Raw genomic sequence first — 243,793 nt, forward strand, 5'->3', positions numbered from 1 at the left:
CAGAGTAAATATTGAATAGTAGTGGAGACACAATACAGCCCTGTCGTACTCCTCGTTCTATTGCAATTTTATCAGTTAACTGCTCTTCTATTTTCATTTTGGCCGTTTGATTGTAATAAATGTTTCTGATAATTCTTAGATCTTTGTTGTCAATTCCAATTTCTTGCATTAGAGTTATTAATTTGTCATGTTTTACTCTGTCAAATGCTTGCTGGTAATCTATAAAGCATACGTATATATCACAATTTACATCCCCGCATCTCTGAAATAGCACTTGCACAGCAAAAGGGCCCTTGTTCCCAGAGCATCACGAAATCCGAATTGTGTTATTGTTAGTTGTTCCTCGCTCTTTGTATATATTCGTTTGTGAATGACCTTTAGAATTGTTTTAAGTAAATGGCTCATAAGGCTTATAATTCTATAGTCTTCGCACTTTCTCGCATTGGGGTTTTTGGAAGATTTATAAAAGTTGATTCTAGCCATTTTTGGGGGAATGATGCCTGTGTCATATACATATATTGTTAAATATATTTGTCAACCATTTTATGCCGTCGTAGTCCATCAGTTTTAAGAATTCTGAATGAAAATGATCAGGGCCTACTGCTTTACCATCTTTGGTACTTTTGATGGCACACGTTACTTCCTCAACGGTAAGTGGAGGTCCAGATTCGCAATTGGTGTTTGTTGTGATGCCAATGTTACTTCAATCGTATATCTTGAAAAGATTTTTCCACGTATTTATTTATTATTGTATTTTATTTTTTGTATTCTCTTTTATTCTGATGAAGACCGATGAATATAAATAAAGGAGTGAAACAAAAAGATGTCTTATGTACAACACGGTTTAATCCAGCTTTAGAATATGTATTACGAAATACAAAAAAAAAGGAACGTAAGACCAAAAACTGGACAAGTAATTGGCTAAGCAGACGATATTGTTATTATTGTAAAGAATGGAAATATAATGAAAGAAGTGCTAGAAGAAATAGTCGCGTAGGTAAAAAACCAATAAAAAAAGAATGTGTGTGTGTGTGTACTTTGTACGCACGTAAGAAGTTATACTTCTATTATAATATAATCTAACTTCATATTATGATTTCAACGAAATCAAAATACCTATTTACTTTAAACAGTTTTTTTGTATTGTATTTAAATATTAAACTAATTTTAGAAAGAACAAAAAGAATACAGATACAATAATTGAAAATAAACATTTTCAATAATACTAATTAGGAGGAAGACAAATCCACAGACATAAAACTTATAATAAATAAATATATTTACTAAAAACACTAATAATATATTCTTTTCACGCACACCTTATTTGCGCTACGTAACTTAAAAGATGTAGCGACTAATACCATTCTGACGGTGTGCGCATGCGCCAGGGTCGTGCCTAAAGAAGTATAATTTCAAAAATCAATATAGGGAGTTCAGAATTTGTAGAAGTAGTTCACTTCAAAAATACCTAGGAGTAACAATAAGCAAAACCGAAGAATGAAAAGAAAATATTAACTAAAAAAACTAAGGTGAACAATATAACAGAATAATGCCAACTAAGGTACCAACAAGACTACTGGGACCAATGCCAACAGATCAAAATGAATATAGAAACAGAACAAATATAACAATATAGACGTCTAGGCCACAATGACAGGATAGAATCCATGAGGAAAAAAGAAAAGGGGAAGACCAATATCAAGGTGGCTGAAACGAGTTGAAGACGACTTACAAAACGCAGTAGTAACTGAGAATGGCAGAGAAAGACTAGAGACAGGTAAAAATAAAGAGGTCGTTAATAAGATAGCGTAAGCAAAAGGGACTGATCCCCCAAGAAATAGAATCTACACAGTTTTGCGACTTAACCCCACATCGGGATGTAAAGTGTAGCAAAAAGCTTATAAATACAAATGCGTATGTAGTAAAGCCCTTTAAATATAGAAATTTTAAATTTAATTTTTATTAAAATGGAAGTTGTTTTCACTATCCAAATCAATACCCTAACAGATTAAGAAAAAAATTTTCAGTGGTAATTACACGAGAGCTCTAAAGATATCGATTTGTTGTATCACCAGTGACACTTTGACAGTTTTAATTTCACGACCCGAAGAGGAGTGACATTATGCCAAAGTGTCACGGGGGCAAAACAAATCGGCAATTTTTAAGAGCTCGAGCGTAATTCGATAAGATTATTTCATGAATAAAACTGTGTTTTTAAGTAATTTTAACTAATATTTTATTGATATATTCGCCTGAATATTTGCAAAGCCTGTTCATGGTGTTCTCTTTGACAAGTTGTAAAACATTAATTATCATTAATGTCACTGAATGTCATTTTTACGTAACAACGAAGGGCATCTGACGTAATACTTGACGACGGGAAATTATCGAAAAAAATTCTCGGCATTAATATCACAAGATAGTGAGAATAAATTGACAATAATGCGACAATTTTTCGAAAACTTGTTGTGTCGCAATAGTCACGAGAGCCCGTAGGGCTCGAGTGACTATTACCCAATGACAACAAGTTTTAGAAAAAGTGGAGCATTATTTTCTTATTTATTCTTACTGTCGTGTGATATTCGTAAGGTTATTTTTTAATGCTTACATATAAAATTCCAATCTTTGTATAAAAACATTCAGTGACATTCATCCCAATTAATGTGACACACATTTTTCAACTTTTCAAAGTGAACAGCACAGTTTAGCAAATATTTAGACGAAGATGTTAATAAAATGTTAGTTAAAATTATTTATAAATATACTTTTATTCATGAAATAATCTTACCGAAGTAGACTCGAGCGCTTAAATTTGCCGATTTGTGTTCTCCTCGTGACAATTTGACATTAGATACAGAGCTAAAAGTATATTATGGATATTTCTTAAATGTGACAGTTGTCAAAACTAGGAAACTGGTTGCAAAATCATTAAAAAATAACCGCTGTAATTTCTATTCTCGTAGGTTTCTATTGGTCAGAATCTTTTTGAATGAAATAATCATTATAATTTATACAAATTTTAATAAACTGAAATAAAAAATGCAGAAAATATTAAAAATTTATTTATATACTTACTATTTTCTACTATCTGCTTTTCTATATTACACTGACTTTGTCATCAAAATAGTAAGCCATGTATTTCACTAATAAATGCTAAACATCTTTAAATTATATATTATATTTTCCAGAAAACTTGATGTTGATCTTATTAGAAGAAGATAAAGATTGCTTTCCGCTCTTTGTAAAAGCTAAATAAATTTTATTCTTTAAAAGATATTTATAATCTAACAATGTGTAACCAGTAATATGATATTAAATTAATTAAATTACAGAATATGATTTAAAATGAAGAAAAGGGTTGAAACAGAAAAAAACGTTTTTATTTATGCAGCTACTACTTTATGTTGTGTGCTCTTCTGTGTCATATTGACTTTGTCTCCTAAACTTAAGGCCATGCCCTGAAAATAAAAAAGTATGATAAATGAAATGCTTTAAGAGACTGGTATATTTTGTTTACTACAAAAATACGCTTACGTCATTCAATATTTCTGACGCCAGAGCATTGCCAAAACTTTAATATAACTTTTCATCATGACCATGTTTCTTGTACACTGAGAAGCTAGGATCATTACTTGTCGGATATCTTTTTCTTTGTTCTTGTTTACTACACAAATAATATCTATAATTCTTTATTCTAATTAATGATATCAATCAGCTTTCATTACTTACCGAAATAAACTCCTAGACAAAATTAACGAACCACTTTAATTAATCTAAATATTTACAATATGAACACAAAATAAAAATAAGTTACATTGAAATAATAATAAGCACCTACAAATAAGTCCAACATGACTTTATCATGACCTTAATTTGCCTTATTGTTTCTTTAAAAAATTGTTTTTGCCGGAAATGCGTAAATAAGCTAGCTTAACTCCAAATTGCAAAAAGAAAAAAATCAGTAAAGTATCACAATAAAATGCATCTGGGTCAACATTAATACCGTGTAGGCCCTCATCTACTTCTTATGACTGCATTTATGCGTCGAGGCATGCTTGATATCAAATGTTCAACAAAAGCTTGCGGAATATTCTCCCGTCCTTCAATAACGGCCTCAATGAGTGGGTTGTAATTGGCAATAGGGGTCTACGACTTCGAATCTTTTTTTTGAGATAGTCCCATAGATGCTCTATAGTCTATAGGATTCATGTCCGGACTGTTAGGTGGCCACTCTAATAATGGAATATCAACATCATTTAGGTAGCCGATAACCTGTCGAGCCACATGAGGACGAGCGTTGTCATGCATGAATAAAAAATAAGGTCCAAGAAACGGAGCAAAAGGCATTACATGTTCCACAATAATGTTGTCTAAGTAATAATGGGCATTCATAGACCTCGTACGTATGGGGACCAACTCCGTACGAGCTTCAAAACAAATCCCCCCCGCCTTCGCCAGACACGCTCACGGCCATCTAGGGCTTTTAGGCTTACTCTAGTTGTAGTATTTTGCTCAAACTCTATTTTTTATTTTCTGCTACGCCACTGTTCTCCCTTTTTTAACTGAAATCCATGTCCTTCTTTGGTCATGGATGACCTGGTCGTTATGAGAAAGTTTTCAAAGTGAGTTAAAAAATAATCAGTTTTAAGTGTAAGTGGAGGGCGCAATATTAGCGTAAGTTCATTACATGTCACACAAGGTATGTAGGTACATTTAGTTCTAATAAAAGTTTAACAAAAGAGACCTGTTCTTAATCAATGGTCAGCTATGGTGCAGGTCCACGTCGAAAAAGAACAAACAAATAGATAATACTCTGAAAAGGAGCTGAATGTCTCAACGGCATACCTCTTTATTCACTAGTCTCATCGGAGAAAAGAACTTGTTTCCATTTCCAATCATCGATGGTCAATTTCTGAACCCTGTGTTCTCTAGTAAGCAAGGGTTTTTTGGCCGGTTTCCTGTTGCTCAATTCTGCTTCATGTAAACGTCTTCTAACTGTTCGAGACGATATCGCGACATTTCGAACATTTGCTAGTTCATTTTTTAGCAAATTGCTGGTGACTCTCCTATCTCTGAGAGCACGTTGTCTCAAAAAACGATCATCAATTTGATTAGTGTAACGTTTTCGCCTTTGCCCTGGTCTTCGATGGTACGACCCTGTTCCATTATATCGCCTCACATTGCGATCATCAATTTGATTAGTGTAACGTTTTCGCCTTTGCCCTGGTCTTCGATGGTACGACCCTGTTCCATTATATCGCCTCACATTGCGACTGATGCTGGAATGATGTCTTCCTAACAAACCTGCAACGTATCGCATTGAATATAATAATTCATCTAGGAGAGTCGATGCTCGCACTGCCTCCTCCATTCAAAAATTTCTTTGGCGGTTCATTTTTTTATTTGATTTTTATGCAAATGAACTTCCAAACATGCATGTGATAAAAAATATCACAATAAAAAGCTTGTTTCTCACAAGCACTTTGCTTTAATCGGAACTTTTTTATGAAAAGTTTAACTCACTTTTAGCCTAAAACGAAGTTTAATACAAATTATTGTTAAAACAAGATTATTAGCTTACATAACAACTGTCACTGTCAAACAAGGTCCATAGGCAACTTGTCGTACAGTAAATTATCAATAAATAAAGATTATTGAGAAAAATATGAGTGGTGCGTTAATTTTGTCCAGTTTTTTTTATTTACCTAATGCCTCGACAACTAACGGCCATTGGCATGGTAGGTACGGTGAATGTTTGCAGTTGGGTACCTAGTGTCATGTGTAGTGTGTGTGTTGAGTAAATGTCTTGTTACTTTGCAAAGTCGACGTCATTGTCTTTGCAAAGAGACGCTAATTGTATCCGAACGTCTGCGGCCCCTCCGATGAGTACCGATCCCACAAAGACAGAAACTATTTTCATTTATTAATTTATAATAAACGAAAAAGTCCTACCCCTGGTGAGATTCGAACTCACGACCATTCGGACCTTTCGATCCAAAGGTAAGCGCTCGTACCACTGAGCCACAGAGTGGTGTCCAGATGTTTATATTAATTTCCGACAATATTATCATAGTGATATATCGAGGGGATCGAGCGAAAACCCGATAAATATCAAAATTATGAAATCCGGTATTTTTATTTCTGCTGTAAAAAAAACACGTCTCCTATCACTGGTAAATATTATTATTTGATATTTACATTTTTTATCACAAGAACTAATAAAAACCGTTAACTCCTGTTTTTAAATATCACAAAACCGATATATAACTTTACTGATACAAATACTTTGTTTTAAACGTATTTATAATATGAGAATCCGGTAGAATCATTTATTTTCTTTTTCCTGTGTAATAGTCTAAGAGCTGGGAGCGGATTTTGTGCGTGATAAGTAATATGGAAAAACTATACGGGGATATGTTGAATTAGTTGTGTACATGACTTTCACCAACGGCCGGAAACCAGAGTTGGGGCCGAGGGTAGTTATATGATCGAGATAGTGCACCAAAATTTGGGAATAAGTAGGTCATGACGTACCTAAGTAAAATCTCTAGGGGCTCAATGCTGCGTGGCCGACAAAGGGGTGGGGGTAGGGGTGAATATAAAAAATATAAGGGGTTTTTTGCGACGTTCGTGATTGAGATAGTGCACCAAAATTTGGGTATAAGTAGACCATGACATAAATAATTAAAATCCCCCAGAGCCGGAAACCAGAGTGGGGAAGGAAGGTAGTTAGTTATAAGGGGTCAAATTTCCGTTTTTTATTATTTTTTTTGTGACGCTCACGATCGAGATAGCGCGCCAAAATTTGGGAATAAGTAAGTCATGACGTAACTAAGTAAAATCTCCAGGAGTGGAACGCTGCGTGGCCGACAAAGGGGTGGGGCAGGAGTGAAAATAAAAAAATGTAAGGGGTTTTTTGCGACGTTCGTGATTGAGATAGTGCACCAAAATTTGGGAATAAGTAGACCATGACATAAGTAAGTAATATCCGCAGAGGCGGAAACCAGAGTCGCGGACGAGGGTAGTTATAAGGGGTAAAAGTCGCGGTTTTTATAATTTTTTTTGTGGCGCTCATGATGGAGATAGTGCACCAAAATTTGGGAGTAAGTAGGTTATGACGTAACTAAGTAAAATCTTCAGGGGCGGAACGCTGCTTGGGGTACAAAGGGGTGGTAGGGAGGGGTGAGTATAAAAATATATGGGGTTTTTTTTGCCGTTCGTGATCGAGATAGTGCACCAAAATTTGGGAATAAGTAGATCATAACATTACTAAGTAAAATCTCCAGGGGCGGAATGCTGCGTGGGGGACAAATGTTGTGCCGGGTCACAAAAAAAATAATACACACTGCGACTTTGACCCCTTAAAACTACCCTCATCCCCAACTCTGGTTTCCGGCTTTGGGGATTTTACTTATCTAAGTCATGGTCTACTTATTCCCAAATTTTGGTGCACTATCTCAATCTAGCACGTCGCAAAAAACCCCTTATATTTTTTATATTCACACCTACCCCCACCCCTTTATCGGCTACGCAGCGTTCCACCCCTGGAGATTGTACTTAGTTACCTCATGACCTATTTATTCCCAAATTTTGGTGCACTATCTCGATCATGAGCGTCACAAAAAAAATAATAAAACGGCGATTTTGACCCCTTATAACTACCCTCATGCCCAACTCTGGTTTCTGGCTCTGAGGATTTTACTTAGTTATGTCATGATCTACTTATTCCCAAATTTTGGTACACTCTCTCAATCACGAATGTCGTAAAAAAACCCCTTATATTTTTTGTATTCACCCCTGCCCCACACCTTTGTCGGCTACGCAGCGTGCCACCCGTGGAGATTTTACATAGCTACGTCTTGACCTACTTATTCCCAAATTTTGGTGCACTCTCTCGATCATGAGCGTCACAAAAAAAATAATAAAAACGGCGACTTTGATCCCTTATAACTACCCTCGGCCCCAACTCTGGTTTCCGGTCGTTGGTGAAAGTCATGTACACAACTAATTTAACATATCCCCGTATAGTTTTTCCATATTACTTATCACGCACAAAATCCGCTTCTGTTTCGCCGACTATAAAGTTACTAATTTTATTAGAAATATTTCTAAGTTAAAAACTGATAATTAATTTTATCGGAGATGTAGATTGCCAAATTGTTCATTTTGACAAAATATATTCATGAGAAAATCCAATAAAGAATTTTAGACTATAATAGTTTATTAAATTTCGGCACACTTTTTTCCTACGAAAACCCAATAAAAGAGGGCGTAAATTGGAAATTGAATATTACGAAAAGAAAAAAAGGCGGTTAGAATAAGGCCCATATTTATAATGAAAAATACACTCAGAGCTCCTAAGGTACCACAGCAAATCAACTGTAGTAAATTTAAATTTAAGTGTACTGAAAATTTGTCTGAAGACTATTGAAACAAACTCTGTAGAAATTACTGGACTCTAGTGGTAGTAGTATAGTCTAGAAAAATTTTTATTTTGTACAATATAACTGTCAAACTAATTAGGACTAAACTTGTCCCCAAAAATTTCCCAAAGAAAGGAAGGACCATTTCGTAAGAAATGTTTCTTTCCACTAGCTTACCATGAATAAATTCCAGTGTGTCAAAAATTTTTTACGAAAACGCTGTGTATATTCTCAGATGACATAATGAATGATGTAGCTAAGAGATTCTACTGGATGATATTCGAAAGAAGACAATCGCGGAAAACGGTATGCAGTTAATAAAAATATCAGAAGATATTGGTTTGAATTAAAAAAAAAACTCCTACTCTACGCCCTAAAAGGCAAAAACAAATTTCATCCCAAAAAGCAACCATAGACTTACCAATTCCGGGCAATTTACCAGAGTTATATAAAAGTACCCTTCCAATAAGTGAAGCACAGGAAACGGATTTGATAAAGATTTGCCAAGAAAATATTTTTCCAGAAGAGGTCCATGCTTGAATAACAAATTTAAAAACCGGTAATTATGTCGTAGATCGAATTCTAGACACAATGGTGGGAGAAGAATTGGAAGAAGACATTTTACCTTTCAATTTTCTAAAAAGAATGTAGATTATTTTTTTTGTTGGAATAATATACAGTTAACTTTTATTTTATAATTCAAAAAAATTAAAAATAAAAACCAATAAAATCAAATGTTATACTCATTCAACGAGGTAAAACCCGATAAATATCACGTTTTATTTTGTTTGTAAATAAGTTTTTATAAATTAAACTTAAAATAAATTATTCTAAATATTAAACTCTCTACGATTTGGCTATAACAAATATTTGATAAAACTTCCTATGACGATTTTAAATCTTCTTCAAATCCTAAAATCTTTAATCGCGATTATCTCTAAACAATGGTTTTGTTAGTTATCGGGTTTTCGCTCGACCCCCCTATATAATCTATAAAATTGAGCATTTAATACTTTAAGGCTAAAAATGACAGCTCCATGTACTGAATATTATGTAATATGAGTAAAATATTGTATTCATCGCAAGAGATTGCTTATAAAGAAATAAAAGTTTTAATTTGTTTTTATTTAAATTATGTGTTTACGGGTACTTTATTATTATTTATATTACTAATCTAACCGAACACTAAAAAATGAATGTGTGTGTACTTTGTACGCACGTAAGAAGTTATACTTTTATTATATGCTTTCTTAAAAATATACAGGGTGAGTTTTTAGTGCGGGATCGGTCGATAATTCCATTACGGTATAGAATATCGAAAAAAGTTATTTAGAAAAAATGTAGACAATGATATTCTCCACGCTTGGAAAATATGTCCATTTCTACAGGGTGATCAATAACAGCGTGGTATATCAAACATATAATTTTTTAAATGGGACACCCTATATATTTTTTCATATTTATATTCCCCTCATAATTCTTGTTCATATAATATAGGGTTTTGCATTACTATACAGAGTATTTAACAAGTTATGACCATTTTTATTTCGAAATCCCTATGAGATTAACACCCTGTATATAAAGAAGTAATTCATACACAATAATTTGTTTTATGTAGTAAGATAAACAATATACTGTAGTTTTTAAATTAAGTCCAATTGAAATCATTAACGAATGTTTGTATCAAGGGTGAACTACAAAACCAAATTACGATTTTCTCTATTTTTTTAAATGGATCACCCTATATTTTGTTTTTCAAAAATATTGTATTTATTATACTCTTTCATTTTTATATAGCATTCCCTATATCTAAACTTATTACTTTCGGAGATATTATTAGTTTTCTTCAACTTTCGGGAATACATTCAATTTTTCTAGTAGAAATAAGTTGGTATTGAATGATAATTAAACAAAATTATTTTTATTCAATAAATAACTAACACAAAATATAAACCATTGCAATATGCAATGAATGTATCAATAAATGTGATATTAAGGAATTATCATATTTCCCTAATATACAAGAATCATACAATTCCTACAAAAAAAATATAGGTATCTTGTGTATAATAAAATTACAAGATTATTTTTATTTAATAAACAAGTCACACAAAACATAAATCAAAACAATATAGGTACAACTAATTTAATAATTTTTAGATTATTACATCAACAGCATTCTAAGCCAAGAAGTTTTTAGTAACACATTCCTAATTGCAGATTGTGACCCGCAGTTATTAATAATATAATTTTCATATTATATTTCATTAATATGCATCAAGAAATTCCTACTTTGTTAAAACTCAAACTAGGTGATCTATAAATGTTTAAGGTGATATTGTTAGAGATTATGTGATTTTTTGACGGTTGAGGTTGTTATACGACGGTGCTCCAGTTCTTTCAAAATTGATTTTTTTCAAGTGGGGCTATATAAATAACCTTGTATACCAGAAGCATCCAACAACGCTTGATGATATGAAAAATAGAGTAAAAGAAGCTTTTAATAATATTGACTTACAAAAATGTTAGAAATGTGGCTCGGTCATTTGAATATCGGTTACAAAATTGCATAGACGTTGAAAGTGGTCATTTTCAACATTTACTTTAGACTTATATCCTTAACATCACATTAATTGGTACATTCATTAAATTTTGTTATGGTTTATTATTTTTTTGTTAGTTATTTATTGAATGAAAATATTTGTTATATTATTACATAATACTTATTTGTTAAGTTATTTATATTTATATGAATTGAATGTATTCCCGGCAAATGAAGAAAACTAAAAATATCTCAGAAACTAATGAGTTTAGGTATAGGAGATGCTATATAAAAATTAAAGAGTATCATAAATACAATATTAAAAAAAATAAAATATAGGGTGATCTATTAAAAAAAATTGAGAAAATCGTAATTTTGTTTTGTAGTTTAAAAGTGCAAAAATGAATGTCCTACTAAAAAATTATTGGCTTAGAATGCTGTTGATATACCAATCTAAAAACTATTACATCAGTTGTATATTGTTTTGATTTATGTTTCATGTAAGTTATTAATTGAATAAAAATAATCTTGTTATATTATTATATACAATACAAAGTTTTTTTTGTAGGAATTTTACGATTCTTGTATATTAGGGAAATATGATAATTTCTTAATATCACATTTATTGGTATATTCACTGCATATTGCTATGGTTTATATTTTATGTTAGTTATTTATCTAATAAAAATAATTTTGTTTAATTATCACTCAATACTAACTTATTTCTACTAGAAAAATTGAATGTATTCCCGAAATTTGAAGAAAACTAAAAATATCTCGGAAATTAATCAGACTTAGATATAGGGAATGCTATATAAAAATGAAAGAGTATATTAAATACAATAATGTTGAAAAATAAAATATAGGGTGATCCATTTAAAAAAATAGAGAAAATCGTAATTTGGTTTTGTAGTTCACCCTGTATACAAATATTCGTCAATGATGTGAATTGGACTTAATTTAAAAACTACAGTATATTGTTTATCTTATTACATAAAACAAATTATTGTCTACGAATTACTTCTTTATATACAGGGTGTTAATCTCATAGTGATTTCGAAATAAAAATGGTCATAACTTGTTAAAAACTCTGTATAGTAATGCAAAACCATATATTAAATGAACAAGAATTATGAGAATATAAATATGAAAAAATATACAGGGTGTCCCATTTAAAAAATTATATGTTTGATATACCACGCAGTTACTGATCACCCTGTAGAAATGGACATATTTTCCAAGCGTGGAGAATATAATTGTCTACATTTTTTTTAAATAACTTTTCTCGATATTTTATACCATAATGGAGTTATCGACCGATCCCGCACTAAAAACTCACCCTGTATATACTTTAAACAGTTTGTTTTCATTTTTTTTAAAGACCAAACTAATTTTGTGCTTACCGCTTTCAAAAAAATAAAAAAAAGTATAGGATTGCACTGGATTCGAACTCAAGACCTCTCGATCTCTGGCCGAATGCTATACCAAATCAGCTACGAGGACTGTGTCTGTATCGGTTCGGACGTACCTAATGACAATTCACGTAATAAACAGACAAGGTGAGGTATAATAAATATACAATACAATGTTTTAATAATACTCATCTTACTCCTAAGGAAGACAAATCCAAAGACACAAAAATTATAATAAATATATTTACTAAAAACACTAATATATTCTTTTCACACCTTTTCACATACATAACTTGAAAGATTTAGCAACTAAACGCCATACTGTCTGTGTGCGCATGCGCGCAGTATTATGAAATTTTACTCCCAATCGCGCCTAAAGAAGTATAACTTCGAAAATGAAAAAATACTAAAGTATAGTTATTTGATACCTGTACTAAAATATAACAAAGAAGCCGTGTCATTATGGAGTATGTAAGATTGATACACGCTATAAGTCATTTAAAGACAATACATCATATTATGTTACATCTTTTCCAAATCCTTTATTTATTTATAAACGATCTCGTGCTATACCTATAATACAAATATTTTATTCGTATTAAATACAAGGTCATTCAGTGAAACGGTACGACTTGGCAACGCTGCTGACGATAATAGAGGTTCAAAAAATGATATCAAACACATTGTTTATTTCAAGAAATAGACTTAAAAAATACATAAAATATATAAACAAAAAAAATTACCTGACTTTTGGCCCTTATTCTAATATGACCGCTTACTGGCGCATCGGGTTTATTAAAAGGTTTCTCTATACTTAAGTTGGCCAAAGCGTCTTCTCCAAAAATGGATTTTGCATATAAATTGGCTGCCATAAAACCACACTGCCCGCTCAGAGCTTTTTCTGATGTTAAACATTTCAAATTTGTGCTTTTGAGTAGATGTTCGAGGTATTCTGAAAGTTCCGTGAGGGGTGTGTTAACGGTTACCTAAAAAATATAAAAAAAAAATGCAAACAACATTATATATAAAATAAAAAAATATAAAAAAATATTTTTAAGAAACGCTTTTCTTTAGTTATGGGTGACTAAAATTAAAAATATTATAAAAAAAATCAACTAGAAAGCAAAAAATAAAAAATAAAATAAACTCGAAGGATTATTCGAAAAAAAAACTGTTAGACAGATTAAATATACAAAACCTTCACACATTCGTTAAAAAATTGAAAAGATCTAACACATTCATTAAAGAAAAGCGTGGGGCGCGTCTTCATTGAAAAAACGGTTTTCGCCCCACGCTTTTCTTTAATGAATGTGTTAGATTTTTGAACTTATACCGAATCGTTTTATATCAAATCGGCAAAAAATTTGAAACTTTAATGTATATTTATGAAACATAACGTAAACAACGTAAAAAGTGAAATTATGTATAGTTCATATAATTAGCTACAATCTGTAAAAGTTTTAAGTTTCTTCATTGTAAAAAACAAGAACACTTTCCATTAAAATCGATTTTTTTTATTTAAACAATTAATAAACATAAAAAAAATATTGACTACTCGTGTATTGTTCTCTCGACTGCACATGTCTGCAAAATTTCAATCATTTGCATTGACGAAAAGGCAGTCAAACATTGAACTAAAGAAAAGCGTTTAATAAGGAGGAATGTATTAACACTATATGAACTAAGCAAGAAATGCTTTTAACAAACTGGAAAAGTATTCCGTAGCAGAGACATTACAATTTCTTTAAAGATAAGACTTCTGATATTGAAAAAATAAGTTTCATTCAGAATGGAAACCTTTGAATTATGGACCTTCAGAAGAATATTAATATTCATCATCATCAATGGCGTTACAACTATTCGTGAGTCTTTGCCGCGTTTTCTATTGCCTTTCATGTTTGTCAGTCCTGTGCCACATATTAATATTGTTTTGAAGCTATTTTCTTGCGGCATCTTAAGTCTGTTTTAGACTATACTATAAAATGATATAAGAAAATGGTACGAGTATAATAATTTTTGTCACAATGTAAAACAAAAAACAAAATCTGTTAACAGAAATAGTTTGGTATAACTAGACCCAAACCCAGACATCCAAAGTGAAAGTTATCCTCCAACACCAAATTGTTCTATATGGTCCACATAATGTTCAGAAAAAAGTCACAACATTTTGAGCTTCGAGTTTGGGGGGAGAGGGGAAAAACCCGGTAAATTCGTAGTTTTTTACGTTTTTCGTCAATATTTCTAAAACTATGCTGTTTAGCATGAACAACCTCCAATACAAAAATGTTCTACATTAAATTTGAAATAAAAAAGGCCCTATGCATCATCCTTCCAAAAAGAGCGGTTCCAAAGTTACGGAGGTAGTATAGTATAATTGGTCCAAAAAAAGGCCTAACCCAAACATCCAAAGTAAAAGTTTTCCTTCAACACCAAATTGTTCTATATGGTTCACATGTTGTTCAGTAAAAAGTTACACCATTTTCAGCGTCCGGTTTAGGGGGGGAGATGGGGAAAAAGTCGGAAAATTAGTAGTTTTTTTTTACGTTTTTCGTCAATATTTCTAAAACTATACTTTAACGTAAACAATGTTCTACATAAAATTTAAAACAAAAAAGGTCCTATACATAATGGTTATAACATCAACGGTTCCAGAGTTACGGAGGGTGAAATATGGAAGTTTTCGACACTTATATTTTTTGGGCAATTTATAATATCATTACTGATGAGAGAAATAACAGGATTGTGTTTTGTAAATAAAATTTGCTGTTTCAGTGGCGATGGTATGTTAGTGATAAGCCCTTGAAGAAACGTCAACCTCACCACCCAAAATCATCATCAATTGCCCAAAAAATATAAAAAGTATCGAAAACCTCCACTTTTCACCCTCCGTAACTCTATAACCGTTGATTTAGTAACAATTATGTATAGGATCTTTTTTATTTTAAATTTTATGTAGAACATTTTTGTGTAGAACATTGTTTACACTAAAGTATAGTTTTAGAAATATTGACGAAAAACGTAAAAAAACTACTAATTTTCCGACTTCTCCCCCATCTTCCCCTAAACCGGACGCTCAAAATGGTGTAACTTTTTACTGAACAACATGTGGACCATATAGAACAATTTGCTGTTGGAGGAAAACTTTTACTTTGGATTTTTGGGTTAGGCCTTTTTCTGGACCAATTATACTGTACTACCTCCGTAACTTTGGAACCGTTCATTTTAGAAGGATTATGCATAGGGCTTTTTTTATTTCAAATTTAATGTAGAACATTTTTGTATATAAGGTTGTTCATGCTAAACCGCATACTTTTAGAAATATTGACGAAAAACGTAAAAACTACGAATTTACCGATTTCGCCCCCTCTCCACCCCAAGCCCGACGCTCAAAATGGTGTGACTGTTTTCTAAAGATTATGTGGACCATATAGAACAATTTGGTGTTGGAGGATAACTTTCACTTTGGATGTCTGGGTTATGCCATCTTTTGGATCAATTTTATCATACTAAAAATGTTATACAAATTAGAACATATCCTATTTGATACCAATTATTATTAGTACACAGGCATGCGTAGTTAGGTTATTTTCGTTATACCGTCACATTGTATAATGTTTAATTAATAATTAATTTTTATAAGTTAAAATCCATAAAGAATTAACCGAGATAATTGCAAAAAACACGTTTTTGCACTATTTTGTATAGTAAATAGGCCGTAAGGAACGTATTATACCTTGATCATAAGGTAATTAAGTGCCTTTATTAGTGTACGAAATTTCAGGAAGATCTGGTTGTTAGTTTACGAGTTATGTTAAATGTTTACCCCAGACATCGAATGTTTAAACAATCATTGTTGCCCAAGGAGTATTTTCAGAGCTTTTTGGCAAAGTGCAATGAGTTTTTAGTTTCCTGAGTTTACCATAGAAAAGTAATATAATAACACACTACCTTTCCTTGATGTTTTAATGGCAAATAAGGATACTGGATATGAGACTTTTAAGCCAGTTTAGTGTTGTCAAAGTTATAGCCAACTAGGTAGAATATTGTGCGTTTTGTTAATATTTTTCTCACAAACAGGCTTAACTACGTAGGCATTTTGATATATCATTCAATATTATTAAATTAAGAATCAGTCTAGGTCTAGATTATGTTTTTTCGAAAAATTATTTTTGATTGAATATTTTCACGGCCAACCTAACAAAATTTTACCTAATTGTTGTTACATTTAATGATTGGCTCAAAGAATCGCGAACAACTCAAAAATTAAAGCAATTAGGTGTAAGGAATGCTTAGGAAATAAGAAAGTACCATAAAATAACATTTTATGTCAATACTAAAATACAAGTGATCCATTCATGAAATCTCAGAAAATACTAATTTCAAACTTCGACCAATCATGTATACTAAAATTAAATATTTTGTTATGTTAATAATTTTGGACAATAGTACACTATTTTTCGTATCTATTACGACAAATAAATAATTGGACTTCCTCGCAGTAGTGCCAAGCACCATATTAACAAAAACAGTGAGAAATATAATAACATGTAAAAAATCTTACCTTATTTTCCCATTCAAATTCCGCCCACATTCTCATAAACTCGCTATCTGTACAACTAGCAGGCACTATATAGTCCATTATATCTATGTGTATATCATTCAAAACTACAACATTCCTATCTGACCCCGCTCCTATGACATCATACACAATGTTGCCAAATATAATTCCGTTTTCAGTTGAGGCCACTTTCACGTTAGCTTTAATGTTGCAAAAGTCTTTGGGCGCCAATACGACAGGTTGTGGCTTCTCTACCAACTTCAAATCGCCTAAAGTAGCCAGCTCTAGCGTGCAGTTTTGTAAAGTATCGTTAGTTTGGTTTACGATTAAGACATCAAGCACGATATCGTACTGATTCACGTGAACGTATGCTTCGGAATAAACTGGATCGGAAAAACCAGTCAGTTGTGTGATTTTATCTAATTTATTGGAACTTAATACTGATTCGCCACCTCCCGTTCGACCTCCTACTAAAGCTTGTGACAGCGACATCTCGAATACGTTTTCTCCTAGCTCTCCACTTTTATCTGTCTCTAATTGCAGGAAGCTTATAGCGTCGTCAGTTTGAATCGTACGCTTGTTTTTTTCTTTGCTCTTTTGCGAGATCGCTTCTACCGATTCCTTAGCTAGAAGCATCTCATTTAGTGCCGAGCGGCACAATTTTTTGAAAATTTCAACAATGATTGGAGAACGATCAGATAGGACTCGTAAACAGAACAGAATGTGGTCTTTATCGTCGTTGGTTATTGATTTTGTGGGAAGTCCTGGAAAATTAAAATCGAATGTTAACAAATATCAAGAATAATTCAAAATAAGCATAAATCCCGCGTACCAAAAAAAAGTTTATTAATAGCAAGCTGAAAAATTGTTAATAGCTTAATAGTTTCTAGTCGGACAAACTTTGATGTATGGGAACACTGGAACAGGGGAAGTTTTAATTGTGGAACATAACTTTAATTGTGGAAATTGTCATCCTGACAAGTTTATGATTGTGGAAACTGGCAGGTTGTTTTTAAGTTTATTCAATAGCAAACTTCATAGTCCTGTCGCCAGTGGGGGTACAACGGCCTCCTTAATTCAGATGGACTTACCCAAGTTTTTTTTACGTAGTTTGACCCGTAGAACACAATTTTTTTGGGTAACAGTCGATCCGGATGTCGATAAGATTGTTATAAACAAAGAACTTGAGGAATCACATAATAGCGATTTTTCGCAAAACAAAACATTTTTTTGTATTTTTTGGGTCATTCTAAGCAAAAAATGTTTTTACAAGTTTTTTCGTAGGATGCATGGTTTTCGACATAAACGCGGTTGAACTTTTAAAAAAATCGAAAAATTGCAATTTTTGAACCCGAATATTTTTTGATAAAAAAATAAAATAGCAATTCTGCTTACCGCATTTAAAAGTTCAAGTCAAATTCTATCGGCTTTGATTACTTTCACTGCTAAAAATTATTTTTTTTTTATTATTAAACAAAGCTATAAACACAGTGATCGAATCATGTTTTCAATGCATTTCTCATTTGAAATCGAACGAGTAGGCGCGCATACATACAATTTCTACGTAGTATTACGTACATTAAAACGCATGCATTGGGCACGGGAAACACTATGTGTTTATGGCTTTGTTTAACAAATAAAAACTTAATTTTTAGCAATGCAAATAATTAAAACCGATAGAATTTGACTTTAATTTTCAAATGCACTAAGCAGAATAACTATTTTATTTTTTAATCAAAAGTTAATCGGGTCCAAAAATTGCACTTTTTCGATTTTTTGAAAGTTCAACCGCGTTTATCTCGAAAACTATGCATCCTACGAAAAAACTTGTAAGCATTTTTTGCTGAGAATCACCCAAATACAAAAAAATGTTTTGTTTTGCGAAAAATCGCTGTTATGTGATTCCTCAAGTTCTTTGTTTATCTTATCGACATCCGGATCAATTGTTACCCAAAAAATTCGTGTTCTACGGATCAAAATACATAAAAAAAAACTTAAGTAAGTCCATCTGAATTAAGGAGGCCATTGTACTCCCCCCCCCCCCCTGGCGACAGGACTATAAATATATGAAAAAATGTTGGTCCGACAAATTAATAAGTCCAACACGTAGAACATGTCAAATGACAGGAATTATGTTGGTGGTAAATAGCAGTCTCTGGACTTTAAACTCTTCGGAGTTCGTGCATGGAGAAGAGCAGCCACAGGCAAACAAAGGTGGAGGCAAAAAAATAAAGGAGGTCAAGGCTCAATTTGGGCTGTAGTGCCGTAGAAGAAGAAGAAATAGCAGTCTGATTTTTTGCATTTTTGCAATGAAAGAGTAACAAATCAATTGGAAGTTCTGTCCGACAAAATACATGGGACGATTTCGTAGTCTGACGTTCGAAACTTGTAACCTATTACACAATTAAAACTTGTGTTCCAGTGTTCGCGTACATAAAAGTTTGTCCGACTAGACACCGTTAAGCGATTAATAAATTTTCAGCTTGCTATTAATAAACTTTTATTTGATACGCGGGATCCAGGTCTAAAATATCTATGTATTAGTTATGGTTTCTGCAGTGAGAATGTACTATGGCGACACAAACATATTTCCCTTGGAGAAAGGTATTAGACAAGGAGGCAACATATCTCCTAAACAATTCGACGCTGTATTACAGAGTGCTATGAGAAACAATAATTGGGAAAATATTGGAGTCAGCATAAATGGGGAGCTTCTGAAGAACTTGAGGTTTGCAGTCAACATAATCCTTATTTAAGACCTTGTAGATTATGCCTGCCAACTACTTGTGCCGTTCATCATCTAAGGCACACCAAAGAAACATGAAACGTAAAACACGTTTCATGAAAATAAAACACAGGTAAACAAATCTTGAAGTCCGCCTACCAATGAAACGAGTGTGATTCATGCTCATAAAACATTTTTATTTTCGGAGAGTTTCATAAATGACCGGACGTCTATTTGTTTAGCAGTGTTTTATTTCAACGAAACGTGATTTACGTTTCATGTTTCTTTGATGTGCCAAAGTTTCTCTCACGTCGCACGTGCCAAAATCCAAATGTATAAAACCATAATAAGACCACCAGTGATATACGAAAGTGAAACGTGGACATTGAGAAAGAAAGAAATCAATAAACTATTAGTATGACAACGTAAAATCCTGTGAGTTATAATATATGGTCCTTGCAGAGACAGTGTGACAAATTAATGGATGAGCAGATCCAACAATGAATTAAAGACTCTCTTCGGGCAAGGAAACACCGTGAGATATACAGGGTGTCTGCGTAACTTGGAACCATATGGGAAACTTTTTTAATATCAATTTTACGAAAAAAAGTCATTCTTTATAAAGTGCTCTGCATAGTCTAAAACCTAATATGCAATCATCAGATATTAAACGTTGTCAGTATACGAGGTATGTCAAAAAATATGAATTCGCTCAAGAGCAAACTATCTTTATATTTCAAAATATCAAAAAATTTTATTATGAAAAGTTATTTGTAATTAGAAACCATATTCAAAAATGCAATAACAGCCTTCTAATTGAGAAAACAATTTCTGAAATTTTCCTTAATTACCGATTCCGAACATCATTTTTATTTATTAGACATGTAATAACTCTTTTATTAATAATTTTAGGAAAAAAAAGTTATTCTTTATAAAAATCTGTGCATGGTCTCAACCTCAAGATGCAACCATCAGTTATCCAGGTTTGTTAATTTTATACGAGGTGTGTCAAATAATATGAATTTAGAAAGAATTCTCTCTAAATTCATATTATTGACCAAAGCTCGTATAAAATTAACAAACTTGGATAACTGATGGTTGCATCATGAGGTTTAGACCATGCACAGATTTTTATGAAGAATAACTTTTTTCCTAAAATTATTAATAAGAGTTATTACATGTCTAATAAATCAAAATGATGTTCGGAATCGGTAATTTAGGAAAATTTCAGAAGTTTTTTATTTCAAGTAGAAGGCTGTTATTGCATATTTAAATATGGTTTTTAATTACAAATAACTTTTCATAATAAAATTTTTTGATATTTTGAAATATAAAGGTAGTTTGCTCTTGAGCGAAATTCATATTTTTTGACATACCTCGTATACTGTTGACAAAATTTAATATCTGATGATTGCATCTTAGGTTTTAGACTATGCAGAGCACTTTATAAAGAATAACTTTTTTTCGTAAAATTGATATTAAAAAAGTTTTCCATATGGTTCCAAGTTACGCAGACACCCTGTATAAAAGCCAATAGACTAAGATGGGCAAGTCACGTAGTACGAAGTGATGACGACAGACTGATTAGCAATATGTTTTGGGAAAGACCAGACCATAGAAGACCGGCAGGACGGTCTAGAAAAGGTGGAAAGATACATTCACAGAAGAGCTGGAGAGGATGGAAGTGAGACCATGAGAAATAGTAGCACAGGATCGGAACCAATGGACGACAATAGTAAACGCGGCAAAGACTCACGAAGAGTTATAAAAACCAAAAATGATGAACTACTTCAACAGCTTCACAGCTCTTGTACACGAGTTGGCCTTAAAATTAACTTTGCCAAAACCCAATACATGTCCAAAATTTATATTTACACAATGAAATTATCGATCGAGTTAGCAAATACAAATATTTAGGCACTTTTATAAATGATGACAACGATAGCTCAGCAGAAATCAAAATAAGAATAGAAAAAGCCAGATCCATATTCACTAAAATGAAGAGAGTGTTCTGTGGAAGAGATTTGAGCCCTGAAATGAAACTTCGCCTGATGAGATGTTACGTACTTTCTGTGCTGTTCTACGGAATGGAGTCGTGGACGCTGAAAAAGATTGATACTAAAAAATTATAGGCATTTGAACTGTGGATGTATCACAGAATCTTGAGAATATCATGGACGGAGAGAGTCACAAACGTCGAGGTCTTGAGAAGAATGAATAAAGAAAAGGAAGTCATATTTACGATCAAAAAACGAAAACTGCAACACTTAGGACACATTACAAGAGGCGAAAGATATGAACTGCTTCGAATAATTATGCAAGGGAAGATAGCAGGAAAAAGGTCCATAGGAAGAAGACGAAACTCCTGGCTAAAGAATCTACGGGAATGGTATAGCTGTAGCAACAACGAATTGTTTCGGTCAGCAGTTTCGAAAATACGTATAGCCCTGATGATCGCCAACCTTCGGAACGAAGATGGCACTTGAAGAAGAATACATGACCAACCTTGTACTGGCCAAAAACATCTCAACTAATGGCAGTCAAACTGAACTATTTTTTGTTTAATAGTGTATACCTATAAGTATCTGGGTCACAAAATTAAATTAGGAAGAGACAACCAAACAACAGAGTTAAAGTGGAGAATAGAACTAACATGTACAGCTTAAAAAAAACTGAGGAAAAGCTTTTTTCTTCTTCTTCTTCCTACTTTATAAATAGGCTCAATGCCTGTTTTTCTTTGGTTTTGAGCCTCAATTGACATTGTCTGACCATCTTTTCCTCGGTCGTCCCAATGATCTTCTTCCATTTGGCGATTTGTCTCTTGCTATTCGTACTATTCTCTTTTCTATCATTCTTTCTATGTGTTGATTCCATTCTATTTTTCTTCTTTTGGTCTACATGTTTATTTCTTCTATACCACATCTCGCTCGTATTTCCTCACTTCTTGTTCTGTCTCTTAGAGTTTGTTTCTTGAAATTTTTCGTAAGACTTTCATTTCTGCTGTTTCCAGCTGTAGTTGTGTTTTCTTTGAGGAAAATCTTGAGATCAGATATTCCCATGTTATTGAAAAGAAAGGTCGGTGATCAATGTGCACTCCCAGTTTTAACGTATGGAGCAGATTGACCCTTAGCGGAAAAGTAATCAACAAGATACACGTGGCACAGAGAGCAATGGAGGGGTCAATGTTGAATATATCCCTTAGAGACTGAGTTTCAAATCAAATAGATAGGAAAAAACTGGTGTTACGGGCGCAGTTAAAAAAATTACAACGCTGAAATGGAACTGGGCGGTATATGTTGCTAGAGACAGAGATGGAAGATGGACCAAGAAAATTTTAGAAGGGAGACTTAGACACGATGTTTATCGTAATCTAGGACGTCCTCCAACAACATATCAAGCTCATTCCACACAGCTGGATTCAGGGTGCTCAAGAATATTTACGGGAGAAATATTTACGGACATTTGCAATAGAAATATTTACGGGAGGCCTATGTTAGTAGTGGACTCAAATAAGGCATATTTGACCACAACACCAGAATAGTGGACAATATGATTGAAAAGAACAGAAGGGTGAAAGTTTTTAAAAAAAGAACGAGAGCGGAAAAAGAAATTATAAGACTATAAGATGACTATGTCTTATAATGACTAAGTTGTCTTTGACCTACAAAGACAACGTTATCGATTATACCAAGCATGTCGACAACTCAGCATGAACATATCCACGCAGAAAACAAAATGCATTACCATTGCTCTTCTTCTTCTTCTTTTTGTATAGACATGACTTTGTCTGTTTTTTCAATGTGCCTCTAGTAAGTTGTCGTTCCATCGTTTTCGTGGTCTTCCCACTGATCGTCTTCCTATTGGGGAACCGTCTCTCGCTGTCCTGACTACCCTATTTCTTGTCATTCGGCTTATGTGGTCATTCCATTCTATTCTTCTGTTTCTTACTCAGTTGTTAATGTTATCCACCTTGCATCTTCGTCGTATATCTGTACTTTTATCTCTGTCCCATAGAGTCTTACCATCGATTTTTCGAAGGGTTTTTGCTGTTTCGAGCAATCTTTTTGTCCTCTCTGTGTCGGGTCGTGTTTCTGCCGCGTATGTCATTATTGGTCTGATGACTGTTTTGTAAATTCTGCCTTTCATTTCTTTTCCGATATTTTTGTTTCTCCATATTGTGTCATTCGGGCAACCTGCGGCTCTGTTTGCTCTATTCACTTGATCTTCCACTTCTGTTTCGAGTCTTCCGTAGCTAGATAGTGTGATGCCTAGGTATTTAAACTCCATCACTTGTTCTATTTATTATCTAACCTTCCAGCTCCAATTTACATCTTATTGGATCTGCTGTTATAACCATGCATTTTGTTTTTTTTTTAGGAAATTAACATGTTAAATTTTCTGGCGATTATGTTGAATTGGTGCAGCATACGTTGTAAATCATCTTCACTTTGAGAGATTAGTATTGCATCGTTCGCATAGCACATTATTTTAAGTTGCGAAATTTACCATTGCGGAAGATCCAATTAGATGCAAGCTCGTGGTAGAGGGGAAACCCATGGAACAGCTAAACCAGTTCAAATATCTAGGTGTAGACTTATCAATTTATCATGACCCAGCCAGAGACCTAAGAGGACAAATTACTAAGGCCGCTGTCTTGTCCGGATGTTTGAGAGATGTGGTCTGGAATAACCCATATATGCGAATGGACAGCAAAGTTAGAATCTATAAAACTTGCATCAGACCTGTTATGACCTATGGCATTGAATCAAGAGAAGACACCAATAAAACCAAAAGCATGCTACGAACAGCTAAAATGAAGGCACCAAGAGCAATAGCAGGGAAGACTAAAAGAGACAGAATACGAAACAACATCAGCAGGGAACAATGTGGCGTGCAAGATGTAGTCAGATGGGGTAGGCAAAGACGAAGAGGATGGTTCAGTCTGTAAACAGAACAGACTACCAAGAATTACGCTAGAAGGAATAGAAAATAGAGAAGAAATTATAAAACTCCTGACACCTATCGTCCTATTAGAGGTAAAACTCACTAAGTGCACTTTTTTGAGAGTTAAACATTCTCATCAATTTGTACTTAATCCGCTACTGTCCAGCCGTGATCTTTTCAGTTATTTCTCATTACCATAACTTATTAATTTTGGTTTTTAAACAATAATTACCTGATTTTCCCAAGTGAAGAATTCCAGCCATAATAAGCATAATTTTGGCATTGAATCCATTGCTAGCAGCAGGAGAGGTGAGGTCCTCATACCGCAAAGACAGTTTGGTTAATGTAGATGCCAAAGAGGCTCCGATGAAAAAATCACCATCCATGAGGTATTGTCTTAGAGGAGGTCGTGCTTCTTTAGTGGTTTGGCTAAAAAATATCAATGTTAACAGTTGATTTACTATTTTAAAATGGTCATTTCGTCAAAACTGAAGCATTTGTATGTTAATGAATACGGAAATAACGAAATAAACAACGTAAACTAAAAGTCAAACAATTAGGAATGCACGTCATAGATTTTTTGAAAAGAAAAAATAAATAAGTGATAAATGTGTCACTTTTCTTGAGCATATACCTACGCAGATTGTTTTGAAAGTAATCACATATACTGTCTTAACTCGACAAACTACGCTTTAGATGGATAAATGCCTTGCACAAGTCGATATGTGACACTGTTTATGTTCGGTGCACCGTTGATTTTGGTTAATCATAATAAATAATAATAATAATAAAATTTATTACACTTAAATACATAAAGTTTTAACAAAAAAGAAATGTATAAAGCCAGTCAAAGATACAAGTTTAAAGTTACAAAATTTACATAAAAGTAAAAAAAAACAATAATTAGCAAGTGCACTACTTACATAAGTTTATATTCGCGGTGTGCAAGTACTTGGAAAGGGAAACGAGAAACGACCCTGCGCGAGTCGCGGAGAAATATTGCAACTATCTTAAATAATTCATATTGTCAATTGAAATTGTCAAATTGACGTATATTTCATACCTTCTGTCAATGAAGCAGAAAAATTATATATTGCTCCACAATATTGATATGATATGCAATTATTATATAAAGGTAAATTTAATTAATTGTATTTTGCTTGCAGTACTGCATTTTAATAACTAATTTTATTTACTACATACAATTGTTGATGTTTTCATAACATAACCTGAATCTTATTTTTTCTTCTTATTATTTTTTTGGACTATGGCCTTGACAATTATCCAGTAACCAGGACTAATATAATTGGCCAATATAATTAAAAATGCGAATAATAGTACAGAGCGTAGAATAGGGGTCGCTTTGCCGAACTTGCACGGTCCCAATAGGTACATTTAGATATGTTAGTTCCATGTACCATTCATAAAATCGTTTGTTGTATACGGTTCTAATTTACACAAAAAGCTTACAATCTCCCTTTTTATCATGGAGATATCATCAGATATCTTCAAGTGTAGAGGCAGGTGGTTGTAGAATTGTATACCTGCATATAAAGCTCCTTTTTCCAGTAATGTGAGCCTAGGATAAGGGATATTGTAGTTGAACTTGTTTCTGGTGTCAAAGTTGTGGGATATGTTAAATTAAATGGTTGAAAGTACTGCTTGTTGGTAAATACGAGTTTCAGACACTCATATATGTATAGGGCTGGTATAGTGAGTAACTTTAGCGACTTAAAATGACTCCTGCATGATTCAGAGTATTTTAATTGCTTCATGATACGTACTACTTTTTTAAACGCTTTTATTTAGTTCAATAGTTTGCGTCAAATTTTTAGACGTTAATTTGACTGCCTTTTCTCCAATGCAAATGAGTGAAAATTTGCAGAAATATGCATTCGCCGGAACAATACAGAAATAATCAATAAAAAAAAAATTTTATGTTTATTGTTTAAATAAAAAAAAACGATTTTAATGGAAAATGCTTAAATTCTCTTGTTTTTTACTATGTAAAAACTTGAAACTTTTACGGATTGCAGCTAATGATATGCACTATACATAATTTCACTTTTTACGTTAATTGTTTACGTTATGCTTCATAAACAAATAATAAAGTTTCAAATTTTTTGCCGATTCCGACTACTTTTTATGTTTGTACATCATATGTTTTATATACATATTTTAATAAAAATGACGATATATTTTAATGTTTGAAAACTGTAAGACTAAAAAGTAAGAAATAAAAAAATATGAAAAAATTTTTTTAAGAAACGCTTTTCTTTAGTTACGAGTGACTAAAATTAAACATGTTATAAAAAAGTCAACCAAAAAGCAAAAAATAAGAAAAATTGAAAAAATCTAACACATTCGTTAAAGAAAAGCGTGGTGCGAAAACCGTTTATTCGATGAAGACGCGCCACGCTTTTCTTTGACGAATGTGTTAGATTTTTTCAATTTTTCTTATTTTTTGCTTTTTGGTTGACTTTTTTATAACATGTTTAATTTTAGTCACTGGTAACTAAAGAAAAGCGTTTCTTAAAAAAAAATTTTTCATATTCTTTCATATTTTTTTATTTGTATTTTAAAAACTTCGTTAAAAGAAGCATATAATGACTCTAGTGTCATCTAATGACAAATACTTGAACTATAAACGTAATATTTTTTGAGGTAAGAGTTTGTAGTTTTATTAAACTGTTGGTGCAATAAAACCGTTTTTATTATTTTTTTTTTGAAGTTATACTTCTTTACCGGCGATAGAGGGTGATTTTTTTATATGTTAAAACCTATCAGCCCGGCGCATGCGCATTATAACTTTGTTCTGATTGGATGTTCAAATGACATGTCAAAAATTATCCGATAAGGCAGCTGTGGTTTGGAGGTAAAGGTAAAGGTAAACAAATGTATAATATATTAGTTTTATTGTTGTGAGGACAGAAACAAAAAAGTTTATAATATTGTTTTGACTTTTAAATAGTTTTTAAAAGCAACAGGTACGTAATAATTGTTAATGTATCATGGGTATAAACCTACCTATTTGATCTGCCAAAATACATAGTATGTAATACTTTTATTTATATAATTTGATTATCATCAAAATTTCTATCAATATTCACCTAATATATTGTTTTTTTTTAACTCTGTTTTGTTGTATTTTTTCAATTCTAAATCATTTCAATTCAAAATTAAAATAATTTGATCAATTTTCAAAATACATATCAAAATATCACAAGTTTAATCCGTTTAGTTAGTCGATCTTCGTAAATAATGACACATAGTGTCCGTGACTAAGCGGAGAAGGCGAAGGAATTCCAATACCCCGCTCTTATCAGCGCTGGTTCGAGTCCCAATAGAAACTTTCTTTTTTGTTTTTTTTAATACATTTTATGATTGTAAGTATATTTATTATATAATTGTATTTTCAGAAAATACGTATTTAGTTAAAAAAAATTTCGACAATTAATGTTCAGACATCATTTGTGGCTTGTTTAATGTGTTTGTGTGTGTTTTATTCTTTTATTATTTTAATTTTTGGCACTGTTCTAATAAAAATGTTTGAGAAGTAGTAAGTATAAATTAGTTTAATATTTAAACAAAATATAAATAAAAAGTATATTAATTTCGTTTAAATCATATAATAGAAGTATAACTTCTTACGTGCGTACAAAGTACACACACATTCTTTTTTTTTTTTTTTTTTTTTTAGTTGTGACACTATTTGAGCGGAGGTGCGATAACTGGAATTATGTATACATTTTTTTAGTTGTGTCGCTTTTCTTCCGGATGAGCGAAATGTGTTAATATTAATTACTGGTATTAATATTTACCTGACAGTGTTGAAAGCTGATTGGGTAGCATATGTTCCATCGGAAGTAACTAAAGTGGTGGCGCCTGCAGCAGGTGCAGGAGCATTCTCTTCCGTATCTCCTGCTATTAACTTCTGCTCAGCTTCAACGAGGGATCCTTCACCCAACAATCTGTTAATTTCTCCAACGATAACTTCTATATCGGAAGCAGTACTCGCGTATTCTCCCAAAATCCAAATTGCTGCTCTATGGACTTTGACCAATTTAATGTCTTTGAAAGTTTCGATGAGTTTCTGTAAATCAAAAGATATATTTTTTACTGAAGACTTTGTTGTAAGTTAGTAATATCTAAAATTCGATTGTAGGCTATTTTTATTGCAAAAACACGCTTACTTCATTCAAGATCTCTGAGGTCAGAGAATTGTCAAAATATTAGAATAGGTATCACTTTTCATCATGGCCGTGTTTTTTGTAAAGTGAGAAGCTAGGCATCATTACTTGTCAGAGATATTTTTCTTTGTCCTTGTTTACTGTACAAACAATAACTATATTTTTTATTCTAATTAATTATGTCAATCGCTTTTCATTTCTTGTCGAAATACACTCTGGGCCAAAATTAACGATTAGTCGATTTTTTTAATATGTTATTACCTTATTCTTTGACAATATCGTTATAATAATATTGTTGTTAAACAGGTAAATTTTTATTGTATACCGGGTGCACGAATCAAGCTGTTTTTTTTTTTTCTTAAAGTTTGCATCACCCTGTGGAATATTCTAGCATTTGTAGAATACTGAAATTAAAACCTAACTATAGCCTCATATGCTTTCTCAACATTATGTTTTTTTTATTGATTCGCTTATGTTGAATAATAAAAAGTTAGGTGCTTTAACAACTAGACATGTTTTTTATCAATACAGGGTGTTTTTAACTTATGTCCGCAAATGCTTCGTTTTCGAGATAGGGGGGTGTTGAAATTTTTCTGACAAACTGACGATTTATTTATTGCTTTAAAACCGGTTAAGATATGCAAATGCAATTTGGTGGGTTTGATGACGTAATTATTGCATATTTTTTGACATACAATTAAGAATTTAATATTCACCATTGATGCGCATACGGGTAATATGAGCCATCATATTGCCCTATACACTGTAATATTGTTGTTAATTAATATATTTCGGCATATTATTAATATATTTCGGCAAGTACTGAAAAATGATTGACATCATTACTTAATTATTATAATAAAAAATTATAGTTATTCATTAAAAATGTATAAATATTTTCAATTACATTTATTATTTGTACAGTAAGTCAATAAAAACAAAGAAAAATACCTATCTCGACAAGTAATGACGCCTAGCTTCTCACTGTACAAGAAACATGGCCATGACATCTCTGACGTCAGAAATCTTGAATGACGTAAACGAGTTTTTGTAGTAAAGATAGTATATTTAAGTACTTTTATGTTAGAATATACTTTTGTTGAGATTGAACGACCTACAAACATAATACTTGCATGCAACTATCAATCATTGTTTATCATGACGTAGAGGTAATCGTTACATCTAACTAACGTATTATAGTATTTTTACTACAAAAACGTTATTACGTAGGTCAAAATTTTTGACGTAAGAGAACTGTCAAAACATTAGAATGTGACTTTTCATTATTGGCATGTTTATAATAAACATGGCGATAATGAAGTCACATTCTAATGTTTTCACAGTTCTCTTACGTCAAAAATTTTGACCTACGTAATAACGTTTTTGTAGTAAAAATACTATAGTTTAATTTACATAGCTACTGTGTTGAAAATAGTGATGGCCGAATCGAATACTTTTAAGAATCGAGAACTTAGTACTCGAGGATTTCTAAGAATCGAGAAATTTTTTGAGTACCGAGAATCGTATTCATTTTGAAGTTGATTTAAAATACACACTGTTTTAAATTCATTTACTCCTTATTTGTAATGTTTATTTATATTCGCTAATGATTCTCACACTCACTGAAATATGTTTACAGAAATGTGATAGGCTGAATTGGTCGTTTTGATGGTCTTGAGAATAAGCACCTTTTCTTTGTTGAATGGGGAAATCCTATTAAAAATAAATATTAGTATTAGACTACAGGCCCATGTCCAAAATGGATGGGTCATATGAACCACAAGGTGACGTATATAGGACGATATAAGAGCATAAAATAATAAGATTCAGCGCTATGCCGTCACTTGTAAGTAGTCCAACTGAGTGCTGGTGATGATAATTCAAAAGTGCAGGTAGAGTGGGTACATTTTGGTCATATATTTTTGTACGGAATTTTTACCATAGATAGACCCATGAAAAATAATAAGAAAGCGCGCAGTGCCGTACAAAAATGGCGAGCCACAAAGTTGGTAAATTTTTTTGATTTTCTGACAATTTCCAGGGCAAATTTGGTCATTTCATTCTGTACGGCATCAGTTTCATACTGTTTCAATACAACTTCTAATCCATTATTCCGCAACGCCGTACAAAAATCACGCGACAAGGGGAAAAAATCGAGGGTTGCAATCCCCTCTCTTTCCGTGGTCCGGGGGGTGATTTGAAACAACATAAAATTAATTTATTTTGAAAGTATTTTATGCATAGATAACATTATTTTACATGCCGTACATTATCGTTGGTCCAAAGGTTTGTAGGAAAAAAAAGCTCAAGGAAAAATCCACAGAATGAAATGTACGAAAAATCCATATAACGAAATGTAAGGTGAAATTTATGACGATATTTTTTTATGCGGCATTTAAATAGTTCATTTGTACTTAATCCAATAATTTATAAAAAGTTAACGCCGTACAAATCTGAAAGTTCATATTGATAAAAAAGTAATAAAAATATTAAATAAAAATAATTTACATATATTTATATCGCTTAAGGAGCAACGTTATGTTACGACGTTTAGCATTTGTAGGCATATTATCTACACCTGCCTATAATACTGTACTGTGTGCTAAGTAGTCGTTTTCTAGTAATAATTTTTCTAAAAAATAGTAGTTGTTTTATTTATTCACATCATTACAATGAAACCAATCAATTATATACATGTAACAATAATGCTTGAAGTATATATGAAACCAAAAAGTATACAAAACTGTTGATACTGAGATTTACAGTTTCAATTCTTGGATATTATATACCTACACACCCTTTCACTTCAGTTAGACGTCATAATGATTTTATCATATATTATCAATAATAATTGTTCTCTTCAAAAATATGTTAATACCGTACAGTATCAATTGACCATAAAATACTATGTACCTTTAAAATGGTAGCGTCATTATCATCAACCTAAAAGATATGGTATGCATTAAAATGTACGGCATCATTTTTTCCTAATTTATTTATCTTAATACTATTTAAAACAAAGGATAAATGTATAAAATTGCTATATTTTATTAATCTATGAATATTTAAACTGTGGCAATATTTTAAAAAATTTCTGTTTTTGTATTTCTCTATAATTTTTTTAGAACAGTTTCTTTTGAACGGCAATACTATATAACAATTATATTTTACAATATAATGTTAAAGAAAAAGTTGCCGTACAGAGTCAAATGATTTTTTTAGCTTTATAAATCAAATATACCATGAAATTCACATAAGTATTAATATACATTCAGATGAACAATAATTTTTTGACGGCATTATTTTTAATAGTACTTTTGAGTGCTAAATAATGTTTTGGAACCGAAGCCGTACTTTTTCAAATCACCCCCCGGGCCACGGAAAGAGAGGGGATTGCAACCCTCGATTTTTTCTCCTTGTCGCATGATTTTTGTACGGCGTCGCGGAATAATAGATTAGAAGTTGTATTAAAACAGTATGAAACTGATGCCGTACAGAATCAAATGACCAAATTTACCCTGGAAATTGTCAGAAAATCAAAAAAATATACCAACTTTGTGGATCGCCATTTTTGTACGGCACTGCGCGCTTTCTTATTATTTTTTATGGATCTATCTATGGTAAAAATGCCGTACAAAAATATATGACCAAAATGTACCCACTCTACCTGCACTTTTGAATTCTCACCAGCACTCAGTTGGACTGCTTACAAGTGACGGCATAGTGCTGAATCTTATTATTTTATGCTCTTATATCGTCCTATATACGTCACCTGGTGGTTCATATGACCCATCCATTTTGGACATGGGCCTGTAGTCTATATCAGTTGTGCATTCATATTATTGTCGTTTTGTTTGTATCCAAAATTATTATTACGCTAGTCCGGCTAGTCTATTATATTATTGGACCTATAAAAATATTTGTAATTAAAACTAACTTCTCCACTTGACGCAGCAAGCGTGTTTAAAAGTAGCTACTGACTCCGAGTACCGAGACTGTATTCGAATACTTCGGTTTAAGTTCTCGAAACATCTTGAGAACTTTCAGGAATCTAATACTAAAAGTCAATTTTTGGTATTTGAGAACCCCATCACTAGCTGAAAAATAAATTCGCTCTCTATAAGTAAGTAATGCATATGTTATAATCAAAGCCCGAATTTCAGGCACTCCTAGGTTTGACTAGGCAATCCTCAGGTCTGACTGACGGTCTTAGTCAAAGCCCGAAATAAATTACAGTTTCGGTCTTTGACTAGTCAAACCTAGGACAGACTAAGTTGGTCAGGCAAAGGTCGAAATTTAATTTTATGAAATCGGGGTTTGACTAGTCAAACCCCGATCAGCTATTAAACTGTCGTAATTTGTTAGATTAGATTTAATACGTCATTTTTTAATTGTAATGTTTATTATTTTTATATTGTCGTAATTAAAATAAAAAAAATAGTGTTTATTCTCACATGTTGAGGCATTATGGCATTTAGAATTGCACAATACGTTAGATCTTTTACTCTTACGTAATTTGAAAGACCATTTCTTATTGCAGTAGCATTTTATAAATCCTTGTCCTTCAAATTTAGAATCTTTTGTACTAATTTCTCTTAGAGACAGAGACAGCTTAATGTCTGGAGCATCTTCGAAATTAAGAAATTTCTCTATGATGCTGCCATAAGAATGCCACTTGTCTATTTTCAATGAAAAATCTCTAAGAGTTTTCGATATGTGAAAAAAAATTGATTTTCATTTTGTAACTTCAAAGGGCTGTAACTTTTTTGTGTGCACTATTGTATATAGGTAAGTGAGGTTCAATCAACCTATTTTTGATCCCAGAATCTGTGGTATAATTTATGGCCAATCTTTTCGGGACACCCTGTATAAACCGTCAATTGTTTTATCTTGTATGCTACTCAAAATATTTCGATCATCCTCTTTGGATCTATCAAAGCCGGGGATAGGTATTGTTACAGTTTTTCCGATCGAAATTGGAGGATTTTTTTTCACTTCATTGTTTCATAGCATTAGCCTGGGCATGAAGATCTTCAATCGCATTTCCTTTATTTATTTTAATCTTTTCTGTCTGTGCACAATGCATGCTCGAACGCGTGCCAAGGAGATGCTCGAAATATTTTGGGTATCATACAAGATAAAACAATAATTGACGGTTTATATAAAGTTGGTACGAAATGCGGAACAATAAACATACTTTTTTCATGAAATCAAATAAAAGAATGCAAAGAGAATTTCCCTAATTTCGAAGATCTTCCAGACGTTAAGCTGTCTCCAAGAGAAATTAGTACAAAAGATTCTAAATTTGGAGGACCAGGATTTATAAAATACCACTGCAATAAGAAGTGCTCTTCGAAACCATGTAAGTGTAAAAGGTCTGACGTATTGTGCAACTCTTAATGCCATAATGCCTCAACTCAACATGCCAGAATAAACACTAATTATTTTTTACAGGTATTATTAACAGGTATTTTAATTACGACAATATAAAAATAATAAACATTACAAGTAAAAAATGACGTATTAAATATAATCTAACAAATTACGACATTTTAATAGTGATCGGGGTTTGACTATTCAAACCCCGATTTCATAAAATTAAATTTCGACCTTTGCCTGACCAACCTATCTCTCCTAGGTTTGACTAGTCAAAGGCCGAAACTATAATTTATTTCGGGCTTTGACCGTCAGTCAGACCTGAGGATTGCCTAGTCAAACCTAGGAGTGCCTGAAATTCGGGCTTGAGACTATAACACATACATATTTCTTTTAATTAATGTAATAGTTATTTATGTACCAAGTCAGTAAAGTGACTCTTTATCGAACGAGTCTGATATTACGAGAAGAGCGAGCGTAGCCAGCGAGGCGAGTAACAGACGAGTTCGATAAGGAGTCTTTACTGACGTGGTGCATAAAAAATTTTATCGCCAACATATTTTTTTTTTAACTTATGTCCGAACCACTTGAGTTATAAACGACAACAATGGAAAATACGTATTAAAAATAAAAAGAGATTATAATATTAAGTAAATACATAATGTACTAACAAGAAGTATACCTGAAAAATTTGTGATACAATTAAATGTCTTTTATTCCTATTTCCGTTAAAAACTGTATTGATATTGTTATTTGTATTGTCTCTAAGAAGCTCAGATATGTCCCAGGGAAGGTTGAGTTTACTTCTCGTTTGCTGGTATATTTGACAATAGGTTAAGATGTGTTTTATTGATATAAAATAAAATTTGCCAATTTAAAAACTTTTGAAAATTTAGTTGTCATAATAAATAATTTCATGACAGTGAGTGATGACAGATACCTCGCAAGATGGCCGCTTTCGATTTTTAATCGATAGTTATCAATATTGAATAATTACTAAATCGGTAAAGTATTAATTTATTTTATATGAATATATTAACAAAATACTACAGAATTTCACTTTTTGACATAAATTTAATTGATAATATAGCAAATTGCGTACAATATTTTTAATAATTAAAGTAAATAAATTTCAAGTCCACTCAAATACTCGCCATTCGATTACTGCCATCGACCACTTACATTCAATCTCGGTTAATTTGATTAATCGCGGCAGGTAAAGTAAAATTCTTCTTTCAGTACAATAAAGTGCTACTTTACTGCCGCAAATGAGGACAAATGAGTACAATAATGAATCACTTTAGTGACGGTTGGCGATAAAATATATTATCAGTTAAAACCGTATTTTTGCTTGTATTCGACAGTGCTTCAAATATTGGGAGAATTTGCTATTAACTTTCTCATCAGAGCGGACCATTTAAGTAAAACATTTCATCCCTAATCCAAAATAGTGACAAATTCAAAATATAATATAGAGTTTACGCAATAAAGGTTCAACAATCAAAAATGTTGATTTTTACAGTTTTAGCTGTTGTTTCAGTTTCTTTAAAATTTCTAAAAGTGGAGTATGCATCTTTAAACCCGTCATTTAGCCAATTTATACTTTACTTACCTCAATAATTAACGGTTGCAATTCTTTAAACTTCTGTATGGCTTCCCTTAAGAACAGCAATACATCTGTGGCAGCCAGTTCATTATTATCGGATAAAAATTCAATCAAGACTGGTATAACACTACGTGCGATATCTGGGAACTTAATGGAACACGAATGTAGAGTCCTTACTAACAATTGCCTGTACTTTCCTGTATCCTCATGTTCACTGTCTACCGTTTTACTCACTTCCTTTGTTAATACTAATACCATTTCTTCTATGTTCCGTGAAGAGACTAATTCAAGGGCTAGACTTAAAGTCTTCTTGCGGACTTCTAAGTCAGGAGCTACAACATACATCTAATTAAAATTTTTAATCCAATGGAAAGCATTATTGAATTACCAGAGAGTACTCTCAGTATGTCCATAACTAAATCCTGCAGAATTCTTTCGTGATTAGGAAGCTCCTTAAGTGCTATCAGCCTGTCCAAAACGATGAGTTTTACATTGTTGTCACTTTCTTTGATAATTAACTCAATGTAACAGCTAGCAGCAGCTTTAACGGCAGTCGGGGCACTGGAGAGGGTGACTAAAGTTCCTGCAGCTTCGTACCTTCAAAAAAAGGGTTCAATAAATCAAAATCAAATTACACATCATATTTCCCACGTACTAGGGTGAATCAAATATGAACTGACTTTTTCATCCCCGCTTAGCATAAACTAGTAATATCTCTAAATTAGTTCTGTGGTGGGACGTTATAGTCTAATGTGTGACTTCACACTACCGCCTGTAGGGTTGCCAGATTGGGGTATTTTCCCACAATTTTGGGGTAATTTTAAAGCATCTGGGGTAATTTTTATAAACACAGAAATGGTTGGGAGATTTTGTTTGGGGAATTATGGAAGAGTTTAAGGGATCATGGTAAATTAAATTTGCGAATGTACATAGAACTGTATTTTCTACTCTCATATAATCGAAGACGATAAGACCTATGAATTATTTCCAGAGCTCTCTGTTGATAAGTAGTATAATTTTGTTTTACTATTCTCTACATTTGACTACTGATTTATTAAAATGCAGCAAATATTTAAATTTGGGGGATTTGAGCTTCAATTTGAGGGAATTTCAGTTTCTAAGGGGAGGATTTATAAAATCACATCTAGCAACTCTGACCACCTGTTCTCTAATGACGTGCAGTGAGTTACTGTTGCGATGAGCGAGAGAGTAGTGCCATGTTCGGTTGCACAACGCATTGCCATCAAATTCCTTACAAAAGAAAATGCTGGTCTCGCTGAAATTTGGAGAAGATTAAAAAATCAATATGGAATCAACACTGTCCAGTACACAAGTGAAATTTTGACATAGACAGGTTCGTGAAGGACGAGGTGCCGTGCAAAACAAGCACGTCTCAGAAAAATATTATGCCATTGGTGACCTTATTGCGACAGATCGTCGACTGATCATAGCACGAGTTCAACAAACAGAAGGAAGAAGCTATGGTAGTGTCCAAACAATCATCAGAACAAAACTTCGGGTTTCAAAAAATTTCGGCAAGGTGGGTTCCAAGACTTTTGAATGAAGTTCAACGAACTTCTGGTGTCGAAATTTCTCAAAGACTGCTGACGCGTTACGAAACAGAAGGAAATGCATTTTTACAGCGTATAGTGACAAGCTATAAGACTTGGATACATCAGTATATACCTGGTCTAAAAGGGCAAATAAGGCGTGGAAAAAAAAGGAAAAGATTGTCAGATAAAGGCAAAAAACTCGTTTGTCTGCAGGCAAAGTTTTGGGATTATCATGGTGTTTTGCTGCTGGATTTTGTTCATGAGAGACGAACCATCAATGCCGCTTATTACTGTAGCCTTTTGGACCGTGTTCGAGCTGCCTATAGGTCCAAAAGACTGGGTGTCCTATATGAGATGTGTTGCTCTTTAATGACAACGCCCGACAGCATACAGCTGCCCTATCACAAGAAAAAGTATCGTAAATGCATTGAACTGTCGTTGAACATCCTGCATTCACTCCTGATCTTTCACCATGGGATTATCACATGTTCGGGCTATTAAAAGATGCAGTAGGCGGAGCGCGTTTTGATGATGATAATCATGGAGCAATTCGTGAGCAATTGGTCAGATATCCGCCCATTTTTTTGAAAATGGAATACAGAACATTCTAGCCGCTGGGAAAAATGTATAAAGAAGGAAGGAATGTACATAGAAAAATTAAGGATTGTTTAATTGTTGTAAATATAATTCAATAAAATGTTATTAGCAAAGGTCGTTTTTTTTGTTTTTTTCATTCTATGTGATGACTGTGGGAGCACAACCCATTTGCCAGACTAATCATATTTGATTCACCTCTCCGTATCATTCACAGTAGAATAAGTGTGAACAAGATCAGAATGAAACGCAGTTTGGATTTAGAGATGGATTGCAAACAAGAGAAGCACTTTTTGCGCTGAATGTTTTGCTACAGAAATGTTGAGATCAACGTGAAGATCTCTTTGCAGGTTTTATTGATTATAAAAAGACATTTGACACAGTACATCATGGCAAGTTAATTAAAATAGTAAGAGATAAAGGAGTTGATAGCCTCGGCGTCAGGATCATTGAAAAATTATAATTGGCGTCAAACAGCGACCGTTCGTAGTATTAATAAGAGGTCAGCAAAGGAGTGTACAGAGGGTTGTGTGCTATACCCACTCTTGTTTAGTTTATACTGAAAACTGATAAATACTATCAGATATGCAGATGACATAGTTATATTGAGTAATGAAGTAAATAGATTATGTCTTTTTTAAGTCCATTAACATCGTGGGACGAGAGATGAGAGTAAATACTTATCAAAATACACAATTAAAAATTGGACAACTAATACTCAGGGTATTTAATTTTAAATATCTAGGTTGTTATATTACCGAAAAATTAGAGTAAGGAAACAAGTGTATGCTGAAAAGATCCAATTCAAAAACACCAAATAATACCATCAGGCAAAGAACCAAAATCAAAGAAATGGTAGAACATGTAACTGAAAAGAAATGGAGATGGGCAGATCATGTGGCAAGAACACCAAACTACAGATGGACTAGAAGATTATTGTAATGGCTACAAAAGAGCAGAGGTCGACTACCAACATGCTGAAGTGACGATGTAAAGAGAACTGCCGGGAACTGGATGATGATAGATCAAGACAGGGAGTGGAGAAACAAGGAGGCTTATGTTCAGCAGTATACAATAACGGCTAGATGATGAGTACTTACAGAGATGGAATTTTTCACAAAAATAAAAGAAAAATTAATGGCACACCTTTAAAATTAACACACCTAACTAACTAAATTACTACCTTTAAAACCTACGACATACAAATAGAAAATATTTTTTGTAAGCAAAATATTGCAAGATACAAGTACATACCTGACAGCAGGACTGCTTGAGTTCAACAAGTTATATATACATCTAATAAATCTAGATCTTTCCGCAGGATTGGAATGACACACCTTATATATCAACTCAACGATGACCAGTTGTAGAATATCTCCAAATGAATTTACTTGATCTAAAAATATTTTCTCTAAAGTATTATCCATAAAATAATGTAAAGGGTTAAGATCCCCCAGCGCCTTAACCCCTTAAGATAGACAAAATGCCGTCACTCCCAGAATTGATTTTTTTTTTTCATTGTTGTATGGGCTATCTATGTGATTCAAAAATAAGATTCAGCGCAATTTTAACTCCCCCTCCCCACCAAAAACGTAATTTTTCATTTTTACTCTTGTTTTTGGGTGGGATGCAATTAATTTAAGTAGTTGAGGCATAGTTGATGCTTTTATAAAACATGTCTATTTTTTGTAAAATAAGGTTGGATGTAGATAACATCAAAATGCATATAACTGGTTTTTAAGGGTTTTTTAGATTTCTCCTCTTTTATAGACTTCAAAATAGATCAAATCAATTTTTTTAGAGTTTATATATAATTAGAAGTAACTAAGTCCTTTAGGACATTCAAAAGTTGAGCTAAACACGTTCAAACCCTCAAAAAGACCCCCAAAAAAACCCTCCACATTTTTGGGGGTTTGAAAGTGTTTCTCCCATTTTTGAATGTTTTAAAGAACTTCAAACTTAAGATAAATAATAATAAATTATATATAACCATAAAAAAACCTTGATTTTATCTATTTTGAAGTCTACAAAACGGGGAAAATACCCGAAAAAACCCTAAAAACAGTTTTTTTGGGTTTTTGAAGGTGGCACAACTTACGGAAAATTTTCAAAACAAATTAGAAATATAATTTTTGATAAAATACACAAATACATAGACCTGCAGCCATCTCAAAAAAAAATTATAAGCTTTTAACTCGGGATCGGTTGCAGCGTTACAAAAAATTTAACATTTTATGCTTTTCCGTGATAACTTGATGAAAAATTGTGCAACATAACTTTCCACCCGTAAGTGCCTCGAGGGAGGGTGTAATAATGCATAGAGTTTTTTTAATTTATGCCTTTACAACTGATTAGCTTTAATAATTGTCAGAACAACATAACAAGTAAATAAAAATAATATAAAATAAGTTTCTTTAAAATTCGTATTGTTAAATTTAATCCAACGCGTAACCGATTACGTGAGAGAAAAGAGCTCGACTGTTCCAGAGACATGTTAACAATAGACCAGGCTAGGGATATGCCACTCAATGCATCGGGGTGTAACGCCAATATCAAGTACAGTGGTCTAGCTAGAGGTGGGAGTAATGGAACGACACAGACGCGGCGGCCATCATATGCTAGTAGACAAGGCGGAAACGGCGGGTTCGTTGGGAAAAATATTCCCATGAGATATTTTTGCATAATCACATTCGTGAGACATCCCAGAATAAGGTTCAAGAAGTCGCCCACGAGAAAAGTGGGCCAATTTTTTTTTAACAATTTTTTTTTAATCAAATTGCAAAAATCAATATTTTTGGCCCGGACTAATTTTTTTTAGGTTTTTTGGACCATTCTGGACAAAAAAGGTCTCTTATAATTTTTCTCTTAAGTTGATATTTTTCGAGTTATAAGCAAGTTAAAATTTGAAAAACGCGAAAATGGCCATTTTTAAGACTTAATAACTCGGTCAAAAATTATTATTTTCAAAGTCAGAAAGTGTCTAAATCAAAGTTTAAAGTCGCCCTTACATGATCCTGAAGAAATATGTGTCATTAATTTATTACTAAGCTGCTATTTTTAATTAATAACAATGAGTGGTTAGATCGTTTTGACGCTGCTGTAAATGTGAGTGCGAGTAAGATGCACAATTGGACTACTGGAATGGCTTCTCTCTCGCACTCAGTATTTACAGCCCCGCACACGTGCATGGCGCTTATTATTATTACTTAAAAATAACAGCTTAGTAATAAAATAATGACAAAAATTTCTTCAGGATCTTGTAGGGGGGGCTTTAAACTTTGATTTAGTCATATATTGACTTTCATAATAATAACTTTTAACCGAGTTATTAAGCCTTGAAAATCGCCATTTTTCGTTTTTTTTTCAATTTTAAATTGCTTATAAGTCGAAAACGATCAACTTCAGACAAAAATTATAAGAGACCTTTTTTGTCCAGAATGGTCCAAAAAATTAAAGAAAAAATTGTTCAGGCCAAAAATATTGATTCTTGCAATTTGATTAAAAAAAAATTGTTAAAAAAAATTGGCCCACTTTTCACATGGGCGACTTCTTCAACCTTATTCTGGGATGTCTCACGAATGTGATTATGTAAAAAAATCTCATGGGAATATTTTTCCCTTCGAACCCGCCGTTTTCGCCTTGTCTATAGAGAGAGAAAGCTAAGCGCCGGTAGAGAGAGATAGATAGACCATTGACCCGACAGTGGCGGCTTTTGGGGGTAGGCAGGATAGGCCGGGCCTACCTAATAATTTTAAGAGCTTTAAAATTGAAAAAGATATATTCAAAAATTATGTTAAAGCATGTAAATAACTTTTAAATGTACTAAGTCACTCAATACATCAGCGTCCCTTAAGAAAACTTTGTTATGATATTATCACAGAAAGCATCGAATCGTATTCAGGCATTTTAAATATCATTAATAGGCCCGCTCCCACCAGGCCGACCTAGCTCACATAAGATCTCCGTACAAAAATCGTTTGAAGTTAAGCAGCTTGCCGGACAATGATTTTATTTGTCGTGTTATGCTTGGTGTATAGGCCCGAATCGAACTGGCCTTCGCCCAGCCTCGTTGCCACTTTAAACATAATTATCGAATTCTAATATAAATTTTCTTTTAAATTTTGATAAAAAAAATATGTAACATAATCTTTAATTGTAACATACTTTTAGACAAACAACACAATTGTAAACAAGTGCACGTTTGCGCAAATGAGTTCAAAAAAATTCCTAAAATGCGAAAAAAAATTTGTTCGATTTTCACTGTTATTACTAATGGTTTGGCCGATCTCGGTTAATTGTTTAAAATTTTTCTTGGAATAGTGCGATAGTTTTATAATTGATACATAAAAATGAGTTTTTCTGAGGCTTTACTAAATCTGTTAAAGTTACCTTCTAAGTATTTTTATACATAAAAATAAATTTATATTTGCATATTATATATTACACATACTTGCTGGCTTGGCCTACCCAAAATTTTACCCCACCAGCCGCCACTGTGACCCGAACTGCTCCGCGTTACGCTATTTTTCGGAGCTGGCCTAATTTATGTGATATTATATATATGGACTGTTCCCGGGTTAAGAAATGCATTTTGAGGTTATGTACACTCAACCTACGAGTCTATAAAAATAGACATGTTTTATGAAAGCTTCAACGATGCGTGTGAATATTTTTGAATTTTTTAAATTGATTGCATCCCTCCTAAAAAAATAAAAACGAAAAATGTTTTTGTTTGTGGGGGAGGGGGTGAGGAAATGGAGTGGGGAAGTTAAAATTGCCCTAAGTCTTATTTTTAATCACATAGAACATACATTGATTTCTGGGAGTGAGATTTAGCCTATCTTAACTGGGAGTACACTTCGCGTCATATAAAACTGGTACACTTTTTTTTCCCAATGTAAACCTGTGTTCAGTTCAGACTGACAATCATTGTTCGTGAATCACTTCGTTGTTGCCATCACAGATAACGGAATTGCACTAAATCTAAATACAAAAAAATAACGTGTAAAATGTATATTTCGAATTGTAATACATATATTTAAATTACACACTTGTTCACTGTAAAAGTTATTCATTTTGTATTAATTTCAAATTTAATTTTTAATTTTTCCAGTGTGTTTTATTTATTGTACACAACTTAATGCAGTTTTGTCCTATAATTTACGAGAAACCATTCACACCTCTCGATTTGACATTAAACATAATAATTTAAAGTCATGTCAAGATTTATTATCTATCATTATTTTTGAATTGAAATATTTTCATAAATTATAATAAAACGCGAAGCAATGTATGGATACTTAATTGAGATGACGGAAAATTACAATTGTTTTAGTTTTTAGTATATTAAAAAATGCGGTCTGTCGCACAGCCCCGTTTCTACCTAGTTTGATATAATATTTTCGTTGAACTGGCAACGTTGTCCTAGAAATTGGAATGATACTTGTGACAAGATCAACTTACACAACTTGAAAAATACGATTTTCGGTTATAAGAGTTGTACCAGTTTTTTTTTGACGCGAAGTGTACCATGTATCCACTAATACCAGAAACTTACCTAAACATGATGCCAAATACGACAACGCCCTTTCTTGGTCAGCATGAAGAAGCATTAAAAACGCATTTCTTTTACAAGACATGTCTTGCTCACCATCCAAATAATTGGAGATCAGTTCAGGAGCATCTGGAATGAGGGCTTCAAAATTTTTGTAAATGGTAAAAATTGCCAGTACAGCATTCCTCCTCACATAGCTGTGCCTATGATCCAAACAAGCTCTAATACTGGGCATTAATGGTTCCAACAATTCTGGTTCCTTCAGTTTGCACAAGAAGCGAAGTGTAGAACCTCTCAAAAATTCATTTGGGTGTTGCAGATCTTTTCTATAGGCATCACATACCAAAATCATCTCTTGTAGTAGTTTACCTTCTGGATTTGTTTTTGGAACTATTTCCCAGAAAATCAATAATAGTTTTTTTGCCAAATGATCTTGTAGAGGTAAAACGTTTCTTATAATGGTCATTAGGAATCCATTCGGCAACCTTTCTCCTGCCAGAATCATGTGAATTATTTTTTCTAATGCTCTTATTTTTACTTTAACCTCACCCTTTTCTGAAACAAAATATACAGTTAGTTAATGGAATAGAATACAGAATAGGGAACTTGCATAAAATTTTAAATTCGAAAAAAATGTTATAAATCACAACATAACATAGTTTAGAACCTGTATCAAAGATAAAAAAGTTTTGTTTGTCTTTCGTTTGGCCCCTAAAGACGACTAAAAATTCAACTTATACCAGCCACCCCAAAACGCGTCGTGACGTCACGCCGTTGTATGTTTACATTCTATACCAATTGTATATATAATTTTAAATTAGACATTATAAACGTCAGTAAAAAATACAGTTATGTGACGTTAAAAGTGTTTTTGATCGTTTGAACTATTCATAGAAAATTTGAACTTTTACAAAATGGTTTTATTTTCAATAGTAAACCTTCTTTCCTTTCCTTCAAAAACTGTATCAAACTCCAATCTCAAACTGGTATACAGGGTGTTTCATTAATAATTGTCCATATAGTAACTGGAGAAACCTTAGCACAAAATACGAAGATTTAACCTAAAACACTTAAATAAAATGTGGTTCCTTACTGAGTTACAGGGTGTTTTATCTAAAAATTTAAAAACTATTTTTGCTCAGCATTTTGAAATTATTCGACGTATCCTTTTCATACTTGGCAAGAAATATAGGTACTATACAAACTACTAAATTATGTTAAACAAACGTTTCTGGCTATTACCAGAGGCGTACGACGAAGGAAAGTGAATGGTTGACCCCTTCCAAATTCTACGCCACTGGCGGAATTGTTATTTTAGTTCAATTTTTGGATTATCCAATACTTTCTATGAAAATAATATACTCTTTATAAATTCGTAACGATAAAGTCATTAGTTTTCGAGATCTTTGAAGTCAAAAATGAAACGACACGGTTATTTTGATTAATGTATTGTGTCGCTTCGTATTTAATTTCAAATATCTCGAAAACTAATCATTTTATCGTTACGAATGAAGAGTATATTATTTACATAAAAAGTATTGGAAAATCAAAAAAATACACTAAAACAGCAATTTCGTCAGTGGCGTAGAATTTGGGAAGGGTCAACCAGCCACTATCCCCAGTCGTACGCCTCTGGCAGTAGCTAGAAACGTTTATTTACCTTAATTTAGTAGGGTGTACAGTACCTACACTTTCTGCCAATTATAATAAGGATACGCCAAATAGTTTTAAAGTACTGGGTACAAATAATTTTTAAATTTTAATCATATGAATCATATCATAAATTAAGCAAAATAACTGTGCCTTTTAATATTTAACTTCAAATATCTCGAAAACTAATGACTTTATCGTTACCAATGAAGAGTATATTATTTACGTAGAATGTATTGAAAATATAAAAATGGCACTAAAATAGTAATTTCTCCAGTGGCGTACAATTTGAGAAGGGTCAACCATTCACTATCCCCTGTCGTAAGCCTCTGGTAGTAGCTAGAAACGTATATTTATCATAATTTAGTAGGGTGTATAGTAGTCGCACTTTCAGCCAAGTATGAAAAGGATACGTCGAATAGTATTAAAATGCTGAGCAAAAATAGTTTTTAAATTTTTAGATAAAACACCCTGTAACTCAGTAAGGAACCACATTTTATTTAAGTGTTTTAGAAGGTTAAATCTTCGTATTTTGTGCTAAGGTTTCTCCAGGTACTATATGGACAATTATTAATGAAACACCCTGTATATTATTACACAAACTGGTATACAGGGTGTCCCGAAAAGATTGGTCATAAATTATACCAGATATTCTGCAGTCAAAAATAGTTCGATTGAACCTAACTTACCTTAGTACAAATGTGCTCATAAAAAAAGTTACAGCCGTTTGAAGTTACAAAATAAAAATCGATTTTTTCCAATATATCGAAAACTATCAGCGATTTTTTATTGAAAATGGACATATATCATTCTCATGGAAGAAGCATCTTAAAGCAAAATTATAGTGAGATTTGTCCACCCATAAACATTTTATGGGGGTTTTGTTCCCTTAAACCCCCCCAAACTTTTGTGTACGTTCCAATTAATTCATTATTGTGGTACCATTAGTTAAACACAACGTTTTTAAAACTTTTTTGCCTCTTAGTATTTTTTCTATAAGCGAGTTTTTATCGAGATGCGGCTTCTTTTTTAATATATTTACATACAAATTTTATGGGGGTTTTGTCCCTTTAAACCCCCCAAATGTTTGTGTACGTTCCAATTAAACTATTATTGTGGTACCATTAGTTAAACACAGTGTTCTTAAAACTTTTTTGCCTTTTAGTCTTTTTTTGATAAGTCACCTTTTATCGAGATGTGGCTTCTTTTTCAAAATATACCCAAAAATGTACATTATAAATAAATTTTCAGATTATAACAGGTCTCTATAATAAATCGTACTTAACCATATACAAATATGTGGTGGATTCGACAAATATTCAAAATATCTCGATAAACACTGCCTGATCGAAAAAGTAATAAGAGGCAAAAAAGTTTTAAAAACACTGTGTTTAACTAATGGTGCCTCAATAATAATTTAATTGGAACATACACAAAAGTTTGGGCGGGTTTAAGGGAACAAAACCCCCATAAAATTTTTATGGAGTGCACAAATTTCACTTTAATTTTTTTTTAAGATGTTGCTGCCATAAGAATGCCACATGTCCATTTTCAATACAAAATCTCTAAAAGTTTTCGATATATGAAAAAAAAATCGATTTTCATTTTGTAACTTCAAAGGGCTGTAACTTTTTTTGTGTGTACTATTGTATATAGGTAAGTGAGGTTCAATCAACCTATTTTTGACCCCAGAATCTGTGGTATAATTTATGACCAATCTTTTCGGGACACCCTGTATATTATTACAACGACATACAGTAAATGTCATTAGAATATAACTATTTTTCCTTTATTCCCCGACGACGAGCTGGCCAAATACCCAAGTAGGTGGAAGCCAATAAACTAAAGAAGGAGAAGAAGAATATACCTAAATATAACGCTGTGTCTAGGTACACGCTAACGTGTACGCAAATAAAAAAGTTAGTGTCAGAGTGTTGGAATTTGTTTAATCGCGTTGTGTTACACTTTAATTTTAATATTGATTAGTAAAGAGATTTCTTATTTTTTATTTGTTTAGTGTTTTATTTTTAAATTAACTATGCAGTGTGGACAATTATTTAGTTGTTTTAATGAGTTAAACAACATTTTAAAACATTATGAAAAAGTTAAGAGACTATAAATTAATATATATTTTTTAGTTATAAGTGAAATAGTAGTACCGTCCAAAATTAAAATAAAAGGAAGACCTAAAGCTTTCACAATAATATTTAACTTGTTTTGAAGCTATTTCCTTGTGGCATTTTTGTAATCAACTATTCTAAATGGGAACTAAGCCACAATTTAACTAAAAAAATAAATCGGACGTCATTGTCAAAATACAAAATATTATTAAATTAAACAAAAATGTTGTTGCTTATTAAAAAAATTTTTCTAATAATTTATTTAATCTGACTAATTTTTGTATTTTGACAATGACATCCGATTTGGACGTCAAAACGTTAATAAAATCATTTTTTTAGTTAAATTTGTGGCTTATTTCCCATTTAGAATAGTTGATTATAATAATTAACTAACATATAAAAATTATTTTAACAATATTTTGTACGTGTCATGTCAACTAAATACATATATTTATTTTGCTAACCTAAATATATACTTTTATATATACATTGATTTATTACAATTAAGTTTGAAACATCTGAATAGTTCTGCTTCCCTTCCCCTAACAAATATTTTTCTATCAAACAAACACTAACATATCAAAATAGCATGTACCAAAATATACAGTCACTGCGCACGCTAAATAATGACGTCACTGGCTTGATGAAGTTTAATTCGCGTGTACCTAACTTTTTTATTTGCGCACACGTTAGCGTGTACCTAGACACAGCGAAATATAACCATAATAATAACTAATGTAAAACTATGTGACGTCACGGCACGTCGTTTGAACTATTTTACACCGCAGAAGACTTTAAATATGTATTTCTAAGTTATTACGAGTTTTTGAAGCATGAAATTTTGCAAATCGCCTTTTTAAACAAAACTGAACATTATTATGAATAAAAAAAAATGTGCAAGTTCCCTATTCTTTTATTGAGATGAATATTTTCAAAAATATGATTCAGGTTTTAATTCATCAATTTATAAATTCTGGTATCATTCCCTATCAACTCAACAAACTCGATAAAGTTAAAGGGAACCTTAAAAAACGTCAAGAACAAAATGAGAAAGATATGTTAAAGGTACACCTGTGGAAAAATTATAATTCTGCACAAAAAATCTAGACAAAATTAAACATAAAAGCCTTTGTTAATTTATTATCAAAATGGTGGATTGAGAACTATAATTCATTCGCTTTCAAGATGAGCTAAGACGCCAGTTTCAGACACCTGATTCCTGATTCGTGGGTTTTTCGTGTTGTTGCAGCTTGTCATTGGTAGCTAACATATTTCTTTGTTTTTTTTATTTCCACGGGACAAGCCCAATACAGTTACAATTTTTTACAAATTTTGGAACAATTTAGTAGGGACTAAAGATAAGTCATATATATAACACATAAAATATAATAGTTAAAATAGTTAAAAGAAATAAATTACACACAGACAAACTAGAAACAGACTGGTAAGGGTGGACAAAACAAAACAATTAAGAGGCAATATTAATTTGTTGCAAGTCGTGTATAAATTGGTTAGGTGTGGAACTAAAATTAAGTATTCAGTATTTTGATTTGCTAGATGTAACATTCTAGTTATAGGTTCATTGAGGCCATAATTACATCGATGAAATGGTACATGAAAAGTGTTTTCAACTGCATTTCGAGTACTGTATGAAGGAACTTTAAAACCAACCTTAGACAATAAATAATGACTATTTGCTGTACCATTTAACAAACTATACAGAATTTTCAAATCATGGTGATAACAACATTCTTCCAGGGTATTGATATTTATGTATGCTCCAATTTCTTCATAACTGGAAAACCTGTTACTCCCATTAATAGCTCTAATTTTAAATCCCAAATACCTAAGGAACTTATTTTGAACTTGTTCAATTTTTTCTGTGTAAACATTATAGTAAGGTGACCGAATACTACAACAGTATGACAAGTGAGGTCTAACAAGAGAACAGTATAACAATTTTAGGGTATTGGGGCTTTTAAAATTATAGCAGTTTCGTTTCATGAAGCCAAGCATCTGTAATGCCTTTGAAATAATAGAATCAATATCATCTGCGAATTTTAGCGATTGTCAAACAATATATAACTTCCTTTCTAACGAACGACAAGCTGTGAGGACACAAAAAACCCACGAATCAGGCGTGTGAAACTGGTTTTATTAGCTCATCTTGAAAACGAATGAACTATAACTAAAATTTCTGGAAATTGTCATAGCTCAATGTAATTATCATATTTCATCATTCTGGTCGAAACTTGAATAACTTGTGAGCTATACAGAATTAGGTCTTACTGGTCATAATGTGTTTAATGACATAATTGTGCAGAAAATTATAATTCCTGATTGTGAATTAGAACAAATTTTTGTATCATTGAAAATTAACAAAAGTGCATAGTTTTGGGTGGAGTTTATATCACTCTATCATCGGACCTAAATGTCTACATGTTGCATTGCAGTTCAGTTGAATGTTATGGAGAAACTTAAAAACTTGCGTCTTGTGATTATAATTTACCAAATGCTTCCTGGAGTAATAACAACTTGGGTTTAAATGTTGAATTCCCTGATGACTCTCCAGCTGTGTACTTGGTCAATTTTTTTGGATATTTTAACATGTTTCAAATGGATAATTTATTTCAACTTCTTGATTTCTATTTGATAATAGTATACCTACAACATTTGGCTATAGTTGTGGAATTGGCCGGTTTTGAAAAGCATTATCAACTGAACTATGTGGAATTTTATTATAATTTTAAAAATGCATATTATGGAGGATTAAATAATTACTTTTCCAGTATTAACTACTTAACCTGGGAGCAGTTGTGCTGTTAGAAAAAATCTAACACTTTATCCTTTTCTGTGATAACTTGATGAAAAATTAGCTTTAAAATTGTTAGAAATAGATATTTTTAACATAACAAGTAAATAAGAATATTATAAAATAGAAATTTGTTTTAAATTCATATTGTGAGATTTTACTGGGTTAAGGCAATATCCTGTGTCTGACACAGAGGTGATAATGGTCATAAGATAGTTAATTTATTTGGTATTTTTTCTCAACTACAGTAAAACCTCCATTAACCAAAAAATTGGGTGGGGGAGAGCAATAATTACGTTTAAATAACATTGTTTTTTGTATCAAATTACATAGTCAGTTGAAATCCGACTCATCCATAAGGATCTCATAATGTTTTATAAAATACTACACTCCAATAATTTTGGTCCTCAACTATTGGAGAAAATTAGCCTCCATGTTTCCAGTAAACAAACGAGGCTAAATCAACCTTTTTACATTAGACCCCATCGCACTAACTACAGACACAACTCCTTCATGTTCAGAACACCTAGGCTTGCTAACAAATATTCGGAGGGTTTAGATTGTTATAGTTTTCCAAATGAATTTAAAGCTCAGCTTACAAACTGTGTGTGATAACTTGATATCCTTGTTTGTTATTTAATGTTCCTAGTTTGTATGATTAAAAATTTTAAATTTACTTTAGGTTAGGTTATAAATCACCTGTGATTAATGTTTATACTGTATTTTAATTGGGTGATTGCCCATTGATAAATAAAATAAAATAAATAAATAGTCTTCTTGGTCAAAGTGGGTTGTAAAAAATTATATGAGGTGATTTTGTAACGTTTCCTTTAATATGTAAATACAGAACAAAGCAATAAAATTAAGGAAAATGAACATGTTTTCAACACATTAAGCGCTGAACTATAAGTATTTTGCGATTGGTCCGTGGTGTCTTAAAAAATTACAGTTTCCAATACAGCTATGCCCAGTGAATAATATCTATACACACAGCGCACTGTACCTGACTACTGTGTATATATTTTATACACAAAGTGCTTAAGGTGTAAAAAAAAATTTTTTAATCTTCTATTTTCTTTTGTGTTTTTGAAGATCTGATATGGACAATATTGTGGCCAATTTAATATTTTAAAATGAATCTCATCAAGAACAGTATTTACCATTCCAGCGACATGAGGATGTGTGTTATCATGAATCTGTCATATTCAATATAGCTGGCAAATGGCAAAACATGATCTTCTAAAATGTTTTCAACATACGCCTCAGATGTCATTCACCCAATCACCTCCACAAGTTCGGTATGTCGTTTCGAAGCAATATTGCTCCATGGTACTATTGCCACTACCAAAACCTCAGGCTCTGCATGAGGTTACAACTCATACAGAGCTAGTTACAGGTAGTGCAACTAGAAGAATTTCCTCAACAAAAAATAGTTGAGTTTGAATTCTAGAAAAATTCGGACAGAAGTGAATAACCTAAATAGCATTGGTACATTAAAAAATAAAAAGAAATGATACAATGAAATAATTTCATGATGAAATAAATAATTACTAATTGAAATAATGTATAAAAAGAAATTTAGCAGAAAAACAGCTTTCTACTGACAAGGGGTACTAAATTTACATATACACATTCCTTTTATAACAAACATCTCATCAAAACCATGTTTATTCCATTCAAATTAATAATCTAAGCAGGAAATCAAAGCATATAAATATAAAAATTAACTAAACATTCTAGAATTAACTTCAAAAATGTATAAATGAATTGTTAGCTTACCTAAATCCATTTTTAGTTGCATTTCATTGTAGGGCTCCGAATCTGTTGGCAAGTTTATTAGTGTGTAACAAGGTTGTTCTACCGCGGTCATTTTCGTCTAAAACAAGAAATATACATAATGTAATACAGTTCACAAAGAATTTTATAATGTAATTACTTACACGTTATTATGTACTCTTAATAAATCAATTTTAATTATGTTTTTCGGTAATTTTACTCAAAAGTCAGGCTAAACATTACAGACGTGTCAGATTGTTGACGTTTTGATGCGACGTATGTTACAGTTGACGTTGACAAATGACTTGACTAATTTCTTCTCTTTGTTCAGTCTTCTCCTATTGAGAAATACAGTGACATGGGCGGTCATCGGCACGTAAAAGACGGATAACAATAGATTGTGAAATTGAAATAAAAAGAGATGAAACTAGTAGAGGTGGGAAATTATCATTATCAATACAAACCTATGAATTTTTATCACTTTTTTTAATTTATATTGGTAATGGTAATATATATATATATATATATATATATATATATATATATATATATATATATATATATATATATATATATATATATATATATATATATATATATATATAGATACAAGTTTTTATTGAGGTTGCAGTCAGTGTAAGGGGCAGGATGAGAGAAACTCTTTGTTACAATCGAGCTTTCGCAAAATTTATTTGCTTCGTCAAGATTAGCTAAAATGAGTATATAATTATAAATACAATGAAATTAAAGATAAAAGAACATTGTATAAAAAAGCACAAAAACTTACAACGTGAGGTTAGTTCATTAATTTAACATTTCCACAAAACATAATTATATAAAAATATCCTTATTTTAATCGTTTCCAAATTTCAATGTTTTAATTTTTACAATTTCTAATGAAAAATTTTGATTTATTAATTTAGTTCTAAATTTGATTAATGCCAGAAAGACACTCAATTAATGTCAATAAGACATTAAATAGGTATCTGTTCATTTTATTTTAATTTTTTATTAAATTATTTTATTTAATTATTCTGGCATTAATCAAATTTAGAACTAAATTAATAAATCAAAATTTTTCATTAGAAATTGTAAAAATTAAAACATTGAAATTTGGAAACGATTAAAATAAGGATATTTTTATATAATTATGTTTTGTGGAAATGTTAAATTAATGAACTAACCTCACGTTGTAAGTTTTTGTGCTTTTTTATACAATGTTCTTTTATCTTTAATTTCATTGTATTTATAATTATATACTCATTTTAGCTAATCTTGACGAAGCAAATAAATTTTGCGAAAGCTCGATTGTAACAAAGAGTTTCTCTCATCCTGCCCCTTACACTGACTGCAACCTCAATAAAAACTTGTATCTACATATTGTCAGTCAATAATACCAAACTACTTTATATATATATATATAGTTATTTTTTTTTTATATCTTATCGACCGTTTAATGAGTAAAAAAGGTGTTATTTATCAGGTTATGCGGTCACAAAATGAAAACGATTCTATTTTCTTGAAAACTCTATATTTCGCCAATGGTTATTGGCTTCCTCAGGAGTACACAAAAATTTTAATCAAAAATAATAAATAATTGAAAAATACTTACAAATAAATCAAAAACTTACAGAGCGAAATCGTTAAGATAAATGCCAACACATTATAGGATTAAATTTTGAAGAACTATTAACTATTTTGTTAGATATTATCGTTTTAATTTTTATTTAGAGGTAAACTTGTGTAATTATTTTTTTTGACGTTATTATGAAGTTTTCAAAATATTGCAATAGATATTACTAAGGTTACTCGTGTCAGTTTTATAGTTAATAGAATTTCTACTTTGAATAATATGATACATCTCGAGAAACAGCCTATCTTTGTAATTTGTTAACGATTCTAATATTTTTACGTTTTCATAATCAAACTGGTGGCCTGTTTGTATAAAATGTTCGACAACAGCGCATGTGTTGTTTTTTCTTTTGCAGTCACTTTTATGTTGACTAATGCGCTGTTTTAACCATTGACTTGTTTGTCCAATATAATATCCCTGGCAACCTAAACACTGTAATTGATATATAACATTGCTGTTATACATGACTGGTGTCCTATCTTTAATTTTAGAAAATATGGTTTTTGATTTTAGGTTGCTGTATTTGCTAATTTTTATATTTGGGTAGTCTTTAAACAGGGAAGTTAGTTGATTAGTTAAATTTGGAATATACGGAAGTTTTTTATATTTAATATTTTGTGGAGGATGATCTAATTGTCCATCATAAAATCGTGTGTTGAATATTAGTTGTTTTAAGATAGATTTAGGGTAACCGTTATTTAGAAACAATTGAAATAATTTGTTTTTGTTTTGGTATAAAAATTGTTCATCACTGATTTGTTCTATTCTATTTTTCATGGCAATAACGGTATTAAACTTTTGACTTTTAGGATGATTAGATGCAAAATTTAAAAACCATCCTGATGTTGTAGGCTTTTGATACCAGTCTAGAATAATATGATTGTTTGCTTTGCGGATGACTTTGCTGTCTAGAAACGGTACACTATTGTCTTTTTCGATTTCAACAGTAAACTGAATGTTTTGGTTAAATGAATTAAAAACTTGTAACGTTGTTTGTATATGATCTTGTGGGACAGCGCAAATTATATCATCAACATATTTATATAGGAAAGGTAGCTTAAAGGGCAAATTAGTGACAACTTCTGTTATTAAATGATCTAAAACAATCTGAACCAAAATCGGACTGATCGGACTACCCATTGGTGTTCCAAAAATTTGACGGTAAAAATATTATTAAAAGAAAAGTATGTGTTTTGGAAAATAAATTTAATTAAATTTAAGAAATTTTCTTTGGATATCCTTGTCTGATCTTCAATCAATTCCCACTTTGACTCTATTATCGAATATACCAAATTTTCTGGAATATTAGTAAAGAGTGAAACTACATCTAGAGAAATCAGTACATATATACAAATTTTTTTTATATATATATATATATATATATATATATATATATATATATATATTAATATAACACAAAACTTTTATCTATGTTTACTTTATATTTCCCACCTGTGACAGGTGAATTTTATAAAATTCTTTCGCTGACGACCTTGGTAATATCCTTGGTATCGCCGTAAGAGGAAAAACACTCACACGTAAAGTCGAGAATGGCTTTAAACGTATGTCAACTTTCTACAAACAAAACTCATTAAAGCCAAACCTCATTAAAACCCATACCTCATATGTGCATTCCATCTCAACAACCATTTGGCGCATGTAAAACTGAATATATCTTGGGAGGGACAACACTTGGAACATACTGATATACAAAAATATCTTGGAGTCATACTAGACCGGTCACTAAAACATAAATATAAATTCCACTCTCAGTACAAGACAAGAGTACAATACAGAATGTTTCTACAAGGAACAACCTTCTCCGGAAACTTGTAGGTAGCAAGTGGTGTGCAAAGCCACAGGTCTTAAAATCAACAGCTGAGGCCTTATGTTTCTCAGCAGGGGAATGTGCTTGTCTTGGTTCATATGCCGTCTGTGGTAGATCTAGACATACCTAACAAAGTCACCACGGCATTAAAGGATGAAACATGTAGAATAACTACCGGCTGTATGAAATTTACTACCCCTCTGAAGAATAGATCTGGCTAGGGATATGCTAACGGGGTGTAACGTCGATATCAAGTATGGTGATCTAGCTATCTTTGTCTGTCGTGCGAGTGTGAGCGTATCTACCAAGAGGTGAGAGTAATGGAACGACAGTTACACAGAGGCGGCAGCCATCATATGCTAGAGAGAGAAAGCTAAGCGCCAGTAGAGACAGATAGATAGACCACCGACCCGAACTGCTCCGAGTTACGCCATTTTTCGGAGTTGGCCAAATCTATGTGTATAAGATCTTTGATCACCAGACAACCGTAGATGCGCCTCGCAATACGTGCGGAGAAGTTCAGACAAACTTTAGTTGAAAGGCACGAATTATACGGATTTGGCGAACCGCCAGGAACCAGCAGCCACCAAGGAAAAGGTTTATGAAACGTCAGCGTCGAACCACCCGAACGGTCCCCTTTACACCCAGAACCACCTAATGGAATAAACCTGGACTGGAGAACCTGGCGGACACCCAACCGCATACACACAGGTGTTGCCCCTCTAAAATAAAAGCTGATTAATAGTGGGGTCTGAAAACATTTATAAGATAACAAAACGCACTTTGTTAATGTTGGGAAATACAGAATGTGGAGCACCTGGAGAGTATGCAGACTTTGCCCATCACAGTGCTCCCTCGGTGATTTATGGCTCACAAATTCTAATTGTGTAGACGTATGCCGATACTGGGCAGAAAAGCTGTAGGAGGATACAGATTCAAAAAATTTAGAAAAATGTTATCTGGACTTGGGAGCAGCAACTTTATAGGATCTGGCGTATTTATAGGTTGTAATACATACTATTGTTTAAGAGGTATATACTCGTTTTTAATACATCCAACACCTGATAAGGTAAAAATAAGGGGAAAAAGAAGTACGAAAAGTTATTTTAAAGATATATTCAAACATAAATTAGTATTATACAAATATGTAAGTACTATTTACATTAAGTATAGTTACTGCTAACAAAACAAGATATTTTTAACAAAATGGTGTTTAGAAATTATAAATAGGTGTAACCTGTGAGAACATAAAAAAAAACAGAAAATCGTTAACTATAAACAGTATGAGTATCTCTAGTTTATTTCAAACAATCACACCGGACATTATTAAAACTACAATTGTTAACTTTATCAACTAAATATACCTGGGATAAGTAACATTAAAGCCTAAGTCAAATCTAAATACCCACATAACAATTTCATGTTCTTAGTAGATTCATAGAACATACTTTTCAGAAAAAGTATATACTGGAGAATATGCGTAATTACCATTGCGAATGTGCAGAGCACATACTGAGTATATACTACATTACAGTACTTAAACGTTCTATGTATATACTTAGAATGTACTACGGCACTATTCTTTTCAGTATATACTAAGAATATACTTTTTAGAACATTCCAAGGACGTGCTATAAACCTTCTATTTATATACTTAGAACGTACTACCGCACATCTTTTTAGTTTATACTAAGAACGTACTTTTTAGAATATTCCAAGGAAGTGCTATAAACCTTCTATTTATATACTTAGAACGTACTACTGCACATCTTTGTATTAGAAGAATATTTTTTTAAGGATATTCTAAGAAAGTGCTATCAAGTGCTATATTGCTCAGATGTATGTTTTCAGCATCACCTAATCTCATCTTAGGTTCTACTGGTTCTACCAAATACCTAATTATATTTACATATTTTAATGGCAAATGAGAATGTAGTTAGTACCTACATTCTGCAATATTACTTAAAAAGTAAGTACATATTTATACATTTTAGTTATTTATATAAACTATTATATTATAATATTTAGCTAAACTAAACTATGTATGAGTAACTAAAATTTATATACTTATATATTGTACTTACTTATATGTATTTATTAAATAATATTGAGTTACCAAAATAGATTATTATACTTATTTTGAAGCACCGCAAACAAAATAAAGGAGATTATGTATGTTCTTTAGTCCTAGTACTTTATCATTAGTCTTCATCCTTAACACTGCATAGATACAAATGTCTATTTTCGATTTCATATTTTACCGTTGTTCAGGTAAGAAATGGTCAGAATAAGACAAGACGGGGATAGGGGGATGGGGGATATGTATTGTGGAATAACAACCCAAGTAGCAATTTGTCGACGCGACAACGTTGTCTACCGCGTGGCAACGTTTTGTTACAACGTTTTCATTGCCTAGAAGACGACCCTATTCTGCACTAATTTGGTGGACGATTTTTGAGTTGTCTTGACGTTGCCTAGGCAACCTCCTGTGAAGCAATATCGTTTCGTAAGCGTTGCATAAGACAACTGAAGCGACTATAAAAAGAACCTGCGCGTGCAATGGTTGCTCAAGAAGTCAGACTGGTTATGTTTTTTTACCTATATTTTTAACACCTGTATGGTGAATGCGAAAACCAAAAAGTTAACTATTTTGACATCGTATTAGGTATTTAAATTTATATAAATACATAAAGGACTTAAACAAAATTACCTGATGTGAAATTTATAAACGCATCTCAGATTACCGTCAAATATGGATATTTCACCTTTAAAAAATACACGCGCTCCTTTTTTATGACATTTTTGACAAAAAAATGCACATTTAAAAAAATCAAATTTTAATATAAAAGTCAAAATTTATGTTAAAGATCTTCTGTATAAATTTAATGTATTGATGGTGCTTTTAAAGGTATCAGAAAATGCCTGCATTTTTTATATATTCTGTTTTCATTTTCTTTACATCCCAAAAATCTCAAGTAAAACCAAAATGGTGCATTAAACAGCGGCGGCTCGTGGGTCAATCTTCAGGGGGGTCATTTTGGTTTGAAAACTTCAAACTGTTGATTTTTTAAAGTATTTAAAAGATCTTTTAGCATTTATATTTTAGATAAAAAATACAGACTTAGATAAAACTCAATACTATTTACCCTAGTTTTCCGAAAATTAAATTTGTCTTTTTTTAGAGTAAATCTTTTAAAAAATATAGGAAAAATGGTATGAACAGGTTATTGACTGATATATAGATAGGAATATTTATAGTATAATAAATTGTAAATTTATTAAAACGAAACTTACTTTAAATATTTTTATATTTTAAGTCAATTCTTCTATCCTTTAGTTCTGCAAAATAGTCTATGACCTTCTCATTGAAATTTGGAATGCTCTTGACAAGCGTTTTCTCGATGCTCAGCATAGACAAGGCACTAAGTCTAGGTTGTCCCATCGTATTACGCAGGAATGTTTTTACTCTTTTTAAAGTAGAAAAACATCTCTCACTTTCCACGGTTGTCATAGGGAGTGTGCACAAAATATTTAATAACTTCACTGCTTCAGAAAATGTTTCAGACAAATTCATGTTAATAAAAAGCTGAAGTATGGCTACTGCACCAGCACTATTGCGAAAATCCTCACGACAATATAAGACTTCAAGTTCCGATTTTAGTTTGGAAATATTCACTGTGGGATAATTAGCCGTCACCATTTTTAAAATATTTTGCGGAAAGTTGGTAGTGTATGCTTCAAATTTCTCTATGTAGAATAACTGTGAAATCATGAGATGATCATTGAAACTAAACCTGTGATTTATTTCAGATATAATAATATCACAAATTTCAAGTGCAGTTCGTCGCTTTGGATCCTCTGCAGTAGTTTTTCTTTTTTTTGCTGTTGATGTGCTTGGTACTTCTGATTCCAAAATAGTATTTCTAATTATTTGGATATTGTTGTTAAAAGACAGGATACAATTTTTGACAGATATAACATCAATGTCTCGCATTTGCAATTGTTTAAACAATATATCAACATGGGGCATTATTTTATGAAAAAAATTTAACCAAAATAAAAAATGCTCATCTTCCAAATGTCTTTTTAAACCAGTTGCTTGATTTATATTGTTACCATCTTGCTCCTCATCAATAATTTCCTCTAAGCAAGATTTTAAATCATCTTTATAAGTGTATACAATTTCAACACATTTTGTATTGAAAGCCCATCGAGTAGGCGCAGCTTTAGGTAGCCTTACTTTAACCACTCTATCCAGAACCATCGTACGTTTTGGAGATCGGCCGAAAAAGGACGAAAATCCGTGTAAATTTGCAAAAAATATTTTTATCGGTTTGTGTTGACTCGCCGCTTTTTGGAGGATAAGATTAAATTGATGGGCATAGCAGTGAATGAAGTGTGCATTTGGGTATATTTCTTTAATTTTTGTTTGTACTCCTCCCAGTTTACCGCTCATGACTGATGCACCATCGTAACTTTGGGCAATCAATTTTTCAGGTGCTTCATTAATTTTTAATAATTGAAGTTCTTCCAATATTACATTAGTTAAATGTTGTGCTGTAGTACCTAGGGGGTTAACAAATTTCCAAAATCTTTCATGTACAATACCAGTTAATACATATCGCAATATGATAATCATCTGCGTTTTATTGGAGCTGTCTGTGGTCTCATCTACTTGAATGGCCACAAAATTTGTCTGGCCAATCTCCTTCATGATATGAGTATGCACAATGGCTAACATTGATTCTAAAATATCGTTCTGAATTGTTTTCGATGTTCCTTTAAATACTGTACTTTTTTCAATGTGTTCTTTAAACATTAAATCCAGTTCAGAAACAAAATCGATAAGGCCCAGAAAAATTCCACGATTATTGGAGCTGTCACTTTCGTCATGACCGCGCAATGCAATTTCGAAAACTCCACAAAATTTTACACAGTCGATTAGTTTGTTTAAAATATACCTATTTTTAGATACCAATTCATTAAAGTCATGCACAGATTTACGATATACACTATCAAGTTGCTGTCTTATGTTAACACGTCCTAAACTTGCGTAACTCATTGATGAATTTATATGAGTAGTTGAAGAGGCATGTTTTGTAATTTTCACTTTTAAATGCTTAATGTCAGTTACTCCATTTTTCGCCCATACAGCGTCATTCGAAAACAGTAAACACGGATAGCAAAAAAATGCATTTCTCACACTGCAGCCACAAATCCAATCACACAAATTGTACATTGATTCTTTAAAATATCTTTGAATGTCCTTACCCCTATCCTTTGTTGTTTGTTTTAAATTCATGTTTGGTTTTGGTCGACCACTTTCTTTTTTCTCAAGCCGCCGTTCATAATTTAGTGTTCCAGCAGATTTTAAGGCAATTATTTCGTCAACAACACTCATCTTGTTTTTGTTACAATCACAAAAAAATTCAACAAAACAAAATAAATTACGCAAATACGCCGCGATCGATATAGACCTGCCGTGAAGTGCGGTCAGCAGACGGTAACTAACTAAACGTGAGGCCGTCGACTCTACTAGAGGTATACGACGGAAAGGTCACTCCCACTCTCGCCCACGAAATTGCTATCTGCCGTCTCTTTTCTATTTTACATGCATTTGTCCATAAGCCATAAGAACTGTATATAGACAATTTAAAATACGGCCCAGCCACGGGCTTGTGTATAGCGCGAGGCGCGACGTTATTATATCTATTATATTTGTTTTGCCAATGCAGACTGCTGAGAGAGAATTTTATATTTCAGAGTGAAGTTTTAGATAAAAGATATTTTTAATAAAATTGGTATTTTTATGAGATTATTTTAGGGGGGTCATTGACCAATTGACCCTAAGGAGGAGCCGCGCTTGGCATTAAACAATATTACCAATATTACTAAAAAATACCTTATTACCAACTCTAGACGGATAAGACAACTTAGAAGTCCAATCGCCAACCAAACCCGGCCGCGCTGACTATCCCAACCATTTTAGAACGCACCCTCTTATTGGGTGACAGAGGTCATGTGACCAGTGTCAAAAGTGTAGCATTCTCCTTAATAGGAGACAACAGGCAACAGCGTTGCCACATTTAGGAGATTTCTACTTTTTTGGTAGATTTTTGATATTTTTTAAAATATTCTAGTACAGTATTTCTCATGATCATCTTTCAGTGCGTCACAGTTTTTCGATTTCTTTCTAACGCATTAAATTGTATGTGACAGAAAAAAGGCATGTCGGTGATTACATTTCGTCGGTGACATTTTTATAACATTTATTCTAGTTATTCTAGTTGTCGATAGATGGCGCCATAATAAAAAAATAGTTTTTTTAATTAGATAATATTACAAATATAATCTGTATAATTTTTAAGACTATACAAATCAAAGAAAATACCATTTTATAAATGCAAGAAACACATTTGATTTGTTTTTATTCCAAATTGAAAATAAAATGTGACAACTGTCAGATTTAACTAAAATGTCATGTTAGAATAAATGTCATAAATGTGTACCTATTATCACGGACTTACCCTTTTTCCTATCATTTGTTATGCACTGAAAAATGATCATGAAAAGGACAATAGGCAATATTTTTTAGTAGATTTTTGGTATATTTCAACATTTTATTATGACTAAAATAAAATTTGCTTTTTAATAGTATTTACCCCATTTCTAAATTAATTTTCAGACATTTGGTTACAATTTCCCAATATCATTACCGAAAATAAGATTCAGGACATAGATGATGAACTTGAGTTGTGTAACAAACTTGCAGATTTCAAGTAACAGTGCAAGCAGTATTTCAGGTGTTATTGAAGAGTTCTGGCATTCGGTGAGCCTATTAGAACCTACATCGGTGCACCGGTGGTTATAGTGTTGCCAAATAGAGGGAAATTTCACTTTTTTAGGGAATTTTCAACATAAAAGGTGATAAAGAGAAAAGTTAACTCAAAAGGGAATTTTTGTTCCAGTCCAAATTGTAAAATATTTAAATATTGAATGGGTTGCATATGTGAGTCCATATTAAATATAGTAATGAAACACAGACTTACTCACAATCATTTAATTATACTTTGACGACCGGTTTCGATCTCTACAATATACAGATCATCTTCAGGTCGGCGTTACAAGTAGTTAAATGCTACAATAAGAGAAAACTTGTGTTAGACCAGTGTCTGATTGAAGAGATGTTAATAGAAAGCCAAATTTAAAAAAATTTTTATAAAATTTTTTGACATAAAGGTTTGCAACTGTTGACATTTCAGAATATTGGTATATACAAAGTCAAACCTATGAGTAAAAATGCTCATAGTCATGTATGTGCAAATGGGTGCATACAGTTTGAATTTGTTGAAATTAAAATTTTTAACCATTAAAAAACAAAATAAACATAAACTGACTTAAATATGCTTCCAAATTCAAAGTAGTAATAATAAAAGAGATAGTAATATTGTTCTAATCTACTTACATGCCGTTACAAGGATTGCGTTGCAACTTAGTTGTTGTCATATTAGTACGTCCAAATTATGCTAATTGGTTTGTTGGGATAGTGATAGGGTAAACAGACATGTTACGTAGGTTAAAACACAGTAAGATTTCGAATTTGGAATGGATCCTGAAGGAAGATGCGTATGTGAAACGGGTGATGTTTTGTTAGAATGGAGAAAGACAATGCTCCAGGAGTTGCGTATTAATTGTAGCAAAGTATGAAATGTTATTCTAGGCTCTTGTACAAATGTGATGGTCTTAGCTCGTAGATGTTATACGATGCGGGCAGAGGTCAAAGCATAGGAAATGACAAATAGGAAAATGTTGTCATAAATTAATCTAATTTAAGATATGTTGTTCTCAGTAAGTTAACTGAGGGATGTCATAAGTATAATAATATCATAATATTATGAAGTAGTAAGTGCCATACACTGTGAAACTATGAAGTGTATAGAAATTAAAGGAAAGCTAGTTAGTTAAATGAAAAAATATTAATATCAAAACATCGGTTAAGAAACTTTAAATTGAAAAATTGAAAAAGGTAAGAAATTGATAAAATTAAAGATTATTTTGTTTGAGCTATTGTATAATGGGATATGTACAAAGAAAAAGAAAGAAACGAAATATTAATGGAAGGGTGTAGGCACTTACTTGAGAATAGTTTTTAACTAAATAAATAAATTAACACATAACACATAGGGTTTAAAAGCACAAAGACATAACAATTATTGGTAAAAGGTTTTTTTAAGGGAGGTAGCACTACATTTCCCCAATTACTATTTAACTTAGTTTTTACTTCCTAAATTGAAGTCTAGTTTTTGTGTTTTCAAGAGGGAATATTGACAGTGTAGGCAGATGTAGGTTATCTGAAATGTCAAAACACTTCTTCTCAAATGTTGTACAGTAGTTGCCTATTTTAATTAAATCTCTTAGTAACATAAAGTATACAGCATTTTCAAATTTTACAAAAAAGATAGTTGTTAATTTAAAGCATTAATAACAAAATCTAAACTATATGTGTAACCACTATTGTGAAAAAACTGTTGTAACAATAATAAAAATACATGATTAATTATTCTACATTAGTATTCAAGTAGAGAAGAATTAAAGTAGAGAAGAAGTGTTGAGTTTAAGTTTAAGTAGGCAGTGCATAATCTAACGTACAAGCATATCACCTGTTGCATAATTGTAGATGAGTAAGATAAATTGATTAGCCTAGTCTATTTAAATTTAGTAAATGAAAACAGATATAAAACTTGAAAGTTATAACGAAGAAAAAGAAAAGAAAGTTGGTTGGTAGTATTGTTAATATTGTAGTCGTGGCAATGCCACGTCAACGAGGTCAAAGGAAGCGGAATGTTTAATGACAGGTGTGTGGAGGGAGGTAGGGGGGGTGTTAATTTAAAAGAGAACCTAAAGTTTGTTTAAATCCTATTTGTATTTAAGTATTGGTGCCAACCAACTTCCTCATGCGCCATAAATGGTAAGTTATAAATTTAAAGTATTTAATAGATTAAAAGGTTTTGATAACTTGTACAAAATAATCATGCACTTCCATAGCGGAACCTATTAAATTTATAAAGCTATAATATAAAATGTGTAGTCTTAGTGAATTCAAAATAATTTAGGGTGACATTTTTAAATTGAGAAACACGTGTTTAATGTTTAAGAATATTGCACTGATCAAACTCCGTATTAAATGTTCAAACGGTCAGGCACCTATGGGATATTAACAGAATGAGCTCAAATGCCATACCAGCAAATTTTCTGACATTTTAAAAAAGTTGTAGGTTACCATTTTTATATCACCACGTGGAAAAGTGCAGATGGTAATTGATTGTCCAGTAATGAAGCTAAGATGGGAAAATTGGCTGTGTACTGAGCTACAAAATCATCAAATTCAACAGGAAACGAACAATGGAAAATGGATTTGAATAAAATTAAAATTAGCGGGATTTTGGAAATTAAGAGTGAGTAGTTGTTGTAACTTTTTAAAAATTGTAAGAGTGTGTATAAGATTGTGAGTTGGAACTATGGAGTAGTTTGAATGAAAAGGCGGGTACGATAACTGCTGTTGGTGTATGTATATTGAAAGATAGATTTGAAATAAAATTTTAGATTTTGCAGGTTTGAAGTTTTAATTAGATGTCAGGTTGTGTACTGTACTAAGAGTGGGTTATTTTATAGTAAAACTGAATAAGCTGGTATAAATTCAAGCTCTAATTGGGCATTCAATGTATGTCTAGTAGGGTCCTTTAAAGATTTTAAAATCTCAAAATGTTCCAGGTTATTCAGGACGTGGCCCTTTTTGCAGATGTGAAGAATTTTGAAATCAATGTCCGGATTGAAATTATGGTTGGAGTTACGGATATGTTGGGAAAAATGAGACTGTCCAGATGTTGGGCGCTGTATGTATCTAAGATGTTCCTTCAATCTGGTGTCGAACGATCTAAAGGTTCTTCCGACGTAATATGACGAGCAGGTATGGCATTTAAGCTCATAAACTCCACAACACTCAGATCTATCACGACTGTCCTTGTTATTCAAGAAAACCAAACCTAAATTTGAATTAGTTCTAAAAGAAATATTACAGTAATCTTTAAAAATATGAGCTAATTTGTAAGAGAATTGACCTGTAAATGTTAATGATCTATATGGTTTTGGCTCCTGTTCGACTGGAATAGGCTGTGTATATACTCGATGTTCTAAAATTCTATTTGTTTTTTTGTGTAAAATTTTATTTACTAAGTCCACAGTATAACCATTATTAACTGCTATTTGTTGGATAATTCTTAATTCTTTATTAAATGAAGTTGAAGTCAATGGGATAGAGACAAGCCTGTTGATGTAACTATAAAAAGCAGCCAGTTTATGTTGTATGGGGTGGTGTGAATCGGCAGGGATAACTGTACCTGTATGTGTTGGTTTTCTATAAATACCAAAGTCAATCGTTCCATTTCTGAGTGTCAATGTAAGATCTAAAAAGTTCAAACTCTTTGAGTCATTCTGAATCTCTAAAGTAAATTTAATAGTGTCATGTAAAGTATTGAGGAAATCTAAGAAATCGTGAAGAATGTCAATTGTGCCATTCCATATTATTAAAGTATCGTCAACATACCTAGCGTAAAATTTAATATAATCTGTAAATGGATTATTTTTCACTATTTTATTAGATTCCAAGTCATTTAGAAAAATATCAGCTAATATCGGTGAAAGAGGAGATCCCATAGCTAGTCCGTCCGGCTGCACATATGTGGTGTTGTTGAAATTAAAGAAATTCTGACTCAGACACAAATTCAAAAGCTCTGTATACTCAATAATTTGATTAGGATGGTAATTATTATTCCACAAGTCTAAAGCAACAATACTGATAACTTCTTGTGTTGGAATGTTAGTAAAGAGATTAGTTATGTCTAAGGAAATCAATAAATCTTCATTACTAAGATTAACTTCTGTAATTTTATTTGTCAAACTTAAGTTGTTAGAGACTACATAATCGAATTTATTGTTGTAAAAGGTTTTAAGGAATTTGTTTAAGTGAGAAGCTAATGCATGAGTGGGAGAATCAGTAAAGGATACCACTGGTCTGATTGGTATGTTTTCAAAGACATCAGTCTTGTGTATTTTCATGAGACCATAGAGTCTGGGAACGTTTGCTTTAGATGGTAAAAGTTTCTTTTTAGTAGTATTATCAAAAACTTCAGTGATTTTATTGATGGCTGTTCTAACTTTAGTAGTGAAAGTATTAATATTGACAGATTTTGTTAGAAATTGGTTATCTAGTATAAAATTAGTGACTTTTTGATGGTAGTCTTGGGTGTGTAAGACAACTACAGTGCTGCCTTTATCTGCTTTAGTGATTGTAAGGTTATTTTCACTAATTTTCTTATCAATTGATTTAATGGTGTCCTTAAATTCATTGAAACAGAAACCCTCTCAATGAATTTAAGGACACCATTAAATCAATTGATAAGAAAATTAGTGAAAATAACCTTACAATCACTAAAGCAGATAAAGGCAGCACTGTAGTTGTCTTACACACCCAAGACTACCATCAAAAAGTCACTAATTTTATACTAGATAACCAATTTCTAACAAAATCTGTCAATATTAATACTTTCACTACTAAAGTTAGAACAGCCATCAATAAAATCACTGAAGTTTTTGATAATACTACTAAAAAGAAACTTTTACCATCTAAAGCAAACGTTCCCAGACTCTATGGTCTCATGAAAATACACAAGACTGATGTCTTTGAAAACATACCAATCAGACCAGTGGTATCCTTTACTGATTCTCCCACTCATGCATTAGCTTCTCACTTAAACAAATTCCTTAAAACCTTTTACAACAATAAATTCGATTATGTAGTCTCTAACAACTTAAGTTTGACAAATAAAATTACAGAAGTTAATCTTAGTAATGAAGATTTATTGATTTCCTTAGACATAACTAATCTCTTTACTAACATTCCAACACAAGAAGTTATCAGTATTGTTGCTTTAGACTTGTGGAATAATAATTACCATCCTAATCAAATTATTGAGTATACAGAGCTTTTGAATTTGTGTCTGAGTCAGAATTTCTTTAATTTCAACAACACCACATATGTGCAGCCGGACGGACTAGCTATGGGATCTCCTCTTTCACCGATATTAGCTGATATTTTTCTAAATGACTTGGAATCTAATAAAATAGTGAAAAATAATCCATTTACAGATTATATTAAATTTTACGCTAGGTATGTTGACGATACTTTAATAATATGGAATGGCACAATTGACATTCTTCACGATTTCTTAGATTTCCTCAATACTTTACATGACACTATTAAATTTACTTTAGAGATTCAGAATGACTCAAAGAGTTTGAACTTTTTAGATCTTACATTGACACTCAGAAATGGAACGATTGACTTTGGTATTTATAGAAAACCAACACATACAGGTACAGTTATCCCTGCCGATTCACACCACCCCATACAACATAAACTGGCTGCTTTTTATAGTTACATCAACAGGCTTGTCTCTATCCCATTGACTTCAACTTCATTTAATAAAGAATTAAGAATTATCCAACAAATAGCAGTTAATAATGGTTATACTGTGGACTTAGTAAATAAAATTTTACACAAAAAAACAAATAGAATTTTAGAACATCGAGTATATACACAGCCTATTCCAGTCGAACAGGAGCCAAAACCATATAGATCATTAACATTTACAGGTCAATTCTCTTACAAATTAGCTCATATTTTTAAAGATTACTGTAATATTTCTTTTAGAACTAATTCAAATTTAGGTTTGGTTTTCTTGAATAACAAGGACAGTCGTGATAGATCTGAGTGTTGTGGAGTTTATGAGCTTAAATGCCATACCTGCTCGTCATATTACGTCGGAAGAACCTTTAGATCGTTCGACACCAGATTGAAGGAACATCTTAGATACATACAGCGCCCAACATCTGGACAGTCTCATTTTTCCCAACATATCCGTAACTCCAACCATAATTTCAATCCGGACATTGATTTCAAAATTCTTCACATCTGCAAAAAGGGCCACGTCCTGAATAACCTGGAACATTTTGAGATTTTAAAATCTTTAAAGGACCCTACTAGACATACATTGAATGCCCAATTAGAGCTTGAATTTATACCAGCTTATTCAGTTTTACTATAAAATAACCCACTCTTAGTACAGTACACAACCTGACATCTAATTAAAACTTCAAACCTGCAAAATCTAAAATTTTATTTCAAATCTATCTTTCAATATACATACACCAACAGCAGTTATCGTACCCGCCTTTTCATTCAAACTACTCCATAGTTCCAACTCACAATCTTATACACACTCTTACAATTTTTAAAAAGTTACAACAACTACTCACTCTTAATTTCCAAAATCCCGCTAATTTTAATTTTATTCAAATCCATTTTCCATTGTTCGTTTCCTGTTGAATTTGATGATTTTGTAGCTCAGTACACAGCCAATTTTCCCATCTTAGCTTCATTACTGGACAATCAATTACCATCTGCACTTTTCCACGTGGTGATATAAAAATGGTAACCTACAACTTTTTTAAAATGTCAGAAAATTTGCTGGTATGGCATTTGAGCTCATTCTGTTAATATCCCATAGGTGCCTGACCGTTTGAACATTTAATACGGAGTTTGATCAGTGCAATATTCTTAAACATTAAACACGTGTTTCTCAATTTAAAAATGTCACCCTAAATTATTTTGAATTCACTAAGACTACACATTTTATATTATAGCTTTATAAATTTAATAGGTTCCGCTATGGAAGTGCATGATTATTTTGTACAAGTTATCAAAACCTTTTAATCTATTAAATACTTTAAATTTATAACTTACCATTTATGGCGCATGAGGAAGTTGGTTGGCACCAATACTTAAATACAAATAGGATTTAAACAAACTTTAGGTTCTCTTTTAAATTAACACCCCCCCTACCTCCCTCCACACACCTGTCATTAAACATTCCGCTTCCTTTGACCTCGTTGACGTGGCATTGCCACGACTACAATATTAACAATACTACCAACCAACTTTCTTTTCTTTTTCTTCGTTATAACTTTCAAGTTTTATATCTGTTTTCATTTACTAAATTTAAATAGACTAGGCTAATCAATTTATCTTACTCATCTACAATTATGCAACAGGTGATATGCTTGTACGTTAGATTATGCACTGCCTACTTAAACTTAAACTCAACACTTCTTCTCTACTTTAATTCTTCTCTACTTGAATACTAATGTAGAATAATTAATCATGTATTTTTATTATTGTTACAACAGTTTTTTCACAATAGTGGTTACACATATAGTTTAGATTTTGTTATTAATGCTTTAAATTAACAACTATCTTTTTTGTAAAATTTGAAAATGCTGTATACTTTATGTTACTAAGAGATTTAATTAAAATAGGCAACTACTGTACAACATTTGAGAAGAAGTGTTTTGACATTTCAGATAACCTACATCTGCCTACACTGTCAATATTCCCTCTTGAAAACACAAAAACTAGACTTCAATTTAGGAAGTAAAAACTAAGTTAAATAGTAATTGGGGAAATGTAGTGCTACCTCCCTTAAAAAAACCTTTTACCAATAATTGTTATGTCTTTGTGCTTTTAAACCCTATGTGTTATGTGTTAATTTATTTATTTAGTTAAAAACTATTCTCAAGTAAGTGCCTACACCCTTCCATTAATATTTCGTTTCTTTCTTTTTCTTTGTACATATCCCATTATACAATAGCTCAAACAAAATAATCTTTAATTTTATCAATTTCTTACCTTTTTCAATTTTTCAATTTAAAGTTTCTTAACCGATGTTTTGATATTAATATTTTTTCATTTAACTAACTAGCTTTCCTTTAATTTCTATACACTTCATAGTTTCACAGTGTATGGCACTTACTACTTCATAATATTATGATATTATTATACTTATGACATCCCTCAGTTAACTTACTGAGAACAACATATCTTAAATTAGATTAATTTATGACAACATTTTCCTATTTGTCATTTCCTATGCTTTGACCTCTGCCCGCATCGTATAACATCTACGAGCTAAGACCATCACATTTGTACAAGAGCCTAGAATAACATTTCATACTTTGCTACAATTAATACGCAACTCCTGGAGCATTGTCTTTCTCCATTCTAACAAAACATCACCCGTTTCACATACGCATCTTCCTTCAGGATCCATTCCAAATTCGAAATCTTACTGTGTTTTAACCTACGTAACATGTCTGTTTACCCTATCACTATCCCAACAAACCAATTAGCATAATTTGGACGTACTAATATGACAACAACTAAGTTGCAACGCAATCCTTGTAACGGCATGTAAGTAGATTAGAACAATATTACTATCTCTTTTATTATTACTACTTTGAATTTGGAAGCATATTTAAGTCAGTTTATGTTTATTTTGTTTTTTAATGGTTAAAAATTTTAATTTCAACAAATTCAAACTGTATGCACCCATTTGCACATACATGACTATGAGCATTTTTACTCATAGGTTTGACTTTGTATATACCAATATTCTGAAATGTCAACAGTTGCAAACCTTTATGTCAAAAAATTTTATAAAAATTTTTTTAAATTTGGCTTTCTATTAACATCTCTTCAATCAGACACTGGTCTAACACAAGTTTTCTCTTATTGTAGCATTTAACTACTTGTAACGCCGACCTGAAGATGATCTGTATATTGTAGAGATCGAAACCGGTCGTCAAAGTATAATTAAATGATTGTGAGTAAGTCTGTGTTTCATTACTATATGTAAAATATTTAAAAAAAATCAAAATATTTGAAAATAATTAAACATATCTTCTCAGATTTTGTAAACAGGAGGGAATTTTTAAGGTTGACGGAAAAAGCTTACTCGACGGTTGGCAACACCAAAGCCGTGGGTTTTGGCCATAGATAAGGGGGTGGTTTGGCATGCTTTGGTTCTGGAATGGCCTGTATTGTATGGAATGTACCTAAATTCAAATTCCAACGATAGAAGAATACTCATGATAAACTCGAAATGGTAAAGTTATTTCAATTATGAAAACGAATTTTTAATAATAAACGTTAATACAATTAATATTTAAACTTTTTTACCATACAACAATTTTGAAATGAAATTCGTCCAATACTACCTACCCTAATAGCACACGACGTCCAATGGACGTCCAAAATAGGTCCATTTTTGGTCCTAACGTCCATGGACTATAAATGGACGTCCTTTGGACGTCCCATGTTGGACGTCCTTCGGAAGGAATAAATATGGACGTCCTTTGGACGTCCGACGTTGGACGTCCTTCGGACGGAATAAAAATGGACGTCCTTTGGACGTCCGACGTTGGACGTCCTTCGGAAGGAATAAATATGGACGTCCTTTGGACGTCCGACGTTGGACGTCCTTCGGACGGAATAAAAATGGACGTCCTTTGGACGTCCGACGTTGGACGTCCTTCGAAAGGAATAAATATGGACGTCCGACGTTGGACGTCCTTCGGAAGGAATAAATATGGACGTCCTTTGGACGTCCGACGTTGGACATTCTTCGGACGGAATAAAAATGGACGTCCGACGTTGGACGTCCTTCGGATGGAACAAATATGGACGTATATATACTGGACGAAATACGGACAATTCCCTAATAGCACACGACGTCATTTGGACGTCCAAAATAGGTCCATTTTTGGTCCTAACGTCCATGGACTATAAACGGACGTCCCATGTTGGACGTCCTTCGGAAGGAATAAATATGGACGTCCTTCGGACGGAATAAATATGGACGTCCTTTGGACGTCCGACTTTGGACGTCCATACTGGACGAAATACGGACGTTTTATGAACGCTTATATTGGACACATTATACCAATTACGAGATCAAATAGCAAAATAATTCAATAAAATATTAACTTGCGTTAACTTTACGTTAATGAAATACAGTCAAACCTGTCACTAACGGCCACTAAAATGAAAGAACTATTGGCCGATATAGAAAAGTGGTCGTTATTGCCAGTTTTTGTAGCCTAGATATACAGTACAACCTGTGTTACTGGCCACCTGTACTAACGGCCAGTTTAAAAATTCCCCAAACCAATTATATCTAGACTACAAAAACTGGCAATACCGGTCACATTTCTATATCGGCCAATAGCTTTTTCATTTTTAGCGGCCGTTACTGACAGGTTTTACTGTAATTAGTGTGGGGAATTTTTAAACTGGCCGTTAGTACAGGTGGCCGGTGTTGGCAGGGGGCCGGTAACACAAGTTTTACTGTAGTTTAAATCGATTAGATCGAAAGATTAAATCTTAATTCAAAATTGTATATTAAATTATTACAATTATAAAACTATATAGTTTAATATCCAAAACATGTTTTGATTTCATGTAATGTAATGAAAATCTTATTTGTAAATTATTGGTTACAATGTTTAACAACAGGAAATATTCAAGAATAAATAAAATAAAAGTTTCCCCTAACAACAAAACATTCCAGGAATTCTACTATCAAAGTTCTATTCCGTGAACATCTGATTAAATTATGGCTGGAAAGTTACCACAAGATATTCTATGAAAAGAGTACAATGTCCTCCTGGAGGGGTAAAATTTTCCATACTCTAAAGAGAGGCCATTTACTATTCAATTTGCGTTCATTTTCAAATTTGCCGCGCGAGTATCTATGTAGCGTCGCGTGGTCATTGGTCATCAAGTCATCAATTATTTCATTTTCATCATAAGATAACCTAAAAATTTAGTAAAAATTTTGATTGGAAAAAAATGCATCGATAAGGGGGTGAAAAATGGAAATTAGTGGCTTTTTTTGCTGTACTCAACTGTACTGTTTAGTATGCTAGTTTTGGCTATGGCTGGATCTCGTTAAACAATTATGTAAGTATTATAAAATCCGTTTTCAATTTTCTTTATGAAACGAATCATTTATGCATGTATTACCTGTAAATATTTTGATTTTTAATTGTAAAGAATAGAAAAATTACCGTTCATTTTAATTTTTTTTAGAATCAGCTGAAAGTGGTCTACAAAAAACCAGATATAACCAAAATAAAGATATAAAAAGTGTATTGGCTAATTGGAAGAAACAACATTGTCCATGCATAATAAGTTATTACTTTATAAACAAATATTAATACCTAGGAATGGAACCTGGATATAATCATCAAGAAGATAGCAGGAATCCCGACAAACAACTTAAATAAGTACAAGAATATTGAGGAAATCCTCCTCGATACTACTGGGCAAACTAGAAGATTGAAGAGGACAAAGCCTTTTGAACTAGTTTGAGTGATAGGTGATAGTGAAAAGCAGAGCATAGTGCGTGATGTGGCTGTGTATGTTAGAATAGTGCACGATCTTGTTAGATTAGATAAGAGACGCTATCGGGTAAGCTCTTCATTTTAAGAAACATTAGTAATTTAGGTTAAATTAAAATTGCTCATTGGTCAGTTATGACCAGATTGCTTTTTTTATGTTTGGCAAAAAGGGCGTAAGTCAGAATTGCACATTGCTAATGTTTTGATGATTTCTGGACCAGCAAAAAACTGTTGTAGACGTAAACTGTATGTACCAATAAAAAGAGCCGATTTTTCTGGTCCAGAAATCATCAAAACATTATCGATGTGCATTTCTGACTTAAGCCCTTTTTCCCAAACATCAGAGAATTGTAATGTACAAATTCTCCTATCTGATTTTTCATGAATTTTGTAGGAGACGAAAAACCATTTTTAGGATCATCTCCTGCTTTCACATGTAAATTTTGACATGTCTTGTAGTAAATAGATAGTTGAATTTACTACAAAACATGTCAAAAAATATATGAAAACAGGAGGTAACCATAAAAAAGTTTTTAGTCTCTCTTACAAAACTCATGAAAAAACAAATCGGAGGTATGTCACATCAGTGACTATATCCAGGGAATGTCTAAAAAATATACTTTGATGTCCCAAGAACCAAATATAACCTTTATATATATACAGGGTGTAACAAAAATACAGGTCATAAATTTAATCACATATCCTGGGACCAAAAATAGTTTGATTGGACCTAACTTACCTTAGTACAAATGTGCACAAAAGAAAAGTTACAGCCCTTTGAAGTTATATATTAATAGCACCAAGGGCCTTAGAGGCCCATGGCTTGAAAAGTTTGTTTTTTCTTCATTTTCACGTTTCTTTATGTACTGAGATCTTCTCTGGCTTGATATGTGATTTTTCTCCATTCCTTCCTCTTATTCATTTTTCTTTTCTGACCCTGTAACACCATTCTTTCCAAATCTTTTTCGACCTCTTGCTTCCATCTATTTTCCGGTCTTCCTCTTCTCTTTCTTGAAGCTATAGTGTAGTTTAGTACCCTTTTCGGAGTCCTCGTTTTTGGCATCCTTTCAATGTGACCTCGTGATCTAAGTCTCTGTGCCTTTATCACTCATTTGAAGTTACAAAATGAAAAGTGATTTTTTCCAATGTATCGAAAACAATGTGCTTTTGTGCACGTTTCAATTTAATTGTTATTGTAGTACCTACCATTTAAACAACGTTTTAAAAACTTTTTTGCCTCTTATTGCTTTTTCGAAAAGTCAATTTTTATCGAAATATTGTGAATATTTGTCAAATCCACCACATATTTGTATATGGTTAAGTACGATTATGGAGACTTGGTAATAATATGCAAACTTATTTATGCTTTACATTTTTAGGTATATTTTGAACCATATTAAAAAAGAAGCCAGACTCGATAAAACGTGCCTTATCGAAAAAATACAAAGAGGCAAAAAAGTTTTGAAAACACTCTGTTTAACTAATGGTACCTCAGTAATAGTTTAATTGGAACATACAACATTTGGGGGGTTTAAAGGAACAAAACCCCCATAAAATTTTTACGTGGACATATTAAAAAAGAAGTCGCAACTCGATAAAAACTGCCTTATCTGAAAAATACTAAGAAACAAAAATATTGAATTTAACTAATGGTACCACAATAATAAAATTGAATTGGAACATACACAAAAGTTTGGGAGGATTTAAGGGATCAAAACCCCCATAAAATTTTTATGGGGTGCACAAATTTCACCATAATTTTTCTTTAAGATATTCCTGCCATAATAATGCCACATGTCACATGTCCATTTTCAATAAAAAATCGCTAATAGTTTTCGATATAATCGAAAAAATCCATTTTCATTTTGTAATTTCAAAGGGCTGTAACTTTTTATGTGCATATTTGTACAAGGTAAGTTAGGTTCATTTGAACTATTTTTGGTCCCAGAATAATGTGATTTAATTTATGACCTGTATTTTTGTTACACCCTGTATATACAGCCCATTACGCACCACCTTAAAAATTGGGCATTTTTGATGTCTCGAATTTCCTAAACCTGTTGTTGCATCTAAGTGATTTTTTTTATAATATTCTAGCCTAGGCCCTAGAATATGTTACCTCCTTATGCTTGTCATGCACAGGGAGCTATACTGTAATATATATTATATCACATTACTATAGAGAGCGATATGATATAATATACATATATTACAGCATGACAAGCTTAAGGAGGTAACCTATAGCCTAGGCTATAATATTATAAAAACATCACTTAGATGGGACAACAGGTTTAGGAAATACGAGACATCAAATATACCCCATATTTAAGGTGGTGCGTTAATTTCTTGGAGAAGTGTATTGTAATTTAATGTAAATACTGTAATATCCAATAATTGTAATTTGATATAAGATGAAATATAAGTTCCTTAAAAAATATATTTTTTATTTCCCACAATACATTCTCCACAGGTCTAAATATCGTCGCTAGACGTCCACCGAATGACCTTCCAGGACGTTAGATGGATGTTCAGCAGCAAGACATTGGACCAAACTGGGACATCCTATGAATGCCCAAATGACGTCCACCGAACGTCCCCTCCGACGTTAGGTGGACCTCCATTGGACGTTTAACAACTTGGCCTTTGGACCAAAATTGGACGTCCTGTTAAGGTCCAATTCACGTCCCCTAGGACGTCCGATTAAGGTCCAATTCACGTCCCCTAGGACGTCCGATTAAGGTCCAATTTACGTCCGATTAAGGTACAATTTACGTCCGCTTAAGGTCCCATTTACGTCCGATTAAAGTCCAATTTACGTCCGATTAAGGTCCAATTTACGTCCGATTAAGGTCCAATTTACGTCCGATTAAGGTCCAATTTACGTCCGATTAAGGTCAAATTTACGTCCTATTAAGGTCCAATTTATGTCCGATTAAGGTCCAATTTACGTCCGATTAAGGTCCAATTTACGTCCGATTAAGGTCCAATTTACGTCCCCTAGGACGTCCGATTAAGGTCCAATTTATGTCCGATTAAGGTCCAATTTACGTCCGATTAAGGTCCAATTTACGTCCCCTAGGACGTCCGATTAAGGTCCAATTTGCGTCCGATTAAGTTCCAATATACGTCCCCTCGGACCTTAGATGGACGTCCAATGGACGTTCGGTAGCGCGACATTTGGACCAAAATAGGACGTATAAAGGACGTTCCTCGGACGAAAACGGACGTCCAAAGGACGTCCCTAAAGTCCGTGAAGGACGTCCAATGGACGTCCTTGTGCTATTAGGGTAGGGGAATGGGGGGCATGACGGGGTCTCGAGGTAAGACGGGGTACCGCACACAAACAAGAAACACGTTGGTGAATAGCATGCAGTAACTCAATAGGAAGAGTCATTCGATTAACGGTCCCTGCAAGAGAAACCGTGAATGAGAGTGCACCCGTTTTTTGTTTACAAACGGAAAACTGTTTTAGCGATCCGTTAATCTAATTTTGTGCAAGGACAACCATCGTTATTTTAAGGTAATTATGATCACCTCATTAATGTCTTTTTTATCGTTGTTTACTAGTATTCTTATTTTGATAATGGCATATTGTGTGTGTGAATACGTTAAACATTTAATTAGTGATTTTTTTTTTGTTCAAAGTTACCTTTTGAGGCAAGATGGGGTATTGGGTGCGGGGTATGATGGGACATTGGTGGTAAGTCAGGGTTAATTTAAATTTCTTAATAAATAACATTGGATTATTATTTTAGATAATACCATGGTACGTACTTACAAGAAAAAAACAAAAAGAGGAGAGTGGTCGAGAGATGCTATGAAAACAGCCATAGATAAAGTGAAGTGACATCGTCAGAACCCTGGATAGGCTGCCAGATCTGTGGATGTTGAGCTCACAATGGTTGTACTAGGGTAGACAATGAAGATCTGGAGCAAATACACATTTTTGTTTGTTTTGTGAGAATTAATTAGCATCACCATCATGGCCCAATTCCATTAGCCCATCATACCCCATAGTATATGGGGCAAGATGGTTTTTCATAATGTTCTTATTAATGGCTAATTGTTGAAAAATGTGATAGGTTGATTTTCCAAAGATTGTACCAAATCATAGTTAGATTAATGACGTAACGTGCCATCAATTAAAAATAGTAATAAACGTAGTAATTATGTTGTATTTTTGTTATTTTCCTTAGCTACCCCATCATACCCCCCCTACCCCTACATATAGTCCATTCTTTCACGGTTTTTGCTCTAAATTTTAAAGAACCGCTTGAATTGACATAAAATTTGGCATACGTATAGCTTACATGTCAAAGAAAAAAGTGATATTGTGCCGATGTGTGCTTTTACCCTGGAGGTGACTTTCACCCCCTCTAAAATATATGTCCAAAATAAGTCCGGAAATGGGTAAACTGACTAATTTTAAGTAACTTTTGTTCTATAGAGCTTTTTCGCCAAGTCAACACTTTTCGAGTTATTTGCGAGTGAATATGTTCATTTTTCAACAAAATAACCACATTTTTAGACGGTTTTTCGCAAATAACTCAAAAAGTAAGTATTTTGTCGAAGAAAACGTTCTTAGCTAAAATATAGCTTATAAAAAAGTCAAAAAAATGGTGTACGCGTTAGGCCTCTGGATCTCGTAGAACCAGAGTTATAGCCAATGAAAAATATATTCATATTCACCAAATTTCAAATAGAATATTTCGACGTGAAATATCCAAAAAATTAAGCACTTTTTGGGGAAAGCCCATTATAACTTTTTTAAAGTGTTTAAAAAAAGCTTTATTTCTGTTTTTACAAAAAGTTTCTAGCATTAAATTTAAGCAGGTTACGCTCAAAATAAAGTTGGCCCCTTTTGTTTTTGCAAAAAAAAATCGGGAAGACCACCCCCTAATTAGCAACTTAAATGAAATTAATCGTTACCGCTCCACAAATTATTTTACTTATGTCGTCTTTATATGATCTGTAAGTTTTATCGATTCAAAGTGCTTATTTTTGAAAAAATTTGGTTCCAAAATAAAATTTTTAAAAATTTAAATTTTGAAAAATATGCCTTTTTTCAAAATAACTTAAAAATTGTTAGAGATACCAAAAATCTCGAAAAACAAAAAAAAAAGTCAGATTTGCTTTTCTAAATATCATGTATTTTTTTGTCAACTAACTTTTTACTCAACTAACACTACAAGAACCAGAAGAAGCAGCAAAGAAAGTAACCGAGGCCATACTTAAATGTGCAAAAGAGTGCATACCGCGAGGTCAAATTAAGGGGTATAAGACTTTCTGGTCCCCAACGCTATCCAAATTGAAAGCTGCCAGAAATAAAGCCAGGGGCAAAGCTGAAAAATCCAGGCAAATGAACGATTGTGTAGAGCTTCGAAAGAGACAAGCGATCCTAACTCAAGCCATTAAGTCAGGGAAAAGAGAAGCTTTCAAATCCTTCCTTGCTAAGCTCGACTTCCGAAAAGACGGCGTCAAAGCGCACAGGTTTGTTACTACGCTAAACAATGATGGAAACAAGCAACAGCAAATGCCAATGAGAGGCATGGCTAGAGAACTCACTACACATGGCGATATAGCAAACGAACTCTGTAAATACTACACAAAAGTGAGTAATATTAAGATAAATAAGAGGGAGAGAGCAAGACTATTGCGCTATCCCCCTCCCCGGCGGATGAGCAAAAGTATAAAGGACATCTGTACAGAAGATTTCTCGATATCAGAGCTGGAAGCGGCTCTCTCTGACACAAAAACGAAAAAGGCAGCAGGGATTGACGAGTTGTACCCGGAAATGCTTAAATATCTGGGAGCCGCAGCCAAAAACACCATTCTGAACTTGATTAACCTAACATGGAATTCAAGAGTCCCAAGTCAATGGAGGAAGAGCGAGGTCATACCCACCCTAAAGAAACAAAAAGAACCGAGCCTGACTGATAGCTACCGGCCAATATCCCTCACAAGCTCCTTATGCAAAGTAGCCGAAAAAATGGTTCTGGACAGACTGAACCGAGCCATAACCCATCTTGAACTGATTGACGACGCACAAGCTGGCTTCAGGAAACACAGGAACACCATGGACCATATAGTCGAGTTTGCTCAAAAAGTCAAGGATGCTTTCCACCGTAAGATGTCAACAGTTGCAGTGCTAGTAGACCTCAAAGCTGCATACGACACAGTATGGAGAGGTTTGCTGTTACACAAGATAGCGAAGTCTGGAATTGACGGTAAACTGTTCAATTGGATAAAATCTTTTCTCGGTGAAAGGTATCAGAGAGTCAAATTTCACAACCATTGTTCCAAATTCAGACTACAAAGACAAGGGCTGCCACAAGGAGCTGTCATCAGCTGTCAATTGTTCAACCTAATGATAAACGATGTGCTCGCAATGATTAGAAAGACACCTGGTGTTGATGCCCTCTTGTATGCCGATGACCTCCTAATATGGGCATCAAGTAGCAGTCTGAAAGCGCTCGAGGGAGTAATGAACCAGGCTCTCAAAAATCTAGAAAAATGGGCGGATAAAAACTGCCTAACTGTCAGTAAAACCAAAACCGTATACGCTCTGAGCTTCGCTGGTGGCGCTCCTAGCGGCTTACTAATTCAACTTTCACCGGTAATTTTTAAATTTATTATTTAATTGTTATCGCTTAACATTTACAACGCAAAAAAGTAATTAAATTGTAATCGATTTTTTTAAGATTTTGCTAATCATTTTGACGTTCTATTGATAAAATATGAATTTCTTACTTCGGATACTTTCACAATTATCGTGTAGATGGCGCTAAGATTTTTAGATTAAATTATAATTACATATTACGGAACATTAAAAAAACTTAAATTCAGTATTTAAAACGTAAGTATATTTAAGGTAAAAATATATACCACAGCTTTGACCAACTAATATTTTTTATAATTAATATTTTTAATTTTTAATTAATCACTTTGACATTTATGTCAAATTTCCGGTAAACGTTTACAGACTTGCCACTACTGGCGCTCGCGAATTTGTAAATATCCCCTCTACGTACGAGCTCACAGCGTATATCAAGTACTTACCCTTTCAACAAAGCAGACTGCTGTCAAGCTGACATACAAAGGAGTCGACCTGGAAAGAGAGGATGTAACAAAATACCTGGGGGTGTACATAGATAAGAAAATGACGTGGAAACCTCAAATCGACGACATTGCAGAGAAAGCCACAAAGAGATGTCGACTGCTCAAACGTCTCACAGCAACAAAATGGGGCGCCACGCAAGATGTCTTGGTAGCAACATACAAAACCTATGTCCGGCCGATACTAGAATATGGGAGTGAAGCTACAATATAACTGCGAGTACAAACACCACCTCCAAGATTGAAATCGCCCAGAACACTGCCCTTCGCGTCATCACCGGTGCTCCAAAATCAACACCGATTACATCAATGGAAGCCCAGACCGGTATTGAACCAACACAATGCCGCAGAGAGCAACACGCGTTAACCTTCTGGGAAAGGCAAAGACGAATACTTCCACAAAAATGGGACGAATATAGACAAGCAGCTTCACGTCTTAAAACACAAACCACTCCGCTTACAGTAGCAAATCAAATCCTGGAAAAATACCACATTGACCTGTCGAAAGCCGCCCCCTTCCCAGCGCAAACTACACTCGCCCGCTGTCTACCAAACACAGAATTGCGTCTTGAAAACCATAACGACCCGAAGCACGTCCTAAGGAAAGCCGCCCTAGAGACGATACACACCAATTACCCAGCGCATGAGTGGCTCCACATCTACTGCGATGGCTCCTCGATGCCGGACTCGGGAAGAACAGGAGCAGGATATGTCTCAACGTTCTCCAAAGGTTCCATAGCTGTGGGTGCCCCTCTCACCAACTATGATGGCGAAATTGCTGCTAAACACGAAGCCGCAAAGTCTCGAGAATCTCCAACACCCCCAACCCTAACAACACACAACATTCCAGGAATGTACTACCAAAGTTCTATCAATATTTGAATGTCCTGGACATTTAGGGAACATTCGGTGAACATCTGTTTAAATTATTCCTGGAATGTTACCATAAGACATTCTGTGAACATACTACCAATGTTCCTATATTTTAAGTTGCGAAATAATACATACGTGTAACAGATACAACATTACTTATAACATACCAGACAAACTAAGTGACACTTTAGGCCTACAGTGCAATAATATGTCAAATTTAAAAAGTTTCCCAAGTTCAATTAATACAATATTATAAACATACAAATGTAATAAAAATTATTGTTCGCGAATATTCAATTTGGAATGCGATTTTGTTAATAAAAAAAATACTTATAACTTATGCAAAACCCAAGAGAGGCATTTATATTTATTTCTTTTGCGTTCATTTTCAAATTCGCCGTGCATATATTTTTGTGCATGGCGCTTGAGAGGGCATCACGTGACTAAAAACGACCAACCAACGACCTCGCTTCGGCCATCTTGGCATCTTCATCTTGGCCACCTTGCTTTGCCGTGGGTGGATCGTTGTTTGTATTATTTGTGCTTTTTAAGAATATTTTTTTAATTCGGATACTTTTATAATAGCTTTAATAGTATTATTAACATAGTGAATAAAATGGTGTCCTGTTTTTAACGCAGTTGGAGTAGCAGAAACAAATGTAGATAAAAAAATCTGCAGGAATAACGTTTCCATTATGACAGAAGCTCCAAACAAATGACTGTGAATGAAAAGCCCTATTAAAAGGTTAGTATGCAAATATGTAAACGAAGGCATGCCCTGTATTTCAGAAAATAAATTAATACTATTAATACCCTAATAATACTATTCATAAAAAATCTTTTAAGTAACCTAGATATAACAAAGTGAATAAAAGGCATAAATCAGAAGAATTATTATTTTATTTTATAAGTTAATAATTGGTCATATCCATTTATTATTTTAATAATAATTGTGAATAAGCCACAAACTTCGCTTATTCCTAACTAAAATAGTAAATAGGGATAATAACAATAGGATTTGTAAAACTAAAGTAATTCTTTTTGCGTTTTTGCTAATGTATGCCTTTATAAATAGGATGGTAGACCACACACTATAATATGCAGTACCAACTAATGAGTACACAGAATATTATAGTCGATTTGCTAAACTCAGTCTCAGTACTACTGAGTCTCAGACACAACTGGCTAGTGATTTTAGTAAATAATTTTGCCAATTTGGTAAAATTGGCAAAAAAAAATAATAACTAAATAGTTAATAATTACTGTAATTTTGGCAAAATTGGCCAAAAACAAAAAAAATTACCTACTAAAATCACTAGCCAGTTGTGTCAGAGTTTGGGAAACCGACTATACTAATAAACAATTTCTAAGCTGTTTTATAATATTTTGTGAGTCCATTAATCATATTTTTTATTTAAAACTAAAATTTGTTAATAATCAGTCGTGTGATGGATGACCGAAGTTAAGTTTAACGTTTGAGTTAAAGTTAAGATAACTCTCAGGAATAACGTGCTCATAACTGTATAGGTAAAAGTTGGTGTGATGTATCGCTCCCAGTTATGAAATAGTTATATCATCAACGTTATATTAGAAAGAAGTTTTGAGGAACAAATTTTGAAGTAACAAAGAGAACCTTATGTACAAATAGTACAAGTTGGAGTGAGCGCGAGAGATTGTTCCGAACATACCCGTCGTCGGCTACTGCCGATGACCGAACAGCAAACAGCTGTTTGGGTTCCTTGGTGTTTCTAAGTTGCTTTCAAACGGTAGATAGAAACAGGGTTGCCAGATTGGTGTATTTTCCCAAAATTTTGGGTTAATTTGAAAGCGTCTATTGAAATTTTTCTAAGCAGAAATTGTAGTGGGATTTTTTGGGGGCGGAAAATTATGGATGATTTTAAGGGGTCATGGTAAATTAAATTTGCGAATGTACATAGAACTGTATATTATACTCCCATATAATCGAAGACGATAGGAACTATGAATTATTTCCATGGCCCTCGTTGATATTGTAGTATGAATTTTGCTTTACTGTTCTCTTCATTAGACTAATAATTTATTAAAATGCGGCAACAATTTAAATTTGGGGACTTTGGGGTATTTGAGCTTCAATTTCAGGGAATTTCAGTTTCTAAGTGGGGGATTTATAAAATATCATCTGGCAACTCTGGATAGAAAGCTCAGTAGGTACTTAAAATAAAATTTCAACTTATATCGCTCGATTTGATTTTTGTATAATTTTTAAAATTGTATTACCCTTCTATTCTTAATTATTAAATTACTAGCTTCTAAATTCACTTGATTTCTGTCTAAAAACAAGTCAAAAGATGAACCTAACCTTGCATAACTACAGAGTTATCTCATAACTTGAGGTTTAACGTCGCGTTATAAAGTGACCAGATAACTCAAGAACTGTCAAGAAATAACGCAAATAGTTAAGTTAAGTATATAGCCAATAAGTATATAGCAATTAAGTTAAGTAACGCCAATAGAATAATTGAGAACTCTCGAGCTCCATCTGAGAAAACTCATACATCGATGGTAAAAAAAGCTCTTAAACAACTTAAATCAAATACCCCCACAACATCAGAATACTCACGTGCCTTCTCATTGGATGAAATAAACGAATCGCTTAACCAAACCAAAACGGGAAAAGCAGCTGGTTTCGATGGAATATATCCTGAGTTTATAGTCCACACTGGTACAAAAACAAGACAATGGCTCAAAGAATTCTTTAGCGACATTGTGACTACAGCTATGCTTCCCCCAGAATTTAAAAGAACAAAAATTATCGCAATCCAGAAGCCTGGCAAAGACAACAAGCTGCCTGAAAGTTACCGGCCTATCGCCTTACTCAGTTGCTGTTATAAATTACTAGAACGACTCTTATATAATAGAATATGTAACACCATTGAGCACGCTGTACCAATTGAGCAAGCTGGATTTAGAAAAGGACGAAGCTGTTGTGACCAAGTGCTGTCCTTAACTACATTCATCGAAGCTGGCTTTGAAAGACGTGAAAAATCTGCCATAACATTTATAGACCTTACGGCTGCCTATGACACTGTGTGGAGAGAGGGCCTTATTTATAAGTTGATGAAAATCATACCCTGTCTCAAAACTTGTCAGCTGATAAACAATCTACTAACTAACAGACTGTTTCAGGTATATATAAATGATGCACGAAGTAGCGTTAGAAAACTTAACAACGGCTTACCTCAAGGCTCAGTGCTAGCTCCTTTATTATTTAACCTTTATACGGCGGATATACCTGAAACAAAATCGAGAAAATTCGCTTATGCAGACGACCTGGCCATTGGCTTCCAAGATAATAGTAAGGAAGCTGGAGAACGAGCTCTAAACGAGGACCTAACTACACTTAGTAACTACTTTAAGAACTGGCGCTTACGTCCTAACACAAGCAAAACTGAAACCTGTCTCTTTCACCTGTCGAACCAACTTGCGGGCGATACCCTCAATGTAACTCTAAATGATGCAGCTATCAAACATAACAACAACCCCAAATATCTAGGCATCACACTTGATAGAACACTCACCTTCAAAAGCCATCTTACAAACGCAGCCGGTAAACTGAGAACAAGAAATAATATAATAACAAAACTTGCTGGAACAACTTGGGGTGCTTCTGCAGATACTCTTCGGACCTCTTCTCTAGCTTCGGTTTTTTCAGTGGCAGAATATTGTGCACCAGTATGGTTAAATAGTGCACATACAAACAAAATCGATGTCCAACTTAATCAAACCATGAGATTAATCACTGGAACAATAAAATCAACCCCAGTGAGATGGCTGCCTACTTTGAGCAATATTGCCCCACCAGATCTACGCCGTACAGCAGCATTAGTGAGAGAGTATCAGAAAATTGTAGCCAACATACAATTACCAATCCATCAAGACATACCAGACATCTCAAAAGAGCACCAGCGACTGAGGTCTAGAAATCCTCCAATCAGAACTGCCCGAACAATTGGTGATTCCTATGATATACAAAGGCAATGGTCCACAAGATGGATGCCAACAATAGCAGCAGACTATATTCAGATATCCACCCCAACCCAGGGTTTCATCGGATCGGGTCTGCCCCGGCCCACCTGGACGAGGCTTAATCGCATACGTACCGGACATGGTAAATGTGCTGATTCTCTGTTCAAATGGGGTCGTGCAGAAAGTCCACAGTGTGATTGTGGATCGCTTAGACAGACCATAAGTCATTGTGTTTCAGATTGCCTAAATCGGGCCTACCGTGGAAACCTCCAGGACTTTGTGGAATGCTCCCCAGATGCAATTGAATGGCTATGTAAATTGGACATTAATATTTAGATTCATTCATTATGTTTTGGTGTTTGAATAATATATGTGTATATGTGTATATATGTGTGTATATATGTATATATGTATATATATTATATTTGTGTATTTATCGTACTGAGAAAGTCCATACGCTAAATAAATAAATAAGTTAAGTATGATACATCACACCAATTCGATGGTTATAACATAACTACAGGATAACTTTACGTTAACGATAACTTCGGTCATCCATCACAGGGCAGAATGCTTAGTAATGCATATATTTTGTATTTTTAGCTTTCCAGAAGATCCTGCGAAGAAGACATGAAGTATAGATCAGATTTGTTAATAGAGGAGTATGTTCAAAACACTTTTTAGAAAAAGATATTGACAGAACTTCACTTTCATCTGTTCGTTTAAGAGACTGTGCTGTTCCAATAGCTTATGTCACACAGGTATATGCATTTTTTTTCTTGGTTTTAACATCTTTAAACGCGAAATACGCAATAGCTTATCGAATTGATGCCATGTTATTTTTCTTTATTAAGGTCTTTGTTTATTATTGTGTATGTGTATTAACAACAGAAACATTTTTGGTTATTCTTTATTTTATTTTATATTTTGTCATCAAGTGTTCAGTCAATGTATGTAGTTTTCTTATGTACACCTTTATGGGTTTATACCTGGTGGATGTATATTTCAATAAATAAATAAATAAATAACCTAATTAATAATACAGTCTGTACAATATAGATACTGTTGTAATTCATTATCTACATCGGAGATCTAAGTTGACATTGTTGCCCAACTGCAAAACATTTTTGAATTCATTTTAAGTCAAATATATCACATAATTATTGCGAAGTAGATTATACAACAAAACAGATTAATATTCAATGTAAATAAATAAAAACATCAGAAATAGAAAACAAGAATTAAGGTATAATCTTATGTTACAGTTATTAAGGTACCAAGGGTATTATAAGGATAATAACGCTTGAGGTCAATCGTGTTTTTAACAAGGGCCTGAGGGATATACGTTGACCGAAAGCATTATTATTATAATACCTGTGGTGGCTTCAACGTTTAATGTCTGACTAAATTATTCTTTATATGCGAAAAATTTGAATGAATTTTAAATTGATTAGTTTTTAAATAAGTACATTTACCAGTAACAGTAGTAACATAATTGTGGTAACCATAGTTTTACTTAGGTTGATATTTGTCAACTTGACAGTATCTAAGTCGTTATTTAAATTTAATGCCCAAGGGCGTTATATCGTACTTAACAGACTTCGAAATGTCATTATTTGTCAAATAATGTACCAGTAGGACATTAAAGTAAATAATAAAAACAATAAATATAATGAATACTAAATACTTATTTGTTTGTGAAAAATCTATTTCTTTGTGGCTTTTTTGTAATTAACTATTCTAATGAGGAAATAAGCCACAATTTACTTGAAAAAATAATTTTATTAAGGTTTCTACTTCCACGTCGGATGTCGTTGTCAAAATACAAAATGTTCATTATTATTATTTTATTTATTAAATATTATTTATTATTTATTTAAATATTATTTAATATTTATTTTTTTATTATTATTATTTATGCGTATTATTACCTGTAAATAATATTTCTTCTGATTGTTAATTGTAAAGGATAGAAAAATTACCTTTTATTTTATTTTAATATTACTGAAGTACTGTCAACTTTTAATGTAATTTTAGACAATTTTAATTATTGCTGACCTGTAAAAGTACATTTGTACATTATTACCAATAAATACTCTACTCTACTCTACTCTACTTTTCTTTTAGAATCAGCTGAGAGAAGTGGTCTACAAAAAACCAGAAAGGAAACGGAATATGTGGCTACGAAAAGCAAAAGAAAGGTTTACAAAGCAAATGTGACACATTTTTTTATAATATTTAGGAATGTCAGTAAATTACATTAAAAAATGTATGTAAAGATTTTTTGCAATAAAAATGTTTATATTTATCAAGGATGTATTATTTGGTATGGCCACATATCGTCAGTGATGTGACAATACCTCCTATCTGTTTTTTTCAAGAGATTTGTAAGATAGACTAAAAACTTGTTTCGGCCACCTCCTGTTTTCATATATTTTTTGACTTGTTTTGCAGTAAATTCAACTATCTATTTACTACAAAAAAGTCAGAATACGTACGAAAACAGAAAGTGATCTTAAAAAATGTTTTTCGTCTCCTGCAAACCTCATGAAAAAACATATAGGAGGTATTGTCACATTACTGACGATATATTTCAGTGAATGTCTAAAAAATATACTGTGAATGTTCAAAGAACGTTCGTAGACATTCATGGAATGTTCTAACAAGACATTCAGTCTAAAAATATACTGTGAATGTCCAAAGAACATTCATGGAATGTTCCAACAAGACATTCAGTCTAAAAAATAGACTGTGAATGTCCAAAGAACATTCGTAGACATTCATGGAATGTTCCAACAGAACATTCTAAGAATATTTAAAATGCTGACACAGCACTTTCCTGGGACTTTCCAGGGACATTCGTGTGCATTTGGGGACATTCCAGGAATGTTTTCAATGTCCTGTGTGTACATCCTAGGAACATTCATGGAATGTTTTGTGTTATTAGGGTAAAAGTTGCCTTCTTCATCGACTGCCAAGCCGCAATCCTCGCCCTGTCGACAAATCGATATACCGACTGTGCCCAAACAATATCTTGCCGCGTCCAACTATCGAACTTGCTGGAAAAAGAGTGGATGATGACTTTACAATGGATCCCTAGTCATATCGGTGTTGAAGGGAATGAAGCGGCGGATGAACTTGCAAAAGAAGGCACTACTCTTCCACAGCCCCCTAGCTTCCAATCGTACCAGTGGCGGCTCGTCAGAGGAGGCAAGGGAGGCTCAGCCTCCCCATAAATTTTTTACACACTCTATACTGTTTTGTTTATCATGAATCGCGAAAACAACAATTACTCTCACTATTATACAACGTGTAAATTCCATATTATCACTAATTATCCATACGTACGGAGCATTAGCATTAGAACGCATGATCGCGTCTCAGTTTTATTACATATTATTGTAGGCAGCCCCTGGGTTATCCCGAGATGCACGAACGGAGCCGAGAAGCCCAGCTTTCTCCGTTGCTAATGCTCCGTGCAGCGCAGCAGGCGTTTAAGGAGACCCGGTCTCCTAACAGTGGCATCTACGGCGCCATCACACGCTGCCCGGAGATATACCAAGGGAGGCAGTGTAGCTTCTCAGCTCCGTTGGGTGGTTGGGTGCGTCTCGGGACAACGAATTTTAGGGTCCTGATTAAAAATAATGAAAAATCTAAAAGTGCGAATTTTGTTATGAAATTTGGTATGTGGGGTTATAATAATATTTGGAACAACTTGCTCAAATAACTTTTTCCGATATCTCTAACTCAAAGCAAATTATCGGTAATTTATCGTGTTTTTGAATTCGCAGTAGACCGCGTTTAGAATTAAAAAAATTCAGTTGAGTATCTTAAAAAATTTGAAGCTTCATTATGTATGGACTGCAAAACTTCAAATCTGTATTTATTTTGATATGCATAGGTATCTATTTACAAATAGATGGAATTGTTAACAAATAAACGACACAAACTTTGGTATTAAACTTTTACTATTAGACTAACTATTTTTAAAATGATGATATCATGAAATTATGAATTAGGATGATATTATGAAATGTAAATAAAAAGATGGGGCCTTAAATTACATTTTTTGGCGCATTTTTTTGCTAGTGCAAATTTGTCTAGATATTTTACAGTTAGGTATAGCCTCCCCTATTGTAAAAATCACGAGCCGCCACTGAATCGTACACATCAGCAAAGTCCACCATTAAAAGAGAAATCAAAGCGAAGATAAAAGACCAGCAAATACAAGCCGGTGCTGGAAAATCTTGGGCCCACCTAGAGTCACCAATCCCTCACAACTTGCCGAGACCCATCAGTGTAAACGCGTTCAGAACAACTACGGGGCATGACTACCTGGCCTCCCATCTACATCGCATCGGCGTCCGTGAAAATGACAACTGTCCACTATGTAATCAGCCCCAGATGGATGCTGCTCACCTCCCAGAGTGCCCAGCCCTGATAACAGACCCACCCTAGGAGGATGAAGATCGCCTACGAGAAACGGCTCGTCTATACTGGTCAGCGCGCCGCCAAATGGCTAACATGCCAAGGGTGGGCGTTGGCTAGTAAGTAAGTAAGGTTCTGGAATGGCCTGTATTGTATGGAATGTACCTAAATTCAAATTCCAACGATGGAAGAATACTCATGATAAACTCGAAATGGTAAAGTTATTTCAATTATGAAAACGAATTTTTAATAATAAACGTTAATACAATTAATGTTTAAACTTTTTTACCATACAACAATTTTGAAATGAAATTCGTCCAATACTACCTACATATAGTCCATTCTTTCACGGTTTTTGCTCTAAATTTTAAAGAACCGCTTGAATTGACATGAAATTTGGCATACGTATAGCTTACATGTCAAAGAAAAAAGTGATATTGTGCCGATGTGTGCTTTTACCCTGGGGGTGACTTTCACCCCCTCTTGGGGGTGAAAAAATATATGTCCAAAATAAGTCCGGAAATGGGTAAACTGACTAATTTTAAGTAACTTTTGTTCTATAGAGCTTTTTCGCCAAGTCAACACTTTTCGAGTTATTTGCGAGTGAATATGTTCATTTTTCAACAAAATAACCACATTTTTAGACGGTTTTTCGCAAATAACTCAAAAAGTAAGTATTCTGTCGAAAAAAACGTTCTTAGCTAAAATATAGCTTATAAAAAAGTCAAAAAAATGGTGTACGCGTTAGGCCTCTGGATCTCGTAGAACCAGAGTTATAGCCAATGAAAAATAGATTCATATTCACCAAATTTCAAATAGAATATTTCGACGTGAAATATCCAAAAAATTAAGCACTTTTTGGGGAAAGCCCATTATAACTTTTTTAAAGTGTTTAAAAAAATCTTTATTTCTGTTTTTACAAAAAGTTTCTAGCATTAAATTTAAGCAGGTTACGCTCAAAATAAAGTTGGCCCCTTTTGTTTTTGCAAAAAAAAAATCGGGAAGACCACCTCCTAATTAGCAACTTAAATGAAATTAATCGTTACCGCTCCACAAATTATTTTACTTATGTCGTCTTTATATGATCTGTAAGTTTTATCGATTCAAAGTGCTTATTTTTGAAAAAATTTGGTTTCAAAATAAAATTTTTAAAAATTTAAATTTTGAAAAATTTGCCTTTTTTCAAAATAATTTAAAAATTGTTAGGGATACCAAAAATCTCGAAAAACAAAAAAAAGTCAGATTTGCTTTTCTAAATATCATGTATTTTTTTGTTTTTCTGTTAGACAAAAATTGATTAAGATTTTATGTTTCTAAATTTGCATACATTCGTGATCAATGACTCGTTCAACCCCTTTTAACTACAGTCCTTTCAATAATAAGGACTTTGAACCGATGAAACTTACAGATTATATAAAAAAATATATATGTTATAGTCAAAGCCCGAATTTCAGGCACTCCTAGGTTTGACTAGACAATCCTCAGGTCTGACTGACGGTCTTAGTCAAAGCCCGAAATAAATTACAATTTCGGCCTTTGACTAGTCAAACCTAGGAGAGACTAAGTTGGTTAGGCAAAGGTCGAAATTTAATTTTATGAAATCGGGGTTTGACTAGTCAAACCCCGATCAGCTATTAAAATGTCGTAATTTGTTAGATTAGGTTTAATAAAACGTCTTGTCCTCCAAATTTAGAATCTTTTGTACTAATGTCTCTTAAAAACAGCTTAACGTCTGGAACATCTTCGGAATTAAGAAAATTCCCTTTGCGTTTTCTTAGTTGATTTCTTGAAAAAAGTGTGTGTATTGTTCCGTATTTCGTACCAACTCTATATAAACCGTCAACTGTTTTATCTTGTACGATAGCCAAAATATTTAGAGCATGTCCTTTGTCTCTATCAAAGCTGGGCATTGCTATAGTTTTTCCGAACTAAATTGGAGGACTTTTTTTTCACTTTATTGTTTCACAGCATTAGTCTGGGTATCAAGTCCTTTAATTGCCTTTCCTTTATTAATTTTAATCTTTTCTGTCTGTACACAACGAATGCATGTAACTTTTATTTCAAAACCTTCATAGTATGCGCCAAGTGTACCTACTGTCAGCGCACACAACGTGTACCACCTGATTACAAATTATGCACGTATGTGCGCCAGAGCTCCCTTTTTGGCTAATACTACAAAAAAACTTCTGAAGAAGTAATCTGAATTGTTTGACAATTTTCTTCCTCTTCTAATGACGACGGTCCAGGGACTTTGTTAGTATTATGGTCATCCCAGTGATATGGGCCTCCCTCCCACATCACTGGGTCATTACTTAGTTTTTTCTCCGATTGTAATATCATCTTTCACAGTTGACGATGACATTCCGATTCCATCTGTTTCTGCTAAAATAAAATTCACATACTTAGTCAAACCAAATTACGTGTAAATAATAATCAAACTCCGTTCGCTCAATTCAGACGCATTTTGGCAGATTCACAGTATGAAACGTACAACACAAAATTTCCTACCTCACAATATTAACAGCTTAAATTTGAATAAAGTTTCATTAAAAAAAGTAGAATTATTGGAAATATTGGGAGTGTATACTAAACTTATACAATTCTGTGGAATCTATTTCCTCAAAATATTTTTATTCTGTGTAAAAAATTTAATAATATTTTTAAATAGTTAATGTTAAATAATTTTCTCATTTGTTATGGCGTAAATAAATTTTTTGCACGATTGATCATTTTTGACTGTTTATCGTGACAGATTTTACGTCAGTAGGTGACATTTACTAGCAACTCGACGGTAAGTAATCCAACTCGACGGTAAGTACTCCAACTCGACGGTAAATAATTCACTTACCGTCGAGTTAAAAAATCTCTTAATTTTAATTTATTTTTTGAAAGAATAAAGAAAACTAACGAATTATTTATTAATATTGAAACTTATGGTACAATTTGTTAAATTATTTAATGAAATCCCACTTGTTTGGGCTGTGGTTTCACTTCTAACAGAAACTCCTGCAGAATCGCATACATTAGTAGTATTACTAGTAGTAGAATAATTGCGGAACACCCTTCTTCCCAAGCCCGTTCAATTTCTTCAAATTCACTTTCGCTCATATTTTAATTTATAATAATCAAAAGTGTACTTAAAATTATTGACAACTAAATAAAAACTCAATTCTCCATTGTTGTTATGCACCCTAGTTACTACCTAACAACCAAAGTATCTATCTTGATAAAATGAATGAAACTAGTCAATATGACGAAAATGTTTAATTTCATAATTTATAATGGTATCAATCGTGCAAAAAACGTTATAAGCATGTCGAACGTTAAGGGTAACCGATCTCAGACAATAATTGGAGTCGTCGCTCCGCTCCTCCTCCAAACAATTGTCTTCGATCGGTATAAAACCCTTACCGTTCTCCATACTTAATATACTAATAATTATTTAAAGAAACTGTAACAGTACCTATCTCCAGCTTTGATAGAGCCAAAGGAGATCCTCGAAATACTTTGGGTATCATACACAGGGCCGGTGATAACGGGCCTGCAAGGGATGCACTGCAGGCGGGCGCTCCTGATTGGGGGGCGCCAAAATGAGCTTTTTTCTGCTGGTGAGATACAAAATATTAGTTTAAAAGAGACTAAAGGGCGCCTATGCTAGTTTTGCAGGCGGGCGCCTTATACCCTAGCGCCGGTACTGATCATACAAGATAAAACTATTGACGGTTTATTTATATAGAGTTAGTACAAAATACGGAACAATAAACACACTTTTTTTAAGAAATCAAATAAGAGAATGCAAAGAGAATTTTTTTAATTTCGAAGATGTTCCAGACGTTAAGCTGTCTCTAAGAGAAATTATTACAAAAGACTAAATTTCTAGAAATGCTATTGCAATAAGAAATGCTCTTCAAAATTATGAAGTGTAAAAGATCTAACGTATTGTGCAACTCTAAATGCCCCAACATGTGAGAATAAACACTATTTTTTTTATTTTAATTACGACCATATAAAAATAATAAACATATAAGTACATTAAAATTAAAAAATGACGTTTTATTAAACCCAATCTAACAAATTACTACATTTTAATAGCTGATCGGGGTTTGACTAGTCAAACCCCGATTTCATAAAATTAAATTTCTACCTTTGCCTAACCAACTTAGTCTCTCCTAGGTTTGACTAGTCAAAGGCCGAAAATGAAATTTATTTCGGGCTTTGACTAAGACCGTCAGTCAGTCCTGAGGATTGCCTAGTCAAACCTAGGAGTGCCTGAAATTCGGGATTTGACTATAACATATACACGAGTTAAGAAACTTGTGAAGTCGTAACGATTAAGTTCAATTAAGATATTAATTAGGGGGTGATTTTCTCGATTTTTTTACCAAAACCAAAAGGGACTAACATTATTTTGAGCGTAACTTGTTTAATTTTGATGCTAGAAATTTTTTTATAAAACAAAAATGAAGCTTTTTTTAAACACTTTAAATAAGTTGTAATGAGTTTTCCTCGAAATGTGCTTCATTTTTATTTATTTCACATTAACGTAGGTATTCCATTTGGAATTTGACGAATATGAACCTATTTTTCATTAGCTGTAACTCTGCTTCTACTAGGTGTAGAGACGTGAGATATACACCATTTTTTAAAAAATTTTACAGGCTTTATTTTTGCTAAGAATTTTTTTTCGACAAAATACTTACTATTTAGTTATTTGCGAAAAACCGTCTAAAAGCGTGGTTATTTTGTTGAAAAAATGAACATATTCACTGCCAAATAACTCGAAAAGTATTGACTTAGTGAAAAAACTCTATAGAACAAAAGTTACTTAAAATTAGCCAGTTTATCTATTTCGTGACTTTCTTTGGACGAATATTTTTTCACCCCCAAGAGGGGTGAAAACCACCCCCAGGGCAAAAGCACATATCGGCACAATATCACTTTTTTTCTTTGACTTGTTAGCTATGTGTATGCCAAATTTCATGTCAATCTAAGCGGTTCTTTAAAATTTAGAGATTTTGGAATATTTTACCGTTAAAGAACGGACTAATACATAAATTTTATTAATTATTCTAAAATATAACGAAGTTGATAATCTATAAGGCTAATATTATTCATACTTCCTAATACATACATATTATTTTTAAGATATTTTAAAAGTATCTACTTATAAGTATGTGTTAAGAATGTACTTAAAAGTATGTGCTAAGAATATTCGATAAAGGTATATTCTAAGAATAAACTTTTACGAATATTCCGAGTTACTACGTACACGAATGTACTCAGTATATTCGGTACGAGAATATACTTTAAAGTATATGCAAAGAACATGAAATTTAGAATGTTTTTTAAGGTAAATGCTATGCTTGTACTACGCATATACTAAAAAGAATATACTCCGACGAATGTTGGTAGTATATGCTTAGAACATGGTACGAACATCATTGTTATGTGGGTAATGACCTATTAGCGAAGAAACAGACGAATCACTCTGTAGCACTAGGTACTCTGTGGCGCCACAAATTAGTTTCCGATGATTTGCCGTAAATTCTTATGTAAATTAAACGTGCCGTTCCAGAGGAGCGACAGTGGTAGTGTTGGTGTTTTAAGTAGTACAGATCGCGGCATATATGTAACTGTCGTATGTGCAATGAATGTGCAATGAATGTGCTGATAAAGAAAGACAAAGATGAACTTATGATCGATGCACCTACTGGAAATGTAGCCTTCGCTCAAGAAAAAAGATGGATGCCTTCCGACATTTGCTACCTGTGCCTGCAACAGCGCTTCAATACAAAGGCTTCTAAAGCCAACATAGTTTCGTTGTTTATCAATGGGCATGGTAGTCATAAAAGTTTTGAAGCTCTCCAGCTTGTCAAAGAAAATAGTATGATTACGTTTCGTTTTTCTGCTCACTGCTCTCAGGACGTTCAACCCTTGGAAATACCTTGTCCCTTGGACGTTCAACCCTTGGCTCACAACTGATGAGAAACTGCAAAGATCTCCTCAACAACCTGGCAAAAGACAATAAAGTGTCTTTAATATGAGTGCCGGGTCATGAAAGAGTGCATGGGAACGAACGAGCAGATATGTTAGCGAAACAAGGCCCGAGAGAAACTTTTGAAGGCCCAGAACCTTTCTGTGGCATCACTAAAGATGCTACGAAAAACGAGGTTCATCAAAATAAATGGAGAACCACTCAAGGGCAAATCCAGACTAAAAAAATAATCAAGAATATTAATAAAAAACTCTCGAACAGTTTGATGAACCTTGATAAACGAGAGATCAAAACGGTCACTGAAATGGTGACTGGACATTGCCGTTTAATAAATCACCTATAGGTACAAACTAGGTAAGGTGAATGAACCATGGTGCCCCAGCAAACAGGTTTGAGCCCAGTTACGTGACTATTACGTTAAATTTACGGCATATTTCAACGAATACGTAACTCGGTGATTTATGATGGGAAAAAAACGTATTTCAGTGCCAAATCATTCACCTATATATTAGTGCTTCCTGTATACATGTTTGACATTAGAATAATATAAAATCATAATGACGAATATAGTACATGTTTTTTATCATAGGTGTGAATGTCGGTTACATCGCAAAGGTACGTTTATTTCACGTAATAATCACGAAACAGAAATAACTTCCTTTGGTTAAATTTTGAGAAATATTTTGGAAAACAAAATTTTACAACGGTGTTGGTTAAATACGTATCGCTTGAATTTTACTCACTGTATTTTATGGACGTCGAAAAATTAGATGTATTTCACGTAAAAGTAATGTAAATAATACCAATAATATTGTAAATATTATTTACAATATTAATATTATATTTACATATTATGTAAACAAAAAGTTTATGATTTCGCTTTTAAAATCATTTATTATAACTATTTCAATCCAACCTTAATTTGAAGCTATTTTTGCTATTTTTTTCTTTAAAAATATCACAGGAGCTAAAATGATGTTAAGTCTAATTTTCAAATCGCGCGCGGTGATGACGTACTACCAAGCCTTTCTCCTCCTTTAAATTACTATCACTTGACCACGGTACGTGATTAAAATAGTTGGTTCGAAAACTAAATTAATCCATTTATCGAATAATAGATACGTTTCGATAGGATTATTTTTTATTTTATTCTGGTATTGAAATAGATTTTTAGTAAGACCAATTAGTTAATAGCAGAAGAAATTTAAAAAAAATACGTAATACTAATTTAAAGTAAGTAGAACAGTTCAACTGTAATTTAAAAATAATCGATTTTTATAATCGATGATCATAACCTCTAATATCAATTTCTCACAACAAAAAGTGAAAGTGAAACAAACGTGAAGAGCTTTATTTTCCTCGTTTTATTTTAGGCGGGTTTATTTATAATAATGTCTTTCGTATTAACGTTTACCTCACTGCTCGAGGGTTGAAGTGCCGTTGATGCAATTAGAAAAAAACAAGAAAGTGTCCTCGAACTAAAAAGTGACCAGTGTGTTGTGTTTTGTGTTGGCAATTTTTTTAATGTGTCTGTAGGTCGGTACCATTTTTGGTTCCTTATCTTGTATAATAATTATACAGAACACATGTTTTAAAGTCTCTAAATTCTACTAAATAAATACATTGTTAATACTTTATTTATATGCTTGTTTTATTTATATCATATGAGGATAATAATTCATAAGTGATTCATAAGTTAATTAAAGTCGAATTATTTACATGAACCGAGGACGTATCTTTCACATGAATACTAATATATACATTCCCTAAAAGATACGTTAATCAACACGTATTTGCAACGTGAATTTCCCGAAACATTTTTTTGCTATAAGGTAACACGTCTATTGAAGACGAGTTATTCACGTAATTTAAAGACGTATTTTTAATGTGACATTCCAACCGAATTTTCACGTGACATTCACGTAAGCAATTTACGTATATTTGTGACAAATGTACCCAAAATTCACGTAATTAACACGTCGGTCTGTTTGCTGGGGCAGAAAGTGCGAAATGGAAAAAGAGACTGCCATACACATACAATTGTAGTGTGCTAGGTGATGTTAAGGCAGGACTTCACTGGTCAAATGAGGTTTGAACCAGTAAGAGATCCTAAAACTACCAATAAGAAAACTGTTGGCCTTCGTTGAGGCCACATGACTTATTAGAGTTTAAGAGAAGAACTGGGTTTGGTACAAAGGTCTTATATGACCAAGTGCCAGCGACTAACGAGTCTCGCCTGAGTTAAGAAGAAGAAGAAGAGAACCCTTGGACGTAGGATTTTTACACCACTTCAAATTTACTACTGTATTATTTCTGCGACTATAATTATGGCACTTCCGGTTAGAACTTTTTTAACCGGAACTGAGATAAAACCAAAAGTATATAATATTTGTTGTGAACTAAAACCGAAAGTCAGAGGTCAAATTTCTCCTCTTTAATACTATCTATGGGTTATAAGCCTTCATTCGACACGTCATTTGTCATTCTATCTGTATTAATAATGGAGGAGTTATATTCCGGACAGACGGACAGACAGTCATGAAACCGAAAGAATATCTATTATATGTTCTCGTCTTGCTAAGGCGCGTTAAATAATATATCACTTGTACCATTACCGGCGACTTTAAAACAGTACGTCCGGTTTCATGTCCAAAATCGGAATTCCTAGGTCAAATTTTTCACCTTTAGTACCATCCTTGGGTGAAAATAATATTTCATTCGACACCTAATTTGTTTTTCTACCTGGTATAATGATGGAGAAGTTGTTTTTACGGACAGACGGATGTGGATAATTCACGTTTTAAATTTTTTTCCTTGTGAACATAACGTCCTTGCAAATAGCTTAACAAAATATCTTTATAAGTATCACAATGAATGACACGTTCACTTTGAAAGTATGTATTCATTTAACTTTGAAAATGCACAGGTTTTAGCGTGACGTGACAACCCTGTTATAACATGTGTAGGCGACTCGATGTGACGAATCAAAATTTTGGTTACTTTCGGCTGGCTTCGCAAAACGAGAAGGGTATTTGCTGCATGTCGAATAACTCATCGTCGCTATTTTTATGGTGTCATGTCGAACTTTTAAACTGGTCGACTATTTCAAACGCAGTTGAGATACACATGCATTAACTGCTATGTTCCGTTTTAATGTGAATGGACCTGTACAATGGGAAAAAGGGAAGCTTTGTTCTCAATGCTAACATTACTTCAACGATAATGGGAAGTACAGAAACTAATTTACGTCTGCTTTATAGATTTTTAGAAGGCGTTTGATAGGGTTAAACTTGATAGGCTGTTTGAATATCTAGAAATGATTGGAATAGGTGATAAAGATCCGAGACTTTTACAACATCTATATTGAAATCAAGAAGCTTCTATTCTGGTAGACGGCAAAGAAACAGACAAAATTTGCATTGAAAGAGGTGTGAGACAGGTTTGTGTGCTATCCCCAACTTTGTTTAACGTTTACTCAGAAATAATTTTTAACGAAGCCTTGGAAGGGCAATGTGAAGTTCGAATCGGGGAAGAAACTATTAACAACATCAGATGTTCAGATGACACTGCGATCATGGCTGAAAGTATCGAAGATCTTCAATTTCTTATAGATCGAGTCACTAGAGAATGCTCTAATAACGGACTTAGCATAAATACAACAAATACTAAGTTATTTGTGGTTAGTAAACAAAACGTCGACCCTATGCAACTAATTGTCAGTAATGAACCGATAACAAAAGTTAACCGTTTCAAATACCTAGGATGTTGGATAAATGAGACACTAAATCTGGATGAAGAAATTAAATCTCATATAGAAATTGCAAAAGGGGTATTTATAAAACTTAGATCTATTCGGAGCAATTCTCAGCTGAATTTACAACTAAGAATACAGTTCCTATAATGTTATGTGTATCCTGTATAAAACTGGATCATGAAGGTTAACATGATGACAAATAAAAAATAACAAATTAGAAGCCTTCGAGATGTGGTCATATCGTATCATAATGCTCACAATATCTTGGGTTCAACGGATTCCAAACAAAGAATTAAGTATTAAACAGAGTAGGCCAAGGCGAAGGTGACTTAATGAAGATGATGTAAAAGAGAAAACTTGAATATCTGGGGCATATACCGAGAGGTAGCAGATATAGAATACTGCACTTAATAATCAACGGAAAGACCGACGGAAAAAGATGAATTGATAGGAAAAAATACTTATGGCTCCGAAACCTTCGTCAATGGGCTGACTGGTTTATTAGCAGATGAATTGTTACATACTGCGCAATATCGGAAACGATATCGGCAAATTGTCATGGAAGCTACCCACCCTAAAATTTGGGTACGGTAATTAAAGAAGAAGAAGAAAAAAGACCTGTATGTGTGTGTGCGGCTCGCCGTGTTGAGTTACATTCGTACGAGGCACACTTACCTCACATGCCCACATAACAATGATGTTCGCATCATGTTCTAAGCATATCCTACCAACATTCGTCGAAGTATATCCTTTTTAGTATATGCGTAGTACAAGCATAGCATGTACCATAAAAAACATTCTAAATTTCATGTTCTTTGCATGTGCCTCAAAGAATATTCTTGCACCGAATATACTGAGCACATTCGGGTACGTAGTATCTCGGAATGTTCGTAAAAGTTTATTCTTAGAATATACCTACCTTAATCGAATATTCTTAGTATATGCGTAAGTATATGCAAAAGTATATGCTTAACACATACTTGTATATACTTTTAAAATATCTTAAAAAGAATATACTGTATGTACCTATAGGAAGAAGAATAATGTTAGCCTATAGATTATCAACTTCGCGTTAAGAATAATTAATCAAATTTATGTATTTTGGTAGGTACTAGTGAACTATCTAATTCATTTTTTTAAACCGTTTTAATTGTATGGTAAAAAGTTTAAAACTTAATTCTATTGAAGAAAAATGAGAAATTCTCGTTTCGTTTTCAGTTGAAATGAATATACCATTTTGATTTGAGTTTATACCATAAGTATTTTTACCTATAATTTTCGGGAATCCGGAAACGGCCATTCATTGTCATTCTGACCCTTGCATTGCATTTTATACCTGCACAAGGGAAGGGGGTAGGTAACAAAAGAGCAAAATATGAAAATAGTTTCCAGTACAGTGTACAGTTATGCATTTATGTCTACGCTGTTAGGTAGGACCAAGTATTTCTAGCTACAAGGACTAAAACATTTTTAAGAACATAAAAAGCAGTTTGAAAATAATAAATTCATATTGGTACTTCAATATTTCCTAAATAACTAGTAAGTAAAAGTATGTATAATGTATATAGATACCTATAAATTTTAGTAATTTACATACATATTATATATATTTGGCTATTATATAATTATATAAGCAGCATTTTTATTTTGATGTGCACATAATAACTAAATATATTACTTATATTTTATATATAGACTACTTACCCATATAATATTTATTATACATAGGTACCTATATAACTAACTAAAGTTTATATATTTTATACTTACTTTTTACGTAATATTGTAGAATGTAATAACTACATTCTCATATGCAATTGGAATATGTAAATATAATATATTAGTAGAACCAAAGAATACTAACACACCCAGTGGGTAGTATTCTTTGGTAGAACCTATAGGATGAGATTGGGTGGTGTTGAAAACATACTTCTGAGAAATACAGCACATCCTTGGAATATTCTTCCCATATACTAAAAATATGTGCGATAGTACATTCTAAGTATATATATAGAAGGTATATAGCACTTCCTTGGAATATTCTTCCCATATACTAAAAATATGTGCGATAGTACATTCTAAGTATATAACTAGAAGGTATATAGCACTTCCTTGGAATATTCTTCCCATATACTAAAAACATGTGCGATAGTACATTCTAAGTATATAAATAGAAGGTTTATAGCACCTCCTTAGAATCTTCTAAAAAGTATGTTCTTGGTATATACTGAAAAGAAGTGCGGTAGTACATTCTAAGTATATACATAGAACGTTTAAGTACTGTAATGTAGTATATACTCAGTATATGCTCTGCACATTCGCAATGGTAATTACGCATATTCTAAGTATATACTTTTTCTGAAAAGTATGTTCTATGAATCTACTAAGAACATGAAATTGTTATGTGGGTGGCGAATGGCGATCAACGTGTTAAGTACATAATCAAATTTTCCCTATTATAAATCATAAACGAGACATTCTGTTTGACTAGGTTTATTAAGTTATTCAATTCAAATACGTACAATACATGTTTAAGTAATATTTTACAAATCAACAAAAACTTACTACTACAGCTAGATATATACATACACGAAAATAACAAACTCATCTGTAATAAACACATATACAACTTAAGCTTTACTTATAATATACAATACTATGCAATGACACCATTGCTTCAATATCTGTTTCTCTTTAACCAATTGACTACTGAATCCAAGTGCTTTGTTTTCCAGTTAATGCGAACTTTGATTCTGTCAACTGTACTTTGCAGAATTGTAGAGATGGTTTTCAGGTCGGTTTGATGGATTTTATAAAACGTTGTCAGCTAAAACATAAGTTATATTTATTATACTATTCTTATACAATAATGCATGCAGCATTATATAAGCATACAATATAATGATACTATATACAGTGCTCAGAATTTGGATTTAGAAAAGGCCTGGCTACGAAGGAAGCACTAGTTGCAACCCAGGTGCTAGCTCAGGATCGCTTATATCAAAGGAAAGATGTAATGATGTGCTTTATTTGATTATAAAAAAGCGTTCGATAGAGTTCAACATCATAATCTTGTGCATATATACTAAAACAACTCGACAGAGATCAAAAAGACATTTGTTGCATAAAAGCTCTTTACTGGAATCAAACAGCTGTCGTCAAAGTGGATAACGAAACAACGTAAGCCCAAAAAACTCTTAGAGGTGTAAGACAGGGATGCATTCTCACCCCACTACTGTTCAACTTATATTCAGAAAGTATCTTCCAGGAAGCTCTTAAGGAATGCGAAATCGGCATCAAAGTATATGGTACCTGGGTCAATAATATACGATATGCGGATGACTCGGTCCTAATAGCGGACAATGTAGAAGACCTCCAAAACTTTACAGAACAGAAAACTGAAGAACATAGCAAGAAGCATCAACATAAAAAACGAAGTTCCTTATAATCAGCCGTCAATTATATCAACATCAGAATGCAAGACTAGCATATTATAACAATCAAGATGTAGAGCAGAATAACAGAACCCATAGAAACAAACACAGGAATCAGGCAAGGAGATTCACTAAGCCCTCTACTGTTTAACATAATGTTGGATGCAATAATAAAACAAGTGAAGAAAAAGAGAGGGTACAAAATGGGTAATAGACAGATAAAAAATACTCTGTTACGCTGATGACACCGTGTTAGCAGCAGAGTGCGAAGATGACCTACAAAGATTATTGCACGAGTTCAACATTAACGCAAAAGAAATGAATATGAAAATATCAGCCCAAAACGCAAAAAGCTTAGTAATTGCCAAAGAACCAATAAGATGCAAATTGGAGTTAGACAATCAAATCATACAACAAGTAATGACTTTCAAATATCTGGGAATTAATCTATCAGCCGACAACAATATCGAAGAAGAGGTAAAAGACCAAATAATTAAAGCCAGTAGAACAGCCGGATGCCTAAACGACACAATTTGGAAAAACAAACACCTAAGATTGGAAACAAAGGCCCGAATATATAAGTCAGTTATTAGGCCAGTTATGACTTACACGGCCGAAACAAGACCAGATACAAGCAAAACACGAAAGTATCTGGAAACCAACAAAATTAAGATCTTAAGAAGGATTGCTGGAAAAGGACTACAGGATAAGAAGTGAGGAAATCATACGCATATGTGGGGTAGACAATATAAATACCTGGGTAAAGAACAGAAAAGAAGAGTGGAATGAGCACATAAGCAGGATGTCTGAATCAAGGATAGTAAGAATATCCAGGGACAAGTCACCGTTAGGCAGGAGAAGTATAGGACGCCCAAGGAAAAGATGGAATGACAACTTAGGGGCAGAATGAAAGGCACCGTTGAATAAAAACAGGCAGTACTGCCTATATAAAAGAAGAAGAAGAAGAAGATGTAGAGCGCGTAAGAAAATTTAGATATATGAGAACCTGGTTATGTGAAGACTGGATCTCGGATATAGAAATTAAATATTGGATAGAAAAGGCCAGAAGCGTATTCATAAAATGCATTCATATTTGCACGGCAATTCAAGCCTTAGATGAAGATGCAGGCATTAAAATCAACGGAATTAAGGTCAACAATCTCAGATACGCAGAAGATACGGTACTTATTGCCTCCAATGAAAAATATTTGCAATGACTTACAGGGTAACCGAAGCATGTGAATGTGAGGGCTATAGACTAAAATTTAGTACTTTTAAGAATAAACTTATGGTTGTTAGCAAAACGAAATTACAACCAATAATCATCAGAACGAATGGAACAAAGTTAGAAATAGTTTGCAATATTACCTATTTGGGCGCCAACGTTAACGATAACTGGGATATAATTGCAGAAAAAAGAATACGCATTTAAAATTCCAAAGCCTCCTTCTATAAATTAAAGACAATTTTAATTAACATTTTGTGCACCGGGTAGCAATGGAGAAAACCTGCTCCAGATCCCGAGTTCAATTTTAGCCAATGTAAAGTTATGAATAGTTTTAATATGTAACGAGTTGATTATGAAATTTAATATGTAACGAATTGATATTTAACTATACACCACATCGACAAACTAAAACCGAATCTCATGATTCTTTGCGTCACGATATAAGAAATTTGTCCTGACGCTGGTGGGATGTCCCTACCGATTTAGTATCATAATAAATAGTTGACGTTACTAACATGGGCGCCCATACCCATGGGCAGGGGGGCGTGCCCCCCTATCTTGTCGGGTGCTGTAAACTATATATGGTTATCCAAAGTATACAGAATATAATGTGCAATATCTTCACGTCTGAAAATTCCCCCTGTTCCCCCTGAAAATTTTTGTATGGGCGCCGGTGGTTACTAATCCCTCAATTATCTTTGCGACGGGTGGGAATAGTTTTGGAACAGCTACTTAGGGTACTTAGGGCCGTACTTTATATTATTTACAGAACTGACTCGTTACCTACCAATGCAAATAAATTATTAAAATTATAATTTCTAGACAATGTATTAAAAATTTTGTTTGCTGTAGACGAATTCGTTTACTCATCTGAAATTAACTTGCTTGGAATCAATTACAAACGATCACAAACAATTTTTATGTCCAATGCACTCATTACGTGAATTTTATGGAGTTAGATTATATTGTGTTTTATTTCGTTTTCACTTTAAACAAAATGGATTTCCGATAATGCAGCTTTCTCTCTTTAAATAAAAAAATTAAAGAATCATTAGAAAGAGCATTAGTTAAAGATAAGATATACCTCTAATTATTATTCTATAGCTTTACACATAATTCTCGTGCTTATAGGTATTTAGGTAAAATTAAGTATCATTTATTTATCCAGAAAACATACATTATGGAACATTATGAAAGGGGGGCAAACATATTTAAGTTTGTCATTTGCACATTCAGGCAGTTATTTTCTTGCATTTAGATAGAAGGTTAGATCGCGAGTATTCAAGTAAAATGTCTGAAATCGGTGAAGCTAGTGCTAAGTGTAAAACACGTGTACATTTATCTGATGATGCCAAAGAAATTATTAGGAATGTTTATCAAACTGTGAAAGAAGATAATCCAAATCCAGAAGACGGTAAATTCCTCATCAAGACATCTCGACTGACAAGGATGCCATATACAACAGTGTGGAAAATTGTTACGAATAGAATTCAACCTCGTAAAAAGCGGAGTGACTTTTCTACATATAAAGCAGTAAATGAAAAAGACGTTGAGGTAATTAGAAGAGCAATTTACAATTTCTATTCAAAGAACCTAGTTCCAACGCTTAGTATGATCTACGATCAACTTGTTAAAGACTATTCCATTACGTATTCGCCTTCAAATTTATCAAGATTTTTGAATCACATTGGTTTTCGATACAAGAAAGTTAATAAGCGATCATCAATAATGGATTCCCCTCGTCTAATTAAATGGAGAAATGAATACTTGGATGCTATATCTAAATTTAGAGATGAAGGAAGACCGATATTTTATCTAGATGAAACATGGTTCGATACCCACAATACTGCTCAAAAAGGTTGGACAGACGATTCTATTAAATGTGCACCCAATTATCCAATTCATAGAGGTCAGCGAATAATTATTCTGAACATTGGATCCAAAAATGGCTGGCTTGGAGGGGAAAGTTTTTTACTATCGGCAAAAAACATTAAAGATTCAAAGCTGGACTACCATGAAAATATGACGAGTAACTTGTTTAAGGAATGGTTTGAAAAGAAGGTGTTGCCAAATTTGCCTCCAAAAAGTGTAGTTGTAATGGATATCGCAACGTATCACAGCGAACAAATTAGAAAAATCCCCGGTGTAGGTTCGACATGATTTATACTTTGAAGAAACATAATAATATACAAAAAAGAAATGTTGGAAGTTCTTCACACAAAAGTGTTTGAGAAACAATTTGTTATAGACGAATTAGCCAAACGTGATGGCCATAATGTATTGCGATTACCTCCTTACTACTGTGTCTTCAACCCCATTGAATTAATCTGGAGCCAACTTAAGGAAAGTTTACGGCGAAACAACTGCTGTCCCAAATTTAGTAGCGAATCGGTGTCACATGTTGTAGAAGAAATAAAAAAGATTTCCCCAACACTGTGGCAAAATTGTGTTTCACATGTTATAAAAACGGAAGATCATTACAGAACATTAACCTCACATATTAAACCAATAATTATAACATTAGATAACGATTCTAGTGAAGATGACAGCAATAGTGATATAGAGTTGTAATTTGTATTTATTTTTTTCCGTCTAATCTTCAAATTTTATTTTTCTATGTTATTTTTTATTATGTTATCTTTTTTAATTCTGATTTTTGCTACCACTCTTTTAATCTTTTATTGTTATTATCATTAATTTCTTTAATTTCTTTAATTTATTCATTTCTCTTATTTCATTATACATAATAATATACCTATAACTACATAGATATAAATACGTAATAAATATAATGATACGATATTTAAATTTATATTTATTATTCCAACCCCATTAAAATATTATATCTACTTGAAGACTTGAATTTTTTTTGTTAAGGGGATGGGTACGAACTTTCGGCTTTAAGCCGTTACGTTATTACCGAGGGCCGAAAGTTCCTGAAAACTTCTATGTTTATTTTAATTAGTTACAGGGGTGAAAAACTAAGATAAAATTTAGTGTGATTTTTAATTTTAAATATCTCATTCAAAAGAAACTTTTAATTCATTCCAAGGGACTTTCGGCCCTCGGCAATAAAGTAATTTTTCATTCTGCGTTTAAACTTTCAAAAATACTTACATATTAGTTTCCTCAGGATTCGAAAAAAATGATTACATTTAAAACACATTGAAAATTGTGACAGGCGTCAAAATTTTGCATTTTGTTCCTTTCCCCTTAATTTTAGCGAATCCGCTCCTGGAGGGTTTGTTGTTTGTTATTATGATACTAAATCGGTAGGGACATCCCACCAGCGCCAGGCCAAATTTCTTATATCTTGACGCAAAGAACCACAAATATTTGAAATCACAGAAATCTCCGAAAGATCGTCGAAAAAAAGGCTCAGGCCGAAGAAGAACATCCCGGCTCCGAAATCTCCTAGAGTGATATCAAGAGACTACCGCTAATTTGTATAGAGCAGCCGTAAACAAAGTTATTATTGCCAATATGATCGCCAACGTTCGATAATCGCACAAGGTACTGAAAGAAGAAGATTCTTATATAATACGAAGTCTATTTAAAAAGAAAAAGAATCAATATGCTATAGAGCTGCTCCACATCTTCTACCCCGTTTAAAATATTCCTGAAAAAGAAAACCTGAAACTTTAGCAGGATCTAATTAGCTTCTAAATATGATTCGTAAGATTGAAGATGAATAAATATACAATCCACAGGTTACCTAACTCTATGGCATACCTAATACTATAATATGCACAAATATACGAAAGTATTACTTACATCTTCTAGGTCAGCTTCAGTGGAGAATTGTCCAAGGAAGTCATGGAAAATCGTACTAAAAACTAAATAAACCTCCTCGTAGGTTTTATAAATTAAGTTCCAATTTAACCTTAGAAATTGGAAACCAGTTCTAACTCCCACAGGATGGTTTATGGATTGCCAGACGTAGGGCACATATTCCAAGCTAACGTTGCCAGATAAGGAATACTCCAAATATCTAAAATTAAAACGAAAATACAGAAAACTTAAATACTTTTAAGCCAGATTTATGTTAAGACGGGGCATTCTAAAAAGCGCACGTCCCCGGTGTCGCCCCTTTTCGTTATATGATAAACTAGCCGATGCTTTTCATATCAAACGGTTGTTCAACGTGTTGTTTCATTTTCATTATTTCAGTTTAATTATTTGCCCTAGGTATATGTACTCCTTGACTTTCTGTATTATACTTGTTAATATTTGCATGCTTTCGTTGTCCTCTTTTACATTTGTCATATATTTAGATTTTGTGTAGTTCATTTTCAGACCTATCTTGTTTACTTCCTTGTCCAATTGTGTCATCATTTCGTTAAGATCTTTCATATTGTCTGATATCACCGCTATGTCATCCGCATATCTCAGGTTATTCAGCAGTTGTCCATTGATGTTGATTCCTTTGTTGTGTCATTCAAGTTTTTTTTATAGATCTTCTTGGGCTTGTGTAAATAAATTTGGGGATGTTGTGTCATCATCATCATCATGTAGCGCTACTACCCTGGGTGGGTCCTGGCTGACTGTACAACTTTTTTCCAATTTGTTCGGTTTTCCATCAACCTAGGGTAAATGGAATGTTCATTTTACGGAGATCTGCTTGGATGTTATCTCTCCATCGCATTCTGGGACGTCCGAGTGGTCTTTTGCCTGTAGGAATCTACTTCTATACCAGTCTTACAAGTCTCTCGTTATGAAGTCTTTGCACGTGGCCTGGCCATCTTAGTCGCTGTGATTTAATTCCATGGACAACATCGGTGTCATTGTAGAGTGCTTTTAATTCGATATTGGTTCTGATACTTCTATACTTCTTCTTCTTCATGTGCCATCTCCTCTAAGAAGGTTGGCAACCATCACGGCAATTCGCACTTTCGATACCGCTCTAAAGAGATCAGCAGAAGTGCAATTAAACCAAGCTCTCAAATTGTTTAACCAGGAGATGCGTCTTCTTCCGCGACTCCTTCTACCATGTATTCTTCCTTGTATTATTAATTGTAACAAGTTATAACGCTCGCCCCTCATAACATGTCCCAGATATTGCAGTTTTCTGACTTTAATTGTATTTAAAACCTCTTTAATCTGATCCTATACTGGTTTGTGTTAATGTCGTGGTGTGATCCGAAAATTTTTCTAAGTATTTTTCGTTCAAAACGTCCGAGCTTTTCTTCGTTTGCTTTGGTCATGGTCCATGGTTCACGTTTCGCATCCATATGTTAGTACAGGTTTGACGATGGATTTATAGATTTTGATCTTGGAACTTCTTGTAAGATTGTTTGATTTTATATAAGCTTATCCAGTGCGAATAGACAACGATTTACCGATTGGATTCTGTCTTTTATTTCTTCAGTAACATCGTTGTCAGCTGTGATTATGGCCTCCAGACACTTAAAACGTTGTACTCTTTCGAAATTGAAGGTGTTGACCGTCACATTTTGTCCTATCCTGTCTCTTTGTGACGTTCTATTTATACACATATATTTCGTCTTCTCTTTCATTAATCCTCAGCCCTACTTCACTTGTTGCTGCTTCCACCTTGTTTAAAATGTCTTTTATGGATAGGATGGAGTCTCTAACGAGATCAATATCATCTGCTTTTTGAGACCTTGAACCGATACAGTTCTGTTTGAGTTCACTGTTGATTTCAAAGCTGCCAGACAGTTTATTATTTACACGTACTTTAGATATTCCACCCTCCATACAGACTTTGGTCATCCTAATGAGTTTCTTTGGTATTGAGAACTCCACCATGGCATTCCATACTTGGCTTCTTTCTACGCTATCATATGCCTGTCGAAAGTCTATGAAGAGATTGTATATGGGTCTGTTATACTCCCATCCCTTTTCTAGAAGCTGTCTCCGCGTGAACAGTTGATCTATTGGTGATCTATTTGCCCTAAAACCGGCTTGATATTCTCCTAGGACATTTTCATGCCGTGTGTAGGAGTGAAATTCCTCTATAATTCGCGCATTTTGTTTTGTCCCCTTTTTTGTGGATGGGCACTAAGATTTTTTCCTTCCATATTGCTGGTATCCTTTCTTCTATCCATATTTGTGTTATTAACTGGTGGATTTAGCGATGTTGTGTATCTCCACCATATTTCAGAAATGCTGCTGGTATCTCGTCCGTACCCGGCGCTTTGTGATTTTTCAGCTTATTTAAGACCTTTTGGGTTTCTTCAAAAGAGGGATTTTTGACGGGCATGTTCGCTGTGATATAGATCCCTTCTTTGTCCTGTTTTTCCTGTATGATGTTAAGAAGGTCCCTGAAATACCCTTTCCATTCTTCAGTTAGTTCTTTATCGTCGATTATCATATCCCCTTGCCTGATTCCTCTATTTATTTTTATTGGTTTGGTGTTTTGGTGTGGAGGTTTTACTGTGATTGTTGCTTTTTCGTAGATGTTTTTCAGCATTTCTGTGTAAATTTCTATTAAAATACATAAATAAATAAATACATAAATACATAAATCTAAATAAAAAACTTTTATGATTACAATAAAATTAAATAGGTATGACTTACCTATTTATCAACCAAGGATCATACGTACACCCTAAACTTTGGTATGCAGTTTGCAGATCCACCGGCGCTATATTCGCATATCGGGTTCGATTCCAAAGGAAATCCCACTCAACAGGCCCACCAGATTTAATAGCAGCACATTGCGCTATGAACCGATAGTCAACTGGAATTCTAAAAGTAAAAAGAATAAAAGTATAAGATTTAATGGAAATACAAAGCAAAGAGTAATTAACACTAACTCTCAATGCCCTATTTCTCTGATCTTCCTCCCCTTTCCATAATGAGGAACAAGTCACGTCTTTTATGTCATCCAATCATCAGAATGGAGTTTTTACCCCTGTATATTCTGTCATCTCCATCACAATCAACTATCGTCTTTTTCATGCCTTTTCTTCTTTTGTTTATGTGTCCAACATATCTCTGATAGGTCGAACACTTGTGTTGTGTCCCCATGGAATAATTAGTGTAGAATAATGAGGGACTGTATCAAATAAATAATGAAGATTTAAGAGAAAAATAGAGGGAGAGTGAGGAAGAAGAAAAGAGAAAAGTCAATTTTGCTATGGTTAGACCAATTGAACTAGACGAAGAGTGTAGCAGAGTGGACTAAATCACTGGTTTCGAATCTGGAAAAATGGATAAACTATGGGTAGGTACCAACGTTTCCAAACGAGGCCATAAATATATTTTAGCACATAAATATATTTTGGGCTATAGATAGATAAATAGATATTGAATTACTTAAACCTTCTATTATTCAATCCACAGCCAACCCACATGTGGGTTTTGCTTTAACATATCGCAAAAAATTGGCTGTGGATTGAATAATAGAAGGTTTAAGTAATTCAATATCTATTTATCTATCTATAGCCCAAAATATATTTATGTGCTAAATATAGGGTTTGTGGCACATGTGGGTTTTGCTTTAACATATCGCAAAAAATTGGCTGTGGATTGAATAATAGAAGGTTTAAGTAATTCAATATCTATTTATCTATCTATAGCCCAAAATATATTTATGTGCTAAATATAGGCCTCCCCCATTTGTCTCCATTTGTCTCTGTCTTCTGTTTGCCTTTTCCATATTTGACCTGCGCTTTGCTCAATGTCATCTTTCATTTGCGGTCGATCTCTTAACCTTTTTGCAGTATATGATCTGCAGCGGCCAATTTCTTTATTCCATCTTCCACCCTGATTAATTTCGTTGTGCCCAGCCCATTTCCATTTTAATTTCAATGCATGTTCGACGGCGTCTGCTGTTCCGGTTTTGCCTCTTATTCACTTGTTCCTCTTTTTATCTGTCACAGATATTTCCCCCAACATTTGTCTTTCCATAGCTCTTTGAGTTTTCTTTATCTAATTTGCTCTTGGTACACGTCCACGTCTGGGCTCCATATGTCAGAATAGGTAGGACACACGCATTATATAGGGTAAGGCAGATAACTGGCTTATTAGAAATATTTAGAGAACTAAAGGCAATAGAATCATGAAAATTGGAATGAAGGGGTTTTGAAGGGTGATCTATTTAATGAAAATATTTTCATCAATTTGTCACTTCCGGTTATACCGGAAGTTGCTTAAAACTTCGGTTTTTTAAATGGGACACCCTGTATATTTTTACATTTTTAGATTCTACTCGATGTCTTCTTTCTTAAAATATGCGGTTTTGTAATCTTATACAGGGTAGTTTAAAAGCTAATTACGTTTTTTTATTAATTTCGTAGCACCTTTCACGCCCTGTAGAATTGTAATAATTGGATATCAAAAACTCTATTCATGTTAAAATGATTTTAAATATAGTCTACTATTATTAAAAATTATTAGTATAGCTAAATATTAAATTTTAGTATACAGGGTTGGTCGAAACTCGGAATGAGGATTTTCTGAATTTTCTTAAATGGAACATCCTGTATTTTAGTATTGCAATGAAAAGATATTTTATGGTACTTTTTTATTTCTTAAGCATTCCCTATACCTAAATGCTTTAATTTGTGCTTAATTGTCAATCGCGCCAAAAATGTTAACTACGTAGGTATTTTGATAGCTCAACCATTATTGGCAATTTTAAAGATCAGTCTAGATTAATACGTATTTATTTCCGAAAAATTATTTGTGATTGAATATTTTCACGGCCAACCTAATAAAATTTCACGTATTGTTTGTTGAAATTAATGTTTGGCTTGAATCACCAATAACTCACAAACTAAAGCAGTTAGGTATAGGGAATGCTTGAAAAATAAAAAAGTAGCATAAAATATAATTTCATTACAATAATAAAATATAGGGTGTTCCATTTAAGAAAACTCAGAAAATACTCTTTCCGAGTTTCGACCAACCCTGTATAGTACAATTCAACATTTAGCTATACTAACAATTTTTAACAATAGTAGACTATATTAAAAATCATTTGAACATAAATAGAGTTTTTCATGTCAAGCTACTACAATTCTACAGGGTGTGAATGTTGCTAGGAAATTAAAAAAAAAGTAATTATCTTTTAAACTACCCTGTATAACAATACAAAACCTCATATTTTAAAAAAGCAGACATCCAGGAGAATCCAAAAATGTAAAAATATACAGGATGTTCCATTTAAAAAAACGAAGTTATAAGCCACTTCCGGTATAACCGGAAGTAGCAAATCGATGAAAATATTTTCACTAAAGAGATCACTCTTCAAAACCCCTTCATTCAAATTTTCATGATTCTGTTTCCTTTAGTTCTCGAGATATTTCTAATAGGACTTTTATCTGCCTCACCCTTTATACCTTCGTTATTAATTTTCAAGATATTTTTAGTTTTTGATAGTATGTATATGAAAGATTTACGAATGCCATCCACCCCTTTCTTTATTCTTATTCTTCTGTTTATTTCTTTAGAAATAGGTGATACAATTCGATATAGGTGATATAAATTAGTATTGTATGTATATAGTTAATATAATAGTCTCCCGTTTTATACCGCTCACGTGGCTTTGGGAGAATAGCAGGGTAGTCTGCTATATCTAGGGCCTACGGTATACAAGGAAGGTAACAGGGCCAGTGCTACGCTTCAACCGCCTATTATTACCCCTGGTTTTACCCAAGGTACTCATTTTATTCAGGCTGAGTCGACCTGGGGCCTATAAACATTTTAAAACTGTCTAGTTGTTCTTGCCGGCGCGGCAGTAGGATTTGAACTACGGACCACCGTCACGCGAGCCAAGCACACTACCGCTTAGCTACGCCGGCTTTATGTATATAGTTGAGGTACTTAATCTTACTATGACGAGCTAGTTGTAATAAAGGAGACTGGCAGTAATATAAAAAATGGGTTTTCGTATGGGTTCAAAGAAAAAGTGATAAATACTTACGGATTCTCTGCATCAGGATCCTCTTCTTTCATCCATTGATAGAATATATTCCTTGCCCAAGTAATACATTTACCGTATCTCAATTTACACGCCGAGATAACTATATGCAACCGTAACAATTTTTCATTTTGGGTATCAAAAACTCTAGTGTCCGTTCCTAGTTCGTTGTACATTGGCGTTACAAGTTTGAGTAGGAAATTGTCGTATAATCCAGAGTATTCATAGTTGCTAATGATTTCTCTCAGTTCTTCCATATTTCTAAAAAGTTTCAGTTAAAACATTAAAGTTTGAAAAATAATAATATGTACAAAGATATTTTAAAGGTCACGAAAAAATTATTCGAAAAACATTAATGTATGTAGATAATGTAGATAATTTAGATAGATAAATTAATAAATAAAAAAATAAACCAAAATAAATGTAAAAATAAAGGTGTAAACTGTAAACTATTCATGCAGTGACTGCAGCTGTGCATATAAACTGTTTAAACGCGAATAACGGCAGGAAGCAGATCTTTCTTTGCAATGCAACTTCTAATGAAGTCAGAACTTCGCTTAAGAGGTACAAAAATCCAGGTGTACATAAATATATAGGGTGTTTGGTAAAGAATGGGCCATAGCTTAACCTTAGATTCCTGAGCTTAAAATAGGTCGATACAAGCTACGTAACTTACCTTAATACGAAATTTGATAATAACCGAAATACAGGGTGTCAAAGTTAAACTTTTATTTTATTTATTCTTGAATATTTCCTGACAGGTATGGGATAACAACATGAAATTTGGTAAGCTAGATCTAAATTCACACCCAGAGGGCGCCACATACCTCTTTCAGCGTTCATTTAATACGTTTAATTCTTTTTATCCCTCACTCGACATACTTTTTGAATCAAAACTTTTATTTTCTTGATATTTTTACTTAAAAACGGTATACTACATTCTTCTCGCTATCTTTTTTAGAGATAAACGCATTTTAAATCTGCTATACAACATATTTTTTTGCATAATTATATAATTGCAGCTACACCCGAAAAATAAACTTGAAACCATAATAATTGTGCCAGTTCTCATATTTATGTCATTCCATCGCAAATTCCATTTGAAAAAAGTTGCGATACATTTTTGGAAATATGGTTTTAAATTTTTCGAGTGTAACTACAATGATATTATTCAAAAAATTATGTTGCCGTGCAGAATTAAAATGCGTTTATCTCGAAAACGGTTGAGTTTAGCGAGATGAAAGTAGTATACCTTTTTTATGTAAAAATATTAAGAAAATAAAAGTTCTCATCCAAAAGTATGTAAAGTGGGCAATAAAAAAATTGAACCTATTAAATAAGCGCTGAAAGGCGTATGTGTACGACCTCTGAGTAATACATCATTTTTGGTGGCAAATTCAGATTTCTTGTCTTAAAAAACCCCCGCTTACCAAATTTCGTGTTATTATCTCATGCTTAATAGATGAATTCATGAATAAATAAAATAAAAGTTTAACTTTGACACCCTATATTTCGGTTATTATCAACTTTCGTACTAAGGTAAGTTAGCTTAAATCGACCTATTTTAACCTAAGGAATCTACGGTTATGACCCATTCTTTACCAAACACCCTGTATAAGACCAGCAGTCGCGTATGGAAGCGAACTATGGACGCTAACAAAAAGAGAAGTGAATAAGTTGCTGGTGTGAAAACGTAAAATCATTCGAATGATGTATGGCCCTTGCAGAGACAGGGTGACAAACGAATGAAGGCGCAGATACACTAACGAGTTAGAGTCTCTGTTCTAAAAGGAACATAATATAGTCAGTTATTTAAAGGCCGATAGACTCTGATGGACAGGGCATGTGATACGCAGTAACGACAATCGCCTTATAAATAATAGTGTTTTGGGAAAGTCCAGATGGGAGAAGGCCTATAGGTCACCCTAGAAAAAGGTGGAAAGATGCAGTCAGAGAAGATCTGGAGAAAATAAGAGTGAGATAATGGGAAATAGTGGCACAGGACCAACAAACATGAAAGGCAATAGTAAACGCAGCAAAGACTCATGAAGAGTTGTAACGTCATTGATAATGATGATGAGCTGTAGGGGAAGTATGCCTGAGACGGCATACTGGCTGAGATGGCATATCACGCGTTTTTCGTAAACTATTCCAAATTTGGTGCCTGGTGTGACAGTTTTCAGTTCCTCAAGTTAAAATTTGTCAACATTGTTGAACTAATGCATGTTAGTTTTATTTTGACAGCAGTAGCATTTGGAATGTTAATTAAGTAGGACAAAATATTTATTGACTTTTTTTGTATCACATTATAATTCGCGAGTCTTTACACCTGAGTTAAGTTTTTAAATTTTGTGATGTTCCTTTACCTTATGCCTATCACGCCTGTATCGATTTATATCTTAAAAATGTGCTTAAGAAAAATTAGGTTAAAAAAACGGTATGATTGCAATGTTGCCTGAGATGGCATAGTAAGCAGGTGGATAAGATGGCATAGGTATGCCATCTCACCCTTATGCGTTTTTACACTGCATTAATTTTGTTATATGATTGAAGTTTGTCGTTACAGTTATGGATCGTTTTAAGAGGAATTCGAACCGACAAAATCGATTCCGTCGATATTGAGACAAGTGACGAGGAAGATGCTGCTTGCATTTTTTGTAATGGCCTCTTTTCATTATCTCTTTCTCGAAAAACCTGACTAAGATGTGCCAAATGACTAACCTTGCCAAATGTGTGGCAAGTGGTCATATTCAGAGTGTGCCGGTGTACCCAAGACTACAAAAAAAATATTTGTGACTTATGAGTCGAGATTAGTGCCTTTATTTCAAGGGTATAACATCTTACCCACATGTATGTGGGTGAGATGGCACATGTAATACTTTACAATTTATTTTCTCAGAAAAAAACTATAATATGTACCTTGTTAAAAAATAATGTTATATTCATGTAAATGTTCCTAGCACTGACTTTGATTTTTATTACATGTCTAACTCTATCGATTATCGATTACAAAACATTTAAAAAAAAGTATGCCGTCTCAGGCATATCTCCCCTACATATATCTATATTTTATATTAAGATACGTACCCAAACGGGAATTATATTTCAATCTGTTGTTTGGATCGTGGATTCTTTGCCAACCACGGTTTACTAAACCGAGTCTTTTTCTTGGACTGTTAAAACCCGCGGTTGAAGAGAGATTGCTGTATAGGTAGGTTGGTCACATAGTGCGACATATTCCCTATCACAAATTCTAATGCGTACGGGACTACCGTAGAAGATATCTAATCTATCTAATTAGCCTTCTTCGGTCCATCTTTGGACTATCATCTGCCCATCTCATTTGAGGCCTTCCTCTGCTTCGTTTATATTCCCACGGACTCCAATTTATAAGAATTTTGTTCCATCGGTCTTCTTTTTGTCTTATAGTGTGTCCGGCAAATCTCCATTTCAATTTTGCAACTTCTTGTCTTGTCCAAAAGATATGACAAGACAATATCCAACGTATCGGATTATTTCGATACTTTCGATCGGATGAGATATATCGGATAAGAATATATTGGATTCAGAGCTCCCTGAACAGAAGCGGCTGTAAAGGGCCTATATCCAGTATGTATGAGTAAAAGCCGAAGAGAATAAATATGTCATGCATGAAATTTAAATATCTTACCTTAAAGCACTGTACCATGGTATATAATTAGGCTCGGTTATGTAGAGATACTTGACTAAATCGAAAGCTATGGTGTAATTAATTAATCCTACTTCTGCTAAAGCAAAAGAATCGTCGATAAGTTGACCTCTTGTTGTTACGGGGATCTGATTGGAACCTGTTCTTAGTTGGTAAATTAACAGCTTCCAATTGTGTGTATCGTAGTTCACTCTATAAAATCCTAAAATAAAAAACTGGCATGAAATATTGTTATTATGTATATACTGGGTGTCCAGAAACTCTCCTGACAAACGAAGACCGAAGATTCCTCAAATCATTTTAAGACAATTTAACCCAATTCACCTAGTTCGAAAATTCTTCCCAATAGTGCAGTCAGTGAGGGTATTTGGCTCCGAGTTCCATTCTACTGCATAAATTTACTTGAAATTTTCACTGTAAGTAGTTAATAGCTCAACAAACAAAGTCTAACCTATATCCTATGGCCCTTTTATCTTGGGGTGGCTTTTTTGCACCACATCTCGTTTAGTTTGAATGTAATCGACATTTAACAGTTCTCGTTTTAAAGGTCGTTTTAAGCACTACAAAGGGTATTTGTAGCATTATACCCCTAAAATCGACCATTTCTCTGTTATTTTAAGTTGAATACACTGATTTGAGCATGTACCAAAAAAAAATATTTTTCGCCTACCATATCTCTTGCTGTATTACATATAACTAGAAGATTTATGAAGAAATGAATCTCTCTGATTTTTCATAAGCTACAAAAACGTTTTATATAGTTTTTTCGTTAGATGCATCATTTTTAAGGTATTCGCAAAAAACCGTCCTAAAAGGTGTCATTTTTCAATGACAATGGCAAATTTTCAACCATGAATAACGTCAAAAGTATTGAGTTTTCAAAAAAAAATTATAGAACAGTTTTTGCTTAGAATTGGGTTCTCTAGCCACTTCCGTGGTTATTTTGACCAAAAAATTTTCCACCCCCACCACCCCCAAAATAAAAGCGCACATCGACATAGGATATACTTTGAATTATGAGATAAGTAGAGGCTATTCCCAAAGTTTCATTAAAATCCATGCAGTGGATAGAGTTTGGAGGTAATATTCTGTTTTTGCTATCATTGACTTGCGTATAAGGGAGCTAGAGCTCTTTGAAGATGGCGTGTTGTAATTAGTTTTTTTACTATCTTCAGAACACTTCTATTAAGAAACACGAAAACTGGAACGCCTATTTATCTTTTAGAGATTAGTTGATTACATCAATTCGCGATGAAAAACAAAGTAGCTGACCTCTGGTGGAATAGATTTAAACTACTATAAGTGGTATAAACAAACCAGAAAATTGTTGATTTGAATGGAATTTGGTCACTATATTAAGAAATTTTTAGTAAATTTCAGCATTATGAGTACATTAAAATATTTTAAATCAAATCGGTATTGTTCTATTCCTCAATTGAATGTTTGTTTATACCATTTATATCGGCCATTTTCTTGCATTCGACCTGCCCTCTATATTCCGTTTCAATCGCGAATTGCGAATATCTAGTATTGTGTTGGGTAGGGCAAAGCCTATTTTATCGTATAACTTATTTGTCTTTTTTAACCATTTTTGACACTGGATTATTAAATTGTGAGGTATTCTAGTACCTAATTAAAGGGGTTCGTGTTTTAAGTCAGTCGGATTCAGCGATTTCTAGAAAAATCGATGTAAAAACTTTTTTAGAAAATCGTTTTTTAAATTTTAAAAGAAAATTAAAAAAAGCGATGTATTTTACCGACTTACAGCAAGAGTAACTTTTAGTACTAGAATGCCTCATAATTTGATAACCTAGTGTTAAAAATGCAAATAACCGTTGACCTAGCCAAAACGGACACATATGACCGGTATTAGAAATTCGCAATTAATGAAATCGATTCATCTCTGGAAGATAATTAAAGGTACTTAAAAGTTTTTGTTTCTGTAGATAGTTTTTTTCGTGAAATTTTTTTCAAATTCAAAAAACGAAAAATTTTTAAATCGATTTTTCTAGAAAACGGAAACAAAAAATGCAAAAAAAATATTAGCTTATGAGTTCCTCGAAGTAACGCTGTCGAGTGTTTTAGTTTTAACAATATTTTAGTTTTTGGTATGACTCAGATTAAAAAAAAAGGTGAAAATCAATATATATTATTGTTCAACAAAAAATAAGCATAAAATAAAAATATCTCAAAAGTCTTATCTCACGAAATGTGTAAAGAAAATCTATGCAAAATTTCAAGTAGATTGGTCAAGTAGTTTTTAAATTACAATGCCCACCGTCTTTGAAAAAAGCAGTTTCTTGTCTGTCAAATCGAAAAGTGATACAAACCGGAATATGTTATTGAATCGCTGAGTAATTTACAAGAGAGAAGGGAAACAGCTGTTGCACGTTTCTCTGTTGAACGTCATCGAAGGTAGGAATATTCAACATGCTGTATTTTTGGTAATTTTGCTCCTATACATCTGAAATTTTCAGAGAGTATTTTGGAGTTATGTACTTTCATTTAAAACAGGAAAAAATCGAAAACTTCAAACTTTTCAAAACACACCAACCCCCTCTCCTCTTATAAAAAATGTATGTTGATTTATGTCTGTTTACATACCTGTTTCGTCAATATTTAAAAGTATCCAAGATCCATTTCCAATACCACTCATATTTAAACTGGTCTCTCGCACATTCTCCAGCCATATTTCCTTAATTTCACTATGACCTTTCGTGATATATGTGATAGGAATGTACCAGAGAGCATCAGAAGTGAGATTCGCATCCTCCGTCATCTTAGTTTGATTAATGGTGGCTACACCAGTAAAGTAATCTCTATTAATGGTTACACATGGATATCCGCTTTGCATAGACCAAGAGTTCATTAGATCTTTGACCGTTACTGTATCGGGAATAAGGCTTTGGTTTTGGGCCGTGTTTGTGTAAATTGACCAGAGATCATCCTGAGTGACAGATTTGTAAGCGCTAAAAAATTAATTATATAATGAAATAAAATTCATAAGCTCATGTGAAAGCACATTCAATACATATAACTTAACCCTTTGAATGCTGATGACGCCTATGAGAACGTTATACCGTTACTCTTCCGTCCTAAGAAAGAAGGCAGTATCTCCGCAAATGTAAGTATCTCCGTTTCATATAATTGAATAAGTTTATTTTTTTATAAGATATTTTTATAAATTTTAATGAAAATGGCGGTTACTGCTTTTACGCAAGGTACGTTATTACAACCTTGCTTAAAAGCAGTCAAGCAGTTGCTATCTCTATTTTCTTATGTAGGAAATACTGCCTTTTAGGCTTGTATAAGATACTTACTGCCTTTTAACTAAGTAATTCCTAACAGCACGTTGAGTTACTGCAATTTTAATAGTTTACCAGACCCAGGAATGAAGGCTTACTGCTTTCTAACTTTGTTAGGTATATTAATGTAGGTTTTCTTTAAAGACAATCGTAATAAAAGTCCGTTTGATGTTTAACAGTTTTAATTAATAAAATAGATAGCTAAATTATTAATACTATTAAATTGACGAAATGTAAAAGTGTAAAAGTGTGTAATTGCGACCAAAATCTTACGTGTTCTTATTCTTACAAAAACGAAATGTATTTATAGATAATTTGCGTCTAATCAATATAATACCCGTCTTAATTCGTCTTTTCTGAGTATTATTCCTAAGAGCGCGTCTGTCGTCGCTGTGATGTTATAATCGACTGCCTGTCTTCGTTCTGGTTCCCTACGCTAAAACCAACCCTTTTAGGCTAATCTCCTTTTTCCTGTGAAACAACCCAATTAAAATTGGTTCAAAGCATATACCGACATCTTCCAATAACCCAAAACTACAAAAATCACTCAAGCTAGCTACTTCGCTACTTGTTGATCTTTAACGATCGAAAATAAACACAACGATTAGATACGCCCACACAGCTGCCCTAAGGGACGGCCGTTCGTTCCGTATTTCTACTAATAATCAAGGAAAAATGATATACATACCGGAAAATTTAAAATGTAAGGTTAACTATTTACAATCCTACATTAATAATTGTATAAGAACCCATAAAAAGGAGCAAACTCGAAAATTGTAAAAATTGGAGATACTGCCTTATTGCTTAGGACGGCAGTACTACTGTCAGTACTGTCAAGTGCGCATGACGTCTTCAAGTGTCATATTATGCAGATATGCACAACATTAGGTTAGTATTTGTTTGGATTTTACTCAAACAAGTATTTCTATTGAGTACTAGATATAAGTGTATTTATAACGTCAGTTTAGCTTCATATTATGGATGGAGCAATTCCAGGGCCATCTCGACCAAAACAATACAATGTTAATGCAGCGAAAAACCGAGTTAGCACCCAGGTCGTGTTAGGTATATTTCGTTAGCAATGAAAGGGTTAAGGTTGATTCAAACCATAGGACAGATAACAATTATTTTCTATTTTGTAATTCAGACCAACAGTCACGTCACATGCAGAGACGATACAATCAAGATTGCTTTTGTGGTTTTCCAATGAGCCAATTCCCACGCACCGGGACGGTACAGTCACAGTTACTGCCCGTCCGGTCGCTTCGTCAGTGATCAAGACTGTAACTTGATCTTGACTGGACTGGACTGCCAGAGAGGTGTGAATATGATACAGTCAGTCAGCTACCTGTTTTCAGTTGTTCTTCTTCTTCTTCTTCTTCTGTTTTTTGTATAGACGTGACTCTGTCCGTTTTTTCAATGTGCCTCCAGTAAGTTGTCATTCCATCGTTTTCGTGGTCTTCCCACTGATCGTCTTCCTATTGGGGAACCGTCTCTCACCGTCCTTTCTACTCTATTTGTTGTCATTCGGCTTATGTGGTCATTCCATAAGGTTTTCCTTTTCATCTCCATTGTTTCAATCAGTATTTTTTCCTCTCTGCCTTTCATGTCTTTTCCGACATTTTTATTTTTCCATGTTGTGTCCTGCTGCTCTATTTGCTTTATTAACTTGATCTTCCACCTCTTGTTTCAAGCTTACCGTGACTAGATAGTGTGATGCCTAAATATTTACGCTCCATCACTTGTTCTTTTATCTGACCCTCCAGCTCCAATTTACATCTTATTGGATTTGCTTTTATAACCAGCTATTTGGTATTTTTTGGAGAAATTAACATGTTAAATTTTCTGGCAGTTATTAAATTGGTGCAGCATATGTTGTAAATTATTTGCACTTTGAGAGATTAGTATTGCATCGTCTGTTATATATTAACTCTATTGTCTATATGTCTCTATTATAAGCACTATAAGTATTAAATACTTTGTGTAAAGATCGGGTATTTTCTAAGAAAAAAATGAAAAGGTAGTTCTCGAATTAATAGAACAGCCTGTGGGGGGAAATATTTTGTGTCGAATTAAAAAATTAAAAAATTTTTTTTGGACTTAAATGTTTTTAAATATGCACAACATAGTTTTTTTTTAAATATGCAAAATTTAGTAAAGGTCTCAAATATGCGAAATATGCATGCAATATGCATTTAGCATAAAATCCGCTACCTAGTTATTACTTTTTTTATTATTTCATCCGTGATCAGCTTGAACAATAAATGACTCAGGGAATAACCCTGTCTTATCCCATTGCCAGCTTTAATTGGGTCAGTTAGTTCATCTTCTACTGTTACTTCTATTGTGTTTTTCTGGTAGATGTTTTGATCGTTTTAATTATTCCTAGAAGTACCTCTCTTTAGTATAACAAATGGATAACGGCCTTTAATTTGACCCTGTCAAATGCTTTCTTAATAACCTTTCTTAAAACCTAGTTGTTCTTCTGCTAATGTTATAATTTGTTTGTTATCACTTTGGTTTTAAATTTGAATGTTGTGTTTAATTCCTCTGTAATTCTCCGGGTTTGATTTGTCTCCTGTTTCGAAGAAAGTTATTAGGATGCTTGATCTCCATTTTTGTGGTATCCCATTTTGTTCTATTTTTTTTTGTATTAGTTTTAATAATTGTTTAATCAAATCTTGTCCTCCCTACTTTAGGAGTTCGTCCGATGTTCTGTTCTCTCCTGGAGAATTTCTATTTTTTAATTTTCTTAATGCTTCCTTTACCTCTCCCTACTCGGACTGTGTGTGTGAGTAGATTCACAGATTAGTGAGAAACTGAGCACTTCTAAAGTCTATGAGAAGAACGTCCATCAAGTTAGCAGAACAAAGTCAGCAGAACACAATTATTCTTATACCATAATTAAGTGTAAATTAAATGCAAATTTAATGTTCTAAGAAACAATTTATTGCTATTTTCTGTTAAAAGTTATCGCATGTTCTGCTAACTTGATAATCAAGCTAGCAGAACATGCGCTAACTTTTAAAGAAGAAGAGCAATACATTTTTTCTTGGAATATTAAATTTGCATTTAATTCAGAGAATACTTTGGCATTAAATTATAAATGATTTATCAATTTTTGAACTACTGTTCTGCTAGCTGGACTATCAAGTTAGCAGAACATACGATAACTTTTAAAGAAGAAGAGCAATAAATTTTTCTTGGAACATTAAATTTGCATTTAATTTACACTTAATTATGGTATAAGAATAACTGTGTTCTGCTGACTTTGTTCTGTTAACTTGATGGACGTATGAGAAGAGGAAGGCCTATGGCCCTAAGCCCAACACTAGATGCCACTGGCTGACTTATGATAAGAGGTTTATACAGTTGTTATACAATAAAGTTTATTTTTTGCTCACAAGAAAGAAATAAAAAAAAATTACTTACAATTTCTTGATGAAATCTTGCAAACCTTTCTTGAAATGTTCGTGTGATAATGTAGCATTTAACATTTTCAGAATGCTACTTCCTTTTCTGTAGATTATAGGATTGAACACTTCCTCAATTTCGGAATTTGTTATAATTTCCCTCTGCATACTTCTTGCTGATTTGAGACTATCGTCATTTAGTGTATTATAGGTATCCCTAACTTTTATGCTACTGTAAGCATGCCATTTAGGTCTTAGCTAAAAAATAAGACTGTAATATATTGCGTCTACAATAGCTTTGAGCTATATAATAAATATAAATAAATGGCTGAAGCCAAAAATATCTCCACTGCTATAAAAATTATACGTCCACGGTGGGCAGGACATCGCACAAAATTCCATACTAAAAAAATCAAAACTAGCTACCCCAAGTATCAACCAAAATACACTAAGATATTTTAGATATAACTAGAAGGAACAGAAGTTTGGAACGAACTCAAGACAGCGTAACGTGCAAAAGATCTCCAGCACATTGGTCAGATCCAGTGGCGGCTCGTGATTTTTACAATAGGGGAGGCTATACCTAACTGTAAAATATCTAGACAAATTTGCATTAGCAAAAAATGCGCCAAAAAATGTAATTTAAGGCCCCATTTTTTGACCATTTTTTATTTACATTTCATAATATCATCCTAATTCATAATTTCATGATATCATATCATTTTAACCCGCGAGTAGTCGCGCGATGAGATAGAATCTCAATTTTTATCCTTTTTCGCGATAACTTGATGAAAAATTTTGCAATTTTGAAAAAAATTCGTAAGTGCCTCGAGGAAAGGTGTAGTAATGCGTAGGAATTTTTTTTCTTCTTCTTCTTCTTCTTTTTGTGGAATTTATGGCTTTGGGGAGAGCCAATTAGCTTTAACCCGCGAGTAGTCGCGCCGTTAGATAGAATCTCACATTTCATCCTTTTTCGTAATACAGTAAAACCTGTCAGTAACGGCCACTAAAAATGAAAGAACTATTGGCCGATATAGAAATGTGGCCGCTATTGCCAATTTTTGTAGTCTACATATAATTGGTTTGGGAAATTTTTAAACTGGCCGTTAGGACAGGTGGCCGATGTTGGCAGGTGACCATTAACGCAGGTTTTACTGTACAGTAAAATTTGTCAGTAACGGCCACTAAAAATGAAAGAATTATTGGCCGATATAGAAAGGTGGACAGTATTGCCAGTTTTTGTAGTTTACATATAATTGGTTTGGGAAATTTTTAAACTGGCCGTTAGGACAGGTGGCCGATGTTGGCAGGTGACCGTTAACACTGGTTTTACTGTACAGTAAAATTTGTCAGTAACGGCCACTAAAAATGAAAGAACTCATCATCATCATCCAGCCTCAAAAGTCCACTGCTGAACATAGGCCTCCTCCCCTCGTTTCCAACCCCATCTATCCTGCGCCGCCCTCATCCAGTTTTTATTTACCTTTCTTAAGTCGTCAGTCCATCTTGTAGGCGGTCGACCGACGCTTCTCTTGTCTTCTCTTGGCCTCCATTCCAATAACCTCTTCGTCCATCGCCCATCTGTCATTCTGGCTACGTGTCCTGCCCATCTCCACTTCAACCTGGCTATCCTCTCGATGACGTCAGTCACCTTTGTTCTTCTCCTGATTTCTTCGTTTCTGATTTTGTCTCGCAGAGTTATTCCTAGACCGCTCTATTCTTCTCTGCGTGACTCTTAGTTTGGTAGCCGAGGCTTTAGTTAAGGTAAGTGTTTCTGATCCGTACGTCAAGACTGGGAGGACGCACTGATCGAATACCTTTCTCTTTAGACATGTGGGTAACTCACTTTTAAAAGTTTCTCTCAGTTTTCCAAATGCTGCCCACCCAAGACCGATTCTTCTCTTCAGCTCATGAGTCTGGTTATCCCTGCCAATCGTAATTTCATGTCCCAGGTATTTATATCTATCTACGAGTTCTATTTCCTTCCCACCAATACTGATGTTCTGGTTGGGTACCAAATTTGTCATTATTTTTGTTTTTGAGATGTTTATATTTAAACCTACATTTTCTGTAGCTACAACGAGTTCTTGTACCATCTCTCTTGCCATACCTAGATCCTCAGCTACTATGACTATATCATCGGCGAAACGTAAGTTGTTTAGGTATTCTCCATCTATTTTTATTCCCTTTGTCATCCAATCCAAACTCTTGAAAGCATGTTCTAAGACCGTATTAAAAAGTTTAGGTGACATTGGGTCTCCTTGTCTAACCCCCCGTTCTATTTTTATGCGATTACTGTTAGTATGTAATTTGACAGTGGTTGTTGCCTGTAAGTATATTTTGTGTAATAATTTTGTATACCTATAATCTAGCCTGCATTCTTTAAGCGCCTGTAATATTTTGCTAAGTTCAACTGTGTCAAAGGCTTTATGAAAATCGATAAAAACTAGAACTAGGGGTTTATTGTATTCCACTACTTTCTCTATCAGGGTTTTTATACTTTGTAGATGGTCATTTGTTCCGTAATTTTTTCGGAATCCTGCCTGTTCTCTTGGTTGATAAGTCTCTAACTTTCTTTCCATTCTCTTAACTATTATTCGCGTAAATAACTTATATAAATGGCTGAGGAGGCTAATCGGTCTGTAATTCTCTAAATTGGCTTTGTCTCCTGCTTTGTGTAATAGAATCATAGTAGCGTTGTTCCAGTCTGTTGGAATATTGGCGTTGTGAAGGCAGATATTGAAAAGTTGTTTAATTTTTTCAAGTAGTATATTTCCTCCAATTTTTAGTGCTTGTGATACTATTCCATCTTCACCTGGGGTTCGATTATTTTTCATTTTCTTCAGAACCTCTTTGATTTCTGATTTTGTTATATCGGGCATTAAATCCGATCCTTGATTTAATACCCCAGTTTTTACTGTAATTGGAGGTTGCGCATTGTCATCTTTTTTTCTTGATTTGTATAACTCTGTGTAGAACTCTTCGACTATTGTTAATATTTCATCTCTGTTTGTAGTTTCTTTTCCAGTTCTGTTTCTTAGTTTGTTGATTTCTATTTTTCCTTTTTGTACGCTTACGTTCTTCAAAACTTTCATGTTCTTATTTTGCTCTATTGCTTGTTTTGTTTTTTCTACATTGTAGTTTCTTATGTCTTTTCTTATTGACTTTGTGATAGTCTTATTTATTTGATTTAGCGCTTCTTTGCTGGAACTTGTATCTCCTTTCATCTGTCGTCTTAGTTCTATAAGGGTTTTAGTAGGTTGACTTAGTTTTTCATCTTTTTGGTTTGTTGGACAGTATTTAGTTTGAGCCTGTTGTATTGTGGTGATTATTTGCTTGTTCAGTATATTAATGTCTGTTGTTGTTGTATCTTTCAATGTATCATTAATATATTTTTCGAACTCCTGAATATTAGTTGGTTTTACCCATTTCTTTGGGTGTTTCTTATTTATCATTCTTAGAAAGCACTGTATTGCCAGTTTTTGTAGTCTACATATATAATTGGTTTGGGAAATTTTTAAACTGGCCGTTAGGACAGGTGGCCGATGTTGGCAGGTGGCCGTTAACACAGGTTTTTTTAATAAAATTGTTAGAAATATATATTTTCAATATAAAAAGTAGATAAAAATAGTACAAAATAAAAATTTGTTTTAAATTCATATTTTGAGATAGAATCTCACACGCGACTATCGACGTTACAGAAGTGAGCGCGACTACTCCCGGGTTAAAAATAGTTAGCCTAATTGTAAAAGTTTAATACCAAAGTTTGTGTCGTTTAGTTGTTAACAATTCCATCTATTTGTAAATAGATACCTATGCATATCAAAATAAATACAGATTTGAAGTTTTGCAGTCCATACATAATGAAGCTTCAAATTTTTAAAGATACTCAACTGAATTTTTTTTATTCTAAACGCGGCTTACTGCGAATTCAAAAACACGATAAATTACCGATATTTTGCTTTGAGTTAGAGATATCGGGAAAAGTTATTTGAGCAAGTTGTTCCAAATATTATTATAACCCCACATACCAAATTTCATAACAAAATTCGCACTTTTAGATTTTTCATTATTTTTAGTCAGGACCCGAGACGCATGCAACCACGCAACGGAGCCGAGAAGCTACTCTGCCTCCCTTGGTATATCTCCGGGCAGCATGTGATGGCAGCGTAGATGCCACTGTTAGGAGACCGGGTCTCCTTAAACGCCTGCTGCGCTGCACGGAGCATTAGCAACGGAGACTGCTGTGCTGGGCTTCTCGGCTCCGTGCTTGCATCTCGGGATAACCCAGGATCCTGCCTACATGTAATAAAACTGAGACGCGATCATGCGTTCTAATGCTAATGCTCCGTACGTATGGATAATTAGTGATAATATGGAATTTACACGTTGTATAATAGTGAGAGTGATTGTTGTTTTCGCGATTCATGATAAACAAAACAGTGTAAAGTGTGTAAAAAATTTATGGGGAGGCTGAGCCTTCCTTGCCTCCTCTGACGAGCCGCCACTGGTCAGACCAAATAAAAGATATGACTCATTCTCCTAAGCAAAACACCATGCACATGAGAAAGATAAATTTACAGAAATAGTGAAATGAATTATACGACGCTATTACATCCTTAAGAAGGAGAAAAGTACTTGGATCGTAGCACCAACGACTGATGATGTAGTGGATAAGAAACGCGTGAGCATAAATATTCCGATAAAATTGGTTTAGTAAAAGAAAATCTAACCTGGTTTTCACCTGTCAGAAGTGTGGACTGAAGGTGGTGTAAAACATATAAAATGGACTCCAATGTGAAGAAGCTGTAGAGGAAGACTTCAAAAATCGTTTGGACAAAAAATTGACGAAATAATGGAGAACAAATTGTAATAGATAACGAATCCAGTCCAGAAATTAAAATCAGGAGAGGAGATAGGCAGCAATGTATTATGTCACCATTAAGTATCTACTATTTAATTTATTTATACTTAAACAGTAGCTGGTAGGAAAATCTCCAATTTAAGATTTGCTGATGACACTACACTTATAGCAGCAAATGAGCAAGAAATGTTTGATCTTCTGCGAAGAGTTGAGTTCGAAAGCAATAAAGTTGGTCTGAAAATCAATAAAGCTAAGACAAAAATAATGGTGGTCGACAGATTTGACACTATTCAACTGACTAACATATCACAGGAATACCAGATAGTAAACACCTTTGTCTATCTCGGGTCTAGTATAACTAACGATGGTAACTGTGAAGCAGAAGTTCGGAGACGTATTGGTGTGGCAAAAAATGCGATGAGTCGCCTAACTAAAGTTTGGAAAGAACAGATCTATCTCTCAAAATATCAAGATGAGACTGGTGAATGCCCTTGTATTCTCAATATTTCTATACGGAGCAGAGACTTGGACTCTTCGCGCATGCGAGCGCCAAAAAATTGATGCCTTTGAGATGTGGTACTGGAGACGAATGCTGCGCATACATTCTAAACCATCTCAATATGAAAAAAAGGCTGTCCACAATATGTCTGCAACGAATTCTGCAATTATTTGGTCACGTGGTTCGCAGGGCCGCGTTTAGGTCAGTTGACGCCCTAGGCAATTCTCTAGTAGCCGCCCTTCAAACATGTACCATTTTTGGGAAAAAGCAGAATTTTTTATTTAAATATGAATACACTAAAAATGGATTTAAACTACGATGTTTATATACATATAACTGAAAAAATTTCCAATCAGTTCGATTTCTTTCTTGATTTTCTTTGCCAAAATCATCTATAATGTCTTCATAATTTATCGCCTTTGTTACGTCACTTTCTATGGACAATATCGACAAAATGTTAAGACATTTTCGAAAATGACCTTTCAGCAAGAATATACAAATAAATGCGCAAACCAATGTCAAAATTAGGGAAAATATCTTTTAATCCACTCTTCTTTAAATTTTTAGATATATCAATTTTTTTTATTTAGCTAATGCCTCGACAACTAATGGCCATTGGCATGGTAGGTACGGTGAATTTTTGAAGTTAGGTACCTAGTGTCATGTGTAGTGTGTGTGTTGAGTAAGTGTCTTGTTACTTTGCAAAGTCGACGTCATTGTCTTTTCAAAAGACGCTAATTGTATCCGAACGTCTGCGGTCCCTCCGGTGAGTACCGATCCCACAAGGACAGAAACTATTTTCATTTATTAATTTATAATAAACGAAAAATTCCTGAGCCTGGTGAATTTCGAACTCACAACCATTCGGACCTTTCGATCCAAAGGTAGGCGCTCTTACCACTGAGCCACAAAGGGGGTTTAGATATATCAATTATTGGTGATTTTATTGTGGTATCCACATGATCCTTTTAAATGAATGCATTCATGTATGAATGATGTATCTAGGTCGTCTTCATAAATTTGTATCAGATTTTCAGCTTCTTTAATAATTTCTTCATTGTTTAATTTTGGCAAATCTGTTATAACACGGAAACATTGATAAATAAGTCGATAATATTCCAGACGTCTACTCAGATCTCTTATCAGAGTGTCGATTTATAGAATGTGTGGATTTTCATCTCATCACTAGCTGAAAATTTCTTTCGTCAGCCCCCTCGTCAAATTGAATTTTTCTTTTTCTATTTCTTATTTCTTTATATGTTTTATTTGGGCACAATTTTTTGGCTTCCTCTTCATAAATGGCAAAATTATTTCTGATTGAGGTAAAGTAATTTGAAAGAGCTTCATACTCTTTAACGACAGAACCCAGATCCGTTGCAGGACTCTGGACATACTTGTTGTTTGTTTGGGTTTATATGACTGCGGACACTAAATCCATTCGCCATTGGATAGGTTCACTGTTTCTAAAAGATTTTGCCAAATGACAGCTAATAATACCATTTCAAAAGTGTCCATTTTTTCAAATGTAGAAAGTGATTGATGTTTCTCAGCTGCAGTTTGACATTCGTCTTTGAGGTATTAAAAAACGCAGTTTTTATTTCGCTGAAGCCAGTGTATAACGCTTTAGTTCCGTCCGCCCTTGCGGACCACCTAGTTTCACTAAGAGATTTCACAACAGGTGATTTTAAGTTGTCAGTCAAAATTTTCCATCTATGTGGAAGCCGTAAAACATGTATATAATTCTTGTAAGAAAATGAAAAAGGAAGTGGCGGTCAGACAGGATTCTGCTGCTAAAGTTCCTACCAAATTGAGAGAATGTCCAGGGTAGGTACGTACTCAGCAAGTTTATTGTGATTTTTCAGGCTGCAGTCCCGAATATTTGCCAGACATATTGGATGCGTATTCATATGACTGGCCGCGAAAATCACTTAAGGATCCTTTAAGGATCCCCCAAACCAACGCGAAACTTTCGCAGCCGCAACCTACGCGAAATCGCGGCGAATCGATAGGCACGGCGACTTATGAGCGTGTTCACACTAGTTGGGGCGGTATCCGCAACGGTCGCGGTAGATCAGCGTTGTTTTCATGAAACGCTGCATGCACGGTTTTTTCCGCTGCCGTTGTAGTTTCGCGTGAATTAAAATGTCTGTTCCAGAAAAACTCATTGAAATTGTAAAACAATATCCTATAATATATGATTTAAGTAAAGATTAGAAAAATATAAGAAAAAAGGATAAAATCTAGGATAGTATAGGGTTAGAATTAGGAGAAAATGATTGAATTAAAATGAATATTTTAAATTAGTAAAAATGCATGAATTTTCATGAACTAGTCATCCATTCTCAGAAATAATATTTGATTAGTGATTATGAAATAAAGATAATACATAACATCAATAAAGATAACATCAGTTAAAAAACCAACTGTCAAGCGTAGGTTTTTCCTGGTCATTCTCACGTAGTTTTCTGATGCTGACCTCTCAAGGTTCTTTAGTGTTCCCTTACAAGTCTACATTCAGGCCCTTGTTCCCATCTTTTCACGGTTTGCGTGCGGGAGTGACATTTTGGCAATTTCCTAGATTGTTGTAATTGACCAGCCAAAAAGATCAGCAGGCCTAAAACTCTTACGCCTACTGCCTTCCTAGATAGCTGGTCAGCAATGCGGTTGCCGTTATTTCCATTGTGCTCCGGGTAACTATGTAGTTATCGGGAAGTTTATCTGACAGTTTTATTAAATATCTGTCAGATAAACTTCTCGTTAATTAGTTTTTCTACGAGGGTGCAAAAATGTCTACTTTCGCGCACGCATTTTAGTTTAGAAAGTTTCACTTTTCCGCACGAGTGTTACTTTTCTGCACGCGTGTTACTTTTCCGCACGCGGTTTTTACTTTTCTGCACGCGTGTTAATTTAGATATGTTAATATGGCCTTAAAGTAATTATAATACATGCAATAAACTAATATTTAGATATTATTTACTAATTTATTTCAAATATATCTTATTGTGTTCCTGTTTTAATGAAATTAACGCTACAATTCGATGAAATAAAATTATTTTGACATAATATTTGAAAGTCAAATCGGTAGACAATAACAGTCGTTTTGAATCATCGTCATGGAAACCAAGAACGTCGTCATGCTAACTAATTATATTGAAAATTTGGTTTTGACAACTTTGTCAAAGAATTAATTTGTGTATGTATTTTCATATTAATTAAATTAATTGATTAAGATTTGGTAATTTTTTAAAGACTCTTAGAAAAAATATTGTTCCTAACTCTTGCAGAAAGTCTCTTTTCCGCACTCTACTGCTTGCCGAACTCCCGCTTCGCGTCGTTCGGCAAACTGCAATCGCGTGCGGAAAAGAATGACTTTCTGCACTTGTTAGGAAAATAACTATATCCGGAGATGAAAAGACCGCCCTAAAATTATAATTTGTTCATATTTGTATGGCGAACAGTCGCGTCAGGTTCCGCGCCAATGTGGGAAAGCCTTGTCCGCTACCGTTTCGCCTGCGAATGTTCCGCAACGAAAAATTCGCGCCGCAAAAGTTTCGCGTCGGTTTGGGGGATCCTTAAATCAATGGTACATTCCTCTAAAGTCGAAATCCCTGTCGATTCCAAAGCAGCAGATTTGTGACCTTCAGATGGAATATATTTTGAATATATTTAAAAATCTTTCAGTCGGCATACCATCACCACATCAACAGAAACATAGCGAACTAAAAATGCTAGCTGATCACCATGAGAGACGTCTGGTATCGATTCAACTATTTATAGTATTTTTCTTGCTTTAATTCGCCAACAATCGTTCTTCTTAATTTTCTTCCCATCAAAACTATTAGTTCCTCGCATATAGTGTTTGACAGATAATTACAGTTCCCTTGAACAATATTTCAAAATTTAGTAAGGTGCTCGCGTAAGAAAGGATCAAATTCTGCTATGAGTACTAAGCAACCTAAAAAGTTACCGTTTTGAACTGATCCTATAACTGAATTATCTCCTCTGATGGCAAGTCCCTTTGTGGCTATTTTGCCAGTGTAATTACTGTTGCAACAACACGTTGCGCCAGTATTGTACTTCGCTTCCGAATGTACTTTTTATGGAACAGTCTATTCTGTTTTTTAATTTACCTCGATTGAATAAACTTAAGACATTTGCCGTGTGGTCCTTTGAATCTTCATATTGTTTTAATCTGACGCCAGCATTCTTCCAGTCATTGAAACCTGTAGTGAAAGAAGTCGGTTGCGCCTGAAATAGACGGCAAGGAATACAAAATACACTATTTTTAGATGTAGAATAAAGTAGCCAATTCATGAAATTCATTTCACCGTTCAACATTTTTCTGGAAAAATGATTTCTTGTTAGGGATCTGTTTATTTGTACATTTACTCTGGGCTAATTAGCAAAATTCATGGAAAAGTTATTTACCAGCAATTTTATTGCTGGAATCGAATTATAAGATCCTATATATTAATAATATAGGTATGCAAAGTCCGCAGATAGTGTGCTACTTTTTTTATAAACAAAATGGCGCCGACAAATCGTATTTTTTTTTCAATTATTGCTCTATAACTCCGAAGATTTTAACTTTACAACAAAAACACCCAAATAAAAATTCACCGCAATTAAATTCTGCATAGAGATTTGTTTTTCACGATTTGCTCCGACGAAAATTTTCCTCGGAAAATGCGGGTTTTCCTAACAAAAACTATAATTTTCAAATAAAGTTTTAGGTAAGTAATTATTTATCAATAATTAAATAACTTAATGACATCAAAGATTTCTTGGTATAGATTGTAATTCCAGAAGCTGGTGAAAATTAAACGAATATTTTAGCAACAATTCAATTGTTAATTAACAATTTACGATCGCAATAATAACCAAAATAATCATGATACATTGATCAAACTTATAAAGATTATAAAGATGAGATGCTTGTTTAATATTTTATCGACAAAATATAAATTTTTCTTTTTTTTGCATAATCTTTAAATTTTGAATAAAAAAATAGTTATAATACGTAGTCTAATTAGTAAAGTACAAAGAATGGTTATTTACCAGCAATTGTATTGCTTTAATCGAACTATAAGATCCTATATATTATTAATATAGGTATGCAAAGTCCACAGATAGTGTGCTACTTTTTTTATAAATAAAATGGCGCCGACAAATCGTATTTTTTTCAATTATTGCTCTATAACTCCGAAGATTTTAACTTTACACCAAAAATACTCAAATAAAAATTCACCCCAATTTAATTCTACATAGAGGCATGTTTTTCCCGATTTGCTCCGACGAAGATTTTCCTCAGAAAATGTGGGTTTTCCCAACAAAATCTCTAATTTTCAAATAATTTTTTTGGGCCAGTAATTATTTATCAATAATTATATAGCTTGGTGAAATAAAAGCTTTCTTGGTATAGATTATGAATTCAGAAGGCGGTTAAAATGAAACGAATATTTTAGCAACAATTCAATTGTTAATTAACAATTTACAGTCGCAATAACAACCAAAATAATCATGAGACATTGATCAAACTTAGAAAGATTATAAAGGTGTGATGCCTATTTAATATTTTGTCGACAAAATATAAATTTTTCATTTTTTTGCATAATCTTTAAATGTTTAAAAAAAATTGTTATAAACAAATTAACATTTCTTAGAAATTGTTTATTATATTCTAATTTTAAAAAATACTTGAAATGCATATTTCATAGGTCTTGAAAATGAATGCTTAAAAAAATTTTCCAACCATTTGCAAAAAAGTTAGGAAACAGCAAAATAAATATACGATATCTCCATTGTTTATAATTTGTTTTAATTGTTTCAAAGCTTAAAAGTGAGTCTATGGTACAATCTAATTACTCACAAAGAATGTCAAAAATTAGTGCAATGGTTATATTTTAATCAAAGATTTAAAAAAAAATTCTTGTAATTTTTAGCGCGAAAGTAGGCTTGATACAGAGCCGGAGATAAAATGTTCACTCGAAGCGACTGACACGCTTAAACTCGCGCGAGTTGTGTATGTGGGCGGGTAGCTACGGTACTGTATTATTCTACTTTCGCGAGTGTAAATTAAAAAAAAATATATTTATAATCTTTAATTAAAATATAACCATCAAGCTGATAATCGATATTGTTTTATAAATAATTAGCTTGTACTTTAAACTCACTTCTACGCTTTGAAAGAATTTAAAAAAATTATTAACACCGTAGTAATCGTATGTTTACTTTGCTGTTTCATAACTTTTTTGCAAATGGTTGCAAAAAAGTTTTAAAGCATTCATTTTCAAGATATTTGAAATGCGCATTTTACCTATTTTTTAAAATTATAATATAGTAAAAACTTTCGGAGAAACGTTAATTTGTTTATAACTATTTTTTTTTAACATTTAAAGATTATGCAAAAAAATAAAAAATTTATATTTTGTCGACAAAATCTTAAATAGGCATCTCATGTTTATAAGATTTTAAAGTTTGATCAGTGTATCATAATTATTTTGGTTATTATTGCGAGCGTAAATTATTAATTAACAATTGAATTGTTGCTAAAATATTCGTTTAATTTTCACCAGCTTCTGGAACTATAATCTAAACTAAGAAGGCTTTTAAGTCACCAAATTATTTAATTATTGGTAAGTAATTGCTTACCTAAAACTTTATTTGAAAATTAAAGATTTTGTTGGGAAAACCCGCATTTTTCGAGGAAAATTTTCGTCAGGACAGATCGGGAAAAACACGTCTCTATGTAGAATTTAATCACGGTGAATTTTTATTTGAGTGTTTTTGTTGTAAAGTTAAAATCTTCGGAGTTCTAGAGCAATAATTGAAAAGAAAACACGATTTTCGGGAGCCTTTTTGTTTATAAAAAAAGTAGCACACTATCTGAGGACTTTGCATACCTATATTATTAATATATAGGATCTTATAATTCGATTCCAGCAATAAAATTGCTGGTAAATAACATTTCCCAAAAATGGCCTATTCTCCGATAATCAGCCCAGACTAATTTGTTGTTAGGGATGTTTTCTAGAAAATAATGCCCACTTCTATTCCATTGACGGATCTACTTAAATGTTATTCGATTTTAATATTTATACACAAATATTTTTTTGTACAGTATTTTGCCGGCCTCTCATAATTTTCCGCTCTAGGCAACTGCCTATATTGCCTAATGGATAAAGCAGCCCTGGTGGTTCGCAGAGGTGACGTCAGTTTGGAGAGATTAATTGTTTCTGGAAACGTTCCGGGGAGAAGATCAAGAGGACGATCACCAACTAGATGGTCTGACCAAATAAAGCATTCAGCAGGAAACTCATTCTGCGAAGGTCTTAGAGCAGCTGAAGATAGAGACCAATGGAGAAACATTGTTAGGAATATTGGAAGAAATCACGATCCTCAGTAACGGGGAAACGACAGGAGACAGAGATTTAATTTATATAGTGAATACATTTTTGATGAAGCATTACTACTTATCTGTGAAGCATTACTAAGTGAAGGAATAATAATTAACGGAAGATCTATTAACAACGTAAGGTATGCAGATGACACCATGATTATAGCAAACTCTACTATAGCGGTGATAGAGTAAAGATAGTGATGATGACATCCAGTTTCCAATTGGGAGACGGCACTTAAAGAAGAGGAATGCAAGAAAGAATCCTGCAGATGAGATTTAGGGGATAGAAAGAACTGGGGAAAATAATTAACAGAGAGAATAAAGTAAAAATTTTGCAAATCATGACTTTTTTGCCCACAATTGAACACTACTTTTTCGGTCTTATAAAAAAAATTGGGATTGCATTATAGTTCTGCAAGCAAACTAAGAGAGTCATTAATATTCAGCTCAACGGTTTACTATTGATGGAAATTTGTACTTAAATAAACAACTAGACCAGTGCAAATAGCAAAAAAACAATAAAAAATTAATAGCAGGATGAGACCAATTCCAAATGAAAGTACACATATTAGATAACATGTTGAACATTTTTCACCAAATCTGGATGAGGGGAACATGGGTTGGGGGAGCGTTTTTAGGGGTGAAAACGGTTAATTACGATTTGCGGCAAAACGGTATATCCTATCGGAAAAAGTTAAATCGCAAAGTTGTAGGCTATAAGAAGATCTACAACTTTTGTAAATAAGCATTTTTCACATAACCTCAAAATATCCGAGAAAATTGTAAAATTCGATGTTTTTGATTTTATTTTTTTTTTCGCACTGAAAAAAATTTTTTTTTACCAAAGGTGGAAACTTACCTCTTTATGTCCCAAACACGCAGAATTTTTCTGTATAAAAATATTTTTTAAAACTCTTGTTTTTTATGTTTAAGGGAAAATGTAAGCATTTTTTCAATTGAAAAATCTCCCGAAATTTTTTTAGCTTTTTTAAAAAAGTTGGCATTTTTTTTGTTTATTGAAACCTCTATTTTCTGATGGTGTAAAAAAATATATACGTTACTGTGGAAAATTTTGTCACAAAAGGCAAAAATCGGAAATTTATTTTCAACCCCTCACCATTTTCAGATTCTCAAACGTAATGTAAGTTGCATAGCGAGTAGGTGCAGCCCAGCCAGACGCCGCGCCGCGGCCATTATGTGTACCATGATGACACGTACAGTGAATCAAACGTACGTGTTGATGACAGTGACATTATGGATGAGAAACCAACGCCAAATGAAGAAAATGTAGACGAAGACCATGATGGTCTAGAAGATTTAGAGGAAACTGCAGAATCTGTAAGCATTACCGAATGTAATGAAGAAATGCCATGAAAGAAGCAAAAACTTAATTAATTGATGAAAAATTGGCCATTAAAATTATAATAATTACTTTCTTTTGTATTAAATAAACTTTTTCGTTAAAAAGTTTTTGCGACTTTTAATTTGGTTCATGAGAAAAAAGTTTAAAAAAATATGTAGTTTATAGGTAAGTAGGCCGACTTTAAAAAAAAATATAGTTTAAAAAAAATAAAAAACACGCTTTTAAAGCACTAAAAATTTAAAAATAACTTTTAAAATTAAAGCTAGTAATATTTTATTTTTAAATTTTTAGTGCTTTAAAAGCGTGTTTTTTATTTTTTTTAACTATAATTTATTCACAAAATTAAAAATCACAGACAACGGCATTAGTGTAGTAAATTTTTAACAGAGGTTCGTTGGTTTTTCCACAGTAACGTATATATTTTTTTACACCATCAAAAAATAGAGGTTTCAGTAAACAAAAAAAATGCCAACTTCTTTAAAAAAGCTAAAAAAATTTCGGGAGATTTTTCAATTGAAAAAATGCTTACATTTTCCCTTAAACATAAAAAACAAGAGTTTTAAAAAATATTTTTATACAGAAAAATTACAGCGTGTTTGGGACAGAAAGAGGTAAGTTTCCACCATATTTGGTAAAAAAGAAATTTTTTTTTCAGTGAGAAAAAAAAAATAAAATCAAAAACATCGAATTTTCCGATTTTCTCGGATATTTTGAGGTTATGTGAAAAATGTTTATTCACAAAAGTTGTAGATCTTTTTATTGCCTACAACTTTGCGATTTAACTTTTTTCGATAGGATGTGCCGTTTTGCCGCAAATCGTAATTAATCGTTTTCACCCCTAAAAACGCTCCCCCAACCCATGTTCCGCTCATCAAGATTTGGTGAAAAATGTTCCACATGTTATCTAATATGTGTACTTTCATTTGGAATTGGTCTCATCCTGCTATTAATTTTTTATTTTTTTGGTCCATTTTAGAGCTACCTGCACTAGTCTAAACGGATACTTCCATAAAAGAGGTAGATCCCTTGTTGATAGAATTTCACACTTTGAAGAATAGCTCCCCGCTGAGCTAAATATTAATGACTCTGAGTTTGCTTGCAAAACTTTACCAATTATCATAAAAATCTTACCGTTGTAATTGCTATTTCCGATATGAACGTGGCAAGCCCTTCATTTAACCAGAGGTCAGACCACCATTCCATCGTAACCAAGTTTCCAAACCATTGATGGACCAACTCATGCGCAATTTTCGCTAATATATAGCTTCTGGTCTTAATACTAGTGGAATTAGGATCAAATAAGACTGAAGATTTTCTGAAAAATATTTCTCATAAGCAAAAAAAAATCCACTTGCTTAAAGAAACTGGCGAATCCAGGCGAGCGAGAGCAAGTATTAACATCAGTTAGTTTACAGAAGTTTGATGCTTAAAATTAGTGGTCTTAGAGGACTAGAGCTTAATTTAGAGGTGTTTGTTTAGAAAAAATAGTATACAGGTTTTTAAAGATTCTAAAATGTATCAGAGGGATCTTCTTCTTTAAGTGCCATCTCCGCGACGGTGGTCGGCAATAATCATAGCTATTCGGACTGCGTCTCCCTATGCTTCTTTTTCCTTGAAGCTTTCCCTGTATAATCAATTGGGGCAAGTTGTATCTATCTCCATGTGTAATTTGTCCGAGATATTCTAATTTTCTTGTTTTGGTGGTATTTAAGATTTCCATTTCTTTATTCATCTTTCTCGCAACCTTTTTGTTTGTGATGTGTTCTGTCCACGATACTTTAAAGAATTCCTCTGTACACCCACAGCTCGAATGATTCTAGTTTTTCCATTGCTGCCGCATTCAAGGTCCATGTTTCCAATCCATAAAACAAAGTCGAGAGAACGTAGCACCTAACTCTTAGCTCCAACTTCAAATCTCTTGTGCAGAGCACTTTTCTCATTTTTTTTTAAATTTGCTCTAGCCTTTTCTATTATGATTTTGATTTCCTGGAAGTAATCACCTGTGTAGTTGAACATTGTTCCAAGATATTGGTCTACTCGTCGGACATTGGTTCCGTGTATGAAGAGATTCTCGTTATTTCTTTGAGTTTTCGATATTTTCATAAATTTTGTGTTATTCACGTTCATTGTTAGACCGTATTCTTGTCCAAACTCGGATATTTTGGTCACCAACCTCTGAAGATCCGCAATGTTTTCGGATAAGATGGCAGTATCATCCGCATATTTTATGTTGTTAATGAGAACTCCATTTACCTTTATTCCAGCTGCTTCACCTTCAAGAGCTTTTTGACAAATCAGAGTGATAGGTGGTAACAAATTTTTGAAGACGTACGTGCTTAATACTATAATTTAGTAGTCTCAAATCTTCTAGTTTAATTTGTAAACCTGTTTTAATAAACATTAAGACTACTAATACAACTAAATACCTGGCATGTATTTACCTAAAGGATATGATGCCCCAGTTCTCCATAGCAGTTTTACCAAAATTAGGAATTGCAAGTAAATCTAACTTGGGTAAAGGAAACTTCATATCAAAATAATCCTCCATAAACGGTAACAATTCCATTATGACGTCTAGTGCATATTGTGCTTGGCTGAGGTCGGTTTCTGGTGCCCAAATTTTGACAGGTGGTCCTGCTGTGATGTTAGCTGAAATACTCTTCATGTCGCTTATCGTAAACGCCACCAAATATGTCGACATCGATGGTGTCTGCTGGAAATGGTCCCAAACCCAATCGGTGTCGTTCCTAAAAATATTTTTGTGTGAGCTTAGAAAAACACTGTTTACTTCAATTCAAAATTTGTAAAATCGTATACCAATCGACTCAAAGTTACACGAAGAAATCAAATATCGATTTCCGGTTCTATTTCCTGTCACGTTGGGTGAAAACTTACGATTAGTCCAGGAACCGAAGCTTGTCACGTCGCAATTTTTACAGAATGGATAGATTTAATTGAAAATTTGAAAATAAGTAGTGGATAGTCCAAGGATCAAAATCTATATGATTCCGAAAGTAGCTTTTACCATGGGGGTGGTTGCCACTCCATCTCCGGGGTGGAAATTTTTTGTTATACTTTGGCTTCAAAAGTTGATAAAAATATTCATTTTAAGCAAAAAATGTTCTATACATCTTTTTGATAAAATTAATAGTTTTCGATTTATTTGCTATCGAAAGTGTCAGTTTTATATCGACAAAATCAATGTTTTTCGATATTATACTCATTTACGATTCACTCAGTTTTGCCGTAGAAGAATTTTTTTCAAACCAAGTTCTTGGAAATTAAATAACCTACAATTTCATATTTTAATATTTTTTCGTATCTCTGATGCTAATCTTTTTATTCTGAAGAACGAATTTTTTACCAAACTACAAAAATTCCTTATTCGCTTTTAACTCCACTTTTCTAAAAACTAATCATTCTAAGCCAGTCAAGCTTCTGAAATCTATTAATAATACATAAATAAAGAAGAATGAATAAGGCCAATAAGTAAAAACACTGCTAACTTAGATTATTCTGCTTCCAAATGAATTTCTTTTTTTTTCAAAAAAATATATTGACTTTTTAACCGTCACTTTTTCATTTTTTATCCTAGAAAGTTTGGTATAAAAGCATTTTGTAGGTTTTTAACCAGATCTATGACTATTAATATAAAATCCTTTTAAAACCGTCAGTCGCAAAAAGAGGTGACTGAAAGGGTTGGTAAAGGTGGTTTTTGCATGTTATTACAAGTTTTAATTATCAATAGCTCACTCAATTTTTTACGTAGAAAAAATTTTGGCACACCAAGTTCTTGGGTATTAAATAAGCTACAATTTTATATTAAAATATTTTTTCATATCTTTGATGCTAATCTTTCTATTCTGAAGAAATGGGCATTTTTACCAAACTACAAAAATTCGTTATTCGCTTTTAACTTCATTTTTTGTAAAAACTAAGCATTCTAAGACGGTCAAACTTCTAGAACCTATTAATAATGCATAAATAAGAAGACCAAATAAGGTCAATGAATAATTTTAATTTAGGTGGTGAGTAGGGGGATGTTTCCGATCATTTTTTCGCTGAAAAAATAACGACTGACATTATTTTTAATATAAGTCACTTAATTTTTAAGCTCAATATTATTTTTTTACTTCAGGTGATAGATATTTTTAAATATATACTTTAAATTAGTTTGAACAAGTTATCCTAGAAAATTGCATAGTTTTCCCGTCTTCTGCCTTTGAAACTACAATATGTAGCATTTGACGAAAAAGAGCTAACATATAATAAAGTATAGCTCGATTACAATTATGGTCTTAAAGAAAATAAAATAAAGGTTTAGTTTATTTTTTCAAAAGGTAAATTTTTGTTTAGCAGTTGTTTTGATAAAACGAAAACTTTTTGTGTTGTTAGTGTTATTAGCAGAAAACTGATTAAAAACATTGATTTTTTCGATATAAAACTCATACTTTCGCTAGCGAATAAATCGAAAACTATTAATTTTATCAAAAAAATGTATAGGACGTTTTTTGCTTAGAATGAATGTTTTTACCAACTTTTGCAGTCAAAATAAAACAAAAAATTTCCATCCCCGACATGGGGTGGCAACCACCCCCATGGTAAAAGCGCCTTTCAGCCTCACATATATTTTGATCCTTGGACTATCTACTACTTATTCTCAAATTTTTAAGCAAATCGATCCATTCTGTAAGAATTGCGAGGTTTTGTAATATTTTAAGCTTCATTACTTAAACTAGATGTCCAATTGCTTGCTTAAAATATGATGATTAAGTAAATAAAATACTTACATTACTTCAGTTTGTTTAATTGGCATATTTGACAACACAGTCATATTGGTTCTTCTAGCTACACTGATTTCAAAGGGTGCCCTAAAATATGGTTCATCAAAACATGGAAAAACTCTTCTAGCAGATGTCGGCTGAAGGTGAGTTGTAGCTAGCCACCTAAAAATATACATATAATTTGTGAGTAACAATATACAGGTATTACTATATGGATGTGAAACCTGGATCATAAAGATTAACAAGATGAACAAATTAGAAGCCTTCGAGATGTGGTCATATCGTAGAATGCTCAGAATATCTTGGGTTCAACGCATTTTAAATAGAGAAATCTTAAACAGAGTAGGTCAAGGCGAAGGTGACTTAATGAAGATGATAAAAAAGAGAAAACTTGAATATCTGGCTCATATAATGAGAGGTAGCAGATACAGGATATTGCAGTTAATAGTCAACGGAAAGATCGATGGAAAAAGAGGAATTGGTAGGAAGTAATATTTATGGCTCCGAAACCTTCGTCAATGGACTGGTTTATCAGCAGATGAATTATTACATGCCGCGCAAGATCGAGAACGATATCGGCAAATTGTCATGGAAGCTACCCACGCCTAAAATTTGGGCACGGTACTTAACGAAGAAGAAGAATATACAGAGTGTCCAGAAACTGTCCTGACAATCTAAGACCGGAGATTCTTCAGATAATCTTAAGACAATGTAACCCAATTCACCTAGTCCAAAAATGCTTCAAGGGAGCTAGAGTTATTTGAAGATGGCGCATTGTAATTAGTTTTTTTAATATCTCCAGAACGCTTCTATTTAGAAAAACGAAAACTGGTGCGCCTATTTATCTTCCAGAGATAAATCTAATTTAGAGATAAATTCTAGTACCGGTCACAAGGAGTTCGTTATGGGTAGGGCAACGGTTATTTTATCGCATAAATGTTTTGTCTTCAACTTTAAGCATTTTTGACACTGGATTATTAAATTGTGAGGTATTCTAGTACTGAAAGGTATTCTTGATTTAAGTCGGTAGGATGTACCGTTTTCTAGAAAAATTAATTAAAAAATTTTTCGTTTTTTGAATTTGAAAAAATTTTTACAAAAATTTTAAAAATATAACGGCGTATTTTACCTACTTAACAAGAGTAACTTTTAGTACTAGAATACCTCATAATTTAATAATCTAATGTCAAAAATGCTTAAAACTTAAACAGAATAAAAGCTAAACTAGGATTTTAGCGTGTAGACGTCACTATCTCTGTGAAACAATCGCCTCAAGTATAGTCCGTCCGCTATAACTTTTCCCATGCGGTACGATTCATTTTCAATCAAATTAAGTCAAAACATAAATTGAAACGAACGTCGATGTGTATATATGTTACAGTTCAAGTTGATTCCCAATTAGAGTTGACTTTTCCTAGTTCGAGTCAACTCCAACTGAAACGAGCAGTAAAAGTTGATTTGAAAAATTTAAATCAACTTTTACTAGTTGAAGTTGACTCTTCCTAACTCCTGTTAGTAAAAGTATATTATACAATTTATACGAGTATAATCTCACGTGCATTTTTGATGAGTGTGCGTCTCTTTGATTTGACCGTTTCAACTACTTATTACTCCAGGCTGTAACGTCGCCCCCGTTAGGTAAATTATTCTGATTCAATTTTTTTGCACAAACTTACTCAAAAAAATACATCCTTATAACAAATACACAGTGTCAAGCGGTACCGCGGTCGAAAAATTGTTTAACCAATTTTTGTTAACCAAATTCACAAAATAATTCTTATCTACTCTACCTCATATTATGTATAAGTTTTTATTGTGTGAAAATTGTAAATATAAATAGCAGTACATGAAGGGTTTAAAGTGTGCCTGAAGTAATAATGTGTTTTAAATGGGATTTACTTTTTCGCACTGTTTTTTAGCATACTTTCATATAATCAAATATCCTTAACTTTCGCCTTGTCATGGTGATGACATGTGAGCAATAAATTACAAAAAAAGTTGTAAAAATTGTAAAATAGGAATGTATTCCAGTGGCGAAGAGTTGCAGTTTTTTTATTTGTTTTTTGGTAGATAAACTATTGTATGAAACTGTGCGTGAAGTACTTTTTGCGCACTTAGGCGATGTATAGCACTCGTCCCGCTCGTGCTCTAAACATCGCGTGCGTGCGCAAAAAGCATACTTCACGAACTGTTTTATAAATAACTAAGTATTTCACCCCGGACAAATTCTTTTAGATTATGTTGGTCATTCGGAGCAAAAAAGGTCTCTTGTGATTATTCTCTAAAATTGATAGTTTTCGAGTTCACGCGATTTAAAATTTGAAAAATGCGAAATGACCATTTAATATAAATGCGAAATGACCATGCTTAATAACTCGATTAAAAACTATTATTATGAAAGTCAGAAAGTCACCTAATCACAGTTTAAAGCCCCCTACAAGATCCTGAAGAAATTTTGGTCATTATTTTATTACTAAGCTGTTATTTTTAATTATCAACAATGAGCGCTAAAAGCGTATTGATGCGGCCGTCAATGTGAGTGCGAGTAAGATCCTCCATTCCGACCGTCGGATGGTGCATCTCAGTCGCACTCACATTGACAGCCGCCTCAATACGCTCCTAGCACTCATTGTTAATAATTAAAAATAACAGCTTAGTAATACAATAATGACAAATATTTCTTCAGTACCTTGTAGGGGGGTCGTTAAAATTTGATTTGGTGACTTTCTGACTTTCATAATAATAATTTTTAACTGAGTTATTAAGCCTTGAAAATGGTAATTTTCGCATTTTTCAAATTTTAAATAGCGTATAACTCGAGAACAATAAATTTTACAGAAAAATCACAAAAGACCTCTTTTGCTCCGAATGACCCAAATTAATGATGTAAAAAAAATGTCCGAAGTGAATTTTTTTTGTGAATTTGTTTAAAAAAAATTGTTTAAACAATTTTTCGATTACGGTACCACATGACACCCTGTGGATTCGTTATAAGGACCTCTTTTTGAGTAAGTTTGTGCAAAAAAATCAAACTGGAATAATTTACCTAACGGGGGCGACGATACAGCCTGGACTATAAATCTCACGATTTGAACATAATATACAGTAACATTTAATTTCTAGAATCGGTTGTTTGTGTGAATCAACTTTTACTAAATGGCATTGGGAAGAGTATACTTTAACTAGTTGGAGTCGACTTTTACTAGTAAATGTTGAATAAATAAAAATCTTCATTTTATATATTTATAATCAACTTTTACTAAAACCAGCCGTTTGAGTCGACTCGAACTAGGAAAAGTCAACTCCAACTGGATAATCAACTTGAACTGTAACATATACATTTTGTATACTGTATACTATAAACTACACACATTGGCGTACGTTTCACTTTCTGTTTTGACTCAATTTGATTGAAAATGAATCCTACCGCATGGGAAAAGTTATAGCGGACGGACTATACCAAATACCTACTGGAGTTCTAGCACCTCAACTAATCACTGGTACCAGGCTACTAGAAGCGTGCAATAGGCCTCTACGGTGTCATTTAAAAAAAGTTGAATGATGTTCTCAAAAAGCTGCTCCTTTCATACTTACTTCGTACTTCCTAATGAGTCAACGTAACTTGTTTTGTACAATCCAATCAAGTTCTCAATAATTTCTCCAGCAAATTTGATTTCTATCATGTACGTTTTTCCACTTTCCAATACTTCCGCCAAAGATATTTTTATTTTAAAATTAAAGTCGTCCGTTTCCAGCGTTAGTATTCTTAACGGTATATTTTCAGTTCTGTAGACGATCTTTTCTGTAACTGGTTCTGTAATTACTGTTGACGCATCAGTCACCGTTGTATCAGTTTCCGCTTCTGTAGTTGTTGTATCTCCTTCAGCTGGAAGTGCTGTTTCTGTCATAGTTTCTGTAGCAGTTTCTGTCGTAGGTTCTGCATCATCGACATCTCTACGAGATATGTTATGGGCTGTGGTATTACCAGTTGGTAGCTCTGTAGTTATTTCAACCTACAAATTAAAATAAAGACATTAATAGAAAGAATGGGAAAGGAAAGGTCTTTTTGAAGTGTCTAAAGTTATTAACATTAGTGCATTTAGCAAACTGCTTGTGCTCTGCACAAGAGCTCTGAAGTTGGAGCTAAGAGTAAGGTTGGCTAGGTGCTACGTTTTCTCGACTTTGTTTTACGGAATGGAAGCTTGGACCTTGAATTCATCAATCAAAAAACTGGAATCATTTGAGTTATGGGAATCCAGAAAAATTCTAAAAATATCATAGACAGAACACATCAGATACAAAGAGGTTCTAAGAAAGATGAATAAAGAAATAGAAGCCTTAAATACAATACAATAAATCAACAAAGAATATTTAAAGAAATGACAAGGAACTACAAAAACATGGGATGCAAAATGTAAAGAAGTTTACTGTTACATCGGAGGAGCGCGATCATCAGCGGCTTGGAAATTAATAAAAACCTTGAAAACGGACACATCAAACACAAGTCGAATACAGCCCATTCAGATAGATGCATGGAAGGAGCATTACGCATGGGACCTAAATGAAGACAGAGATATCTATAACACTGATTCACCCCAACGTATACGAGTACACGGCGAATATGTAAACGTGGAAGAAGAACAAATACAACAAGCACTTAAATCCATGAAGAACAACAAAGCATCCGGGCCGGAGAACATACCAGTAGAACTTCTAAAACACGGAACACAAAACTAATAAGGTATCTTAAAGTGCTATTCACAAGATACTTGAATGGGGAAGAAATCCCGAATAGTTGGAAAGAAGAATGGATTACTCCAATTCACAAAAAAGGTCCAAAAGATATCTGCGGAAACTACAGGTGTATCTCGGTCACTAAATGTAAATAAAAAATGTATTTTTGATTTACATTTACTCTGATTGGAGTACGAAGGGAACCATTCTCGTTGGAACTTTACCGCGCTGAGCAGATGGGACGTGAATTGTAAATTGTAGAATTCCCTCATCTTCCTTAGTCTCAGCATCCGTGTGGCTTGCAAATTGTAGAAGCCTCGGAGGTGTAACCAGAGAAGGTTCCCATTGTTTTCATTCTGGTGGGATGTAGAATAGCATTATGTTGTTTTATATGCCATTAGAGTGAAAACTTAGTCTTTTTGCTAGCAGTTGCCGCTAGGGCATCGATGCCATTTCGTTCGTTGCAATCCAGGACTGCACGCTGGGGTTTGTTTTGGTTGGATCAGAGAGAGCAGCATATGTGCCTCCTGATGAGAGACTTATGAGTTTCGAAACCGGTAGAGGTGCTTGCTGCACTCTCTGATTGGACTAGAATATGGTACGGCTGTATTTTCGTTTTGCAACGAAATTGAAAATGGTTATTCATTTTTTTTTACTCTTAAAGAAGTTTGCAAATGCGTTTACTATATCTTGACTCGTGGTAAACTTATCACTACCGTATTTCATCAGACCAGGTATCCGTGATTTATTATTTTTGGCATTAACAAAGTTCCAAAATTGTCTCGCATCGGACTTAAAAGAATTTTGGGATCTTTCAACAAATTTTTTATATTCTAGTTGTATTTCTAATTTAATAGTTCTTCTGAGATCTTTTGCTCGTTGGAGGTAAAAACAATATTTACTTCGTCTATACATTCTCAGATAATGATGTTTACGTTTAACTTTGGCGATTATTTCAGATGTAAACCATGCTGGATATTTTTGAGATCTAGTTGAACTAAGTGGGACACATTTATCTATAATTTCTTGGAGAGACAAACTAAACGAATCTGCAGCAGAATCTACATCTGAAAAATCTTTTAAATGATTCCAATCCATTTAGGTTAAAAGTTTGTTAAATTTATTTACGTTATATTTTCTAAAATTAAGACGTTTCTGATTCGGAACAAAATATTCATCTTCTTTGTCTTCATATGGAAAATAATAAGTTAAAGCAGGATGATAATTATTATCAATAGGAACTAAGGCATTGACTTCAGGTGTATAACTTCGCAACTAAAAACTGACGGTGTTACAATCAAATCTAATATCTTTCCATGTATATTTTTTATTTTGTTACATTGTACAGAATCTGTATAGTTTAATAGTTGAACAAATCTATTAATTAAGGTAGTTAATTGACTATTATTAACATAATATGCCACAAGATCTGTTAAATTAAAATCTCCAATCAAAACGACCTCATAAGTTTCATGGAAAGGGTTAATATAGTCAAAAAAATCAGAATACTCACTAAATGTCACGTTAGGTGGGATATAAACTGTTATAAAGAAGATTGGTTTGCCATTAGTTTTGAAAACTTTAACACATAAAACATCAATTTTTTCTATAGGAAACACTACATTACCTATGTTGTTCTGAATGACACACGTTATTATTTACAGCAAAGTCACTCTCCCTCCAACTTGCCAAAACTTCGATCTTTACGATAAACTGTGTAGTGTGTAGGTGTCTTCAGGAAATAGTTCACTACTGCGTACTCCATCCCGAAGCCAAGATTCTGTGATTGCAATAATGTGATATTGTGATATTAGGACATTATGAAAAAATATAGTTGTTTTCGAATTTAGACCGCGACAGTTTTGATAATATACAAAAAGTTTGTCATTATTTTTCGGTGATGCAGTGGATGATACTACAGGTTTTTTGAGACAATAAAAATGGTAGACTATGTTTGTATTTTATAATCAAATTTGTTTCACCTGCTGCCAAACGATCGCTAAGTTCCTTTTTGATTTTTGAAGTATACTCACGTTGCATAACAGTTCGATCTGACCTCATATACAGGGTGTCCCGAAAAGATTGGTCATAAATTATACCACAGATTCTGGGGTCAAAAATATGTTGATTGAACCTAACTTACCTTAGTACAAATGTGCACATAAAAAAAGTTATAGCCCTTTGAAGTTACAAAATGAAAATAAATTTTTCAATATTTCGAAAACTATTAAAGATTTTTTATTGAAAATAGTCGTGTGGTATTCTTATGGCAGGAACATCCCACAAAAAAATTTATGGGGGTTTTGTTCCCTTAAACCCCCCTAAACTCTTGGGTATGTTCATATTAAATTATTGTTAAAGTATTATTAGTTAAATAAAGTGCTTCTAAAACTTTTTTGCCTCTTAGTACTTTCTCGAAAAGCCAGTTTTTATCGAGATATTTTGAATATTTGTCAAATCCACCACCTATTTGTATATGGTTAAGTACGATTATAGAGACCTGGTAATAATATGAAAAGTCTATAATTTACATTTTAATAATGTGAAAATATACTAAGAGGCAAAAAAGTTTTAAAAACACTGTGTTTAACATATGGTACCGTAATAAAAGTTTAATTGGAACGTACACAAACATTTTAGGGATTTAAAGGAACGAAACCCCCATACAATTTTTATGTAAACATATTAAAAAGAAGCCGCATCTCGATAAAAACTGGTTTATCGAAAAAATACTAAGAGGCAAAAAAGTTTTAAAAATAGTGTGTCTAACTATTGGTACCACAATAATAATTTAATTGGAACGTACACAAAACTTTGGGAGGGGTTTAAGGGAACAAAACCCCATAAAATTTTTATGGGGTGCACAAATTTCACTATATTTTTTTGATAATATGCTACTGCCATAATAATTTCAAATGCCTATTTTCAATAAAAAATCTCGAATAGGTTTCGAAATATTGGAAAAAATTGATTTTAATTTTGTAACTTTAAAGGGCTATAACTTTTTTTATGTGCACATTTGTACTAAAGTAAGTTAGGTTCAATCAACATATTTTTGACCCCAGAATCTATGGTATAATTTATGACCAATCTTTTCGGGACACCCTGATATCGGAAAAGAAGTGAAAGGCAGAATTTTCAAAACAGTCATCAGACTAATAATGATAGAAACACTACCTGATACACCTGATGCAGACAGGAAAAAAGAATACTGGAAACAGCAGAGATAAAAACCCTTCGAAAAATCGATGGTAAGACACTATTGGATAGAGCTAAAAGTGCAGGTATACGACGGAAATGCAAGGTGGACAACATTAATAACTGGGTAAGAAACAGAAGAATATAATGAAATGACCACATAAGCTGAATGACAACAAATATGATAGTCAGGACAGCAAGAGACGGTTCCCCAATAGGAAGATGATCAGTGGGAAGACCACGCAAACAATGGATTGATAACTTACTGGAGGCACATTGAAAAACAAGGTCATGTCTACACAAAAAGAAGAAAATTAAGATGTCTCACAACCATACAATAAGATAGGCCACACATAATATTTCAGGGCCTTCTTTCGAATATTCATCGACAAGCTTCGATTACATAAAAGTGGTTTTAAGTCATAAAAGCCAAGAGGTACTGACCACCATCAAATCTCGAATCCAGATATGAAGTCCTACAAGCCATCCTGCAAGGAGATTATTTGAAAAGCGAGGTCCAGGAAGAAGAAGAACATCCTGGTTAAAGAACCTCAGAACCTGGTTTAACACAACATCTGTGCAGCTTTTCTGCGCTGTTGCAGACAAGATAAAGGTTGCCACGATGATCGCCAAAATTCGTCATGGATAGGCACATCAAGAGGAAGAAGTAACATAGGGTGATGATTAGTTTAAAAATATTTACCTGTCTCGTGGTATATACTTTAAAATCGGATTCGGAAATGTTTAGATCATCTGCGTGAAGTATGATTTTATTCGTGTCCTCAATGCACTTGACTTCTATGATGACACGCCCAGTAAAGGTAAAGTTGTTCTCACTGTGTTCATCTAAAATGGGATGGACCCATAGTCTATAATGCAGAGGGTACAATGATTTTGGTAACCGCAGAGCTTCTTTCGTCGCTTCTTCGTTTATTGTGTCGTTTATTAACTTTTCTATATCATTCGATTCTTTAATTATCTGTAACAAATATTAAAACATATCAGTATATAATCTATGGAGATAATATCAATTTTTTACATCAATATAAAACTTTTATTGAATACAACTCAAACCCAAAGGCCAAACAAACGTCTCCTGAATATTTCCCATCCAAGTGGTAAGCGTAGATAGTCCAAGGATCAAAATCTATATGAGGCCGAAAGGCGCTTTTACCATGGGGATGGTTGCCACCCCATCTCGGTGGTGAAAATTTTTTATTTTATTTTGACCGCAAAAGTTGGTAAAAACATTCATTCTAAGCAAAAAACGTTCCATACATTTTTTTGAGAAAATTAAAATTTTCTATTTATTCGCTATCGAAAATGTTAGTTTTATATCGAAAAAATCAATGTTTTTCATCAGTTTTCTGCTAATAACTCAAAAAGTTTTCGTTTTATCAAAACAACTTTGCTTAACAAAAATGTACCTTTTGAAAAAATAATGCGTCTTTCGGCATCATGTAGATTTTGATCCTTAAACTATCAACTACTTATCGTCAAATTTTCAAGGAAATCGATCCATTCTGTAAAAATTACAAGCTGAAAAGCTTCGGTTCCTGAACTAAACTTGAAACACAGAGTTATGGTTTATCAGATAAAACGCGGTGAAAGCGACCAGGCCCGGCCCTAGGGATTTTGCCGCCCTGGGCAAGATCGGCGACCGCCGCACGGTGGTCCTTTTTCATAATCTATGGTTGCAAAAGGTATAAAATTCATCTTCAAATAGTCGGTTGTAATGACACTCATTGAATACCTAGATAACCAGGTAAACAAAATAAATCGGTCTTAGAACTCAACTCCCACCTCGAAGGGAAAAATTGAAACCGAAAGTTTTACTTCTTTACCGAACTTACGCTCAGTAGTTTCAGGCAATTTACCAGCGCCCGCGCCCTTTCAAAGTGAATTTAAGTGCACCTAAAACTGTTATTTTAATATTTTTTTGAAATGGAAGTCGAGCGAACAGGTATATTTACAATATTATAAAACAATAGTTTTACCTTTGTTGATAAAAAAAATATTTGATTGTAAAGATGATGATAGATTAGCACTAAAATAAGAATTTGTAAAGATTTTAATAGAGTAGAACTTTTGGGATTGTTCGGGATTGTTGCTAAACTATTTGTTTATTGTTACTTTATTTATTTATCTCTCAGAAAAAGTTACTCTTGTGTGCTCGAACGTGCTCTTTCTATATTTTTTTAATTTTTGTAGGTTCTTGTATTTTACATATACAACAATGTTTTACCTGTATACGAATTTTCAGTCCCTTATATTTACTCTAAGAGCTGGGAGCGGATTTTGTGCGTGATAAGTAATATGGAAAAACTATACGGGGATATATTGAATTAGTTGTGTACATGACTTTCCCCAACGGCCGGAAACCAGAGTGGGGGACGAGGGTAGTTATAAGGGGTCAAAGTCGCGGTTTTTATTATTTTTTTTGTGACGCTCATGATGGAGATAGTGCACCAAAATTTGTGAAGAAGTAGATCATGACATTACTAAGTAAAATCTCCAGGGGCGCAACGCTGCGTGGCGAGCAAATTTTGTGATGCGTCACAAAAAATAATACAAACTTTGACTTTGACCCCTTAAAACTACCCTCATCCCCAACTCTGGTTTCCGCCCCTGGAGATTTTGCTTAGTTACGTCATGATCTACTTACTCCCAAATTTTGGTTCACTATCTCATCACGAACGTCACAAAAATCCCTTATAATTTTTATATTAACCCCTGCCCACACCCCTTTGTCGGCACGCAACGTTCCGCCCCTGGAGATTGATATTTTGGGGCACTTTCTTGATCATGAGCGTCACAAAAAAAAAACAATAAAAACCGCGAATTTGACCCCTTAAGTACCCTCGTCACCCACTCTGGTTTCCGGCCGTTGGGGAAAGTCATGTATACAAATAATTCAACATATCCCCGTATAGTTTTTCCATATTACTTATCACGCACAAAATCCGCTTCTATCTCTCCCACTAATTGTGGTGTAATACTTTTGCAACCATAGATCGTCAGAAAGGACCACTGTGCGCCGCCCCCCCTGGTAGACTCAAAAACTCAAAAATTTTATGTTCATGTCGTTTCAAATTTCACTATGGCTCTTAGTTTGCTGAAATCTATCACTTAATGCATTAACGGTTGTGTCTATAATTTTTAAATAGAAATCAACTTTATATCGTGTCTCTGGATTTAGGTCCACACTTTCATCTTCAGCCTCATCGCTAAATTGCCTTTTCACTTTTCTCTTTCTTGCTATTACTGTGTCTGCGATTTTCGGGTTATCAATTTCTAACTCCTTTGCGTCTGTCAAATAGCCCTGGAATTTTAAATCACTTCCATGATATTTTAAATTTCATGTCAATACTCTGCAGTGATTTGCAACTACGTTGATATGAAGTAAAACAGCGTTTCTCAAACTTTTTGAGTCATGTACCACCTACAGTTCCTTTTACTATTTTTGGTACCACCTATATTTTTAGATTTTATTGTCAAGAATTACTAAGTCTGTACTACTACCACCGTTTTGTGTACCACCGCAAATAATGATTTGTACCACCAGTGGTACATGTACCACAGTTTGAGAACCTCTGAAGTAAAATGTCATGCCATATTACCACAGAGCAAAGAAAAGTAAAATAACGGATTTGATTTGCCAAACAGCAACCTCATGAGCAACCATTTTATCGTTGTTATTATTGACACTGATTTCTACAAGAGCATGTTAGATTTCTTCAATTTGGTATCTGATGGGAGTAATTGCATCAATTCTACTTCCCCATATAGTTTCGGACAAATTCTTCAATGTTGGGGTAGGCTAGAATTATGACTTTTCAGTATAGCTCAACGATGAATAGATGCTGAGAAGAAATTGTAAATTTTTGTCACCAAGGAAAAGGAAGAAACTGCAAACTGAGAGGCTTTAACAGCATCGTTTACGACTAAGTTGTGTGAATGTGAATAGCTAGAACATTGTACAAAAAATGCTCTAGAATTAATTTTCAAAATTCTGTTTTGAACTCCCAAGTTTTTTCCTTTCATTTTTGCAAATTATCATATTCTTCTCCTCTCATATCTTCCAAAAGTATTCCCAGTTCATTCAGTTTCTGATAAATATCTTCTGTAAATTACAAGCCTGTGGATTCTGGTACAGTCACAAATCAAAGATCTGCAATTTTAACACTTTGTGAACAGTAACCTATATGGACAAAACGTACAATAGTTATCTGTTCAATCCCAAAAATATCAGGTGTACAATCTAAAATTATGCCATAATACTTTGCTGATTTCAGAAAGTTTTTAATTTTGATTTGGTCATGGAGGAGCTGAGTAATTTCGTTTTGAATACGTTTCCTCAAGTAGTAACGCTGCTTGTTACTACCATTCGTTGTTCTCCTAATGTGCTTTTGTAATACAGAATGAAGTTTTCTAAAGAGCTCAAGCTTTACAAAATCGCCATTGTTGTGATGACAAATTTTATCAGAATCGCCCCTCACTATTAGGTCTGGATCCCGCGCATGAAAAAAAAAAGTTGATTAATAGCAAGCTGAAAATTTGTTAATAGCATAAGGGTGTCTAGTCGGGCAAACTTTGATATATGGGAACACTGGAACAGGGGAAGTTTTAATTGTGGAACAGGTTAAAAATTTGGAACGGTCAGACCACGAATACGGCACATGTATTTTGTCCGACAGAACAAACTTAAACTCTCCGAACAGAGATTAAACTCTCATGAAAAAATCAGACTGCTATTTATCACCAAATGGGCGTTTTAATGAGTGGAACATCTAGAATATGTCAAATGACAGGAATTATGACAGGTGATAAATAGCAGTCTGATTTTTGCATGAGAGTTTAATCTCTGTTCTGTCGGACAAAATAAATATGCCGTCTTCGTGGTCTGACTGTTCAAAATTTTTAACCTGTTCCACAATTAAAACTGCCCCTGTTCCAGTGTTCTCATATATCAAAGTTTATCCGACTAGACACACTTAAGCTATTAACAAATTTTCAGCTTGCTATTAATCAACTTTTTTTTTCATGCGCGAGATCCAGACCTATATTCTGATCCCACTATTCTTATGCAATAAAGAAGTAGGCGGCGTTGTCTATCTCCCGTCGAATGAACCTTGCAATTGATATTGTTTCACTTATTTAATTCTCGTTTTTACAGTCGCGTTTTTGCTGCTTTTGTTCATAATATTGATTTTTTATAATTTAAAAAAACGAATTTATTATTTCTTCAATTTCAAAAAGTGACCGTCCTCTAAAATTTGCCGCCTTAAAATTTGCCGCCCCAAAATTTTCCGCCCTGGGCAGCCGCCCAGTTCGCCCACCCCTGGGGCCGGGCCTGATAAGCGACCGCATATGTACAAATCCTTTAGAGAATAGAAGAGATAGGAATAAAGAACGACATGAATGACAGATTGGGCCACGCTTTTTGTCTCTTGGTATCCCCTCCCTACCACATCTTTTTCGGTATTTCAGTAAACATATTTATATTGACACACAAATTAAATACCATTGTAAAACATAATTCGTGCCACGGGGTTAAGTGTTTTATGCTTAAATGCTCGCGACCTTTAAATATAAGGTAAACATCCTAACAATGATCTTAGACAATTTCTTACCAAGGTATTCATTTTGAACGCTTACCTTGATTATTATATAGTTTAGTAAACGCTACTTTTATAATAGGTACCTACTTAACTTAATAAAATCAACTAAGTAAAAGTAAGCAGAAGGACATATTAGGAAAACGGGGGGAATGGGGCCACCTAAGGAAATATTTTTATTTAAACCATATTCAGTCTTTAAACAAATTTAAAAATTTATATAGGAAGGTTTAGGTTAGTATAGGTTGTTATATGTGTCATTTTTGAAACAAAACTAATTAATGTATTTTAAATATTTTAAAAAAGTATTTGGCTCTTATTACCCCTTCATGTGGGTAATAGGAGCCACCAGTTATTTTAATAATAAAAGTAAAGATAATTTCTAACAAAGGCCATATAATAAACTAATTCTAAGGAAAATGATAAAAACAAGAACTAAAATGATAAAAAAAAACCCTAGTTTTGCTTGTTCATTTTCTGGCGATGAAGCAAAAATTTTGATTTTTCTTTATGGGTTTTATAATAATTATTTGGTAGTATTACCGTTGATTAATAAATACTGATTTATCCCCCTCTATATACCCCTCCATATTTATCAAACAACGGTAGTAACACCACTTTACAATTTAGATTATTACCACCACCTTAGTAAAACCATTGTATACATATACCACACTGGGGTAATGGGAACAATAGTGGGTCTCATTACCCCAAGATGAATTTTTAATTTAAAATATTTAAAATAAAAAAACAGCATTATTTAACAGAAAATCAGATGTGATGCAATAAAGTTACATACTTTTACGAATCTACAGTGACAAACTAATTTGGATCTGACAAAAACCAGTAATACTAACAGCGCCTATATTTACCACGTGTGGCTAGAGCAATAATAAAATGAACCGACTCAACTTCGGCGAATAGTTTAAAACGAACTGATTTAAATAATCGCAATACCTATGAGCCATCACAACTCAAATCAACCCTAAAGAGGGCTCAGCAGTAGGGTGGGCCGTTGAGTAATGTGTTTTTATTTTGTTCTTTTAATTAAGTTTCCTGACCCCAGAAAAGATGTATGATAAGATAACTTACTTCACAGTGTTTTGTTTTATAATTAATTTTATTTTTTTCCACTGCCACAGAGTTGTATAAGAATGAGATTTTTACGAAAAAATCTAATCATCTAATAAATGTCAAATTCTTTTTTTTTTCAATTTATTATGGTCTCCTGAGCCAAAAAACGTATTTGATAAGATAACTGCCATCGTAGTATGTATTTTGTCCGATAAATAATTTTTCCCACTACCACAGAGATATATAAAACTAGGGATTTGTCAAAATAACTATATTTTTTGTATGGTAGATTTCTTTTGCATTCAAAAAAACTAAATTGTGCTAAAGCTGACTTTGGTTTGACCACAAAAAGTAAACGAAAATACGCCCTCTAAACCGCTTGTGTGCGACAAGTGTACGCTGTTACATATGCCAAAAGACTGGTGTCGAGATTTTCAACAACTTCCCTTAGTTGATATTTTGATAGCTTCATAGCTACACGAGGCTCTGTTCCTAAAACTGTCTGACAGTCGATAAACTCCAAGTATTCCTTAGCGCAAAAAAATAATTCTGTAACTACGAAATATCGCTTATCTTTGTAATCTAATTATATCCTTTTGAAAATTGTAAATGAAGAATCAGAACAAATAGGAATAGCAACATAGAACGTGACCTCTCTAAATGGAAAGGAAATAGAAATAACTGAAGAAATGGAAAAAATGGGTATCCAAATAATGGGAATAAGTGAAACAAAAAAGGTAGGAGGAGGGCACATAAATCTAAATGAGGAATATAGTCTTTATTATTCAGGAGTACCGCAGGGACAAAGAGCAAAGGAAGGAGTTGGTATAATAGTAAATAAGAGACTAGAACCAAGAATAACACACTATGAAACATTATCATCTAGAATTATAACAATCCAAATGGACCTAAAAGACAAAATAGGATTCATACAATTATATGGACCAACTGAAGGCAGAGATGAAGAAACGATGACAGAATTCTACAATGAACTCCAAAGAGCACTAGACAAATTAAGAGAATCGAGAGAGAAAATCATAATTTTAGGAGATTGGAATTCAAGAGTGGGCAAGGATGTCAACAAAGGATTAGGATGCATTGGAAAATACGGAGAGGAATGTTTGAACAGGAATGGTGTCAAAATGCTAGATTTCTGCCAAGCAAATGACCTACTAATAGGAAACACATTTACAAACCAAAACATCAAAGACAAATATACGTTCGTGGCGGAAGAGAGAAGAGCGAAAAGTTTGATAGATTACATAGTTTATACGATAAACCTAGAAGATAAAATACATAACGTCTTAACTGAAAAGGAACCGGAACTAGCTACAGAGCACAGGATGGTTACTGCAAAACTCGAGGATGAAAAAATAAAGGAGGTGGAAAGGAAAGATTACCAAAGAGTAAAAGTAAATAAGCTCAAATTAGAACAGGTGCGAGAACATTACAAAAAAGAAACAAATAGAAGATTAAGACAACTAGAAAACCAAAAAGAGGCATGGACACTGGAAGAAAGATGGAACGCCTTCAAAGTAGTCATAAAGTCTACAGCAACAGAAATATGTGGAATCAGAAAACATAACAAACTCCATAAAAGAACGAGATGGTGGAACAATGAAGTTAAAACAGCAGTGAAGAAAAAGAAAATAGCATGGAAAAAATACATTGAGACCGAACTGGAAGAAGATAAAGAAGAATACAAAAGGCTGAGACGATTAGCGAAAAACACCATAAAACAAGTAAAAACAAAAACGTGGGAAGAGTTTGGAGAAGAATTACAACAAAACTATGTAACAAATAATAGAAGCTTCTGGACAACAATCAGACATATGAAGAAAGGAAAACATAAAGAAATAACAGCCGTAAGGGATACAACAAACCAAATCCCAAACAACTCCAGAACAAATAGCTAAAGTATGGAAAGAATACTATGAAAACAAATTTAGAAATGCAATAATAGATGATAGAAATGAAACATATCAAGATAACGAGAACAAAGAATTAGAGCAAATAAATAGAGAAGAAGTAATATTGGAAGTATCAAACGTAAAAATAGGTAAAGCTGGAGGGGATGATGACATAGACCCGGAAATGGTCAAGTACATGGGAGAAGAAGGGATAAACTGGTTGTTGAAAATATACAAAGAGGCATGGGAAAAGCAGCAAATCCCAAAAGACTGGCAAAGTAACCTTATAGTGCCAATATACAAAAAGGGAGAACACGTCAACTGCGAAAATTATAGAGCAATATGTTTATCATCGGTATGTTTTAAAATATACACGAAAATAGTAGAGAAGAGGCTAAGACAAGAGGTAGAAAAAGAACTGGGAGAAGAACAAGCAGCGTTTAGACCAGAAAGACAGACAAACGATAACATTTACATCATTAGAAATATAATAGAAAGAAGTATTGACTCGGGGGGAAAGCTCATTCTAGCATTCATAGATCTAAGGGCAGCATTCGACTCTATAGAAAGACAAATTATATGGAAATGCTTGCAGAACATGAAAGTACCAAGTACACTGATAAAAATAATTGAAAATATATACGGAGTAGTAAAAGGACGTGTACAGATAGCAGGAGAAAGATCTGAAGAATTCAATTGGGAAAGAGGTATCAAGCAAGGAGACAGTCTTAGTCCGCTACTATTCATAATAGTCATGAATGAATTGACTAGAAATACTGGAGAAAGAACGAACCAAATACAGACAACAATAGGATACCAAAGATTACAGCCAATAAAAATAGAAGCCCTATTGTATGCGGATGACATAGTCCTTATAGCAGATTCCGTGACAAAAATGCAAAAACTCATAAATATATGGACAGAAGAAATAGAGAAATTAAAAATGGAAATAAACATCGAGAAAAGTAAAATAATGGTCATCGGCGAAAAGGAAGAAAATGAAGTAATTATAAAATGCAAAAATACTCAACTGGAAATAGTTACAGCATATGATTATCTTGGAAGTATTATTACCAATGATGGGAAAATAGACCTCGAAATAACAAACAGAACTAAAAAATCAAATAAACTGTACTACGCACTAGCGCCAATTCTGAGGAAAAAAGAATTGCCCCACGAAACAAAAATTAAAATATATAATACGATTGTGATACCGACGATACTGTATACAAGCGAAAATTGGACTTTACAGAAAAAGCATAATAGTAGGATAAATGCAATTGAGATGAGACATTTACGTGCTATAGCCGGAAAGACCAAATGGGATAGAATAAGAAATGAGACAATAAGAGGGATAACTAAACAGGAACCAATAATGAATAAAATAATAAAGAGGCAATTAAACTGGTATGGACATCTGATGAGAATGAAACCTAGTAGACTAGCAAGGAAAATTCACGAAACAAGGAATATTACAAAAAAGAAAAAAGGCAGGCCGAAGAAAAAATGGATACAGCAAATAGTAGAAGCAGGAAAAATCAAACAGAAAACGCTAGAAGAAATGAAACTAATAGCACAGGACAGATGGGTGAATATGTAGCTAAATTAAACCCAAATCCGACACCTGAAAGGGTATAAGGAAGGGGAGAAAGAAAGAAAGAAAGAAAATTGTTTAAAATCCCAGTTGTCTTATGAGTTGGCGTTCACCAAATAGCATAATCAAAATAATATTCTATGGACTGCCAAAGTATCCCTTTCCTTGAATATTTTGTAGACTAAATCTTTTAATTCTGATAGTAAGAAGAGGTTTGCTCGCAGAGTCTTATTGTCTTTAATAGATGGCATGCACCATAAAGTCATGATGGTTGAGTCTTAATGCAAAACCACATGGGCACATACACTTTTATTATAAAATGGCTTAGTATTTGTAAATTTTCCGAGGGGTTTCCGATTGCTACATATAACCGAAAGATACGGGAAGTAGTGGTAAGCCAACGAGAATGAACCATTTTCCCAGGCTATCTCTTAGAAAGTTGTTCTGAACAAACACCACTTTCCGTTTTGACAAATATCGTACAGGAACTCTTGATATGTACTAAGATCGTCACTGCGGAAATCCTCAGCTGATGATTCTATTTTTGAAAATGAAGCTAAGATAGAGTTTCGCAAGCATGCAGTCGTTCTTCAAGAGGCCCGAAAATGCACGTGGTCCACTGGTACTTCTATCCAGTTGTTCAAATAGATGAATTATAGGCAACGCGTTGGCAGAAAATCGACTGCAGGGACCTTTCCATTTTATTCTCCAGTAGGTAACAATATAATGGATCCTTTACGCCCTGTATTTATGACAGTAGCGTTCAGTACAGAAGCGTTGACGTCCAAGGTTACGTTATTTTAGAAGTGAAATTACGATTGGTAATGTTAACTTTTTTACACTATCGTATATTATATTATTTGAGTATTTCATCGCATTTTTCGAAGTAGGTTTCTAAATTAATTTTTGTCTATTTATTATTTGGTGGCGACATACCCAAATAAAGTATACGTTAGTATATAATCAGCCACAACAATACAGATTTTATTTCAACTTTTTTGGGGTACAAAACAAATAACCCTGATGTCTCAAAAATTAGATAATAAAAAAATATGAAGATCTGTGTTTGAAAAAGTTAATTTTTTTTATTTTTTCCACTGCCACAATTTAATATTAAAATAATAAATATAGAGCCTTTGTGGAGTTTTATATTAAAATAATATAGAGCCTTTGTGGCAGTGGAGAAAAATATTTTTAAATACTCATTTTGGGCTTAAAATTTGTGTTTTAATACAACGCAACTCTTTTGACCTCAGGTGATGTTATTTTACAGAAACAATTTTTTCGGCCCACCCTACTCAGCAGTTATATTAATGCATTCCAATCCCTAAAAATAAGATGGCTCTCATTAACCACTGGCTCTCAAAACCCCCATCTCCTCTACATCCCAACCAAGAAGTTTATAATGAAAAATATTATAATTTAATAAAAATGCTATAAAGAGAAATGTATTGATATGGAGGAAATATGAAGTAACGCATTGTACAAAATCTTTCATAATAATAAAATAAGTTTTTTTTTTGTTCATTGAGATGGCGTCTTCATTACTGAAGGTTTCTTGTATATTCTCTGTTCATAATAATTATTATCCGTATCAGTCCAACCGCTTACATCTGAGCCACGAAAATCTATCTTATCTATCCTTTTATTTTTTATTTATAATATGTACCTCTTGTCTGCCAGTTTCCTCAATTAGGTATCATTCCTAAGTATTCAAACGTTTTCACCTGTTTAATTTCTGTTCACTCAAACTGGTCTTACCTGGTCCACAACTAGTGGTACCTACGTCCACCGTCCACTCTATTTATTAGGGTAGGCCGATTTGTATACGAAATTCAAAAATATTTTAATTTCAGATTTTGCAATCCAAAAAAACATGTGGAGTAGGAAAACAATTTTTTTTGTAAAAATAAATTTTTTCATATTTTGCTGTTTTGAACTGCCACAAGTTCACTAAAATTTTGAATTTAAAATTTTACTAGTTTTACAACTTGCATATCCGAAAATGTTATAATACATAGAATGAAACAAATGTTGTTAATTATTCATGTTTTTATTTTTAATATTTTAACTGCCACAACGTAATTTACATTAATATTTAAAAAAAGTCATTAAATCATTAAAAATAAATTTTATGCTTAAATTAAACAAACAAACAACTGTTCTTACAACTTATAATCTTTTTTTGACCTAAAAGAAGGCATAATTCCGGATATAAGACCGGATTAACCACAATTTCCTGTAAAGTTTCATTCGAACTTCCAATTGTTAATGGTGGTTCAGTTAAGGGTATTGTACTCCAATTTATGATATCGATATAATCCATAGCGTTCATATTAAACACAGGTGGTACCTCAAATGTTCATAGTCGCTGGTTTATGTTACTTGTTCGAGCTTTAAAAATACGGCGCAATGCTCTCTAATATGTTTTCTCGGATCTCCTAACATTCCAAGTAGCATATTTTCTGGATGTGCAAAAAAACTATTTCGCAATAGAACTGGATCCATTACATCCTTTAGGGGTTATGGTAAATACCTAGATAACTGAATCATTTTCCACAAATTAAAGGCTCCATGTAGGCAGGACGGTCTGGTTTTTATAAGGAACCATACTGGAGCATACACTTTTAAAATAAAGGTTGCTAAGGTAATCAAATTATCTGATGGAACCACAGTGGAAACATATAAACGTAGTATACGGTTAGCCAATGTTAACCAGCGGGAATGCACTATTTTACCTGGGCACCGTTTAGAAAGTTTGTTGTCAATACTTCCCTCTGAGATTGCAAGACACATGTCAAGAAGATATTGTTGATCTGTACTTAAATCAGACCTATCCACATTCTCCTGTACATATGATTCAATTACACTGAACTTAACAACAGGTAGATTTTCACATCCAATGAGTGCTTGTCCTATAGGTCCGTTGAAGTGACGAGGTCCAGTTGTACTACCATCAAGGAAATTCATAAGGTGCGCAAAGGTAATTCATTACAGTGCAGCCGGCAAATAAGCCACTGCAACGGGCGATTTAAATGTTTTTTCTAATTGCACAATAACACCATTCAACATTAACATTCGTCCCATCACACCTTATTACTCTTAAGACATCTGTGGATACGTCAGAGTCATCAAAATATTTTAAAATGCTTTTTAAAATGTTCACAGCAGTACCAGAATCAGGAGTAACATACGCCAGATAAGTCGACTCAGGCATTTTTAAGATCGTAATATGTTCTTCTCGAATTAACTTTCGACGATTATCTTCCATTTTTAACGTATTATCCTTGCGACCATCGAAAAAAAGCCAAGTAACTGTGAAGAATCGTCCATTTCAAGAAGGGCACGTTTTTTTGTTCTAGCACGACGAATTTTGTTCTTATCTATAATGTTATTATCTTCCATATTTATAATACCGACGTCTTGTAGTACTGCTGAAGCGACTGCAGCACCAGCTCGATCAGAAATACCAAAACGATCGAGTGTTCTTGCAAGCACAGGTAATTGTAACACATTATAGGAAGCTAATGATTTTTGCTGCACAGTAGAAGTTTCTGCAGAACTGATCGATTCATGTGTACTTAAGTGTTTCCGTCGCTATTCTTTTCTGCGAGATCGATTTTTCGGTAAGTGAACAACATTCTCATTTAATTGTTTTTGAATTTGCAATAAATTTCTCTCCTCTCGGTTCTGTAACTTTTTGGACATTGTTATATCTATGGCACCAATTACCATTCGTCTTTGAGTTCTTTGGTCTTCTAAAAATGCTCGTTCGGCTGCTGGCACTTTAAATACTTTATCGCAAGAACAATTATTTAAATCTAGACATTTACAAGCACTTTGGATTGTGTTCTGAAATCATTTAACTGTTTTTTATAACTTGCAATACCACTGCGTTGTTTATAAGGTTTTAGTAAATTTCTAATTTTAAGACGATAACTTGTTATTCGCTTTATAATACTGCACTGCTGAATGGTTGAAGCACGACTCCAAATTTCCTGAATTTTTTTTGCTACAATTTGACTTGTCTCAGTTGCGGTTTGTTGTGGATTTGTTGCAATCGGTTTTAATTCATGTTCAACATAGTTGAAGTAAGTGTTCATATCTTCATATGTTGGTAAAACTGTTTCGTTTATATTATTGGACGCTCCAAATATAGGACACTTTAACTCACTTCTGGTGTTACGCGCCATTTTATCGGTAAACATAAACATATTTATTTATTTATTTATTTATTTATAAAAATCCAAACAGGTCCTAAAACCTTTTTACATGGACAGTTATAATCATAAACTTTATATAACAAATATAACTAATATATACAGTCATTAGCACAACTATTGATAGGCAGATATAGAAGACTTTAACACAAAAACAGCTAGACTAATGATATCTATTATCCATCTACTAGTTTAAAGTGCTCTTGCACTATATGTCTATAGCAACCAACTGACATTGTAAAATCAATGTTTTTTACTAAATTTATATTGTTCGCTAGTTTCAACATGGCCTCTAGAGGAGAGCCAACAGATGTTCTTATTTTTCCAAACAACAACTGATATCTCGTTGCTTTTCGAGGAACATTAAATGGTATCCGCATTCGTAAATCAATTGTACCTGAAATATTATTAATTATTTTATATAAAATCATTGCCATTACAAATTTGCGCCTACTAGTCAAAGACAAAACTTCAAATTCTTCCCTTAGCATGGTTGATCTTATGGTTCCATAATCAGGCTATCGATGATGTTTTTTAAAATACAAATAACGAAGAAACTTATTCTGAACTTTTTCTAGTGCCTCTAAATGTACTTGAGGTTGTTGTCCCCAAATAATGGAACCAAATTCTAATATTGGTCTAACTAAAGTATTATATAATATTTTTATACCCTTAATACTAGTAAAATCGCAAGTTTGTCGACATATAAAACCCAGCATACGGTTCGCTCGTTTTGCAGCTTTACCAATATGTGTAGCAAATGACAGTTGATTATTATAAATCAAACCCAAATCCTTGACCTCACTGGTCCTTTTTAAAACATTCAGTCCTATTAAATAATCAAATACTATTGGTTCTCTTTTACGGGTAATAGACATAACGTAGCACTTATTTATATTGAATTTGATCTTATTATTGTCACCCCATAATAAAATGTTCTCAATATCCCTTTGAATCATTACGCAATCCCTAACAGTTTGAATTATTTTGAATAACTTAAAATCATCTGCAAATAATAAGTAATCTGAATACTGGATGACGTTTGCTAAATCATTTATAAACATTAAGAACAAAAGTGGTCCAAGATTAGACCCTTGTGGTACTCCCGAGTTAGCCTTAAATTTACCAGAAGTATTTCCATTGTATTTTACAACAAAACTCCTATTCTGCAAATAACTTTTAAATAACTTTATTAGATTATCAGATAAGCCAAAATTACATAACTTTCTTAAAAGAACATCGTGTTTTACTTTATCAAAGGCTTTTTCGAAATCCGTATACACTACATCCAATTGCAATTGTTTTTCTAACGCATTGTTTGCAGACTCGGTGAATGAAATAAAACTTGTGTTTATCGAGCGACCCGACATAAAACCATGTTGATGATCATTAATACTATTTTTGACGTGATTATATACATGAGCATGCAATATTTGTTCGAAAATTTTTGATGGAGCACACATAATAGCGACTCCTCTATAATTTTCAATATCTCTTTTGTTACCCGCCTTAAATATTGGAGTAATTGAAGATAGTTTCCATTTTTCTGGAAATTTTGAATAAGTTATTATTAGATTAAAAATATGTAATAATGGTAACTTTAACCACTCTTGGCATGCCTTTAAAATATACGGGGGGATGCCATCTATACCGGCAGCTTTCTTTGGTTTCAGCTTTTTGACTGCATTATCATATTCTACGTTTGTTATTGATGGTAAATTCAAAACATTGTTATTACTAATAATATTTGTAAAATTAGTGTTATAGCTAGAAATGTCGGTAGAATAAACAGATTCAAAATATTTCGCAAACTCATTAGCAGTATCACTCTGATTTATTTCTTTACCCCCAAAATAAAATATTTCTGTTTGATTAGACTTAGAATTCTTATTATTAATGAAATTCCAGAAATTGTTAAACTCATTTTCTATATTTTCCTCAATTAGCCGTATATATTTCCTGTGCTCTATGTTAATTAATGATTTCAGTTTTTTTTCTGGTCTCTATAAATTGATTGTTAAAATAAATTGAAACATGTCTTAACTTTTTAAAATTATTTTTTTGTTTGAGCAACTTTTTGATATCAGGCGTAAACTATTTCGGAAAATTAGAATAATTCTTGTAAATATTATATTGTGGTACAGATCCTTCAAATATATTAAGTACTTTTGAGTAAAATATATCTAGCGCTTTATCTACCTCTATTTCCTCTGTTACAGCTTTCCACGTCATATTTCTCATCAAATCACACATCAAATCAAAATTTGCTTTTTTAAAATTAAATCTATTACCAGGGCCGGCGATAACGGGCCTGCAAGGGATGCACTGCAGGCGGGCGCCCTTGTTTGGGGGGCGCCAAAATTGGCTTTTTTCTGCTGTTGTAATACAAAATATTAATTTAAAAGAAACTGAAGGGCGCCTATGCTGGTTTTGGAGGCGGGCGCCTGATACCCTAGCGCCGGTACTGTCTATTACCAACTAACTTATCTGTTTGTCTAAAACTTGATACTGTAAATGAAAGTTGAATTTCCAGAGATGGATGTAATCTATCTTCCTTTACTAACGGTAACTGCTCTTGACATACCTTACAACTATTTATATTATCTGCAGATGCTACTATTTGATCTAAAGTTTTGCCCTGCCAGTTTTTTACATTGTTATAAAGCAAAAATGAATTAAAATTTAAAAACTCAATCATACTTTTAAACTTAGCACTTCCATTAGTAAAATCTAGATTTTCGGTTCCTTTAATTTCTGCAATATTGAAGTCGCCAAAAATAAACCTGTTATTAATATCAGTAATATGTGTTTGTAACAATTCGAAGCAATTCGCATAGTCATGTAATTTACAATCTGGTAGAATATACACTACAATTAATTTTATACTTAATTTGTTATTAATTTTTAAATCCGCAACCAAAATTTCAAAAGATGAACAATGTTGTGTTACTTTTAAAATCTTATGCTCCTTTTTTATTACCATTAATACTCCTCCTCCCTTTGTTTTGCCAGAAATCTCCTGGTTTCTGTCAGATCTCAATAAGTTAAATACATTTATATCAATTAGTTCTCCATCAACCATATCCTCCCGAAGCCATGTTTCTACAGCTACTACTACATCATAATTACCTTCCAAGCAATTTTTATAGAATTCCGCAGTTTTCGTGTTCAGTCCCCTACAATTCTGAAAGTTTATGTGAATCCCTGTCATGAATTGAGTTGTCCCCTGATATCAAATCCTAATCATATTATATTTATTATTTAATATATATTTTTTACACCTATTTTATTTCTACTATACCGTAGTAAATTCTTTTCATAAATTTTTGACAAACCAAATAACTTAAAACCGCTCATTAAATGCAACAACGTCATATCTCAAAAAATCGAATTTTTGAGTTATGTGGTTTAACAGAAAGTAAATTGTATAAAGTTTACTTTGTTAGATCGATATATCTGTAACTTAACAATTAACTGAGAGATGGCGCCAAACGATTGTAGTATTTCTGCGACGAGGTCTAAATTTTTACCGCAAGAGTGTTTTATTTCAGTTGTGGTTTGTCAGTTGAAGTGGCACGTGCTTACGCTTTTGTTTAAAAACGTGTTATTGTGTTTTATGAGGATATTTCACTAAAGGTAAGATCTTTTATTTGATAATATTTTATTTCAATAACGCATTATTTAGAATTAATACTTTTTCCGCCAAAAAATGATAAACGTTTAGGTTTTAATAATTAAAAATATGACGCTATTGTTCTGAAAAAAATATTTGTTTGGTGTATTATTTTTTCTTAAGACTTTTTAAGATTTTTTTTGCTGGAGGTGTCTCAGTTTTTGTAAACAATATGACTTTATTGTTACAAAATATTATTTAAAAATTTAAAAGGAATAATATTTATTTAAGGTTAGGTCAATCTTTAAACACAACTTTTTTCTCCATTTGGGATTGCAACCAATTGATTACATTAAATTTTACTAATTTTTAAATTTAAAACCAAAAATAATTGCATATTATGTTTATTTGTCTAATACTTTTTATTTGATCTAATTTAAAAATATACTATTTTAGGCTTTCAACGTAATAATGTCCCAAATTTCGCTTAAAAAAGATTCAGCAGCTTTTAAAGCAGCAGCAATCTACCAATGAGGATGCATCGACCGAACAGTATATGTCTGACTACACAGTTTCTGTTTTTGAATGTGAGAATGGTACCCCAAAGAATATGCTCGACAATGATGAACAACAAAACAAACAAGAATATGAAACAAACGTTTCAGAGATGGACAATGAGTTTTTTTTGTAAAAAATCAAGAATCTTCAAGTACACTAGGTAAGTATTTTTTCAGTGGCTGTTCCAGCTTTTGGAAAAATGTGAGGGGGCGCGGCGTTGCGGTTGAGAAATAATGGTGCTACAAGGAAAAATATTTTTATAAAAAAATTAGTTCTGAAACATTAAAATAAAAAAAAATATATAGTTTGCCTACGTATTTTATGTTATAATATGGAAAAAACAGTATAAGATTTAATGGTGTATTTTATTTGACACCTAGTCACTCCCATATAAAATTAAAAAATGCAAAAAAATTCAAAAATGGTATGATTTTGGAAGTTAATAGTGTTTGAAGATAATTATTTTTTACAGGTGATAAGAATATAGCTGTTCCTGGAGTTTCTAAGTCAACAAGTTCTTCATCATCTTCAAGCAGCTGTTGTAGTAGGTGTTCTAGTAGGTCTTCCAGTAGTAGTAGCTCTTCTTCGTCCTCTGAAGATTGTGAAGACATAATTAACGATCATAACTATGTACCAAAGAGTGACGAAGAATCAGAAGAGTGTGATAAAGAAAACCACGATGACGGTAATAATGAGCCTAATCAAACCTTATCAGCAAACCAAGACATTCCTATTCTTGTTACACCCCCAAAGAAAGGCAAGAAACGTCAACGGAATACTGAAAACTGGAAGAGAAATCTTACAAAAAAAAATGAGAAATTGTGGTGAAGCCTACCAAACTCATTCAAAAAACAAAAAGATGAGACAAAAAAGACAAGTAAGGTATCCGTGCAAAGATTGTAAACTCAAGTGTCCATCTAAATTTACCGAAGAGGAGGGAATACAGATTTTTTTAAGCTATTGGTCACTCGGTGAATTTCAAAAACAGAGAGAGTATATTAACAAACTGTTGGTACCAGTTGTACCCCAATATCGGTATATTCGTGTCGGAGGTACAAGAAAACCCAGAGACAAAAACAACGCATACTATTTTGTAAAAGAAGGTAAGTAGATTCGAGTTTGCAAAGTATTTTTTGTAAATATTTTGGACATACCTGATCGCATAATAAGAACTGTGCAAGAAAAACGGAATAAAGTTTTAGAGGTCCTCCTTGATTCGGACAAATGTGGAAGACACGGAAACCAGAAATCGCTAAATCCAGAAATTCGGGAAGATATTAGACAGCACATAACATCAATCCCAAGAATTGAAAGTTATTACTCGCGCCAATACATCCCGAATATTTATTGATGGTAGCCGCTCATTGGCAGATATTCATAGAGACTATATTGAAATCTGTAAACAAAGAAATAGACCTTTTGCAAGTTACGCAATTTTCCATGAAGTTTTTGTCAAAGAATTTAATATTTCTTTCTTTACACCCAAGAAAGACCTTTGCGAAACATGCGTATTTTCATTAAAATATCTAAGCCAAAATATTTTATTAATGTTTCTTGAACTGTATTTTTATTTGTAGTTTTCTTATTTTGTAACTTCTTGTTTTTAACAAGTTGACATATTAAAATTATTTGCCAAAAACTGTGTTTAAATAATGACAAGATCATCATATTTCAATTTGTACCTCTTTTACAAATGCATTTAAGTGACAATAACGTCACAAAATGGAACATTTTTTAATAATTTGATCTTATTAACCCTTAAAATTAAAAAACTCTTTTTTTTTCAATTGATTCTTAGACAAAACAATCACATTGTCTAATGGTTTTAAGCATTTTTTTTTCCAATAAATTAAAAATTTTTTTAGCAGCATCCAAAACTTAAAATTGAATTTTCTCGAAAGTAAGTTTTTTGAGATATGACATTGTTGCATTTAATGAGCGAAACAATAATTGAAATAATTTAAAACATCCAGTTTTTCTATAAACAACATAGGTGATTAACAACATCAATATTTTTATCCTCTTATATACTACAATACGACTGTATTCCGTGGTTGTTAGTCGAAAACTGATTCATAGGCCAGGGTAATAAGACAAAAATATACCCTGTTCGTGACACTTCAGCAGCCAGGGTAGTGAAGCGTTTTTTCGACAAGTAATACCTATAGGAACAAATTGTAACTATTTCCTGCGTAGGATGTGGCGGCCATTTTTATTTATAAACAATTTAGTCTCAAAAAATGTAATTTTTCCCTTTTTTTTCAAATCAATGGAAAACAGTGAAACTTATGATTTTTTTAGTACAAATATCTTTGAGGTTATGGAAAAAGCTTTAAAATGACATATTACAAAGTTTGATATAATCATTTATGATTAATATAATAGCGAAAAAAGGTCGGAATTGCAAAAAAAATTATTTTCGCAATAACTGTTGTAAAAATTAGTGTACATGTTTGAAATATTTGTCAAATGAGGGTTTTTTGGTGCTTAATATGTGATAAAAATTTCAAAGCGATTCATTCAATTGTTTAAATTTTATTCGAATTGTTTATCTCAGAGAGCATTTTTTTGCAATAACATAACTCAGAAAAAAATGACGTTAGAACCATTCCACAGGTATCAAATGGAAGAGCATGAGCTATATTTTCAACTTGGTTTAAAAAAGCGAATAAAACATGCATTTATTAGTAATAAATAATTATGTAAAAGTATCGTAAATCGTTCCTTATAAATTTTTGGAAAACTTTTTCCAAAAAAATTAACTTTTTTACCCTGTTTTAAGTGCACAACTACCAAGTAATGCTATTTATATCATAATTGATAAAAAATTGTAATAAATATATATAATTTCTTATATAAGAAAATAAAAAGTTTATAAGAAAAGATTTACGATACTTTTGCATAATTATTTATTACTAATACTTTTTCCACTTTTTTAAACCAAGTTGAAAATATAGCTCATGCTCTTTCATTTGACCTCTGTGGAATGGTTCTAACTTCATCTTTTTCTGACTTATGTTATTGCAAAGAAAATGCTCTCTGGGATAAACAATTTGAATAAAATTTAAACAATTGAATGAATGGCTTTGAAATTTTTATCACATATTAAGCACCAAAGAACCCTTATATGACAAAAATTTCAAAGTTTTACACTAATTTTTACAATAGATATTGCGAAATTAAGTTTTTTTGCAATTCCGACTTCTTTTCGCAATTATATTAACAATAAATGAGTATATCAAACTTTGTAATACGTCATTTTAAAGCTTTTTCCATAATCTCATAGATATTTGTACTAAAAAAACCATAAGTTTCACTGTTTTCCATTGATTTGAAAAAAAAGGGAAAAATGCCATTTTTTGACACTTAATTATTTATAAATAAAAATGGCCGCCAGATCCTACGCAGGAAATAGTTACAATTTGCTCTTATAGGTATTGCCTGTCAAAAAAACGCTTCAGTACCCTGGCTGCTCGAGAGTCATGGGAAAAACCTTATTACCCTGGCCTATCATTCCCATTCCCAAATCCCAAATGAAAGAATACCTCTTTGTGTCAAATCGATAAAACATTACGATCGGTCCGAAAACATCTGACAGCCAAGTCAGTGGCGTCGCTTCACGTAATGATCGCCTAATTTCGTTTTAACATAATGTCCTTGTGGCAGTTGAAATATTAAAATATACAAAAACTTTATTGTAAAAAAACTTTTAGTTTTAATTATTTAACAATGTGGTAAAATGCAAAATTTAATATTTTTAATATAAAAATTTAGAATTTGACATTTATGTGGTTCAAAATAATTTTTTTTTATTAATATATAATATCAAAAATTTTGTTTTTATACACTTCAACTTTTTTTCAATTGCATTTTACCATTTTAGTAATTTCGAAAAATCGGCCCACCCTACTATTTATTGCTATGACCATCACTTTTGATTTCTGCTTGTTCATGTTCATACCCAATTTGTTTAAAGCGTTGTTCCACATTGTTACACTTCTTTGGATCTCTTCTTCTCTCGATGCTAGCATTGCTATTTCATTGACAAACACGTAATCTAAGTTCTCAGTTTCTTCTCAGTTCTTTATATATGTATAATGGCCTAGTTTTTGTTTTTGTTTTTTTTATAAACTCTCCTTAAACGTTATCAATAATAAAGGACTTACACTTTCCCCTTTTTTACACCCTTTGTCATTCTGAACTCTTCTAATGTATTTTTTTATTTATTTATTAAGCGATTTAGAAATACATAATGGTCGCCAAACTGAAAAATTGAAAAGTACCAGAACCTAGAACAGAATAATATTAATAATGAGCTGCTCAAAAATAGGGTCTTCTTCTTCTACGGCACTACAGCCCAAATTGAGCCTTGGCCTCCTTTATTTTTTGCCTCCACCCTTGCCTGTCTGTGGCTGCTCTTCTCCATACACGGACTCCTAAAAGGGCTTGTGCGTCGCTGTTTACTGTGTCTTCCCAGCGCTTTCGTGGCTTCCCAACCGGTCTCTTTCCTTGCATTCTAGCATTCAGTGCTCGTTTTGGTAGCCTATCCTCTCCCATTCTTATCACATGTCCGGCCCATTGCAATCTTTGTAATCTAATGAAGTCTGACAGGGGCGTTTCCTTATAAAGTTGATAAAGCTCGTTGTTGTATCGACTTCTGAAGATTCCGTTTTCCCTCACAGGTCCTAGTATTCTCCTAAGTACTTTCCTTTCGAATGTGTCGAGTTTGTTTTTGGATGTTTCTTTCAGCACCCAGACTTCACTGCCATAGCATGTTATTGGTCGAATTAAGGTTTTATAGATTCTCATCTTTGTATTTTGGTGGACACTTTTTGACCGAAATATATGGGAGAGGGCAAAATAAGCTCTGTTTGCCTGCGTTATTCTCTTCCTTATTTCTCCATCTTCTGATCCGTCGGCATATATTTCTACTCCCAGGTATGTAAACTTTTCAACCGTTTCAATGTCATCTTCATGTATAATGTTTTCTGGGACTATATTTCTTCTCGTCTGAGTCATTATTTTTGTTTTTTTGTGTTAATTTCCAGACCTAGCATTTTTGTTTGTGTTTTTAACTCTGCATATGTTTCCTGTGCTCCTGTTGATGTTCTACTCATAATATTAATATCATCAGCATAAGCGGCCAGTTGAACCGTTCGGTTGGTCAGTAGATTTCCTCGTCCAGTTTGCATTTGCCTAACCGCATACTCCAGTGCCAGGTTAAACAATGTTGGGGCCAGCCCATCTCCCTGTTTTAGTCCCTGCGAAATGTTAAAAAAGTCTGTCCGGTGGTTTTGTATTCGTACACATGCCTGAGTTTCATCCATTGTGGCTTTAATGAGTCTTATTAACTTGTGTGGTATTGCCAATTCAGCCAATATATAGTATAGTTTGTTTCTTTTGACTGAGTCGTATGCCTGTTTGAAGTCTACAAACACGTTGTGAACATCAATATCGTGTTCCCATGCTTTGCTCAAGATCTGTTTTACTGTGAATATTTGATCCAATGTCGATCTTCCCCGTCGGAAGCCCGTCTGATACTCTCCAATAATATTTTCTGCTAGTGGTTGGAGCCGCTGGTTTATAATATACGTGAGGACTTTATATGCTGTACATAGTAGAGAGATTTCACGGTAGTTTTTGCACTGGAGTTTGTCTCCTTTTTTATAGATCGGGCATACTATACTTTTCTTCCAGTCGTCGGGTATTTTCTCTTCTTGCCATACGTCTCTGATGAGCGCGTGGATGTGACTTGCTAGGTGGTCGCCACCTACCTTATATAGTTCTGCTGGTATTTCATCAACTCCCGGAGCTTTATTGTTTTTCTGGGCCTTAATGGCTTCGAAAACTTCCTCTATGGTTGGAGCTTCTACTCCATTCTCTTCTACGTAGATCATACCCATTTCATCTTCCATGTCTACTTGAGTTCCAAGTAGTGTCTGAAAATAATGCTTCCAGGTTTCTGTGACTTTCTGTTGGTCACTGATTATTGGCCCACTTTCATCTTTACATAGACTTGTTTGAAGTTTATACCCACTTTTTATCTTTTTTAGATATTCGTAAGCCCCTCTAATTTCGTTGTTTTTGAAATGTTCTTCCATTTTTTCTATTTGTCCATTTTCATAGGCTCTTTTTATTTCTACATGTCTTGTCTGCTTTCCGTCTTGAGACTTCAAATAATGTTCGTCTTTCCCGTGTTCTTCTTGTTATGTACATTTTGTGTGCTTCATTTCTTTCCTCGATTGCTTGTCTGCACTCGTCATCAAACCATGCTGCTCTTCTCTCCTTTTTCTTGTTTCCCAGGGTGGACGCTGCTGCTGTCAGTAGTGCTGTTTTGATATTAGTCCATTTGCCCTCTATGGAGTGCAGTTCTAGCGTCCTTAACTCATTTGCGACTTCTTGTTCGAACTTCTCTTTACATTCCTGAATCTTCAGTTTTTCCAGGTCCAGTTTGTTTGTTCTTTGTTGTCTTTCGTTTCTTTTGCTGTTAACTCTGCATCTAAATTTGGTTTGTACTAAAAGATGATCTGATCCACAGCATGCTCCTCGTCGTGTTCTCACATCGGAGATACTACTGGCTGCCCTTTTGTCTATCAGCACATGGTCAATTTGATTGGTTGTGGTTCCATCTGGTGAAATCCATGTCATTTTGTGTATGCCTTTATGTGGGAAGCATGTGGAATTTATAACCATGTTTTTACTGGTGGCAAAATTTATCAAAAACTCCCCATTCTCGCTTGTTTCATTGTGCAGAGAGTATTTTCCTATTGTGCCATAGAACTGCGGTTCCTTGCCTATTTTAGCATTCATATCACCCATTATAATCTTGTTGTCATTTTTTGGCGCATTATCATATACTATCTCCAGCTGTTGGTAAAAGCTTTCCTTTGTATGTTGCTCTTGATCTTCTGTTGGACAGTGAATGTTTATCATTGTTAGGTTGAAGAAGTGGGTGCGAATTCTCAACTTACATATCCTTTCACTGACTGCCTGGAAGTCGATGATTTTTGACTTAAAATCATTATCCACCACAAATGCGACTCCACATTCTTTGCTTCCTTGTTCCTTCCCACTATATAGAATTGTGTGCGTTTTAGTGTCCCTGACACCTTTCCCCAGCCATCTTGTCTCCTGAAGAGCAGTAATCATGATCTTATATCTTTTTAGTTCTTGCAGAAGTGCGGTTTGAGCTCCTGGTCTATTTAGCGTCCTCACATTCCAGTTTCCAAATGCATAGTCCATGTTTCGTAGCTTGAGGGTGTTCGGTACTAAACCCCTGAAACGCCAAAAGATGACATGCTTCAGCAGTTACCCCAGCCACCGGGTGCTTTAGGGTTCGATTCTGATGACATTTTCGTGTTTAGCGATCCCAAAAACCCATGAGTAATCTGTTTATATCAATTTATTGCCGAAAACCCTCGAAACTCTAGATCAGGGGTCACCAATTAAATTCCCCGAGGGTCCGTTTCGAAAACCTATGACACTTTCGGGGTCCGGATTAAATGCTACCTGTGTCTGGTTGTTCTGATTGGGATTCTTGTTAAAAATATCCCCTATTAACACATCAGAAGGGTGCCGGGCGAAATTTTTGGGCAGAAATTGTTTGACAATTTGTTTTAACAAATTCATCACCTTTTTTGTGCCCGAAAATATATTTTCAGCATTTTTGGGTCATCTTAAACTAAAACGATCTGTCATTTCTCTCAAAAAATGCGTATAAGTATTTTTAGTCCTGTCGCCAGGGGGGGTACAACGGCCTCCTGTATTCAGATGGACTTACCCAAGTTTTTTTTATGTATTTTGACCTGTAGAACACGAATTTTTTGGGTAACAGTTGATCCGGATGACGATAAGTTTGTTATAAACCAAGAAGTTGAGGAATCACATAACAGCGATTTCTCGCAAAACAAAACATTTTTTTTGTATTTTTTGGGCCATTCTAACCAAAAAATGTTCCTACAAATTTTTTCGTATAATGCATAGTTTTCGAGATAAACGCGGTTGAACTTTCAAAAAATCGAAAAATTGCAATTTTTGAACCCGAATAACTTTTGATTAAAAAATAAAATGGCAATTCTGCTTACCGCATTTGAAAGTTCAAGTCAAATTATATCGGTTTTAATTATTTGTATTGCTAAAAATTTATTATTTTATTGTTAAAAAAAGCTATAAACACCTAGTGCTTGAGTGATGTTTTCAATGATTTCTCATTTAAAATCGAACGAGTAGGTAGAAGAGGTAAAAGTGCAAGCGGGGCTATTTCTACGTAGCATGCATTAAAACGCATGTATTAGGCACGGGAAACACTATGTGTTTATAGCTTTTTTTAACAATCAAAAAATAAATTATTAGCAATGCAAATAATCAAAACAGATATAATTTGACTCAAACTTTTAAAGGCGGTAAGCATAATTGCTATTTTATTTTTTATTCAAAGGTTATTCGGGTTCAAAAATTGCAATTTTTCGATTTTTTCAAAGTTCAACCGCGTTTATCTCGAAAACTATGCATCCTACGAAAAAACTTGTAGGAACATTTTTTGGTTAGAATGACACAAAAAATACGAAAAAATGTTTTGTTTTGCGAGAAATCGCTGTTATGTGATTCCTCAACTTCTTGGTTTATAACAATCTTATCGACATCCGTATCAACTGTTACCCAAAAAAATCGTGTTCTACAGGTCAAAATACATAAAAAAAACTTGGGTAAGTCCATCTGAATTAAGAAGGCCGTTGTACCCCCCCTGGCGACAGGACTATTTCGCATTTTTAAGATTTTAAATCGCTTATAACTCGAAAACTATCAACTTTTGAGAAAAATGATGATATCTTTTTTGTTTAAATCACCCAAAAGATCTGAAAATGCATTTTTTGGGACAAAAAGGTAATTTTGAATTTGTTTAAAAAAATTGTTTCCTATGTAAAAACATGTACAACCTGTCTGAAGTTTGGAATGAGTTTAGTGCAACTGATTCTCATTAGGAAGTTGAGCCAAATATAAAGGCACATAAGTTGAGCTAAATATAGTACACAGTTTTATGACCAAACATTTTCATAATTGCAAAACACGATATTCTGAATTTATTTGCGGTCCGCACAAAACTAGCCTACGGTCCGGATGCGGACCGCGGTCTTCCAATTGGTGACCCCTTCTCTAGATGACGTGGATTAGCAGTAACCCTGGGCACCAGATGCTTCATGGGTCGGTTCTGACGGTGTATTCATGTTCAGTGATCCCAAAAATCCTCGAGTAACAAAATCTGCTCTTAATATACTGATTTTAACATGTTTGGGTACTTTTGGGTGCATTGTATGCACTAATTATGCATTTCCACCCATTTTTATATTCTAGACTTTTTTCCTGGCGTCAACCCGAACAATGCAAGTTACATAATCTTGCAAGTCGATAGGTGTTATTTTAAAAAAATCGAATTATTGTTTGTCCGTCTATCACTGTTATTTCGCTCATTCATTTTTTGAAATTTCACAAAAAAGCATGAGTAAGTACCCTCGTTCCGGGCACGGGACTATTTATTGCTTTAAATTTAAGTACCTATTAAAACAAATTTAAAAAATTGATCCTTAGCCCAGCCGCACAAAAAAGAAACATGAAACGAAAAACATGAAACATGAAACGAAAAACATTGCTAAACAAATCTCAAAGTCCGCCTACCAATGAAACGAGTGTGATTCATGCTCATGACACATTTTTATTTTCGGAGAGTTTCATAAATGGGCGGACGTTTATTTGTTTAGCACTGTTTTATTTCCATGAAACGTAATTTACGTTTCATGTTTCTTTGGTGTGCGGCTGGGCTTAGAGTGAGCCCTCAATTTTCAAAATCAATTAGCATAAAAAAAGTGGATATTTTCTGTGGAATTAGACATGATAGTCTTTATTGACACAACATGGCTAAATATTGTTGCAAAATTGTAAATAAGAAGATTAATACAATTTTTACCCAATTACCTTGACATTGTATTATAAAAACAGAATCACAAATATAAATAACTCACTTATTTCAATTATGTGTAAGGCAATTTAAATAAATTAGTTGATTTAATATTAACCAGTCATTGAAAGACATTCAGTGATACACAAAAAAAAAAAAACAAAAACAAAATACATAAAATCAAACCACTAAACACGTCAATGAATTTAAAAAAAATTACCTTATAGACCAGGGCATTTAGGAAAAAATAAATTGATTTTTAAATACAGCACCTTCTATCGACTATAAACTTTTTGTATTGTGTTCGAGATTATGTAGAAATGCATTTAAAATTTATTTATAGTGCATAAAATGCACCCAAAATGCATAAACACGTCAAAATCAGCATAATAAGGGCCAGATTTTGTTACTCGTGGGTTTTTGGGGTATAGTTACGGTGACCATATCTTTTTAAAGAAAAAAAAGTACAAAAAACAAAAATGTATTAAAGACGCAAAATGTATCTTGTTATTGGAAAAATATAACTTTTTGGAATTAAAAATAAATAAACTACATAATATGTAGCTAATCATAAAAAATTATATCAATTAAACTGAATATAACACATTACATTAACTTTGAAAAAGTTACAAGCCTGTAATTAAGAGTTTTTAGATGAGAGACATGGAATAGCCTCATCTTCTTCCGGTTTTTTGCATCATTCATATTCTTCTGAACTTAAAATTAATTTAAGAAGGTCCGGCTTCGACTGAAGTAAATGAAACATTTCATACAAGTCTCATCAAAATTTGCGTACACCAGAATCGCTGCCTTGAGAGTGGATATGGACATTTGTGACTTTTCCGATGTCCAATAATAATTATTTATTACAGAAAATAAACACTCGATAGCCGCACTAGTACCCGGAAGACAAAAAATAAATTCGCATAATATTTGTAAGTTGTTCAGTTTGAATTGATCTACACACTTAAAAACTTTAAGCCATCGATCCTGACTATTTTTTTCTTTTGTTCCACTCAGCAATTTTTTCACTTGTAGCCACGTCTTTCAAAATTCCCAGTTCGTCAAAGAGTTGATCTTCGTTTAACATGGTTGCCTTGATACACAATTTAAAAGCTTCGAGAGAATAACAAACATTGTTCCATGTTATTTCACTTCTTATGCGAGCTCCACACTCTCGCCGAAGTCGATCGAGGTTCAACAAGTACGAAAGTGTAGACGGCCACCTTGTGTAACTTTGCCTCACTTCGTTCTACTATTTTCTGTCGGTCTGGTCAAAGGGATCTTTGTCGGTATCGCACCGCTCTTTGTCGGTATCGCACTTCCTCGCGAAGTAGAACGAGTGTGTAGAGAGGGTACTTCGGACTTCGGTCAACTTTGGCGAAGTAACTTCGCCGAGAGTGTGGAGCCCACTTTAGATCTATGCTTTTGAATGGTTTAAATTCATGAAAATTTGTACTCCAGTTTTCTAGGTAGATTACACATTTTGTGTAAAAATGTTTCACTTGTGCAGTGGAGTTTTGTGTACGACCACCGCACCATATGCCTGATGTCTCACACACTTAAAATGTTTTTAAAGATCATTCATAAACGCATTTACCAAACACTTGATATGAATATTGAAGAAACCCACTTTGGATTTACACTACTAATCCAGAGATGCTTGGATGTGAACCAGGATATGTACGTCTGTTTCATAGATTACAGCAAGGCTTTCGATAAAGTCCGCCACAAAGAGCTAATGGACGTCCTCAAAGCAAAACAATTACAATACAATGAGCTTTGAATTATAACAAATCTATATTATAAACAGCAGGGGCACACATACACATTAACGAACACACATCAGAAGAGTTCAAAATTAAAAGAGGAGTGCGACAGGGGTGTGTATTGTCACTACTACTATTAAATGCATACTCTGAAGAAATTATGAAAAAAGTTCTTGAGGGAGAAACAGCAGGAATAAAGGTACCTAAATGGAACGCCAATTAACAACATTAGATATGCAGACTACACTATCATAATAGCGGACAACCTCCAAGACCTCCAAAAGCTAATGAACAAGATAGTTGAGTATGGTGAACAATATGGATTATCAGTAAACATCAAGAAAACTAAATTTATGAGGATATCAAAAACCCGAAATAATGATAAAAGCCTGACTGTAGAACAAGTTGAAAACTACAACTATCTTGGCACAATAATTAATCACACAAACGATTACTCCAAAGAAATTAAAGTTCGAATAGAGAAGGCAAGAACCAACTTCAATAAAATGAGAAAGGTAGTTTGTGCAAGAGAACTGAAGTAATTAAGACTTGAGAGTTAGGCTGGCAATGTGTTATATTTTCTCGACTCTGCTTTACAGGATAGAAGCATAGTCAATTAACGCGTCGACTACTAAAAAGTTGGAAGCATTTGAACTGCGGGTGAAGGTACCTGAAGATAGCATGGACCGAGCCTGCAACAAACAACGAAGTCATGAGAAGAGTCAACAAAAGAATGGAAATATTGAATGGATCAAGACACAAAAGCTGCAATACCTGGAACAGTATACAAAGAAATTTGTTTAAACGTAGTAAAAGATAAAAATATTTATTTTTTAGAAAAAAATAAGTACATTCGCGTGTCCTTAGAAAGGTTTTAAAGTACATTAGGACAATATTTAAAAATAAGTACTGTCCTACTTAAATAAGTACATATGGTCACCGTAGGTATAGTCCAAGTAATGAAGCTTAAAATAGGACAAAACCTCGCAATTTTTACAGAATGGATCGATTTGCTTGAAAATTTGAGAATGAGTAGTGGATAGTCCAAGGATCAAAATCTATATGATGCCAAAAGGCGCTTTTACTATGGGGGTGGTTTCCACGCCATCTCGGGGGTGGAATTTTTTTATTATATGTTGACAGCAAAAGTTGGAAAAAACATTCATTCTAAACAAAAAACGCTCTATACATTTTTTTGATAAAATTAATAATTTTCGATTTATTCGCTATCGAAAGTGTTAGTTTTATATCGAAAAAATCAATGTTTTTAATTAGTTTTCTGCTAATAACTCAAAGTTTTCGTTTTATCAAAACAACTTTGCTTAACAAAAATGTACCTTTTGAAAAAATAAACAAAATAGTTGTTTCTGATTTTCTTTTAGACCAATAGTAATTGAGCTGTACTTTATTATATGGTAGCTCTTCTTCGTCAAGTTCTAAATATTGTAGTTTCAAAGTCAAAAGACGAAAAATATATGCATTTTTCAAAGATAACTTGTTTAAACTAAGTTAAAGTATTTAAAAATGTATATCTCCAGAATTAAAAAAAATCTGTAGCTCAATAATTAAGTAACTTATAATGAAAATAATGTAAGTCTCTATTTTTTTCAGCGAAGAAGTGATCCGACACAACGTCCTAATTACCACCCTAATTTAAATTAGTCATTGACCTTATTTGGACTTCTTTATTTGTATATGATTAATAGGTTCTAGAGGTTTGACCGGCTTAAAATGATTAGTTTTTAAAAAAATTGAGTTAAAAGCGAATAACGAATTTTTGTAGTTTGGTAAAAAATGCCTTTTCTTCAGAATAAAAAGATTAGCATCAGAGATGCAAAAAATGTTTAAAAATGAAATTGTAGCTTATTTAATTCCCTAGAAGGCAATTTGCAAAAAAATTTTCTACGGCAAAAATTGAGTAAGCTATTGACATTTAAAACTTGTAATAACATGCAAAAACCACCTTTACCAACCCTTTCAAAATCACCTCTTTTTGAGATTGAGAACTTTAAAGGGATTTAATATTAACAGCCTTATAGACATTGTAAAAACATACAAAATTATTTTTACCAAACTTTCTAAGACGAAAAATGAAAAAGTTACGGTTAAAGAATCAATATATTTTTTTTGAAAAAAAAGGAAAAATCCAATTGGAAGCATAATAATGTAAGTTAACGGTGTTTTTAGTCAATGAGCCTTATTTATTCTTATTTATTTATGTATTATTAATAGATTCTGGAAGTTTGACTGGATTAGAATGACTAGTTAAAAAAAACGAGTTAAAAACACAAAACGAATTTTTGTAGTCTGGTAAAAAATGCCATTTCCTTCATAATAGAAATATTAGCATCAGAGATACGAAAAAATGTTTAAATATAAAGTTTTAGGTTATTTAATTTCCAAGAACTTGGTGCAAAAAAATCTTTTCTACGGCAAAAATTGAGTGATTCGTAAATGAGTATAATATCGAAAACCTTGATTTTTCGATATAAAACTAACACTTTCGACAGCGAATAAATCGAAAAAATGTATAGAACATTTTTTGCTTAGAATGAACGTTTTTATCAACTTTTGCGGTCAAAATATAAAAAATTTCCACCCCCGAGATGGGGTGACAACCACCCCCATGGTAAAAGCGCCCTTCGGCATCATATAGATTTTGATCCTTAGACTATCCACTACTTACTCTTAAATTTTCAAGCAAATCGATCCATTCTGTAAAAATTGCGAGGTGAAAAGCTTCGGTTCCTGTACTAGTAGCTGAATATGAATACGTCATCAAAACCGACTCGCGGAGCACGTGGTGCCCAGGATCGCTGCTTATACATGTCATCTTATGGAATTTCGAGGCTTTCCAACACTGGACACACTCCGACAGTGCATTCTGTCTATTCGTATTCTGCATGTGTTTGCATCAATTTAGTGTTGAAGACCCCCGAAACTCCAGATTATGACGTATCCCGGCAGTAACCATGGCCACCAGGTGCTCCGGAGTTCGATTCTGACGCGTGTTCATGTTCAGCGATCTTAAAAACATACTCGAACTAAAAAATATACATCTATAAAAACGGCACAATGGTAGTGAAGCTGCACGAGAATACCAATCCCATACGAATTGGCAGAGGAGTACGGCAGGGATACTATATCACCTAAGCTGTTTATCACCGTTTTGGAATACACCATTAAAATGCTTGATTGGAGCTGGAAAGGTTTATATAAATAGACAAAATCTAACAAACTTGCGTTTTGCAGACGGATGTCTACTGGCAGACAATTTAAAGGATATCAAAATAATGTTACAAGACCTTCAAGAAGTGTGCTCTCAGGTTTGGTTAAAAATGAAGATATCTAAGACAAAGTTAATGACAAACCTGGTCCACAATGACAACATTGTCATCAACGACTGCGAAATGGAGTTTGCGGAAAGGTACATATTATTATCTTGGTCATTAAATACGAATCACGAAAGACAATCAAACATGCGAATTGAAACGAAGCATTATCCTCCCCTGGGCCGCATATGGTAAAATCAGAGACGTATTCAAAAGTGATCTTCCTATCTGCTTAAAACGAAAAATCTTTAACCGATGCGTCTTGCCTCTTATGACCTATGGTGCTGAAACTCTTACGTTAACAACTGCATCTGCTAAGAAGCCAAGAATTGCTTGACGTAAGATGGAAAGGTCGATGATTGGTGTGTTATTGCGGGACCATATAACAAACGAAGAACTACGATTGAGAACTACGATTGATAGAAGAACTACGAAGAACATGTGAGGTGGTTTAGCCACCTCACATGTTGCATGTGAGGTGGCTAAACTTAAATGGAAGTAGGCTGGTCATGTGATCCGTCTGACAGATGGAAGATGGACAAAGAGGTTGCTCAAGTGGAGACCAAGAGCCGATAAAAGAAGTAGAGGAAGACCACCCAAACGATGGATGGATAACATAACAAAAATGACCACAACTTGGATTCAAATCGCTCAGGACAGAAGACAGTGGATGGAAATAGGGGAGGCCTATATAAAGCAGTGGATGCAAAGGGCTGATTAATGATGATGATCCCAAAAAACCTTGAGTAATATGTTAGCATCAACTGCAACCATTATTTTTTCATGCAAAATTACCCCTTAAAGTTTGTCGTACTTATTTAGAAATACCGTGTATTGATGAAGAACATGTCTAGTTGTTAAAGTACCTTACTTTTTTATTATCCAACAAAAACGAATAAATCAAAAAACAGAATGTTAAGAAAACATGAGGCTATAGTTGGATTTTAATTTCAGTATTTTATAAATGCTAGAATATTCCACAGGGTGATGCGAACTTTGGGAAAAAAACACAGTTTTATTGGTACTTCCGGTATACAATGAAAATTTACCTCTTTAGCAACAATATTATTACAGTGGTATTGTTAAAGAATTAGGCTATAACATGTTCAAAAAATCACTTAAATCGGCCAACTGGCTTAGGAAATATTAGACAACAAATTATGACCAAATTTTTAAGTGGGCAATTTCATTATATCAAGAATTTTTTTCTCTTGGTGTGGAGTTTCGAATTTCGGCACTAAATTGATGCAAACAGATTACTCGGGAGTTTTTGGGGTTGCTGAACAAGAATATGGCATCGTAACCGACCCTCCGGTGCACATGGTGTCCAAAATCCCTCCAAACTCCAGAAGATAACATGCCTTAGCAGTGACCTTGGGCACCAGGTAGTACAAGGAATAATTCTGATGGCGTATTCGTATTCAGCGACCCCAAAACCCCCGTGTTATCTGTATGCATCAATTTATTGCCGAAATCACTCGAAACTCCAGACCACGACGTGACCCTACACATCAGACGCTCCAGGTGTCTTTTTGATGGCATAGTCGTGTTTAGCGACCCCAAAATTCCCCCGCGTAATCTGATTGCATCAATTGAATGCCGAAAACCTTCGAAACTGTTAAAAATGACGTGACACTGGGCACCAGGTGTTCCGTGGGTCGGTTCTGATTGCGTATTCGTGTTCAACACGTCTAAAAACCTCCAAGTTATCTATTATCAATTTAGATACGATAACCTTCGAACCTCCAGATGACGTGCCTTAACAGTGACCAGGGGCACCAGATGCTCCGAAGGTCGGTTCTGATGGCGTAGTCGTGTTTAGCGACCCCAAAACTCCTGGGTAACAAAATCTGGCCCTTGATATGTTTATTTTGACATGTTTATGCTATTTTAAAGGCATCTTATGCGTTTTAAAATGCAATATACATTTCTATTCATTTTTCTATTGTAGCCTTTTTTCCTGGCATCATCCTGAACACAATCCAAAAGTTGTCAATTCTCTAGGTGCTGTATTGTTTAGAAATCGATTTTTCCGGTGTGTTTAGTGCTAAATGCCCTGGTCTATACCTGGAGTCTGGAGTCACGGTTTTTGGTTTCATTATATAACAAACAAATTAGTCACAGAATTGAATGGATCACGTGAAACTTGTATTATACTGACATATTCAGGACCGGATAAACGTCATTTCGAACCATCCTCATGAGAGTAAACGTGGATAATGTTTAGGAAGGACAGATATTATTAGCTTTTGAATTCACGCATAAATCAAATAAAAAAACATTCTCGTCAAAATTATTTATGCCTCTGCACGTTATTTAATGATGTAATTACTGCAATTTTACCTTTAAAAAACCTCATTATGTAAAATTGATTTACCCACTTTGTTTCAATTGTTTATTGGAGAAAATATAGAACTTTTAAATTAACAATTTTAAGAATTGGATTTAATTTTAAAGTTGTGCCCAGTATTTGCTTTTCGAAGAAGTTATAGGTCTGGATCCCGCGTATGAAAAAAAAGTTGATATTAATACCAAGCTCAAAATTTGTTAATATCTTAAGGGTGTCTAGTCGGACAAACTTTGATATATAGGAACACTGGAACAGGGGAAGTATTAATTGTGGAACAGGTTAAAAATTTGGAACGGTCAGACCACGAAAACGTCACATGTATTTTGTCTGACAGAATTTCCAATTGATTTGTTACCCTTTCATTAAACTCTCATGCAAAAATCAGGCTGCTGTTCCTACAAATTTTTTCGTATAATGCATAGTTTTCGAGATAAACGCGGTTGAACTTTCAAAAAATCGAAAAATTGCAATTTTTGAACCCGAATAACTTTTGATTAAAAAATAAAATGGCAATTCTGCTTACCGCATTTGAAAGTTCAAGTCAAATTATATCGGTTTTAATTATTTGTATTGCTAAAAATTTATTATTTTATTGTTAAAAAAAGCTATAAACACCTAGTGCTTGAGTGATGTTTTCAATGATTTCTCATTTAAAATCGAACGAGTAGGTAGAAGAGGTAAAAGTGCAAGCGGGGCTATTTCTACGTAGCATGCATTAAAACGCATGTATTAGGCACGGGAAACACTATGTGTTTATAGCTTTTTTTAACAATCAAAAAATAAATTATTAGCAATGCAAATAATCAAAACAGATATAATTTGACTCAAACTTTTAAAGGCGGTAAGCATAATTGCTATTTTATTTTTTATTCAAAGGTTATTCGGGTTCAAAAATTGCAATTTTTCGATTTTTTCAAAGTTCAACCGCGTTTATCTCGAAAACTATGCATCCTACGAAAAAACTTGTAGGAACATTTTTTGGTTAGAATGACACAAAAAATACGAAAAAATGTTTTGTTTTGCGAGAAATCGCTGTTATGTGATTCCTCAACTTCTTGGTTTATAACAATCTTATCGACATCCGTATCAACTGTTACCCAAAAAAATCGTGTTCTACAGGTCAAAATACATAAAAAAAACTTGGGTAAGTCCATCTGAATTAAGAAGGCCGTTGTACCCCCCCTGGCGACAGGACTATTTCGCATTTTTAAGATTTTAAATCGCTTATAACTCGAAAACTATCAACTTTTGAGAAAAATGATGATATCTTTTTTGTTTAAATCACCCAAAAGATCTGAAAATGCATTTTTTGGGACAAAAAGGTAATTTTGAATTTGTTTAAAAAAATTGTTTCCTATGTAAAAACATGTACAACCTGTCTGAAGTTTGGAATGAGTTTAGTGCAACTGATTCTCATTAGGAAGTTGAGCCAAATATAAAGGCACATAAGTTGAGCTAAATATAGTACACAGTTTTATGACCAAACATTTTCATAATTGCAAAACACGATATTCTGAATTTATTTGCGGTCCGCACAAAACTAGCCTACGGTCCGGATGCGGACCGCGGTCTTCCAATTGGTGACCCCTTCTCTAGATGACGTGGATTAGCAGTAACCCTGGGCACCAGATGCTTCATGGGTCGGTTCTGACGGTGTATTCATGTTCAGTGATCCCAAAAATCCTCGAGTAACAAAATCTGCTCTTAATATACTGATTTTAACATGTTTGGGTACTTTTGGGTGCATTGTATGCACTAATTATGCATTTCCACCCATTTTTATATTCTAGACTTTTTTCCTGGCGTCAACCCGAACAATGCAAGTTACATAATCTTGCAAGTCGATAGGTGTTATTTTAAAAAAATCGAATTATTGTTTGTCCGTCTATCACTGTTATTTCGCTCATTCATTTTTTGAAATTTCACAAAAAAGCATGAGTAAGTACCCTCGTTCCGGGCACGGGACTATTTATTGCTTTAAATTTAAGTACCTATTAAAACAAATTTAAAAAATTGATCCTTAGCCCAGCCGCACAAAAAAGAAACATGAAACGAAAAACATGAAACATGAAACGAAAAACATTGCTAAACAAATCTCAAAGTCCGCCTACCAATGAAACGAGTGTGATTCATGCTCATGACACATTTTTATTTTCGGAGAGTTTCATAAATGGGCGGACGTTTATTTGTTTAGCACTGTTTTATTTCCATGAAACGTAATTTACGTTTCATGTTTCTTTGGTGTGCGGCTGGGCTTAGAGTGAGCCCTCAATTTTCAAAATCAATTAGCATAAAAAAAGTGGATATTTTCTGTGGAATTAGACATGATAGTCTTTATTGACAAAACATGGCTAAATATTGTTGCAAAATTGTAAATAAGAAGATTAATACAATTTTTACCCAATTACCTTGACATTGTATTATAAAAACAGAATCACAAATATAAATAACTCACTTATTTCAATTATGTGTAAGGCAATTTAAATAAATTAGTTGATTTAATATTAACCAGTCATTGAAAGACATTCAGTGATACACAAAAAAAAAAAACAAAAACAAAATACATAAAATCAAACCACTAAACACGTCAATGAATTTAAAAAAAATTACCTTATAGACCAGGGCATTTAGGAAAAAATAAATTGATTTTTAAATACAGCACCTTCTATCGACTATAAACTTTTTGTATTGTGTTCGAGATTATGTAGAAATGCATTTAAAATTTATTTATAGTGCATAAAATGCACCCAAAATGCATAAACACGTCAAAATCAGCATAATAAGGGCCAGATTTTGTTACTCGTGGGTTTTTGGGGTATAGTTACGGTGACCATATCTTTTTAAAGAAAAAAAAGTACAAAAAACAAAAATGTATTAAAGACGCAAAATGTATCTTGTTATTGGAAAAATATAACTTTTTGGAATTAAAAATAAATAAACTACATAATATGTAGCTAATCATAAAAAATTATATCAATTAAACTGAATATAACACATTACATTAACTTTGAAAAAGTTACAAGCCTGTAATTAAGAGTTTTTAGATGAGAGACATGGAATAGCCTCATCTTCTTCCGGTTTTTTGCATCATTCATATTCTTCTGAACTTAAAATTAATTTAAGAAGGTCCGGCTTCGACTGAAGTAAATGAAACATTTCATACAAGTCTCATCAAAATTTGCGTACACCAGAATCGCTGCCTTGAGAGTGGATATGGACATTTGTGACTTTTCCGATGTCCAATAATAATTATTTATTACAGAAAATAAACACTCGATAGCCGCACTAGTACCCGGAAGACAAAAAATAAATTCGCATAATATTTGTAAGTTGTTCAGTTTGAATTGATCTACACACTTAAAAACTTTAAGCCATCGATCCTGACTATTTTTTTCTTTTGTTCCACTCAGCAATTTTTTCACTTGTAGCCACGTCTTTCAAAATTCCCAGTTCGTCAAAGAGTTGATCTTCGTTTAACATGGTTGCCTTGATACACAATTTAAAAGCTTCGAGAGAATAACAAACATTGTTCCATGTTATTTCACTTCTTATGCGAGCTCCACACTCTCGCCGAAGTCGATCGAGGTTCAACAAGTACGAAAGTGTAGACGGCCACCTTGTGTAACTTTGCCTCACTTCGTTCTACTATTTTCTGTCGGTCTGGTCAAAGGGATCTTTGTCGGTATCGCACCGCTCTTTGTCGGTATCGCACTTCCTCGCGAAGTAGAACGAGTGTGTAGAGAGGGTACTTCGGACTTCGGTCAACTTTGGCGAAGTAACTTCGCCGAGAGTGTGGAGCCCACTTTAGATCTATGCTTTTGAATGGTTTAAATTCATGAAAATTTGTACTCCAGTTTTCTAGGTAGATTACACATTTTGTGTAAAAATGTTTCACTTGTGCAGTGGAGTTTTGTGTACGACCACCGCACCATATGCCTGATGTCTCACACACTTAAAATGTTTTTAAAGATCATTCATAAACGCATTTACCAAACACTTGATATGAATATTGAAGAAACCCACTTTGGATTTACACTACTAATCCAGAGATGCTTGGATGTGAACCAGGATATGTACGTCTGTTTCATAGATTACAGCAAGGCTTTCGATAAAGTCCGCCACAAAGAGCTAATGGACGTCCTCAAAGCAAAACAATTACAATACAATGAGCTTTGAATTATAACAAATCTATATTATAAACAGCAGGGGCACACATACACATTAACGAACACACATCAGAAGAGTTCAAAATTAAAAGAGGAGTGCGACAGGGGTGTGTATTGTCACTACTACTATTAAATGCATACTCTGAAGAAATTATGAAAAAAGTTCTTGAGGGAGAAACAGCAGGAATAAAGGTACCTAAATGGAACGCCAATTAACAACATTAGATATGCAGACTACACTATCATAATAGCGGACAACCTCCAAGACCTCCAAAAGCTAATGAACAAGATAGTTGAGTATGGTGAACAATATGGATTATCAGTAAACATCAAGAAAACTAAATTTATGAGGATATCAAAAACCCGAAATAATGATAAAAGCCTGACTGTAGAACAAGTTGAAAACTACAACTATCTTGGCACAATAATTAATCACACAAACGATTACTCCAAAGAAATTAAAGTTCGAATAGAGAAGGCAAGAACCAACTTCAATAAAATGAGAAAGGTAGTTTGTGCAAGAGAACTGAAGTAATTAAGACTTGAGAGTTAGGCTGGCAATGTGTTATATTTTCTCGACTCTGCTTTACAGGATAGAAGCATAGTCAATTAACGCGTCGACTACTAAAAAGTTGGAAGCATTTGAACTGCGGGTGAAGGTACCTGAAGATAGCATGGACCGAGCCTGCAACAAACAACGAAGTCATGAGAAGAGTCAACAAAAGAATGGAAATATTGAATGGATCAAGACACAAAAGCTGCAATACCTGGAACAGTATACAAAGAAATTTGTTTAAACGTAGTAAAAGATAAAAATATTTATTTTTTAGAAAAAAATAAGTACATTCGCGTGTCCTTAGAAAGGTTTTAAAGTACATTAGGACAATATTTAAAAATAAGTACTGTCCTACTTAAATAAGTACATATGGTCACCGTAGGTATAGTCCAAGTAATGAAGCTTAAAATAGGACAAAACCTCGCAATTTTTACAGAATGGATCGATTTGCTTGAAAATTTGAGAATGAGTAGTGGATAGTCCAAGGATCAAAATCTATATGATGCCAAAAGGCGCTTTTACTATGGGGGTGGTTTCCACGCCATCTCGGGGGTGGAATTTTTTTATTATATGTTGACAGCAAAAGTTGGAAAAAACATTCATTCTAAACAAAAAACGCTCTATACATTTTTTTGATAAAATTAATAATTTTCGATTTATTCGCTATCGAAAGTGTTAGTTTTATATCGAAAAAATCAATGTTTTTAATTAGTTTTCTGCTAATAACTCAAAGTTTTCGTTTTATCAAAACAACTTTGCTTAACAAAAATGTACCTTTTGAAAAAATAAACAAAATAGTTGTTTCTGATTTTCTTTTAGACCAATAGTAATTGAGCTGTACTTTATTATATGGTAGCTCTTCTTCGTCAAGTTCTAAATATTGTAGTTTCAAAGTCAAAAGACGAAAAATATATGCATTTTTCAAAGATAACTTGTTTAAACTAAGTTAAAGTATTTAAAAATGTATATCTCCAGAATTAAAAAAAATCTGTAGCTCAATAATTAAGTAACTTATAATGAAAATAATGTAAGTCTCTATTTTTTTCAGCGAAGAAGTGATCCGACACAACGTCCTAATTACCACCCTAATTTAAATTAGTCATTGACCTTATTTGGACTTCTTTATTTGTATATGATTAATAGGTTCTAGAGGTTTGACCGGCTTAAAATGATTAGTTTTTAAAAAAATTGAGTTAAAAGCGAATAACGAATTTTTGTAGTTTGGTAAAAAATGCCTTTTCTTCAGAATAAAAAGATTAGCATCAGAGATGCAAAAAATGTTTAAAAATGAAATTGTAGCTTATTTAATTCCCTAGAAGGCAATTTGCAAAAAAATTTTCTACGGCAAAAATTGAGTAAGCTATTGACATTTAAAACTTGTAATAACATGCAAAAACCACCTTTACCAACCCTTTCAAAATCACCTCTTTTTGAGATTGAGAACTTTAAAGGGATTTAATATTAACAGCCTTATAGACATTGTAAAAACATACAAAATTATTTTTACCAAACTTTCTAAGACGAAAAATGAAAAAGTTACGGTTAAAGAATCAATATATTTTTTTTGAAAAAAAAGGAAAAATCCAATTGGAAGCATAATAATGTAAGTTAACGGTGTTTTTAGTCAATGAGCCTTATTTATTCTTATTTATTTATGTATTATTAATAGATTCTGGAAGTTTGACTGGATTAGAATGACTAGTTAAAAAAAACGAGTTAAAAACACAAAACGAATTTTTGTAGTCTGGTAAAAAATGCCATTTCCTTCATAATAGAAATATTAGCATCAGAGATACGAAAAAATGTTTAAATATAAAGTTTTAGGTTATTTAATTTCCAAGAACTTGGTGCAAAAAAATCTTTTCTACGGCAAAAATTGAGTGATTCGTAAATGAGTATAATATCGAAAACCTTGATTTTTCGATATAAAACTAACACTTTCGACAGCGAATAAATCGAAAAAATGTATAGAACATTTTTTGCTTAGAATGAACGTTTTTATCAACTTTTGCGGTCAAAATATAAAAAATTTCCACCCCCGAGATGGGGTGACAACCACCCCCATGGTAAAAGCGCCCTTCGGCATCATATAGATTTTGATCCTTAGACTATCCACTACTTACTCTTAAATTTTCAAGCAAATCGATCCATTCTGTAAAAATTGCGAGGTGAAAAGCTTCGGTTCCTGTACTAGTAGCTGAATATGAATACGTCATCAAAACCGACTCGCGGAGCACGTGGTGCCCAGGATCGCTGCTTATACATGTCATCTTATGGAATTTCGAGGCTTTCCAACACTGGACACACTCCGACAGTGCATTCTGTCTATTCGTATTCTGCATGTGTTTGCATCAATTTAGTGTTGAAGACCCCCGAAACTCCAGATTATGACGTATCCCGGCAGTAACCATGGCCACCAGGTGCTCCGGAGTTCGATTCTGACGCGTGTTCATGTTCAGCGATCTTAAAAACATACTCGAACTAAAAAATATACATCTATAAAAACGGCACAATGGTAGTGAAGCTGCACGATAATACCAATCCCATACGAATTGGCAGAGGAGTACGGCAGGGATACTATATCACCTAAGCTGTTTATCACCGTTTTGGAATACACCATTAAAATGCTTGATTGGAGCTGGAAAGGTTTATATAAATAGACAAAATCTAACAAACTTGCGTTTTGCAGACGGATGTCTACTGGCAGACAATTTAAAGGATATCAAAATAATGTTACAAGACCTTCAAGAAGTGTGCTCTCAGGTTTGGTTAAAAATGAAGATATCTAAGACAAAGTTAATGACAAACCTGGTCCACAATGACAACATTGTCATCAACGACTGCGAAATGGAGTTTGCGGAAAGGTACATATTATTATCTTGGTCATTAAATACGAATCACGAAAGACAATCAAACATGCGAATTGAAACGAAGCATTATCCTCCCCTGGGCCGCATATGGTAAAATCAGAGACGTATTCAAAAGTGATCTTCCTATCTGCTTAAAACGAAAAATCTTTAACCGATGCGTCTTGCCTCTTATGACCTATGGTGCTGAAACTCTTACGTTAACAACTGCATCTGCTAAGAAGCCAAGAATTGCTTGACGTAAGATGGAAAGGTCGATGATTGGTGTGTTATTGCGGGACCATATAACAAACGAAGAACTACGATTGAGAACTACGATTGATAGAAGAACTACGAAGAACATGTGAGGTGGTTTAGCCACCTCACATGTTGCATGTGAGGTGGCTAAACTTAAATGGAAGTAGGCTGGTCATGTGATCCGTCTGACAGATGGAAGATGGACAAAGAGGTTGCTCAAGTGGAGACCAAGAGCCGATAAAAGAAGTAGAGGAAGACCACCCAAACGATGGATGGATAACATAACAAAAATGACCACAACTTGGATTCAAATCGCTCAGGACAGAAGACAGTGGATGGAAATAGGGGAGGCCTATATAAAGCAGTGGATGCAAAGGGCTGATTAATGATGATGATCCCAAAAAACCTTGAGTAATATGTTAGCATCAACTGCAACCATTATTTTTTCATGCAAAATTACCCCTTAAAGTTTGTCGTACTTATTTAGAAATACCGTGTATTGATGAAGAACATGTCTAGTTGTTAAAGTACCTTACTTTTTTATTATCCAACAAAAACGAATAAATCAAAAAACAGAATGTTAAGAAAACATGAGGCTATAGTTGGATTTTAATTTCAGTATTTTATAAATGCTAGAATATTCCACAGGGTGATGCGAACTTTGGGAAAAAAACACAGTTTTATTGGTACTTCCGGTATACAATGAAAATTTACCTCTTTAGCAACAATATTATTACAGTGGTATTGTTAAAGAATTAGGCTATAACATGTTCAAAAAATCACTTAAATCGGCCAACTGGCTTAGGAAATATTAGACAACAAATTATGACCAAATTTTTAAGTGGGCAATTTCATTATATCAAGAATTTTTTTCTCTTGGTGTGGAGTTTCGAATTTCGGCACTAAATTGATGCAAACAGATTACTCGGGAGTTTTTGGGGTTGCTGAACAAGAATATGGCATCGTAACCGACCCTCCGGTGCACATGGTGTCCAAAATCCCTCCAAACTCCAGAAGATAACATGCCTTAGCAGTGACCTTGGGCACCAGGTAGTACAAGGAATAATTCTGATGGCGTATTCGTATTCAGCGACCCCAAAACCCCCGTGTTATCTGTATGCATCAATTTATTGCCGAAATCACTCGAAACTCCAGACCACGACGTGACCCTACACATCAGACGCTCCAGGTGTCTTTTTGATGGCATAGTCGTGTTTAGCGACCCCAAAATTCCCCCGCGTAATCTGATTGCATCAATTGAATGCCGAAAACCTTCGAAACTGTTAAAAATGACGTGACACTGGGCACCAGGTGTTCCGTGGGTCGGTTCTGATTGCGTATTCGTGTTCAACACGTCTAAAAACCTCCAAGTTATCTATTATCAATTTAGATACGATAACCTTCGAACCTCCAGATGACGTGCCTTAACAGTGACCAGGGGCACCAGATGCTCCGAAGGTCGGTTCTGATGGCGTAGTCGTGTTTAGCGACCCCAAAACTCCTGGGTAACAAAATCTGGCCCTTGATATGTTTATTTTGACATGTTTATGCTATTTTAAAGGCATCTTATGCGTTTTAAAATGCAATATACATTTCTATTCATTTTTCTATTGTAGCCTTTTTTCCTGGCATCATCCTGAACACAATCCAAAAGTTGTCAATTCTCTAGGTGCTGTATTGTTTAGAAATCGATTTTTCCGGTGTGTTTAGTGCTAAATGCCCTGGTCTATACCTGGAGTCTGGAGTCACGGTTTTTGGTTTCATTATATAACAAACAAATTAGTCACAGAATTGAATGGATCACGTGAAACTTGTATTATACTGACATATTCAGGACCGGATAAACGTCATTTCGAACCATCCTCATGAGAGTAAACGTGGATAATGTTTAGGAAGGACAGATATTATTAGCTTTTGAATTCACGCATAAATCAAATAAAAAAACATTCTCGTCAAAATTATTTATGCCTCTGCACGTTATTTAATGATGTAATTACTGCAATTTTACCTTTAAAAAACCTCATTATGTAAAATTGATTTACCCACTTTGTTTCAATTGTTTATTGGAGAAAATATAGAACTTTTAAATTAACAATTTTAAGAATTGGATTTAATTTTAAAGTTGTGCCCAGTATTTGCTTTTCGAAGAAGTTATAGGTCTGGATCCCGCGTATGAAAAAAAAGTTGATATTAATACCAAGCTCAAAATTTGTTAATATCTTAAGGGTGTCTAGTCGGACAAACTTTGATATATAGGAACACTGGAACAGGGGAAGTATTAATTGTGGAACAGGTTAAAAATTTGGAACGGTCAGACCACGAAAACGTCACATGTATTTTGTCTGACAGAATTTCCAATTGATTTGTTACCCTTTCATTAAACTCTCATGCAAAAATCAGGCTGCTGTTATATTTATACATAACTTGAAAAATTCAGCAACTAAACGCTATACTATCTGTATGCGCATGCGCGCAGTATTATGAAATTTTACTCTCAATCGCGCCTAAACAAGTATCACTTCAAAAAAGTGGCATACTATCTATTACCTATATTATCATTATTATCAAGATATTCTTGGACAATTTCTCTAATAATAATTATATTAACAATAATTCTACAAGTGACTTAAGAGTCTGCGGAGGGGGTACGTGAACGAGGGGGTACGTCTGTAAACCTCCTTTGTAGCATGACCCAAGCATGTCCAATGGGATTGAGGTCTAGAGAGTACTGTAAAAAAATACTGGCCCAATGGTTGCATGAAAATGAACAATAATATGCTTAATAACGTCCCGTCTGTAGGACATCTCACCACTGATAGTGTCCTGGCAAAGGTAGAGATCTCTTCTTCCACCGAAACAGATACCAGCTCAAACCATACGACTACCATCTCCAAATGGATGAACTATCTGACACGGTCTTAAATTTCTTGGTATCTTTAGTCTTGTCCATATACGTACTCGACGGTTAACCGAAAATCGACAAAATCTGGACTTGTCTGTGAACACTGAACGCCATTTATTTCTCCAATTGAAATGTGCTCTAACCTGATCTAATCTTTGACGATCGTAACTCGTAACGCCAATGGACACGTCTCAAAGGGCACCCAGATATTCAACCAAATGTTTTTAAACGTCTTCGAATATATCTAGTAGAAACCAGGGTGTTATAATTCCATATTAAAGGCGCTGTGGCATTGTTCGTGCAATAAAAAGATTTCATTTGCACAGTTAGTGTAACATACCGGCCATCTAGAGCCGTGGTAATTCTAGAACATCCTGGTCTTTGTATCAGCAAGATATTTAGTTCTTACCAAGCCAGCTCTGCTTAAGCTTTGTATATAGAATGTCTATTATTATTTTTAATATATGCAAAATGATTGTTTTAAGTTATGAATAGTGAGACCAGCTTTAAAGGTTTAATTACTTTTTTTAATAGCGACGTTATGACGTGAAAATGTATATAATAATTAACTTGTTAAATTATGTGTTTCGATCTTATATGAAGTATTTATTTTTAGTATAACTTTAATCCACATACTGAAGTAATTATTAAGGTCATTTTTGATGTCTCGAATTTCCTAAACCTCTTGTCCGATTTAAGTGAGTTTTTAACATGTTATAGTCTTATTCTTTAACAATATCGTTGTAATAATATTGTTGCTAAACAGGTAAATATTCATTGTTTACCGGGTGTACGAATCAAACTGTCTTTTTTGTTCTCAAAGTTAGCATCACCCTGTGGAATATTCTAGCATTTGTAAAATACTGGAATTAAAACCCAACTATAGCCACAGGTTTTCTTAACATTCTGTTTTTTGATTCATTCGCTGAACAGAATGTTAAGAAAACCTGTTATATTAGTGCAGTCACTGAAGGTGGATATGAGCTATTACCTCCGATTTCGTTGAACCTCCATCGATTTGCTGGAAAATTGGTAAGTGGTTAGAGGATATCTCAAGAAACAAAGGTGACATAATGCCAACTTGCGCTTTTACTTTGGGGGTGGGTGCCACCCCTTCTCGGGGGTGAAAATTATTTTATTATAAAGAATCCCATAATTCGATAGAGGGACAAATTCTAAGCAAAATTTGTTATATAAAGTTATTAAAATAAATCAAAACTTTTTGAGTTATTAAATATCGAATTTTTTAATTTTTCGTGAGAAAAATGCATGTTTTTAACCGATTTTTCATAAATAACTCAAAAACTATAAGTTTTTGTAAAAAGGTTATTATTACCAAAATTAAAGCTAATAAAAAGTGAAATAAACCTTCTTACTAAAAAAACCTTTTAATGTTAACTGAAAGTGGGTTATAGGTAATTGAATGTATATTTTTTTCGGCGAGTTCCCAAGTCAAGCTTTCAAGTATTCAAGCTTAAATAACGGGAAAAACTTAGAAAACAAAGTACTTAGAAATATTTATCAAATAAATCCTCGAACAAGTTGATAGCATTAACATTTATGCTCCAAAAATGTTTCAAAATGTATCTTTTAAATTTTTTTCCAAAAAATGTTATTGTTATTTTTTAAAAACCTCCGTTAATTTTTAGGATATCAGATTCACCTAAAAACCATTTGAAATTTAATTCCAAGGGCAATTAAACGACGTTGAACTTAATCTTTTAAACCCCTTATTTTTTAAAAATAGAAGGTTAAACGGCCCCGGTTACATGGTTCTCGCAGCAAAATTTAAGCTTGAACGTTTCTATCTCGGTTATTTTTTACCCTACAGAAATAATAAAAAAAGTAAAATATTTGATACAGAAAAAACTAAAATTTGGTTATTGACCATTTTTTACGTATAGTAAGTATTTTTGGAGTTATTATCAAAAGAAAATAAAAATATCGATCATTTTAAAATTTAGAATTTTTTTTAAATTACACCTTTTTTTTCAAAAATTCTATGTTTTTATGAAATCTATGAATTTTAATTTTTGTGGAAATGGCGTATGTTTTATTTTTCACTTTTTCCTAAAAAATTCGAAAGGTTTCTCTTATTTTCATTAAACTTGCTTAATTTTAATGATATTGACTTCTTCTGAAGCTCAATTGATAGGTAATCCGAAGTGCTTTGACAAGTGTTTAACAGGTACATTTTATAAAATGCATCGTTTTCCCGTTATTTAAGCTTGAATACTTAGATTTGAGTACACGTCGAAAAAAATTTACATTCAATTACCCATAACTCAAGTTCTTTAAGTGAGAAGTGTAGGTATTAAATTTTTTATTATCTTCAATTTTGGTATTTATAACTTTTTTGTAAAAGCGTATAGTTTTTGAGTTATACGTGAAAAACTGCTTTAAGGTGATACAGTAGCGATCAACAGGTAGCCAAAACGCGTTCCAAGATTGCGGCTGTAATTTTGAATATTTTTTCGAGATATTTGGCACACGTATTCGTAATATAATAAAAAATGGCGGTACAGAGCCCAATGTGAAAAATATATTAATATGTGGAAATTACTCTGTAATTAAGTACAATATTAAAAAAACGAGCCTGTACCGCCATTAAGAAGAACAAAAAAATACACTTTCTTCAAATAAAATTTTTTATCCGATGCCTAGATTTTGTGTCATTTTGGAACTACTAATGAAATAAAAAATTTTAGTAGTTCCAAAATGACACAAAATCTAGGCATCGGATAAAAAAGTTTATTTGAAGAAAGTGTATTTTTTTGTTCTTCTTAATGGCGGTACAGGCTCTTTTTTTAATATTTTATTTAATTACAGAGTAATTTCCACATATTAATATATTTCTCAAATTGGGCTCTGTACCGCCATTCTTTATTATATTACGAATATGTGTGCCAAATATCTCGAAAAAATATTCAAAATTACAGCCGTAATCTTGGAACGCGTTTTCGCTACCTGTTGATCGCTACTGTTTCCTCTTAAAGCATGCATTTTTTTACGAAAAAATAAAATCTTTGATCCTCAACAACTCAGAAAGCATTGAATTATGTTAATAACTTTATATAACAAACTTTGCTTAGAATTTTTCCTTATATCGATTTATGGTATTATTTTTAATAAAATAATTTTCACCCCCGAGAAGGGCGGTGGCTTCCACCCCCAAGGTTAAAGCGCAAGTTTGCATCATGTCACCTGTGTTGCTTGAGGTATCTTCTAACTACTCAATTTTCATGAAAATCGATGGAGGCTCAACGAAATCAGAGGTGAAAACCTTCAGTGACTCCACTATGTGGTTATAGTTGAGTTTGAATTCCAGTATTATATAAATGCTAGAATATTCCACAGGGTGATGCGAACTTTGAGAAAAAAAAACACAGTTTGAGTCGTACACCCGGTATACAATGAAATTTTACCTGTTTAGCAAGAATATTATTACAGCGATATTGATAAAGAAAAAGGCTATATCATATAATAAAAAAAAAACAGTAAAATCTTTATAAAAGGTATATATTTAAAATCCCTAAAAAGGGCTACATCACAATCACATAAATAGTTTTCGACTGGTGTACCAGTCATCATCAGTGCTTACGTGAAGTTTACATGCTAACCACCAAGATATAATTTAACAAAAATATGAGGGTCAAAGCCCTGTAAAAGTAGTCCGTCAAGGAAACATCGGCTAAAAATGCTACCTTAAGCGTGGGTGTTTGAAATATTTTTACTAATATGTCCCAGGTAACATATGAGCTGTGATTTGACTTGTTCACATGGTGGAAGTGTGGCAGCAAGTGTGGAAGTGTGGACTTGCTGCCACACTTCCACCATGTGAACAAGTCAAATCACAGCTCAGATGTTACCTGGGACATATTAGTAAAAATATTTCAAACACCCACGCTTAAGTTAGCATTTTTAACCGACGTTTCCTTGACGGATTACTTATACAGGGCTTTAGCCCTCATATTTTTGTTAAATTATATCTTGGTGGTTAGCATGTAAGCTTCACGTAAGCACTGATGATGACTGGTAAACCAGTCGAAAACTAGTTATGTGATTGTGATGTAGCCCTTTTTAGGGATTTTAAATATATACCATTTATAAAGTATTTTACTGTTTTTTTTATTACATGGTATACAGTCAACTACAGGAAAACTTTTTCCTCCTGGATTTATATAATAAAAATTACTTAAATCGGACAACAGGTTTAGGAAATTCGAGACATCAAAAATGACCAAATATTTAAGTGGGCCGATTTCTATGCACGCAAATTTAGGTAATACGTAATAAAAATTTTATTGACTTAACGTTCTGTAATACTGTAATAAATAATGGATGTCCCAAAATTAACGCAGGATTTGAATTTGCCGCCATTTGTGCAGTAAATTGCTAACAACAACAAAACAAAAACAGTTTCACAGCAGACAGTTTAAGGCTAGTAAGAATAAGCGTTACATCAGAAAAAATATGCGTTTTCATTGTTAAAAAATATTTGAAACAATTCAAAGGTTTATTTTCGGAGAAATAAACACTTCTCTTGGGTTAACACCATTTTTTGGTTACGCCAGTATTCGTGATTAACTATTTAGATGGGAAATAAGCCACAATTAAATTGAAAAAAATAATTTTATTAACGTTTCCCAAATCGGGTTTCGTTGTCAAAATACAAAATACTACTAAATTAAACAAAAATGTTGTTGCTAAGTAAAAAAAATCTTCTAATAATTTATTTAATCTGACTCATTTATACTGGCAATTCAGACGTATATTATACATTTTAAAGTAGAAGACTTTAAAATGATATCACTAATATTTATGAGTTGCGTTCCCGGGACTACTTTACTAAAAGATAGTTCATTCGATTACATGAAATCAATCCCAACTCAAGAATATCCGTCACAAAAAAATTATAGCATGTGATCTGTCTTTAAAAAGACAACCAAATGCAACGATGACAGTACAATTCTGGCGTTAGAGATTCCATAGTAAATCACGAGGGAAAACCAGGAAAAAACCTCGTGATACTATCCCGACATCGTAAGTATTTGTTCTTACATTTAATTTACTTTCAAAAAACTAATACCAAATTCTGACTTTAATATGTTTAAATTATAAATAATTTTAATAATACATAGGTATATAATAAGTAATACTAAAATATAAAATTTGTACTAACTCGATATGTTATTGACTTACTAATCGTGGTATTTTCTTTCAATTGACTTCCTCTTTCAATATGGGTAAATTATTTTTTCAATTCATTTGTGACTTATTTCCCATATAAATAGTTAATCATAAAAAGCCACAAGGAAATAGCTTCAGAACCAGTATTCGTGGTTTACAGTGGTTGCAATCCAAACGAACGATGAATGAAAGAAGGCCCGGGCAGTCTAAAAATTGTATTTCACTACCTGTCTATTCATCAATGCAAACAATTCAACGAATTCTTAGTTCTTATACTCAGATAGGAATAAACTAATATGAAATAAAAATAAGAGACATTTTATATTTCAATTCGGTTAGAGAGGACCATAAACGCCTTTACGTACGCTTCTCCCTCCTTAGAGTGAATTAGTTTCAGTGAATGTTTGTGAACAAAATCTATGTTTGAGTAATAAAATCGGTTTCAAAACTTTATCATATTTAGTCCAGGACGCATCTGTTTTGAGATGGACGTTGAGAGGTGACTCAAATTTTTTTGCAGAAATTGCTTGAAAATAACTCAAATAATAATATTTGAGTTATCCTCCCACTCAAAATGGTCCGGAACGTTGTTTAAATAATCAAAATATCAAAATATGAAGGAACAATTCGATTTTTTTATTGGTTTTTTGATTGTAACTTTAAAAATATTCATTTCTATGAAAAGTTGTACTGACATAAAAGTTGCGTAATTAAATTTTCTACTATACAGAATTGGTTAAGAATTTAAAAACTAGTCACCCTTGTTGCAAAATAGCAATAATTGCGAAAAAAAACATACAAAGACAAGTATTCGCATTTTACGTTTTTCAACCATTTACGCTACACTTAGGACCTTCATATTTTACCCAGAAAAACTTTATGATATAGTAAAACAACACTGTAAATTTCATTAAGATCGGTTTTATAGATTTTGCAAAATAAATTTTGCAATCCAGCTTTCGCAAAAAAATAATTTTTTTTTAAATGTTTTAGGACTGAAAATAAAGCAGATAGCAAGTTGAATTTTTTTTTGCTTATATAGGGGAGTGCATTTAGATTTTCACTTCGCAAAAATCAAACAAGAAAGAATTTTTTGTAATTTCACTAAGAAATATTTAATAAACAACATATCAAAAAGTTCTACTCGAGAAGTGGGTGCTTCGTTTTTTATTAAACAAATGAACTATGAAATTAGATACTTTTTAAATAACTCCGAAAATATAAATTTTAGAAAAAAACTGAATTAACCATTGAAAAATTCAGAAAATTTTACAAAAAAAAACCTTATATAAAGATTTTTCTAAAGTTAAATCTGTAGCTTCTATAATTTTTTATTTATAACGCTAAAGTCACCCTTCTCACAAACATTGGCGCACTGTAAACTAGCGTACGCCGAAGTGCACGTGCACAATTGAGTTATCTTAATAGACCAGGGCGCATCTGTAAAAATATTAGTACATTTGGACGTTGAGAGGTGACTTACATTTTTTTGCAGAAATGGCTTAAACATAACTCAAATAATAATATTTGAGTTATCCTCCCTCTCAAAAAGGTCCGGAACATTGTTTAAATAATCAAAATGTCAAAAAATAAAGGAAAAATTCGATTTTTTTCTTGGTTTTTTGATTATAACTTTAAAAATATTTATTTCCGAGAAAAGTTGTACTGGCATAAAAGTTGCGTAAATAAATTTGCTACAATATAGAATTGGTTAAAAATTTTAAAAAATAGTCACCCTTGTTGCAAAATAGCAATAATTGCGAAAAACCATACAAAAACAAGTATTCGCATTTTACGTTTTTCAACTATTTATGGTACACTTAGGATCTTCATATTTCACCCAGAAAAACTATATGATACAGCAAAACAATACTGTAAATTTCATTAAGATCGGTTCAACAGATTTTGCAAAATAAATTTTGCAATCCAGCTTTCGCAAAAAAAATTCGTTTTTTCAAAAGGTTATAGGACTGAAAATGAAGCAGATAGCAAGTTGAATTTTTTTTTGCCTACAGAAGTGTACTGTACCTTTCATTTGGAATTTGCAAAATTAAAATCGATTAACAACCGCGGCGTCAGGATTTTTTTTAAATAAACATTGATTATTGGTGCTACGCGCAGGACTGCGGATAGTTTGCTCTGATTGGGCATTCCATTGACCTTTGATAATTATTGATACATTTTAATTTTTATTTCTTTTCGATATAAATAAATAAATTTGTTTACTGCAAAATAAAAACACATAGTCTATCCTTTGAAATAACACTTTTTTTATCAAAAACTTTCTTTGTTCATATATTTTAATTTAAAGAATAAAAGTATATTATATTTAAACATATGCAATTGTTTAAACAATATTTCACAAACAATAAAATTAGTTTGATTTTTGTGGAATTATAATATTAAAATACAACAAAATATAGAGTAAGAAAATAATATATTAACTAAAGATTGGAAGAAATTTTGGTGGAAATCAACTTGTGTGAATCGAACACCGCTGTCCTGCGCGTAGCACCAAAAATTAACGTTTATTAAAAAAATTTCCTGGCGCCGTGGTAATTAATCGATTTTAATTTTGCAAATTGCAAATGAAAGGTACAGTACACTTCTATAAGCAAAAAAAAATTAAACTTGCTATTTGCTTTATTTTCAGTCCTGCAACATTAAAAAAAAATGAATTTTTTTTGCGAAAGCTGGATTGCAAAATTTATTTTGCAAAATCTATTAAACCGATCTTAATGAAATTTACAGTGTTGTTTTACTGGGTCTCAGTGAATTCGTAACTATTTTAAGCCCCCATCCTAATTACAGGCCAACTCGTAACTCTGGCGCGCAGGTAATTCTTCGATAACCCACTAACTACCGGTGAATTAGTAACTTTCATTTTTAAGTAATGTTGATAATTTAATACCGGTATTCCAGGTATGTACCTGTAAAAATTACTTTCTTTGAAGGTGGTGTAAAAGGTATTCATCATTTATGTATTGTCTTTTGGAAGAGTTACTAGAGAAAATCCAAATAAATTTTGTGAAAATGACTGAAATTCTTGTAACAGATAACAGATTTCGTAATGAGTGCACGTGGGTGTAAGTTATTGATGGTAAATAATTTTAAATTTCAATTAAAGAAAGTGCTAAAAAGTGGAAAACATTTATGGTACTGTTCTGCATCTGGTTGCAAGGCAAACTGTTATACCGACGGAGTCATACGGCCTGCTATCATACGGCCCCTATTCTCATTTAAAAAAATCATCGATTGCGTCATCACGCCCAGATGGATGACGTCACTAGTATGATATGTGTACCAAAAAATTGGAATTTAAAAATAAAAATCGACCTATTTCGGGATTTATCTCCAGAGACGCCCATTCTCGAGAAAATGAATTTATTCCAACTCAAACGTCCTCACTGTAATTGTTTATAAGCCGAAAAATTGTTTATAACTTTAAAACAGTGCTGAGGCCGCTTAGATAATCCGATTTTAATTCTGTAAAGTGTATTAGATAGGTAGAGAGCCTCTTTATATGTGAAAAAATTAGCAAACTTCTAAATGGTCTACTTTCTGTTCAGAAAGCTTTTAAAAAATTTAAACTTTTTAAAAAAAATTTAGATTGCAAAATGATTATGCAAAACCTATCAGGTCGATTTTAATGAAATTTGGTGGACGATTTAAGTATGTTATAAGGATTTTCTATGCGAATTACGAAGGTTCTAAGTGCAATCAAAGTTGTTGCAAAACACTGAATAAAAAGAGGCCTATTTTGCCCTCTTATTTTGTATTTATTGCTATTTTTCAGAAAGGGTAATAATTTAAGACATTTTTAACTAGTGGTATATCATAAAAAATTCAATTATCTTTATTTTAATTCTATACGACTTTGCTCCAAAATGAATCGTTTTAAAGTTATAAGCAAAGAATATAGAAAAAAATTAATGTTTTTCGAAATTTTTAAATATTTTAATTTTTTTATTAATGTTCCGGGCATATTTGAGAAGAAGCGTAAGTCAATTATTATTATTGAAGTTGTCACCTAACTTTATCTAAAAAAATCCGAATGCCACCTCGCACATCCACAAATAGACGTTTTTTTACAGATCCGCCTGGTCTATACATATAATATTGTTTCAATCAAAAGAGATTTCAATTTTTGTTATTTTTTTATAGGTACATATAATACACAACATGTTTTTAAGAAAACCAAGAACCATTCGCTTACATAATAATCTATATGCCCCGTGTCCCCGTGTTGGCTTAATCCGTTACTGTTCAAATTTATTTCTTACCTTTTAACCCAGCAACTACCTGGCGTATTAGAATTAAACAATGGTTTCGAATTCACCTGTATAAAGTTGCGAGTTGGTCAGGTAGTTAAAGGTTACGAATTGGCCGGTGTACATTTTGATTTAAAAAAGTTTGTCATTAAGAGTTACGAGTTGGCGCGTGTCCGTTTTACTATATCATAAAGTTTTTTTGGGTAAAATATGAAAGTCCTAAGTGTCGCATAAATGGTTGAAAAACGTAAAATGCGAATACTTGTTTTTTTTGTGGTTTTTTCATAATTATTGCTCTTTTGCAACAAGGTTGACTATTTTTTAAATTTTTAACCAGTTCTATATTATATAAAATTTAATTACGCAACTTTTATTCTAGTACAACTTTTCTCAGAAATGAATAGTTTTAAAGTTAAAATAATAAAAAAACCAATAAAAAAATCGAATTTTTCCTTCATATTTTGACATTTTGATTATTTAAACAATGTTCCGGACTCTTTGGAGTGGGAGGATAACCCAAATATTATTATTTGAGTTATTTTCAAGCAATTTCTGCAAAAAAATTTGAGTCACCTCTCAACGTCCATTTCAAAACAGATGCGCCCTAGACTATAATGTAATTCTTTAACTGATGGATCAACTGAAATTTTACAAATTGGACATGAAAGAAGAACAATTAAGCTATCTTATGGGTATAATAAAAAGAAAAAAAATGTATGGGGATAAGTACGGTGTGGGCGGAAAGTGAAACTTACATGAATTTTGTTTAAAAATGATTTAAAAATGTGTAACTAATACAATTTTTCTTATAAAACTCTCAATTTTGCACAACTTACCTTTCAAACATCTTACTTAATGATGATTTATTTAAAAAATAATTTCAAAAATTTAATTCAAATGATACGACGTCTAAAAAATGTAATTTTTGAAAACTTCTTAGTTTTACAGAATTACCACCAATTTAACACGGTATTAGGTACTCAAGTTTGAACAGATTTATTACAGTTTTATAAGTGCTTTTTTAAAGCTTAGGATGCAATTTTTAAAATTCACTGAATTATTTGACTTTAGAAATGCAATAAACTATTTCTTTTTGAGAAAATTAAGAAAGATAACAATAATGTAATACAAAAACCGAAAATTACCAGTTAAAAAAATGTTTATACAAAGTGATCAATACTTTTTTCTGTAAAACTTACCTAAAATACATTTAATAATAAGCTTCAACAATAATAAATGTTCAACAAAAAAAAATTTTTAACTCATACAGTATGTCTGCGTAACTTGGAACCTATTGATAACTTTTTTATTATCAGTTTTACGAAAAAAGTTATTCTTTATAAAATACTCTGCATCGCATATAATCTAAGATACCACCATGAAATATCAAATTTTATTAATTATATACGAGGTATGTCAAAAAATATGAATTTCACTCAAGAGTAAAGTACCTTTATATTTCACAATATCAAAAATTGTTATAAAGAAAAGTTGTTTGGAATTAAAAAATATGTTTTAGTGTTCAACTATGTTCTTCTAATTAGAATATTGTGAATAATAAAGGCACTTAACTTTTAAGAAAAATTCATATTTTTTACATACCTCGTATAAAATTGAAAAAGTTTGGTAGCTGATGATTTTATCTTATATTTTAGACCAAATAGAGCATTTTATGAAGAATAACTTTTTTTCGTAAAATTGATAATAAAATAATTATCATAACTGTAATAAAATTATAAGTATCCGTAATTTGACAAAAAATTGAATTTTTTTTTCGATTAGAATTATATAATTGCATATTAAAACATGGTTTTTAATTTCAAACAACTTTTCATAATAGCATTTTTTGATATTCTGGAATATAAAGGTACTTTACTCTTTAACGAAATGGTTGAGTTTTATATTTTTGACTATCCAGAGCATTTTATGAAAAATAACTTTTTTTTGTAAAATCGATAATAAAAAAGTTTTCCATGTGGTTCCTAGATACGCAGACATACTGTATAATAAGAGGTTCTGTATAAGAATTTTCAAATTGCAATGCCATATTCGGATTCAGCATAATCAAAAACAAAATAGAAACATATTTGATCAAAGTAAAATGATGAATTCAACGATATTTTTAAAATTATTTATACAAAACAATTGTTATTGTTTAAACAATTAATAAACAATTAGCGGTCAAATCTGCGAGTAGAACGTTTAACTTTAACATGTATATAAACTAACAAAATAAGTTTTAGAAAAATATAAGCTTGTTTGAATTTTTCCGAAACAATGCATATTTTCGTTCTAATTGCACTCCCCTAATAGAAGTGTACTGTACCTTTCATTTGCAATTTGCAAAATTAAAATCGATTAATCACCACGGCGTTAGAATTTTTTTTAAATAAACAATAATTTTTGGTGCTACGCGCAGGACAGCGGTGTTCGATTCACACAAGTTGATTTCCACCAAAATTTCTTCCAATCTTTATCTAATATATTATTTTCTTACTCTATATTTTGTTGTATCAAACTAATTTTATTATTGTTTGTGAAATATTGTTTAAACAATTGCATATGTTTAAAAATAATGAACTTATATGCTCTAAGTTAAAATATATGAATGAAGAAAGTTTTTGTGAAAAAAAGTGTTATTTCAAAAGATAAAGTATGTGTTTTTATTTTGCAATAAACAAATTTATTTATTTATATCGAAATGTAATAAAAACTAAAGTGTATCAATCATTATCAAAGGTCATTGGAATGCCCAATCAAAGCAAAGTCCTGTGCGTAGCACCAATAATTCATGTTTATTTAAAAAAAATGCTGACACCGTGGTAGTCATACGATTTTAATTTTGCAAATTGCAAATGAAAGGTACAGTACACTTCTATACGCAAAAAAAATTTCAACTTGCTGTCTGCTTTATTTTCAGTCCTGTAACATTTTGAAAAAATGAATTTTTTTGCGAAAGCTGGATTGCAAAATTTATTTTGCAAAATCTTTTGAACCGATATTAATGAAATTTACAGTACTGTTTTACTGTATCATAAAGTTTTCTGGGTGAAATATGAAGGTCCTAAGTGGTTGAAAAACGTAAAATGCGAATACTTGTTTTTGTATGTTTTTTCGCAATTATTGCTATTTTGCAACAAGGGTGACTATTTTTTAAATTTTTAACCAATTCTATATTGTAGTAAATTTAATTACGCAACTTTTATGTCAGTACAACTTTTCTCGGAAATGAATACTTAAAGTTATAATCAAAAAACGAAGAAAAAAGTCGAATTTTTCCATTTTTTGACATTTTGATTGTTTAAACAATGTTCCGGACCTTTTTGAGAGGGAGGATAACTCAAATATTAATAGTTGAGTTATTTTCAAGCAATTTCTGCAAAAAAATATGAGTCACCTCTCAACATCCAAATGTACTAATATTTTTACAGATGTGCCCTGGTCTAATTATGGTAAATAATAATTCAGTCTCTCACCATTCGTCTATACGCATTTCAAGGTTTACCTTTCATCAGGAAGACTTCTGAAAATACTGAATTATATCGAAACGCACCGTCTAGTTGACAATTGTACCTAGTAAAATAATTTACCAAACTATGCATTGTTTATATTGGGTAATGTTGTAATGAACTTACCTTTTCACTAGTTTTTGTCGGACCATAATAATACATTAATAATACTACAATTAATAGAGAGATTAGAGCGAATACTACAAATCCTATGGCTTTTTTAGTGGTAACAAAACATCCCCCATTGCGACTATATTTCAAAATGGCTTCGTCTGAAAGGAACTCCGCCCTATTGGAGTGATATCCTCCACGACCCATTTCTGAATCTGGAACAAAATATAATTATTATAACTAAAGAGTTGTTGATTCGGAAATTTAATGCTAAATAATTATATTGTGTGGCTTGTTTTTAAACGGATAAATATCAGTTTTCAAAATACAGTTAACTTCCGATATTTTCATAATACGAGGGCTATCCAGAAATTTATTTACGCTTTCGTGCGTTATATCTTAGTATCGTGCCGTTCCTCCGTTCAGTAGCTGTCCAGCCGTGCTAGCACGAGTTTATTGTTTCTTGTGGTGCGATAAAACGGTTCTTGTTGACTAAAAACAACAAACCAATTGAAATTAATCGCGAATTTTATGCTGTTTATGGGAAACATAAGATCAACGAAGGTATAGTGCATCAATGGTGCATTAAATTCAAAAATAGCCGAACTTGTACACTATGAAGAACGAAGTGGACGGCCAAGCATTGTGACTGATGAACTTGTCTTTTCAATTTAAGTGGGAGATGTTTCCTCATCCGCCGTATAGTCCGGATCTTGCACCTAGCGATTACCACCTGTTTCGAGAAATCAAAACCTCGCTTGCAACGCAGCGCTTTGATGAAGATGCAGAGCTACGTTGAACACCTGGTTTAAGTCTCAGGTGGCAGAATTTTAAGACAATGGTATTTCAAAGCTCGTTTATCGCTATTATAAGTGCCTGAATTTGTTGGGAGATTATGTAGAAAAATAGTATTTGAGCGTCTCTTTGAAATGTATATAATAAAATATTTTTTTGTATTATTTTTTTTTTCTATTAAAAACGTAACCTACTTTGGATAGCCTGCGTATATTGCCTAAAAACTCTAGAAGATGAGGCCCATCCTAGGCACCAAGTGCCTCGGAGACCATCGTCGTTATGATCGTGTTCAGCAAGCCCAAAAACTCTCGTGTAGCAAAACTGAACTCATTTAGGTCAATACTTATTTCCGAATTACAAATTTAGCATTTTTCATCACTTTGAAATGCATTTTGGAAAATGCATTTTCTTTGTTGCAATGCTGTTGTTGTTGTTTGTTGCAGAATGCAATTTTCATTTCGATCATTTTTCTTCACAAATGTTCCTAAGATTGAGCTTTAGATTCATCCAAGTCTTTTGGAAATTATTCTTAGATAATACTGTAGTGATGTATATTTTTTAAACTCTGGTAACGTACATTAGAATATATTTTAAATAAACACAGTTTGTGGTAGGGGAGCCCAAGCGGGGATTTTTGCAGTTACTCGAGCGTGTCAGATTATTACATAGGGAGAAACCTTGTACCCAGAAAATGTACCTCTACCATATATTGGCTCTTAATGCAGGGGAGTTCATTAAGGGGTGCCGAAAAAAATCTATCCTTAGAAAAACTCGAAATCGTCAGATTAAGATAAGGTAAGTTAAGTACATGCAGAACAATGTATATTTCAAAAATCTGACGATTTGAGTGGGGCGTAAGGAAATGGGTGAGTCCCAAAGTTTCACAAGAAAAAACCAAATATTTCGCAAAATGAATGACAGATCAAAAAACTAAAATACACGTACTCAATATTTTTCTAAAATTTATCGAATGATACCAAACACGACTTCCCACGGAGAGAAGTGGGGACTGTGGGGAGTAAATTTAATATTTTAAATACGAATCCCGCGATATTTCGCGAAATGAACATCAGATCGAAAAACTGAAAAATACACTTATTCAATATTTTTGAAAAATCTATCGAATGGCACCAAAGACGACCCCCCACGGAGGTGGGGTTGGAGTTTACTTTAAAATCTTAAATGGGACCCCCTTTTTTATTGCAGATTTGGATTCCTTACGTAAAAATAAATAACTTTTATCCGAGAATTTTTTTCAAATTATGAATAGATGGCGCTATAATCTAAAAAAAAACGATTGTTGGAAATGGAAAATTAAATTAAAAATGGATAAGTCCCCACTAAAATGGAAAACTATACTTAACTTTTTTGATTTTAGGACCTACTCTTCACAACCCAATAGGTCCCCAAAGCGCTCGAGTAGCATACTTTGCTCCCCTACCATTATTATTTAATAAAATTTGGCACAATACTCAAGGCATAACTCTACTATGAAAAGTTTACTTTTGAGAGGATATGGAACTTGCACAATTTTGTTTTATTACATAATAATGTTGTTTCGTTTAAAATAGCCCCATAAATGACCCTTTTGGAGTGTAATTTTCAGGGGCAACTCCGAATTGCATGAAAATTTGGATTTAGGTTCTACTTACCCTCCACTTAAAAGTTGAATTTGTGCCGTTGGTTGCTTTTACTTGTGGGGTGACGGTCACCCCTCCTTGGAGGTGAAAAACCCCTGGAAATGGATAAATTGACAGATTATAAGCAACTTTTGTTTTATAAAGTTTTTTTATGTAAGTCAATACTTTTCGAGTTATTCGCGATTGAAAATGTTGGTTTTCGACAAAAAAAAAACTACGTTTTCAGACGGTTTTTAGCATATAACTGAAAAAGTAAATATTTTCTTGAAAAAAGTTTTCTTAGTAAAAGTGTAGCTTATAAAGAAATGAAAAAAAAATGGTGTAACAGTAAAGTCTATAAATGGATTAAAAGCTAAGTTATAGCTCAATAAAAATACGTTCTTATTCGTCTAATTCCAAATCGAATAATTCAACGTGAAATCACCCAAAAATTAAGCACTTTTCGGGAAAAGCTTATTAACATTTTAAAAGTATTTAAAAAAGCTTTAAGTACATTTGTTTTCTAAAAATGTTTCTAGCATCAAAAGTAAACGAGTTACAATGAAAAAAACAAGTTGGCCCCTTTTTTTGTAAAAAAAAAATTGTGAAAATCTCTCTATATTTAGTACCCTAAATAGAATTAATCGTTACCGCTTTACCATTGACTTTAACTGTATGTGTATTGTTTATATATTCTGTAAATTTGATTGGTTTAAAGTGTTTATTTTGAAAATAAATTGGTATTATAGTAAAAAAAATTTTTGAAAAATTTCCTTTTTTTAAAATAACTTAAAAAGTATTAGTGATAAGAAAAATCTTGAAGAGTAAAAAATGTAGGTTTTGCTAAGTATTATAAGTACTGTAAATGTAGGTAGTACTATAAAAAATGTAAGTGCTATAAATGTAGGTTTTGCTAGTTTCATTTTGTTTTTCCGTAAGACAAGAATTAGTTATGATATCGCTGTTCAAAATTTGCATACACTTGTGATTAGTGACACGTTCAAGTTTTTTCAACTAGTCCCCTTTCCAAAAAAAAAAACACTTTAAACCGGTTAAACTGACAGATAATATAAAAATTGATAAGTAAATTTTTTGTAAAGCGGTAACGATTAATTTCATTTTGGGGAGCTAAACACGGGGAGATTTTCATGATTTTTGTACCAAAAAAAGGGGGTTAACTTTATTTAGAGCGTAACTCGCTTATTTTTAATGCTAGAAACTTTTATAAACAATTAAAATAAAGCTTTTCTTAACCGTCCGTTAGTTGCTATCAGTGTCATACACCAACGACAGAATTATTCATTAGGGATTTACAAAATAACTGTTTTTTTCTATCGCCACTTTATGTACCTCTTCCTATCAACTAACCTCGTGTTAGTGTACATTCTTACCTACTTGGGTACAGTTGTGCGAGCTTTATAGCTATTTTCGTTGCAAGACTCCGTAGCGACTAACGGTGTGGTTATTACTTTATTGGCATAACTTGCAGTTCAGGTAAATATTTAGCATCTTATTATTGCATTTTACCGGTAAGTTTTGGTCAAGTCTTATTTATAGATTTCCATTGAAGCCGAACAAAAACGTTGGAATGGAATTATGGGAAATGGTTCCTAGCGACGATGAAAATTATTTTAACGATGAGGGAAGTGAAAATGAAAGTGGTTTTTCATTTTATATCTGTTGTTTTACAATAAAACATTTTCAAAAATATTTTTCAGTCATTCCTAAACATAATATAAAATATTTGTAAGAATTTTATAACAATAACTATTTTTTTTTAAATTGTCGGTCTCTGACACCGTAGCGACTCTTGATGCTCCGTTTATCCTAGCGACTAACGGAGGGTTAAACACTTTACAAAAGTTTAAATGGGGGTTTCCCAAAAAGTGCTTAATTTTTCGGTGATTTCACCTTGAAATATTCGATTTGGAATTAGACGAATAAGAACGTATTTTTCATGAGATACAACTTTGGTTTTACTCAATTTATAGACTTTACTGCAACACCTTTTTTTTGGTTTTTTATAAGCTATACTTTTGCTTAAGATATTTTTTTCCATAAAATATTTACTTTTTGATTTATTTGCGAAAAGCCGTCTGAAAATCTAGTTTTTTTGTCGAAAAATAAACATTTTCAATCGCAAATAACTCGACAAGTAAAAAAATCTAAGTTTTCAATCTAATAGCACATAAAACAACATCCAAAAATGTTATTCCACATCCTACCAGACCGAAAACAATGGGAACCTTCTGAGAAGGGAGGTGTTACCAGAGAAGGTTCCCATTGTTTTCGGTCTGGTATGATGTGGAATAACATTTTTGGATGTTGTTTTATGTGCTATTAGATTGAAAACTTAGTTTTTTGATAGAAGTTGCTGCTAGGGCATCCATTCCATTTCGTTCGTTGCAATCCGTGACTGCGCGCCGGGGTTTGTCCTAGTTGGGTCAGAGAGAGCAGCACATGTGCCTCCTGATGAGAGACTAATAAGTTTCGAAACCGGTAGAGGTGCTTGCTGCACTCTCTGATTGAACTGGATTAATGATGCGGCTGTAGTTTCATCTTGCAACGAAATTGAAAATGGTTATTCATTTTTAACTCGAAAAGTATTGACTTACGTAAAAACTCTACAGAACGAAAGTTGCTTAAAATCAGTCAGTTTATCCACTTTCGGTTTTATCTTGAACATAAAAGCCCCCCAAGTAAAAGCAACCAACGGCACAATTTCAACTTTGAAGTGGAGGGTAAGTAGAATCAGTAGAACCTAAATCCAAATTTTCATGCAATTCGATGTTGCCCCTGAAAATTACACGGTATCGCCGTATTTCCCGTTCATTTACTGGGCTAAAAATAAGATTTCCAAAATTTCACGCCTCAAAACCGCATAATAATTTAAAAGCATCATTGCATACCTATGCTTTCCTGACGAGAACAAAAGAGTTCGAAATGGTCCATAGAAAGATGGTAATGATCTCTGAATTGAAATTAAATATAATGCCTTTTATTTAAAAGTATAAATAGTATAAAAAAATATATATAGTATAAATATATAATAGTATAATAAAATAGTAAAAAAAAAGTATAAAAGTATAAATTTAAAATCTTCTATGTATTTAAATAATTTCCAACGATCTAAAAAGCGCGCGAACCTTTGTGACGTCATATTAGTATCTTTTGTATGACATTTCTAAAGTCTCATTTAAAATTACATACAAGTTTGCTTACTTTTGATTGCAACACAGTTTTTGAAGAGATAGTATTGAATTGTGTGTGTTTTTACTATTTTACTAGGGAAAATAAAAGTAAATGCTATGAAAGTGTTGTTCAACACCATTCTGTTAAAGCACAACCATGGAAATCCCAAATAAAATATTAATTAGATTTCCAGTCTATAAGAAACGGAGTTTAATAAAGTAGTTACAAAGACACTAAAGACATTTTAGTTCATTCTTAAGGTCTTCATGGATGCGAAACTTAATTCTAATGCAAGTATCTGTTGTTTTAATGTAATATCTGTTGTCTGTTTAATAGTTTTTTAATAAATCAAGTGTATTTTGTACAAAATGAACATAGAACTTTTGAATAGAGAATGTATATAGACGTAAAAGATAAAAATAATGAACCATACAGAAGTAAAAACTTCTTTTGTATATTGGTATAAAAAGTTTTATTAAAAAACATAAAAGTCCTCCAAAAGGATTTGCAAACGTTTTCAATCTGAATCAGATCATCCTCAGTGCGTTCTGCTTCGTAAAAGAAACTAGCAACTTTTTGAAAAAGGTTACATCGATATTAATGGTTTACATAATAATTAAGTGATATTTGTAGCGACTCCAAGTCGATGTTACAAGATGAAATGTGCTAGGAGTGCTCAAAGGGCAACATGGTTCCCTGCTCGTTAAGAACTTGTGGTTCTTGCCAGTTCAATGGACACAGACCATCCATTGAACTGGCAAGAACCACAAGTTCTTAACTAGCAGGGAACCATGTTACCCTTTGAGCATTCCTAGCACATTTCATCTTGTAACATCGACTTGGAGTCGCTACAAATATCACTTAATTATTATGTAAACCATTAATATCGATGTAACCTTTTTCAAAAAGTTGCTAGTTTCTTTTACGAAGCAGAACGCACTGAGGATGATCTGATTCAGATTGAAAACGTTTTGCAAATCCTTTTGGAGGACTTTTATGTTTTATAATAAAACTTTTTATACCAATATACAAAAGAAGTTTTTACTTCTGTATGGTTTTTTAACTATGGTATACAGCCAGCTACGGGGACTTTCCCATTGATTTTGTTATAAAAATAATGATTTAGGTAATATACATATATAATCGATGATCCGCTTATACCGTCAGGTTCGAGGTGTCTTCTTTACTCGTTATTCTCTACGAACTTACGCCACTTTTTTCGGTCCCTAGCTAATTCTTTGGCTTCCTGCCAATATTTTCCTCTATTCTGAAATATTTTCATCACACTTGTATTCCACGTTTTCCTTGGTCGGCCTCTCCTGTTTTTCTCTATCGGTCTCGCTTCCCATGTCATTTTCTGTCGTCGTTCATTCTAAATAAGTGCCCAGTCCATTTTAATTTCTTTTCATGGATTTTTCCTTTAATGATTTTACTTTTAATTGTCTTGTAATATCTTCGCTACGCCTTTTATCGGTTCTCCTAGCTCCCACGACTTTTCTTAAATACCTCATTTCGGCGGCTTGCAATCTCTTTTCTTGTCTGCTCCATATGTAGTGATAGGTACGTAAATTGTTTTAAATATTATTATTTTGCTTTTCCTAGTTATTTCTTTTTTATCTATATCTATATAAATTTACTTCTTGTGGCTGCTTTTATCCTATTTCCAATTTCGTCTTCTTGTGTCCCCTTCTTATTTAAAATTATTCCAAAGTATTTAAATGTATCTACCTGTTCTATATTTTTGCCTTGGATTTCAATATTTAGCTTAACATCTTTCTTGGATATTGCCATTACTTTTGTTTTTTCCATATTAATTATTAGATTGTAATTTTTTAATTCTGCCTCCCAGATTCTTATGTTCTCCTCCAGAGCTTTTTCAGTTTTTGTCACAATAACAATATCATCTGCAAATACACAGGCTTCGATTTTTATTTGTTGTAGGTTTCTGTATCCTATGGTATAATTTTTTGTTTTTGGCCAGCACTTTTTAATTACTTCGTCTATTACACAGATAAACAGTAGGGGGCTCAATACCCGTCTTTGTCTGACTCCGTCGTTATTCGTAAATTTGCTGGAAATAAGATTGCCTGTTCTTACCTGATTTATGGTATTGCAATACAAACTCTGAATTGTGGTTATCAGTTCAATATCCACTTCCTTATTTGTCAAGCTTTGCCATATTCCCTCTCTGCTCACCATGTCAAAAGCTTTTTTCATATCTAGGAAATTTTAGGTAATATATAATATCAATTCTGTGAAAAATATTCATCCTTTTGAAAATATGTGGCCACCTGGCAACCATAAACATATTTACAATGGGTAAGTTATCAGACTACCCTTTAGAAAAATTCTGCTAAGTCATTTTAAAAAAATCAACTATTACCCCAGATTTCGGTGAACCTCCATCGATTTTCATTAAAATTAGTCAGTGGTTAGAGGATACCCCAAGAAACAAAAGTGACATGGTCCCAACTTGTGTTTTTACTTTTACCCTGGGAGTGCATGCAACTCCTTCCCGGAGGTGAAAACTATTTTATTAAATAATTACACTTTTATAAAAAAGAACTTTTTTATAATACTTAAAACCTTTTTATTATTTATAGGCAAGAATATTAAATAATTTAACGATAAACGATTTAACGATAACATGCTTAAAATTCCAAAAATTACACTCTAATAAAAAAGTACTTTTTCTACGACCGTTTAGTAATGTGCTCATTATTCGCTATTTTTGAATATATAATAATACCTATTACTTTACCCGTGAGTAATAATTCATTACTCATGGGCTGAAGTTACTCACGGGTCATTACTCACGGGCTGAAGTTAGGTTCAAGTGGCGAATATCACTTTTAATATTACTCTTATATAAACTGCAAATAAATTTACTTACAATAAAATTACTTACAATAAAATTACTTACAATAAAATTACTTGTTTATTTAACAAAATAATTATTGTAATTATTTATATCAATAATTAACCTCGACAATTTTTTAAAGGATTTTTAACTGTAACAATGCGTCCGTATATTTTTTACTTTTATACTTTGTTTACTATTATGAATTTTGACGTTTACCATTTTCAATGACAGTGACGTTAGCGTATTTGCTGTGTTTATTGGAATTTAAAACTTATATTGTGTTTATTTTATAAAGTTATCTTGTGATATATATTTTAAGTATAACATATTATAATATAGTAATATTCTTATATTATATATAGTTAAATATAAATGTGCATTATAACTTTTTAAATACGTCCATCGACAATAGCCATTTCCTGTCTATTACAGTGACAGGAGGTACAAATTTATACTTATAATTTTTCGGAAATGAATATAACTTGAATTGACTATTTATTTCTTGTTGTGTATTTTACAATAGGTACATATAAAGACAGCATTGCTAATTAATAGTAAGCAACCAATTAGGTATTCAGCCGTGTACTATTGGTAAACAAAATTTATTTTTGTAAATTATAATTTTAATGTCGAGTAGTTGATAATTATATTTTTTTACTAATTAAAATAAATAAGGTCGTAGAAAAAGTATAGTATTCTACTTGCATGTAATGGCTATTACTCACTCTGATGAATTACGACACTCACCTACGGCTCGTGTCGCAAACTTCATCATCGTGAGTAATAGCCATCATTACATGCTCGTTGAATAATATACTATTTTATAATATCACGGTTTTGTTATTGTACATATAGGACACAACATGTTTGGAAATAATAATTAACTTATATAATATGATTTTTTAGTAGGTGTATTATAAATACAGGTGTATAGTAAAAGACACGCAACAGCAGGGTTCCAACTGGGGACCTCTCGATCTGCAGTCTAATGCCACTGAGGCAACATCAATTTGTAGATCAGTGGCGGCTCGTCAGGGTCGGCAGTGCCGACCCACACATTTATGGACACTTTATAGCTTTTTTAAATATTTAATTTAATCGGAGTTCATGATATTCGTTTCTGTGAAATAAAAAATATATATGTGAGATAATACAGACTAAATTTTATTCACTGTTTTTAAAAGACTCCGATCCCGATACGTTAGTTAAGTGATCCCTGTGCGCTGTGCGTAAGAGACTTTTCAAATTAATGATCCTATAGCCATGCACCCGCACCCGATTGGGATTGTGTGAATTCTTATTATAAAGCCCGGCACGGCATGCCGTCCCCAGATCGAGGATTTGCTATATAATAAGAAGCTATGGAATATTGGCCGATAGGCAACCAATTATACATTCTCCGTACTTATTTGAATGGCAAGTACGGCAGCGGATACCTCTGCCGAGGCCGAGCGGTGATCTGCAAACGACAGAAAGGCACGTACGTAGCCACGTATTGCCTTGCTAGCGCGCCCGGGAAAATTATGAAATAGGTACCTAAGTAGTTTTACGTCGTTTAATTATTAATATTATTATTGATATTGTAATTCTTTTAAGTTGTTAGGAATTACCATTTAGGGGACAGGATGTATCGAAGCATTCGTTAAATCAAGTTAATTATAGAGAACAAATAAAATTGTTTAACAAATACGATCTGGAATTTTCTAATTTATTTTCCGACTCGAAGAATATACCGGCGTACCTAAAACAGCACAGAATGAAAGAATCAATTAGTAGTTACATTTTGATCCTTTTCGGTAGAAGTAGACGAAACTACTGATAGAGGTAACATGTCATTCACAAGTATCAATAATTGTTCTTCGATACGCGTTACATCTAAATTTATGAGAGGTTGTTAGGTTTTCAGACGTGAGTAGAAGCCATAAGACAGAATATATTTTTGGTGTTTTAATTTAAAGGATAGATTAAATTTTTTGATATCAAAAATAAATTGGTAAGGCAAATTTATGACGGGGCTGTCTTGATGTCCAGTGAATTGTATGGTCTCCGGACAAAAGTTAAAACAGTTGCACCAGGCAAAACTATTATTTACTCACTGTTATAAGTCATTGACCTCTTTGACTATTCAAAATTTAAAAGTTACGCCAAAGAATTTTCAAAATATCTATTAGACAAGTTCATTAAAAAATATCCATCATTTTTTAATCAAATAAAATAAGAAAATGAATTAACAGTTTTATATTCTGATCCAAATATTTTCGGAAGGTGGGATAAGTTACAGACTATGTATAATTTTATACACTGCAATTCATTAGGTACAACAAACTGTTCCCGAAATTAATAAATTATTGTGCTCAAATGTGGGCAAATTCTGTCTCAAATGAACGGGATTTCTCTTGTCTCAAAAGAGTTAAAACGTATTGTCGAAACACCATGAAACAGGAGAGAATGTCAAACTTGTCTCAAATGTCGATAGAAAAAAACTTTTAAAATCCCTCCAAAACAATAATAAATTTTACAATTACATACATTATAACCCATTTTGCTACTTCGAAACAACATAGACTAGAGTTAATTCATAAACAGGTATAGTTTCTAAATTTATAGGAAAAAAACAAAAAAAAACAAAAAAAAAATAAAAAAAAACAAAAACCAAAGATCTCCTATGAAATTGAAGCCTTTGGAGACAAAACCTTGCCGACCCTGTCCCTAAAGCCAAGAGCCGCCTTGCGGTACTTTAAAATATCATTGCATTAGTCACATTTTTAAAATAGTTTCAAATAAAAAAAAAATCGATTTATCCATACAGTGTGATTGGTCAGTGGGGTAAAGCTTTGTAAATCCGTTATAAGTAATATAATAAAAGTTAATAACAAAAATTGTAGCCAACTTTGATTACAGATTGATAATCAGCAATCGTAAATTGTAAGTTTTAGACAATTATTCAGTCATGGCTTACCTAAAATTTGGAAAGATTTAGACCCCTATTTATTAAAAATTTTGTTCTGAAAATGACATTACCTCGAAAACTAATAAATTTACGCAGAGGGAATGTTATACAAAAATTATAATATGGTAATGGTACTTTTCGATAATGATATAAAATACAGGGTGCTCTATTTAAAATTACTGAGAAAATAATGTACTTGCGTTTTGACTCACCCTGTATTCAATATAAAGAAAATTAGCAAAACAACCATTTTCGAAAATTTTGACAATAAATAAAAAATATGACGTCAATAAACCATTGACCTTGTGCTGGCTTTTATTTATACAGGTAGTTAAACTTGTTACGATTTTCATATAAAATTGGATATAACTTTGTAAATACCCCGTTGAACATACCAAACCTTTATATTTTTGTAATCGAAAAGTTACGAATATTTCGAATATAAAATAAAATACAGGGGGTTCTATTTAAAAAAAACATAAGTTTGGTCTGCCACTATGTTATCGAACACCCTGTAACATTCTAACTAATTTTGTAATGTGAAGCTCAAAGTTCGCTACAATTTTTGTTATTAAGTTTTATCGCTATACATTACTATAACGGATCTACGGAGCTTCACCCCACTAATTATTAATCACCTTGTATAATAGCAGTAAACTATTGCATTGTTAGCTAGTTCTACGGTATCCTGAAAATTTCAGGTGTCTAGGTAGCCTAGAACTATTTTTAAAATGAATTATAAAATTTGCGGAGTCCGTGACACCAACCAAGCCAAGTATATAAAAAGGTTTTAAAATAACGCCATAAATTATTTATTATTATCTATTATTATCTATTATAGAATTAGGGAAAAATTTTAAGCATAATTTGCTATATAAAATTATTATTAACATAAATCAATGCTTTCTGTGTTATTATATTATCAAAGATTTTAATTTTTCGTGAAAAAAAAATGCACTTAAAAAATTCCATAAAAAGGTTTTACAAAAAGTTATCATTACCAAAATTCAAGTCAATAAAAAATCGAATAACTTTTTTAGTTGAAAAACCTTTAATATTAATTCAAAGTGAGTCATAGGTAATTTTAACTAAGGTCAACTAATAAAGTATTTAATCTTAAATAACGGGAAAACGATGAATTTTATAAAATATGCTTACTAATCACTTGTCAAAGTACTCAAAAATACTTATCAAATAAACGCCAGAAGAAGTTGACAACATCAAAATTTATGCTCCAATTTTTTTAGAATAACTATTATATCGAGTATTTTTGGAGATATTATTAAAAAGAAATTTAATTTACGAAAATTTGAAAAAAATTATATTTTTAAATCATATTTTTTCTTTCAAAAATAGGTTTTCTGAACCAGTCAAAATGTGTGAAGTCATTACTTACGCTAAAGTAAAGAAAGTCTTGTAGGGATTATTATAAATTTTAATTTTTGTGTAAATGTATGTTTTATTTTTCACTTTTTTTTTTAATTCGAAAGGGTCTCTCTATTTTCATCATAACTTGCTTAATTTTGGTGCTATTTACTTCTTCAGGAGTTCATTTCATAGGTATTTCTGAGTACTTTGATAAGTGTTTAGTTTATATTTTATAAAATGCATCGTTTTCCCATTATTTAAGCTTGAATGTGTACTTAGATTTGAACACTCGCCGAAAAAAAAAAAAAATACATTCAATTACCTATAACTCACTTTAAATAAATACTAAAAGGTTTTTCAAATAAGGAATTTATTCGATTATTTGTTTACTTCAATTTGGCTAATTATAACTTTTTTGTAAAAACTTATAGTTTTTGAATTATTTATGATAAACCACTATAAAACATGCATTTATTTCACAAAAAATTAAAATATTTTATCTTTAATAACTAAAAATGTATTGATTTATTTTATTAACTAGATATACCAAATTTTGTTGAGAATCTGTCCCTCTATCGATTTCTGGGGTATTCACCCCAGGGTAAAAGCGCAAGTTGGTCACCTTTTCTTTCTTAAAGTATTCTCTAACCACTTACTAATTTTCATGAAAATCGAGGGAGGTTTATCTTCTTACTAATAATAGAATCACGTAGAGCAGTTTTTGACAATTATTGTCACAATTCACAGTGTAAACATTGAAAAGCCATTGTTTTTTATCGCAAGTAACAATTTTGTACGTGTTTTAAACTGTACTCGATCGATAATTATTTAGCGGAACTTATTATAGTTATTGTATAAGAAAAACATGTAAAAACACCTGCGATTTTTTAATATAGACAATACTTATAATAGTCGTTTAATAGTTATTTATGATATAAGTAAGTACACGTTTAAGGCACGCATATGAAAGTTTGCAGAATGAGCGATAGCGAGTTCTGCAATTCACATGAGTGCCTTAAAAATGTACTTTTTAACACGCATATCATCCAATATTTTTTCTACAAACGTAATTACAGGACAATATCTACAAAAACTTTTACTTGAACTTGACTGACATTCCAATTTTATATTTTTTTGACATTACATCAAAATTGCATATACGGTCAATACGAACTGCAGTGCCTTAAAAATATTTTAAAGCACTAGTGCCTTAAAGTAGCATTTTTAACACGGTTGTAGAAAAAAATAATTACGAAAATTGTAAGTATAATATCTCAATTATTAGAGTTGTAGACGATTTTTATCATAAGTTTAAGTTTAAGGCCATTAATGTTATCATACAAGAACAAATGAGACAGGTAGGATGATAAAAAACTGGTTATATTATATTTTCATTGACAAAAAACAGATCTCAGTCAATAACTATACTTCCAGTCGGAAAAATGAAAGAATACCCATGAACGAACATATAAAACACGCTGTATTTTCCTGTCACCGTGTCACAAAGAAAATTGTCCAGTGCAAGTACATGTAACAATAATAATTATTACATGTATTTGCGCTGGGCAATTTTTTGTCTGACACGGTGAGAGGAAAATACAGAGTGTTTTATATGTTCGTTCATGGGTATTCTTTCATTTTTCATCCTTCAAAACACCTTTATTCCAATTTTCATGATTCTGTTGCCTTTACTTCTCGAGATATTTCTAATAGGCCAGTTATCTGCCTCACCCTATATAAACTGCTCGTCAAAAGTTAGGGATATAGAAAATTCTGCTGATTTTCATAGTTGATTTTTTCGTGAACAGACGGATTCCGCTATTTTTTTTATTTTAGCATTTTCTTTTGTATTTACACAGTTGTGGAAAGGTTTACTCAAACTTATTTTTTGTACTTATACCGAGTGGAAGAAAAAAATATGTTTTTCTTGTGTTAAGTTTGAGACACCCTGTAGGGAGAAAGAGGTACAAATGTGAGTATACATCAAAATAATATTGTAGTCTTATGTTTTGTGAACATACTGTTGTTTGAATGTGCCTGATATCTTTAGAAACAAAAAAAATAGACGGTTTTGTAATTTAACATGTGTTTTAACCGAAACAAAAGTTTGAGACACCTTGTAGGGAGAAAATGGCACAAAGGTGAGTATACCCCGATACTGTGTTGTAGTCTCATATTTTTGAATATTTTATTTTTTTAATTTCTCTGATATCTTTAATAACAAAGAAACTAGACGGTATTGCTCTTTAATATGTTTTTCTATGTTTCACATGTGTGATGTGACGCATGTCGTCAGTTAAAACACATATTAAAGAGTAATATCGACTAGTTTTTTTGTTATTAAAGATATCAGAGAAATTAAAAAAATAAAATATTCACAAAGTATGACACTACAACAAAATGTCGAGGTATACTCATCTTTGTACCTTTTTTTTGATATCAGGGACATTCAAAAAACAAAGTGTTCACAAAACATAAGACTACAATACGATTTCGATATATACTCCCATTTGTACCTCGTCCTTCCTACAGGGTGTCTCAAACTTAACATAAGAAAAACATTTCTTTTCTTCCACCCGGTATAAGTACAAAAAAAAGTTTGAGTAAACCTTTGCATGACTGTGTAAATACTAAAGAAAAGTCTAAAATAATAAAAAAAATAGCGGAATCCTTTAATCTGTTCACGAAAAAATCTACTATAAAAATTCAGCAGAATTTTCTATATCCCTAACTTTTGACGAGCAGTTTATCTGTCTGTTTGGTTCATATATTATTATAATACAGCTTGTCAAATATAAAGTCTGAAATATTGCCTGTTTGCCTATGGATATGGGATGACCGTCCAGATTTACTAATTCTAACAGGCGAAATGATTAGTGTTCTATAGACTTATAAACTCGATAATTGTAGACTTTTGGAGTAGTTCATCAGTAAGAGGTTTGTCTTTTTTCTTCTTATGTTAGGCCTCTTGACCTGTTCTTAACCAATTTTGAGCTTAATTTATAGCTGTTATGTTGACTGCCAGCTATCTCGCCACCTTTTAAAGGACCTTTCTATTGGTATATTGCCCGTCGGATTTGAATCTCTGGCTAATATACGGGGTGTTAGGTTATCTCATAACTATGTGGGCGGAAGCGAGAGGGAGGGGAATGCCTACGTCACTCGTACGACAAAGTCAAGTTTGACAGTTGTATGTGGTTATATTTCCATTATTTCCGTATATTTTTGTGGAATTTTCTTATAATATCGTTTATTTGTTTAATATTTGTTGAGTTTTTAAGCATATAAGGACTATATTACTATAATTACTTATTTGGCCCTATACAAAGGCAGTAATGACTTGTGAAGTGTGTTTTCGTAACCGTGTAAGGTTAGTTTAACAATTATAATCAATGAACTGTCAATACGGATGGAATGGCCATGTCCATGGACGTATAAATAAAGATATATCTTTATTTATACGTCCATGGCCATGTCCCATTCAAATAGTGAAGCAAGATTGACACCAACATATAAGAGAGAAGTCCTAGAGAGAGACAGACAAGGTGTTGGAGAATTTGACAGGCCGTGTAATTTGAGTTGCCTATATAAATGGACCCGATTGAATCAGTATTTACAGTTCGTTGAATATTTTAACTTATATTTTAACTTGGCTAAGGCCTAATGCTGATTGGCAGTACATATTTCAAAATTTAACCACTTTTTTGTATTTAGGGGATAAATAGAGTACACAGTGCCATACTTGGTGTTTAAATACTTTTCAGAATTGTTATTTGTATTTATCAAAACAAATACCTACTTTCCTAAAGTATTTGGGAGTTAAATAATTTTAAAACTATTTAAATACTAAATTAGTGACTGTTTTATATAAAGTGAAGAAGTAGTCCTTGATTATGTTTTTATGTTACTTTTATATTTAGAATTTTACTTTTATATTTCCCCGATTTAAGTTGATATAGGCAACTCAAATTACACGGCCTGTCAAAGTTTCCACCACCTTGTCTGTCTCTCTCTAGGACCTCTCTCTTGTATCGTGGCTGCATTAGTTGTCTTTGTGCCTATTCCATCCGTATTGACAGTTCATTGATTATAATACATATTACACATAATAATATGTAGTTTTGTATGTTATATTAATAAAACATTTTTTAGATGGGTGGTGGTAAGTAGCATAGCTATATGTATGGGCCATTCCACGAACATACGCCTGTTTTGAATTACTTCGACAACGAATATTTTACTGTGCAACATAAGAAGTACGAAAGTAAATGGCGCTAATAATTATTCCAATAAACAACAATGTAATTTGCAATTTACTTTCGTTCTTCTTATTTTGCACAGTAAAATATTCGTTGTCGAAGTAATCCAAAACAGGCGTATGTTCGTGGAATAGGGTATAAAAGCAACTCCAAAATTCCTTAACCAGATGGAAACAAAATAATGTTTTTGGACATTTCCCAAATACCTTAACATTATCAAACAATAATGGATAATAAAATGTTACAAGATAAATGGGCATCTAAACATAAGAAAATAGGTAGCAAACATTTCCTCGTGTCTGAATATGTTAATATTATGTTACGTCTTTTTTATATTTTAACCTAATAATAAATTATTTATATTATTCGTTCTTTTGTTGTTACATACCACCAAAAATGATAAAAGTGCTGCACATTCCACGAAAAACATAATAAGTATAAGTACCTACATATTAGTATTTTTGATTTTAAACTTTTTCTTCTATTTTTTTGGATTTTTGTGCTAATTAAATTGTTTTCTCCATTTAAAACACACATAATAAGTGTTAAATGAATTCTAGTTTTTTGTTAGCAGACTATTGATTTTTAAGGGAAAAATTGATATAACTACCAATATAAGAACCAATTAATATACCTATACCCAAGAAAATCTCAAAATATATTGCAAAACCTAAGTTTTTGAAACTTTTATTAGCATTGAAGTTGGATTTATAGTTTGACGTAGCGTAGACGTAGACGCAACGGAGACGCAGTGGAACAGATAAACACCGAATTTTTGTGTACTCGTGTTTATAAATGAACGTAAGCGCCTGACGGAACGTAAGAGAAACGTAGCGGAACGGAAGAGATGACCAACTTTCATCTTTTGCAAGCAAGCAAGCAAGCAATTTGATTTAACCCGACCTGTGGGAATGTCCACCCTCTCGAAAGAGTACATTCGGGTGTAACAATTCATTGGGGCGAGGTGTTTTGACCCGAGTGAAAACAGGGATCACCCCACCTCGCTCCAATGCCCCAGGCCATCCCTTTCCCCCCCCCCATAGCACGCTGATGCGCGATGAGGGCACAACTATCGTAGCCAAATGCTCTTCACAATGGAATCCTGGGTAATAAGATTCCATGTGGTACCCTAATCGAATGCAAAAATCTTAGGCTCAGCGTGATGCGCTCTATGCCTTTATCGTCTTACTTACTTAACCGCGGTACTAAAAATTGCTTGCTTGGGCCCCAAGTCATCGTGCTGAGCCCTATTGGGCTCCGCCCAATGACTTGTTGCTCGAGTTTTTATGTGTTTTTTATGGTTTTTTATATTTTTTTGGGGGCTTACGCCTTTTTATTTTTTATATATATTTTTTTGGGGGCCTGCGCCCTTCTATAATTTTCTAAAATTGTCTTACCTTGGAGGTGATCGTGGTGTTGGATCTCCGTATGTAACGCTATCTTCGGCACTTGTTTTGAGCTACGAACAGACTACTATCACTTTTCACTTTTGATCACTTTATTCCACTATTTGCTGTTTCGGTCTTCTATGCTTCCATCGGTGGAACTCATCATACCTTAGCATCTCTCGCAGTATATGACTTGGGTGGTGCTCCAGTTCCGCGAATTTGACCCTTGCTTTGTCTGTCATGATTTCGGTGACTCTCACCTGTTGGAGTTCTCTGAACAGGAATCTTTCTGCGACGTATCTTGGGACTCTGGCGGCTTCTCTCAAGCTGCTGTTGTGGACCGCTTGGATCTTCTTTTTGTGGGTGTTACATGCTTGTCCCCATGCGAGAGATGCGTATGTTAATACCGGTAGTATAATACTGTTTATCAATCTTAACCTTGTTTTTAGTCTTAATTTGCTTTTTCTGCCTGTAAGTCCTCTTAATGTTGCTTTTGCTATGTTGGCCTTATGGACTGTGGCTTCTACATGTTTTTGGAAGGTTAATCCTTTGTCCATGATGACTCCTAGGTATTTAGCTTCGTTTTTCCACTCGATGGGGGTGTTCTGTACCGTCAGCTGTTCCTCTGGTTGTTGTCTTCCTTTCTTGTATAGAACCGCTTGTGTCTTTTCCGAGTTGATGGCTATCTTCCATTTTATACTCCATTCCTCTACTTCTTGTAGTGCTGTTTGCAGGTTGGTCACTGCTATATCTACATTTCTGTGTTTGGCCGCTATCGCTGTATCGTCGGCGTATAGGCTCATAAGGGTACCTGGTGTTCTAGGTACGTCAGCGGTGTATATCGTGTACAGCAGGGGTGACAGGACCGCTCCCTGGGGTACTCCAGCCTCCGGGTTCCCGAGTTCGGACAGGACTTGTCCTATCCGAACCCTGAAACTCCGGCCGCCCAAGTACGATGAGATTAGCCTCGTCATAGCCCCGCTGTACCCGTAGCCCCTCATTTTGTATAGAAGCCCCTTATGCCATACTCTGTCGAATGCTTTGCTTACGTCCAGGAACGCTGCTCCAGTGTACTGCCTGTCGTTGAATCCAGCTGCTATGTACTCGGTTAGTCTGAGTACTTTCATCTTTTGCAGCGCGTTTCTTCCGTCGGGCCAATCATGAGGCAGAATTTTGTTCTGTCACTCAAAGTGGACCCGCCCCCTCATCCCTTTTGTAAAAAGTTATTTGTCAACATATTCGAATTTTGTTAATTATTTGTTAAATTCAATGGGTGTTAAGTTATTAATTTAATAAAAATATATCATAGTGTAATTTCAATATTTCAGATAAATATAAGTTGTTTATTATCCTGTTAATTCGGGGTTATCGGTTATATCCACACACATACAATAATAATTAAATCCAACGAATATTTTAAAGACCATTAAATAATGAAACAACATAGTTGGAAATTCCATGGCAGCAAGGAGCATACCTACGTTTATTGCCTAATCTATTGTAACACGCAAAACAGATAAATATTTTTTCGTACTTCCGGGCCTAAAGTGACAACTTCACTCCCTTGTGACAGGTACTAAAGTGTCACATTTAATCCCTCCGGGATTAAATATTGACGAAACTCCCGGAACGATTAAATCACAAACAAACGAATTTAAGGGATATTTTATTGAAAAAATTGATTTCTTAAAATTTCTGAATATAAACAAATTTCCAAATTTACCTTAAGCATTAAATATTTATCATCCGGAGCCTCCCGTAAGAACTGATCTACCTGCTCAGACGTGAGAATTCTTGACTTCTTTGGCTTAAATCCCTCATTTCTTCTCTTCAAAAAAGCTAATAATTTTGGAAATTTACTTATATCAATATCTTCTCTAATGTTAATAACCGATTTCAGCATTGAGTAATGTGCCCAGAGAGTTGAGGCACAAACCGCTTTTGATTTATCATCGAAGTAGACTAACAGCGCATTTTCAGTAGGTTGTCTCACATTTTTTAAGCGGCACCACTTTTTAAAAGCATCGTACTGCTGCTCGTATAGTTTTCTAGATTTCGGTGGTAACAATTCTTCACCTACTTCGGCTGCTCTTTATCAATATCAGATACACCTTCTTCACTCATGATACCAATAATTATCAATAACAATGTTTCTTTACAATGACACTAGTAATGACAATGTTTCTAAATTATAACTGTCACAACGCAATGTTACTATGGTAACTTATTTTAAAGACAGTTTATTAAATGAGTTGAAGAGAGAAAAAACTGATTGAAATTATTGAAATAATTAATAAAATCATACCGGAAGTACGAAAAGTATCGTATATACCTTGCGACTGAAGTACATTTAATCCTTCAGGTAAATTATGGCCCTCCCTGCGGTCGGGCCATAAACTTTACCTTCAGGATTAAATGTACTACTTCAGTCCCGCGGTATATAATGTACTATATAAATAATAGTATAAATAAATAAACACAAAGTTTGTTTACGGTAATTTATAGGCTGGGTGTTGTTGAATTAAGTCATTGTTTCTACTCATGCGCAAGCGCAAAAATTCCGCTACGTCGAATTATAAACTGACATATTATTTTCTTACGTCTCCGTTGCGTCTACGTCTACGCTACGTCAAACTATAAATCCAACTTGACTCTTATGACAATTTTAAAACTGTCGTACGGATGACGTATTCCCGCCTTTAAAAAGCCAGCCTTTGATTGGTCTACAGTTATGAGACAACCTACGCCCTAATCTATTAACCTTGATACGAGGTATTCTCATGTTGTCCATTCTCGTCACATGCTGATTCCACTCTCGTCTTCTCTGTCTTCCCCACCGTACTATGTCTTTTATGTTACAGAGATCTCGTATTCTGTCGTTCGGTATTCTGTCTCTATTGACACTTCGATGTCAGTCAAATAATCTGCTATGCAGAAGACGCAATTCTTAAAGTGAAGATAATTTACAACGTATGCTGCACCAATTTAATATAATCGCCAGAAAATGTAATATGTTCATTTCCCCAAAAAAGACAAAAGTTATGATTATAAGAGCTAATCTACTATACTAAATTTACAATCAAGATGCAGTAGAAATAAACAAACCAAGACGCGTTAAATGCTACTAGGAGCACTCCCAAATCATAATTTACAGTGTATATACAATACACTGTAAACCCCAAATCATGATTTCCAAAGTTTATACATTGTAAATTATGATTCAGGCGTGCTCCTAGTAGCATATAACGTGTGTTGGTTTGTTTATTTCTACTGCATCTTGATTGTAAATTTAGTATAAGATCTAAATTGGAACTGGAAGGTCAGATAATAGAGCAAGTGATGGCGTCTAAATATATAGGCATTGCACTATCTAGCTACGGAAAGCTCTAAACAGAAGTGGAATATTAATAAAATAGAGCAAAGAGAGCTGGGAGATACTCAAATGAAAAAATATAGAGAAATAAAAACAGAGATAGATATCGGGAATGAAATTAAAGGCAGAATTACCAAAACAGTTATTAGACCAATAATGACATATATGTAGCAGACGCAAGACCCGATACAGAGAAAACAAAAAACGATAGAAACCACAGAGATAAAAGCCCTTAGAAAAATCGGCAAAATAAGACACTATGTGACAGAACTACACCGAGAGAACAATTTCTTTTCTCCTAAAACACCGATTTCTTTGAGCAATATTTCTTAAAAGTTAACATATCCTATTAACTTAAACATACCGGTTCACATATAAAGAAACAAGTTTTTTAAACACAACTCAATAATTTCTTACAGATAATTTCTTCAACACTAAGAAATGCATTAATGGTTACATTTAATTTTCTTATCCTAAAGTTTTTATTTCTTAAATTGAAAACTACAAATATTTTGCAGTATAAGAAATATAATGTTAAGTTAATCCATATTTATATTTGTGAACAAGAAATTTTCTTGCAATCAAATAAATATTTTAAACCACAAGAAATAATTCTTCAGAAATACCCTCTGTAGTAACTGTGGTTATAAAATAAAAACTTTGTCATTAATGCCGAAATGTTACTTGCAAAGAGATTTTCTTCCACAAAAGAATTGCGCAGATTAACTATTTATGATTTAGTCGTCAGTGTTTGTCAAGATGGCGTGATATGTTCATGTTCATATGGATGTTGGATTTATTGGTGTACTTTAAAAATTAACGGATATTTTGAAGGTACGTACATATAGAGGTATTAAATAAAAGTAAATTGAGTAATTTAAGATGTAATAATAATATTGTTGCGTATCTGAATGGTTAAAAAAGAAACATAATAGTATCTTTATATGCTTTTTAGGTATAATGATGGACGACTCTGAAATAAAGGAGCTTATTATTCTAACTGGGAAATATGCCACAATTTAAAGCTGAGACAGAATGATATAATATATAGCTTCAGAACAATATTAAGAAAGGAGTTATTAACCAACTGCGGGGCCTTCCAGAAATGGTAGAACTTCATACATGTAAGTACCTTTTTAAAAATGTGTATACTTATGTATCAACTATAATAGGTTTCTTGAATGTATCGTCTTCTATAAAAATATACAATACAACGCTATATCAAACATGGCGAGTGCAACGCTGTGGATTTTTTCTGTTAATTTATTTGAGATAAAGAAATCAGTTAGTCTAAAAGAAATATATGTTTATGGTTAAGAAATGTTATTGCCGAAAACCGTGAATTAGTTAATATGTATTAAATGACTTAGATGTAAACTAATAATACTTTCCCGTAATAAAATTTCTTAATGATTAAGTATGCTGTCTCTTTTAGATTATAAAAATTAAGAAAATTACATATTATTATGTCTGCTTCAATGTTTTACATTGGTTGTATTTTCCCTCTTGTTTTAGCTAAACAATGTTTATTATGTGACTTAATATTATACAGATAAATAATTATTATTTCATTAACAAAAAGAAAAAAATAAACAAATATGTGTAGGTTAAATAGTGCCATGTTTGAACTAACTATGATTGATTATTATTAGTATTAATAGTTCTTATGTGGGGCCGTGTATTTGTTTTTTTTTTGCATTTCCTAAATTTGTCAAAATAAATATCTATATCTTTATAAAAAAATTTTATTAAAGTAAGTTTACTCTTTCTACATAACGATTTTGTTTTAGTGAATTGCTGATATACAAAGTGCTATTAACAAAAGAAGGAAAATTTGAGGAAGTTGGATTTTCCTCTCCATCCTTTTATTGTTGTGGAGAAGCCAGTGGTTTAAGAGTGAAGAAAACATTTGTATGTAATAATAACGTTTTATATTTTGTTTTATTAATAATAAATAATGATTTTACCTTAACACAATGATTTATTTCGCCATATGTAATATCACTTTAGTTTCAAGAAATATTAACTAACTCTTAAATATACGTTTATCTCTGCGAAATATACTTCTTAACATTAAATAAATTAATTATTAATAGTAAAATAATAATATTCCTTACTAAGAAATATTATTGCTCAGAAAGAATAGTTTTCTAATGTGTAGAAAATATAATTTTATGATTAATAAAATTAATTAACATCAAGTGTAATTTCTTTCTGATAAATGGGTTTGAAGTTTGCCAGAAAGTGATGGTTCAATCATGTTTAAGATATATTTCTTTGGCTATAGTAGAATTTATTTGAAATATTTTAGAAAATTATATCTTACATACAAAGATATATTTCTTAGGCAATATGCCAAGTCGATCTTTCTTAAATATTAATAAAGTTTCTTTATGTCAAGAATTTTTTTCTCTCGGTGTAGTAGCATATAACGTGTCTTGGTTTGTTTATTTCTACTGCATCTTGATTGTAAATTTAGTATAAGATCTAAATTGGAACTGGAAGGTCAGATAATAGAGCAAGTGATGGCGTCTAAATATATAGGCATTGCACTATCTAGCTACGGAAAGCTCTAAACAGAAGTGGAATATTAATAAAAGAGATATACTCAAATGAAAAAATATAGAGAAATAAAGATAGAGATAGATATCGGGAATAAAATTAAAGGCAGAATTACCAAAACAGTCATTAGACCAATAATGACATATATGTAGCAGACGCAAGACCCGATACAGAGAAAACAAAAAACGATAGAAACCACAGAGATAAAAGCCCTTAGAAAAATCGGCAAAATAAGACACTATGTGACAGAACTAGAAGTACAGATGATATACAACGAAGATAAAAAGTGGAGAATATCAAGGAATGGACAAGAAAAAGAAAAGTAGAATAGAACGATCATATAAGCTGAATGACAACAAAGAGATAAAGACGACGAGAGACGGTTCCCCAATAAGAAGACGATTAGTGGGAAGATCAAGAAATCGAGGGAACGACAACTTACTGGATGCACATTGAAAAACAGACAGAGAATGGGTCGTTTAGACACATCGATAAATCAAACAACTTATCGATATCAATCGAGTTGTTGCAATTTATCATTGTGTGTAAACGGTGCATCGCAGCGACTTATCGAAGTTGGAGTTGGATTGAAGTTGGTATCGGGTTGCATCAACTTATTGTAACTATAGAGTTGTTTTAATTTATCGTCGTGTCTAAACGGTACAGCGATTTATTATTGGAGTTGGGTTGCATCAATCAACAATAATATAATAATTTTATCAACTATAAGAATTATATGTACAGGGTGATTGATTAGTGTGGTTAAGCTCCGTAGATCCGTTATAATAATAGATAGCAATAAAAGTTAATAACAAAAATTGTAGCCAACTTTGAGATTCACGTTTCAAAATTAATTAGAATGTTACAGAGGGTTCGATAGCATAGTGGCAGACCAAACTTATGTTTCTTTAGATGGAACACCCTATTGTATTTTATTTTATATTTAAAATCTTCTTAACTTCGCCATTACAAAAGTATAAAGGATTGTTATGTTATACAGGGTATTATACAAAGTTATAAGTTATAACGAAGGCGAAGGATTTCCTGGCTGAAAAATCTACGAACGTGGTTCAACACAACCACTACAAATCTTTTCAGAGCAGCAGTGTGCAAAGTGCAGATTGCCATGATGGTCGCCAACATCCGATACGGATAGGCACTACAAGAAGAAGAAGATACGTTATAACCAATTTTTTATGACAAATTGTAACAAGTTAACTCATTGTATAAATAAAAATAAGCACAAAAGCAATGGATTATTTATGCCATATTTTTTTATTTATTATCAAAATTTTCATAAATTATTCTTCTTCTTCTTCTTTTTGTATAGACATGACTGTCTATTTTTTCAATGTGCCTCTAGTAAGTTGTCGTTCCATCGTTTTCGTGGTCTTACCACTGATCATCTTCCTATTGGGAAACCGTCTCTCGCTGTCCTGACTACTCTGTTGTCATTCCGCTTACGTGGTTATTCCATTCTGTACTTATGTTTCTTACCCTGTCTTCTGTCGTATATCTGCACTTCTAGCTCTGTCCCATAGAGTCCTACTATCGATTTTTCGAAGGGTTTTCATCTCCGCTGTTTCGAGTAATATTTTTGTCCTCTCTGTGTCTGGTCATGTTTCTGCCACGTATGTCATTATTGTTCTGATGACTGTTTTGTAAATTCTGCCTTTCATATCTTTTCCGATATTTTTATTTGTCCATATTGTCTCATTCAGGCAACGGTTATTGAATGAGTTACTTACACTACGAAGCATTTGTAAATTAACACTTCGAAATACACTTTTTATTCTATTTTTCATCTCATATTTTATTGTTGGAGGCATTTTATAACCTTCATTCTATTCTAAAAGTAACCCCAAAAAATCAGTCCAGTTTATTAAATTCTGGTGATCTGGGTAGCCACGCTACTGCTACTGGTCCATTGAAAAATGAAAATATCTCTAAAACTAATAAATTTAGACATAGGGAATGTTGTATAAAAATTAAAGTACTGTAATGGTACTTTTCAATAGTGATATAAAATACAGGGTATCCCATTTAAATTTTACTGAGAAAATAATGTACTTGAGTTTTAACTCACCCTGTATTAGATATAAAGTAAATCAGCAATATCAATCATTTTTAGAAATTTTAACAATAAATAAAAAAATATGACATCAATAAACCATTGCCGTTGTGCTTATTTTTATTTATACAGTGAGTTGAACTTGCTAATATTTTCATATTTATAAAATTGGTTATAACTTTGTAAATACACTGTATAACATACCCAACCTTTATATTTTTGTTATGAAGAAGGTAACAGGATCTATTTGTTAGGATGAAAACTCGTTATAATGTATTGAAGGGTGTAAAGTGTACACAATACTCCCCTCTTCAACTTGTTGTGGTCAATCACATCGCGATAAATCACAACAACATATCATCTAAACAGCGTTTCAATCATCAACAAATCACAGTAACTTGTCATCACAATAAGTTGCTGTAACTTATCGCTGTGTCTAAACGACGCTTTACGTCTACAAAAAAATAAGAAGACTTATATATTTTTATCGTAGGTACAATTATTAAAAGAAAACGAGAAATAGATATAAAATACAAATAAGACTCAATAAGCAGAAAAAGAGTCAAAGAAGTAGAATGTTTATGAATTCAAAATTTAACATACTATGACTCATAACCTAGGGAAATATCATGAAAAACAGTTTAAAATTTGCACAATTTGTAGCACTTACCAACATATTTCTGCACTAACCTCTGCGAAAACATAAATATGACACTTAAACGTTTCCTTATCACGTATTTCGTCCTTTAGCAAAAATGCATCTTATCGATTTAATACTGGTTTAACCTTGTCATGAATACGTACATAGTATTTTTCATATGCTATAGTTTACAAACAACGAATACAAATGCAAATGGATTAGAGAACCTGTTACAGAATTCGAAATGATTCTTTGATCGGTACTGAATGGGCGACCTGTGTTTACAAAAAAGTAAACTACCAATGCCATTAAAAATACTAATAAGACCAATAAAACTCAACCAGAAAAGCATGGGTATTTCCTTAATTTTGATAGACGCCATATTTAGTGTTTATAAAATGAATTAATTGAAAAATCGAATAATCAAATGACAATTAATTAAAATAAAATGACTTCTTAAAATACTATAAGTATGATTTATTCCACTTAACTCAACTTAATTAAGCTTACCAAATTAACGTTAAATTTACTATTACATCCGTTAGTTTTGGCAAATAGGGGAGTGCATAATATAGATTTTCAGTTCAGAAAAAATCAAACACGACAGAACTTTTTGTAATTTTAATAAGAAATTTTTAATAAACAACATATCAAAAAGTTCTACTCGAGAAGTGGGTGTTTCATTTTTTATTAAACAAAATGAACTACGAAATTAGATGTTTTTTATAACATAGATAACTCCGAAAATATAAATTTTAGAAAAAAACTGACTTTGACCATTGAAAAATTCAGAAAATTTTACAAAAAAAAACCTTATATAAAGAATTTTCTAAAATTAAATCTGTATCTTCTATAATTTTTTATTTTTAACGCTAAAGTCACCCTTCTCACAAACATTGGCGCACTGTAAACTAACGAACAGCGAAGTGCACGGTTGAGTTATTTTAATGTAATTCTTTAACTAATGAATCAAATGAAATTTTACAAATTGAACATGAAAGAAGAATAATTAAGCTATCTTATGGTTATAATAGAAAGAAATAAAATGTATGAGCATAAGTACGGTGTGGGCGGAAAGTGAGCCTTACATGAATTTTGTTTAAAAATGATTTAAAAATGTGTAACTAATACAATTTTCCTTATAAAGCTCTCAATTTTGCACACCTTACCTTTCAATCATCTTACTAAATGATGTTTCATTCAAAAATTTAATTCAAATGATATGACGTCTCAAAAAATGTAACTTTTGAAATCTTCGTAGTTTTATAGAATTACCACCACTTTAAGACGGTATTACTCAAGTTTGAACAGATATATTACAGTTTTATAGGTGCTTTTTTAAATCTTAGGATGTAATCTTTAAAATGCACTGAATTATTTTACTTTAGAAATGAAATATACTATTTATTTTTAAGAAAATTAAGAAACATAACAAAAATGTAATACAAAAACCGAAAATTACCAGCTAAAAAAATGTTTATACAAAGTGATCAAAACTTCTTTCTGTAAAACTTACCTAAAATAGATTTAATAATAAGCTTCAACAATAATAAATGTTCAGCAAAAAAAATTTTTTTAGGTCTTAAGTATATCTGCGTAACTTGGAACCTATTGATAACTTTTTTATTATCAGTTTTAAGAAAAAAAGTTATTCTTTATAAAATACTCTGCATCGCATATAATCTAAGATGCAACCATCAGATATCACATTTTATGAATTTTATACGAGGTATGTCAAAAAATATGAATTTCATTTAAGAGTAAAGTATCATTAAATTTCACAATATCGAAAATTGTTATTAAGAAAAGTTGTTTGGAATTAAAAAAATTGTTTTAGTGTTCAATTACATCTTTCTAATTAAAATATTATGAATAATAAAGGCACTTAACTCTTAAGAAAAATTCATATTTTTTATATACCTCGTATAAAATTAAAAAAGTTTAATGTCTGATGGTTGTATCTTAGATTTTAGATAATAAAATAGTTATCATAATTGTAAGAAAATGATGATGAGTATCCGTAATTTGAGAAAAAATTGAAAGTGTTTTTTTTCGATTAGAATGATGTAATATATTTAGATATAATTTCTAATTTCAAACAACTTTTCATAATAGCATTTTTTAATATTCTGGGATATAAAGGTACTTTACTTATTAACGAAATTCATATTTTTGACATAACTCGTATAAAATTGATAAAATTTGATATCTGATGGTCGCGTTTTAGATTTTTGACTATCCAGAGCATTTTATTAAGAATAACTTTTTTTCGTAAAATTTATAATAAAAAAGTTTTCCATGTGGCTCCAAGCTACGCAGACACACTGTAGAAGAGCTTCTGTACTAGAATTTTCAAATTACAATGCCATATTCTGATTCAGCATAATCAAAACAAAATAGAAACATATTTGATCAAAGTAAAATGATGAATTTAACGATATTTTTAAAATTATTTAAACGAAATAATTGGTATTGCTTAAACAATTAATAAACAATTAGCGGCCAAATCTGCGAGTAGAACTTTTTACGTTAACATGTATATAAACTAACAAAAACAATTTTAGAAAAATATAAGCTTGTTTGAATTTTTTCGAAACAATGCATGTTTTCGTTCTAATTACACTCGCCTAAAACTATTATCGACAATATAATACTTCTATGGCCCATTAAATCTACACACAATTAAACTTATTGTTCGTCCGCTATAACTTTTCCCATGCGTCACGATTCATTTTCAAACAAATTAAGTCAAAACATAAAGTGAAACGTACGTCGATGTGTATAGCGTATAGTATACAGTATACACAATGTATATACACACCGACGTACGTTTTACTTTGTGTTTTGACTTAATTTGTTTGAAAGTGAATCGTGACGCATGGGAAAAGTTATAGTGGACGGACTATATATGGCATCACCATGTATTTCAAACTAATACTTATTTCTTTTGAAAAAACTTGTTACCCCAGTTTCACACACTAAGAATTTTAAGATGGCATTCCAATGGTGGCTCAAGTAATCCTATGGTAACTTTCACATTACACCGAACGTTCCAACCGCCGTTCCAAACAGGGCCTATTTTACCACTAGGCCCATGAGGCACCTGCCTCGGGCCCGAATTTTAAAGGGACCCGGAAAGATCACTAAAAAAATAATTTATTGCAATAACAAAATAAATTTTCAAAATTCTTTTGTTTCATTCATTTAAAATCGCGTTGAACCAATCAAGCGAAGATTCAAACCAAAAAAAGGATGACGTCAGTTGAAGCAAATGATTTGTTAGGGAAAATGAATACCTACGTTAAAATTTATTTTTATGACGATTTGGAATAAAATTTTGGACCGCATAAATGCAACCAGTAAAAGTTAAAATAGTGTATGAACTTTACAATAGTTTAATCAAATTTGTACGACTTACAGAAAACAAGAGAAAAATTTTCAGAAATTGGAAATGAAGCTAAAAAATTATAGCCGATAAGCGTTTCGTATATAAAGATGAACTTTCCTGAGGACGGAAAACAATTTTTTGATGAAAATTCAAGAGTTCTCGAAACGATATTTTAGTGAAACTTTTAAAATAAATAGTTTTTTGCCTATTTGTGATATTTTAATAATTATACAATTATTATCTATACGAAACGATGCTTTTAATTCTGTAAACCAGAGGTCGGCAACATTTTTAAAGTAAAGAGTGAAATACTAAATTAAAAATTTATGGCGGGCGCTAACTATTTTTTGACCTAACAAATATATAAATATAAACGTATAAAAAATATACGTTTTGAATTTCTTGTCTAAATTAACAATAGTTTAAGGGCGCATTAAAATTTATTGAAGGGCGCAGTGGCGCCCGCGGGCGCCGCGTTGCCGAACTCTGCTGTAAACGATATTTTTAACATCTTGTTCACAGACAATAGTGAAACAGTAAACTTGTAGGTAAACTATTACCGAATATTATAAGAACGATATAGATGTTGATGATCGAGTGGAAGAAGTGGCACATTTTAAAGAACTTTGCAGCAGGAACACATCTAATATCTTACAAAATCCACAAAGTATGATGACCTTTTTGATTGAAAATAACATCATATCGACGTTTACACATGTAGAACTGTTGCTTACAATTTATTTAATTTAACTATACCTACACATTAGCAATAGCAACGCTTCAGGTTAAAGATCTTTCTCGGTACTGAAAAGAGTAACGTCATATTTAAGAAATTTTCTAAATCGACAAAGTCTGTTGTTTTTGGCTATTTTAATATAGAAAATAATATCCTATATACCTACCTATTACAAAAAATTGATACAAATCATGGTTGCTAAATTTGCAGTTACTAAAGCGTCATGGGGACCTATTAGGTTGTAAATATTTGGTTCTAAAACCAAAAAAAGTTTGGCTAAGTTTTTCAATTTAGTGGGGTTTTCAATTTTTAACTTAATTTTCCATTTCCAACAATCGTTCCAACAAATTTCCAACAAATTTTCCATTTCCGATTATAGCGCCATCTATCCAGAATTATAAAAAATGTCTCGAATAAAAGTTACTGATTTTTACGTTAGGAATCCAAATCTGCAATAAAAAATGGGGTTCCTATTTCAGATTTTAAAGTAACTCCCCATAAGGAGGGGGTCGTGTTTGGTGTCATTTGATAGATTTTTTAAAAATATTAAAAACGCATTTTTCAGTATTTTTACCTGATGTTTATTTCGTCCATTTCGTTTCATTTCGTTTATATTTAGAGGCCCGAAAATTGTATAGTGCCTCAGGCCTGATTTAAAGTAAAACAGGCTCTGGTTCCAAAGGTTCCATAATATAATTGCTCGAACCACCATTGGAATTTCAAGCGTTCTAACCCTCGCACGTTTCAAATTCTTAGCATTTGGCCACACGGGCGATTTTTTACGGCCGCCGTAAGAGCCGTAAAAATCAGCGCGAAAATGGGTCCCACGGTGAGAATAGTAGATGGCCAGACTGTTGCTGCTCGATATTTTACAGTTCAGTCTGCATTACAGAGATGGCAAATAATGCAATAATTAACCATCTACCACAACAAAATGTTGGCAATTTGATTCTATAAGCTTGCGAACGCGAAGTATTGCGAGAAATGGGCAAAAATACGAACTAATAAACACAATAAAAATAATATAAAGTTGTAATAGCTGGGACACGTAATGAGGGGATTTTATGAAGTGCTAAGACTGATAATATAGCGAAATAGTGCAGTCACTGAAGGAGGATATGAGCTATTACCTCCGATTTCGTTGAACCTCCATAGATTTGCATGAAAATTG

At 32.9% G+C, this 243,793-nt stretch overlaps 3 protein-coding genes across 3 annotated transcripts; 1 reads left to right on the forward strand and 2 right to left on the reverse strand.

Annotated features, from left to right (window-relative positions):
* Positions 1 to 3,238: 3,238 nt before the first annotated feature.
* On the reverse strand, positions 3,239 to 52,140 carry LOC114340456 (coatomer subunit beta). The gene is made up of 11 exons (XM_028291201.2): positions 52,000 to 52,140; positions 51,839 to 51,935; positions 43,481 to 44,032; positions 39,178 to 39,319; positions 36,165 to 36,373; positions 35,783 to 36,108; positions 28,426 to 28,697; positions 24,837 to 25,033; positions 16,939 to 17,699; positions 13,121 to 13,363; positions 3,239 to 3,458 (listed from the first exon to the last, which is right to left on the reverse strand). The coding sequence occupies exons 2-11, from the start codon at positions 51,927 to 51,929 to the stop codon at positions 3,384 to 3,386; spliced, it is 2,868 nt and encodes a 955-aa protein (XP_028147002.2). The 5' UTR covers positions 51,930 to 51,935; positions 52,000 to 52,140; the 3' UTR covers positions 3,239 to 3,383.
* A 50,158-nt stretch (positions 52,141 to 102,298) lies between these two features.
* LOC114333551 (aminopeptidase N) lies at positions 102,299 to 238,743 on the reverse strand. Its single transcript, XM_028283440.1, has 14 exons — positions 238,529 to 238,743; positions 211,434 to 211,633; positions 152,323 to 152,598; positions 147,282 to 147,700; positions 143,694 to 143,849; positions 141,345 to 141,650; positions 140,035 to 140,218; positions 124,798 to 125,036; positions 120,665 to 121,029; positions 118,043 to 118,262; positions 114,376 to 114,633; positions 111,024 to 111,194; positions 108,258 to 108,474; positions 102,299 to 102,648 (listed from the first exon to the last, which is right to left on the reverse strand). Exons 1-14 carry the CDS (start codon positions 238,560 to 238,562, stop codon positions 102,499 to 102,501), a joined length of 3,195 nt encoding a protein of 1,064 aa, XP_028139241.1. The 5' UTR covers positions 238,563 to 238,743; the 3' UTR covers positions 102,299 to 102,498.
* LOC126885924 (uncharacterized) lies at positions 170,144 to 171,845 on the forward strand. Its single transcript, XM_050652737.1, has 2 exons — positions 170,144 to 170,366; positions 170,679 to 171,845. Exon 2 carries the CDS (start codon positions 170,835 to 170,837, stop codon positions 171,315 to 171,317), a length of 483 nt encoding a protein of 160 aa, XP_050508694.1. The 5' UTR covers positions 170,144 to 170,366; positions 170,679 to 170,834; the 3' UTR covers positions 171,318 to 171,845.
* Positions 238,744 to 243,793: the final 5,050 nt, after the last annotated feature.

Source organism: Diabrotica virgifera, chromosome 6 (genome assembly GCF_917563875.1).
Source record: "Diabrotica virgifera virgifera chromosome 6, PGI_DIABVI_V3a".
NCBI lineage: Eukaryota > Metazoa > Arthropoda > Insecta > Coleoptera > Chrysomelidae > Diabrotica > Diabrotica virgifera.

What these genes read in the sequence shown, in the direction of transcription:
- LOC114340456 (XM_028291201.2), bottom strand. Translation starts at nt 51,929, where the DNA reads ATGACCGCGGTAGAACAACCTTGTTACACACTAATAAACTTGCCAACA. An exon ending in TCAGCTTTCAACACTGTCAG is followed by an intron (nt 25,034 to 28,425) that starts GTAAATATTAAT and finishes GATATTTTTTAG; the next exon opens with CCAAACCACTAAAGAAGCAC. An exon ending in GAATAAGGGCCAAAAGTCAG is followed by an intron (nt 3,459 to 13,120) that starts GTAATTTTTTTT and finishes TTTTATTTTCAG; the next exon opens with GGCATGGCCTTAAGTTTAGG.
- LOC126885924 (XM_050652737.1), top strand. Translation starts at nt 170,835, where the DNA reads ATGTACCAAAGAGTGACGAAGAATCAGAAGAGTGTGATAAAGAAAACC.
- LOC114333551 (XM_028283440.1), bottom strand. Translation starts at nt 238,562, where the DNA reads ATGTTTTCGCAGAGGTTAGTGCAGAAATATGTTG. An exon ending in CGACAAAAACTAGTGAAAAG is followed by an intron (nt 152,599 to 211,433) that starts GTAAGTTCATTA and finishes TATTTGTTACAG; the next exon opens with ATAATTAAAGAATCGAATGA. An exon ending in GATCCTGATGCAGAGAATCC is followed by an intron (nt 111,195 to 114,375) that starts GTAAGTATTTAT and finishes TTTTACTTTTAG; the next exon opens with AATTCCAGTTGACTATCGGT.